The sequence below is a fragment of the Spermophilus citellus genome (genome assembly GCF_964194105.1).
Source record: "Spermophilus citellus genome assembly, chromosome: 17".
NCBI lineage: Eukaryota > Metazoa > Chordata > Mammalia > Rodentia > Sciuridae > Spermophilus > Spermophilus citellus.
The window spans coordinates 37394621-37682336 of NC_138199.1; the positions used below are offsets into that span (position 1 = coordinate 37394621).

At 41.1% G+C, this 287716-nt stretch overlaps 9 protein-coding genes and 1 long non-coding RNA gene across 22 annotated transcripts; 5 read left to right on the forward strand and 5 right to left on the reverse strand.

Annotated features, from left to right (window-relative positions):
• Nucleotides 1–1045: 1045 nt before the first annotated feature.
• LOC308636117 lies at nucleotides 1046–5094 on the forward strand. Its single transcript, XR_014019346.1, has 3 exons — nucleotides 1046–1452; nucleotides 3258–3387; nucleotides 4484–5094. It is a non-coding gene; the product is annotated as an uncharacterized lncRNA (long non-coding RNA).
• Nucleotides 5095–5566: 472 nt separating this feature from the next.
• PEX12 (peroxisomal biogenesis factor 12) lies at nucleotides 5567–9709 on the reverse strand. 2 transcript variants are annotated; one of them, XM_081270419.1, is made up of 4 exons: nucleotides 9563–9709; nucleotides 8992–9269; nucleotides 8145–8698; nucleotides 5567–6986 (listed from the first exon to the last, which is right to left on the reverse strand). In XM_081270419.1, the coding sequence occupies exons 2-4, from the start codon at nucleotides 9115–9117 to the stop codon at nucleotides 6587–6589; spliced, it is 1080 nt and encodes a 359-aa protein (XP_081126545.1). In that variant the 5' UTR covers nucleotides 9118–9269; nucleotides 9563–9709; the 3' UTR covers nucleotides 5567–6586. The 2 variants fall into 2 exon arrangements, with proteins under 2 accessions (XP_081126545.1, XP_081126544.1); XM_081270418.1 differs by having other exon boundaries at nucleotides 9435–9690.
• An 82-nt stretch (nucleotides 9710–9791) lies between these two features.
• Nucleotides 9792–130414, forward strand: AP2B1 (adaptor related protein complex 2 subunit beta 1). 5 transcript variants are annotated; one of them, XM_081270416.1, is made up of 22 exons: nucleotides 9792–9810; nucleotides 23305–23364; nucleotides 28624–28729; nucleotides 36572–36707; nucleotides 38462–38707; nucleotides 54255–54445; nucleotides 56423–56644; nucleotides 56948–57068; nucleotides 57211–57306; nucleotides 59919–60034; nucleotides 61943–62108; nucleotides 63818–63916; nucleotides 70451–70710; nucleotides 73927–74119; nucleotides 87405–87446; nucleotides 88272–88418; nucleotides 90278–90423; nucleotides 100212–100341; nucleotides 115286–115370; nucleotides 116531–116617; nucleotides 122702–122856; nucleotides 127574–130414. In XM_081270416.1, exons 2-22 carry the CDS (start codon nucleotides 23328–23330, stop codon nucleotides 127646–127648), a joined length of 2856 nt encoding a protein of 951 aa, XP_081126542.1. In that variant the 5' UTR covers nucleotides 9792–9810; nucleotides 23305–23327; the 3' UTR covers nucleotides 127649–130414. The 5 variants fall into 5 exon arrangements, with proteins under 5 accessions (XP_081126542.1, XP_081126540.1, XP_081126541.1 ...); XM_081270414.1 differs by lacking the exon at nucleotides 9792–9810 and adding an exon at nucleotides 9824–10028; XM_081270415.1 differs by lacking the exon at nucleotides 9792–9810 and adding an exon at nucleotides 13824–13868.
• A 5871-nt stretch (nucleotides 130415–136285) lies between these two features.
• On the forward strand, nucleotides 136286–146455 carry RASL10B (RAS like family 10 member B). 2 transcript variants are annotated; one of them, XM_081270859.1, is made up of 4 exons: nucleotides 136286–136490; nucleotides 139276–139634; nucleotides 145057–145181; nucleotides 145659–146455. In XM_081270859.1, exons 2-4 carry the CDS (start codon nucleotides 139419–139421, stop codon nucleotides 145927–145929), a joined length of 612 nt encoding a protein of 203 aa, XP_081126985.1. In that variant the 5' UTR covers nucleotides 136286–136490; nucleotides 139276–139418; the 3' UTR covers nucleotides 145930–146455. The 2 variants fall into 2 exon arrangements, with proteins under 2 accessions (XP_081126985.1, XP_081126986.1); XM_081270860.1 differs by having other exon boundaries at nucleotides 139281–139634.
• Nucleotides 146456–146759: 304 nt separating this feature from the next.
• GAS2L2 (growth arrest specific 2 like 2) lies at nucleotides 146760–157479 on the reverse strand. The gene is made up of 6 exons (XM_081270858.1): nucleotides 155923–157479; nucleotides 154134–154375; nucleotides 153184–153291; nucleotides 151987–152083; nucleotides 151208–151463; nucleotides 146760–150592 (listed from the first exon to the last, which is right to left on the reverse strand). Exons 1-6 carry the CDS (start codon nucleotides 156305–156307, stop codon nucleotides 149092–149094), a joined length of 2589 nt encoding a protein of 862 aa, XP_081126984.1. The 5' UTR covers nucleotides 156308–157479; the 3' UTR covers nucleotides 146760–149091.
• Nucleotides 157480–163596: 6117 nt separating this feature from the next.
• LOC308636326 (uncharacterized protein C17orf50) lies at nucleotides 163597–167402 on the forward strand (the record flags this gene model as incomplete). Its single annotated transcript, XM_081271744.1, has 3 exons — nucleotides 163597–163609; nucleotides 165669–166182; nucleotides 166280–167402. 3 exons carry the CDS (start codon nucleotides 163597–163599, stop codon nucleotides 166506–166508), a joined length of 756 nt encoding a protein of 251 aa, XP_081127870.1. The 3' UTR covers nucleotides 166509–167402.
• Nucleotides 167403–167604: 202 nt separating this feature from the next.
• Nucleotides 167605–190991, reverse strand: MMP28 (matrix metallopeptidase 28). 2 transcript variants are annotated; one of them, XM_081272075.1, is made up of 8 exons: nucleotides 190596–190991; nucleotides 179283–179362; nucleotides 178936–179123; nucleotides 173823–174047; nucleotides 171609–171854; nucleotides 170111–170260; nucleotides 169632–169799; nucleotides 167605–168755 (listed from the first exon to the last, which is right to left on the reverse strand). In XM_081272075.1, exons 1-8 carry the CDS (start codon nucleotides 190704–190706, stop codon nucleotides 168361–168363), a joined length of 1563 nt encoding a protein of 520 aa, XP_081128201.1. In that variant the 5' UTR covers nucleotides 190707–190991; the 3' UTR covers nucleotides 167605–168360. The 2 variants fall into 2 exon arrangements, with proteins under 2 accessions (XP_081128201.1, XP_081128202.1); XM_081272076.1 differs by lacking the exon at nucleotides 170111–170260 and having other exon boundaries at nucleotides 190596–190989.
• Nucleotides 190992–201690: 10699 nt separating this feature from the next.
• TAF15 (TATA-box binding protein associated factor 15) lies at nucleotides 201691–232584 on the forward strand (the record flags this gene model as incomplete). 6 transcript variants are annotated; one of them, XM_081271865.1, is made up of 17 exons in its annotated part: nucleotides 201691–201799; nucleotides 210015–210054; nucleotides 212019–212070; nucleotides 212159–212243; nucleotides 212327–212429; nucleotides 214544–214737; nucleotides 215852–215972; nucleotides 222686–222720; nucleotides 223341–223373; nucleotides 224577–224686; nucleotides 226454–226583; nucleotides 229457–229549; nucleotides 230209–230290; nucleotides 230410–230498; nucleotides 230621–230983; nucleotides 231086–231155; nucleotides 232413–232584. In XM_081271865.1, the coding sequence occupies exons 1-17, from the start codon at nucleotides 201793–201795 to the stop codon at nucleotides 232450–232452; spliced, it is 1647 nt and encodes a 548-aa protein (XP_081127991.1). In that variant the 5' UTR covers nucleotides 201691–201792. The 6 variants fall into 6 exon arrangements, with proteins under 6 accessions (XP_081127991.1, XP_081127992.1, XP_081127993.1 ...); XM_081271866.1 differs by having other exon boundaries at nucleotides 231107–231155; XM_081271867.1 differs by having other exon boundaries at nucleotides 230621–230935.
• A 7336-nt stretch (nucleotides 232585–239920) lies between these two features.
• HEATR9 (HEAT repeat containing 9) lies at nucleotides 239921–251868 on the reverse strand (the record flags this gene model as incomplete). The annotated part of the gene is made up of 15 exons (XM_081271745.1): nucleotides 239921–240271; nucleotides 240460–240546; nucleotides 240965–241016; nucleotides 241592–241665; nucleotides 242649–242768; nucleotides 242873–242965; nucleotides 243360–243542; nucleotides 246671–246801; nucleotides 247183–247240; nucleotides 248112–248168; nucleotides 248363–248419; nucleotides 248627–248753; nucleotides 249000–249181; nucleotides 250513–250562; nucleotides 251781–251868. The coding sequence occupies 15 exons, from the start codon at nucleotides 251866–251868 to the stop codon at nucleotides 239921–239923; spliced, it is 1710 nt and encodes a 569-aa protein (XP_081127871.1).
• A 3672-nt stretch (nucleotides 251869–255540) lies between these two features.
• CCL5 (C-C motif chemokine ligand 5) lies at nucleotides 255541–262512 on the reverse strand. Its single transcript, XM_081271818.1, has 3 exons — nucleotides 262373–262512; nucleotides 261045–261156; nucleotides 255541–256257 (listed from the first exon to the last, which is right to left on the reverse strand). Exons 1-3 carry the CDS (start codon nucleotides 262446–262448, stop codon nucleotides 256170–256172), a joined length of 276 nt encoding a protein of 91 aa, XP_081127944.1. The 5' UTR covers nucleotides 262449–262512; the 3' UTR covers nucleotides 255541–256169.
• Nucleotides 262513–287716: the final 25204 nt, after the last annotated feature.

Genomic DNA, 287716 nt, shown 5'->3' on the forward strand with positions numbered 1-287716 from the left:
GACAGGTGTTTCTAACTCATAGAATTTTCTAACTCATAGAATTTTATTGATTGACTGATTGATTGGGTACCGGGTAGAGATACATAGGTAGAGATACATACGGTGTTCAAATCCTAGTCCTGATTGAACTCAGGGGGATTTTGCCACTGAGCCGCATCCTCAGCCTTTTTTATTTTTGATACAGGATTCACTAAGTTGTTTAGGGCTTGGCTAAATTGATCAGGCTGGCTTTGAACTTGGAATCCTCCTGCCTCAGCCTCTTGGGTTGCTGGGATTACAGGTGTGGGCCACCACGCCCGGCTTAACTCATAGTATTTTGAGAAGCACCTATCAACTTTATCAAAATTTGTTAAACTCGCTTTCTCAGCTAATTCGGGGTTTAAATCTTTCTTTCTCCCAGAACCTCCTAATCCTCAAATATCAGCCATCCTTCAAGACCCAGAAGAAATGCCACCCCTCCCAGGCAGGTCTTTCCCGCTTGCCTTCCCACGACTCCTGCATTTAGCTGCACTTTTCTTTTGACATCTTTCTTTCTTTCTTTCTTTCTTTTTTTCCTTTGGAAGTGTCCAAAAGCCCGGCCACCCAACGAGTTCTCCCTGGACAGGGAAGGACACCCTCATCTGTTGGACCCACCGCAATCCCTAGTCTCAGGTGGGAACCTGAGAAGAGCACAATAATTACGGGGGTGTGGGATCAAAGTCTAAATCAGTAGTTTTTCCTGCAAGGCTAGGGCACACATACTCCACCACCTCGCATGAGGCTCTTCCCCGTTGTTAAACGTCAAGACACAGGCAAAATTATTCGGCCTAACAGTGGCCTCGAGATCCGAGGACAGGGAATTGTATCGGGGTAAAAATTGCAGGGAGTCTAGAGGCGACGCAGAGAGGGGACCGAATAGATGCCTCCACCACCTTGTCAGTCCTATCGCTGGTGTTTGCCTCGGTCTCCAATTGGCTGCTCTTCAGGCCAGCCCCGCCTTACGCTCACCCACGTGACGTATGAACGCCCCGGGATTGGTTGTCTCACCAGGGGCCGCGCTGGGCTGTGGAATGCGGACCCAGGAGCTAGGTAGAGGGAAGAGGACGCGGGAAGCAGCCATGGCTGAGGTCGGAGAGTCTGGGGCTTGGCTGCCATCGTTCTCCCAGGCGAGGACGTGCCTGCTGAGAGTCTGGATCGTAGGAGGTTTAGGCGTTCGGAAAGCGGGTTGTGGATACCTGCCTGGGCTTTTGATTTGAGCCCTGGCTTCGGCCTTACTCCTGTTTCCCCCCCAAGGACTGCTTCAGTCGTTCTTGGAGTTGGCGGGGTTTGGACCTTAACTTTATTTGAGAATCTACTGCGTGTAAGCACGGTTGTCCTGCAGAGGGATCTCTTCAGAGCGTGTGAGCTAGAGGGTGGGGGAATGAGGGCTTGGAGATGCTGAGGTGTGGTCCTTACCCACGTGACACATTGGAGGTAAGTCCGCTTTATTAATTATGCTAAGCTTTTATAATCCAGAAGTTTAGGCTTTGGTAGGGTCGGTCGCCCATTGACCGAATTAAACGCTCTTGTATTGAACTCCTTCTAAGTACCCTTTACGGAAACTAGTCCTTATTCTTTAGGAACTCCTAACAGGACTGGTGGGAGAGAGGGGAGAAAACGTGAGTGGATGAGGTGGCAGGTGATGCGTGCTGTGGTGGAAGAAAATGCTGTGAGAGTCAGAGAAAGGTTTGACTGGGGGAAATAGAAAAGGTGACATTTGAGTAATCCTAAAATCAAACTTAGGGATTCTCCCCATTGAATGGAATAATGGAAGGCACTCCAGTGTAGCAGAGTGTACCTACAGACCAGAGAAATTAGGAAGATTTACCTGTTGGTTATGGCTGGAGCAAAGCTTGAATTCCATGTTAGGAGTCTTTCTGGATCTTAAAACACAACGTAAGATAGGTTCCACAAGATGGTATTCACATGCTTCTGCAATTCAGAGGAAGGCCAGATACTTCCTTTTGGATGATGGCTTTATGCAAAGTGTCATTTTGGAGGGTCACAAACTGGAGAGGTGGGATTGCTGTATGGGAAGGATTTCTACTAAGGGAGATAAGAACTTCCTGTATGGAAGGCACAAGGTCAAATAGCGGATTTAAGAAGAGTATGGGTTGGGTAGACTGTAAAGTACATGTTAGGGTTATGGTATTAAAGATACATCTAAGTCTGTTTTGTTTTGGTTTGGGTGCTGGGGATTGAACTCAGGGCTTCATGCGTGGGTCAGTATTGAAACATGGAGAATGCTAAGCATAGCAGTTTGGGTTTTATTTCTTGGACCATGGGGAATAATTGAATGCTTGAGAGTAATGAAATAATCACACCCCCATATTTTAAGGTTAGTGAGGGTGTATGTTGGATGGGAGAAAAGCTGGAGGCAGTCTGGTCTAGTAGAAGGAACAAAAATCAGGCAGTCATGGGCTGGGGTTGTAGCTCATTGGTAGAGTGCTTGCCTCCCACAGGTGAAGCACTGGGTTTGATCCCAGCATCACATAAAAATCAATCAATCAATCAGTCAATCAATAAATAAATAAAGTTATTGTGTCCATCTACAACTAAAAATATATATGATTCAGAGCTCGGGATTCCTCATAGATTTCATGATTTTAGGCAGATTTATTTAAATTAAGCTCTCAGTTCCCCCTCCCCACCATTTCTGACATATTTGTTACACTTGTAAGGGATGAAGAGCTAGCCCATGTTTAACAGGAACCTGGTTAGTTTCTGTCTCCTTATAGGGCTTAGTTGTTGAAAGACAAACATAGATCAAAAGCTGTCAATTTTTAATTATGGAATATCAGTCTATTGACATTTTACAGACAGGAAGTAAGTATATGATCACTCCAGAATTGTAATTCACATATTGACAATATGATGTCAAATGTGTGGAGAAAGTGACTTTGTGATACTGGTATTTTTCTATGTAAGCAATAGTATACAACCAGAATATATCACTTGGAATAAACTAAGTGTAGTCAGCTTTCTCATTCAGAAATTCATTATTCACGTTGTAGATTACTCAGGATTTGCCTTGCTTTATCTTGCCAATGGCCTCCCACATTAGTGAAGGATAGGAACCTGGATGCTATTAGTAGAAAAATAAATCTGATAGTCAGGCCCAGTTTCTCTCTGATGTTAATTTGCTGTAGACTTTTGGCAAATCATAGCCTGAGTCTTGGATTCTTAAATTAGAAGATTCTTGTATAAAAATTTTGTGACTGTATTTTTGTTTGTTTTAGAGAGAGGGTCTTGGCTGACCTCTAATTCCTGACCTCAAGTGATTGGAATTCCTGCCTTAGCCTCTAAGGTAGCTGGGACCACAGGCATGTGTCACCATGTCCAAAAGCATTGTGATTTTTATCTTTCCTGGTAGAATTATAAATTGAATTTTATATTAAATGAACTGGACTTTATAATTTTCTTTTTGGTACTGGGGATTGAGCTCAGGGGTACTTGACCACTGAGCCACATCCCTATCTCTATTTTGTATTTTATTTAGAGACAGGGTCTCACTGAGTTGCTTAGTGCCTCGCAGTTGCTGAGGCTGGCTTTGAACTTGTGATCCTCCTGCCTCAGCCTTCTGAGCTACTGGGATTACAGGGGTGGGCCGCAGTGCCCGGCTTGGACTTTATAATTTAGTAAGAAAGTCTTTTCTAAAGCTTCTGCTTTAGAACTATAAATTCTATAATTTTTTATTTTTATTTTTATTTTTATTTTTTTTTGGTGCCGGGGATTGAACTCATGGGCATTTAACTGCTGAACCACATCCCCATCCTTTTTTTGTAATTTATTCAAAGATAGGGTCTCAATGAGTTGCTTAGGGCCTTGATAAATTGCTGAGACTGGTTTTGAACTCAGTGATCTTCTATCTCAGCCTCCCAAGCTGCTGGAATTATAGGCATGTGTCACCACACCCGGCTTATAAATTCTTAACAAACATCCCTGAGATTTTATCATGCATGGAGTCAGGGCTCTTTTAAACAAAACAAAAAAAGTGTTTCTGAATGGTAAATGCTTCTCTACTTTCCTCTGCTTCAAAATAAAAAAGTTCCTCCCCCCAAAAAAACTTGGTCAACTTTGCATTTTTGTACAGCAGAGTTACTGAAAGCATAGTAAAGATAAAATATTGGAATCCCATGATTGAAAAATATCTAAAAAGAAACTTGTTTTTCATAGGTAAACCTAAGTTTTCTTGGATGTGTAGAGGGCATTCAGCTGCATTTAGGTAATACAAGGTGAAATGTAGTGATGCAATGATGAGCGAAGTATAGACTGACCTGGTATTGCCAATGCTTTAATGTTGGCTTTGACCAGGGTATGATCCCTTAATCTTCTCTCTGAGCTGATTCTGGTTGTGGTTTTAGAACACACATGTTCTAGCTTGTTTGGATATTGGTGTTATTATGTATAAGTTTGTTTTTGATAAATGTTTGAATTATTGATACTTTCATATTTCTCTTCTTAGGTTGAGGTGGAAAATCTGGCTTTGAAATCTTCGTGAAGGACTGCATCATTTCAATCCTGAATCTGAATCAGTTCCCTTATTGACTGTATGAAAAATGTTTTCATTAACTGTGTTATTTGTTTGGTAAAACCTTTGAGGTTTTATAAATTAAAAAAAAATATGTACTCTTTTGTGGTATGTAATAATTTTAACATTTTAAAATTCATAGGATTGCTAGGTGCTGTGGTGTACGCCTGTAATCCCAGCAGCTTGGGAGGCAGGAGGATTGTGGGTTCAAAGCCAGCCTCAGAAAAGTGAGGCACTAAGCAACTCAGTGAGACCCTGTCTCTAAATAAAATGCGAAATAGGCAAGGGATGTGGCTCAGTGGTTGAGTGCCCGAGTTCAATCCCAGTACCACCAAAAAAGAAAAAATCCATAGGATTTTTCTTAGCTACTCCATTTAGAAATTTAGCAGTATCATTTTTATGCTATCAGAGAATATACTTTGAGTTGCTAAAATGAGGAAAGGATAGAAAAACACATATCTCAGCAAAGGCGCTTAAATTATTTTTATCCATCCTATTCTATTAATGATTTCTTTAAAAACCCATGTTTTTAAAAACCCTGCTAATCCAATGGCATAAATTTTCCCATATAGGCTTCAGTGTTTCTTTTTTTTTTTTTTTTTTAAAGAGAGAGATAGAAAGAGTGAGAGAGAGAGAGAGAGAGAGAGAGAGAATTTTAACATTTATTTTTTAGTTTTTGGCAGACACAACATCTCTGTTTGTATGTGGTGCTGAGGATCGAACCCGGGCCGCACGCATGCCAGGCAATCGCGCTACCGCTTGAGCCACATCCCCAGCCCAAGGCTTCAGTGTTTATAGCATTTCTGAAACAAGGTATTTCACACAAAGTTGATTCTTGATGTAGGAACAGAGAAATTTTGTTCTAATTATTGGATTACTAAAAAAAAATTTTAAATGCAAAATTTTAATAATTAATACCAAAATATTTAAGAAGCCAAACATAGTCTGAATGAAAATTTATTTTAAAAACATGTTGAGTAATCTTTTAAGTTTCCACATAATCATGACAGCATGGAATAGTTTTTTGCCAGAAACATTTATTCTTAAGATTTTTACGGAAGGGGAGGGGGGATAGTAGGGAATAGGAAAGGTAGTAGAATACAACAATTACTAATAGGGTATTATGTAAAATTGTGGATGTGTAACCGACGTGATTCTGCAATCTGCATTTGGGGTAAAATTGGGAGTTCATAACCCACTTCAATCTAATGTATGAAATATGATATGTCAAGAGCTTTGTAATGTTGTGAACAACCAATAAAAAAAAAAGATTTTTACTTGACTGTTTCATAGAAACTTTAGTAATAACCAGAATAATTCATACGAGTTGAACAAACTATTATCAGCAAGCAGAAGGAGCTTATTGAAAGGTGTTTTTATTACAGTTGGATAACTATGTTATATTATCTTTTCATGGCTTGCTAGCTTTGCTTTCACATTGAAATTTTCATACTCTATGTAAACTTTTTTTTTTTTCCTATTTTTCTTCGACCACTTTCCCAAGAAAGAGATTATGGCTCATAAAAGAATCTTCAAAGCTGATACACTATAGCAGATTAACAAATGGTTCACAGTATTTGGAGGGAGTTGTTTTGCTCTATAAAGAGCATTTGTGAACTGATAAAAAACTGCCTCACAGGGAGATAAATGCCTTTTCCAAAGAAGTCCTGCTTCCTCACCCCCCAACTATGAGGCCTAACCTGGGGTTTTCTTGAGTGCTTCTGTACCTCTTATTCTTTGAGAAGAAGAAAAGCTTCTGTATTAATTTTTGTCCATCTCTATATTGAGCCTCATATGCCCTATAATCTTGATTCTCCTAATTTTAACCAGCTTGGTCAACTGTAGAAGGGGTCTAAAGAGCAGGCTAAAAGGATAGGATCAAGTAGGTATGTTTTTTAAAGAAAACCATATGTTGTTTAAGTTAATATAGTTAATGAATTGGGGCAGAGAAGTATCAGTGCTATATACCATGCTGAAAAACAACCCTGTGGCCTTACAGTGCAACACTTAAGTTATGAGACAAGATGCTAATTCCTTTTAGTTCTCAGGAGAGTACAGTTTAATTAGATGTTGTACTTCTGTTGGATAACCTGTGATGGGACAAGCTTGGTGACTCCTCACATAATTAAACACACAGCGATAACAAAACACATAACCAGAGGTGGCAAGAACCGTATCATTCACCCGGGTTTTACGGCACAGAGGGCACACAGTCTTCATTTTGGGTAAGAGGGGAGAGTCAGGGTTGTAGTCTAGGTGTACAGGTGGTGGTGGGGTAGGCAGTGCAGTTAGTGATTTGATGGTTTCTTGATTTTCAGATGAGTACCACCAATCAAGGAACTGCAGGAAGAATACACCAACAGAAAGGCCAGTTGAGAGGGATAAGGCAACACCCCCCACAGCTTTCTTCAGAACTGACTTTATCTTCTCACTAACACTGTTAGGAAGAGAACAAGGAGGCAAAGAGAAAAATTGTTTACCTAGTTATAATCATAGAATGACCAAAATATAAATGCAGTTCTGCACTTTTCATCAAAATCTCTGATTTGGGAATTGACTTGTTGCTAGACGGGCATCCTTTCTTCTTAAGGATCTATTCTAAATGATTTCCTCTTTCTGACTCACAGTATGGACTGAACTTTTTTTAATAATAAAAAGTCAAAGTTTTGGGGTTGGGGCTATAGCTCAGCGCTTGCCTCGCACATCAAGGCACTGGGTTCAATCCTCAGTACCATATAAAAATAAGTTAGTATACAAAGATATTGCATCCATCTACAATTAAAATAATATTTAAAAAGAAAAAGTTAAAGTTTTATGTTTTAAGAAAGAAATTAGTAGAGAATTTGATTATGCAGATTTTAGTTGAAGATAGTACATCCAGAAAAAAATAATTTGGGCTGGGGTGGTAGTGCAGTGGTAGAGCACATGCCTAGCATGTGTGAGGCATTGAGTTCAATCCCCAGTACCACATAAAAATAAATAAGATGTATTGTGTCTACCTACAATAAAAAAATATTTTTTAAAAAAAGAAAAAAACAATTCTTTTACAAAAATATCTCAGCATCATTTTATTATATACATACACACAAAGGAACTTGTAGGAGAACACAAGCACTAGCTAGAAGTGATACAATACGATTTAGAATTGTATTGCTTTGTCTTGAATCTCAACTCTACCATCTTCTAGTTTTGCAGTCCTCACCAGGGAGTAAAGGTTTGGTTTCCTCAGCTGTTCAATGGAGCAACTGCATTTACTTGATTGGGTTGTGATCAGGCTTAAAAGTGGATGTACGGGGGCGGGGGGCATGCGTGGGGCATTGGGTTCAATCCTCAGCACCACATAAAGGTACAATGAGGATATCGTGTCCATCTAAAAAAAAGAGTGTACATAAAGCAAACACCTAGTCTGGGACCTAGCATTAAAATGTAATTAGTATGATAGTGCTACCAAGATGGCAGTCCTTGTTTTATGGACACAAGGAATAACTTCTATGATTTTATAAAACAAAAATAGACTGAGGGAGGTAAATTTCATAAAAGTGGAATAAGATTTTAGAATTTTTTAAAAGATGTTTTGGGAGTGTTTAGGCCTTACCTCCTGGCTGGTTGCTGCATCCTGCCAAATTCAGCTGGTCTGTGCTCCAGAGCTTGTATATCCTGAATTGTCAGTCGACCTAGCCGAACTCCAGCCAGCTTCAGCAGGGGTGAGTGGTGCTGAGCTTTTCCTAGGATGTATTGAAGTTGTTGTACAAGAAACCAACCTTCCCAGGCCATATTAACAAATGGATAGGCTGCCAGAAAGGCTCTGTAAAATCGTTTCCAGTGGGAAGAAGGAGGATGAATGGAATATTCATCCTCTTCTCTCAGGCTGGAGACCAGCTTCTCCAGCTTCACTTTCAGATAGGGAAGAAGAACCAGGAACATAACTGATTTCCAAAGCTGCTTCTTGGGGAGACCCACGCTGGCCAGTCTCTGCAACCTGGGAGAGTCCCCCATCACAACCCGCTTTAAGCCATAAAAGTTCTCAGAAAATGAGGCACTGGTTTTAGACAAATAGTGCTGCTGGAGCAGAAAATCTAGCAGAGTAAAGATTTCATCAAACCACCTCCAAAAGAAGCCACATTGGGCAGGATTGGATTCTGCAAGAACCTAAAGCAAAAGAAATCAAATGAAATTGTAGTACACAGCTACTATACCATGAATTTACATTTCCTCCTCCCCTTTAAATTCTATTTGGCTTAAACAAGTCAACTCCTTTTGGGGTCTAACAATGTCCCTCAAGTGCTAGGTACTGAGTACGGGACTCAATACTGATGGACTAAATATCCATTAGGCCATGAGAAATCAATTATAAACAAATTACTTATTTCAAACCCTAGGCTGTCAAACAATAGTTTGGTATTTTTACCCAATCGTTCCTGACACCTTTCAGAATACCTTACCTTGACCACATGCTGCAGAGCAGGTCTCACTGCTGTCATTAAACTGTCCTGGGCTACCACCTCAAAGATGGATGGCTGATCATCAGCCACAGAAGCAGTTGTAATGTGCGCTCCGTGCTCAGCCATAGTGTTCTGTGTATATTGGGTTTCACTTTTCCCACAAACTCCCTAGTAAGCATGAACTTTTAAAGAAAGTTTTTATCCGATGGGAGCTGCATGACATCCGGGACTTCAGATTTGTTTTACTGGGAGATTCAACTGAGAGGAAAAGATCTCTTCTGCAGGGGAAGAGTGGACAGATTTCAAAGTGAGGTTAAGAAGAAAGTTAACTTCCGCGCGCTGTGAAGTGATATGTGGGTAGGGGGCACCTGTCAAATGCTGCACTTTACAGGGAAGAGCGAGACTAGGGACGGGTATGGGCTAAGGAGCGCTGGCCTCTCGACCTGCAGTCCTGGAGCTGCGAATCAGCGCCCCTGTGAGGGCTGAAAACCCAGCCAGCTCTGAGGGATCACCGGTGCCACAGCGAGGGCCCGGGACGCAAGGACGGCTCCAGTTGTTGGCTACAAAGTACCCCTATCGGCGCTCGTCCTTGCTTGCTGACCCCAGGCGAGGCGCAAAGTGCCCACGACGCCACGTTAGAAAGAACGTCTCGGCTTTGCTTTATGACAGAAGCCGCACCCGGAAACAGAAGCCGCAAGGACCCCAGGGACGGGCGGCGGAAGAAAGGCGCTCTAGTCCTGAACGCAGCACTGAAACCGGAACAAGGGTACTCTATGACCTACACCGGGACTTCCGCTTCCGTCTCCTCTTATTTAGGAGGTAATAAGGAGCTTGGTTTTGCAGATGGATTTTCCGCTTTTTGTTTTTTGCTCCCTTAGAAGGCTCTGCCGCGGTGGGAAGCCACCCTTCCGACCCTCTCTGCGCAGGTCTTTCTGACATAGTGTGGCGCCGGGAGGTGGAGCTCCGGCCCCGGCTGCCGAGGCCTGTTTTCCCTGGAGCCAGCGAACCCGGAGGGTAGGGAGAAAGGGAATCTGGAGGTGACAGGACACTTTTCTTACACACGTGGCGGGGCTGGTGCTTAATTTATCTTCTGCCGCCTTCCGGAAAGGATTTGAAGCGACCTGGCAGAGAGAGAAGTTCTGGCTTTTTTGCATCCGATTACAAAGAAGGATTACTGGAATGAGAAAGGCCCTCTTGTTCGTCAGAACTTGAGACAATTACTTTTCATCCGAGCTTGACTGTCTCCTAGATGTTACATTTAGTTACATTTCTAGGCACTTTTTATATTAGATGAGAATGGTTTCCTGCCTTCGTACCGGGTAGGAAGTGTATGAATACAGTGCTAAAGCAGAGGGATTCTGATGAATTCTAGGATGAACTGGGGCGCTTTGACACAGGAGATGCTTGGAGCTTTTCATTTTGTAAAATGAAACTAATGTAAAATATGTAGGCTTTGCAAAGTACAAATTGTATACAACTTTGCCACCTTTGAGTCTGATTCGGTTTTATTGGACTTGGATTTAAGAGTTCAACTCCTCCCTTATTATCCCTTCCCTATCTCAGAACCAAAGAGCTAATAATGAGAAGGTATTATTCACTATGCTAGAGGTAGACAGTAGGTACGCACACTTAGAACCCTCAAAAAACAAAGTTTGGGTTTAGTTTTGTTTCAATCTTAAAAGTTACCTTTAATTATGGTTCTAAAATGTTTTTTACTCCACTAAAATAACTGAGAAAGTCTAGTTTATGTGAGTTTTTTTTTATATTTATTTTTTAATTCTCCGCGGACACAACATCTTTGTATGTGGTGCTGAGGATGGAACCTGGGTCCCACGCATGCCAGGGGAGCGCGCTACCACTTGAGCCACATCCCCAGCCCATGTGAGATTTTTTTTAAGGACTAGAAACAACGTTTCTACATTAAGCATCTCGTACATAATAGGTGCTTGACCATTCATAACATCAAAAATACAAAGTTCTTAACATCCAAAATACAAAGTTGAGGGCTGGAGATATAGTTCAATTTGTAGAGTGCTTGCCCTGTATACACAAAGCCCTGGGTTCAATTCCCCAGCACCACATACACACATAAGAAAGTTGAGAAATAATATTAACTAATAAATGAATGGGAAATTAACATTGTATCAACCAGAATTCTTTTGATTGGAAACAATAGAAACAGACCAATTTAAAAATAATTATTTGAAGTATATGAAGTACCTAACAAACCAGCCCACAAAGGACAGGAACTTCACAATCCTATTGGATTTTTTTTTTTTTTAATGTGGTGCTGAGGACCAAACCCAGGGTCTCACACATGGGAGACGAGTGGTCTACTGCTGATCCCCAGCCCCAGCCCCCTATTGGGTTTTTCTAGCAGGATTTAGCAAAGTCTCATCCAGGCAATATTATTGCAGTCAGCAATCTTCAGTTTCTGTATATTTGTCATTGTGCTCAAAATTCAAATACCAATTGTCTAATCTTGGCTCAGGTTCCCCTTCCACTTTCTATTTCATTCTTAGATGGGAAAGAAGACATCTTGATGAATAATCCCATGAGGATACTCCAAAAGTAAAGTGAAGTTATTACATGAGAAAGGAAAGGCTGTTTAAAAAAATCAGTTCTTAATAGTCAACAAATAAATACCTCATACAAAAGTCCCACCCTCAAATGTATAGTACAATGGAAGAGGTGATTATATGTATTGTACAGTACAGTAAGAAGTGACTGTACTTTATATTAAAAGGCATTAAAAGAAATCACATAGGTTAATAGAAGTACCAGCTGGAAGAGATAAGGCTGTTCAAACTAGCTTAAACAGAAGCCAAGTATATTGATCCATGCAAACAAATTGGGAAGATCAGTGTTTTAACTTCATGTTTAATCTCAGCTTCTCTCTGCCAGTTGCTTTTTAATATAGTGACATACCCTGGTACTGCTGCACTCACATGCCATAACAGATGTCCACTAAAGTTTTGTGGATTAGGTGGACCTTAAAAGATTAGTACATTTGGGGCAAGTCACAGTAGTGGTAAAGGGCTTTCCAGGTTAAGGGAGAAATGTAGAGTATATATAAGGAGAAAGTGGTTTCATTTGTTTAACCATAGGGCAACAACAATAATGGAGGCTATGTTGAAAAGTAGATTTAGGTGGATTATAGAAGGCCTAAATTGCTGATTTTAGAATTTATTCAAGAAACACTGAGAGTTTTTTTTTTTTTAAGGGGGTTACTGGAGAGTGAACCCAGAGGTGCTCTACTAACAAACTACATCCCCAGCCCTTTTTATTTTTATTTTTTTTTCTTTTCAAATATATTTTTTAATTTTTAGTTGTAGATGGACAATACCTTTATTTATCTTTATGTGGTGCTGAGTCTTGAACCCAGTACTTCATACATGCAAGGCAAGTGCTCTACCACTGAGCCACAATCCCAGCCCCCCTTTTATTTTTTATTTTGGAAAAGGGTCTCACAAGTTGCTTAGGGTTGCTGAGGCTATCCTCGAACTTGAGATCCTCCTGCTCAGCCTCCTGATTACTGGGATTACAGGCATATGCAACCACGCCTGGCAAAAAATGCTGAGTACTTGCTGTGTGTCAGGCATTATCCTAGGTAATGAGTGTCAAGCAGTAATAAAAATAGACATGATATTTGCCTTCATGGAATTTACAGTCTAGTAGGAAAAGAGAATAAATATGCAATTTACAAATTGAATAAGAGAGCTAGAATTAGGGTAGCAGTGAGTGTTGAGAGAGGAGAACCTTTTAGATTGGGTAATCAGAGAATGCTTTTCTGAAGCAACTAAACAGAGACTTAAATTATGAGAAGCTAGTCATGTGAGAGGTTGGGGAAAAGAATATTAGACATTAGGAGCAATATTTGTTAATGGCCTAAGGTGGGAAACTGCTTGGTGTGTTTGAGGGCTAATAGAGCTAGCAAAAGGTGAAATGAGTGACTGAAAGGCATAAAATAATGTTAGATAGACACTGAGCTAAACTGCCCAAGACTCACAGGCCGTAGGAAGGAACCTGAATTTTAGTCTTAAGTACAAAAGGAATGCATTAAAGGGTTTATACACCAGAGGCATGATCAGCTTTACATTTTTAAAAAAGAATTTAACCTTTATTTATTTGTTTTGTTTTTGTTTTTTTTAATGTGGTGCTGAGTATCGAACTCACTGCCTCACCCATGCTAGGCAAGCACTCTACCACTGAGCCACAATCCTAGCCAAGGTTTACATTTTTGAAAGATGATATGATGGTTGTGTAGGTGTATTTACTGCATACATCAAACTTTACTTGATGAGAGAGAAAAGAAAGAAAGTAACAGTTTAATGATTGGCTGCAAACAACAGTGCCCTCTTGTTGATTTAATATTTCTCACTCTCCTCTTTGAATGTGTGTTAGACTTTTTTCCCCCTAAACATTAAAAATCTTGTTGCTATACGGAGAATGGTCAGGAAAATTAGGAGGTTTTTGTAATCCCAGGAGGGCCAATGGTGGCTTGGACCAAAGAGGTAGAATAGAGTGGACTGGGTGGATTTGAGATATATTTCGAAGATAGAATTGATAACTTGGAGATGAATTGGATGTAGCAGTTGAGGAAGGGAGAGAGAAAAATCAGGAATGACCCTTAGGTTTCTGGCTTGAGCAATTCAGTGCAATTTACTGAAATATCACAATCACAGCAAGTCTTTACATAGTCCATATTATGTGCCAGGCTTAGTTATAAGAACTTTACATATAACAATTCATTTCATTGTTCAATATTATCATGATATTATGATCAGATATTTATATTTTCCTTAGTTTACAGATGAGAAAACCAAAGAACACAGAGATGGGAAAACTGGGGCAAGAAAAGGTTTTGAGCATGCAAGGTAATGAGGAGCCACTGGAAGTTTTGAAAGATATGAATCAGTTTTTTTTGTAACATCTTTATGATGTACCTGGAGCCAGATTTTTCTAATGTCCTTTATCCCTATATGATTTGCTTAATTTTAATGGGCCATAAATTTAGAATTACCTGTGAGTGGTTACTGACTTGTCAATGAAATTTGGGGAATAGGTCAAGGCTAGTGATAAAGATCTTAAAGTCATATATGCATGATGTTGCTAAACAGTTAAAGTAGAGAAAAGGTATTGAGTATAGAATTAAACTTTAAGAAAAAAAAAAACACAGGGCTGGGGTTGTGGTTCAGTGGTAGAGCCCTTGCCTAGCATGTGTGTGGCACTGGCTTTGATTCTCAGCACCACATAAAATAAAGATATTGTGTCCATCTATAGCTAAAAGTATTTAAAACAAAACAAAACAAAACAAAAAACAAACCCTGTCACCTCTCTTCCTCAAATGCCATCTTATATTTCTTTTCAGTCTTACTTGAAACTCCTTTTTCTATTTCCTCACCTCCAATTCTTCCTCAGACTTCTGCAGCATGGCTTTGGCCTTCATATTTCTACTTGATATCTTCAGCAGTGACACCAGACAACTCCTTATTGCTAAATTCTGCAAACACTTTTTAGCCCTTCCTTTTCCTCTCTAGCAACTGTTTTTGTTGATCACTTATTTATACATTTATTTATTCAACATATATTGCTTTTGGTGGGGGGATATGTATGTTAGGCTTCAGAGATATGAAGAGATTGAGTAGTCTCTAATCTCATGGAACTCTTAAAAACATCCCAAAGCATCATAGCTTCCTGCTTTTCTCTCTGTCTGGCAATTCCTTCCTTGTCTTTTTGCATTCCTGATTTTCCCTGTTTATACCCCAAACTCTCACTCTTCACATTTTTCGTGAGTAATGTCAAATACTCCCACAGATTAAATTATCATCTGTAGGCTGATGATTCACAAATATAGCTCAATTACAAATCATTCCTTATGTTCAGACACATATAATCAGCTGCTCTTTGGACATCACTCAAAGCCAACATATATAAAAATGACTCATTATCTCCTAACCTACCCCCAAACTTGTGCCATCTATTATATTTTTCTGTCTTGAGCAAATAGTACCACCATTCATTCCCTTAGTTCTAGTGTCAGACTCCCTGGATTCAAACCTTAATTTATCATTTAAATTTCCTATATCTATTAAATAGGAAAGGAAATAGTACCTACATCATTACAGGTTGTGAGGATTTAAATATATAATAAATATAAGGTACTTAGCAGAGTGACATACAATAAATGCCCAATTAATATTAACTTGATTATAATTAGCTTAAGCCACCCTCTATCCTGTAGCTGGATCACTTCAATAGCTGCTGCTTCTTTTTTTTAAAGAGAGAGAGAGAGAGAATTTTTAATATTTATTTTTAGTTATCAGCAGACACAACATTTTTGTTTGTATGTGGTGCTGAGGATCGAACCCAGGCCGCATGCATGCCAGGCGAGTATGTTACCGCTTGAGCCACATCCCCAGCCCTTCAATATCTTCTTAAGTGATCTCCCATAAGACTGTGAGCCCTTTTTGATAGGAATCATATTTTATTTATAGTTTGGATTCTAGTACAATTCTTGACACATAATAACCCTCAATAAATATTTGTTGGTTGAATAGTGAAGTAAGAGGAGACAGAAAAAAAGATGGCTAGAAGTACTTGGGAGGCCTCCTGGGGGTGGTTGTTCATGCCTATAATCTCAGTGATGATTTGGGAGACTGAGGCAAGAGGATTACAAGTTTAAGTCCACTTTCAGAAACTCATCGAGATCCTGTCTCAAAAAAATAGAAAGTACTGGGGATGTAGCTCAGTGGTAGAGCACTCCTGGGTTCAGTCCCCAGTAACACCCTCCCTCCTGCCACAAAAAAAGTACCTGACAGGTATAGACACAAAAGTTTGAAAAAGCGTAGGAGGATCTGAAAGGTTTTGGGATTCATGGTATATTGGTTTATTTTTAAAATAATTTTAAATTGCTGAGGCTGGCCTTGAACTTGCCATCCTCTTGCCTCAGCCTTCTGAGTTGCTGGGATTACAGGTGTGAGCAGCAAAAAATACAATTCAAAATTTTCAATCATAGAAATAAATACATGTTCACTGTAGAACAGTTGAAAAGTACAGGAAAATATTAGGAAGAAAATTAAAACTCGTTAGCAATTCACGACTTGTAACATTCTGAATGTTCTTTCCAGCCTTTATTTATATATGGGCTGACACACACACAAACATACACACATGTATTTTCTCTCTCTCTCTCTCTCTCTCTCTCTCTCTCTCTTATATATATATATATATATATACATATATATATACATACACACATTCTCTCGTTTTTTTTACACCTAGGTTTCCAATTTCCCCTATTTTAATAATAGGGAATACTTACACACGAATGTCATATTAAATTTTTACATCTTACTACTTCCCTGAGAAGAAAGTGTTTTAATACTTTTTGACTCTGCAAGTGGGTGGGCCAAAATGTGAGTTAAAAAAAAAATTCATCGCTTGCTCCTCAACCTCCCTTACATCATAAATAAACCTTAGGGACAACTGGTTTAATTTGCCCATATTAGCCTTGTTCTCCAGTTACATATTCTGGAATCGAGGTCTTAGTTTCTGAAACACTTGTGTAGGCACATCTGTTACACAGTAGGGCTTTATCTACTTTATAACATTTAAGATTCGACAAGAGTAAGGTTGGGGAGATGTTAATTTGGGGCAGAAACTCGAACTCAGATCTGATGCTTTCTCAACTTCTTTTTTTTCCCTTTAACCTCACTCTCCTTGTGTATTCGAGGGCTGTGCCACCATTTTCCATTCCTGAGCCTTGGAGAGGTTTGTCCGTGTTTTGTTTTTTTGAAGGAACAGGATATTTCGCTCGTTCTGAGTTTTCCCTGTGTTTAGGTTTTTTAGAAAATTCCTGTGCGAGGAAACATCCAGAGAATGTTGGTTGGTTTGACATATTCCTTGAACCCAGGCCTGGCCCGGACCAAGTGAAAAGTTCCCGTTTCCCAGGTGACACTGCCGCCTTTCTGGTTCTCCCGCGCACCCCGATGACGTTGCGCGGCGAGGTTCTTTTACGTCAAAGTGCCAGCCCACCATCTTTGTGCCTGGCAAATTGGGTTTTGCGCAGTGGCTTAGACCTAGAGCAAGAATCGTGACGGGCCGGAAACCATTACAACACCCGGGCTGTGCTCTCTGGCTGCCGCCGCCACCCCCGCCCTTGCCTCCGGTGAGTTCACGGCGGCTGGCTTTGGGGTGTGTCCCTAATTGATTGGGGTGGGAGAAAGGGGAACCCCGCTCTGGGTAGGAGTCGGTGGGAGGAAAGGAGCGCGACCGTTGAGGAAGCTGTCGGGTGTGACCGTTGTGAGGAAAGGGTTGGAGAAAGGGTCTCCACCGCGGTGGCTGTTGTGGATTGACGGAAGGCTCGGGTGTGGCAGCAGGTGGCTGGGGACTTTGGAGGGAAGGTTTGTTTCCAATTCGGGGTTTAGAGGAACAAGGCCAGGGGTGTGGCCGGTAGACGCTGGAGGCCAAAGGAAAACCATCCTTCTTCCATCCTGCTGGGCGTCGTTCTTTGAGGCTGGGACGTGTCCAGCAAGCGAAAGAGAAAAGGGATTTCCCTCAATGGTCCGTCCATTGAAACCTTGCCTGTCTCTGGTAACTTGAGGTTTAGAGACACCTCTCCCCACTTGATAAGGCATGACCATACCCCTAGGGTCTTGCTCACGTTGGGAAAGAGGGGTTTCAGATACTTGGGAGGAAGGGAAACTTCCAGATTGACCCGATATGAAAGAGGGAGAAGCCAGTGTGAATACATATTAACCCGGATTTTTCTTCTTCTTCTTTTTTTTTTTTTTCCCCTGGGTTTAGCAGGAACAGTTTGGTTTGAGAAGGGCTATGGGTAACACTACAAGTAAAGAAACTGGAATTTCTTGTTATTTCCATATTCTTGGAATTCCAAGAATTTGTACTAGTGGTTTTTGGGGCTAGGTTTTTGTTGAAATAACTTGGCTGCTTCTTTATGAAGTAGTGTGAAGGTAGCGAGGATGCTTCATTAAACTTTTGACTTAAATAGAAAGAAAATATGTATTTTAACTGCCATACAGTTATAACCATTGTTTAAAGGGAATGGCAAAGAAAATGCAATGAGCCCAGGGAAGTAGAATGACTCAAAAAGGTAGTCGGTTGGTCGTAATGAGAAACAATTTAAATTATTAATTGCCTTCCTTGTCGTTATATTGCTTAGCCTCAGGGTACAATTGCAAAGTAATAATAGAAAGCAGCAGATGAAGGAGATGCAGCTGTGCAAGAAAAGGTGTAACACATTCTGATGATGACTAAGCTTGGTGGTAAGGTGAGAACTGTTTGCAGGTATCTTAGCAGTCGCAACTCCCAAGGAAATAGATAATGTGTTCCGAAAACAGCCTCACTGAAAGTTTGGTGGTAAAATTGACCTAAAGCTAACATTTTGACTGTAAATTAAAGAGACTCAAGGAGTTCTACTATTTTCATCCTTTTCTTTGAAAGATCAGTATTTTAGAATATTAGGCACAGGTTTGAACCAAGCTGAACTAGGAGAATATTAGACAGGACACAGTCTCCTTCCTTTCTTCTTTCCCTTCAGGCTGAAGTTTTCCAGAGTTTATTGATATTTTATTAATAATTGGATGTAAAACTTTTGAGCTTCTTTCTGTGTAGTACTGTATTAATATTAGTCTATCAAATTGAAATAGAAATCACATGTGATTTTAGCTTTTTTAAATGTTTCATAATTTCTGATAAGCTAAATAATACCTGAAGATGCTGTTGTCTTTGTGTTATTGTGGAATATTTGATTAAAAATAAACTTAACACAGGGGCTGGGGTTGTAGCTCAGTGGTAGAGCGCTCACCTAGCATGTATAAGGCGCTGGGTTTGATCCTCAGTACCGCATAAAAAATAAATAAAACAAAGGTATTGTTTCCAGTTAAAAAATATTTTTTAAAAATGAACTTAACACCTCTCACCTTGTAATAAAAGGTTGCTGCAATGACCCTTCTACTTATAATTTGCTTAACTTTGGCTAGTTTTTCACTATGAACATTAAGCTGTAAAGCCTGACTTTATGAGCAAAGAAGGGCCATCTAATGGTCTTACAATTCTAATTTAGCTGCTATTTCCCAGAGAGCCATTTGACATTAAGATTTAAAAAAAAAAATTTCCTGACCTTATTCTACCCAAACTATTAATCTTATTTTGCTGTTGAGTTTCTGTTTTGGGGAACTGGAGGGAGGGAGGAATGGAAAAAGAGGAGGGACTTTTACAACCTATATTTGACAGAAACTAGGCTATGTTAAATCTAGATATATAATCCTGTACAGGGAGGCCTTCTGTGAAAAGCAGTGACATCACACTCTGGCCTAAGAAAAGTGAGAGTGATTATGTGCATTGACTATGGCAGCTTTGTTATTTAACAATGTCCCTGGGCCATACTGTACATGTTCTCAAACAGCCAGTGACTTGTCATGGTCTGATCTGGTAAAAAGGTAATATGAGTTCAAATTCCATCATGGCTTTGCTTTTCTGGGCTTCTACTGAGGAATAATTTTGTTTTCCCCAGAAGGACTTTGATTTTTTTTAGGCACTTCAACAAATACTTTGTTTTTCTTCAGCTCCATCTTTGGCTTCTAATGCAGAAATTAGTTTTCATCTTTTTGAATTTTGGCAGTGCCCATATCTGAAAAGTGATTGAGTGTATTTCCTTTAAAAATATGAATATGTAATTTTTTTGAGGTGAAATTCACATTATGTAAAATTAACCATTTTAAGATGAACAGTTCAGTGGTATTAAGAACATTCACAGTGTTGTGCAATCACCATCTCTTCTCACTTTTTTTGTTTGTTTGTTACTGGGGAATTGAATCCAGGGGTATCTCTGAGCTACACCCCCTGTCCTTTTTATTTATGTATGTATGTATGTATTTACTTTTGGTACTGGGGGTTGACCTAGAGGCACTTTACCACTGAGCCACATCCCTAACCCTTTTTATTTTTTGAAACAGGGTCTCACTAAGTTGCTTAGGGCCTTGCTAAGTTGCTGAGGCTGGTCTCAAACTCGCAATATCCAGCCTCAGCCTCCCTAGTCACTAACCGAGATTATAGGCATATACCACTGTGCTTGGCTCTCACATTTGTTTAGATTTTTGTTTTTCTTGGAGTTTCTTTTGGCTTGGGACAATGACTAACTTGGTACAGTGTTTCTCTGCCAATATGGATAGAGAATATTTTATTACAATTATTTACAATGGTTCCAGTTTAAAAAGAATGTGTTTATCTCTTCTTGTTGGCATTTTGTTGTTTTGCAGTGCTAGGGATTGAACCCAGGGTTTTGTGCCTGTTAAGTGCTCTACCACTAAGCTACTTCCCTTACTCCTACCTCTTCTCCTGAGAGCACAGATTCTTAGGTTAGAACTTATACTCTGGGCCTCTAAAGATATTTGACTCTCCTTTCTTCCCCAAAATTTTGTGGATATGTATATTTTCCCTAGTTAAGATAAGAACATGATATTCTCACAGTGAACATGACAGAAATATATTCCTCAACATTGAAATTTGTTAGTGGAGATAATGAGTATATGAGTTACTAATAAAGGAATGATTTAAGACTATCAATTTACTATTTAATAGAACGTGATGAAAATTATTTTTAAGAATGTAATATGTGACTGTGGGCAGTAGAACACACCTGTGATCCCAGTGATTTGGGAGGGTGAGGCAGGAAGATTTCAAGTTTGAGGCTAGCCTCAGCAACTTAGTGAGACCCTGTCTCGAAATAAAAAGAGGGGCTAGGGTTGTAACTCAACGGTAGAGTGCTCACCTAGCATGCTTGAGGCCCTGGATTGGATCCTCAGCACCACATAAAAATAAATAAACAAAATAAAGGTATTATGTCTAACCAAAAAAACAATAAATATTAAAAAAAATAAACTAAAAAGAGCTGGGAGTGTAGCTCAGCCCCTGGGTTCAATTCCCAGTACCAAAAAAAAAAAAAAAAAGAAAGAAAGAAAAAATTTAATGCATGGGTATATGTATGAAAACTTTAAAGGACAAAATGACAAAACGATATTATGCAAAACTTTTTCCAAGAATCTGGGTGAAAATTTTCAAACAAGTTTTTTTTAATCTTAAACAGGTTTTAAGTTTTGACGACCCTATTTAAAATGGCAGAATAGCTTCCTAAATAGATCATAATATATTTGAGAGAGAGAGAGCCCTCTTGTCAGACTCTGGTAATCATTTTTCTTTCTTTCTTTCTTTTTTTCGGTATTGGGATTGAATTCAGGGGCACTCTACTATTAAGCCAAATCCCTGGTCCTATTTTGTATTTTATTTAGAGACAAGGTATCACTGAGTTGCTTAGGGCCATGCAGATGCTGAGGCTGGTTTGAACTCCGAATCCTCCTGTCTTAGTCTCCCAAGCTGCTGGTATTATTAGACATGAGCCACCACCCCTGGCTCTGGTCATCAATTCTGTATATTGTTTTTTTCTGTTTATATATATAAATTCTAGATAACTTCAAACTTATTTCAAGTCTTTTTTACATGATGAATTTCTTTCTTTCTGTATCTACTTCAGATTTAGTTTGTTATGAATGGGTTAAGTGATTATAACATTCTTTGAAATTTTTTTAGAAAGGCATTATGTAAACATTATAAGGCAAGCCTTTGTTACAGATTAATTTTTAGTTATAATAAGTATTGGAACAGAAATTTATGCATTCTTCTGTGATGTTTGTGAATTCTAGCTCACTTCTTTTAACAAGGGAATTCAGTGAAGTTCCAGTACAACTTAAAGAACTATTATATTAGGGTCAAGACCATAAATCCTAAATGGCAAATGAGTGTATGTTTCACTAAATTGTATAAGAAGCACATTTTAGAAATCAGATTTGAATCAGACTCTTTTTAATATTTTGGGTTTATCTGGCTTTTTTTTCTTTAATTACATCGATTTGTTTGGCATTTTAGGTTTTTTTCTCCCAGACCCGTATTTATTATTGTTTGCCAAATGTATGAATGCCTGAGTTTGCCAAATATAGTATCTCTCAAGTTGTACTGACTTGATAGTAAAGAGAAAGTATCAGATGTCTTGTCCTGAAATTGATAATAAATATTATTAACGATGGTAGTAAAGAAGAAGATACTCATTTTTGAGTGCAGAAGGAATATTATTTAGAGAAAAATCGAATATATTTAAAGAAATCAAGTACATGGGACAAAGTCCTAGAGTTTCTCAAATCAAGAAGAATTGTCTCATTATTTTGGAAGAAACATGACCAGTGCATGCTGCTTTTGTTTTACTAGTAGAACTTTCTGTCAGTTGGATTAAACTTTTCTGGGTCTCAAGACAGAAGAATTAGGGTTGAGATTGAGATCCATGTTCTTTTCTTGAATTTAGTGTGACTGAACAAATATCTCAGTCTTTTGCCTTGTTTTTAACTATAAACTGCTATTATTTTTGTCTTTGGGAATACTGTTGGGATAAATGTAGATAATTGGAAATATGAAGGCCACAGATTTAAGAAGATATGTTAGTCTCTTTAAGATATGTTAGTCTCTCTAGGTGTTGTGAAAGAACAGTATCCTGTTTTAGACTTTTTTTTTTTTTTCTTAAAAGAGCTTCCTTTTATAGAAAAGTGTATGTAGTGTTGACTAGGTTGGCAAAATTGTTTTCTCTTTGATCTTACACTGCTTCAGAATTTATGCTTTGAAGTGACTCCATCTTGAAACAGGAAATAACCAAATTTTCCTGAATAAAAAGTTATAGGAAGATCTTTCAAAACAATTTTTTTAAATTTTATGTGTTTAATTAATTTAAGATATATTTAGGTTTCACTCTTGAAGGCTTTGAGAAGATCATTGTAAACAAAATTACAAAGTCAAGCAGGGTATGGTGGTGAACACTTATAATCCCAGTGACTCGGGAGGATGAAACAGGAGGATTGAAAATTCAAACCCAGCTTCAGAAATTTAGCGAGGCCCTAAGCCATTTAGCCAGACCCTGTCTCAAAAGAAAAAAAGGCTAGATGTGTGGCTCACTGGTTAAGTGCCCCAGTTCAATTCCTGGTACCAATAATAATAATAATAATTTACAAAGCCATAATAGATTCAGATTATTACCCCATTCCTTTGGGCCTTTAGACTTTGTCCCTAGTAGCTCCTTGAGCTAGGAGTTATATATGTATTTTTTCTCCATCTCTGCATTACCAATTTGGGTGGTAAGGAAGAAGACATTCTTAAATATTATTAAAATTAGCTGGATGTTCTTAAAATTAATCAGATGCCTTAATGGATATATGCAGCATGAATAAATAATTTTTTTTTCTCTTGCTACAGGTGCACATTAAAGATCCAAAATCATGACTGACTCCAAGTACTTTACAACAAATAAAAAGGGTAAGTAGGAAAACCTGGTTAAATTTTGGAGATTTTTCAAAGTTGTGTTTTTTTCCTTTGTGTGTATACTAGGGATTGAAGCCAGGGGTGCTCTACCACTGAGCTGTATCCCCATCCCTTTTACTTAGTTTTTTTTTTTTTTTTTTTTTTTTCAGTTGTCAGTGCCTTATTGTTATTTATATGCAGTGCTAAGAATTGAACACAATGCCTCACACATGCTAGGCAAGAGCTCTACCACCAAGCTATAACTCCAGCCCCATTTTTACTTATTTTGAGATGGGGCCTTGCTGAGTTGCCCAGGCTGTCTTCAACCTGGCAATCCTCCTGCCACAGGATTAAAGGCCAGCTTTTTATTTTTTTAGGGGGGTGGGTTGCTGCTAGGGATCTAACCCCAGGGCTTTGTGCATGCTAGGCAAGTGCTCTACTACTGAGTACCCTTTTGGCTTGAAATCACCTCTCAGCTCACCTCTTCCTATAGGTAATGAGAACCTACAAAGACCTTCAGGGATGGCTCCTCAACACCACTCCTCACACTCAAGCAGTTCAACATTACATTGTCTTTTTCTATTAAAGAAGTGAGTTAGAACTCAAAGGCAACATAAAATACAGTAGTATAAACCTCTTACTGTCTGCAGGTTTAGCTAAGTTTTCGGATTGCAAAATCCTACCTTCATTTATCACATTCATTTATTTAGTAAACATTTATTGAGTGTATACAAGTCACATTCACTTAATACCCAACTTGGTGGAGTTTCTTATTAGATACCCTAATTTCATTGAGTCAGATTAGGTGCAGAGGACACCTAGTACACAAATCTTGGTTTCTAAATACCATATTCCATTATGTGAACCAGACTCCTTGGAGAAATAACTAATTCCAAGGCTGGATTGAGGGAATGTACAAATTGAACATATGAACATCTTGTGCCAGAATATAAGGAAGTGCTCAAAAAATGATTGGTATGTCAGGGAGCACGATAGCCTAAAGGGATTGCTACTGGCAAAGTTTAGAGTAATTGAGCAATAAAGTCCTCACAGGCCAGGCATGGTGGTGTGCTCCTATAATCCCATGGAAGACTGAGGCAGGCGGATCACAAATTCAAAGCCAGCCTTAGCAATTTAGAGAGGTCCTAAGCAATTTAGCCAGACCCCATCTCAAAATAAAAAGGGCCAGGGATGAGACTCAGTATCATCATTACAGGCCAGCTTTTTATTTTTTAGGGGGGTGGGTTGCTGCTAGGGATCTAACCCCAGGTTGAACGCCTCTGTATCAAAAAAAAAAAAAAAAAAAAAAAACAAAAATAAAAAGTCATAGATCATAGCCCATTGAATAATAATAAATCACAATACACAGAGGCATAGATCGTAAATTAGGCGAGAGTTGTCAGTGAATGCTAAAACTTGCAGGTGAAAGTTTGATGAAGTACAGTTATTTCCATAGTTTCCAAGTATCTTTTCACAGATTACTAATTACAAAGGGAAAAATATTTACAGTGTCAAAATCTAGCAGTTACAACTTTAACCAAGTATTCATGTTAATATCAGCAATACTGGAACAAACTTATATCATTTACCTTTGGGTATGATATACTGAGAAGACCATTCCATCACTTTAACAATTAGCTTGTCCACAATTTATGACTTCAGGGCAATCATGAGGGAAGGGATTCTATATGTTGGGTGACCTGTTAAAAAAAGTTATGTGCTAGAGTTGTGGCTCAGCGGTAGAGCGCTTGCCTAGCACGTGCGGGGCCCTGAGTTCGATTCTCAGCACTACATTAAAAATAAATAAAATAAAGGTATTGTGTCCAACTACAATTTAATATTTAAAAAAAAAAAAGTTGTGGGCTGGGATTGTGGCTCAGCTGTAGAGTGCTTGCCTCGCACGGGTGGTACCCGGGTTCGATCCTCACCACATAAAAATAAAGGCATTGTGTTGTGTCCATCTACACCTAAAATAAATAAATAAATATTAAAAAACAAAGTTGTAATGCAAACAGACTTTTGAATTAAAGGAAACTAAAGAGACATGACAAATAAATGTAATGTGTAGTCCCAAACTGAAGATTGCTCCAGAGTTGGAAGTGGAGTGGGAATCAAGTTTGAGACCTTGAAATAAGGTCTGTAGATTAGATGATGATGTTAATATAACAGTGTTTTAATCATTGTATTAAGGTTATATAAAATAATTTCCTTTTCTTAGAAAACACTGGTAAGTGTATGAATATGTCACAATAAATCCCATTATTTATATTTGTTGCACCAATAAAAATGAATTAAAAAGAAAAAAGATTCACTGATGTATGTACTCAGGGCTAAAGAGGTATGATGTCTGCAGTTACTATTAAATAGTGTAGGGAAAAGGTATATATAAATGCACAGAAGGATTGGAGATGTGGCTCAGTGGTAGAGTATTTGCCTAGCATGTGTGAGGTCCTGGGTTTGATCTCTGGCACCAATGGGAGAAAAAAATGCAGAGAAAATTGTAAAGGAAATGTGGCAGAATACAGAGGAATCTTACAACTTTAAGACTGAAGTTTTTTAAAAAAATTAAAAAGTATAGTAGCCTGGAGTAAATAAGGAGCACCAGAACATTTTCCAGAATACTCAAGCAGTCTGTCATATTTCATCATTTGTGATATATATAGATGAAAAAATTCTGTTGTAATTCAGAAAGCCCCTTAGTGAGTTGTTTAATTATATCAGCTACTAATCAACCTTGTATGAATATGTCACAATAAATCCCATTATTTATATTTGTAATGCACAGATAAAAATGAATTAAAAAGAAAAACGATGATGATGTTAATATAACAGTGTTTTAAACTTTCAACCTTGTCTACATATTGTGGTTGCCCAGAGAACTTAAAACAATATTGATGCCTTTTCCCAACTCCAGAAAACCTGATTTCAGTGGTCTGGGTGAGGAGATTTTAAAAGCTCCCTGGATTATTTTAACGTGTGTAGCCAGGATTGAGAACCATTTCTACCTGTAGCAGTGCTTGGTAGGTTTGATCAGGAAGGAAGAGAAGATATGAATTTAATAAAGTTATGTTATATGAAATACCTTGCTCCCTATAGTACCCCTCTTTGGCTTTACCCAACTTCTTCCTCCCAATATGTATTATTTACACCTATAAAAGTCATAGCCCTTTATCATTTATTTCAACTTTTCCTGACTTTCTTATTATTTGGAGATGTATTTATTTTTTCTTCTGTTAACTTTTTGTGTGTTTGATGACCAACATATTTTCTATCATGACATGAAGAGATCTTCAAAAATCTTCATTTTACTATTCATACTTTCTCTTGAAGGGGTCTTGGTGACCATTTTTATTCAGGCATTTTTAAAAGCCTAAGATTTAGAAATTGAATCACTGCTAGATAAATACCACATTTTTTTTAAAAAAGGGCAGACTCTGTTCCATTTGCTTCCTACAACGCCCACCAGTACTGCCAGTGGAACATATTCTTTAAATTTATGCTATTGGAACTAGAATAATTTCAGTTACATCCTGTTTTGATTCTGCAATTCCTGCTGCTATTCACACTTTTTTCCTGAAACCCTGCTGTTTGTCTTTTACTATTCCCAGAAGTAAATGATGGAAACCCTAAGACTTAGCTGGATTTGGCAGCATAGGACTTGGTGAAGAGAAAAATGACTCTTTAGAAGGCCTAGCTTTTCTGCTCTGCTATTTTTTTTTAACTGTCAATAACAGTGATTTTGTATCAGTTTGCTTGCCTTTTGGGATGGATATTAATGAAACAAGCCTTTCTAGTGCTCATTTTATCAATTTCATCCTTCCCACTTAAGGGCTTCAGGGAGATCACTAGTGTACAGTCATACTGATGAATTAGGTCTGGTTAAAAAGAACACTGAAAATAGTCTTGAAGATGGAGAAAAATAAGACAAGTTGTATCAAGTTTAGGGATATAGATGGAAGGTAGAGATGGAATCAGCCTTTTTCTCATGGGCCACATGGTGAGTTTTTGATTGTTCCACCATCCCTTTAATTTTAAAACAGATGAGGATTATTACCTTCTTTCTTATTTTGTCCTTGGCATCCTGAAAAAAGGTGAACCAGGAGACTGGGCCTTAAAAGTGGTGATAGTTCCTGGCATTTCACAGTGTAGACTCCTTAACAGGAGTATAATGTATAACATTCATGATTATACGTTTAGGTGGGGCATATAGCTCAAGATCATACTTTTAGAAATGAGCCTAATTTATACCATTGCCACTTCAAAATTATGATTGTCAGATTGATTGAATAGGGTCGGACCTAAAAACCCATACTTTTAGGCTCATTTCTAAAAGTATGATCTTGAGCTATATGCCCCACCTAAACTTTAACTTATTAAGGTACTGATTTAGAGCAGTGGTTCTGAACCCTAGTTGTGTATTAGAATCACTTGGAGGAACCTTTAAAAAGAGAAAAGTAAAGCCAGTCACAGCGGCACATGCCTATAATCCCAAGGACTCAGAAGGCTGAAGCAGGAGGACTGTAAGTTCAAAGCCATCCTCAGCAACTTAGGCCCAGACCTTGTCTCAAAATAAAAAGTAAAAAGTGTTGGGGATGTGGCTCAGTGATTAAGTGCCCCTGAGTTCAATCCCTGGTACCCAAAAAGAAAGAAAAAGTAAGAGTTCTTCTTGATATTCTGATTCATTTGGTTCATATGGAGCCTAAGCATTGTTATTGTTAAATATTTCTGACAGTAAGTAGTAGGGTGTGGCCAAGGTTTAGCACATCTGGATTTGAGAGTCAGGAGACAGAGTGATAAGCCCAACTCTTATCACTAACCATTTTGTAACCTTCAACTTCTTTATCTGTAAATTTGGGAGCAGGTATATGAGATGATACATATTTCTTCTGGTTTGAAAACACTGATTTTTAAACCTGCTCCTTGCCTACGTTTATTTTCTTCTGAGGACCTTAAAATTCTGATGGGAGATGATACCTCAGTTATTGTTCTGTTCCCATCATAAGTACATATCATGATGTTTACTTTTTCCTACTCTTATGGTTCCCAAAGATCTGGATTTCACCTTAAGTTAGGTTATAACTGAAAAGGTCTTAGAAACATTTGTGGTGTCCTTATCAGTGGGTTAGTAAATATTCTAGAACTTTGAAGTTTACATACCTATAATTTTTTATTTTAATTGCTGCCATGTTATCCTGGTGTAACTGCATAATGTAATGTGTTCTACTCTGGTTATCTGGTCCTGGAACCTCACCCATTTGTTCTTATCTCTTGTAGGAGAAATCTTTGAATTAAAAGCTGAACTCAACAATGAAAAGAAAGAAAAGAGGAAGGAGGCTGTGAAGAAAGTGATTGCTGCTATGACTGTGGGGAAGGATGTTAGGTAAGAGAGTATTCACTAATGCTATTGATCCATACCCCATTTTATGGCCTTTGCTGCTTTTCTTTAAAATCATAGACCCACTGCATCCAATGGTGTGTTCCTGTAGTTCCAGCTATTGGGGAGGCTGAGGCTGGGGAATTGCCTGAGAATAAGAGTTTGAAGCCAGCATGGGGACCTTGCCTCTTCCAACTTAAGTATTTTGTTTGTTTTTTAGAAGAGTGAAATGACTTGATTTTTTTGCATATAGATGGCATAAAACATCCTGAGTACTGGCACAGTTACAAATCTGTCGACTGAGGAAATTTTAGATGATGATAATATCAAGTATACTGAGAAGCTGAAGTTCACATATTCTTTAATTTGCTCAAGCCAGTACCCTCAACTTAACAATTCCACATTTTTTAATTTAAGATGGAAATCTGTCTTAACAAATTTGATCAGATTTTTTGTTTGTTTCTGTAATTTAATGAGACCATTTGAAAATAAGTAAGGATTATCTTTAGGCCTTGTGGATTCCAAACGTCCTTTCATGAGATCAAAGCTATGTTTAAAATAATGCTTAGAAGTTACTTACCTTTTTCATCATTTTTATGTTTGCACTGATGGTATGAAACAGCTGTGGGTAAAACTGTTAGTGTTTTAGTATGAATCAAGGAGTGGTGCTGGCCATAGCAGTCATTATATTTGTTACTACAACATACTTGGGACCACCCTTCATGAAGCATTAAAATTCTATTAAAACTTTAACCTTTTAAATGAGAGTGTGTTAGAAATTCATTAACTAACTTTGGTTTTCTTGGCTTTGTGCATATTAAACCTGGTATTTCTGTTGATAAAATATTTTAGTTTCTTATGCTGCTTCAGTTTGATAGTCTTCTATAGTAAAGGTTTTAATAAAAAAAACTTGAATTTTGAATACAAATTTTTATAATTTATGGAATGAAATGGGAATTACTTATAAAGTACTTTTCCTGCATTGCGAAGTGTGATGGTTGAGAAAACACTATGTGTGATTGTTTGAATTGCAGAAACCATTTTTATGTGAAAGAATGATTGACAAGATATATTTAATCAGACTTTGGTATTTGGGATGCATTTTATCAAAAATGAACCTATCATTTCAAGGGGAAAAAATTGACAGTAGATAAATTTCAAGCTTTAAAGTAAAATTTGCAGTTTTGGAAAATTTGTGTCTCTCATAATTCAGTTCAGTAGATTTCTAATACCTAAACACTTCTCTAATGAGATTGTGAAATTGATAAATGTGATTATTTGCTGTGATATAATGAAATATGTTAACATTGAAGGATCTGAAAACTCAGTGAACCAATATTTTCTAAATGACCAATGCACATATCATAAAATTTTGCATGGGTAAAAGATCCATTCAAAATGTATGATAAGTGAATGGATTTTAATGCAACCAAGTACAAAAGGCTTATCCATATGGTTTCAGACTTCACATTGTAAATATCTTAAGAAAGTTCTATTTATAAGCTAAAAAAGTTTCACTTTTTTTCACTTTTCACTTTTTTTCAAACCCTCATTTTGTAGTTTTGATGTAGTGTCAAAAAAGAATATCCATTTGACCCAGCTATCCTGCTCCTCAGTCTATTACCAAAGGACTTAAAAACAGCATACTATAGTGACATAGACACACCAATGTTCATAGCAGCTCAGTTCACAATAGCTAAACTGTGGAAACCAACCTAGATGCCCCTCAACAGATGAATGGATAGAGAAACTGTGGTATGTATATACAATGGAATATTTTTCAGCAGTAAAAGAGAATAAATTATGGCATTTGCAGGTAAATGGATGGAGTTGAACAATATCATGCTAGGGTGAAGTAAACCAATCCCCCAAAACCAAAGGTCGAATGTTCTCTCTGATAAGTGAATGCTGATTCATAAGGGTGAGGCATGAGGAGAATGGAGGAACTTTGAGCAATGGGATGGGGGAGGGTAGGGGCATCGGGGAGGGTAGGGGCATGGGGGCAGGGAAGATGGTGGAATGAGATGAACATCATTATCCCTAGATACATGTATGACTGCACATATGGTACAACTCTACATCATGTACAACCAGAGAAATGAAAAGTTGTGCTCCATTTGTATACAACGAATCAAAATGCATTCTGTCATGTATAACTAATTAGAACAAATAATTTAAAAAAGAATATACAGTTAAATAAAAAAGCTATTAAATATTTCTCCCTTTTCCATGTTATATATGTTTGTGTATGAAGCTGAATTTTTCTTCTTATACTTCAGCCAAAAACAACATTCTGCAACAGAGTCATGTTTCACTATAGTATGCTGACTTTAATTCTTTAGGATAAATACCTAGAAGTGGTATAGCTGGGTCAAACAGTGCTTCCATTCCTAATCTTTTGAGAAACCTCCATACTGATTTCCATAATGATTATGCTCCTTTATAATCCTGCAACAATGTTAACAGTGTTCCTATTTTCTCCACATCCTTTCCATCACTTATTACTATTTGTATTCTTTTTTATCTTATTTTTTAATTTTTGGTATTAGGAATTGAACCCACAGGTACTTTACCACAGAGCTACATCCCCGGATATTTTTATTTTTTATTTTGAGACAATGTCTCACTAAGTTGCTGAGGTCTTGCTGAATTGCTGAGGCTGACCTTGAACTTGTGATCCTCCTGCCTCAGCCTTCCAAGTTGCTGAGATTATAGGTGTGAGCCACTGTGGCTTGCTATTTGTATGGGGGAGGGGCATTTCTAGGGTACATTTTTTTGGGGAGGTACCAGGGATTGAACCCAGGGAGGCTTAACCACTGAGCCACATGCCCAGCTCTTTTTTTTTTTTTTTTAACATCTTATTTAGAAACAGTCTCACTGGGTTGCCTCAGGCCTTGCTGAATTGCTGAGGCTGGCTTTGAATTTATGATCCTCCTGCCTCAGCCTCCCTAGTTTCTGGGATTGTAGGCATGTACCATTATCCCTGCTGGGTATTTATATTCTTAATGGCTGCCATTCCAAGTAAAATGAAATGAAATCTCATTCTAGTTTTGATTTGCATTTCCCTAATTGCTAAAGACATTGAACATAAGATGTATATATTAAAGGCAGTACAATTTCTACAAAAGAAGGATTCAAGCATAGGAATTTTGCCAAGAACTCTTCTTGGAAGAGATGCAGAATGAGTTGTTCCTGGAAAGAGCACAAACAGAATATAAAGAGATTAGCTATTTGTAGATTATCATAGTTCAGTCTCTCCTGCAAGTAATGTCAAGCTCAGCATCGTCCAGTAGACATACAATGTGAGCTGCATATGTAATTTTAAAAGAAATGGATGAAACTAACTTTAATAAATTTTATTTGATCTATTATATCTAGAATATTCTTTCAGCATATGATCAATATAAATATTTTGTGCCTGTGTGTGGTACTAAGAATTAACCTAGGAGCTTTCTATTATTCTCAGCCCTTTTAAATTATTTATTTATTTATTTATTTATTTTGGTAATGGGAATTGAATCCAAGGGTGTTTTATCAGTGAGTTACATTACCAGTATCTTATCCCCACCTTTTTTTGAGACAGGGTCTCAGTAAATTCCTGAGGCTGGCCTTGAACTTGGGATTCTCCTGCCTTATCCTTCTGAGTTGCTGGAATTACAGGCCTGCACAGTCATGCCAGTCAATATAAACAATTTTTTAAAAATTGTTTTTGTTGATGGACCTTTATTTTATTCATTTATTTATATATCGTACTGAAAATTGAATGCAGTGCCTCACACATGCAAGGCAAGCACTCTACCACTGAGCCACAACCCCAGCCCAACATAAACAATTTTAAAAGAGATAGTCTAATTACGTTTATCACACACAGTCTTCAAAATCCAGTGCTTTATATCATTTCTCAGTTTGGACTAGCCACATGTGACCAGTGCCTACCATATTGGAAAGTTTATGTTTCTAGCTTTATAAGTTAGTACTTAACAGTTTTTCCTCTAGAATTGAAACTGTGAAATCTTGGTCTTGGGGCTGGGGATGTGGCTCAAGCGGTAGCGCGCTCGCCTGGCATGCGTGCGGCCCGGGTTCGATCCTCAGCACCACATACAAACAAAGATGTTGTGTCCGCCAATAACTAAAAAAATAAATTAAAAAAAATCTTGGTCTTATGTGGGTTGTTAGAATTATTTAGGATCTTTAGTTTATAATGGGTTAATGCTCCATATTAATTACTGGTTTTAAAGTCATTCTGCATATGAGCTATTCTTCTAGGAAAGGGAAAGAAAACTCATTTTGGAGTATTTATTAAATATCAACATGTGCCTGAAACTATGAGAGATATTGTACAGATAAACAGTTTGCTGCCTTTCAAAACAGAAGTCAGTGCTTCACTGGAGATGTGATAGATTCTTTGAATTTGCAGTCTATCTTGCCTTTTGTAAATAATTCCTATTTCTGTACCCTGTATTTGTTTTTTTTTTAATTGGTCACAACATTACAAAGCTCTTGACATATCATATTTCATACATTAGATTGAAGTGGGTTATGAACCCCCAATTTTACCCCAAATGCAGATTGCAGAATCACGTCGGTTACACATCCACAATTTTACATAATGCCCTATTAGTAATTGTTGTATTCTGCTACCTTTCCTATCCCCTACTATCCCCCCTCCCCTCCCATCTTCTCTCTCTACCCCATCTACTGTAATTCATTTCTCTCCTTGTTTATTTTCCCATTCCCCTCACAACCTCTTATATGTAATTTTGTATAGCAATGAGGGTCTCCCTTCATTTCCATGCAATTTCCCTTTTCTCTCCCTTTCCCTCCCATCTCATGTCTCTGTTTAATATTAATCTTTTCTTCCTACTCTTCCTCCCTGCTCTGTTCATAGTTGCTCTCATTATATCAAAGAAGACATTTGGTATTTGTTTTTTAGGGATTGGCTAGCTTCACTAAGCATAATTTGCTCTAGTGCCATCCATTTCCCTGCAAATTCTATGATTTTGTCATTTTTTATTGCTGCATAGTACTCTATTGTGTATAGATGCCACATTTTTTTTTATCCATTCATCTATTGAAGGGCATCTGGGTTGGTTCCACAGTCTAGCTATTGTGAATTGTGCTGCTATGAACATCGATGTGGCAGTATCCCTGTAGCATGCTCTTTTAAGGTCTTCAGGGAATAGTCCGAGAAGGGCAATAGCTGGGTCAAATGGTGGTTCCATTCCCAGCTTTCCCAGGAATCTCCAAACTGCTTTCCAAATGTACCCTGTATTTGTGTGTGTACAGGAGCTATACCATGGAACTATTTTAGTCATTCTCTTAATTTTCTGTATAAATATACTGACAGGTTTTTTTCTTCTATACTATTGTAAGATATTTAGGAATATGTTATGTTTATAAAGTACCTTAATAAAACCTTAGAGGTAGGTTAATTTCTAACTTTCCATGGTTAACCTGAATTTTTTCTTTTTTTTTTTTTTTTTTGTTGTTGTTGTTGTTGTTTCTTTCACAGTACTGGGGATGGAACCCAGGGGCACTCTACCACTGAACTACATGCCCAGCTCTTTTATTTATTTACTTTGAAACAGAATCTCACTAAGTTGCTGAACCTAGCCTCAATCTTGTAATCTTGCTCCCTCAACCTTCCAATTCATTGGGATTAGAGGCATGTGCCACCCCTGTCAGTCTCTTTAATACATTTTTATAACGTAGTTATACTTTAAAATCCAACAAACTCATGGGCTGGGGATGTGGCTCAGTGGTAGAGCACTTTCCTTGCATGCGCAAGGCCCCGGGTTCAATTACCAACACTGCTAAATAAATAAATAAAATCCAACAAGCTTATTAATCCTCCAAGCTAATGGTGTTACTTTGTGAATAGAAACATAGTTTTCCTGTGGCTTAGAGGAGAATGTAAATTATTAAATTACTAGAACTTGGGAAAGGTATAAAATACTTTTATATTTGATTCACTCACAAAATTTTTGTTGTTGTTAATATCAGGGATTGAACCCAGAGGGGCTTAATCACATCTCCAGCCCTTTTTAAAAAAAATTTTTTAAAGATGTTGTTGAACCTTTATTTTATTCATTTATTTATATGTGATGCTGAGAATCGAACCCAGTGCATGATAGGCATGCGCTCTACCATTGAGCCATAGCCCTAGCCCCCACAGCCCTTTTTGTTTTTAATGTTGAGACAGCGTCTTGCGAAATTGCTTTGCAAGAGTTTCGCTAAATTGACACTCACATTTTCATTTGATTGAATGTGTAATGTTAAAAATAAGCTGGGTGCAGTGGCACACGCCTGTAATCTCAGTGCTCAGGAGGCTGAGGCATCAGCCAGCCTCAGCAATTAAGTGAGGCTCTGAACAGCCTTGTGAGATCCTGTCTCAAAAAAATAGGGGAAGTAGGGAGTTTGGAATATGGCTCAGTGGTTATTCAACCTGGGTTCAATCGCTAGTACCAAAAAAAGAAAAGGTAAATACATTTCACTAAAAGGAAATTAGGACATTAGAAAAATGACTGATGCTGAATCTGGTATTAGACATGTACAGATGAGCCTGGGTGAAGCATCGTGTCATATGAGAAGGCAAGGAACTGCTGAAAATATAGGGCCATTTCACAAGGACCCTGGAGTTAACTAAGTTCAAGGATGGAGGGCTGGGCATGGTGTGCATGCCTGTAATTCCAGGGACTTGGGAGGCTGAGACAGGAGGATTGCAAATTCAAAACCAGCCTTAGCAATTTAGCTTGCAAAGCCCTAAGAAGTTTAGTGAGATACTGTCTCAAAATAAAGAGGGCCAGGGCTCAGTAGTTGAGTGCCCTTTAAATCCCTAGTACCGCCCCCCACCAAAAAAAGTGATGGGGTAGCAGTTGGAAGAATATGAGCATTAAAAAGTATAACAACTGTAGTGCTTTGAAACTGCAGTAGATTGATATCAAGAATTACTGTTTTTTTTTTCTTTTTAGTATGAGAAAGGTTGATTTAAAAAAAAAAAAAGATTTGTAGAAAGATACACTAAAATATTGTAGATGAAATGATAGGATGTCTGGGATTTATTTTAAAATAATCCAGGGGGTGGGGATATAGCTCAGTGGTAGAGTGCTTGAGATCCTGGGTTCAAACTCCTGCCTCACAAAAAATTTTAAAAATTAAAAAAAAAAAATCCAGAGCAACCAGGTAAATGTGGGGATGAGAGTAGGGACAGTAGGTTGAAATCATAAATTAAACAAGATTGGGCATGTAGCAGTATTTGTGGGTGAGGGGTACATTGGGCTTGTATATTGCACTCTCTACTTGTTTGGAATTTTTCATAAAAACAAGTTGTTTTCAAAAACTACTTTGAGGACTGGGACTATAGTTCAGTAATAGAATGCTTGCATGAGGTTTCAACCCCAGCACCATCAAAAAAAGAAGAAAAAAAAAGCCATTTAGAGTCCTTGGGACCAGTACTCCAATTCCTTTAGTAATTAATTTCCATGATAATCATCCCTGTGGTAGCTGGATGTAGTGACCCATGCCTATAATCCCAGTGACTCTAATCCCAGTGACTTGGGAGGCTAAAACAAGGAGGATCACAAATTGGTGGCTAGCTTCAGCAATTTAGTGAAGTCATTAGCAACTTAGTGAGTTCCTGTCCCAGACTAAAATATAAAAAGGGGTATAGTAATGGTAAGGCGCCTCTAGGTTCTCCCCAGTACCAAAACCAAAAAACTTAACAAGCAAATAATTGTCACTATGGGGACACTGTCCTTGTATCAAATCATTGAATCAAGCCATTTCTTCATTTTCCAGCAGTTTAGCACCCAGGCCTATTTACTTTCTTTTTTCTCTTTCCCTTCTCAGCTCTCTCTTTCCAGATGTAGTGAACTGTATGCAGACTGATAACCTGGAACTGAAGAAACTTGTGTATCTCTACTTGATGAATTATGCCAAGAGTCAGCCAGACATGGCCATCATGGCTGTCAACAGCTTTGTGAAGGTAACTTTTCCCAAGGACTGCAGCAATCCCTTCTATTTCCAATAACCATTTTAGAAGTGACTCTTGGTATAGTTAGTGTCTGCATTGCAAATAAGCAATCTGTTTCAGAGTAAGGCTGCCAGGGAAGTATTGGCGATAAGTAGAACTGTTCATGTTTTAAGCATTCCATATGTCAGCATGTGTCATCAAGCGAAGTTCAAACCATATGTTGAGCCTTCTGTTAGCACTGCTTGGTACACGTATCCTTGCCAGATGGGTAGAATAAAGCCAGGTGAAACCTCACTGTTTTACCTTCCAAGGCTGACTAAGGTGGGCATATCGTTATTGTATTAGTTACCTGTGGCTTTATGTATTTTATTTTTGTAGAAATTAGCTTAACAGTCATCAGTATTAGAAACTGTAGGAAGTATTACTTTCGTTTCACTTCCTAGGTCTTAAAATATTTGATTAAGATTTTTTTACTATGGAAAATTTCAAATATTCATACTATAATTCCTAAATACTCATAATTTTAATAATTACACTTCCTATATGTGTGGTTTTGGGATCTCCACACCCCTTTCCTGCTAGATAAATTTTAAGCAAAGCCAATACATCGTATCATTTCATCCTTACATTTGTCAGAATAAGATATCTTTTTCAAAAATATAACCAGAGTACTATTGTCACATCTTTAAAAACTTTTAAAACCTCAAAAATTGCCTTAGTATAATTGAGTAGATAGATTTTTTTTCCTGTCATTAGATTTGATAAACATAATAATAAGATTGTTTCCATTAATTTTTTTTCTCTGACCGGAAATTAGTTTACATTAAAAAAAGAGGAAAAAAAAAAAACCTGGGTGTGGTAACACTTGCCTGTAATCCAGTGACTTGGGAGACAGAGGCAGTAGAATCCAGGAGGACTGTAAATTCAAGGTCAGCCTCAGTAATTTTGTGAGGCTCAAAGCAACTTAGTGAGACCTGTCTCAAAATATAAAAAACAAAAAGGGCTGGAGATGTAGCTCATTGGTTAAGTGCCTCTGATTAAATCCCTAATACCAAAAAAAAAAAAAAAAAGAAAGAAAGAAAGAAATGACAGCATCTCTAAAAATTAACTTTTAAAGTTTGAAAAAGTATCAATATGTTTCTTCCTTCTTGTAGACTTTTTGGGCTTTTTTTGTGTTTTTCTGTATAATACAAATCAGAGGGAAGATAACTTTCATTCTCCCCACCTGGTGGTTCATAGATGAAATATAATCACCGTTTTCATATATTTGCCACTATTATCTTTCCATGTTAAGTGCCTTTATAATCATTGTGTGTGTGTGTGTGTGTGTGTGTGTGTGTGTGTGTGTGTGTGTCTGTCTTTCTATTCAATCCATTGGGAAGATTTTGGTTTACATACTTTGAAAGTTAGAGCTGTGCATGGATTTATATGGCTAGCCTTGGATTAAATACTACTGGGCTTTTCCTTATTTTGAATATTAAACAGGTGATTTCCTTCTTGCTAAGTTGCTCAGGTTGGTCTCAAATTTTAATCCTCCTGCCTTAGCCATCCAACTAGGTGGGGTAATAGGCATATGTACCACTATGCCTGGCTTCCTTCTAAACTCTTGAATAGACAACTAAAACTTTTACTTAGAAAAGGAATAGGGAGATTGTTGTGTTGTAGGTGTAACCAGAAACTTAAATTACTAAAATATTCTCTTGTGGCTTGCATCAACTGGACTGCAACTGGACCTTATTTACTCAGAACTAATATTGTTTTTGTAGGACTGTGAAGATCCCAATCCTTTGATTCGGGCCTTGGCGGTTAGGACCATGGGTTGCATCCGGGTGGACAAGATTACAGAATATCTCTGTGAGCCCCTCCGCAAGTGCTTAAAGGATGAAGACCCCTATGTTCGGAAAACAGCAGCAGTCTGTGTGGCAAAACTCCATGATATCAATGCCCAGATGGTGGAAGATCAGGGATTTCTGGATTCTCTACGGGATCTCATAGCAGATTCAAATCCTATGGTAATAAACTGCTTTTATAAAGAGAACAATATTTAAAATGTGTCCCTTTTCAGCCAGGCATGGTGGTGCACCCCTTGTTAATCCCAGCAGTTTAGGAGGCTAAGGCAGGAGGATCGCAAGTTCAAAGTCAGCCTCAGCAAAAGCGAGGTGCTAAGCAACTCAGTGAGACCCTGGCTTTAAATAAAATATAAAATAGGGCTGGGGGATGTGGCTCAGTGGTCGAGTGCCCCTGAGTTCAATCCTTGACACCCTCCCCCCCAAAAGTGTCCCTTTTCAAAACATGTTTAACACAACCTGTCTTTGGGACATTGGATCATAGATACCTATGGAAACATGACTATTGTGTACCTCTCGCCCTCAGTGTTTTTGAGGTGTGACAATTGTTCAAAATATAAGCACTATAGAGTCTTAAAACAAAACTTTCTATTATACCTACCCCGTATTTCCTCAGAAATAAATTTTATAATCATTTTCTTCACGTGGTTTTACCTTAAAATTTTATACATACATACACATTTTTTTAGGAGAGAGAGAATTTTTTAATATTTATTTTTTTAGTTTTTGGCGGACACAACATCTTTATTTGTATGTGGTGCTGAGGATCGAACCTGGGCCGCACACATACCAGGCAAGCGCGCTACCACTTGAGCCTCATTCCCAGCCCACATACACATATTTTAAGGTTATTTTTCCCAAGAGCAGTAGTGCATACCTAACATCCCAGCAACTCGGGAGGCTTAGACAGGAAGATTGCATGTTCAAGGCCAGCCTCAGCAATTTAGCCAGACCCTGTGTCAAAATAAAAAGGACTGGGCTGATGTACCTCAATGGCAAAGTACCAAAAAAAAAAAAAAAAAAGAAAGAAAAAAAATTAGATAATAAAGATTCTTCATTTTGATTCAGTTTCTATTTCTATACTAAGAGAAAATACCAAAAACATGTATCTGAAGAAAATAATCTCTTGGTACCAGGGTTTGACCCAGGGGCACTTAACCACTTAGCCACATCCTCACTCTTTTTATTTTTTATTTTGAATACAGGGTCTCAGAGAGTTGTTTAGGGCTTCAATAAGTTGCTGAGGCTAGCTTTGAACTTGTGATCCTCCTGCCTCAGCCTCCAGAGCCACTGAGATTGTAAGCATGTACCACCATGTCTAGCTTTCTAAAGTTTTTGAGTTTGAACCGGATATAGTGATGATACACACTTGTATAGTGAAGGGGGTCAAGTGAACCATTGACACTTATTTGAATTGATTTGTCACTAAGTGTCATTACTGAGAAGAGGGAGGAATAGCCACTTTCTTTAAAGTGTTCCCCTTTTTGTCTACTATAGTATTTAATTGGAGACAAATAACTAAGTGTTAATCAGTAGATAACCTCTATTTTTTTGCTGAAGTTTTTCAATGGAGAGAAGAGTTAGAAGTTACCCGAAATAGATATTTTTCTTCCTTGCCAATTACGTACTCAGGTCTTCTTTGATGTCTCATTTGGTTCAACTTATTTTCTGGGTAACCTTGGCTTTCCGTTTATTATCTTTTCAGATTAGTAGTAAGGTCAAAGAATGAAGCAAGCTACATATTTTAAAGGTTATTCTGACTAATATCAGGAATCTTTAGTCACCTTTAGGCTTAGGGATGAGTGTGGAACCAAGACTTCTCTAAGGGCATAACAACCTGTGTAATATTTAATCATAATTTTTGTACAAACAACCCCCACTCCAAGCAGCACCATGTGACACCTTTTCTTTTTTTTAAGATAAGTTTATGAGGCAATAATATCTATTGTATGGAATGTTTAGCTGGTACCAACTTGAGTTTTTGTTACCACTTTTGATTCAATATTACTTTTTTAAATATTTTTTTTTTTAGTTGTCAATGTACCTTTATTTATTTTTTTATTTACTTGTATGCTGTGCTGAGAATCAAACCCAGTGCCTCGCACATGCCGGGCAAGTGCTCTTTCACTGAGCTCTATAACTCTAGCTCCAGATTCACTGTTATCTAGAGCAGCTGTCTTTGAAGTTCTCTGAGGACAAATAAGGAGATGAAGTGTTTGGGTTCCAAGCACCAACCAGATAAGCAGAATGTCATGTACCCTGTGGAAACTTATTAAATATTCATTGGTGCTAAAAATGGATAGAGAGCTAGAGGTATAACTCAGAGCGCTTGTTGTTTAGCATGTGGGAGGCCCTGGGTTTGATTCTCTCACTGGAGGAGGTGGGGAATAGAAGACTGGATTTAAATGAAAATTAATTCTCCTTCAGGCAATTACAGTTCCAGAGGGGGTGCAGAACCCTTGAAATTCTGGGTTAAGGACTAAGGGTTTAGCAGTAAAAGCATTTTTGTTTTTAACCTGTGTAATATTTATCCAGATCAACTAAGGGAATACAGTTTCTGGAATAAGCCTTCTTTATCTGATTTATTTTAAGATTTTTCAGTTTTTATTTTGTGTTTTGTTTTTGGCAGTGCTTAGGGCCTCACATAGTAGCCAAGCACTCTACCAAGGGAGCAACATCCACAGCTCTATTCTAAGCTTTTGTTATAGAAGAGAGGGATAGTTTCCTTTCATCCAAAACATTTAAACAACATATGTATGTCATTTATTTATGCTTTTTATTATGGGAATCTTCAAACATATTCAGAATAGAAAATATGAACGTAATAGATGAATGTGATAAATAGAGAGCTCATTACCAGATCCAATAACTATCAATACATGCCAATCTTGTTTTGCTTATTTTCTTTTCCATTCCTTAGGTGTATGTAATTTAAGCAGGTAACACATGAAAGGGTTTCTATTTGAATTTAATATATTATTCTATTGTATCAAAATTTTATAATACCTTTAATAATTCTCAACCTAGGCTGGAAATGATGTTGCACGCCTGTAATCCCAGTGGCTCAGGAGGCTGAGGCAGGAGGATGGAGAGTTCAAAGCCAGCCTCAGCAAAGGCAAGGCACTGAACAACTCAGGGAGACCCTTGTCTCTAAATTTAAAACAATACAAATAATAATAATAATAATTCTCAACCTAATTTTATAGTAACAAGATTTGTGGAGATTTTCAAAAATTTTTACTTTTAGGGAAAATTTAAGGTTACTTGGTAGATTTTATAAAAACTGTTTTAGGAATGTCTCTTTATCTTTTTTTTTAATTTATATTTTTTTATTTTTACTTTTTGAGGTGTTGGGGATCAAACACAGACCTCATTGAGCTATGCTAGGCAAGCATTTTATCACTGAGCTACATTCTTTTTTTTTTTTTTTTTAAAGGTGGGGGGGAGAGAGAGAGAATTTTTTTTTAATATTTATTTTTTAGTTTTTGGCAGACACAACATCTTTGTTTGTATGTGGTGCTGAGGATCGAACCCGGGCCGCACGCATGCCAGGGGAGCGCGCTACCGCTTGAGCCACATCCCCAGCCCGTGAGCTACATTTTTAGCCCATTCTTTTGGTCTCTGTCTCAAAATTTTCCAAGAGCTAGATGTCATCATTAGCTACCCAGTTATTGAATCTACTGCCCACTTAATAGAAAGTCTTTTTACATTCTTGTGAGATTTCTCAGTAGCAATAGCAGTTTTCTCTGATAGGAGAGCCAGGCACAGTGACAAATGGCTGTAATCCTACAGGCTCAGAATCCTCATGAGGCAGGAGGATCACGAGTTCAGAGCCAGCCTCAGCAAAAGCGAGGCACTAAGCAACTCAGTGATACCCTGTCTCTAAAATAAAATATAAAATAGGGCTGAGGATGTGGCTCAGTGGTCGAGTGCCCCGGAGTTCAATCCCTGATTACCCCCCCACCCCCCCCAAAAAAAAGGAGAGATTCACTTAAGTACTGGCTGTATTCTTAAATTTCATGCCAATAGTGCTTCACTTGCCTTACTCTTGTCCTGGCCTTGTTATGCATAGTCAAATCATTTGACTCCTTTTTTCTTGCTGTTTTAGTGAAGCACTGAAAAGGTTGGACTTAAAAGCCAGCACTTATACAACTGTACTTACTTTTGACTTTAAATCCATAATTTTTTTAAAAAAAATATTTTTTTAGTTGTAGATGGACACAATAATTTTATTTTTATGTGGTACTGAGAATCGAACCCATGTGAGGAAGCACTCTGCCACTAAGCCACAGTTCTAGCTCATAAACCCATACTTTTAACCTCAACTCTATGCCCTGCTTTTTAATCCTAAAAATGAAATCGCAATTATAAAATGTAACCGTATATGAAATATTACAGTCATCACACTGATGTTCTTTTTATCAGTAGGATCAAATGCTGCTAAGAATTAGATTGAGTAACTAAGTAACTAGATAGATTAACTTCCAAGGTGTAAAGGTAGAATATAAGGTTCAGTAGCTCAAAACACCTCATGAATTTTTAAGGTCTTATGTCATTAAGAAAATAAATACTTAAATGCCTTCTATTCCAGGCACAATAATACATTTATGTACAATATTTCAGTCAGTTCTCAGATTTGCCTTGTGAAATAGAAGTTATTCCATGTTACAGATCAAGAGATGTATATAGAGACTAAAGAACTATCCTAAAGGGCTGGGGATGTGGCTCAAGCGGTAGCTGCTTGCCTGGCATGCGTGCAGCCCGGGTTCTATCCTCAGCACCACATACAAACCAAGATGTTGTGTCCGCCGAAAACTAAAAAATAAATATTAAAAAAAAAAGAACTATCCTAAAGTCATGCAGCAAGTAGTAATGTAGCCAGGATTTTGACCTAGTATGTACACAACAAAATTTAAATATGTGTGTGTATATAAATCTGTTTCATTTTCTCGAAGTGGCTGCTATTTTTTTGTTGTTTTGCATAGCCCATTTCCAAGGTTGTGAACCAGCTACTATTTTGAATTTATATATGTCTTTAATTATCTGGATACTGTTTTATTATGAAATCATCTTAATCCTCTTATTCTTGTGATGGATATGAGTCCTTAGTTTACTGTTCTTGAGGAGTGGTTTTGTTCTTCTGCTGTTTCAGAGGCTGCTCCACATGGTGGCAGCAGCGGGCACCAGTAAATAGTAGACTCACTCTGGAAATGAACACTTCAAGGGCATTCTGCCTTAATTTTCTGAGGAAGCACTAGAGTATCTGCAGAATGACTTTGAAATCTCCTAATATGAGAGTAAAATGTTGACCAAGAGCTAACAGCTCAGATGTGTGCAGTCGTGCATGCTTTGAATCCCAACAACTCAGGAGGCCAAGGCAGAAGTGTCACAAGTTCAAGGCCATCCTGGGTAACTTAGCAAGACCCCGTCTTAAAAAGCACTGGGGATGTGTTTAGTGGTAGTGTGTTTGCCTAGCAAGGCCTGGTTTGATTCCCAGAATTGGGGGGAAAAAGAAAAAAAAAAAACTCTTGGGGTTATGTTGGCCTCCAGTCTTGTTCCAAGTAGTATTGTGCCTTGCTGAAATAATAGAACTTTATTATATTTTTACTTTGTCTTTTTGGGGGAGTATCACACACCTTGTTTTCTGCAGTTGTTTTGCCATTTATACTTTAGTTAAAGCTGAATTTCAGTGACATACAAGTTTATAGAAAAAGGTGGACTTTGAAGTAATAAATTCTCACTCTATTAAGCTAGGACTTTATGTTCACATTGCTTAATTTTCTTAAGTCTATTTTCTCTTCTGAAAAATGAAGTGTACTCTCTTGGAGAGTTGTTGTGAGTATTACTTGAGCTTTTGCATAAAAATTGCCTATTAATACACCTGTTTTATAAGGTCATAGCTGTTACTATAGTCATTTTAATAGACATTAGGCAAAGGCTAATGTCACTATGATATTAATTTAAAAGGTGCTGATTCCTTTGATAATCTATACAGATTGATACAGTGAAATCTGTTCTAAGGGAATTAGAGTTATTTTCAATTGTAAATTTTGTTCATTATTTTGAAAGCAAACCTTTATTCCAGATGAGGAAGCACTTTGAAGTTACAGGAAAGTAACCTCCATGATTTCTTCACAATTTCAAAAATTTTAGAAATATTATGTCACAAGTATATGTATATATACAAGAAAAAAATGCACTTTAGATGATAGTGAGTATCCTCTAGTTTTTATTCATACATTAGGATTTTTTTTTCTTCCTATGGTTTTTATTTTGCTCTCAAAATCATTTTGGGGGTATTTCTACTTAGCATATTCATGTTAAAATCTCCTCAAGGGAATACCTGGATAGCCCCACCATACATGCTTTGCTTTTTATTTTTGATCTTAGTTTTCCTGAGGCCCTTTGGCTTACTGCAGAGTTCCTTTGATCTTTGTCATCTAGGCCTTCTGTCAGTCTCAAGAGCGGGGAGTATCCCTTTTCTATTGCTTGATTTCTGCAGAAGTATAAACTGATGATGATAATGATGATTTTGCACTAGATATTTAACCCAGAGACACTTTACTACTGAGCCACATCCTACTCCTTTGTTTTTTATTTATTTCTAAGTTTCTGAGGCTGACCTTGAACTTGTGATTCTTCTTTCTCAGACTCCCAAGCCACTGGGATTAACAAGTGTGCGTCCCCTTGCCTGGCGTGTAGACTAATTAGTAAAAAAAGTTTTTTTTATTTGCTGAAGGTTCTTTTGTACAAGCAACATACTCAAAACAGTCTTAACTTAGGTCTGGTATAGTATTTTTTTTTTAATATATATTTGAGACAGGGTCTCCCTGAGTTGCTTAGGCCCTCATAAAGTAGCTAATGTCGGCTTTGAACTTGTGATCCTCCTGCCTCAGCCCCCTGAGCCACTGCCATCTTCTGTTAATTAAAACTTTTGCTGAAAAACCATTTTATGAAAACATTTTTCTTCTTAGAAGAAGGTATGTATTTCAACTGTGTGCTAGCCAACACATAGAATGCAGCATATGATTGTGATAATAGTTCTCAACCAGGGGTAATTTTGTTCCCCAGGGGACATTTGAAAATGTCTGGAAACATTTGGTTGTCATAACTGATGGGAGGAAAACTACTGGCATCTTGTGGGTAGAGTCCAGGGATGCTTTAAACAACCTACAGTGCAGAGGATAGTGTGTCCCCACACTCACCCCTACCAGGCCTAACTATCAATAGTGTCTAGATCATAAAACCTTAGAGATTAGATGCTTGAGCATCCCTTGATGTGAATATCCAGAATGCTTCAAAATCTGGAACTTTTTGAGCACTGACATGATGCCACAAGTGGAAAATTTACTTTATGTGATGAATTGCATTCAAGATGTCAGCACTCTGAAACTATAGTTTAAAGTAATCTTTAGGCTGTGTATAAGGTATATATGAAATAAAATGAATTGTGTGGGGCTAGGGTTGTGGCTCAGTTGTAGAGGGCTTACCTAGCAAGTGTGAGGCACTGGGTTCGATTCTCAGCACCACATATGAATAAATAAAATAAAGGTCAATTGATAACTAAAAAAAATATTTAAAAAAATGAATTGTGTTTTTAGACTTGGGTCCCATCCCTGCGATAGCTTATTACGTGTGTAATACTTTTCAAATTTCCAAAATTTGAAAAAATAAGAAATTTGAAACATTTCCAAACATTTATCTGGTTCCAAACATTCCAGACAAAGGATATTCAGCCTGTGTAGACCTCAGAGCCAGAGTGGCTGCTATTGCTCTGAGGTGAGTTCTGGGTTGGCTAACAGCTAAAAATGTGGCTTTCAGCAAGTTATTTAAAATGAGCTTCACTTTTCTCATCTGTAAAATTCTTATTTTACTGGATTATTTTGAAATGGAGGAATAATTTATTTAAAATTTAAATAATGCCTGACATGTATCAAATATTTAATAAACTGCAACTATTCTTGAACATATTTAACATACACCTTTGGTTATAATTTTTATTTAGGCTTTAGAAATCTTGTGCAGTGGTTTGTTGTTAGTTTAAGATGATAATACTGAAGAAGTTAAGTCTGTCTAGATTATTTTCTAAGCTCAAGGAAGATTTTTGTCAGAATATATTTGGTATTAATGGGGACTGTGTTAAATTGTCAAAGATAGGTTTAAACTGTGTAGAAAAAAGTAATTATGTCAATTTAGTGCCTTAATAATGGGATTTCTTCAATTCTTAAATATATTTTAATAAGTAATAGTAATACAATTAAAATATTATACATTGGTGAAATTAGAATGCAGCTTGTTACTCATACCAAATGTCCATAAAGAAGTTAGGGAACTTGTGGAATTTTAGGCGTGTATGAGTGTCATTATGTGGTAGGCACTTGAAAGTAATATAGGTGATTTGCTCAGTCTGTGTCTTGAGTTTCTCAAGTGACTAAAGTTATATTTGATACTAAAGGAGGAACTGCTGTTAATTTCTGCAGAATTGAAGTGTTGAGTAAGTGGACTCATTGGAGACTGCTTTGATGTCAGGCCCAGAGTCTTGAATTTCCCATTACTTGATCTGAGCACTTTTCTGTCTCTGCTTATGGAGAAAGTGAATACTTCCCCCCCCACCACCCTATTATATAATACACTTTGTGGAAATTGTTTTCTGTGTGTTCTCAACTTTTTTTTTTCTTCTCTTAAAATCATTGTTTTTACCATATCATATTATTGCCAATTTAGGGTTTTTTAAAAAATAATCTCATTGCAGGGGGATTAATTTAAATTTACAGAAAAGTTATAAAAACTGTTCAGAAAGTTTTTTTTTTTTTTTTTTTTTTTTCTAGTGGCTGTAGCAAAATATTTAAAATTCAGGCTCTGGAACCAGACTTGAGTTTGATTACTGGTTCTGCCATTTCTTAGCTGTATGGTTTCCCTAAGCTTTAGTATTCTCATCTGTAAAATGGAGATTAAATATAGTTCTTCTGTCATAGGATTGTTGTGAGCATTAAAGGACAGAGGACTTGGGACTAGGGATATAGCTCAGTGGTAGAGTGCTCACCTTGCATGTGGAAAGCACTGGGTTCGATCCTCAACACCATAAAAAAAATAAAGGTATTGTGTCCATCTACAACTAAATATATATATATATATATATATATATATATATATATATATATATATATTTTTTTTTTTTTTTTTTTTTTTTTTTTTTTTTTTTAAGAAAGGACATGGGGCCGGGGTTGTGGCTCAGTGGTAGAGTGCTTGCCTAGCATGCGTGAGGCACTAGGTTCCATCCCTGGCACCACATTACAAATAAACAAATAAAATAAAGTTATTGTGTCCATCTACAACTAAAAAGAATTTTAAAAAAAGTTTATTAAAAAAAGGACAGAGGACTTGCAGAGCTCTAATACTAAACCTACTATAGAGTAAGCTACAATAATGACAAACATATATTCTCTTTTGTGTAGTGATTGTGGTGCTGGATATTAGTGATTTTAAAGATTAAAATTTTAAAAGTTGAGGACAATTTTACAACAAATGAACTTTATATTATTACTTACCATATCATTGCAGAATTATTTTTACAAAGTAAAATATACCTTTGAAGCAGTACTCATCAGAAATTTCCTAAAAACTGAATTGCCGCGTCCGGCGAAATGGACCGAGTCCGGCGAGAGACGTCGGGGTTAACAGAATTCACAGGACACCAAGGTTCTTCATCCAGGGGAGACTGACTTTATTATCTCAGCTCATCCTTATATATTTCTTGCAGATAGAATGGAAAGTTACTGGTAGGCGGGAGCAAGGACGGAGGGGGACAAGTGGTTCTTGTCGACTCATACTAAGCCTTCAACCAGGAACCTTATCAGACCCAAGCAGGTCGGGACGTTCCCACATGACTGTTATAGGCTGAATATGAAAACAGAAACCACAAATCTTTCAAGGCCTTGGGAGCTGGCCTCTTTGGCGTGCACACAAGAAACCAGGGCCGGTACCAAGCCCCGGGGGCCAGGGGGAATCCGAGCCAGCAGTTCCCCCTCTCTTGTTTGTTGCACGTCAAAGGGAATCAAGTAGCCCCTGTCTTAGGTCGTTCACTACCCTTACAGTGCTTACCCATCTCTGGGGAGGCCCCATTCCCCTGTCTTAGGTTGCAGTGCAAGCGTGAAAGTTGCCCGTCTCTGGGTACTACAAGATCAGCTCGTTGTTACCAAGGCATTAAATGGTAGTGATCCAGCCAGTCATTATTAGGTCTTTAATTAGTTCCGGTTCGACAAGGCATAGAGTCAGAGGAGAGGAATAATAAAATTAAGGAAGAAAAAAGGGGGGCAAAAGGAGAAAGGCATGAAGCAGGGATCATTGTAGAAAAGTCATCTTCGAATTGGTCGGAGACAAACTTCAGCAAGATCATCCTTGGTTTGCAGGTGTTGATAATGGACCTGTATTGGCTTAGAAATCAGAATGTTAATTTGGTCTTTAATAAATTGTGTCATTCTCTTGACAAGGCAGGGGCCTACAGCAACTATAAGAAGGAGACAGAAAAGCGGTCCCATTACAGTGGATATCAAAGGGGTTAGCCATGGGGTATTTTTAAACCACTGTTCAAACCATCCTTGTTGTGCTTCAAACTCCTTTTGTCTTTTCACGGACTACCCCAGTGTGATCTGCATAAAAACAACACTGTTCCTTTAAAACTATACATAGTCCTCCTTCCCTTAGGAACAATAAATCTAGTCCCCTCCTATTTTGTAACACAACTTCTGAGAGGGAGGTGAGGGACTTTTCCAAGGCGGTAATTGACTTGGCCATGGCTGTTAAATCCTCATTCATAGCCATTTGTAGATTTAATAATTGACCTCCCTGGACATAGGCGGCTGTCCCGGTTCCTATTCCAGTTGCTATTCCGCCTATGCGGAATCTAGGTTGGTTCCACAATTTAGCTATTGTGAATTGATGTTTTGCTTCTATTATCTTTCTCCCTGTGCTGCTTTTCTCCCTTTCTCTCAGTTGAAGTTCACAGATCTAGGGACTTATGTAAATGCTGGAGACAAGAGTGATTAGTAAGTACTCAGATACTGGAATCAGACATGGACCTTGAGTTTAGGTTCAAGCAATATCTTTTTTTGGCTGCACTGACCTTAAGCAAGTCACTGAGCTTTTAAGCCTGTTTTTTTTTTATCCAGAGCAGGTGACTTTTAATAGCAACCACCTCCGAGTTTTTAATGAGGATTTAATGGCATGTAGTAAGTTCCAATAATTTTTTTAACTATTATAATCTTTTATCCCTTGGGAATATAACTTGATTAGGCATAATGTAAAGTAAGCCAAAATACAAATTGCTTACCTTAACAAAAAGTTAAGATGACTTCAGGGGTCCATAAAGAACTATCAAATAGAAGAGACATCTTCTGGGCATAATGGTGCATGGCTGTAATACCAGCTACTCGAGAGGCTGAGTCAGGAGGGTTGCAAGTTCAATAGCCCCTCCTGGGTAACTTATCGAGACCTTATCTCAAAAATTAAATATTAAAGGGGGAGGCTGTGGCTGTAAAACAAAACAAAACAAAAAAACAGTGGTAGAGCCCTCTGGTTCAATCCCTAAAAGTACAAACCAATCAACCAACAAAGAAGTCTGTTGATAAGGCAGAAAAAAGATTTGTCTAGGAGTGTGACTTTATGAGTATCTACATATGCTTTTGTGGACATATGTACATATAAAGTTTTTAATACCTATATCTATATTGCATTAGGTCTATGAAGGGAAAGGGTAGGGAATGTTTAGAACTTAACCATAATTAGGAGGCAAGATGAAAAAGAAGGTAGGTTTTTGGGGTTTGATTGTTTTTTTACTACAATGGGTATATTTCTTTGTAAAACCTGCAAGCCAACTTTTTATAAGTCAGTTCATGTATTGAGAAAGCTCATTTAAGAAACCCTATTTATAAATTTGTTTTTAAAGCAAATCTTTGTTTCCCAACTCCCTTTCTGTGTTAGAAACTAACTTTTCTAACATTATAGCAATGTTTCCTAAGAAATGCCAGTTTTCTAGGGAGGATACATTGCATATGATTATCTTAACAATTCAAAATCAGAGTGCTGTATCAAGTGAAAGGGCATAACTTTGTTTTAATATTTCAGGGAAATTAAGACAGTTACTATAAGGGTTGAATTTGTTGTTCTGTGAATTTTTTTAACTAAATCCCATGCTTATGATATTATATTATTGTCTGGAGAAGTAAATTTTAATTTCAATCTGTAATTTTAAAAGTTTATTTTTTAAAAAACAAACAATATGTGTTCAAAGTACAAAATTCCAAAGATACATAGTGTAAGCATCAACAAATGATGGTCCTTGCCACCTAGTTGCTCTCTTAAAGACAGTCCTTTTCTTTATCTCAGATTTAGTGTGACTGCTTATTTCAGGTTTCCATTAGAGTGGAGGAGGCAGTTCACTGACTAGGAGGACTTGAAGCACTTCCTCATGGCCTGTCTCAGGACATTTCTGGAAACATAACTGTCTGGATGTGAAGATTAGGAGATAAGAGTGAGAGCTAGAATGGAAAGAACCTCTAGGAATTTTAGAGGAGCAGAGGTTTGGCACAGGGCAGGAGGGCATCCCCCTCTAGCCTGTCACTGACACAGGCAGTGACTGACACTGATCACTGTTCTCTTCATCATCTTTGCTCAACAGCTTAATCTTTTGATCTGATCTTTCTATATCTTCAAGTAGGACTGACTTTTATCTCTCTTGTTTTAATATGACGATAAGTGAAGCCGCCTATTTATTTATTTATTTATTTATTGAGAGAGAATTTCAATATTTATTTTTCAGTTTTCAGCAGATACAACATCTTTGTTTGTATGTGGTGCTGAGGATTGAACCCGGGCCGCACGCATGCCAGGCAAGCGCATGCCAGGCAAGCGCAGTACCGCTTGAGCCACATCCTCAGTCCGAAGTCGCCTATTTAAACAACCAGAACTTATACTTCATTAGCTTCATTATATACTCAGTTTAATTTCCAGTTGCCGATGATAACAGAGGAATTTTAATTGCTCACTCTGTTTAGCATCCTTCTGTTCTATTCCTGTTCTTTTTAGAAATTCCAATTCTTGCCTTTTCTTCTTCTTTGTTTTCTATTATAGGGCCTTTTTATTTAGCTTAAAAGAAAAAAAAACAAAAGAATTTCACTAGCAGAAATGGTAATTGTAGTAGGAGGCTTATTTTAGACAACTGGAAATCAAGATTGGGCATGTATTGGCAGCAGTAGATCAGAATAGGCATTTGATCTTCCAATTTGACATTCTGATTTTTTATACTAAAATAAGATTAATCGACTTAATTAAGCATGAGAAATAAAATATCTTTTCCTGCTCATGAAATACACAGAGGGGATTGTTTCAGTCTTCTTATGCCTTTTAGTTTTCACATAATCTTTTGCTAAGTGGGTCTGAGATTTTTATCTTGGAATCTTTGTTCTAACCACCATATTACAGTTCGAGATTATTCTATTTATGCCATCATTATCTTTTACATAATAATGGATAGTATCATAAGTGTATTATTTGTTAAATTCTCTTCATTTAACTTTAAGGCAAAATCATATAGTAGAATAATCTTCAAGCTATGCATTTAGTGTAGATATTAAAACCAGTAGCTAAATTATAGCCACTATGTTTTTTGAAGCTAATGAAGTATAAGTTCTGGCTGTTTCTAAACTCCATTTCTCAAGGTTTTTTTAAAATTTTGTTTTCCCCCTTTGGTACAAGGGATTGAACTCAAGGTCACTCAACCACTGAGCAGCCACATCCCCAGCCCTTTTTTATATTTTATTTAGAGACCAGGGTGTCACTAATTTGCTGAGGCTGGCTTTGAACTCTCGATCCTCCTGCCTCAGCCTCCCAGGTTGCTGGGATTACAGGCGTGTTCCACTGTGCCTGGCTGGGTTGACATTTTTTGAGAATAATTTATATATATATATTTGCTGAAGTTGTCATGTCATTTAAAATTTTTTTTTTAGTTGTAGATGGACACAATACCTTTATTTGATTTATTTTTTAGTGCCTCACACATGCTAGGCAAGCACTCTACCACTGAGCCACAACCCCAGCCCTGTCATGTCATTATACTTGAGCAGATTTATATCCAGCTTCACCTTGTTAATCTTTAGTAACACTGGATTCTTACTACAAAACATTTTAAAATTCGCTTATTTATGGCTGTAGGATAATATTTTTGTGAGATTTTGAGTGTTTTTTTAATTTTTAATAACTAGATGTTCATTGATTATAGATTTTTTAGTTATTAGAAATAATCTAATTTTGATAGTGTTGACTTCATCTTGTAACTACATAATTCACAAATTTGAGTTCAGATGAAGGTGTATTTTCTTATCTAGGATAGCAATTTTTAATTTACTGTACTCTGAAACAAGGATATATTTGGAATACTGTTCATTGAGTCTACAGTTTCATTGGTTATAAGATACATGATTATTTTTTGTGTTAATAGAAAAGAAAAGTGTTTTCTTTCTTTTGTTTTTCTCTTATGTTACTAGAGATTGAACCCATGGCCTCACATATGCTAGGCAAGCTCTCTACCATTGAGCTAAATCCCCACCCTGAAAAGTTTTCTCTTAAACTGCCAGGCCATTGATTGTAAAATGCATACCAATTTCAGAGATCTTAATGTGAAAAACTATAACTTATACTTAATGAACTATGGAAGTATAACCATCTTAAATTTGTATAAGACTATCTAAAGCACTTCTACATATGTCATTTGATTTTTTTATTCTCAAACTTAATTAACCTATGAGATGGATTCAGTTTTCCCTAGTTTTCAGCCAAGGAGACCGAATCTTCAGAGTTATGTATTCTCTTAGCAGCTGGTCTCAAGTCCACCTTTTCCTACTACAAGACCTGTACTATGATCAACACTATCACCTCCCCATTATGCATACACACCTATAAAATAATTTGGTCTGAGCCAAGTGCGGTGGTGCATGTCTGTAATCCTAGTGACTTGGGAGGCTAAAGTAGGGAGATCATTAGTTTTCAAAGCCAGTGTTAGCAATTTAGCGACACCTTAAGTAACTTGGTGAGACCCTCTCAAAATAAAAATAAAAAGAGGGTTGAGGTTGTGGCTCAGCAGTAGAGCGCTCGCCTAATTCGTGGGAGCCTGGGTTCGATCCTTAGCACCACATAGAAATAAACAAATAAAACGGGTATTGTGTCCAACTACAACTAAAAAATAAATATATTTAGAAAAAAGGGGGAGCTAGGAATGTGACTTGGTGACAAAGCACCCTGAGTTCAATCTCCAATACCAAAAAAAAAAAAATTGACCTAGATTTTCCCATTATTTGATATATATATTTCTTATTTAGACTTCATTTTTATGGCTGTTAGTATGTCTTTATAATTTGAGTACTATTAGAATAGTTAATGTACATTTTTATAATAAAACATGTGGACTCTGCTAATAGATATAATTCTGGATTGCCTTGACCACTAGGAAGCTATATATATTATTACTGGTGTCTTATATATGTTTTAAAAATATATATTAAAAATATATTTAAAAATATGTATATTTGCCTGACTAGATAAAATGTCCAGGAATGGTTATGAGTTGAGATCTACAAAGTGATCCAGCAAAGGTTGAATAAGTGTTGGACATCATTGTGCTGTTCTGGGTGCATCAAGGTCATATCTGTTTGTTTCCCAGGTGGTGGCTAATGCTGTGGCAGCATTATCTGAAATCAGTGAGTCTCACCCAAACAGCAACTTACTTGATCTGAATCCTCAGAACATTAATAAGCTGCTGACAGCTCTAAATGAGTGCACAGAATGGGGCCAGATTTTCATCCTGGACTGCCTGTCTAATTACAACCCTAAAGACGATCGGGAAGCTCAGAGGTCAGTCTGTTTTTCTGGATAATAGCTGAGAGTCTTGCCAGATTCAGTAAGTTATAGTTTCTACTGTTAGAATCATAGTCTTTATGATTGAGGAAATTGAGGGACATGTGGGCTAGACATTGTTATCCCCAAAACATTTTCTCACTGAATTCAGGAACATTCTAGGTTGTGGAGTAAACCATGCCAAAAATAACACTTTCTAAGAAATGTATGCTTTTCATTTCTTATTTGAGCAGTACCTTTGCTAAACCTCCCTCATTGTCTCCCATGTCTTAGTTCCTAGCCATTTGGCAAATAAAAGGTTATTGAATGTCTGCAGTGATAACACTTTTCATTCTGATACATAGTAAGTGACTTCATACTATAGTTATTTAACTGAACTATACCTATAATTTAGTACTAGAAAAAGCATGTTAAAGTCAGCAAAATATATGCTGCCACCCATTACCTATAGAAATCATATCAGTCTGAATTTGGAGATTTTGGAAATCACATCTTGATCTTTTTAGCCCTTTACTTCCTTAGTGTTACAGATTTTCCTTTACTGTTAGAAATGACTACTGAATTCATCTACACATACATATTTTTTTATTTATCACCAATTTTTATTGAGCATTTTGTGTATGTAGGCAGTGTACTAGGCAGATACTTCTGAAGAAACATTGGTTCTTCATTAAAGTTGACATTTTAATTATGTTAAATAAGAACCTTCCTTGCTTGGCTGAAACTGATTTCCAAGCTATTAGAATGTAAACACTCTTCAGTTCACCAGGAAATTATTCCCTATGGACTTAACTAACACCTCCAATAGTTTTCTTCCATCATTGAAAGTACAAAATGTGGAAAGAACTTTACTTAGAATTTTATTTTTTGTTGGTTATTGACATTAACACTCATCCATGCATTCACTCAGTAAATATTCAGCCCATGCTGTATGATAGGTACTCTGTAGGCTCCAAGGATACAGCAGTGAACAGACAAAACTCAGGATCCTCATGGAGGATTTATTCTGAGGGATGGGTGTAGGAGTATGTAAATATGCATAATATGATACAATATGTAATATGTCAGATGGTGATAGGTGCTAGCAAGTAAAACAAAGAAAGGAAAAGATTAAGAAATGCTAGGCATTTGGAGGTAAGGGATTGTAGTTTTTTAAGAAGAGTAGTCAGAGAAGGCTTACTGAGAAGGTGATATCAGTAAGGTGAGGAATCAGCCAAGTAGGTATAGGAGAGAATAACATAGCCTGCATATCTTGTATTCTTAATATAGATAGTAAGCTAAGGAAAGTTATATTGTCCAGAACTATCAAAAATAGATTAGTTCCTGAGAACACTGCATAGATAATTAAATATCCAATATTTCATGAGGCATCTATGCATAGGTGGCAGGGACTAGGAGAAGGGGAAGAAGTTGGGAGAATATTACAATGATGTTCTGATATTTAAAAAAAAAAATTCAGAACTTATTATCCTGAGGCATGAGTTGGGTAGTTTTTCTTGCCAACTCACTTCTCTCCTCTATCTTACAGTGAAACCTTAAATCACAAGTGGGTTGTTGTCTCTTACTACGAAATAACTCTCAGAATGCTTAATTTGACTTCTTATAGGTTGAGTAGAAATGGGCTGTGAGGCAGGGAGCCCTAACATAATATGGGGAGACAAAAGAGGACTATAAAACCAGAAGGTAAATGGCATGAGCTCAAGTGTTTGGGGTATCACTAATTTCCTTCCAGTTTGAACATTCCCTGTTGCTGGTTTCCTGATGTCTTCTGATATCCCTGCTCTGCCTGTAGTTTTCTGGGAATGAAGCTTCTGCAGTGTTGGATCCCCATTTGACTAAGCATGGAGATTTGACTTTTCTAACTGATTCTTTAATTTCTTGATACCTGGGCCATGGAACTCTGAGCATTACCTCATAAAATGGATTGAGCAAAGAAATTACAACCTAAGATTAATTTTCCTTTTCTGCCCTCAGCATCTGTGAGCGGGTAACTCCCCGGCTGTCCCATGCCAACTCAGCCGTGGTGCTTTCAGCTGTGAAAGTCCTAATGAAGTTTCTAGAGTTGTTACCCAAGGATTCTGACTACTATAATATGCTGCTGAAGAAGTTAGCTCCTCCACTTGTCACTTTGCTATCTGGGGAGCCAGAAGTGCAATATGTTGCCCTGAGGAACATCAACCTAATTGTCCAAAAAAGGTTGGAAATAGTGAATTGGTGATTAAAGTGTTTGTAATTTTGAAATAAGTTTAATATCAATATTTGATAGGTCATTGTTAATCTTTTTTTAAATTTATGAAAATGAAAATGTTATATAGCAGAACAACAGGGTTTGATTTCTAGCATTGCAAAGAAAAAGTAGAGGAGTATAGAGGAAGTTTGTAAGTTTTTTTTTTCCTGGGTGGTGGAATGGGAAGAGGTACAGATTTAATACAGACTCAGAAGGATATATCAATAAATATGTGCCTTTACCTCCCCTTTTTGTGTTTATGTGTTCCACAGGCCTGAAATCTTAAAGCAGGAAATAAAAGTCTTCTTTGTAAAGTACAATGATCCCATCTATGTTAAACTAGAGAAACTGGACATTATGATTCGTCTGGCATCCCAAGCCAACATTGCTCAGGTCAGACTTTAAGTAGTCTCAAATGTATGATGACTTAGACCTTAAGGTCCGGTGACTTAGAGCTTAAGGTCTGGCCTTCAGAAGAAGTGAGGTTGCTATTTTAGAATCCTTATTTATTACCCACTTCCTCAATATTTGACAGGTTCTGGCAGAACTGAAAGAATATGCCACTGAGGTAGATGTGGACTTTGTTCGAAAAGCTGTGCGGGCCATTGGACGATGTGCCATCAAGGTGGAGGTATGTGTCCAGTGGGAATTGAAATCACAAATTTTGTGTTTCTGAGTGTTTTCATTCCTCTCTTTAAAACATATTTTTTAACAATTATTATTATTTTTTTAGTTGTACATGGACATAATACCTTTTATTTATTTTTATGTGATATACTGAGAATTGAACCCAGTGCCTCATGTGTGCTAGGCAAATGCTCTAACCCAGTCCCTCTTTGAAATATATTTTTAAAGTTTATCAAAATAAGAAAGAACATAGTTAGTAGATTAAAGGTTTGTTTCTTTTTCTTTTCAGTACTAGGGACTGAAATCAGGGGTGCTTTGCTGCTGAATACTCTGCAACTTGGCAAGATTCTTTCTCAAAATAAAAAATAAAAAGTGTTAGGGATGTAGCTCAGTTGTAAAGCCCCTGGGTTTAATCCCCAAATCCCCAGTACCCCAGAAAGAAATTAAAAAAAAAAAACTCAACATGAATTTTTCTTTATTCATTTTATTATTTTTATATTTTGATAGTAGGGATTGAACTCAGGCATGCTTAACCACTAAGCCACATCCTCAGCCCTTTTTATATTTAATTTAGAGATAGGGTCTCACTAAATTGTTTAGAGCCTTGCTAAGTTGTTGAGGCTAGCCTCCCAAGATGCTGGGATTACAAGTGTGTGCCACCACAGGAAATAACAGTCGTCTTTTTTTTTTTTTTGAGAAAGGGTCTCCCTGAGTTACCAACTTTGTGCTCGAACTTGCTGTATTCCTGCCTCAGCTTCCTGAATTGCTGGGATTACAGGTGTGCTGCCGTCTACCTAGCATTTTTATTACAGTTTTGCTTGGGGTAGTTTAAATTATTATAGGACTTTTAGAAGATTTTATTAAGGAAATATTCTGTTTCTCTTATCTCCTTGATGTCCCTCCCCGCTCAAGGGTGAGAGGTACTATTTTATTTTAATGCAGCAGATATCATTCAACTAGAATGAAGGCTCTTTTTTTTTGTTATTGAGGATTAAATCCCAGGGGCACTTTACCGAAGAGGTATATCCCTAGTCCATTTTATTTTGAACCGAGGTCTAAGTTGCCTAGGCTGGCAACTTGTAATCTTTCTGTCTCAGCTTCCCAGCCTGCTGGGATTATAGTTGTGTACTACCATATCTAGCAAGATGAGGTTCTTTTAAAAAATATTGTTATGCTGGGTGCCGTGGCACATGACTGTAATCCCAGCTACTTTGGAGGCTGGGGCAAGAGGATCATAAATTCGAAGTCAGCCTGAGCAAATTTAGGGAGATTCCATCTCAAAAATATAAAGGTCTGAGGATGTGACTAAATGGAAGAGCACTCCTGGGTTCAAGTCCCAGTATCTCAAATACAATATAAAAATATTGTCACAATAAAATTGACATTCCCCAAAACTAAAAATAATTCTTAATCTTATTGAATGACCAGCTCATGTTTAATTTCCCCTAATTAGCATCAGACTATCTTTTACATTTGGCTTGTTCAAATCAAAATCTAAGCAAGGTCCACACCTTACATTGGGTTAATATGTCTTTTAAGCCTTTTATTTACTTATTTTAGTGTCCCTTATGAGGAATTATTACTTATTGAAGGCTCACAGAATTTCCCAGAGGCTGAATTTGGTTTGTTATATATTAGTGATTTTTTCGATCTCATTTCTCTATCCCCTTAAAATATTTAAATCTAGAGGCTTGGTAAAATTCATGTTGAGTTTTTTTGTTTGTTTCTTTTTGGGATACTTGGGATTTGGGGATTGAACCCAGGGGCTTTACCACTGTGCTACATCCCCAATCCTTTATATTTTTTATTTTGAGAAGGGTCTTGCTAAGTTGCTTAGGACCTCACTGAGTTGCTGAGGATGGCCTCAAACCTGTGGTACTTCTGTTTTAGCCTCCTGATTTCCTGGGATTACAGGTGTGTGCCTAGACATGTTAAGGGTTTTTGACAAGAACACTTCTTAGGCGATGCTGTATACTTCTTTGGTGTCTCATTAGGAATCACATTGTGGGTGATCCATAAAACGTTTGTAACGTTTGATAGATTGGTCTTTAATTTTTAGGATATGTGTTGAAATTGTTTTCTTTCTTTCTTTCTTTCTTTTTTAATGGTGCTGGGGATTGAACCCAGGGCCTTGTGCATGCAAGGCAAGCATTCTACCATCTGAGTTATATCCCCAGCCCTGACACTGTTTTCTTTAAACCTATCATTTAGCCAGGCACAGTAGTGCATGCCGGTAATCCCAGCAGCTCAGGAGGCTGAGACAGGAGGATTGCGAGTTCAAACCTGGCCTCAGCAATTTAGCGAGACTCTAAGCAACTCAGTGAGACCCTGTCTCTAATAAAATATTAAAAGGGCTGGGGATATGGCTCAGTGGTTAAGCACCTCTGGGTTTAATCCCTGGTACCAATTTAAAAATAAATAAATAAATAAAATTTGGTGTGTATCTAGAACTTCTGATGTAGATAAACGTTTTATAATTCAGTTTCTGCAGTAGTTTGCTGAAATTAAGTGCCTGATCATTAATCAATGCATCTGTATGTTTCAAATCTTGTTATGTTTATATAGTAATATTAGATAGATCATCTGTCTTCTCATTTTTTATGTTCCTTTTTCTAGCAATCTGCTGAGCGCTGCGTAAGCACATTGCTTGATCTAATCCAGACCAAAGTAAACTATGTGGTTCAAGAGGCAATTGTTGTCATCAGGGACATCTTCCGCAAATATCCCAACAAGTATGTCCAAATTCTTCTAACCTTCTTCCTTAAATCATTTAGGAAATGTTTAAGGCACTGGGAAGTTGGCTAGCCCGAAAAACCTGGTGTACCCCAAAGTGGCCTGGGTGTGGAGTGTTGCCCCTCCCCCAGCAACACAGGAAAATTCTCTTTTTAATGTAACTTACCACACTAGGATACTTTATTAAAAATTGTAAATATAAAAAGTGGTTAGTACAGGGACTGAAACCTGAGTTTCACTCTGCTTTACTATGTTTTAGAAGAAATGATGCACTACCTTAACACACAGTGTCTTTGGCATAGATTAAAGTTAGCATATCAGAATCACTAAGTAGGAAAACTGTATGTTGTTTGGGCATGCCCTTAGTTTATGCCCGTTACCCAGCCACAATTATGATTGTGTACTTTTTCCTCAGAAATGTCTCAGTTTGAGTGATAAAAACTTATGGTCACCCTACCATAAAAGCGAGGAAGGTAACAGCTATACTCTTTCGCCTTACATGGTACCTGCTACTTCATGGGAAATTATAGAGCATATAATAGTAAATTACCAGTTTCAGACCTTTTCTGAAATGTCATAGCTGCTCTCATACAGATAAGCAAAATCTGTTTTCGCTTCACAAATTGCAGATTGAGGGGTCTTGGTTTATGGACAAAAATTCTCATTTGGGATTGATTCTAAAAGATAGCAACTAAAAAATATGAATGAAATAAGAGAAGCTCTTCTGAGCATCCTAAATCTCATTTTGCCTTACAACCATAGGCATACCTGTACATAAGCTTCTGCCTAGTGATATGCAGAATTAGTGGAAATAGTTTGACATGGGAATGGCTTATTAAGCTGTGTGTGTGTGTGTGTGTGTGTGTGTGTAATAATTTTCTTAGCTTTAGAAAATTTTGGAAAATACATCATAGATTTTTGCCATTCTCCCAGAAAAAAAGGAGGGTCAGATTTTTAAACTTTTTTGAGTAAGAGTGGGGGTTGTATATCTTAATGATTGATAGAGAAGTGTGTCTGATTTGTCTTAATAAGTGATTATAATAGTAGTTTACTTCTAAGAAAATAGTCAAGAGCATCGTTTGATCGGTAGAAGTAGGGCTGACAAGTGTATTATTCATTTGTCCAAATGTAATTTATTATATGGTGTTATCTTGATGTTTAAAATTATATTAGTGAAGGAGATGGATTCAGCATGATAAATATAGGTTCCTTAGACCTCTAAAATGAAATATAAGTATTTGAATTACTTGTTTCTTTGGAAAACCAAGTCATTAGTGTGTGTGTGTGTTTTGGAGAGAAAAACAAAATAAAGTGGGGTTTTTATTCCTTTCTACCATGAAGGCAATAATAGTATAGAGGAAAATTTTCTGATCTAGTAGTAAAAAAGATTGTTAGAAACACAAGATAGTACTATTGCCTTACACCACATGTTAATTTTTCTTTCTGAAAAGAATATCTGATAAAGTTTTTATTAAGGTCTAGTTATTAAAACAATAGGAGCCAGGCGCGGTGGCGCACGCCTGTAATCCCAGCGGCTCGGGAGGCTGAGACAGGAGGATCAAGAGTTCAAAGCCAGCCTCAGCAATGGTGAGGCGCTAAGCAACTCAGTGAGAACCTGTCTCTAAATAAATACAAAATAGGACTGGGGATGTGGCTCAGTGATCGTGTCCCCCTAAGTTCAATCCCCAGTATCCCCCCGACTCCCTGCAACAAAGAAAAGCATAATAGGAAATTTAAGGCATTTATGATCATTTGACTTAAAGTTCTTATGTTCTTTCAAATAAAAATTTTTATAATTCAGTGGTTTGGTTTAGGGTCCTTCTTCCATGGTTTTGCCTTTATCCTTCACTATTAAATGCAGTTCTGAGTTTTGTCCTTGGTAACCATAGTCCATTTTGTTGTATTAGGTATGAAAGTATCATTGCCACTCTCTGTGAAAACTTAGACTCACTGGATGAGCCAGATGCTCGAGCAGCTATGATATGGATTGTGGGAGAGTATGCTGAAAGAATTGACAATGCAGATGAGTTACTAGAGAGCTTTCTGGAGGGTTTTCATGATGAAAGTACCCAAGTAAGTCCTCAGCTGTCCTGTGTCCTAGATCTCTTTGGAAAGATCAGAGAAAGTAAAAGATAAGCAGTTTCTCTCTCTCACGCGCTCGCGCGCGCTCTCTCTCTCTCTCTCTCTTTCTCTCTCTCTCTCTCTCTCCCCCCCTTCTCTCCCTCCCTCTGTGTGTGTGTGTGTTTATATATATATATATTATATATGTATATGTATATATATATAGTATGCTCATTTTTATCCCCAAAGGGATGATCCTTTTCCAGTTTTACTGATTTCTAGTGTAATAAACTTACATAACTCAGACCCGTGGTTTTCAAACCAAGTGAGCAATAGAAACACCTGTGCTTTTTAAATACAGGTTGCTGGGCCTCACCCCCAGAGTCTGACTCAGTAGGTCTGAGATGTGCTTTACTGTTTGCATTTCGTACAGGATTCAGGTTGTTAGTGCTGCTGCTATTGCTAGTCCAGAACTGTACTTGACAGTAATCAGCTTTTTATTTTCTTTCACATAAGGGTGAGTACACATTCCTGTTAGTAGTGGCCTTGGTTCATTACAGCAGGGATTTTCATGTGGGACTGTGGTAAAGTTTGAAAAGATTCTCTTATGAATTAGTCTCCTTCCCATCTTCTGTCTCTCTTCCCTACAAAAAATTGAGGCTTAGGCCTAGAGAAGTAGACAGATTAGTAAGTTCTTTCTCCCTGGCATTTGTACTCATAGCAAATAGAAGTTCATGTGTGTAATCCATTATAGTAATGTTATTTATTTTATTATAGCTTTATCATTGAGTTACATTTCTTTATTTTGAGACAAGATTTTACTAAATTGCCTCTGGCCTTGCTAAGTTGCTGAGGCTGGCTTCGAACTTTAGATCCTCCTGCCCCAGCCTCCCCAGACACTGGGATTTAGGCATCCGGCCCATTATAGTAACAGGCTTAATACAGGGAACACATACAAGCCAGTAGTTTTGTGGTTCAACAGTCCACCTTTTTTTTTTTTTTTTTTTTTTTTTTTTTGTGGTGTCAGAGATTGAATCCAAGACCTCATGCATGTTAGGTAAGCACTCTACTACTGAGCTACCCTAGCCTAGCAGTCCACTTCTAATTGACTGAGATCTGATAGAATTGCACAGTCTTGACTCTTGCTCTGTCTGACAGGTAGTTTCATCATCCCTTCAAACTTTTAGCTTTGGGTAGAAAGAAATGAGGTAAGACTTGGTCAGGAACCAGTTTTATGCTGCTAGCCTGTTAGCATGTACTTTGAAAAATATAGGAGATAACCTGGCCCAGAAATAAGCTATTTTTTAATGCCAAAAATGCAATTTTAGGATAGGATCCTAGTGAGTTTTCAATTAAATACCCTTGTATTTCAGAAGAATAACTTTGATTGCCGTTATTGATACTGATTGAGTTTTAACTTTTTTCTCTTAACCAAAAATCAGACTCCATAAGTAATTCATAGTTGATGGGAGTTCATAACCCACTTGAATCAAAGTGTGAAATATGATATATCAAGAACTATGTAATGTTTTGAACAACTAACAATAAAAAAAAGAAGGGAAGGGCTACAAATATAGGCTTGAGGAAAAGTGCAAATGGAAGAATACATTGCCTTGTACTGAAAAAAAAAAAAGTAATTCATAGTTGGAGAAACATCACTTTAGAGATGATGCCAGGGAATAATATAGTGCCATTCACTTTATCTAATTTTGTTTGTTTAGGTGCAGCTCACTCTGCTTACTGCCATAGTGAAGCTTTTTCTCAAGAAGCCATCAGAAACACAGGAGTTAGTCCAACAGGTCTTGAGTTTGGCAACACAGGTAAGAAATCTGAAAAATGGGAGGGGTTGTTTTGTCTTATTTTAAAGTGTAGGAAATTATGAAACTCTTCCCAAGAAGGTTATTTTAGGGAAGTTTTCAAAAAGTATGGTATTTATTTACATTTTACTAAATTATTATTATTAAAACAGTTTCTCTTAATATGTTCCACGCTGGTTGGTATAGCTTTTAAATAAGTTGACTGGCTGTAGTTTTCATGATAATTTATGAAAATTGAACTTAGATTCTTAGGTTAATGGTGGATATATTTATGTGGAAACAATATCAAGTCGGATGGTACCCTCTCCTTTGTGACTTTGGTTTTCAAATAAAATACTGTGAAGATGGGCTGGGGATGTGGCTCAAGCAGTAGCACGCTTGCCTGGCATGTGCAGGGCGCTTTATAAAAATAAAGATGTAGTGTCCACCGAAAACTGAAAAATAAATATTTAAAAATTCTCTCTCTCTCTCTCTCTCTCTCTCTCTCTCAAAAAAAAAAAAAATTATGTGCAGACAAGGCATATACCTCAGTAAAGTCTCACATGGGTTGCCTTTCTCTTGGAAATAATTTTAAAGTGCTTCTGCAGCTTCCTTGCATTTTTAGATATTTTTGGCCCTCTTTGGAATTATATGACATTTTTGTTGAAGAAAAGAAGTTCAGATGGATTATAATTTCAGAAATGTGGCCACTGATCTTAAAGACCAGGTGACCATTTTGGATCAATGAAAATCAAAATAATTACTTTTTCTAGTGTAACTAGTATAATGATTTTCCGTCCATCATGATTTAGTGATTTTCTTAATTGAATTTGAGAACAGATTGGCTGTCAGAATTAAGATGTATGCACATGGAATCAATTCAGATTTTTAATTTACCATTTTTTCTCCTTCTCTTTACAAATGGTATATATTATTAAAACTTAAAGTCCTGTATACGGCTTTGCTTAGTTCTCAGCTGTCATTTTTCCTATTACTAATTTTATACATTTTAAAAATTTATTTGTAAAGAGCACTTTGAAATCTTATCTGGTTCAAACTGAACATTGTAGACTTCTGTGTCTAGATCCTTGATTAATAACTCTGAGGTTATTTGTATTTCTTAAGATGAATTCAAAACAATTTCTTTTTTTTCTATCTTTTTTTGTGCACTCTATTTTAAACCTTCAAGTCCTTATGTAGAATGACAGAATTGGAGCAATTCACATTCTGTCAGAACAATTTCCAAAAGGAATTTTGACCTTGCTCCCTCTATGCTCACCTGTAAATAATCAAGAAAGTGTCTTGGTTGTTGCCTCTGCTTTCATAAATTCTCAACTCACTCTCCTTCTTCATCGTCTGTTAAAGCCTATGTGTTTGTATTTAGCAGGCAGCCTGGAAGAGCTGTGTTTTGGTTTCTTGTCAAGTTCAAACTCAATGTCATTATGTATCGGTATTTATAAAAATTTAAGTGAGAAGGATTCAAGATCCTTCTGTTCTTACAGATAGTGTGAAATTCATCTGTGAACCAAGCCAGATTAATAGAAAGCTGGGTATCTGGACTTGTTATATTTTAACACTAACAGCATTGCTTTTATTGAATCACAGTGGCGCTATCAACCAGTAATGATTATCACGAGAAACTATCCTATTAGAGTTGTTGTTTATTTCATTATATTTTCTTCCTTATGATACCCCATCAAATTTCTAACAAGTTTTAGATTTTCTGGTGCATTGATATGTAATTGACTACTCCTCAAAATGCCTTACCTGAGTGATCAAGTCCCCCCCCCCCCCCGTCACATTGGTTATTCAGTACCCTAGAGAATATGGAAAGTATTCAAGTTATTGTAGTGTGCATTTTTCTGCCTCTAGTTTTAACTTGTAGTCTTTAGCCTTAGATTCATTTTTGTAAGGTTTGTTAAAATGCTTTCCTGGGACAGGGCAGGGTGTAAACAAACTATTCCTGATTTTAGTCTTTATAGGGATTAGTATAAAATGTTAGTAACAGCCACTTGTATAGTGCTTACAATGTTTCAGGCATTCTTTTAAAGCACTTTACATATTAACTTACTTAATACTAATAACAGCTAGTGCTGTTATTGTTCCTGTTTTGTAGATGTCAAAACTGAAACACTGAGAGACCTAAGCCCAGTTGGTATGTCTCGAGGGTCCATGTCCTTATCTACTATGCTATCCTGCCCCTCTAGTCTGAAGATTAAGAATTATTTGGAGAATACATAATTTCTGCCTGAAGTACTATTGCAAATAAGTCAGTATGTATAGGTGCATTTTATTAGTTTTAAGATATTTGTGTATGATCATTTTATGTTTGATTATACATAAAAGCACTTTCTCTAGGCTTGCCTTTTCTGTCCAGTTAATTAATGATATCTGAGGAATTGTTATAAGAGTAATTAAGTATATTTATGAAAGCCTTTCCCACTGAAAGTTTATTTTTCTCAAGTTTATAAAATAATAACCTAATATTTATAGCTGGTGAGTATTAACTTAAGCACAGTATAATCCACTGAATTGTGTTAATTTGAATTGGGTGGTAAGATTCTATTTCTGCCACTTTACTCTTTCAGGATATGATTGAGTAAATTCACTCTTTTCATATAATGTTCAAATTTTCTTTCCACATAGAGGTCTAAGTGAGGAAGTTTCAGGTTATTATTTATAAATACTTCCTCAAGAGCAAATTATTCCTAAAAAAATTAAAATATAATAAAATTAATTAATTAATTGCATCATTCTTTCCTATTCTTTAACCCTGGCATTTCAAATATTAGAGAAATTTTGATATGACCTATATATACTTTTTTCCTTTACATATGATAAACATTTCTGTTAGAATAATGCAACTTATGAATGTGATAGATTTTCTTGAGATAAAATTTGCCATTTTAATGCTTTATTAATTTTCTGTATCACAATGTTCTTTGTTTTTTTGTTTTTAACACTCATTCTGAGTACAAATTAAACCATATACAACTGAGAAAAATAATTTGAAACTGTGTAGTCAAAACCACCAGGGATCTTTTTGAGATTCCGTACAGCACCATGAAAGTTGGTCAAGAACAAGTACCTTACACAAGGCAGCAAACAGGAACCAAGAAGAAAGTGATTTATCATTTTCTAAGATAGATTGTTGTGATATGAAAGCACCTGTTTGCTATGTTTAGTATAAGAAATACTGGGAAAACACTAATCACAAAGACTCAAGAACCAAAGTTACATTTCCTGGCCTAAAGAGTCATGTGTTTGAATGAAACCTTGTTCATCTTCAGGATGAAATTGCATTTAGAAAATTTCAGCTAATTACTAAAGATGTTCAGGGTAAAAAGTGCCTGACTTTCATGGCATGGATCGTACTGTGACTTTAATATCTTTACATTTTCAAAAAATGGCATAAAAGAATTGAAGTTCATGTTGATGTGAAGACTACTGATAGTTATTTGCTTTGTTCTGTGTGCATTTTTTTCTTCATTTTTAAAAATTTTAATTCTAGGGGCTGGGGATATGGCTCAAGCGGTAGCGTGCTCGCCTGGCATGCGTGCGGCCCGGGTTCGATCCTCAGCACCACATACAAACAAAGATGTTGTGTCTGCCGAAAACTAAAAAAAAAAAATAGTAAAAAATTTAAAAAAAAAATGTTAAAAATTTTAATTCTATATGACAGCAGAATGCATTACGATTCATATTACACATATAGAGCATAATTTTTCATATCTCTGCTTGTACCCAAAGTAGAGTCACATCATTCGTGTCTTTATGCATGTACTTAGTGTAATGATATCCATCTCATTCCACCATGTTTTCTATCCCCATGCCCCCTCCCTTCCTCTCCCTCTCCTTTTCCCCTTTGCCCTATCTAGAGTTCATCTAATCCTCCCATGCCCCCTCCAACCACATTATAAATCAGCATCTTTAAATCAAAGAAAACATTTGATTTTGGGGATTGGCTAATTTCACTTAGCATTATATTCTCCAACTCCATCCATTTACCTGCAAATGACATGATTTTATTCTCTTTTAATGCTGAATAATATTCTATTGTGTATATATATATACCACATTTTCTTTATCCATTCATCTACTGAAGGGCATCTAGGTTGGCTCCACAGTTTAGCTATTGTGAATTGTGTTGCTATAAACATCGATGTGGCTATGTCCCCGTAGTATGCTGTTTTTATGTTCTTTGGGTATAGACCGAAGAGTGGGATAGCTGGGTCAAATAGTGATTCCAGGGCTGGGGATGTGGCTCAAGCTGTAGCAAGCTCGCCTGGCACGCGTGTGGCCCGGGTTCGATCCTAAGCACCACATACAAAGAAAGATGTTGTGTCCACCAAAAACTAAAAAATAAATATTAAAAATCTCTCTCTCTCACTCTCTCTCCTCTCTCACTCTCTCTTAAAAAAAAAAAAAATGGTGGTTCCATTCTCAGTTTTCCAAGGATTCTCCATACTGCTTTCCGTATTGGCTGCACCAGTTTGCAATCCCACCAGCAATATATGAGTGTGCCTTTTTCCCCACATCCTCTCCAACACTTATTGTGTTTGTATTCTTAATAACTGCCATTCTGGCTGGAGTGAGATGAAATCTTAGAGTAGTTTTGATTTGCATTTCTCTAATTACTAGAGATGTTGAACATTTTTTCATATATTTGTTGATCGAATGTATATTCTGAGAAGTGTCTGTTCAGTTCCTTGGCCCATTTATTGATTATTAAGTACTAATTACTAAGGGTGTTCAGGGTAAAAAGTGCCTTACTTTCATGGCATGGATCATACTGTGACAGATGTCTTTCATGTTCAAAACATGGCATAAAAGAATTGAAGTTCATGTTGATGTGAAGACTACTGATAGTTATTTGCTTTGTTCTGTGTGTGTTTTATTAAGAAAAAAAAACTGTAGCAATCAAATATGGAAGACAGACACTCTGCACCACTTTTCTACCAAATCAAGAAGGTGATGATGGAAGTCATGACCCAAGAGCTGTAGACAAGTTTAAAAAAAAAAAAAAAAGTAATGAATAAATTAATTCTAGACAACATTGGAAAAAAAAAACATTTAAAAAAGCCTGCCGATCTGTTTAGCCTCATCATGGTTTGAAAAAGTAAAAATGCTGTAGTCTGTTTGTGCTAGGAAAACTCAAGGAACTTCATGGAAAGACTGCTGGGGCTGAGAAGAGTGCTAAAGTCAAATGAGATGATGTATATGAGCCTACAACCCAAGAATCTTTTCAAATTCAGATTTTAATAGTAACCAAAAATCCTCTATGTGATGGAGGAGGGGGAAAACACCCATCAGAGTGGTTGTTCATATTGACAAGTGTCCTTAAGTAGCTAAATCATGAATCAATTTATCTGCTCACTTAGAACTCATGTGGAATCCCTCATATTGACCTTTTTTAAAGAAATTTATATGTGTGAGTTTTAAATGCAGAAATGAAACTGATTTATTGTTGTTTTTAATAATATGCCATTTGAACAATTTCATATTGCTGCTATATGGACATACCCTAAGAGGTAGATACCTGGATATTTATTGCTACTTTGTAGTGATCATAACAGTGCAAATAAAGTAAGAAGGCAGAGGAGAAAGGGACAACAATTTAAATGTCCATCAATAGGGAATTAGTCAAAATGATGCATAGATATATATACAGTAGGAAACTGCACTTCTATGTGTCAATACAGAGAGCAACTTACAGAACCTTATAAAATATGAAATGGTTATTATAAAATAAATGTGTGTGGGTGAGCTGTCTGGAAAAATATATAGCATTATTACTAATTAAGGCTATCTGGGGAATAGGAAATTGAGGGAGAAGTTTGGATAATTGGGGGAGGTTTCTTTTTTATATTATACAATTCTAAATTGTAGTATGGAGTTGGTAAATTTTTTAGCCATGAGCATAAATATAAAATTATTTTAAAACTGCTATAACAATGAAAAACCATTAAATTCAAGTGCCATCCCTTTTGAAAGCCCTTAGTACTACATGCTGTCTTTAATGTTGTTTTGATTATTTTGATAATAGTACCTTTCACACTATATTAATAGTTTTTCTGTGAGTTCCTTAAAGTCAGGTACTATGTGTGGTATTTCATTTCTATTACTTGCCAATGTCTGCAAAGGAGAAGTTTATACATATTTAAGTGAAGAAAGAATATTTGGGTGAAATATATGTAAGTTGTGTGTTATGAATAGTCCTGCTAGTATTTATAGTGGTTTTTAAGAAAATACCTAAAAGTTATTGTCTCAAGGCCATCTCAACCAGTTCAGTTTTACCAGATTAAACTTTGTTTTCTTCTTCCCAGTTTCCCTTCAGATTCGAACTTTAGGATTAACCCATTTCAAATTATATTTAAATTTCTTGAAACATTAGAAATTATAGGATTATGACTGTAAAAATTAATACTGAGTCTCAGTGGAACACCTCCTTAATAGCTAGTTTGCATAAATCACTACAGCCTGCCTTGATAATCCAGCAGTTTGGGTTTCTATATGAACAGTTCCATATAAACCTTTTTGTACTTGCCTTTTAATTAGGATTCTGATAATCCTGACCTTCGAGATCGGGGCTATATTTATTGGCGCCTTCTCTCAACTGATCCTGTGACAGCCAAAGAAGTAGTCTTGTCTGAGAAGCCACTGATCTCTGAGGAAACGGACCTTATTGAGCCAACTCTGCTGGATGAACTAATCTGCCACATTGGTTCTTTGGCCTCTGTGTACCATAAGCCTCCCAATGCTTTTGTGGAAGGGAGTCATGGGATCCATCGCAAGCACTTGCCAATTCATCATGGAAGGTAAGTAGGTGAACCAAATATGAGTGAGAAGTGTCTTATTTAGACAGACTGCTCTTCCTCTTGCTTTTATAGCCTAGATAAGAACTTGCTATGCATTTTTCAAACCTGCTACTATACTGCCCTAGGAAGTCCCTCTGTATTCCAATCTAGGTGTATAATAATATTTAGAAGATTATGGTGGAGAAGTCCTTCTAAATTGATGAAGTCTGAAAATTGCCTGAGTCTTCAGTAAGATGAGGCTAGAAATATTCCCAGAGTTGAAAACTTAGCAAAATGCCTCTTCATACATTAGCTATCTCTATCTCTTACTGTAGCTTTGGTTGAGGCTGATCGATAAAGTTGTAGATACTGCTTCTCTTATACTGTAAACCTACTATAAAATAGTATTTACAGAATTATCTTATATAAACAGCCCAAATTTTATATAGTTTTAATTGGACATAGTTTTTTTTTAGTTAGTTGTGCCCCTTTTTTGCCATATTAAGTTGATCATCAGGAAATTGTTATGAATAGGCTTTCAGGTAACATGGAGCTCGTGTTTTGTAGCTACCTTAAAATTTTAATTAAGGAGGGGAAATACTTTTTAGTCCTTATAATGAGATTTTATAAACTTCAGAATCTAATTTCTTTATCAATCATAATAAATCTTAAAACTAAGTAGAATTTGCTCCCAAAAGGACTGAGGATGTAGTTCAATGCTAGAGTGCTTGCCTATGTGTAAAGCTCCAGGTTCAATTCACACACCAAAAAAAGATAATTTTGCTCCCAGAGTAGTTAGAATAACTGGGTTTCCATTAATGAACATGTTATACCATTGTTTAATGTGTGTTGCTATTTAAGTAGTTCATGAGTCACCAAAAGCATAGAATTTATTTCTTTACAAATTAGTGTAAGTCAGCATTTTGACCTCTGTCTTACCAGACTGTTGGCACAGAAAAAAAGAAAAAGAAAGTGGCAACACTCAAGAAAGTGATAATTAAAAAAAAATATAACTTTAGTCTTTGCTGTTAGTTGAATTGAGTCTTTGGTTTTAAAGATCATAGTGCTATGTTTTTAACCCAAAGGAGATGTGTGGATTCATGAAGATTAGTCCTTAGAACAGATTAGGGTATTTCTTCTTGTAGGCAAGCATGTGCAATATTCTCTAAATATGACTGTGTATTTTTAGTATCTTTAGTATTCTATCCTAATATTTCTCCTGGCCTGTGCTTCAAGTTTTTATATAGATGTGGATTTTCTATTTTAACTTGCCTATGTAACTGTATTTATATGCCATTTAATCTAGCCTTCTCATAACTTTTGACCCATAAATAGGAGGAGGAAATGAAGCAAATCAACAAACAGAAACAACTCTTTCTGAACACAAGGAAAGAATTATTTTGTAAACTATCTAAAAGAAACACAAATTCATACATAATATCATTATCTGATTAATAATCATTCCTGCTTTTTGTTTTTAAAGGATATACAAATATAGGAAAAATACCTTTTCATATGAATGAGGATGATGCTTTGCTGCAAGTGACACATTACTTAGCTCTCTTCTGCAGTATAATGTTAATACGTATACACTTTGATATGAAATAAAGCTGCACTTAAAAGCTTTTCTACCTCTTATAAAGGGTTTAAAAATGCTTATTTCACTATCTTTTAAAGTAACTTGGGAGAAGGAGACATGTTCTCTTAATATGCTCACATATTATACCGGCTGCTCTATGGAGGTGAGGTGGTAAATAACTTGTCTAACTTAGAAAAATCCTCACTTTTTAAAAATATTGCTCTGGTGCAATTTAAGTTCACAATGGGAAACACTATTAATTTTCTTGTATTTTCCCTTTAATAAGAATGTATACTAATGATTTATCATGTTCTTTAATATTTATTATGAATCTACAGGATCATTTACTTCTGTCCTCTAACTCACTTTTTCTTGTCATATTACTCCTACTTCCATTACAGTGAAAAAAAATGTGCATAACTACCAATTCTACCATCTTCTTTGAATTACAAATAAATCATCTATTTTGTTACTTTCCTAAGTGGCATAGATCATAGATGACATAATTTCATGTGTAGAGAATAATCTATGAAGATTTCATATATTTCTTGCCAGGTGTATATGAAAGTACTTCCCCCTTTGCTTTCTTTTATTTGGCCCTTTCTCACTGTGGCTTCCTTGATACTTATTTCCTTCTAATTATCTTTCTTAGATCATTTTTCTCTTTAATCTTCAGTTTATTTCATTCTCTTCTGTGACCATTAATTTTGATTGTATCAAAAGGCTCAGTCTGAACACTCTTTTTTCCATGTCTATCTTGGTATTCCCTTAGGGAAATTACCTACCAACCATATCTACTACTGATACAAGACTGTACCACTTACATAATATTTTTATTTGATCCTTGCTCTAAAATAAAGCCCTGTGTTTGGATTATATTGTTATAATTTTATCCATGAGGAAACTTTGAAGTTGTCACCTGTCCAAAATTGTGTAACTTGCAATTGTAGAGTCAATACTTGATCTTAGTCTTCTGATTCTTGATCTCGTGCTCTTATTACCACACCTTACTCTGGTGATTTCACCTAAGATATATACATGAATTTTTCCCAGATTTTTTGTCTCTCACTGCCAGTCCCTTGTCATTAGCTGCCTGTTGGACTTCTCTACTCATTTTGCTTACTTGAAACAACTAAAGGAATTAAGAACTGAGGGTCTTGGGCCTATCCATTTAGCTTAGTAGTAGAGTACATGTTTAGCATGCACAAGGCCCTGATTTCAATTCCCAACACCAAACACAGGCAAAACAAAATTTAATTCCTTAGCATCTTATTATTTTTATCATCCTTCCAGATTCCCCAGTAATATCAGGAGCTTCGCTGGTCTTTTTCTTTAACTTAGTTTTTGTTGTTTATTCTCTGCACTTTGATTTTTCATTCTCCTTTGGCTTCTATGTTCAAGTGTGTCAAAACTTAACCTAGGCTTTTATATATTTTTTTAAAGAAAAAAAATTAATTCAATTTTTTAATTGAATTTTTATTTCTTTTTTCTGGTGCTGGGGGTGACAAACCTAGGACCTCTACCACTGAGCTACATCTGTAGCCCTCTAATTGAATTTTAAAATGTTTTATAGTTATAAATCTGATATTCCCTTGCTGCCTTGTTATGTCCTATATGAAACTGATTTTTCTCTTTTCTCTGTATATATGTAACTGCAGCACTGACGCAGGTGACAGTCCTGTTGGCACCACCACTGCGACTAACCTGGAACAGCCTCAGGTTATTCCTTCTCAAGGAGACCTTCTAGGGGATCTTTTAAATCTTGACCTTGGTCCCCCAGTCAATGTGCCACAGGTGTCCTCCATGCAGATGGGAGCAGTCGATCTCTTGGGAGGAGGACTTGATAGTCTGGTAAGTATCTCTCTTCTCCCATTCTTTGGTTATTTTTAGTTCTTATTATGCTAGAACTTTTTATTTTTACTCAGCTTTTTAGAACTAGACCTTTCCATAATGAGCAGTAATGTCCTTTGATAAAGGACAGGATTATTTGTCTTTAGGTTAATTACAATATTGTTCATCATTGGTACTAGGCATGTCTGCAAGTTTACAGGATTATTCCATTATCTTGCCCCTAAATAGAATCTTGTTATTCAGCAATCTTAATATCCTTTCTGGAGTATATTATTGTTCCTGCTTCTTAACTCTGGATTGACCCTGTATAAATACTTCTTTTGACCTGAATAGCATTAAAGTGGCCTCATAAAGATCATCTTGTTTTGAGGTTTTCAAGTCTCTCTACCTTTTAAATTTTTTATTGGCTTATGCCTTGTCCAATTCTGAAAAGTTTTGCGGCAGCCATGAGCCATTTTTATGTAAAAGGTACCTGTATTACAGTTGGGAAGAACTGCTTGATTGATTATTTATCCCCTTCTTCCCCACCTCTTCTTCCTTATTATACTTCCAATTTAATTAGCTTCCAGGATTCTAAAAGGCTCCAAAGTCTAGAGTATCTGTGAATATGTGCCATTAATAGAAACCAGAATTATTTTTTTGTTGCTGTACAAGATGAATGAGAAATATTAAGCGTGACCTTCACTCTATAGAGAGAAGACCAGGAAAATAACTGGTCTCATTACATGGCTCCCTGCAAGCAAGTTACTTAACTGTGAAAGAATTAGAGTGTTTCTTTTAGCTAAACACTTGAAATGAAATCTTTGTCAACCCATGGCTATAAAGATGCCCAATAAATTGATTTGCTTCCCCACATCCTGGAAGATAAATACCATACTTATGAAAAGTTTATGTTCTCAGAGATACATTAACAAAACACCTCATTCTCTGCTACATATCTTAGCATTATCTCTTATACTTTATGAGCAATATGGTATCTGGGGTTTATGCCAGCCAGTACAGGTGGCATTGTTTTTTGACTAGAAGAGTCTGAGGAAATAGGGTTATAGTCATATTTCTCTGGGTTGTGCATTTTACTAATGGAAAGTCACTACTTCCAGAATCTGTACACTGGCCAAGCAATAGACTTCAGCTTATATTGACACAAATGATCACTGTTATTTTATTTCCTTGTGAATATAGCATTTGCTTTTCATATTCTTTAATAAGTGGGCTTGACTGATTATATAAGCAGAATAGTTTCCTCTATATTCCACATTGCTGTTTAGCCTCCTTATAGAACCAGAAGATGAACAAATGAATATTTAAATATTCATGGAGACTCCCAAGAATCCCTTATAAAATTAAAAATAGCTCTTCCTATTGTTTTTTGTTTTTTTTTTTGACACATCAACCACAGGTTGAATATTGTATCCTGCTCAAGTTTATGTCTTAACAACTTTTGCTTACTACTTTCTCTGGTGGTTTATGGCATAGTGGACTCATTGACACTAAGAGTGACATTGAGGGATGGAGGATTCTACACTTTGTATTTCCTGATCCACTTTCAGGACAAAAAGAAAGAGACATTATTTCCATTTGACTTGGCATTAATTCTTCCCAAATCCCCAAACCAATGAGGTTTACTTCTATATATTACATGGATATTCAGTTATGTGTTAGAATTCTTATAAGTAGAAAAGCTATTAGAACTTGCTTGACTTGTACTAGCCAAAGTTCACATGGGCTGTTTTCCATTTTCTCTTTCTTTCTTTTCTTTTTAATCTGCCTTTTTTTTTTTTTTTTTTTTTTTTTTTTTGGTAAGGGATATTTTTGGTGTGGGGAAGTAGGATGATTTTTCAATTTGGATTTCTATGAATATTTTGTAGTCATTGCTACGTAATTAAATTTTAACTTTTCCTGACTTGAGGATTTAAAATGGTATCCTTGGTTTATAGCACTAGAAAGTTTTTACAGTACGGATTTTTTGAGCTTCTTTTGGTACATAATTTATCCCAGAAATCAAAATAAGAAAAAAAGTACTTATATTTTGCTTTCGATTATGTGTGATTGAATTCATATTCACTCAGAGAAATAGGATTCTTTTTATAAGAGTGTCACAAAGCAGGCCTGAAACTGACTGTGTGGAAGATAAGTTTCTAAGGCAGCAATGGACTATGCCATCTTTAAAACTGCTTTTATTGTTGTTGGGCAAATAATCTAATTTTAAAAGGAAAGTAATCTTCAAAGTTTCTTAATCTATACAGACAAGGACATTTCTTGAAAACATTCTTGACTTACAGCAGCACTTCTCAAAACTAGGGAGAAGGAGTGTATGTGTGTATACCTTCTGGATAATCTTGTACAGGAAAGATTACTGATTTAGTTGGTCTGAGGCAAGACCCAGGAACCTGCATTTCTTTGTTGTTGTTGTTGTTTGTGATGCTGGGGATTGTACCCTAGGGCCTTCTGAATGCAAGGCAAGCACTTCTCTACCAACCGAGCTATATTCCCAGCCCAGGGAATCTGTATTTCTAAGTTCCCAGGAGAAGCTGTTGGTCCCTGGACCACCTTGAGCATAGTAAGGAGAATACCTGTAACCACTATGAACCACTTGAGCTTGGTGTTTGAACCATAGCTACTGGAAATCTCAAGACATCTTTTTCTCTTGACTTCAGTAGTAAACTCATTCCTGGAAAGAGTGCTCCTTCCCTCCCCTAAACTAATTGAGGAAGGGCAAGAAACTTGTGACATTACTGAAGTCTTTCTTTACCCTCTAGGGAAAATAGTGTTGCTCTGTATCAGAATATGACTCAGACCCCCAGCTGGGTATTGTATAATCCCAGTAACCCCAGAGGCTGAGACCTGAGGATCACAAGTTCAAGCCGGCCTCAGCAGCTCAGCAAGGTCCAGAGCAACTCAGCAAATAAATAAATAAATAAATAAGGCTAGAAATGTAACTCAATGGTAAAGTCCCTGGCTCGGGAGGCTGAGGCAGGAGGATCACAAGTTCATAGCCATCCTTGGCAACTTGGAGAGGTCCTGAGCAACTTAGCAAGACCCTGTCTCAAAATAAAATACAAAAAAAAAAAAAAAAGGCTGGAGATGTGTCTTAGTGGTTAAATGCCCCAGATTCAAACCCTGGTACCTAAATAAATAAATAATAAAAAATATGGCCATTGTTAAAATTTTGTGGTGGTTTAGCAAAGGGCATTTAGGTTAGCTCAGTGATCACTTCAGAGAAATGTGTTATGTTACTCAGTCTTCCATTGTTGTAAACTCAAAATACATGAGGTAATCAACTTATAAGGAGGAATTTTTTTGGCTCACAATTTCAGAGGTTTCAGTCCACAATTGCTTGGCTCCATTGCTTTGGGCCTCTGGTAAAGGGGAACGTGTGGTGGCAGGAGAATGTAGTGGAGGAGGCTGCTTATCTCATAGCAGTTGGAAAATAGAAACAGAAAGGGAGCGAAGTCCCATTATCCCCTTATAGGACACATCCCCAATTATCTTGACTTACTTCCAGTAGGCTCCACCTTCTAAAGATTCAGTCACTTGCAACTGGTGACTGACTGAGCCTTTAACACATGAGCATTTAACATGTTTAAACCATAACAGCTATCATCCAGGCCTCTAGATAGTTGCTGCTGTTTCTTACAGAACCCCTCTCATAGAGATCAGAGGTATGCAGCTAAGGAAGTATTACCTGGTGGCTCCTAACTTCTTCATGGTTTCCAACTCTAGGTAATTAGTCCCGCATTAGTAATATTAAAAAAAAAAAAAAAGAAGAAGAAGAAGAAGAAATACTATTGCTGAGCATGGTGGCACATGCCTGTAATCCCAGCAGCTTGGGAGGCTGAGGCAGGAGGATGTGGGTTCAAAGCCAGCCTCAGCACCATGGTGAAGCCCTAAGTAACTCAGTGAGACCTTGTCTCCAAATAAAATACAAAATAAGGCTGGGGATGTGGTTCAGTGCTTAAGCACCCCTGGTTTCATTCTCCAGTACCCTACCCCACAAAAAAAAAAAAAAAAAAAAAAAAAAAAAACTATTATCTAGATACAGTGGTGCACACCTGGAATCCCAGCTTCTTGGGAGGCTGAGGCAAGAGGAACACAAGTTCAAGGCAGCCAGGGCAACTTAGTGTGAGACCTTTTCTCAAAAATAAAAAGGCTGGGAATGAGGCTGTGGTAGAAAACTTATCTACATGCACATGCTCTGGCTTCAATCCCCAACACTGCATACATCATAAATAAATCAATAAAATCAATACTTGGGCCCAAGAACAGTTTAACAAAACTACAAGGTGGGATCTAGACATTGCTATTTTAAAAAATTTATGCATCTTATTTTAATTTTGCAGCCAGGATTGAGAACATTAAGCTAAATAAAATCTCAGATGGAGTTGGATAGCTTATCTCTAAGCTAAGACAATGACTTCCACAAAAAAATAAAGTAATAGTAATTTTAAAAATAATGCTATTTTCTGATAAAACTTCTTGGCACATCCTACAAAAACAGACATCTCTGATTTTGTGTTAGGTGATCCTATCAGAAATTGGCAATTAAATTTGACTAATTTAGATAGTTACTTAATCCTAGGGTCCTTTTTATTTTTCCTTATTTCCATTATCGGAGACTGAAAACTGAGGACATTTTATATATTTTTTATTGTCTACCCATTTTCCTAAAACTCCATATTCATTAGAAGTCATTTTTAATCTTTTTATATCCCAATGATCCTCCCATGAGATCTTTTTTTTTCTTCTTTCATCATCATATTTGTGAAATTTTGAGATTTAGTGAATTGAGGCCCTTTTCTAGAACTGTCAGGAATCATTCATTAATTGACACAGCATACCTGCATTTTCAAGCCTTCTTCCACCAGTAATAATGTCTCATAACATGTAATTCTTAAAGGAGATTGGGGTGGGGATATTGCTGTGAATAAAGAAAACACACATATCATACCCTATCAGATGGCTGATTGTTGCATGCTTTTTAGGAGGCAGTTACCCTTGAAAATCATTGATTTAGGTGAGTATTAAACATGGAATGTCTTTTCAGCACAGGCCTTAAATCAAAATGAATTCCCTACCTGTTCTTTTTAATCTTCTTATTGGAACATCCAGATCCTTATTTTTTCTTTTCCTTGCCCTTTAGCACATTTTCTTTTACTTATAGTTCACAGGTAGTTTCCTCCTTAACTGTCACCTTGTTATGTAGTAATTTCAAGTAAAGTAATTTATGTGGTTGATCTGCTCTATACTTAGAGCATAATATGGTACATTATTTAAGTGAAGGCTTACAAAAGTTGTTCGGTCTTTTTTTGTTTCTTTGTTTTAGAAGCCATATATGTGTTGTGTTGTGTTTTTTTTGTTGTTGTTGTTCATTTATTTATTCATTATTATAAATGCCTCACATACTTATGAAACTGCTTATTCTGCATAGTCTGATTTTTCTCCCAATCTAGATCTTTCTGGTTTTGTGACCTAATGACCATGCGCATAACTCTTGCATATGTATTATGTGCTCAGGAGATCTAACATCAGTAAGGATTTTTTAATAATTGAATCCCAATTATTTTTGCCTTTATTGTCAGTTGCCAACAGAGGCCTTAAGTTTTTGTCTTTTGTTCATGCAAGGTGTTGTGCATTATTCTGTTTAGATAAATGGTGATGTATATATTTAAAAATGAAAAGAAAGCACTATCCAGAGTACCCTTTCTGTAGGTCGTTAAAGGATTTTATACTAGTGAACGGTACATTGTGTGCCCAATTCATGTGTAATGGCATGCAAGGGAACTTGGCCTTTTCTTAACTTCTGGTATATATGTTTTAAAACCTCACACAATGTTACTTACAGGCTTTTACCTTCCAGATATTTTTTTCATGAGTACTCTATTAATAGCATTGAGAGTTTTTAGCCAATGGGAAATTCATCATTCATACTGATTTTGCACTTTCACTTTTCTTCTTTTGGAGGAGTTTTGCAGTGACTAACAGGCGTAGTTTTTTAGAGTTTTGTTATGTGGAGACATCTTTATTAAGTTGTTGCCTGGTTTTGCCTAGTAAATTTTCCATTGTGTCTTTTATAAGCACTATCTTTTATTAACACATAAGTTTGGTCAATACTGGCTCCAGACCGTGTTATTAGTTAGCTTTCTGTCACTGTAACAAAAACCTAAGATAACAGACTTGAGAAAAAATTTTTGACTCACAGTTTCAGAGGTTTCTAATGCTCACTTTCCATGCTCAGTTGGCCCTTTTGCTTTTGGGTCTGTGTCAAGACAGCATATCCTGGCACAATTGCATGATGCACCAAACCACTCACCTTATGTCTGGAAAGTGAAAGAGAGCTAGATGAAAAGGCCAGAGTTCCACTATCCCATTAAAAGGCACATCTCTTATGACCTTTCTACTAGGTTCCATCTCTTAAATTTTCTGCTACCTCCCAATAGCACCATGAGCTGGGGACCAAGTCTTTAACACATAGACCTTTTGAAGACACTTAACCAAACTATAGAAGTCATTTTGGGGAATAATTGCTAATTATTGAGTGCCAGTTGTACTAGAACTTTTATAATTCTAACCCACAGAGTAATCTAACAGTATAATTGGTGTTTGTGCTCCAGTTTACAGAAAGCTGAAGGTCACATAGCAAGTAAATCAAAATTAGAAATTGAATCCAGGATTTCTTCAAAACTTCAAAGCTTAGGCCTGGCATGGTGGTGCATGCCTGCAGTTCCAGTGACTAGGGAAGTTGAGGCAGGAGGATCAGAAGTTCAGGGCCATTCCCAGCAACTTATTGAGATCTTGACTCAAAATAAAAAGGACTGTATCTGCAGGTTAGTGGTAGAGTGCTCCTGGTTCAAACCCAGCATTGTTCTTTTCACCTTGGAGAATAGAGGTCCAGTTTCACCTAACTTTCATCCTTATCAAATGGAGTACATGGTCTGTAGAGTGCACAGCAAAGTGCAAGCTGCATTTGAAACTTTAGGATAAACATAGCTGACTGATCATGTCTTGGAATGCCAGTCTTACTTGATGTTGAGTAATATAAACACAGACTAAACATTGATGTGTTAGGGCTTAGAATGTAAAATTGCACAGGGCTTGCTTTCCCTGGGTGCCTCTATGCTGTACCTTCCCATTTTCCCAGAGGTTTGAGAACTGTAGAACTGTATTTGTAAAAAGACTTTCTTTCTTGTTCATCTTATCCTCTTTAAGGACCACCATGAAATTTCATCTCCCCATCTGTTTGGCAGTGAACAATGAGTTGATAAAGCATTAGAATTTTCAGGGCAATTAAAAGATGTGTAGGTATTCTTTTGTTGAAATTTTGCTATCAGAACCACACAGATAATACATTTTCTCTCTAGAAAAAGCTTTGGCCTCGAGGGGTTCATTTTCCCCCCATTGGTTCTTTTCGTATGTGTTAGCAGTGTTGATAAAGATACTGTGTTGATGAAGATACTATGTTCTAGACAAGTTTATTAACCTTCTGTCCCTTTGGTGATCATCTTCACCAGTAAAATGATTCATTTCAAAATTCTTTCCCAAGAAATATTGCCAGTAGCTCTACTTACATAGTTTCTCAGAACACTAATTCATTCAATAAATATTTGAGTGCTTACTATTTGGGCTCTATTGTATGTCCTAGGGATTTAGCTGTGAACAGAAGACTCCTTGCAAGCTTATTTTGTGTGTGTGGGGGCAGATAAGTGATAAATACATATATAGATAGCAAAGTTGTAAATACTACGAAGGACAGGTAGGCAGGATGCAGAGATTTTCCTGTGGATTTTTATTATATTCAACATTAAGTTTTGTGGCCATTGTGAGAACTTTTTATCCCCTACCAGAAAGTAATCTGTTGTGTTGTCCTACTTTACTACTGACAGAAGCCTTTTTTCCTCCCTCAAAGAATATTTTGATGATTTTATATGATTTCAGTTCAGTTCTGCTATTCCATGTGAGGTCTACTTTTAGCCATCAGTTTGCTTAAATAGCTTTTGCATGGTTAGAGTCTTCTTCTTCTTCTTTTTTTTTTTTGTACCTGGAATTGAACTCAGGGGCCCTCAGCAACTGAGCCACATCCTAGCCCTATTTTGTATTTTATTTAGAGACTGGGTCTCTCTGAGTTGCTTAGTACCCTGTCATTGCTGAGGCTGGTTTTGAACTCATAATCCTCCTGCCTTAGCCTCCCAAAACACTGGGATTACAGGCATGTGCCACTCTGCCCAGCTGGTTATAAAGTCTCTTAACCCATTTCTTTAGTTATATTTTATGATGCTTTTCTGCATAGCTGTTGGGAGAGCCAGTTGCTGAGAACCATGCTTTCACCTATGAGATGCTGTGTGCCTTCTAATATCTAAACCCTAATAAGAAAAATAGATGTTTTTGACTCCACTGGGATTTTGAAAACAGTTTTATTGTTTGTGATGGGAATCACTATATCCTATTTCGACATCATTTTGTTGTTGACTCCTGAATATAAACAACTGGTAAGCCGTATTACCTGACGCATTCCTTGGATTCCCTTCAATTCAGTGAGTTTTGGGAAGCATGACATAAAAGAGGTAAGCACTGTAGACAGGAGCATAAAAATATCTGAGCTTAAGATATACACCTATCATTAAAAAAATAAAAAGTATACCCAGACAGGCTTCACAGTTTTAAAAGCAAGTAGATGTACCTTAATGGCCATCTCAGCTGATATTCTTTGATAAAAACATTTTTTCTTCGAGTCAGGCAGACTTTGGCACTAGCCAAATGTTAACTTCATTCTTAGTGATAACAGCTATTATGATTTAGACTGGGGACTGGGGGAACTATACCACTAGCAGAAAATTTGAACTTAGGCATTAGCTAAAGATCTTTAGGAGAATTCTCAGTTTTTAGCATTTGAAATATTCTTTTCCTAAAGTTGGCACCTCTCCCTCCTTCCTCTGTGCTGATTCATTTGGCCTGTAACATTATTTCCTTCATGGAGAAAATGGCAGCCTCAGTAAGGCAATCCTGGGAACAATGGGCTGTGGATAACTCCAGGAGACACTTTAAACAATATCTAGATACCTGAGACCAGGAGTGAAGCCATTTTCTACACTCTTTCTTTTTCACTCCTGACTTCTATTAGCTCACTGGATAACTGATATCACTCTGAATTTCACAAGTATTAATTTAATATGGGCTCCTGATAAGTATGGCCCAGAGAGTATTCCCTAATAGATGAACCTGACTCTGAATAATACCAGCAACTGAACTAGAAATGGTTATTGTCTAGTTCAGGCTGATATACAACCAATTTCCTGAGTTTTATTCAGCTTTATTAATTATTATTTTTTTCTTAATTTTCTGCTTCATCCTGCTTGTCACTATAGTAGATAGGTAAGGCCATTCACTGGGTAACTGGCTTCCATCCTTGCTGTCATATATTTATTACTCACTGTCCCTGCCCTAGTCATTGTGCTAGCACCTTGCCATATTTTTGGAGAGGAGGATAAGCTTCTCTTGGGACCTTTTTTAGTTAAGAGAAAAGATGCAGAATAAAGTCTGAATGAGGTATAGTTAGAAAACACATATTGAAGGTGTTCTTTGTCTGTACTCTCGGGATATGGCACGATTAGGTGAAATTTTACATTACTGGCTATGTGTCTCTGATACCCTTTGGACCTTGTCTGTGTCAAGTGAGAGTTTGGTTTTTTTTGTGTGGTTTTTTTTTTTTTTTTTTTTGGTGTGTGTTGTTGTTCTTTTTAGTTATACATGGCACTAGAATGTATTTTGACATATCATACATACATGGGGTTGTACATGATTCTTGTGTTGTATATGATGCGGAGTTACCCTGATGTATTCATATATGTGTTTATATTCCTATATTTTCACATAGGAAAGTTATGTCCAATTTGTCTTTCCCATTCCCATCCTCCCTCACTCTCCCCTATTTCCCCCTGTCCAATCTGGTGAACCTACACTACTCCCTCCCCTCTGCTATTGTGAATCCACATCCACATATCAGAACATTTGGCCTTTGGTTTTTTGGGATTGGCTTATTTCACTTAGCAAGATAGCTTCCAGTTCCATCCATTTACCAGCAAATGCCATAATTTCATTCTTATCTATGGCTGAGTAATATTCCATTCTGTATACGTACCACAAGAGTTCTTGATTCATCTAGCTAGTTGTCTCTGATATACTTATCATAAACAAAGGTGTCTCAGGGTTGTTTTTCAATTTCTTCTATTGTTTTGAATAAAATTGACCACAGGAGAGACTATATTTGTGTCTTTTCCATCTAAGACTGTTCACATGATATTCAAGGAATAAATTCTAAATAAAAAGGGCTATAAATGGGTCTTTATTTCTTTTGTTCTAAAATATCCAATGAAAGGTCTGGGGTTGTGGCTCAGTGGTAGAGTGCTTGCTTAGCACATGTGAGGCCCTGGGTTCGATCCTCAGCACCACATTAAAAAGTAAATAAAGATATTGTGTCCGACTACAACTAAAACATTGAAAAAAAATCCAATGGATACTTTTTCTCAATACCTTTTATTGTATTTAGCATATTTACTACTGTTTCCTTTCCATTTGTTTTGTTTTTGGATTTTTTCTCTTTACCACTGAGTGCCAACCAGGTCCATAAAAAATTCTCTCTAAGCTTAGGTTCTAAACCTGGCCAGAGGAGGAAGTGGTTGACGGGATAAAGAGTAAGCCTAATAGAAGGTCATAAAACCACCTCAAAGTATCAGTACAAACGAGATGTTTTGTAGAGCCCTTTCCATGGTTTTTGTGTTTAGCCTTTCCTCACCTTCCTTAGAAAGAAAGGGTTTTTCTTTCTTTTTGCCCAAATTCTGACCTCCTTTTTATTCAGAAGTAAGCTCTAAAGTAATTTCTGAACAGATGAACCATGTGTACCCCAATTAATAATTAATTCTCTATAATGTTTTTAACTTCAGCTATACATGAGAATCAACTAGGGGAGCTTTTCAGAATTGTGATACCCACACTACCCTTTGAATGATTAAAGCACTGTCTCTGGGAATAAGACTCAGGCAATAACATTTTTTAATTTTTAATTTTTTTTAAATGGGGTCTCATTATGTTGCCAAGGCTATTATCAAATTCCTAGGCTCAAGTGATCCTACTGCCAGCAGGAACTACAGGAGTGCACCTTTGCTCCTGGCTAATAGCATTTTTAAGGCATCAACACTCCGCTCCCAACAAAGACACACAAACAGATGATTGATTCCATTGTGTATGTAAGTTTGAAAATCATACTTATTTGTACATAATAGAAATAGTTATTAGTATTTGAAAGTTTGAATCATAGTCTAAGAAACCTCCAGATTTCTATAAAGGGGAAATTAAAACCTAAAGATGTCCACAAATTAGACTGCCTTTGCAGACATACTTTGTGCAACTTTAAAAAAAAAAAAAAATCTTTGCTCCAGTATTAGTCTGTTCATTTTTCCTAATCATGGTTCTATGCCTCCTTTTTCAGCCTTTGTTCATCCTGTTTGAGAAATACCCCTCCTCTGTTTTTGCATTTTGTAATCCCTCTCATGATAAACACACACTACCACTTCTTTGAATCTTTTCTTCATTATTCTTCAACCAGAATGAGGTTCTTCCCTTCAGAACTTCCCTCTTTTTACTTTAGTATTCTGTATGATTTCACATTCATGTTTTATTTCTCCTGCCAGTTTGAAAAGCCTAGTTCTGTTTATCTGTACAGCCCTCTTATTGCCTTGCTTTGCATCTTTGCATGCCTTGCATGCAGTAAATGTTATATAAGTCTGTTTGAATAAAAGGAATTTCATGATTTTCAGATGTCATGCTGCAGATGTGTGCTTTTCTAGAGCCAGGGGAAAAGCAGATGTGTAATGTCTTTTCTATTTGCTTTCACACTTTTCCAGTTATTCAAATTCTTGGCTGGGATGACCTCTTTATTTAACTATGTGATTTTCATCCCATGTCTCACCGTTTAGTAATCTTCAGGAACCAGCTTCTGGAAATGTTGACTCTGGTTTGGAGTGCTCTGTAGTTTGTTACAGAGCATGCTTGTTATTAAGTGACTTCTAAGTTTATTTTCTGAGCCTGGAAACAAAATTTTGTGATAGACCTCAAAGGTTTTGAGTGTAGATTGATTTTTAGGTTTTGGCAACACCATTTTATATACTATTATAAGTTTATAGACAAGGTAAATAAATCCTCTTTCCCAAATCCTGAAGATGCATTACAGTTTTGTTTTTTAACAATCACAGCACAATGATCTCTAAATTTCTACAACTGATGAAAGAAAATAAAAGAAAGTTTTTAGACTTGTAGTCTATTTTTAGAGTAGACAAAGCATTTGCTTACTATTGTAGGTACATAGTGAGAACTAGGGAAGAAGCAAATATGGAACTGTAGCAAAAAAAAAAGATTATGCTTTGAAAACAGTGCCATTAATTGTATATGTGTGTGCGCTAAATTTCTTGCATGCCAGCTATTTTCAGCTTCATTCTTCTTTAATATTTTTGTCATGTGAGCTTGTCTTCAGGGTGAATTCAAAATGGGCAAGACTATAACAATGTAGAAATTGTTTTCCTGTCAGCCAGCTAATTCAATTAGTCTAATTCCCTCATGCTTATCATTCTTTTAAAAGACCTACTCCAAATAAATCACAGCATTTCCCCCTTAGTTGTATTGACTTTGACAGGGCTTTGAAGCATTGCATGCCTATCCACTTCTCCCCAGGCAGGATGTCTTTCCATCCCAGCTGCTTCCTTTCTTACAAACGTTCGAAACATCACTTTTGTTCCCCCTGTAATTTTTGAAGCTTGAAATTGCAGCTCAATGCTGATTTGGGTCCCACCATCTCATTGAGGGAGCAGGTTTTGTAGATCAAAGCTTATTTTGGTCTTTCTTTACTTTTCCTTTTTCCCCCCTTTTAAAGAATTAAACATTTTAAACATTGCTGCTTGGAAATAGAACTTCTTGGAATATGCAAACTCTTTAAATCTTGTTTGGGTTTGTGCCTGTGTATCCTGGTGGAAAGACTGGATCTGAAACATCCCTGAGATGTCCCAGCTCCATTTTCTTTCCAAGTTTTCTCAAAACTGCCACACCCCACCACTACTACCACTTGGGTTTCCCTAGGTCATATTTCTTTACAATGTAGAATTTTCTTAGGCTTTGACAGACAAGTTGAATGGCATGTATTTCCAACAACTCGGTAGAGCAATTTTCAGAATCTATATGGGCATCTAGTACTTAGCTAAATGAACTCTACCTCTCTCTCCTCTCTCTCCTTTCTCTCTTTCAGCTTGGCAGTGACCTTGGCGGGGGCATTGGAGGAAGTCCGGCAGTAAGTGCCATCCGTTTTTTTCACCATGGGAAGCACTGCTCCCTGATTGATGCCTTTCCTTTGCACACATTATTAGACCAGCCACTGCTGCTGTCTAGCACTGCACACCAAAACCTTTATAGTAATATGAGGAGTAGATAGTAGTATAGGGTTATTTGGAATCTTTGGAGTCATGTGCCACATGTGATCTAGGGACATCTTCAGGGATTGCTCTGGTGCCTATAGAGATCTTTGTGTTTCTGACATTAAAGAGCTGAAGGAAATGGAACCTCCCATCTTGATGAAGAATGCTCTTATTCCCTGGTGTCATCTAGAAAGAACTTTAGAAAGTCACCTGGACTCAGTGAGACTCCTCATTAATGGGAGTGTGAATACCATCTCCCCCAGGAGAGCTTCCTATTAGATATTTATGCCTAAATGGGGACATAATATTTGGCTGAACCCAAGTGGAAATGAAACTGCTGTTTAAGTTGGATGCTTCTCCCTCTTTCTATAGAAATCAACTCCCCCTTTATTAGGGTATCTATAGGCCTTTTGCATAGAATCATGGAAGCTAAAATTGGAAACAGAATCTTGGATCACTATGTTCCTGTATCCTGCTGAATGCTCTTGCTTGAAAAGGCTTCTGAAGAGTGTGTGTATCTTATTAGTAATGAAAAAATAACTTTGATGACTAAAAAGACAATATACTAATCTGGCAGCTAAGAATATCATTAATTATGGTGTTTTCTTATTGATATATCAATACTGCTAAAACTAATAGCATTTTAAGGACTGTTAATCTGTTCTTCCTGATCTTCTCTCTCCCTTTTCTCTCCCCTGCAGGTGGGACAGTCCTTCATCCCGTCATCAGTGCCTGCCACCTTTGCTCCTTCACCTACTCCTGCAGTGGTCAGCAGTGGTCTAAATGACCTATTTGAACTTTCCACAGGGATAGGAATGGCACCTGGTGGATATGTGGCTCCTAAGGCTGTAAGTAAAGAGTTAGCATAGCAATATGTTTTTTCCCTCTTAATGGACAAACCCAAATCACTTCTAACATTTGTGTTACTTCTACTATTAACACATCCAAGATTTGGCTCTTGTACTGAGGAACTTGAAAGAGCAATATAAGACAACTTCAAAATTAACACTAGGAAGCATTGTTAGAATCCTTGTTAAACATTTTTATAATTAGATTTAAAATTGGAAATATTAAGTATTTGGATTTTGTTTTCATGTTTAGAAATGTTGTCTAGTTTGTCAACAATAAAGTGAATCTAGTGAAAATCTGATATATAGTACATAAGCAGGAAAAAGATACAGCAGAGAGAAGTACCATTTTTCATTCCTTGTTCCTTTTATTCTCCCTTCCTTATTGGTATTACATATGGATTCTAGAGTGCTCAGATTTGCTTTTCATGTATTTTAGTGAACCTCTTTAGAATTCTGATTGAGGTTTGTGTCTCAAACCTGGGACTCTTCCAGTCTCAACCTTGCATAATGTCATTCATGGTGAAATTTAAATACAAGGCAGGGAAACACCCTGTAAACAAAGCTTATTTAAGCTCTTTGGAAAAGTACTAAATCAGGCTTGACTTTATTATATCTTGATTTTCTGAAGACCAGCCTATCTGCTTGCTTCCTGATTTCTCTGCCTGCTCATCGAACTCTTAGGGGAGGATCCTTGCTATCAAGATGTAGACCAGTTGTCTATTCCAGGAGACATAATGCTGTGCATACAGCCATTGCAGAGAATAACCAAACTTATGACAAAACAGCCATAATGTTTTGGCACAACTTAGTATTGTAAGTGTATCTATAGGGTTATCTTGCAATTTGCTTGATCATTTAAACATTTCAAACAGATATTACTATCTTGCATACCAAAGAGGTAGTCTCTCATTTCTTTCTCATCAACAAAATATAAGAGTGCCAAGTTTCTTATATCCTTCTTCATTGGGTATTATTCGGTTTTTCGAATTTTGACCCTCTGATAAGTAGATATAAAAAAAACTTACAAGTGTTTATCTTTTTCTTCTTCCCCTACTTTCTTCTTTTTCTGTATATTATCATGATTATTCGCCACCCACAAACTCTGGTTTTTTTTCTTAGCTGATCGGAACAGCTCATGAATTTCTAATTTTTTTAAAAAATGTTTTTTGGGCTGCGGTTGTGGCTTAGTGGCAGAGCACTTGCGTAGCATGTGTGAGGCACTGGCTTCGATTCTCAGCACCGTATATAAATAAATAAAATAAAGGTCCATTGACAACCTAAAAAAATTTTTTAGGTATAAGCCAGTAATGTCACAGTGGGACCAAGGGGTGGGTAATGAATCAATTATATGTATGAGAAAAGGCATTCAGATTACTTAAGCAAATCTTGAGTATTTACTATTTATCAGAAACAATAGCAAGAGTTAAAATATAGGTAAGACATGGTCTTTTTCCCTAAGGAGATTACTGATAATGATGAACTTCTTAAAAAATTATACTGTCAGAATTTTTCTTTTACTTGTATTGTGTATTTTGGTAGTAATACTCAAAAACAGTAAAATTACCAAGTTAACCAGAGGATAGAGAAAGGGCCTGGGTCACACCAGTAGATGGTTGTTTTCTTTTTTTTTTTTTTTTTTTTTTTTTTTTGCGTGTTTGTTGTTAAATAATTGAGAATAATCACAAATTTCAGAAAATACTACTTTGTCCAGACCTTTCTTGACTTGATGTTTATGGCATAAAAATCACCATAATTGCCTGAGGAAATGAAATCTTGGCTTCATCTTTATTTGTTAAAAAAGGAAATAACATCAAGATAAATCATATCTTGTTGTCTTGGGCTTCATACTGTTTCAGGTCTGGCTACCAGCAGTAAAGGCTAAAGGTTTAGAGATTTCAGGAACATTTACTCACCGCCAAGGGCACATCTATATGGAAATGAACTTCACCAACAAAGCTCTGCAACATATGACAGACTTTGCAATCCAGTTTAACAAGAATAGGTAAGAAATAAGAGTCCCTGGCTTGATGTCAACGTAACAGAGTACTTTGTGTGTAATAAGAGAATGTTTCATTTAACCATGAGTAAAAAACTCACAGGTGGGCAGATCAATTTAGAGTGACCCTGGGATCAGGATCTTCCTTTTTCAGCTTCAACTCTGGAGGCCCTGGATAATTTGAGGCACAGGGATGGGGTAGGAGTGTACTCATCCATGTGTTTTTTTGTTGGGAGATTTGGTTTTGGTTTTTTTTGGTACTAGGGATTGAACTCGGGGGCAGTTAACCACTGAGCCACATCCCCAGACCTTTTTATCTTTTATTTAGAGACAGGGTCTCACTGAGTTGCTTAGGGCCTTGCTAAGTTGCTGAGGCTGGCTTTGAATTCATGATCCTCCTGCCTCAGCCTCCTGAGATGCTGGGATTATAGGCATGTGATTCAATACATTGTGTATTTAAATGTGTTTTAAACAATGAAATCCTTTAAACAGACTTATCCATATGGAATGAAAAAATCGGAACTTATTTATTGTTTTTTTTAAAGAAGTCTAATACTAGAATTTTTAAATAAAACAATTAAAACAAACTTAATTGGGAACTATTTGTTTGTTCAACAAATAATTGTTAAGCATATATATGCCAGACATTTCTAGATACTGGTGCTTTAGTTGTGAACCAAAGAAACCTGATGTCTAAAGTTTATGTTTTGGTAAGAAAAAACTAGTGTACACAGAGGTGTCAGAAATATGGAAGATGGTCTGCATGTTAAACACATAATTGTATATAGCTCTTAGCAATGAGTTCTTGGCCTTAATAATAAAAAGAACACAGCGAAGTAAAATGTTGGTCTTGTACTTCTCAAACATCACTTGTTTTATTAAATTTTGCAGTTCAGGAAACTGGCTGCTAGGCTTCAACAGTGGGTTCATTCATTTGTAAATACAAGATATACAACTCTGCTTGTAACAAAGTAGTAATTGGACCCTCAAAGCAGATTTAATAAATTTGTTAATGATAATTTGCATCAGTGATTGATTTATTTCTAATCATATAGAAATACTTGGTGTCTTGGATTTGAGAATTTGGCACATCAGAAATCATTTTAGGCTAGGATTGGTGTGGCACATGCCTGTAATCTCAGTGGCTTGGGAGGCTGAGGCAGAAGGACCTCAAGTTCAAAGCCAATCTCGGCAAAGGTGAAGCTCTAAACATTTCTCCCTGTCTCTAAATAAAATTCAAAGTAGGGCTGGGGATATGGCTCAGAGGTCCAGTGCCCCTGAGTTCAATCCCTGGTATCCCCCCACCCCTGCAAAAAAAAGAAGAAAAAGAAAGAAAGATTATTTTAGTACCTAGAAGCTTGTGTTTCCTTCTGTTAAGACCAGTTATTTTTCCAGTAATTTTTGAGTGGATGACCCTGCTAAAGGCTAGGGCTGTTAGGGAAATCTTTTCGTTTTTTTTTTTTTTTGTTTTTTTTTGTTTTTTTTATTGGTTGTTCAAAACATTACAAAGCTCTTGACATATCATATTTCATACATTAGATTCAAGTGGGTTATGAACTCCAAATTTTTACCCCAAATGCAGATTGCAGAATCACGTCAGTTACACATCCACAATTTTACATGATGCCCTATTAGTAACTGTTGTATTCTGCTACCTTTCCTATCCTCTATGATCCCCCCTCCCCTCCCCTCCCATCTTCTCTCTCTACCCCATCTACTGTAATTTATTACTCTCATTGTTTATTTTCCCATTCCCTTCAAAACCTCTTATATGTAATTTTGTATAGCAATGAGGGTCTCCCTTCATTTCCATGCAATTTCCCTTTTCTCCCTTTCCCTCCCATCTCATGTCTCTGTTTAATGTTAATCTTTTCTTCCTGCTCTTCCTCCCTGCTCTGTTCTTAGTTGCTCTCATTATATCAAAGAAGACATTTGGTATTTGTTTTTTAGGGATTGGCTAGCTTCACTAAGCATAATCTGCTCTAGTGCCATCCATTTCCCTGCAAATTCCATGATTTTGTCATTTTTTAGTGCTGCGTAATACTCCATGGTGTATAAATGCCACATTATTTTTATCCATTCATCTATTGAAGGGCATCTGGGTTGGTTCCACAGTCTAGCTATTGTGAATTGTGCTGCTATGAACATCGATGTGGCAGTATCCCTGTAGCATGCTCTTTTAAGGTCTTCAGGGAATAGTCCGAGAAGGGCAATAGCTGGGTCAAATGGTGGTTCCATTCCCAGCTTTCCCAGGAATCTCCATACTGCTTTCCAAATTGGCCGCACCAATTTGCAGTCCCACCAGCAATGTACAAGAGTACCCTTTTCCCCACATCCTCGCCAGCACTTGTTGATGTTTGACTTCATAATGGCTGCCAATCTTACTGGAGTGAGATGGTATCTTAGGGTGGTTTTGATTTGCATTTCTCTGACTGCCAGAGATGGAGAGCATTTTTTCATGTACTTGTTGATTGATTGTATGTCCCCCTCTGAGAAGTGTCTGTTCAGGTCCTTGGCCCATTTGTTTATTGGGTTATTTGTTATTGTCTAATTTTTTGAGTTCTTTGTATACTCTGGATATTAGGGCTCTATCTGAAGTGTGAGTAGTAAAAATTTGTTCCCATGATGTAGGCTCCCTATTTACCTCTCTTATTGTTTCTCTTGCTGAGAAAAAACTTTTTAGTTTAAGTAGGTCCCATTTGTTGATTCTTGTTATTAACTCTTGAGCTATGGGTGTCCTATTAAGGAATTTGGAGCCCAACCCCACAATATGTAGATCGGAGCCAACTTTTTCTTCTATCAGACACAGAGTCTCTGATTTGATATCAAGCTCCTTGATCCATTTTGAGTAAACTTTTGTACATGGCAAGAAGAGGGGATTCAGTTTCATTTTGTTGCATACGGATTTCCAGTTTTCCCAACACCATTTGTTGAAGATGCTATCCTTCCTCCATTGCATGCTTTTAGCCCCTTTATCAAATATAAGATAGTTGTAACTTTGTGGATTAGTCTCTGTGTCCTCTATTCTGTACCATTGGTCCACCTGCCTGTTTTGGTACCAGTACCATGCTGTTTTTGTTACTATTGCTCTGTAATATAGTTTGAAATCTGGCATCGCTATACCGCCTAATTCACACTTCCTGCTTAGCATTGTTTTTGCTATTCTGGGTCTTTTATATTTCCATATAAATTTCATGATTGCTTTATCTATTTCTACAAGAAATGCCGTTGGGATTTTGATTGGCATTGCATTAAACCTATAGAGAACTTTTGGTAATATCGCCATTTTGATGATGTTAGTTCTGCCTATCCATGAACAGGGTATATTTTTCCATCTTCTAAGATCTTCTTCTACATCTCTCTTTAGGGTTCTGTAGTTTTCATTGTATAAATCTTTCACCTCTTTTGTTAGGTTGATTCCCAAGTATTTTATTTTTTTTGAGGATATTGTGAATGGAGTGTTTTTCCTCATTTCCGTTTCAGAAGATTTGTCGCTGATATACAGAAATGCCTTTGATTTATGGGTGTTGATTTTATATCCTGCAACTTTGCTGAATTCATTTATTAGTTCTAGTAGTTTTTTTGTAGACTCTTTTGGGTCTTCTAGGTATAGAATCATGTCATCCGCAAATAGTGATAATTTAAGTTCTTCTTTTCCTATTTTTATGCCTTTAATTTCTTTTGTTTGTCTAATTGCTCTGGCCAGTGTTTCGAGAACTATATTGAATAGAAGTGGTGATAGAGGGCATCCCTGTCTTGTTCCAGATTTTAGAGGGAATGCCTTCAATTTTTCTCCATTCAGAATGATGCTAGCCTGAGGCTTAGCATAGATAACTTTTACAATGTCAAGGTTAAGTTCCTGTTATCCCTAGTTTTTCTAATGTTTTGAACTTAAAGGGATGCTGTACTTTGTCGAATGCTTTTTCTGCATCTATCGATGATCATATGGTTCTTATCTTTGAGTCTATTGATGTGGTGAATAACATTTATTGATTTCCGTATATTGAACCATCCTTGCATCCCAGGGATGAATCCACTTGATCATGGTGCACAATTTTTTTGATGTGCCTTTGTATCCGATTCGCCAGAATTTTATTGAGGATTTTTGCATCTGGGTTCATCAGAGATATTGGTCTGTAATTTTCTTTCTTTGAGGTGTCTTTGCCTGGTTTCGGAATCAGGGTGATGTTGGCCTCATAGAATGAATTTGGAATAGCTCCCTCTTTTTCTATTTTCTGAAATAACTTGAAAAGTATTGGTATTAATTCTTCTTTAAAGGTTTTGTAAAACTCCGCTGTATACCCTCCGGTCCTGGGCTTTTCTTGGTTGGTAGTCTTTTGATTGCTTCTTCTATTTCATCCATTGATATTGGTCTGTTCAAATTGTGTGTATCCTCCTGACTCAGTCTGGGAAAATCATATGACTTAAGAAATTTATCGATGTCTTCACTATCTTCTATTTTATTGGAATATAGGTTTTCAAAATAATTTCTAATTGTCTTCTGTATTTCTGTAGCATCTTTGTGATATTGCCTTTTTCATCCCGTATGTTAGTAATTTGAGTTCTCTCTCTTCTTCTCTTTGTTAACATGGCTAAGGGTCTGTCAATCTTATTTATTTTTTCGAAGAACCAACTTTTAGTTTTGATAATTTTTTCAATAGTTTCTTTTGTTTCAATTTCGTTGATTTCCGCTCTGATTTTAATTATTTCTTGCCTTCTGCTGCATTTGCTGTTGTTTTGCTCTTCCTTTTCTAGGGTTTTGAGATGAAGTGTGAGCTCATTTATTTGTTGGTTTTTCCTTTTTGTGAGGAATGACCTCCAGGCGATGAATTTCCCTCTTAAAACTGCTTTCATTGTGTCCCATAGATTCCGATATGTTGTGTCTGTATTTTCATTTATCTCTAAGAATTTTTTGATTTCCTCCTTTATGTCTTCTGTAACCCCTTGATCATTCAGTAACATATTGTTCATTTTCCATGTGATATAGGATTTTCCCTTCCTTCTTTTATCATTGATTTCCAGTTTCATTCCATTATGATCAGATAAAATGCATGGTATTATCTCCACCCCTTTATATTTACTGAGGGTTGCCCTATGGCATAATATATGGTCTATTTTTGAGAAGGATCCATGTGCTGCTGAGAAAAAAGTATATCCACTTGATGATGGTTGATATATTCTATATATGTCAGTTAAGTCTAGGTTATTGATTGTGATATTGAGTTCTATAGTTTCTTTATTCAACTTTTGTTTGGAGGATCTGTCCAATGGTGAGAGAGGTGTGTTGAAGTCACCCATAATTATTGTGTTGTGGTCTATTTGATTCTTGAACTTGAGGAGAATTTGTTTTATGAATGTCGCAGCACCATTATTTGGTGCATAAATATTGATAATTGTTATGTCTTGTTGGTGAATGGTTTCTTTTAACAGTATATAATGTCCTTCCTTATCCCTTTGGATTAACTTAGTCTTGAAGTTGATTTTATTCGATATGAGGATGGCCACCCCTGCTTGCTTACGAGGACCGTGTGCATGGTATATTTTTTCCCAACCTTTCACCTTCAGCCTGTGTATGTCTTTTCCAATCAGATGTGTCTCCTGGAGGCAGCATATTGTTGGATTTGTTTTTTTAATCCATGGTACCAACCTATGTCGCTTTATTGGAGAGTTTAAGCCATTAACGTTTAGAGTTACTATTGATGTATGGTTTGTACTTCCAGCCATGTTTGATTATTTTTTTTTTCTAATTTAGTTTGTTTCTCCATGATTAGCTTTCCCCTCGCCCTCTGTCTTTACCAAGGCACTTCCCACTGATGGTTTTGGTTATTGTTTTTCATTTCTTCCTCGTGTAGTGTTTTGCTCAAGACGCTTTGCAGTGCTGGTTTTCTGGCTGCAAATTCTTTTAGCTTTTGTTTATCATGAAAGATTTTTATTTCGTTGTCATACCTGAAGCTTAATTTTGCTGGATACAGAATTCTTGTTTGGCATCCATTGTCTTTCAGTGTTTGAAATACGTTGTTCCAGGATCTTCTCGCTTTCAGCGTCTGTGATGAAAAATCCGTTGTTAACCTTATTGGTTTACCCCTGAATGTAATCTGCCTCCTTTCTCTTGTAGCTTTTAATATTTTCTCTTTGTTTTGTATATCGGATATTTTCATAACAATGTGTATTGGCATTGGTCTACTGTGATTTTGTGTGCTCGGTGTCCTGTATGCATCTACAATTTGTATATTCGTTTTCTTTTTTATTTCTGCAAAATTTTCTGTAATTATTTCATTCAGCAGGTTACTCATTCCCTTGGTTTGAATCTCTGTGCCTTCCTCTATCCCGATGACTCTTAAATTTGGTTTTTTTATGTTATCCCATATCTCTTGGATGTTTTTCTCGTGATTTTTAACCAGCCTTTCTGAGTTGGCTAGACTCTTTTCAAGATGATATATTTTGTCTTCATTATCTGACATTCTGGCTTCTACTTGCTCCACTCTGTTAGTGATACTCTCATTTGAGTTTTTAATTTGGTTTATACTTTCTTTTATTTCTAGAATTATTGTTTGATTATTTTTTTATAATCTCTATCTCCTGATAAAGATGCTTAACTTCTTCTTTTATCTTTTTATGTAATTCATTTTCAATGTATTCTTTCACTGTTTGAATTTGCTGTCTCGTATCCTCTTTAAGGTTCCATTCCATCTGTCTAAGGTATTCCTTGAGTTCCTTATATGACCATTTTTCTGATGGCTCTACGTCCTCCTGAATATTTAGGCTGTCCTGCATTGTTTGTACTCCTTTTCTTCCTTGCTTTTTCATGCTGCTCATGTTGCTTCTTGTTCTGTTTGACTGCTGAGTTACTGTTTACTCCTATAAATTTATTTGATGCTTCGGAGAAAAGGTATTAGAAGGGAAGGGAAGAAGTCACTAAAGAGAATGAGAGTAAGCAGATAGAATTCAAGGAAGGGGGAATAAGAGAATTGAAAAGAAATGAAAAGACAAATAATAATAAAAAATGAATATTAAAATTAAAAAAATAAAATAAAATAATAAAAAATTTAAAAAAATTTAAAGAAATTAAAAAAATATTTACAAAACAACAACAAAAAAATGAAAATGAAAAAAAACCCAAATTAAAAAAAAAATTAATAAATGCAGTCTTAGAGTTTGATTAACTTCTCTTCCAGTAGGTGGAGCTGTGCCCACTGGGCCAAGCTTCTCCTCTCAATAGGTGGGAACCAATCACTGTGCAGCACCTCTTCCTCCCAGACTGGGCGGGTCTCCAATCCTGGGTGCCTAGGGCCTTCTCTTGTGTCTAGACACTTCCCCTCTTTTCCTCGAGCCAGGCCCCGCTCACCGGTGACGCTCACCACAATACTGGCTACACGCCAGGTCTGCTGCTCCTGGGAGCTCTGTTTTCATGAACGACTGGGCACACTCTCCCTGTTTGACATACCCTCAGACCCTAAGTTTGTAGAGCTTGGGGCTGAGAACCCCCAGCGAATTGGCTTGCCCTCCAGTAGCCACGCCCCCGGTAGCTGGTGTAAGGGACCTCAGTTGTCAGCACTGGTGGGAGTGGTAGCCGGGAGTTCCACTCCACGAGTCCTGCGCCACTCCTGATTCCCTTGGTCTGGCTATTGCGCTCATGGGAGAGCTGGGAGGGGGGAGGGGCCCTTAAGGTTTCCCCGCTGTGTGGAGAGGGATGGCTAGGGGATTACACACCTGCTGCCGCTGGTTTCAATGAATTTATCTCCTCCGCCGCGTTTTGGTTACGTCAGTTCTCTGCCATGGTGGTATCCCATGCAAATGGTGACAGTTCGTTCCCTTTGCCGGGTGACCAATGCAACGGGTGGGTCCTGTCTGTCTCTCCCAAGCCCCATTTCAATCCTGTGGCCACTGCCTATGAAGGCTTGGTTGGCATTACTTCCGTGGGATCAGAAGGGCCGACCAGTTGTTTCAGTGGGATCGTTAGTGCTGAGTCATAGCGGTTTGGCTGCGAGAAGCAGGTGAACGAAAGCTTGAATGCAGCCGATCCCGGCTCGGTGTGTGTTCTGAGAGGCCCGGACTGTTCGCCCCAGATCCACGTCAGCTCTGCATTGCTTAGTGATCCTGAGCAAACAGCATTTAGACAGTTTACGACTCCCTATGCCCACACAGCTGAAGGGGTCAGAGACTAGATCTCTCCGCGCCCGCCGCCATGTTGGATATCTGGATCTATCTTTTTTGCTTCATTCTTCTTGGAAATCCTTTGTAATAAAGGAAATGTGCATAACCTGCATTCCTCTCTACTTGTCTTTTGCCTTTTATTCTGTACTTAGAAGAACAATTGGAAGATTTGGAACCATGCCCCTGCCATGTGTTCTGTCCCAGTAATAATTTAGGCCCTGGGTTCGATTCCCAGGACTGCAAACAGTCCTTTTATATAATTTTTTTATTAGTTATAGATGACACAATATCTTTATTTTGTTTATGAGAATCAAACCCAGTGCCTCACACATGCTAGGCAAGCACTCTATCACTGAAACACAATCCCAGCCCAACAAATATTTCTCTACCCATTTTGACAATTGAAATAGATAGTTAATTATCTCTAATCATCCCTTTAGTTATTTTATAAATACCATAGCCCTGACTTCCTTTCTAAAGCTATTTAAAGCACAAATTCTTATTTATTTATTTATTTGTTCATTTATTTATTTGGTTTGGGGTACTGGAGATTGAACTTTATAGATACATCCTCTACCACTGAACTATATCGATAGCCCTAAAGCCACCTATTTTTATTCATTTGTTGACAGATACCTAGACTGGTTGCATAACTTGTTTGTTGTGAATTTTGCTGCCATAAATGTTTATTGATATTGATATATCACTCTAGAATGCTGATTTGAGCTCTCTTAAACACATACCAAGGAGTGAATAGCTGGGTCATAGGGTGGTTCCATTTCTAGTCCTCTGAGGAATCTCCATACTGCTTTCCAAAGTGGTTGTACTAGGTTTTTCCCACATCCTCACCAGGAATTGTTAACAGAATGGGAATTTTTTTTTAATATTTTTAAATTGTAGTTGGGCACAATACTTTTATTTTTTAAGTTATTTTTTTAAATACTCATTTTATTTATTTTATGTGCTGCTGAAGAACGAACCCAGTGCCTCGTGCGAATGCTAGGCAAGCGCTCTACCACTGAGCCAGAGCTCCAGCCCCTTATTTATTTTTATGTAGTGCTAAGGATTGAACCAGCGCCTTGCACATGCTAGGTGAGTGCTCTACCACTGAGCCACAGCCACAGCTCCCAGAATGGGGATTCTTAAATCTTTTTTCCAAAATTATCTAAGGAAAGATTTATTTAAAAAATATATTTTTATTAATTATTGATGGACTTTTATTTATTTGTTGATATGTGGTGCTGAGAAACCCAATGCCTTACACTTGCTAGGCAAGTACTCTATCAGTGAGTCACAACCGCAGCCCTCAGGAAAGATTTATAAAAAGAAATGCTTATCAAACCTCTCTAGTGGCATGATAAATGGAATAAACTTTGAGAATAAGAGCATTAGCAAAATAGTTCGGTACTTAGGAATGTTTTCATTTTCCTCAAATGCATTTAATGGAAATCAGAGGTATGACATCATCAATGTTATAGCAAGTTGGAATTGAGCAACTTGTTTCCTACTATTCCTTCCATTTAATTGTATTAAAAATGTTTTTTTTTTTTTTTTTCCCAAATGAAGTAGAAAGCCATTTGAACCGAAAGATCTGGCTAAATCTTGATTAATTTCTGTGATTTCTTCATCTTCTCTTCAAGCTTTGGTGTCATCCCAAGCACTCCTCTGGCCATCCATACACCACTGATGCCAAACCAGAGCATTGATGTCTCCTTGCCTCTCAATACCTTGGGCCCAGTCATGAAGATGGAACCTCTGAATAACCTACAGGTCAGTTTTACTTTACTTGGCTAGTATTAGATGATATCTTGCCAATTTTTCATTTTTATATAAAGAATTCCTTTGTAGTAGCCCATGTATCTTTGTTATAACAAAATACTTGAGGATGGGTATTTCATAAAGAAATATTCAACTAGCAGTTTGGGGGGTCCAAGAGCATGGTGCCAACACTTACTTGCCCCTTGGCTTCATCAAGTGGTAGATGGCATCCTGGCAGGAACATGTGTGAGAGGGAGAGGTGACGATGACCGGACAAGAAGCCAAAGAGCAAAGTGAGGCCAGTCTTGCTCTTTTTATAACAACTTGCTCTCACAAGACCTGAGCAGAGTCCCATAAGGACTTCCTTAATGTCTTCCAAAGGCTGGGTACCCAGTGACCTAACCTTCTCCCACTAGGCCATCCTCCCTTCTTCAACACCAGCATAACTAAAGACCAGCCATAAACTGTTAGAGGACAATCATAGCACCCTTTCTCTTCCTTGTATTAGTTGTGGAATAGAACTTGAAATAACTATGGAAAATAATTTTACTTTGTTTTTAAGAACAAAGGTTATACCTTGACAGAATTATTTATTTATTCTTTTACTCATTAAATGTTAGGAAACCTTTTTCTTAGCTTTTTTTTTGGGGGGGGCAGGTGTACCAGGGATTGAACCCAGGGGTACTCAACCACTGAGCCACATCCCCAGCCCTGATTTATATTTTATGTAGAGATAGGGTCATTGAATTGTTTAGCACCTTGCTGTTGCTGCTGATCAAGAACTGGTGAAATCTAGGGTGTCTGACAGAAACAAATGGAAAGCAGCCCTTTAGCAACAGTTCCAAATTTTAGCATGCTTTAGGCTCGGGGGGGGGGGGGGGCCGGGGGGGATTCAACTGAAAGTGAGCTCACGATTTAACCAAAGAAGGAAGGGAGGAAAGAAAAAGGTGTCCACTGTGAAGGACAAAGAAGAAATGATCCCCTAACTCCACTTAAAACTTGAGATGATAGAACAATTTAAATGAGACTGAATATCTTTGAAATGATGAAAGAAATACCAACTTTCCAATCAAGACAGGTAAGATCCCATTGTACTATCTTCTGGAAATACAATAGACAGCAACAGTAAGTTACTTACAGTTAAAACATTCTTCAGTAGTGTAAATTTCAGTGCACCAGGCCTGTTTGCCAGTTCACCAAATACCTTATTGCTGCTTCTTTCAGCAAAGGGAGTAATGATTTGAAGAGTAGACAGGTGAGGCACAATATAACTTGGCTCAGACCAGAAAAATAAAACAATATTTACTGTGCAGTAGGAATTGGCTGTTACATGATGAGAATAATGTGTTAACAGGCTTTTCCAGCTCAGATCCTGAAGCAAATAACCCAAATCTGCATCTGTTCTCTTTTCTTGAAATCTAACTTTCCACTGACCTACAGAACCTCAAGCCAATAATATTTGAGGATAGTCATCAGGCATGCAAGAATGCTGTCTTTCAGAAGTAGGAAAGCAAATTTGGGTCACAGAAACCAGGGCAAATTTTCTACTCTTAAAAAGAACATAAACAAACGAATAACTTTCCTACTTGCATTTCCATTTCACCAAATCCCAAATGGAAATCCTCCTAAAGTTGGATCTTAGTTCAAACCACCCCCTCAAAAGTATTGATATGGTATTAGGACTAGCAATTTACAAACATGATTTTATAAAAAACAGGTTGTGGTAGTGCATACCTATAATCCAGCTACTTGGGAGACTGAGGGAGGATGATTGAAAGTTTAAGGCCTGCCTGGGTGACTAGGTGAGGCCCTTAGTTTTTACTTTGTCTCAAAGTAAAATTTAAAAAGGAAATGAGGATATGGTCTGGAGCTGGAGCTGAAGCTCAGTGACAGAACTCTGGGTTCAATCCTTAGCACCATATACAAATAAAGGCATTCTTTCCATCTGCAACTACAAAAAAAATTTTTTTTAAAGGAATGAGGATGTATCTCAGTGGGAAAGCACTTGCCTACCATGCACAAGCCTCTGGGTCCAGTTTTCAGTACTGCAAAAAGAAAAAAGAAAGAAAGAAAAAAAGCATACCTAAAAGTTTTCCATCTGTAGTTAACTACAGATTCTTCACATTTTTCCCAGGGGTTCTCTTCTTTCAGGGATGTCATAATTTTAGTTCTGTCACTAATTAACATGTCCCAATGGAGAAGAAAAGCAAACAATTGGAAAAAAAAATTCCCTATGAGCAGTTCTATTTAACATCTTCTGGTAGAAGTTGAAACTAATGGCTAGCTTACAGTGGATGAGTTACTTTATATTTCAGCTTTCATTCTGCCCTTGTCCTGTCCCCATCTAAACAAAAAGAATCAAAATTCTACAAGGTTAGACCATGTAGATGCAGATAACACTAGGAAAAAATAAATCAAGCATTTAAACATATTTACATAATGTTTAGATTCAAGAGCTTATGTAGAAAAACTAATACTTTTTTAGTACTCCAGACCATGAAATTATTGCAGGCACTGGAGGATTGGGGAGAAAAGAAATTTTGAGTGAATTGTGCGTTTTTGTGATTTTTTTTTACTGATTTGGTATTAGTGTATAGGACAAAATAAACAGTTGACAAAACTATAATAAAATACTTGTAAGAATTTTATTAAATGTCCATCAGTAGAGTAGAGGGAAAGGGCCAGGGGAAGTAGGAGCAGAGGGAAAGTAATATACAGGGAGATTATATTGACCAAATTATATTATTATATTGTGGACATGTATGAATATGTAACAAATTCCACCATTATATGCAACTATAATGCACTAATAAAATAAATATGGGAAAATGTCCATTATACTAAACATTGGCTTATGGTCTGAACAACCAATTAAAAATTAAGATTAAAAAGATACCATTCCTTCTTAAAATGTAAGGCAGATTATGCTTTAGATACAGGAATTAAACAACTAGTAGAGATTCAAATTTATAAACTTTTTTTTTTTTTTTTTGGCTTCATTCATGTTAGTTATGAAAAGTCTTGTTCAGGGTACAGCCTAATATATGTGAGGCTTCAGTTCAGTCCCCAGCACACACCCCCCCACACACACACACGAATTTAATTTATAAATATTAACAGAGAACAGAGATTAAATTTAAACTTTCCCCTATTGGGAACGTCTCTTGAGTTTATATCATATAATTATATTTCTAAAAAAAAATAATGAATTTCCTCTGTTTAAATAAAACAAAAAACCTTAACAGATGTCCAAATGAATTTTCTCTAAACGATTTTAAATGACTTTGATTATTTCATCTGTTAGTTGCTTAGAAACATTTTCCCAATAAACTTCTTCAAACTTTACACACAAGTGACCGCTGCTTCAAGTCAGTGTCTGCAAGGAGATGTGGAATTATGGCATGTTTTGTGTTTATCCCGAGAGGAGGATGGTCATGGTCTTAGCATAGATGCTGTAGAGTTTACACAGCTGCTCTGCTTCCTTTTTCACTGGGATGTAGACTTTTCTGAGAACATTGATAGCATCATTCTTTGAAGTTAATACTTGCCAGAATCATAAAAGCACAGTTTGAAGAGTTGACTAGTTCTATAGTAAGAAAAACCTAGTCTTCAACCCTTTTTTTTCAACAGGGCCCCAATTTCCTCTTCCACAGAGGCAATCCTAATTTGCTTAGATGATTCTTTTGACCTTTACCTCTTTGTCTCTTAATTACATGTTTTTTTTATTAGGACTTCAGATTTTAGGACTACATCTCCCCCTTCACTGCTATTATCTACACGCATACTTCCCATATTCCCATTTTCCTGATATAGTAACTTGGGAAGCTGATGCAGAATGATCACAAGTTTAAGGCCAGCCTCAGCCACTTAGTAAGACCGTGTCTCAAAAAATAAAGGGCTGGAGATGTAGCTCAGTGGTAGTGTGCCCCTGGACTAAATCCCCAGTACCAAACAAAACAAAACAAAACAAAAATCATCTTTGAGTCTCCTGTCTGGAACATAAAAGCTTTGTGTCTGTGTTCTGGGAACTATGTCAGGAAAGAAGGCTGGAGACTCTTAGCATTCACTCTGCATAAATTTACTTAATCCTCAACCCCTCAGCCTTGTCTGGCATTCACTTCTGAGTGCTGTATACTTTGTCTTCTGTAAAAGAATTAATCCTCAGTTTTGAACAGGGACTCAGTGTCTGGCAGTATAGAATTGTGGTGGGGAATCAGGACTCCTGGTGGCATCCTAATCCTCCTCCTTTTTTTTTTTTTTTTTTTTTTTGTGGGAGGGTATTGGTGAGGGGTTGGTTGCTGGAGATCAAACCCAGGGCCAATCTTTTAATGCCTACCCCTTGTTCAATTTCAAAGGTGGTTCCAATCCTAAGCCTTTTAAAGTTCTAAGGTATTATTGATAGTCTACCTGTTTTCTAGTACTAAGATTTTTACTTCTTGTTTTTATGAATTTATGGCTTTAACAATTTTGTTTTCCTTTAATTATGGCAGAATTTCTTTCAGAAGAAAGGAAACTTAAATGGGGTTTTCAATGTACTGTTTTTTTTGTTTTGTTTTTCCTAAGAGCACTGATAGTACCTTCTTAATTCTTCTTTCCTTCTTTCTATACTATTTTATAAAGGAGACTTAGAAGTGAATCTGTGGATGAAGTGTAAAGTGTGTGTGTGTGTGTGTGTGTGTGTGTGTGTGTGTTCATATATATATATATAAAATATACATATTATATATATATATATAAACATGCTTTTAAATATATTTTTATTTCTGTGTTTCAATCTCACATAAACACAGTTGAGGAAGAGGCTAAATGTTAATTAGGGAAAAGAAATAGATATAACATCTCAGTTTTTTTCTCTGAAAGTCTTCTGAAATAAGGCTCTGTCATCAGTTCTGTTTATTTAACCTTTGAATGATTAGGGCAGAAAACTCTGAAGACACTAGCTACGAAGGATATAATCTTCCAGTCCTGTTTATACATATCTTTTAAGATCTTTGTCAGCCAAAGGAGTTTTTTGCTAATGTGTGGCCCTGGAGGAAAATTCTATCCCTTGTGATTCCTATGTTATAGTCCCAGTCTGTGAGATAGTTGCAGATGGTGTGCCTGTCCCTGATATTTCATGTCTTGCATATGTCCATTCACACTCAGAAAGCCCACAATTGTAGCTATTGTACCAGAGAAACTAGTAAATGCTTCCAAGCGAAAGACCTTTTCAGCAGCTTCTGTCAAATTAAGCAAACCAACTTGGCATTTGCTGACTTTTCCTGACTGTTGTACAATCCAAACAAATTCAGTGTTAAAGCTTCCTTTGGTCATCCAGAGTCCACAATCACAAACTCCAGTTGCTTTTATGGCACCATAGTGCTGCTTGTGTACACTTGAGTTCTTGAAGTGGTGACTATTCCAGGAACAATGGAGAGATTCCCAAGTCACACACATAGATCTAGTGCTGCACATAATCCTATAAACCTAAAATATTCCATAAACAATATGTAGATATTGAATTCTTAATTATGAAATACTAAAACATTTTGCTACCAAAGAAAGTAGAAAGTACTTGTGGGCTGGGGTTGTGGCTCAGTGGTAGAGTGCTTACCTAGCATGCATGAGGTACAGGGTTCGATCTCCAGCACCACGTAAAATAAAAACTAAATAAACAAAGGTATTAAAAAAAAATAAAACGAAAATACTTCTTGTGACTGCTGCTGCAAGTCTGATATATTTTTCATGTCACATCAGGATTATACACATCCTTTAATTTCATCTGAGAAATTTAGTATCTTATGTACTCTATATATTCCTCTATAGATTGCCCTTGTTGATACTTCTTATCTTTTTTTGTCAAAATAACCAAGATTTGGGCTGGAGGTATAGCTCAGTGGTAGAGCACTTGTGCAGCATGCATCAGACACTGAGTTTTATTCCCAGCACTGCCCTGCCCGCTGCAAAAGATAACCAAGATTGTATACTAAAGTAGTATCTTATTATTATATTATTGTCTTCCTGTTAACCACCATTCAACTACCAGTTTCTGGGCTCTACCCCACTTCTCCCTCTCCCCTCAGTACTGGGAGGACCTTATGTATGACAGACATATACTCTGCCACTAATCTATATCCCCAGCATCTAGGTTATCTTTTAGGAATAGGCCTAATAATAGCAACTGCTCTGCTTGAATGACTACACATAAGAAGTAGACAAAAATTCTAGCTGGGCTGGGGCATGTAGTCCAGTGGTAGAGCATTGCCTATTCTGTGCATTCAATCCCCATCCCTGCAAAAAAATAAGATATATTCTGCAAGCAGAGGTGGTCTGGTGGATGAGAAATCTGTCTTCAATGGCAGGAGACAGTTGTTCTGAAATCCAGAACTCAGTTTTCAAAACGCCCAAGCTAGTTTGTCATAAAAAGGAGCCCATGACCAGGTGCGGTACACACTGTAATCCCAACTATCCAAGGTGCTGAGGCAGGGGCCGATAAATAAAATATTAAAATTCTCTCTCTCTCTCTCTCTCTCTCCCCCCCTCTCTCTTCCTCTCTCCCTCTCTCTTTGAAAAAAAAAAATTTAAAAAAATAAAAAGTAAAAGGTAATAACGGCCTAACATTTTCCAACTACAGATTTTCTTTGCTTTCTCCAAGAAAGTTTACTTTGATAGAAATAGGTGTGATTATAAATTAAGAGGCAAGGAGTAAAAAGTTGAGACCCCCTAAAATGAAATTTACTTTGGGAATGAGTTGGCACCTAGCTGACTGTCCATAAACTAGAGATTGTATTGGGACTTGATGGGTGTGAATTTAGCTCTACCTTCTGTAGTTCAGAGGTGATGACTACCAGTGGGTTGCTTCTAAAGCTATATTTGAGAATCTAGTGCCAGCTGCTGGAAGAGTTACATAACTTGATTTCAGTAGTTCTAACCCTGCTGTGCTTTGGACTTCTCCCAGTGGACAGCCCTAGAGTTCATCATTCTAATTTACTCCAGCCCAAATCAGAATTTTGACAAATTTAGTCCATAAAGCATAAGTCTTAAATCATTGCTTATCCATGCCACTTGAAAATATTAATCTTCTCTTTGGTATTCTGTAACTTAATCTACATACATTCTAGTTCATAGTCTGCGTTACTTGAAAGTTTTTGAGACTGAAATTAAGTAAATCTCATGGCAGAGTAAGGACTACAGGAGACGTCATAGAATTTCAATTTCAATATCCTTTGGGTTTTATTCATCTCTGAAAATAAAGCCTGCTGGTTGGACACTATGGTGCATGCCTATATTCCCAGAGGCTGAGGCAGGAGGTTCAAAAGTTTGGGGCCAGTCTCAGCAACCTAGCAAGGACACCTGCAATCTTAGTGAGACTCTTTCTCAAAATAAAAAATGAAAAGGTCTGGGAATTAGCTCAGTATTAAAGCACCTCTGGATTCAATCCCAATTTTAAAAAAGAAAGAAAAAAAAGCTCTACTAAAAGAAATTGGAAATTTTTTTCCCTTTTTTTTTTTTTTGGTATCAGGGGTGCTTAACCATATCCCCAGCTCCCCCACCTTTTTTTTTTTTTTTTGTCGGAGAGAATGCTGGGGATTAGAACCCAGGGCCTTGTGCATGCAAAGCAAGCACTCTACCAACTGAGCTATATCCCTAGCCCCCAACTGCGTTGCTGAGGCTGGCTTTAAAATCAAGTTCTTCCTGCTTCAGCCTCCAGATTATAGGTGGCAAAGGGATTAGAGGGTTACATCAGGCCTGGCAAAGAGAATTGGACCTTAAGATCTCATTATGTTTTTGTTTTTTAAAGTCATTTTTGTTCATTGTGTCTTTAAAGCCCAATAATTATGTGCTGCCAGAGGATTAAGAGCTGTAGAGATCATCTGGAGGCTTATTCAAGGCTTTCCTTTCTGGTTCTGAAGGCTTTAAATATGGAAACTTGAAATGCTGATGTGCATGTGGTTGCCCCATAGGAACTGTCATCCGAGGGACACAGAACCACTGCTTCCATCAGAAGAGGAACCTGTCAGTTTTTCCCTATAGAGGGTTTCACTGTCCATATACTCTTAATAGCAAACAACACCCTAATATGTCCTGAGAACAGATCTGGCTTTTAGTTGAAATGAACAGCAGATTGATACTATTTGAGGGCTGCTCAGCTATCATGCAATCTACTTGATCTAATGGGTGAAGTAAGAAAAAACAGAATTCTTGTTTGAATTTTAGCATTGGAATTGAATCAAAGATGCTATTCAGGTTAAACTTAATTAGCATCAGAAGGAAAATAAATTGACATTTTCTTTGGAGGGTTTCATGACTATTTCTGCTATATTTTTAAACTGTACTTAGATATAGTCTCTCTACGTTGATTAGACTCCAGTAGCTAGTAGAAAGGGCCACTTCTGCTTGAATCTCAGCTGAAATATATCCCACAGTTGGACTCAGTGCCATTAAAAACCTGTCACTCAGAACCATTCCCCTAGAATCTGTTGACTAGGCTGTGTGGTGCTTAAAAAAACACATCTGAATCATCATTCCTCAGAGAACTGGGGATGGTTGGCGTCACTGCCTGGTCCTAACTTGGACCAGCCTGCAAATAATCTTTCCAGAAGCTAAATGGAGAGGAGAAATAAAAGAAAAAAATATTCTTCAGAGACTTGGAAAGGTCACAAGTGACGTCATGGAAGAGTAGATGATAGGATCTCAAGAAGAGCCATGTTTTGCTGGACTAGGTTTTTCTTGTGTTGGTGCCTCCTTTGTTTACCTGCAGTGAGAGGTGTGCTTAGAGGTCTTATTTGCCAAAGTTGAGACTGAGTTCGTCTCATACCTTGTTCTAATACTTTGAGTATATGAAACAAGGTTAGAATGTTAATTTAGCCTGCTCATCTCCAGCTGTGTCCCCGTGAAAAGGCTGCAGCTCCTGCAGCAGGCTTCCTCTACTATGGAAAGAAACTAATTGCTGGGTACAGGCTAAAGCTGACAGGCTGTTCTTTACTCAACAGCAACTGAAAGTAACTTTTAAAAAACATTATTATTATTAAGCATTTATAGCCACTTTTTTTTTTCGTCTCAAAATGCCTTCTAATCATTTCTATTTGCTCTTCCTATTAATGTCTCTGAGAAGCAAGTTAACATTGTTATGGTTACATGTTGCACGTGACATACTAGAGGAACAGAGGATTAGGTGATCATCTTTTTGGTATCTATGGTCTGCTTTGGGTACCCTCAAAGTGGAAGCTGAGGTGTGCATTTCTGTTCTTTGGCTCTTTGAACCTGTTTCTTCACTTCTTTTAATTTGGTTTGTGAGTATTGTGACTTTTATGCTTTTTAGCAGCTAACAGTAACAGATGTGTTTTACATGTTGTGCATACACACACAAAGACAAAACTAAAACAGGAAATATTACTTACTGCTCAAGAAAGGCACAATATTTTCTGTTCTGTATATTTCTTTATGCCAATTTCAATCCATTCAGTTTTAAGAACCATTGGTTGGTCATGCCCCACCATGGTAGGGACACTTGAAGCTAAAGAGTACACAAAGGCGCATTTTCATGGAGCATTAGTTTTACTCGGAGGTAAAGCGAGAAACACATTTTGAAACCATACATAGAGGGCTGGGGTTGTGGCTCAGTGGTAGAGCACTTGCCTAGCATGTGTGAGGCACTGGATTTGATCCTTAGCACCACATAAAAGTAAATAAATAAAATAAAGATATTGTGTCCATCTACCGCTAAAAAAAAATTGAAAAAAAAAAAAACAAACATGGATGCATGATAGAATTTACTTCATGGAACTTCAAAAAAACCTTTGTTTTTATGATGGGTTATTTTGTGCTAAGCATCTAAAATCCTGTCACACACACACACACACACACACTTCCTTCCAGTGTGTCCCTACTTTGCTCTTCTGTTAAGGGAAGGGAAGCACACTAAAAAAAAAAAAAAAAAAAAAAAAATGAAACCTTTTTGGAACCTTTAAACTATGTTCACATCTTGTCCAAAAAGCCAAAGGAGATAAAAAACTTGTATGATCATATTCAGTATTTACTCTCTGACAATCACTATTCTAGAAACCAAGAATCCTGTGGTAAACAAAAGTCCCTTCCTTTTTTAGAATTTGTGCTTGGTTGGAAGTGGTGTATGTTGCATCGAGACAACCGTAAACAAACAAAAAAGTATGTTGGAAGGTAGTGAGGACAATGGAGGGGGCCGAGAATTGAGGTATGAACTCCTAGGGTTGGAGGTTGAATGATGCAATTTTATAAGTACATTGATCATGGAAGACCATTAATGCAAAGACCTAAAGGAGGCAGGGAGAAAGCCATGTAGATTTCTGGGGGAAGAACGTTCCAGATAGAAAAAAGAGCAAATGCAAAAAGTAGGAGCATGCCTGGTGTGTGCAAGGAAGAGCAGCAGACTGCTGTGACTGAGTGGAGCTAATGAGGGAGGGTCGCAAACATGACATCAGAGGTAATGGCCAGATTATAGGCAGTTGTTTACTGTGATTTTATTTTGAGTGAGATGGGAAGTCACTAAAGATTTGAACCAAGGAGTATTTATGAGCTGACCTACATTTTAAGTTCACAATGAGTGCTGTGTGGAGAACAGCCTGGGGAAGCCAGGGTTTGTGAAGTAGGAGTTGCAGGGGATGGGTAGAGACAAATGCAGAGGTAGGGAGACATTGAAAAGCTTTGTAGTATTCTATTTACTGAGTTTGGAAAAGATAGCAGGAGGTTCTACTTGGGGTTGGAGAGGAGAAATCAAGAGTTTGGTTTTGGACATATTCCTTTTAGGATCTCTCTAAGTTATCAAAGTGAATATATTAAGTAGGCAGTTGGATGTATATGCAATCATTGATTTCCCATAAGCATACTAGGAATTATGTTAAAGCTCACAGAGTAGTTCTCCAGAGTGTCTGGATTATATCTTCCTATTCTGAACCCGTTGGGATAGTGAATTGTAGAATAAGAAAACAGCTCCATTAATTTCTTTTCCACTCTTTTCTCTCTGCCCCCTCCCTCCCCTTTCCTCATCCCTTCCTCTCTATCTCGCTCACTCTCTCCCCCTCCCCCTCTTCTCTTTAAGGCTGATTCAGTTCTATTAAAGAGTAGTTGACATCAGGATTGGAACTGAACTGGCTTCGTACTGTGTTTTTCGGTTGGTCTTTTTTGCCTAAACACCCAAATAATGATTGGCATATCCTTGGAGAATCTAGCATTCTTTGGTTTATGATCCATTACCAATGTTCTTCTTCCTTAATGTGCAGATATTATTGTAGCTCAGTGATTCAAAACCAAAAGAATCTCCACATTATCCCATCCGCTCTATCTCTGCCTCACTGAAAATCCATGTGTGTGCCTAATGAGCAGTGTTACTGGTGAGATTATGTTGTGCATACCAACAAGGCAGAGGAAGAGTTGAGAGACCAGAATTTCATTCCATTTGCTGACTGTCTTTCCCTTAATTTCATGCAGCAAATGTTTCTTGCACTAGGCAGCATGTTAGTGAAAATGAGAACCAGCTCCTGCACTCACAGAGTTCTTTGTAATATGAGCGAGCCTGATGAAAATAATTACTTTATGCCATAATAGAAGTATATGTGCTGGGTACTGTGGGGAAGCTTTAGAGCTTTCTGAGAAATTTCAAAACTGAACTGATTCTTAAGGTTAAATCGATATTCTTCAGACAGTTGAACCTTAAGGAGAATAATATATTAAAAACAGAACAACATGTAAAAGGGCACAGAGCTGTGAGTTTCAGTATTGGGGGAACAAGAAGTAATTTTGATATTGTTGAAGTGAAGGCATAGACTGGAGAAGCAGGCAGAGGTCAGATTCAGAAGTGTTCCTATATTCTTGGAATGAACAGCATCCTAGGCAAGGGTAAAAGTTTGAAAGCTGCAGAATACAGATTTGGAAAGTTAAAGTAAAAGAGTTGAAATGCTTCCACAATGAGAGACCTATGCAGGAGATCCTAAAAGATGATATTTTATCAAGACACAGTAGCAAAAAAAAAAAAAAAAAATCATTAAGCTAACAATTCTCCAGTAAGCTTTTAAAAAAAATTTTCTAGCTGGGCATGGTGGCACATGTCTGTGATCCCAATGGTTCAAGAGGCTGAGGAGAAGGACCAAGAGTTCAAAGCCAGCCTCAGCAAAAGTGAGGCACTAAGCAACTCAGTAAGATCCTGTCTCTAAACAAAATACAAAATAGGTCTGGGATGTGGCTCAATCATCAAGTACCCCTGAGTTCAATCCCGAGTACCCCAAAAAAAAAAATCTTTTCTAATCTTTTTCTAACATATGGTTGTACTAAGATTTCAGGTAAGTTTAATATGGTTATCCTTAATTATGAAAAATTCTCATTAAAACAGGAGATGGTGAAAAGCATAAATTTTTCTTTATCAAATACTTGTTATAGTACTGGGAGGCAGGCATGTTCTGTATGCTGTGCAAATATTAGCTAATTATTCTCATTACAACTCCATGAATTCTATACCATTGTGATCTCCCTTTTATAGACAGAAAACTATATTAGTACTACTTGCCCAGGGTGAGACAGCTAGCAGGTGTCAGAGTCAGAATTTGAAATCAGCTGTTTTTACTCCCAAGACTATGCTCTGAACATCTTTGTGTGCTGCCTCTCATAGGGTGTCCCCACTTCTTCAAGAATTACTCTAGAGCAGAAGTCCTGGAGTAGTCTTCAGAGTGTGTTGAAACTCCTGCAATTGCATGTCAAAGTGTTGCTTGTGCATTTTTCAGAGAGAGTGTTCCTGGCTTTCATCCATTTGTCAGAAGAGTCCCAAAGGGCCAGGCATAATAATCCCAGCTTCTCAGGAGGGTGAGACAGGAGGATTGCAAGTTAGAGGCCAACTTGGGCAATTCAGAAAAACCCATCTTAAAATATAAAAAGGTTTGGAGATGTAGTTCAGTAGTAAAACACCACTGGTTCAATCCCCGTTACCAGGGAGGAAAAAAAAATTAGTAAACATTGCAATGGATGGCACATTGTGAGATATTACTGCTTTATATTCAAAGATGATAGTAATGATAGTCACATTTCTCATGAGACCTAAATGTGATCCACATTAATTTCCCTAGTCTTCTCTTCTAGATGTCCTTTGCAGAGCCTAACACTATTTCAGGATCTTCTTGGTGCCCTTATTTGAAAGAAGAGTTCTCTTTCTAATTCTGCTGAGTACCAGATGAATTAGAAAATACCTTGGTGTCCCAGAAGCCCACAACTGGCATCAGTCTTTGAAAGCAGTGCTCTGGTGCATCTTAAAGTCTGAAGTCCCTCTTTCTTAACATTTTTTACTCTGCTTAAATCTACTAGGTTTGATCTTTTTGAGAATTCTATAAACTTAGCATTCTATGTGATGTAGTTTAGAAATTCCTAAGGTTGGTAAATGAAAGGTTAAAAGCAAAAATTACAAGGGAAGTAATTTGAGGGATTCTTGTGGGAGAGAGATGAGAAAGATTGTCAAGGAGTTATAACCAGACAGTTATGGAGGAGGAAGCAAAAGTACAGTTTAAGTCAGGAAGATGAATTGATAAAGAATGTAAAAGGACTGCAAGTACTTCAGAAGGAAGATATTTTGGATCTTATTGCAAAATTTTGAGTAAGAGACACATGGTTGAAGTGTAAGTATTTGTCCTAAAAGCGGGGAGGGACAATAGTGGTACCAGACAAGCACTTCTTTCCCTTTTTTTTAAAAAAAAAAAAAAAAGCAAAATGACAGATAAATAGACATGGCTACTGATCACAGGATTTGCCCAGAGAAATTCTTTCCTACAGTGCAAAGACCATTGGTAGGAAAGTCACTATGACAGAAACCAGTGGGAAGTGATACTTTGGAGCAGTTCTCCTCTCTCTCCTTACCGTATATGGGTCTTGTGCTGCAGTGGAATCTGCCTGTTTCTGAATGTGTACACCCATCAGTCTTGCCCCTAATAGATGTGCCTAACTGTAGCTTTTCTAAAAACAGCATGCTCTGAATTGAGCAGACCCTGGTAAAATCACAGCCCATAAGATTGTATTGTGAGTGGAAAGCTCATTTCTTTGCTTACGAAAAGGCTGAAAACTTCTTAAAATCATCAGGTTTACCAATGTTTGATCCAACAAGCATTTTCCAACAAAAGGACCTAGGAAACAAGAAATAACTTTAAAACACATAGATGAGGCAATATGGTGCTAGTTGCTGTAGAGAAAAAAAAAAGATCAAGGTTTAGAGTCAGACAAATATAAGTCTGAATTCTGATTTTTCTGTATAGTAGCTGTATGATCCTAGATGTGACTTGGTCTTTCTGAACCTGGGTATCCTCATCTGTAAAATGAGAGGTGAATGATACTTACTTTGTTAGGCTTCAAAAGGGATAGTTAGAAAAAGGATTAGATATTAATATCATTAGTAAGTAAACTTAGTAGGTGCTAACAGCTATTATTAACAATCATAAAAAAATTAAGTGAAGAAAAAAATTTTTAATGGTACTGGGGATTGAACCAGGGGCACTCTACCCTTGACCTACATCTCAGCACACCCCACCCTGCTTTTTTTTTTTTTTTTTTTTTTTTTTGAGGGAGGGTCTTACTAAGTTGCCCAGGCCTCTAACTTGGAATCCTCCTGTCTCAGCCTCCCAAGTCACTTATCGAAGGAATGTGCCACTGCACCCAGCAAAAGAAATAATTATGGAAACAACAACCAAAAAAATAGCTAAATAGATTATTATTCTAGGTATAGAAGTTGTGCCGTGAAGATGGCCCTTGTGGAGAAAAGTAAACTTGCAGGTGGTCAGAGTTCTATGACAGTAGTGTAATAAAGGATGTGTTTTGCAGTGTATAGGTTAGTGTGTCATGATTTGAGGACACCTTCACTGACCAAAAGAGGAATGAAGTAAGCAGATAGATTTCTAGACACACAAGTTTTTTTCCCCTCCTACCTGGCCCCCTCTGATGTCCTCATTTTCCCTTGTTGGTTTCCTGGCAGGTGGCTGTTAAAAACAATATTGATGTCTTCTACTTCAGCTGCCTCATCCCACTCAATGTGCTTTTTGTAGAAGATGGCAAAATGGGTAAGTACATCCTCCTGTCCTTCTGCTAAATATACCTTTGCCCTTCCTCTGAATGTCAAGAGAACATAGCCTGGGAAATACATGTTATTTTGTGGTTAAAAAAAAAAAGTGGGGTAAGGATATCCTAAAACCCTAATAATTGTTTCTTATTTATTTGCCTGAGTCACTTTGTTATTGTGTTTCCATTGGTCTCTAAATAACAGCACATAGTATCTGAATGTTCCAATCAGAGAAGTACACCAAGATTCAGTGTAAGAGGTTTGGGGGAAAGGTAGACGTGGACTTGATCTTAACTGTACCATTTATTAGCTGTGTGACCATGGACTAGCTGATTAGCTTTTTCTGTTTAATTTTCATGTTTGCAAAATGAAAATTGTTTCTATAATGACTTAATGAGGTAATATGTATAAATGTTACACTTTGTACTAAGTTCATACCTCTTCAAGATAATAAATCAGTAATTTGTAATAAATCATTAGTACTCCCTATGTGGCTGTTAACATTTCTGTCTTCCCTTGTTTAAGAAACCACTACCTGATAAAAACTAGCCTTTCAGCCAGGTGCAATGGCACACACTTAATCTCAGCAACTTGGGAGGATGAGGCAGGAGAATCACAAGTTTGAGGTCAGCCATGGCAATTTAGACCCTGTCTCAAAATAAAAAGGGCCGGGGGTGTAGCTCATTGGTAGAGAACTTATGCATGAGGTCCTGTGTTGGATCCCCTATACCACCATCCCCCCCCCCCAAAAAAAAGCAAACTAGCCTATATTATTAGCTATTAAGTTATATTGGTGCTTAATTGATTGGATCTTTACAGTGGCTCTTTGGGGATAGTTGGACAGACGTAATTATAAATGAAGAAATTCAGGCTTAGAAAGGTCACAGGACTTACCCAAAGTCACCCAAACAGGAAAACAAGGGAACCAAAACTGACTTCTAAATGAAAAACTCTTTCCCAGTGTATCTTCATGCTTTTGAATGAGGGGTTGATTGATCTGGAGTTTATAATACCAGTGCAATAGATAAAAATTGGCTCCAGTTCCAGCCTGCTGCTGGCTGTATTGCAAGAGCTAGTATTCCAAAGGGGAAATGTGCAAGGCACCAGAAATGAGAATACTGACAATACATCTACCCTTTTTCCCCCTGCTTCCCAATACAGAACGCCAGGTCTTCCTTGCAACATGGAAGGATATTCCCAATGAAAATGAACTTCAGTTTCAGATTAAGGAATGCCATTTAAATGCTGGTGAGTAATAGTTAAGTTTCATTTTCATCTTAGTAAGCCAATTAGATATTTTAAGGTTTTATTTTTGCTTTATATTCCTCTTTCTTTCCACATCTAACATGTTTCCAGTGGATAAGTGTTAGACACATTACTTTGCAAAGCTCTCTTTACAAACTTGGGATGTGTCGATATAAGGCACTAGATTACAAGCTAATAGATTTGGGAAACAGATTAGAAAGAATCCATCTACACAGTTCTTCAGTAGCTGAAGACAAGTGATTCATATTACTTAAACATCTGATTAACCGGGTTAATCAGATGACTTAAGTAATCATATTATTTAAACATTAAAGTGTCCTTTGAGGATATGCACTTTCCAAATAATTAAAAGGACCATTTCATCTTTTCTGCCAATACCTTTTGATATTGAAGGAAATGTAGCTATCTTTCTGAGAATCCTGTATTTAGAATCTCTTTAATTTATAATTAAAGAATGCATTGTGGTTGATTAAAGCCTGGATGGTAACCTTTTTCTTTACTGCCTTGTATCAGCTTTTATATGATGATTTTTATCCTCTTTCATTCACCATTAAAAATCCCCAGACTCATGGGAGTTCATAACCCACTTGAATCAATCTGTGAAATATGGTATGTTAAGAACTATGTAATGTTATGAACAACCAACAATAAAATAATTTAAAAAAAAAATCCCCAGACTCTTTGGTAGTTAATTTTATTACTATAATAGAACATAAAAAGAGGTAACCTAAGAGGAGACACAATAGCAGCTGTCATTCCCTAGGGTTTTGTTTCACTGAAGTGGAAGAAGCTCTTCACTGTTTAGAGTCCAGCATTTTGTGCCTGCCTCCTCCCTTCTTCTCCCCCTTAGACACCCCCTTCATCTGTCTCAGTATAAAGATTTTATGAATTCAAATGAAAATGAGCCTTGGTGCTTGGTCAGTATCTCCTTCTTTCCTCATTTCCCCATCATTTCCTCTTCCACACTTTAATATTTATCATAAGGTGCTTTCAGCACACTTCTATCTTCTCTTGAAGATGGAGCAGGATATTGGGGGAAAGAGGCAATGTGGCAATTCAGAAAGTTGTTCCAGCGGGGCTGGGGATGTAGCTCAGTTGGTAGAGTGCTTGCCTTGCCCAGCACTGCCAAAAGAAAAAAAAAAAGAAGAAAGTTGTTCCAACTTTTTGTTTTTAATTTTAGTTTTTTGGATCTCTGTGTTGTTTTCATCTTCTGTGTTCAGATAGATCTTTTCATATAGAGCTTTGAAATCTGAAAGTGATCAGCTTCTTCCTCTGATGCCTCTTTTGAATGTGATGTGGATATAGGCCTTCTTTGAGAGATTCAGGAGACAAGCCCTACTTGAGCCCTCAGATATAAAAGACAGACAGACTGACATTTTTTGAATGTATAAACTTCATGCAGAAGTTTGCTTTTGATAAGGATTACCTTATACCTCCTCAGCGCTTAGAGAGGTGTTGAGTGTTGACTCATGATTTCTATCAAAATAACTAGTTAGTTGATTCTCTTCATCTTGTGCCATGTCATAAGTAGGTGACTGTCATCTGTCCCTCTCACTGAGACTGACTGGTCAGTTACCATGAACCTCATCAGGTGAGCACAGGAGGTTGGACAACTTTACATGGAACAAGCTATTCTTCAAGAAAACCAAAATGGGTCTCTTCAGAGAAGCAGCCTCTACACTCACTTGGAAGAGATGGGACCTGGATTAACCATCACCCTTGTGGCAGTTGATCCAGTAGCAGCATTTCAGATAGCATGTTTCTGAGATCACTTGTTCCTCAATAAAAAAGGGTGTAGCCTCTGTGGTCAATTAAAGTTGAAAAATACAGCATGTGAAATGCCTCTCTTAGAAGTTGCCATTGTAGGGGCTGAGGTTGTGGCTCAGCAGTAGAGTGCTTGCCTAACATGTGCAAGATGCTGGGTTCGATCCTCAGCACCGCAAATAAAATAAAGGTATTGTGTCTAACTACAACTAAAATAATATTTAAAAACAAAAAAGTTGCCATCGCACATTCACACACTAAAAGCTCAGAGAAGGCTCTATTAAAGAAACTGTTTAACTCAGTGTTAGCTGAATTTATTTGATCATAGAATTTAAAATCATGAAGTTCTTTTTAATGACTCATGGAATATCATTGTTTCTTGAACATGATCTGGGAAATTCTGGTCTATGTAGCCAAGAAAAGCTACAGTAATTGGAAGTTAGGTTTGGTTTTAGAGGTCCAGTGTGAAAGAGATGTGCTTTTTATAAATAAAAAATGGAAGTTGGAGTGAATGAGAGCTTTAGTTTGCCCTGCCAAAATAATAGAAAAAAGAAAAAATATTATAACCCTGCTTCAAGGTGAGAGTTTTGAAGCTGTATTTCACTTGCCAAAGAGGAAATGCCTGGCCTTTTTCCAGGTAAGGCCATATCCTCTGATGTAGACCTCAAAGTAAATTCAGTTTGACCAGTTTTGTCATGGCCCCACTCCAATCCCTCTCTGCCTTTGGTGCTCCAAATACCATTGAATTGGTTTTCTAGTTACACTGCTCTGTTGCAGTGGAGCACATGAAACATACAGAAAACCAGCCAATTTGTTTTCTCTAGGAGCCCAAGGCCATCACTGGGCTCCTAAATCACTGCTAATCTTGTAAGACCACTTCCTGTAACTAATCCTTTCTAACTTTTCCTTTTACTCCACCCCAAGGGTCTGGAGTGTCCTGGCCTTTACATTTCTTTCCACTCTATTAAGAGGAGTGTTTGCAGGTTTAGTGCCTTCTGATTCAACACCCTGGGTCTAGCTAAGAGCTAAAAATAACATCTTTTCCAGCTGCTCTGCCCTAATCACAATAGCACCAACACTTAAAATAGCTTTTCTGTGCTAGCGTAGACATTTGACAGATGGAACGAGCACTTTGAGGGTTATAAGAAGTCACAAGCTTAAAGGACTTACCAGTCTAGCATTGAGCTTTTACTTTTGCTTTTTCCCATCCTTCTAAAGAAGAAAGAGACCCTCTTCCCAAGTCTTAATAATAACCAGACCTTAATAGAAAGGCGTATGCAATAAGGATACTTATGGTGCCATTAGTTATTGTAAATAACATTTTTAGATTAGAAAGGCACTAATGGACAGGACTCCTTGCTTCCTAGCACTAATCAATTCTACAGAAGTCGAGATCTTTCTGAATCTCTTTTGCATCTTAACCATTGGGCCTACTCTTGGAGTTAGTACATATATTTGGGAACACTACTATAAGTGCATAAGAAGTAGTTGCATCACTAGCCATATCAAAAAATGAATCTGTGTGGAAAACAATACTATAAATCATTTTTGTTTTGGGGGGAAGTAGAGTACCAGGGATTGAACTCAGGGACAATCGACCACTGAGCCACATCCCCAGCCCTATTTTATATTTTATTTAGAGACAGGGTCTCACTGAGTTGCTTAGCGTTTTGCTATTGCTGAGGCTGGCTTTGAACTCTCCATTCTCCTGACTCAGCCTCCTGAGCCTTTGGGATCACAGGCATGTGCCACTATGACTACAAATCTTTTTTTTTTTTTTTTAATTAAGTATTTAGCATATTCTTAAAAGCTCAGAGACTGCCCTTTGCTAGCTCCTGCACTGTGTGATAATGTATTTTATTGTAAATTTTAAAAATTAAAAGTCTATACACCTCAAAAAAAAAAAGCTCAGAGTCATGGTATATCTGTTTTCACTAGTTAGACATTGTAGTGAGATGAGATATTTCTTTAGACATGGGCATTAAGTGGTAATGAGTTATATTTCTGTGTTTGTCATGGCTCTCTCCATCCCTTGGAACATTTAAAAAATGGGAACTTTCCCAGTCAACTCTTAACTTTGTTTGCTCGAATTATAGAGTGTTTTTTCCAGCAGTCTTAGTGGTTTTGAACTCGATAATGAATGCCTTAGCTGTTGCCTGAATGCAAACTCCCCGATTCCCACTGTCTGCTTTGGGAACCTTCTTTATCTTTATTGCTGCCAGAAGAAGTGTGACTTAATTTAAGAAAAACGATTATAGGTGGCACACACCTATAATCCCAACTACTTGAGAGGCTGAGTTAGCCTTAATGATACCCTGTCTCAGAATAAAAATTTCAAAGGGGCTAGGGATGTAGCTCAGTGATAGAGAACTTGCCTACATGCAGAAGACCCTGGGTTCAGTCCCCAGCACTATGATGGAAAGAGAGAAGGGAGGAAGGAAAAAAAAAAGCTGATTCACACATACTTATGTTAGAAATCCTCCTTTCATTCAGTCCTCTGATAGAAGTAGCAATACAACAACCATTCATTCAGTATTAACGCAGCTAAGTTCCTGGCCTGTCATCTCTTGCATAGGTGGTAAGATCATAAGAAGTCTAGTAATCTGGGCATTGCTATACACATTGTCTAGAACAAACATGCCTATGCAGAACTTATAACAGAAATTCCTACTATGTGTATATTTTGTTGTTCTGGGAAATGGACAAACACCTTGAAAGGTTAGGAATAATAGTTTTTTCAACGTAACACATGCCTCTATGTGTTCAAGACAATCCTGTCAAAAGATATTAGCCAAACTCCAACTGGTGATGTTGCTTAGCAACCCAGTCTAAGCTGCAAGAACCCTTCACTGTGGGAATGAGGATGACATCCAGAACTGCCTGACCCCCCACAAGGTGATTGCAAAGCATACTGAAACTCTCTTCTCTACCAATATTATATATAAGTACTCTGAGATACACTTTTTGGCTCCTCAGCTATTTCATAAGTTATAACTGTTCTACTTGGTGTTATTAAAAACCTTGGAAATAAAAGAGGAAAAGTTAAGTAGTAAATAAATGTGTTGAAAATACTTAATGAATGGGGCTTTAGTTCATCCTTCCCCAAACTATTGCTGGTTTGATTGTAGTAAAAAGATATCAGGGTGAGTCGTACCTTCAAATTCGCCTATATTTGTGGAGATGGTTTTTAGTATCTATGGCATTATGTAAATATTGGCATTTTCAACACCCAAGTCAGAGGCATATTCATAGATATGGATGACAGTTACCTTATTGTGTCCCAGGTACTATGGTAAGCCACAGTGAAAAACTCCAGGATCCCTGTCCTGAGGAATTACCCTTCAGGAGGGTATAAGACTATTTATCTTGGCTACCTTTTCCTAGAAAGCACACAAGAATAGGACAGGATTTTATGTGGGAGAATTTGGATCCTGACAGAGGCATGAGTAATTTAAATTCTCATCAGAAATGAACATAATAAACAGTTAAAGAAGGTAGTGTTTATCATCTCTATTCTGGAAGTTTCTCTTTCTCTGATGTCACAGCATCTCACAAAGAAAGGGGATCTTTAATTCTGGAATAGCCAGAGTTGATAACTAAGAAGACTTGTATCCAGGCCTGGCCGCAGTCACCTTTGCATAGCTTCAGTCTTCTGCAGAGCCTTGTATTGAGATGGTTGTTTCATGGTTTACTTAGAGACATGGTGTTCTTTAAAGTTTTAAGAAATCATTTGCTTGTTTAAAAAAAAAAAAGTCTTAAATATCCCAGTTAATAAATTTGACTTGAAGGACTTCAGCAACTCTGCCCTTTTCTGATCCTGTTATTGAGATCCAAGTGGCTCACAGTAAAGTAATAGTGACTTGGGAAGGAAGTATTATAGATTTGATTATCAGTCTTTATATCCTCATTGATCTGAGACCAGCATTCTAGGAATTATTACATTTCCTGTCTCTGACCTTGTGCATTTCAGAGCATTTTCATTCGTATAGCCACTGTGTTTGATATTCTAAACCCTTAGGCTCACCTATTTTATAATTTCCACAGGTAACTCTTGAACCCATTGTTTAGGTGCACCCTATTCAGCTTTCCATTTGGGAATCTAATAGGAGGTACTTTAAGGGCCTGTTTCTCACCTTTTGCTGTGTGTGGGAAAAGGGCTTCCTGAAATATGTACCTGCACATTTGTTAGGAACTTGTACTTGTCAGGAACTTGAGCACATGTTGCTCATAAGGATGTCAGAAGAGAGCATAAATTTGTTTGAGATTTTAACTTAAGGTGTTGGGATTTGAATCTATTTCTAGACACTGTTTCCAGCAAGTTGCAAAACAACAATGTTTATACTATTGCCAAGAGGAATGTGGAAGGGCAGGACATGCTATACCAATCCCTGAAGCTCACTAATGGCATTTGGATTTTGGCTGAGCTACGCATCCAGCCAGGAAACCCCAATTATACGGTAAGACCCTTCTCAGAATGGATGAGATGGATTAGAGGAGGGAGGTAGGAACCCTTCCATTTTTGCTTGGCACAAGATCCAGAGGAGATGCTTCAGATCAGAGGTATCCCCCATAATCAGTCAATAAAGAACTCCCTGATTGTCTTGGAAGACCTCCTCATTGTGGTGCCTGCCCCACGTAAAAGGCATGGTGGCTCTGGCAATAGGGAGTGTGGCACAATCATTCTTGCGAGCAGCTCAGAAAACTTGGCAACTTGATCCAAATATAAGTTAATACTTAACTACCATAACTGTGCATGTGGTACTATAACAAGCCACTATGAAGATGGTTTCCTCGATGTTTTTAAGAGGATCTTTCCTGCTTTGGAAGTCTATGACCTAAGGATATCAGAGTCATATACACATGTGCCTTTGTATGTCTTGAAATGCATATTGTGAAAAGTAAGGCAAATTGGAACATACATTGACAAGCATGTAAGGGGATTCAGTTTGAAAAACCTCCTTCAATACTACACTGAGCTAAAGTAAAAATTCTGACAATATAAGGCAGAAGCTGTTTCTTTGTTAACCAGCAAAGATTGATACCATAAGCAATGGGCATTTGTTTATTGTTATAAAATGTGATCTTCCAACAAGATGCTGCTTGTCATATGCATTCTGAAAAAATAAAACAAACTCTTGAGTTTGTCGGGAGTGGGGGGTGTCTTATTCTTGTGTTATCCTTGAGTTTTCTAATAGGCAGTTTTGAAGGATGGGACAGGCAAGTGACAATATTGAATAAGTAACTTTCAATATTGAAAGTCAATAAATCCAGGAAGCCTTTTAACTGTTTGACTAAGAAACGTCATGACCCCATTTCTTAGTTTTGACAGCTAAGTCTGTTTTTATTAGCGTACATCAAGGGAATAGCCCTGCCAGCTCTGAAGACTCTTGTTGCTTTCCCCACCAGCTCCCTTCCTTGAAGTAAACAGGAATGGCTTGTATACATGTGAGTTGCTGATGCTGAGTCCCTTAAGTTAGGGACTCAAGCATCTGAGAGCAGGAAAACTTCAAGCTTCCCTTGTACAGTGTTACTCCTCCCTCCCACCTCTAATCCCTTGGGTTTGTTTTTGGGGTTTTTGTTTTGTTTTGGTTTGGTTTTGAAGAGTAGACCTCTCTAATCATTTACCTTGAATTCCCCAAGAGAAAAACTCTGTGCTGTTACTAGAAGGACAGGTTTTCACTATAAAATCAATGTCTTGTAAAATAATTTCTTTACTTCCTAGAAATTTGGCTCTAATTGTGTGTTGTGTGCATATATGTGTTTCTTTTTGCTTCCCATTCATGATTTTATTGTATACAATCTTTCATCTCATCTAGGTTAAAGGAGTATAATTATTCTTTGTAAGTAGATGAGTAGTGTTCAGAGGTCAGGTGTTTATTGATGCTTCCTATTCCATATTCTTTATTTTGAGAAGGACCTGGTAGTATCACTGTCCTAAACATAAGTTTGTTGAATTTTTAAAAATTTTTTATTTTTAAGTAATTAAAGACTCAAAATTTTTAAATGGAACACAGTTCCCAGTGTTCTCCACTGACAATGAAAGAACACCCATACTTCATTAGAAAATAGGCATTGGTACAATACGATTAATTATATCCCTTATTCAGATTTCATCAGTTTTTATATAAAATTTTAAAAGGCTGGACGTATAATTTAGACTCAATCCCCAAACCCCCCCATAACACATACTCACATACACATAAACTCAACCATGAGCTCCCCCTGCCATTTTGAGAAGATCTTTATTGAAATGGAATAAACTGTTCTAAACCAAGAGAGTGCCAGAAGAAAATATCCCAGAAGAAGTTGAAGGAAGAAAAAAACAAGGCCTAGGAATAAATTCAGCATAAAACAATACAAATGAAAGAAAGAGTACCTCAAGATCTTGTCCTAATGTTCTCTCTCTTTAGCCACACCCACCTTCCGTCCTTCCCTGTCTTTTAAAATATTTATTTGACTTCCTTTATTCTTTGTGTTACTCATCCATCTGGTAACCAGGTACCCTCTGCCCACAGGACCTTCTGAACCTTTCATCATATCACGTGACATAGATCTAATCTATTCCTGAATGAGGCTGTAGATTCATTATCACCCAGACCCATTCCTTTCCCTCCATCACCCTAAGCACCCATTATACTGTTGATCTGTTCTTAGCTTGGTATTAAGAAGGAACAAAATCTGATTAAGGGGCTGGGGTCATGGCTCAGTGGTAGAGTGCTCACCTAGCATGAGTGAGGTGCTGGGTTCGATCCTCGGCACCACATTAAAAATAAGTAAAGATATTGTGTCCATCTACAACTAAAAAAAAAAAAATGTGGTTAAGCCAGTACTAGTGCCTGAAGAACTAATGGTCCCTTAGTTTCCTAAGGGATTGATAAAGCATCTTCCTCTAATCCAGTCCTTACTGTATTTCATTAAAAAGGTGTGTTTATCCATATCAATATTTCTTTATGGTCAAATAACACTCAATTATACAGAGAAATAAAATGGATATAATATTAAAAAACAACAACAACAAAAAAACAGTTTTTAAGTATGTCAGTCTTACCTGGAAAGATAACTTGACCCAGGTGAAGAAGCATGTGTTCTTAAACAGGACAGGTAACCTCCTCCTTTGGTATGTCTAGGGGGCAACATTCCTGAGAGGTTGATATTAATGATGTGTCACATAAGCAGGTCAGAAGTTAGGTCCCAGGAAAGGCCTGTTTTCCTTAGGCTGGAATGGAGGCAGGGTTTGGGGTGAGGAGAACAGAATATATGAAATCCAGAGAAAATAGAAAAATTCTTCGTTTTCCTCTGAAGAACAGCTGTAATGCTCAGGGTCTATCTAGGCCTGGTCAATCCACTATTCATGGTGTTCAGCACTTTGGGATTTTGTTGAGAACAGCAGTATTTCCTTACTAGTCATGAACAACAAAAAAAGGAACCTCTAAGCAACAGAACCTAAAGTATTGTTACAAAGGTGTGAAAAAATATAGGACAGTATTTTGGGAAAAAGGAACTACCCCTCTTTAGTCTGAGTTAACTCCCTTAAGCTGTTCTTGTTCTTTTTAGCTTCCTCTCCTCCTCTTCCACCTCCTCCTCTGAACCCACATATTCTCCACTAGAAGTTTCCACAACATTGGCAGTGGAAAGGCTGAAGAGGAGGAGGTAGAAGAATTGCCTCTGTAGGGAATTTAAAAATTGGTGAAATGCCTAAAGCTATAACTTGAGTGGAAGGAGGCTATTTTCCATGTGTATTTGAATTCTTATGTTGGATGGTTGTTTTTGGTTTTTATATTTATCAGAGTTATCTTTCTGACTGATTAAACAGCAACCTTGGAGACTGAATGTTAAAGCTTTAAAATAAAATATTCTGATTTTTTTTCCTTTTTTTGATTGCTTTTATTTTTTATTTTTCTTTGTTTTTAGGATATTAGTTTTTCAGAAAATTTAGCATTGACCAGTATCTTTTTGATTCTTTTCCAAAGATATTTTCACTATTGATCTATATTTAATTGTTCAGAGTCTCTTTAATAAGAGAATAAAAAGGGAAAATAATCTAAAAAAATACAGACTTTTGTTGCTCTGTCATAACTTAAAAAGAGCAATGATGTCAATAGTCCAGGGGAAAATTTTTTTTCTTATTCTAAAATATATTTTGCTTATAAGTTATTGTCAATAATAATTTGCCTAATCTGATACAATTAAGGAGTTCAAACCTGGGTTTAAATTTTGTTCTTTTTGAACCACAAAGTGAAATCCTCAGTGTTTAACTTGGTATTCATTAAACTAAGAGAAGAGACAGTGGTGGAGGAGTAGAAGTGGTATCAGAAATATCTAAATTGCCTATCTAAAGAGGCAGAAAATGAAAGATGAAGCATTTGGCACGAATTGCTTTCCAGTTACACTAAGTCACTTGATAGTTCTTGTCTTCCCTTCTTACGGGTGTATACTCTCAGGCTAGGGGTGTAGCTCAATGGTAGAATATTTGCCTACCATGTGGGAAGCTCTGGGTTCAATCCCCGGGACCCAGAAAGAACAATAAAAAAGAATGTATGCTCTCCCCAGTGTAATTTAGAAAGGACTTGTATCTTAGACTTAACCAAACTTTTGCTTTTATTTGACTTGATTGTACAATTCCTCCTTGTCTGAGGAATTGAGGCAGACAGCTGAAATGACCATCAACAAAAGGGTTGGGTTTTTTTAATATTTATTTATTTGTTTTAGGTGGACACAGTATCTTTATTTTATTTTTATATGGTGCTGAGGATCGAACCCAGTGCCTCATGCATGCTAGGCGAGCACTCTACCACTGAGCCCACAGCCCCAGCCCCACCAAAAGGGTTTTTGCCTTTCCTTTTTTGTTGGTGTAGTAATCCCTGTAACTCTTGGTAAAGCATTAGAACGGCTGTTTCCCTTGCTGTCAGAGGCTTTGATGTTTTTAGCGTGGATTATTTCCTAACCTCATAGACCAACATAGGAGGGAGATAAAAAGACGGCACAGTTTGATATTGGTCAAAGTGAAATTCTAGGATCCACAGCACCTAGTAACATGATCTCTTTGTTTGGCTACTCCAGTGATAGAAGGTTCTCTCGAATTGTATCAGAAATTTTCTTGAACTGAATGCTTGGATACCTTTAGAGTAATGCCAACCTCCATACTAATAGTCCTTCTTCTTTTCTTCTTAACAGCTGTCCCTGAAGTGTAGAGCTCCTGAAGTCTCTCAATACATCTATCAGGTCTACGACAGCATTTTGAAAAACTAATAAACTGGTCCAGTACCCTCCAACTTCCCTGTGATTGGTGCAAGCCAAGAATTCTTAACTGGAAGAAATTGTATAGAATCCGAACTCAAACACACTGAGGCCACCCACCAAGGTAGTGACTAGTCTAACCTGTGCTAACATTAGAGCACAACTTGTTGGATAGTTTTAGCTTCCTGTAAACATTTGTAACCACTGCTTCAGTCACTTCCCACCTCTTGCCACCTGCTGCTGCTATCTGTCTTTACTTGTGGGCTTCTCCGTGCTGTGCCAACAGCTGGCTTTTTCTACACCCTCTTTTGAGTGTAGTTTGATATTTTGTAATCGAGAGCTCATTTCAAAAGCAGAAAAAGACAACAAACATTAAAGCAAGGAAAAGTGTCACTGAAACATAAACTGCACTTTATTGTTTTATATTTTTGTACATATGTGAAGTTGAGGTAGTCGTAGAAAGTGTTAAAACAAGTGGCCATCATTCACAGCAGTCCTAGAGGAAGAGAAGCAGTTACAGCCCACTCTTTTAGAGGGTCCCTCATCTGTGGCAACCTTGTCCCTGGTCTTTTGGATTTTTGCTCTCTTGGTTTTTGTCTTCCTTCCTCAGGCAAGCCTTTGTGCTCCCCGCTGCCGTCACCCACCATATTATCATGTCATTGATGGCCTTGCAGTTGGGAATGGTCAGTGATGTTTCAGGGTACAGGAAACATGGAGCCCATCAGCACCAAAGCTGAAAGAAATTAGACTACATTCCTTTCCACTGAACTAACCCATTAATAAGACTAATTAAGGAATTTGAGTAGAGGTAAGAGAACAAGAACCAAAATGGCTTCTCCCAGCCCTGTTCCCTGTATTCCTCAGGTCCAGTTGACATCTAAAATCAGTTTTCAAGTTGAAACAGACTTTAATGACTTTATCCAACTCTGTTTTCTTACAAAGGAGAAAGATAAAAAGCAAAAGGGGGGGGCTGGGTGGTGGCTCAGTGGTAGATAGAGTGTGTACCTAACCAGTACCTAATCAAACTGGGTTTGATTCTCAGTCCCTCATATAATTAAATAAAGGTTCATTGACAACTAAAAAATATTTTTAAAAAATCAAAAAGGGTATTATGGCCAAGGCCTGTCCAGCTGTCCAGTAGTGGAGCTGAGGTTGGATCCCCAAAATTTTCCATCAGTGTTGTGCTCACTGCGGGACTGTCTCACTACTGCTCATTTCCTCAATGCCTTCTCCTGCCTTTCTCTGCCTGCTCTGTGGCGCTTTACATGTTCAGTACTGATTAGCATCAGGTCACAGCAGAGTATCTTTTCAGTTGCTTGAAGGTACATCTGGATGACAGAATGAAGGTATAGCTGATGTTTCCCCTGTCCTCCTAGAGCCTTAATTCCCAAGGTCAGCAGGGTGGGTGTAGAGATGAAGTGAGCTTAGAGATGTTGCAGATTCTCTTTATCCCTTCAGCTCTCTGATCTGCTCTTTACTTGTATTATTCAGATTCCAAAACAAATTAAGATCATCCCAGAAGTTCAAGCAGTTCTTGTCATCTCTAAAGACTGGAGGAGGGCTGGGGAATGTAGCTCAGTGGTAGGGTGTTTGCAATCCCCAGCACCACAGGAACAAAAAAAAGGAGGGATCTTGGAGATGTGAACACAGTGGGGACAACTGGTCAAAGAATGCTTCATGCCCAAAACACCACACTGCTTAGCAGTGTTCACACTGTGTGACCTTTGGACACTTGTGGCTTAGTCTGGCACCTGGTATTCAGGAGCCAACACGTTCTGCTCAGAGTCTCCTAAGTCAGAGGCACCCCAGGGTCCACAGTCCTCATATTGGACTCATACCTAACCCATTGGACTTGGAGAATTGTGGAAAACGAGCAGAAACCAGTCCCATCATGTCCAAAATGATCTTGCTTCGTACCATTTGCAAAGCTTAGGAGGAAGTGGGTCCTCCAAAGCAGTTTCTTAAACCGTAAGGTTCTTCAAGAAAAGAATTAGTGGGTGGGAGAAAGGAAATATGTCCCTCACTCACTACATTTCAGGCACATGAGGAGTAGGAAATAGCACAGGATGTGTGTGGGAGGTGGGTAGGTTGGTGATATGAGGGGTAGAAAAACAAATTGATAAAGTTCCCTTGTTGGGACTCATTCATGGAGTCATGGGATACGAGTAGTGAAGAAGGTTCACACTACAAACACTGTTCTCATCTCAAAGCAAACCATGGTTCCAGAAGAAAAGTGTGTCAGGACAGACAGAACACAGTTTTATGCCAGGATATGTCACTCAACCCCTAAAACTGAGACTTCTCGGCCTCCCCACCAATAACAGGAACAGCTGCTATTCCTAGCCAATCTGACTGAGCCAATCCACAATGTGTTTGTTCCTCCTCCTGTCACACCCTGAGCAGTCAGGGAGGGACTCCACTTCACATAAAAAAGTCTCTTTCCTAGAGATACCACCTGTTGCCTCCACTACATCTTCCCTTCCAGCCTCTTTGTTTGGGCCAGATTGGAGGAACCTATTGGAGGTTGCCCAGCACCCCCTTCCTTTCCTCTGTAATGGCAGTTGGCATCATAACAAAGGGCAAGGGAAGCAAACACACACCCAGAACTCTTGCTGGTCAGAGATACCCTGAGTGTCTGTCCTCATCCAAGCCTGTTCCCTGTGCCTGTGTTGTAAAGCCTGGGATGGAGAGAGATGGGGGGAGGGGAAGTGTTGCCCTAAGAATGCTTTATCATTCTTTTGTTCTTATTGGGATCTGTTCTTGGGGAGGGTGGGGTTGGGCGAAGCTTGACTTTGTGTCTTCGTCAATAAACTCTCATTTACACAAAAGTTTGTGGTATGTACTTTGTTCCCAGAAGGAAACTCTAGGACAAAACACAGCTGGTCAGATAGAGACAGAACATTAGTAACCATTCTTTAAAAAATTTTTTTAAATTTTATTTTATTTGAGGAAGAATCACATACCTCAGCGGAGGCTCCTGTTGACCAAGCCCCAAACCACTGCCACCACAAGCATCTCCACAGGCAGGGAGTGTTCAGGAGAGCCCTTATGTCTTCCCTGGCAGGTGTTGCCAGGGGCACTAGGCTTTCTTCTGATGTGTGAGTAGGTAGCCCACCAACAGGGCCTAAGAGTAGGAGAAGCACAGCTGAGCTTCTCAGTTTCCCAGGACACTTCACTTAGCTCTCAATTTGCAAAAGCCTCTCAGTCTTGGAGTCGGAGCTGCATGTTCCCAAGCAAATAGAAGTACTGCTGCTTCTAGCAAGTTTCCCAAGGAGTTCAGGTCTAAGTACCTGCATTTGTGTTGTTGGGGATACAGCCCCGGTGCTGTCAAGATGAGGGTCTCAGATTGGGGAAGTAACTCAGTGGTAGAGCACTTGCCTGGCATGTTTAAGGCCCTGGGTTTAGTCCCCAGCACTTGGGGGGAGATACACATACAAACTTGCCCTCCCTGGGTTTTGTGGAGCTGACACGCACTGAAATCTCCCACAGCCTTCAGTTGGGGGAAAAGGTTGGAGTGAGGGGTTCTGGGCAAGTTCCTGCATTCCCCACTGCTAGTCCAGTTGGGAGACTTAAGTGATACTCATAGCCATGGCTACTTTTATTACTTGGATGTCCTGGCACTAGCCAGGAACTCCTAGTTGTTGGGCTGTGGTTAGGCCAAATTGTAATATGAATAATAAATACATGGGGAGGAGTGGGGTCAGGTTGGTCTTGAGGTTCAGGGTCAAAGATAGAAGGGGGCCTTACTGAAATTACCCCTTGGAGTCAGTTTAGAGTGATGTCCTTTAGGCAAAGAAATTCTCCAGGGAGAGACTCAGCCTTTGGGTACACATCATCTGGAAATGGGGAAAAAAAAAAGTTGAATGGTTCTGTTGAATGAGTCTAGGGCAGAAACTAGGGAAAAACTAAAGAAAAAAAAAAAAACCCTCCCAGTGTTTCTAATATACTGTCAGAGTTAAGAATCACTGCCAGAATTATCAAGAATACAAGTAACAATCTTGGCAAGGATGTCAGGGGAAAGGTATACTCATACATTGCTGGTGGGACTGCAAATTGGTGGCAACCACTCTAGAAAGCAATATGAAGATTCCTCAGAAAACTTGAAATGGAACCACCACTTAACCCAATTATCCCACTCCTCGGTCCATATACCCAGAGAACTTAAAATCAGCATTCTACTGGTCTTAGAAACAATATACCTGAGATCTCAGTATTTCCCAGTTACCATTCTAGGGGCAGAAGACAGTGTAAATTGTAGGTAAAATCTGGGGTCTCTGTGCCCAGAACATACTGGTTTTCAAATCAGATGTGACAAGAGCTGAGGAAAGGCAGAACCTATTAGAGAACTTTTGGGGGAATGAAAGAGGAACTGGAGTGGAGCAGGGAAGGCACAGACAAGGGTCAGAGGCCCTGGCTCTGCCACATCAATGTTTATAGCAGCTCAGTTTACATAATAGCTAAGCTATGGAACCAACCAAGGTGCTCTTCAACAGATGAATGAATAAAGAAGCTGGTATATATACAAAATGGAATATTACTCAGCCATAAAGAAGAATGAAATTATGGTGTTTGCCAGTAAATGAATGGAACTGAACACTATCATGCTAAGTGAAATAAGTCAAAACCAAAAAAAACAAGGGCTAAATGTTCTCTCTGATATGCGGCTGCTAACACAATAAGGGGTGGGGATGGATTAGACAAAGAGGAATGAAGGTAAGGGAGGGGGGATGGGCACAAGAAAAACAATAGAATGAATTGGACATAACTTTCCTATGTTCATTTATGAATACATGACCAGTGTAACTCCACATCATGGAAAAACAAAAGAATAGGAAGTTATACTCCATGTATGTATAATATGTCAAAATATATTCTACTATCATCTATAACTGAAAATAACAAAAATTGTAAAAAGGGCTGGGGTTTTTAGCCCAGTGATAGAGCACTTGCTTAGCACACATGAGGCACTGGGTTCGATCCTTGGCACCACATAAAAATAGATATTGTGTCCATCTACAACTAAAAAATATTTTTATAAAAAAATTTTTAAGTCACTGCTAGAGAGACAGACCTGTTCATCTACTTCCTCTTCTATGGTAAAGTTTGTGTTCTTGTGGCAGGGGAGAAATGGTAAAGTACTTCCACGCACATGGTACCTGCTTATTCCCTTGTCTGTCTCATCACCCCCATTTTTCAGGCGAGACATGGCAGAGCCAGGGCTTCTGACCCCTGTCTGTGCCTTCCCTGATCCGTTCCAGTTCCTCCTTCATTCCCCCAAAGGTTGTCTAATAGGTTCTGCCTTTCCTCAGCTCTTGTCACATCTGATTAGAAGACCAGTATGTTCTGGGCACAGAGACCCCAGAATTTACCTACAATTACACTGTCTTCTGCCCCTAGAATGGTAACTGGGGAATACGGAGATCTCAGGTATGTTGTTTCTGAGGCCAGAAAACCGCTGAGGACTCTCAGGTTTGGGCCTTCCTACTTCCACCTCTTGCATTAATGCTTTTTTTGATTTTGCTTGGACCCAGATTTCTTTTCCCTGCCACCCCCAGCTCCAGGAGGCAAGAGCCTGTTTATTTTAATACCTGGTATGGCACTTGGGAAAGATGACACCTCCCCCGTTGTTACCCATTTCTATCTCCTGAACACTAATCCTAGAATCCCAATCTGCCCCCAGACATGCTATTAGCAACAAGGATGTTTCTTGAAAAGTTTCTGGGTTGGCTCTAAACTTGCCCTTTCAGATTCTCATGTAGCATTTGTCCTGCCATTCTCCATGCAGCCAACAAGGGAAAGACTAATTCGGGGGATTGGTTAGACCCAGATTCTCAGGTGGAGAAGTGGTTTTCAAGGATTTAATTTCCTGCAGCATTGTTTTGGGACAAGACTGCCATCTATCTCTAGGATCATTCCTCCTTTGGGAAGAGCCCCAACACTTTGAGCTGTGAGAACTCCACTCACCCCCTTCTCCAACTGTGTGGGTGTTGAGAGGATGAGGTTCAAGTCTAGCCTCATGTTTTCCCTCCCTGATTTCATTCATGTTCCACTTATAGTCAGAGGCCCCAAGATCTAGCCAATCAGCTTCTGAATGCCCAGTGGTGTCCTTGGCTATAATGGAGCGGGGCCAGAGGTGGACAGATTCAGGTCTTTGTCCTTTCTGTCCCACTTTATGCTGGGGCCTCGTGTGGTGCAGGTGGATCCATGGAACCTGATCAGCTGGTTCATCTGGCTTGCTCAGCTCAATCAGAGCCACCTGAGAGTCAAGGCCAGACAGACTCAGGGGAGGAGCCTCTCAAATGTCTTCACTAAGGTAACCCTAATGACAGAAAGAGAAGGAACAGGCCTCTGGGAGTGTATGAGTTCTTGACCTAAAGTAACTCTCAGCAAACCAAAATGAATTCAATGCCTTAAATTCAGGCAAATTTGCCACTCTATGAAGATACTATTAGTTGTTTTTTTTTTTTTTAATAAAAAGTGACCTACCACTGAAAGCCAGTAAGCTCCATAATTAACCCTGGCTTTGTGTTTCTCCTAATATAAGCTGAGATGTTTCTGAGAAGGCTGACCCAGAGGTCAGAGTGCAAGCATTGCTCAGTTTCTTATTTATAGCCCCCCTTGAGCTGAAATGGAACTATGTTCTAGGTGAATAACGTGAAACCTGGGATCCTCAGGCAGGAGAAGGATTAACAATTTAAGATTTTCAGATACCACAGGAGACAGACAGTGTCCTAGACAATTTAATCAAATTAAAAGGCTCCCAGTGACCCCAACATGATCCTGGTGGGGGACAGTAACATCTGATTTCTCTCCATCTCTCTACCCCTGATAAAGTAGAATTCTGCTTTGGGAGGAGGCACTATCCTTCCCAGCCCTATTCTTGCTTTCAGCTACTGCCCCAGGCTTTTTCCTCCTACCCACATCCAAGACCTCTAAAAGCCAACCTAGAACAAATGGAAACACTTTTCAGGGTGTTGCCCCCCTTCCCTAGAATGGCTATGTATCTCTAAAAAGACAAGAAAAAGTAAGGCCACACACTGAGACTCGCTATTCTCTTGCCAGGCATTGTGTTAAGGATTGTACACACTGAAGTCATATCCTGTCAACAACTAATAACATCTTTATTTCATAAAAAGCAAAAGTTACTTGTCTCAGTCACACTGTAAGTGACAGACCCAGAAGTTAAATCCACCTTTGTCTGATTCTGAAGCCCAGCCTCATACTTTGTGCCTAGACAGAAGCTGGGAGCAATTGGAAAGGTGTCCAAAATACAGAACCCAAAAGGAGGAAGAAAACTGGGAGAGCTGGGGCCCATAGTTATGGAAAGTCATGGTGGAAAATGCAGGGCACCAAGGGTGAAAATACTTGGCAGATCTCTCAGACCATCTCTCTCCCTGCCCTAATGGCATAAAAAATGCAACCTGACCATGCTACCCTGCTCCAAAGTCCTCTGTGCTTTCCCCTTCAGCACAGGGCTATTATCTGAACTCATCCTGGCACTCGGGAACTTTGGGACCTCACCCTAACCAAATTCTCAGCCTCTTCTCTCACCATACTTCCTGGGCTTCTGTCTAGTTCTTGGACTGATTCCTCAAACCTCTATAATTGCTTCTGACTTCTCTTGTCTGCACGTCCTCTTCTATAACACCCCTTCTTCCCATTCTCCAAGTCCACTTCTTTTAAAGGTTGCTTCCTTGAAGGCTGCCTCCTCTGAAGCCTCCACTGACTCCACTAAGGAGTTGGATTACTGTCTCTGCCCTCCCCCAGCACCTTGTCTTAACACACTGCACACCTTCTAGTGGCTTGTCTGCTTTTGGCCTTCCCACTGGACTGTGAGCCCTATGCCAAACCCAGCAGCTACCCAGCCAGAGACTCTCATTTGTTTCCCACATTTTGCAGATAAGTAAGTTATTCTGCTGCCCTCATCCACAGCGATCTCATCTGCAAAACAGGGGAACAGAATCTACCTCAAAGAACGTTGTGGGGATTAAATTTGAGTATTCAGGCAAAGCTCCTAGCACATTTATTGTCTGGGACAATAAATGTTAGCTATTGGTGATGAAATGATGTTGATGATGATTGTTTTACAATAAAAACATGGGTCATTTTGCCCTCAACCCTGGCAAATGCTCCAGACTGAAGAGGAAAGGGACACAGCAGTTTTCATTCGGGAGTGGAGGTCACACATTGGCAGGCGATCAGCTTTGCTTTGCGCTAGCCTGGTCTGCCTCTAACTGCCGCAGGGAAGGAGGAGAGTGACCACCCTTTGCTCAGACCTCTTTGGGGCTGGAGGAGAAAAGCCTGGACGACTAGTCCCCAGTGCGGGGCACACACTGGGCTCCTGCAAGTAACTGATCGAGTGGACTGGTAAAGGTCAGAAGGACAGAACTGGGGAGGTGGGTGACCGGGAACTTGAGGTGGGGTTAGGAGAGGATGCGAGGATCTGAGAGCAGGAGTTGGAACGCAGCCAGACTTCAGAGTCTCTCCCGTCCCCTTTTCCCACTCCAGGTTCGAGCTAAATTCTCGTAGGGAGAGTCTCGAGGGAGGTGAAGGTCGAGGCTAGGGGTTAAGGAAGCGGTCGGGGCTGCCGAGGAATCCGTCGGGCTCAGGGACCCAGCGGAATGCCCCGCCCCCTCTCCCGCGGGCGCGAGCGGGCGGCGCGGCCGGCAGAGCAGGGCTGAGCGCGACCCTCGGCGCCGCCGCTGCCCCCGCGCCCGCCCGCCGGCCCGCGCCCTCTGCGCCGCGGGGGGCGGCCCTCCTCTCCCCCCGGGCGGGGAGCCGCGGCAGCGCCGGAGCCCGGGGGGAGCGCGGCCCCGCCGGCGGCCAGGGCAGGGGGCGGCGAGCACGGCCCCGGGTAAGCGGCGGAGGGAGCGGGCTGGGCCCGAGGTCGGACGGGGTCGGACGGGGTCGGGGCTGGGTCGGGGTCCTCCGGGGCGGCGGGCGACCGGCGCGGGGACGGAGGAGGGGGCCAGCGGGGAAGCGGCGCGGGGCGGCCACGTGAGAGCTGCAGCTGGGGGCCGGGGGGTGCCTGTGAGGTGCTGGAGGCGGAGAGCGAGCTGGGCGCCTGCGTCCCCCTAACTCCTACCTGGCAGGTCGTGGGGAGCCCAGCATCCTCCCGTGCCCTCCCCCCTCCCCCACGCGAACGTGGTGGGGACAAACAGCTGGCGGACCGGTGACCTGGCCCTCGGGATCCGCAAAAGCCCTGGCCCTCCTTGGTCGGGGGCAAGGACCCAGGTGTCCGGGCGGAGGGAAGGGGTCAAGAACCAGGCTTTGGCCCCAGTGTGTGGCCCATCTCCTGCCCGCCGCTGTCTGCAGACTCACTGCAGAGTGCAGGCCTTGGGAAGGGAGCTCAGGGGCCTGGGCCCTGCTTCCTAAGACGGACCCTTCCATCCCCACCCAACCAGGCATGTGGCATTAGTAAATTTTTAGACCCAGGACCCTTGGCTGGGAAGAAGGAAGGGACGCTGGTCACCTCTGAGTTGGGGACAGGGCCACACTTGGGCCTGATGAGTTCTAGGAGGCTGGCCCCTGCCAGCCTTGTACCCCCTTGTACCCTCTCCCTGCCTCCAGGGCTGTTCCCTGCCTTCGTTTCTGCTACTCCTTAGAAAGGGCTGCTTTGTGGACAGGGAATGTAGTATCCAGCAGAATCTTCAGATAAGGGACATCCTAGAATCCCCCAAGTTGCCACACCCAGAGACAAGCCAGACTCTGGCATCCCTTGCCCTTTTTTCCTCCCCTAGGACTGCCCCCTCCCCACCTGCTTGTTATGTAATTAACCCAGCTGAGTCTCTCTGCCAAGCTGGCAGTGTCCAGGGATGCTGGAGGGGCCTAGAGGATATATGGGGAAGAGGAATTGGTACTTCTGCAGTTGTGGGGGAACATAAGTGTACAGGCACCTGTTGGGGAAAGGACATGTATGGGATGCAAAGGACATCAGGGTCCTAGACTTAGCTGACAATTCAACTGGTTAAGAGTTCTTCACTTTTCTAAGTCTTTGGGTTTTTAATTTTGTTTTTCCTTCAATAAAATGAGAAGAATCTCACACAGACATATCACATGTATGTGAATCCATATGACAGTGGATAGTGACTACTCCCAGGATTGCTAGGAGGGCCCCATTGAGATTGTGGAAAACCTCAAATGAGTCAAAGGCCTCTGCATGTAACAGTAGTCAATGTTCCTTGGGCCCCTACTCTGTGTAAAGGCACTGGTCTTTACATGCATGACCTCACCACACCCTGTGAATTTCTTGCCCAAGGTGACACTTTATGGACAGCAGAGCAGGGACTCAAATCCCAGCACTTCTCACTCCAAATCCTGCCCTTAATTTACTATACTACATGTGCACACACCCCATAGATTGAGTCCTTTGATGCAGGACAGCTTGAGGACATCCTATGTCTACAAAGGAAGAGCATGTACATACCCTGAAAAGCATGGCCCCATCGGAATCTAGAAAACCCACCTGTCCTAGACCTAGTAGTAATGGGAGTTGTCATTCCCAAGAGAAGAAAAGTTCTTTCTTTCTCCTGGTTATGAGACTTACTGGGGTTGTCTCAGAAGTGGGAGTTATTAACCTCATTTTAAATATGGTGATTGGCCCACTAATCCCACAACATAGAAATATCAAAGCTGGAGTTTATACCCAAGCTCTAAAATTCATGGAAACTGAACAAGCAAGAAGCTAATGGATCCCTCTCAAAGTATAGTTGCTTTGCAGCCCTTTTCTGGGCACCAGCTTTGTATCAAGTCCTGTGAACCCCAAAGAATGCCAGAGAATCAGACCCAGCCCTTGGCCTATAGGCTGTCACCACTTAGAATCACTACACTTGAAAGTGAGAAGTGCTTCAATATTGTAGAATAAAGTAGTTGCCATTCCCAAATGTGTGACTTTGGGCACACTGGGCCTCCTCTCTGAAGTGGAGATAACAATCTCTCTCCCATAGGGAGATTACCCTGTGCTAACCGTGTGCTCAGTGGTGCTGCTGTCCCAGATCTAATGTGGTCATCTAGTGCATCCCTACCATTGTCAGCTAGACTTAGCTGACAATTCAACTGGTTAAGAGTTCTTCACTTCTCTAAGTCTTTGGGTTTTTAGTTTTGTTTTTGATTGGGGGTATTGGGAAATGTGGGAGTCAATTTTGGTCATCATGGTGACTGGAGACTGACTGCTAGCAGTTACTTCCATAGTTCCCCGGAAGTAACATGCTGCTGTGGGGGGCAGATCTGTACAAGAAAGAATTGTTTCCCCATAAAATGCCTGGAGGTCCTTCCCCCAAGACATCCTTGCCTAGAAATAAGACCGAGAGACTCAGGAGATGCTGTCCTGTCCCAGGCTCAGTGGGAAAGCTGGCTTTTGAACCCAAGCCCAGTGCTCTTTCCACTCTGCTATGCAGTCTACCATGGTTGGGAAGTTGGACCTGGTGAAAACTCAGGTTCAACGCAAGTCAGATGAAATATACTGGTGGAACAGCAGGAAAAAAAATGGAGAAGAAAGGATAGAGAGGTTTTGGATAGGTTCTGGGAAAGGGAAGGCATTCTAAGTGGCAGTGACAGCTTCCACAAAGTCCCAGAGGTGGAAAAGTATAGGATATATCCAGGGATAAGCCTGTGCACTAAGCCCACCTCTTGTCCCCCAGTCCAGGTGGAGGCCACAGAGGGCCCAGAGAGCAATCAGAGGCAGCAATGATTGGTCCTGACGGTGGCTGAGCCCCCAGCCCCTGGAATATGCAGCCCGGGAGAGCCCCAGGCAAGGACGCGGTGGCGGAGTGGGGCGGGAGGCATGGTCTCCACCTACCGGGTGGCCGTGCTTGGGGCGCGAGGTGTGGGCAAGAGTGCCATCGTGCGCCAGTTCTTGTACAACGAGTTCAGCGAGGTTTGCGTGCCCACCACCACCCGCCGCCTCTACCTGCCTGCTGTGGTCATGAACGGCCATGTGCACGACCTCCAGATCCTGGACTTCCCGCCCATCAGCGCCTTCCCTGTCAACACACTGCAGGTAAGCAGCCCTGAGGGCCATGGCTGGTGGGGTTGAGGAGGCTGGACTCCAAGCAGCTCAGGCTGTGCCCTGTTGCAAGGGCTCTGCCATTGGAATTTGAGAGCTCTGCACTGCACCTGCTTAGAGCTGCACCAGGAAGCCAGACATTTGTATGCTAGCTTATTCAACAAATATTTGATGACTGTTTAATGTGTGCCAGACCCTGCATTGGGCACGGGAAAATAATATGGAATTGGCTTTCAAAGAACTCAGAGTCTGTTGAGAGAAGACTAACACATGTATTATATGGTATGATAAATGCTATGATTGGAGAAGAGGAGTGAGCTAAGGCTGCCCTTGAGGAGGCATCTAATCCACTCAGGTGTGTAGGTATTACAGAAGGTGATATCAACTAAATAGACAGGTAAGGAGCAGTGAGGAAAAGGGCAGAGAACGCTGCTTGCCTGTTACTTCTCTGGGCCTCAGACTCTGACTTAAATCTTCATTGTCTGTAAAAGGGTCAATAGAACAGGCTGGGACCTGGAAAAAGAGTGTTCTAGAGACTCTGGAGACCCCAATCATTTCTTGCCCAAGGGCCTCTTCTAGGTGATCCCTCCTTCCTCAAATCTCAGGATCAGCCTGCTGGGCACCCTCTCTGCAGTGTTTGGATTTAAGTGCCCCCAGTGCCCCTGGAGATTAAGGAAATTAAGTGCACCTTCCCCTAGCTTGCTAAGGTCCCACCCTCCTTCCCTCTATCTGTGGCTTGGGAGAGAGTAGGGTAGACAGAGAAGCTGGGCTCCAAGATATGTTTGCTCATAAAGGAAGCCTCTGACCAGAGTGTACAGAGATTTGCAGTTAAAGATAGGCACTGTGGTGGAGCCACAGAAGGAGGAGCAGGTGGAGCCTTGGGCAGTTATGACTGAGCAGATACAGCAATCTCAGGGCTGGAGTTGTGGCTCAGCAGTAGAGCACTTGCCTAGCATGTGCAAGGCCCTGGGTTCAATTCTCAGCACCACAGAAAAATAAATAAAATAAAGGTATTGTATCCAACTACAACTTAAAAATAAATATGTAAAAAAAAGAATGAGTACCTTATTTAAAAAAAAAAAAGTATAGCAATCTCTCAGGCTGGGAGGCTAGTGCTGGTGGGGAGCTTAGCACTGTCTCAGCAACCCTGTGCAGGAGGACCTTGGCCCAACCTGCCAGAGATGCTTATCTCTCCTATCCTAGGTGCCTGGGGTCAGCATCAAAGACAAAAGTCTGATCCACACAGCTACCAGAAGCAGTGTGGCTGAGCTGTCCCAGGGAGCAGATCCTGGGGTCAGGTCCTCTTATTCTCTATAATAAAGGCTTTGATCGTAGCCTGAGTGGATGCTCATATCTTGCTCCCAGCCTGCCACTAAGCTTTGTTCCTTTATTCACATTATTTATTTTCAATGCAATTATAATTTTTGATTAATTTAAAACTATCCTTAATACTGTGGTCTAGAGAAATCTTGGTCCCATCTCTGCCCCCTTCACCCCATGGTTACACTCTGTAACCATTCTCATTGGTTTGTTTTTTGTTTTGGTACCGGGGATTCAACTCAGGGGTACTTGACCACTAAGCCACATCTCCAGCCCTTTTATGTATTATTTTATTTAGGGACAGGGTCTCACTGAGTTGCTTAGTGCCTTGCTTTTTCTTCTTTTAAATATTTTTATTAGTTGGTGATGGACATTTATTTTATTTATTTATTTACATGTGGTGCTGAGAATCGAACCCAGTGCCTCCTACGTATTAGGCAAGCACTCCACCACTAAGCAACAACCCCAGCCCTAGCACATCACTTTTGCTGAGACTGGCTTTGAACTTGCAGTCCTCCTGCTTCAGCCTCCCAAGCCCCTGGGATTATAGGCATGCACCACTGTGCTGGCTTGGTTTGGTTTTGTATGGCACTGGGGATCAAATCCATGGCCTGCCAGGGCCATACACTTGCTAAAGTGTTCTACCACTATATTATATCCCAGCCCCTCGTTGGTTATTCATTCATACTTCAGTGATTTTTCTTTTTTTTAGCTCAAATAAAAAATGTATTCTTATTCCACTTCCTTTTTTACATAAAAACAAAAATCATAGAGAGTGCTCTTCCCCCGCCTCCTTGTGCTGAGAATGAATCCAGGGCATTGCACATGCTAACCACTCTACCACTAAGCTACACCTCCAGCCCTATACTTCGTTTCTTTTGTTGTTGTTCTTGTTTTAATAAGAACCAGGGTGTTGCTAAATTGCCCAGGCTAGCCTTGAACTTGAAATCTTCCTGACTCAGTCTCCAGAGAGCAGGTTAGACTAAAGGTGTGTGACACCAAGTCTGGTCTGTTTTTTTAACTTAACATCATAACCTGGAGACATTCCCTGTCAATATCTAAAGGACTTCCTCATTCCTTTCTCATGACTATGCGGTACTCCATTGAAAAGATGTTCCTCTGGTCCCTTCTTGTTGGACAAGTGGGTGGTTTTTGATCTTGTGCTGTTTTGAGCAAAGCCACAATGAATAGCTTTGTGCATAAGTCATTTTATACATATACATGTACATTTTATATAGATAGATAGATAGATAGATAGATAGATGGGTTTGACTCCCAGAAATAGCATTGCTGGATCAAAGGACAAATATACCTAGAATTTAGAAGATATCTCCAGATTTCCCTCTATAAAATGCTGTATCTGAGAACCTGTTACTCTGAGAACCTGTTACTCTCAGAGTATATTGTCAAACTGTTATATTTTTGACAGTCTGAGAGATGAAATATTATATTCTCAGTGTAATCCTTATTTGCATCTCTGCTTATGAGTGAAGTTGAGTATTTTTCCATGTGTTTTAAAGGCCTTTTGTGTTTCTTTTTCTGAGAAATATTAATATCCTGTGCCCATTTTTCTATTGGATCATTTGGCCTTTTTCTTTATGGTTGACCTGGGACTCTAGTAGATTTTACTCCTGGAGCACAGGTAGGGGACTTTGGGCAGAGAAACACTAAGAAGGGACCCTAGAAGCCCCAGAGATCAGTATAAACTCAAGAATCCTGATGGCTATTATTTGACAATAAAAAAAAAATACATTCTTCCCCATTGTCAAATGAGATCCAGCCCAGAAGAGTGGTATTTCTTAGGTCTAAACTTAAATTGTTCCTTCCACTGACCCTTCTATCAGAGAAGGAAGCTGAGGTTTGAGGCATATGCATCCTACCAAAGAAATACCCACAAATGCATGGTTGAGCCCCAGGTGGCTGAGCCTCTCAGCTTCTATGTCCCTGGAACAAGACTCAGTTTCCATAGCTCCTTCTGTGTGTGTGTGTGTGTGTGTGTGTGTGTGTGTGCATGCATGCGTACACATATGCACACATGTGCACACGTGTGCACTCACACATGCATGCACCCTATGGATTAAACCCTGGGCCTTGACCATGCTAAGTATATGTTGTGTCACTGAGCTATATGCTCAGCCCCTCTTTCTCTGTCTTAATACAGCTCTAAAATGGTCTTTGTGGGGAACAAATTAGAACCCTGCACAGAGCAAACTGGAAGGAAAGCTGAGCTTTCTTGATTCCTCCCTTCAATCAAGGGATGAAGGAATAACTCAGCCAATCAGAAGCCTTCTGCTTGTCCCTTTTAGGGCCCCCAGAGAGAAGTGAGTGGGAGGCAGCTTGGAGGTCCCCTGGAGGAGGGAGCATGTTGGGGGAAAGGTGGGGCTGTCACCCTGGAAGGCTGGCAGCTGCTCCCTATCCCTGGAAGAGAGCTTGCAGAGAGTAGGAGCCTCTCCTCCCTCTCTCTTCCCACCAGTTTCCACTCCTTGTGTGGGATACAGAAAACCTCATACACATGCAGGTGTCTGGCTCCCAAGGGTCACTGTGTCTCACAGAATGCATTCTTCCCTGGTCTGAGAGGAAGCCAGTTCATGGTTTCCTACAGTTTTGGATTTTTTTCTCAGCATCCTCTCCCTGCACCAAAAATTAAAACCTCAGCACAAAGAATAGATGCCACATCATCTCCCTGGGGAGATCCACTGCAGCATCCTCCAAACCTTTCAGCTGGAACTGCTGTTTTGAAGTCAGACTTCCCTCTCCACCTCTGCCACCAAAATCTTTTTCCTCATAGTCCTTCCTCAAGATGGTGAGCCAGCTGTAGTTCTCCCTTGTTCCCAATCCTTGCCCTAACTTAATTCAGATTAGCATAGGGGACATGCCTCCACCAGCTTCTAGTCTTTTTTCCTTTCCTTTCTCCTTCTCCTCCTCCTTCATGCTGGGGACATACTTTACCATTGAACTACATCTCGGGCCCCTCCTAATCATTTGCATGGGACCTAAAAGGAGAAGAACCTGATTCCCGTTGCCTCTGAAGGCCTCTGCACCCCCCCAACTCCAGGGGTCCCCTTCTTTCAGTACACTGGCTTTGTGAAACTTCTCTTGCAGTTGCATCTGTTGGCAGGTTAATTAGCTAATTAATCTCATAAGGAATCTTCTCTTTAGCACATTCAGTCTTTCCAGGGGCCTATTCATCTTGAGCTGCAGCTCTCCCTGAGAAGTTGCCACAGACATTCAGGAAGGTCCATCTCTGGGGTCCTGCTCTAGGATGGAATCCCCACCCTACCTGCCTTATGTATCCAGTCTCAATTTTTTCCTCTGGTTTTCTACTTGTCAACCCTTAGGGGAGAAAGGAGTATACAGAAGGGACCCATCAGGTAGCAATCTCAGGGCAGTGTTAGAGGCATTGATCTCCGCTCAGGCAAGGTGGGCTTCAGGACCATGGAGAGCTCACTATGCTTTTTGGTGCCATTAAGGAGCATCAGCTAAAAGCCAACAGTGCTAGCTAGGCACTGAGCAGAGGAAGGAGTGTGTCAAGTGAGGCCCTCTGGCCAAGCCCTCTTGGGAGCTTACAACAAATGTGGGAAATTGAAAATGGAACACGTTTCCCCAGGAGATAATCAAAGGGTTGTTAGAATACAGGAGATGAGGGGAATAGTTCCTGCTTGCTGGAATGCTGGCAAATCAGAAAGGCTTCTTAGAGGAGGAGATACTTCAGTTGAGTATTGGGAGATAGGATTTCAGCAGGCCTAATAACGAGCTCAGGGCTGAGATCTTAGAGGCACTTAATAAATGTGCTTGTTGAACAAAGCACTGGATAGATGGATGAGGGGGCAAAATGTCACAAGGCAGATCTAACCTCCAGATGTGCACAAGACCGGACAGTGACCCTGGAGGTCAGTCAATGTGACCTGCTTTGTCCTGGCTTGGGGGCAGGGAAGCTGTAGCACTGAGCACCTCCATTCCCTCTGGGCCTGGCCTCCTTGGGGACAGATGGAAGGCTTCTGGTGCAGTGGCAGGTGAAAGCACTCTCAGTCTGCTGGGAGGAGGCTGGGGAGCTCTCATGGCTGCTCTAACTCCTGCACTGGCTTGGGTGTTACAGGAGTGGGCAGATGCTTGCTGCAGGGGACTCCGGAGTGTCCATGCCTACATCCTGGTCTACGACATCTGCTGCTTTGACAGCTTTGAATACGTCAAGACCATCCGCCAGCAGATCCTGGAGACACGGTAAGGGGCTATGATTCCATTTAATCCCACCCTATGAATGCTCCAGTGCCAACCTACCCCCGGGGAAAAGGAATAGTGGTGAAGTGTATGTGCCCTCTGGTTCTCACATACCCATTCAAATATGCACATACTCATATTTTTCTGTCCCTACTTCTGTTAACTCATTTTGGGATCCTAACTGTGGGGTGTTTAGGATAGTGGAGTGGTTAAGAGCATAGTCTCCAGGAACAGGACTTCCAGGATCACTCAGCTGCATGCCTATAGGCCAGTTAACATATAAGGCTCAGTTTCCTCATCTATAAAATGGAGATACAATAATATCTGGTAATTGGGGGGTTTTGTTTGTTGGATCAGTTGTGTTGATTACAGAATATAACTCAACCCAAGGACTTAAAGCTGTACCTGGAACAGAACATACTGTAGTGTAGAGTCCAGTGAAACTGAAGAGAGTTCTGAGATTCTTGCCTCATCCTTCAGGGTTATTGGTACCTCCGAGACACCCATCATCATCGTAGGCAACAAGCGGGACCTGCAGCGCGGTCGTGTGATCCCACGCTGGAACGTGTCGCACTTAGTGCGCAAGACCTGGAAGTGTGGCTACGTGGAATGCTCAGCCAAGTACAACTGGCACATTCTGCTGCTCTTCAGCGAGCTGCTCAAGAGCGTCGGCTGCGCCCGCTGCAAACACGTGCACGCTGCCCTGCGCTTCCAGGGCGCTCTGCGCCGGAACCGCTGCGCCATCATGTGATACACAGGCGCCCTGCACAGCCACAGGCTGCAGACCCGCTGGCCCCTGAGGAGGGCAGGGTGGTGCTGGGGCTGCTTCCGGGACTGGGGCTGGAGGCGGGAGCCAGCAGAATAGAACTCTGAAGGTCCTGGCCTGAGGCACCCCACAAACGAGCACCTCCACACGTGCTCTGAGAGGCAGAGGGCAAGGGGGAGCTTCCGCTAACTACTCAGTACTCCCCTTCTCCCACGGTTGTCTTCCTGGGGCAGCCACCTTCAGTGCTGTAGTTAGCGCGGGGCCTGGCCTGGCCTGAAAGTGCACCACAGCCATTTGAGATTGGGGGTGAGTGTGTGAAATGGAGGGTGGGGTGAGGAGGTGCTACCTTGGCCAGGCCCCCACTTATCTTTTCCAGAGTGTGTCTGTCTTTGCCCAGTGTCTTCCTTTTCCGTGTCTGTCTGTCCAAGCGTCTGTTAGTCCTCACCTGTCTTATCCACCCTCCAATCCCCCTCCCCGCCCCCCAGCTCCACTCACAGGGCTCTCATTTCATCCATCCCTTTTTCGAAGATCCTGGCATCTTTGTGATGCCAGGCCTTCTGACTGTCAGCACCACTGGCACAGGGCAGAGAGAGGCAGGTGGCCCAAGGATCCAGATCAAGGGGTCCAAGGGTTGAGGTCCCAGATCAGTCAGGGGGAGAAGGCTGAGCTCTCCCACTTTCAGGGAGACCTCCCTGCACAGCAGCCCCCAGAGACACAACAACCTACCTTCCAGCCTTAACTCGATGGTCCGTCCCTGCCGGGTGCCCCTCACCCTTTTCCTGATCCCAAAGCCAGATCACCTCCTGGATTAAAACTTTTTGTTTTTTGGGCAGAGCATGGAGAGGGAATCCCCCAAAGGATAGATTCCTTTCCATGACGCCAAGTTCCAGTCCTCTATTACCTCCTGCACTGGGTGGTCTGCCAGATTGGGGGATGTCAAGTTCTGGGGGGCTGTTGGTGGTGGGCAGGATGGTGCCCAGGAGGGGGTCAGGTTATGCCTGTGACCATTGTGTCTCCCTGTCCCATCTCAATCTGACTACCCCAGACTCTGCCTGCCTCAGCTCTCAGATTACCTTTATTAATCTGGGCAGGATCAGAGCCAGGAAAAGAATTATGGGAACCCCTGTGCTTGGGGGAGATACGCCTGCATCTCCACCCATAGGTGGACACCCTCAGGATCTGACACCCCTTTGTCCCAACAGCAGTTGGCCCTATGCCCTAACTCACTCCGCCCCCATTTTCTCCGGCTGCCTGGCCGGGTTTCTACCTCTCGTCACCGGAGCTGATCACTGTCAGTTTTGTACCGATTTAGAAAAAACAATAATAAGATTATAGGGATGGCTTGAGGGATTGCTGGGGGATTTGGAGGGAGGGAGAAGGGGTGCCATGTTCCCCACCCCCAGCCAAAGGAAGTTCTCCTTGAGGCTGAGCCCTCAGCCCTGGTCTGGTGGGAGGATATTAAGGTCCCTTGCTAAAAGAGGGGAACAAATAACAATCCAGCCTTAGGTAAGGCTGAAGCACATAGACCAGGAAATCAAGTAGCCCAGAGCAGTGATGGAGGAGAGTCTGGAGTAAGGGCTGTGGGTGGGGAATTTATTATGGACATTCAGTAAGGGAGGGAATCTGTGATTCTCTCCAGCTCCCCCCACCCACCGATTTCCACTCCCTCCACTCGCTGGAGGCAGCATAGCCCTAGAGCAACAGCCCTGACCTTGGGCAGTCCAGTATTCCTGGGTTCTAGTCTCACTGTGCTACTTGCTTTGGGCAAGTGACTTGCTCTCTCTGAGCCCCGCTCTAAAACAGAGGAGGTGGCTCCCCTTCCCCACGCTTTTAGGAGTGGCTGGGAGGGTAAGGAAGAGGGCCTGCCTCCTTCTGTCTCCTGTGCCCCCACCTCCTGGCCCAGCAGGAGGTGGGGTTAAGGATGACAGCATCTCATCTGCCCTATTACCCCCAACTCTGAGGTTCCTGAGGTGAGGGTGGGGACCCAGGCCTCTGGCTGCCCCCGTGGGAGCCATTGGAATGTACCCTCTGTCCAACCCCTCTCACCACCACCACTTCACTCCAGGTCTTGGATTTCAGGTCCCTCTGCACCCATTTTGAGTCTCTGTCCTCCCCCCATTCCCCCACCAGGGTTTCCCACCACAGGGTCTGGAAGTGTGTGTGATGCCCATTGAGCTGTTATTGGAAGTCAGATTAAAAATCAGGGAGTGTTTTCCCTTGTTTCTGTACCAAGGTGTCGACTGGCTTTTCCTCATGGAGGGAGGGAAGTGGAGGGTGCCTGCCTTCTGAGCTCTGTGTGAAAGAGGAGTAAGGGTAATGAGATAGCCCTCAGTCCCAAAGGCCAGGTCAACCAAGAGATCAAAGGATAAGAGTGGGAGATTTCTCCTTTTCACCCAACCCCAAACCCTTCAATTCACGGAAACCATCCAGGAGGGAAACGACTTTTCTGCTTTCCACTCTCTGGAAATTTTTCATAACAAGACTCAGCCCCAACTGCTTCTGCATCTGTTCCTTCCCATTCAGGGCTGAGATTCTGTGGTCTCTCAATCTTAACTTCTTGGACATAAATGTGTTAGGAACACTCTGCACCAACCGGTTGACCCTTCAGAGCTTTGGAGTCCTTGGCAAGGGTGGCCTGAAGAAGCCTTTGCATTGGGCTGCCCTTGTCCCTCTCTATGGTATTGACAGCCTGCCACCTCCAGGAAAGAGAAGACTGTTGAGCAAGATGGGCTGAACCTGAGTAGAGAAAGGCTCCCTCCACCTTGTCCCCACCTGTTGCATGGGATAATGCTTGAAGACACACCTTCCTGAACCTCCATAATGCTGAGGGACTCAAGAAGCTTGGGGCTCAAGGACAGATCCACATGTGTTGAATAACTTACAGTTGTGGAAACAGGTGGGTATGGCCAGAGGCCAGGAGTTAGGGAGCTTATTTGAGGGAGGACAATAAGATATAGGATCACCCCACTACCCCTGGCCTAATGCTGGAATAGAAATAGTATGTTTGCTCATCTGAACAGTTTGAGTCTATGTTTATCATCTGGTCTGCCCCTGGCCAAGGCCCTGTTTTGAGGTGAGGGAATTTCCCTTCTCTTCTCAAATACTTGGGCATTCTTTTGCTTCCTTTCTCCCCAATCCTTAGGCTCCTCAGACCCAAGATTCTTCCTCTGGTAGGAGTTGGACTCGATTCAGCTGCCTTACTTGAGGCTGGGGGCTGCTTTGCTTGGGGGTGACTGGCTCTTTCTTTTCCTTGCCCGTTGAAGCTCCATCCATCTGAGATGCCTCCCCTTCCTGGCTGCCCAGTGCAGCTCTCAAGAGCTTGCCCTTGGGGGGCGCCCTGGCCACACCCAGATGGAGGTAGGCCAGTGGCTTGGGGATTCGGGAAGGCCGTTTCTCAGGTCTGTGGTCTCTCCGGGGCCGGATTCTGGGCCTCAGCTTCAGCTTGTAGATGGACGGGATTCTCTGGGGCTTCCGGAGTGTTCTCTTGCCTTTGCCCAGGCATGTCTTGGCTTTGTCAGAACTGGGGGCCTCCAGGCTGGCAGACACAGTCGGGCCTGAGCAGTCCTGCCTTCTTGGAGGTGAGATTTCCCTCATCCTGGTGCCCATGGCACTTGGGTTTGCTCTTGCCCTTGGCTCACTCTCTCTGGCTCCCAGCTCCCCTTTTGGGTTTCCAGGGCCTGTGGTAACAGTTGGCTTAAGGGAGCTTTTAGGGGCTCCCTTCCAGGCTCCCAGATCCACTTTAAGAAGGAGTGGGGGTCCCTGAGCCAGTTCTTGGATGACTTTGTCATAAGGACCTCCAGGCTCAGGCCACTGCCCGCCCAGACTGGGGACATAGACTCCACTACGAGGGACAACTCCAGACCTTGTACCCTGGGGATGGGCACCCCCCACCTCTAGTAGCTTCATGTTGGCCACAATGTCCTCTTCAAGGCTACAGTAGATGTCTTTCTCTTTGATTCTGCCCAAGGCCAGTGGTGTGTACCTCCCTTCCCACTCCTGTGGGCTCAGGCCCTGGGGTGCTCCCGTCTCTGGAGGGACCTGGTTGTTTGTCTGCTGGTCTCTCTGCCTCGCTTCTACAGAGCAGTCCCCATGTCTGGACCTAGCCAGGTCCCCAGTGACAACCCTTAATGGACTGGGGCCTCTCTCTGGTTCTGCCATGGGACCTCCACTTGCAGTGCCTGGAAAGCTGCTTCCTGGGGTGGAAGGGTGGGCAGGGGACCGCTGGATGGGGATCCTGGTAAGTCCTTTGACAGGGGATGGAGAACGAACTGATGCCAGTTCCCTGAGTTGGGGGGAAGCACCCTCAGCCTCACTCTGAAGTGGCAGCCTGAGGCCTGAGGGCTGGGCTGCGCCAGAGGGACAAGACAGGAGAGAAGGTCTTCTTACTAATGTCCCTTTGGTAGTGGCCTCTTGGAGTCTCTTGGGGGTAGGGACCCTGGCATGGATTCCCTGGCTGGATTTCTCCTCATGAACCCAAGATGTGGGAGTCCTTCCCCTGGAGAGGACACTGGGGTATTTGTCCTCTCTCTTCCCTAATGGAGTGCATTGTGGGTCTCGACTCCTGTGGGTAGATGAGAATTGGGGGCTGCGTGGACTGCCTCCTGCTGGTAGCTGCCTTCGAGATGGGGTGAGTAGCCTCTCCTGGGACCTGAAAATGAGAATCACAGGCTGGAAGGGGAGACTTATCCAGGCAGGAGGGTCATTGAGTGCAGTCCCCCGGCTCTGGGAAAAATGGCCTCTCCCCCACTGGGACTCCATGCTGGCTAGACTTCATGCTGAGTGGGACAAACACACCTTCTCCCCCATGACTGTCCCAAAGTTCCCCTTATGTCAGTCCCTGATGAAGTCTATTCTCCTGGTTCCCTGAATATCAAATAGGAGGAAACCTGGTCCAGGCTTGTGGTGACTTCAGATCCTTTGAGTGATGACCCAGACCAGAGAGGTCTGATAACCAGAGGACACCTGTCTTGAGGGTAGGTTTTAGTCTCAGCTCTACCATGAAGTGGCAGAAGGACCTTGGCTTTGTTCCCTTTCTCGGCCTCAGCACCCTTGTTTATGAAATGGGTGGGCATAGGAAGTACCTAAATGATCCCAAAGTAATGGGAGCTATCTTGATTCCAAATATCTGAGGTTTTGTTTTGTTTTGTTTTTGGCATGGGGAAGGGGAAGGGGGTAGTGCTGTTCCCTTTATCTGAGGTAGGGCAGCCTCTGAGAATATGCACTCCAAAGAAGAAAGAGGCCCTTCCCCATCCCTCTCCTGTACCTTAGGAATGAAGCCATCTCTCTGAGGTCCCCTTCCCCCACTCCCTGTTCATTGCAGGGTCTGGGGGAGGGGGAAGTAGCATTCTTCAACCTTTGGCCTGAAGAGGTGTATGTCTTCCAGTCGACCGGAGGCGGCTTCGGGCTCTGTGATCGGCTGACGGTCATTGTGGGCTGGAGCCTCGAGGGTCTCTCCTGCACCCTCACTTCATGCTGCACCAGTGAACCTGGGGGCTTCAGGAAGCTGCCCTGTTTGTGGGCTACCAACCCAGTATCCCAGAGAAAGAGAGGAAGTAAGGGTTCAATGCTGATGGGACTCACTGTTCCCCTTGCCCAGCTGTGCTTTGCCCTCATCCCACTTTAAAGATAGTGGGGCCTACAGTGGCAGCACTAGTTTTTTTACAGGAAAAGTTTAGGGGACACAATCTGGTCAGAGGGCCCAGCTGAGGGCCTTGTTTCAAGCTGTATATTGTATTGCAGGTTTAAGTCTTTTACGTAGATTCTATGTTTATCTGGGGAAGCCTGAGATGTTGAAGGAGATCATGAAGGACTAAAGACCATGCTTGGTGCCACCACTGCGCCTAAGCTCTGCCTAGGTGCACGCTGACCAAATGCCGATTCTGAATGTGTTGCACCCCACCTTGTGGCTGTAGTGAGTACTGCACCACAACTGCCCCACCATAGGGGCACACCTCCCATCTCTGCCGCTGGCCTCCTAACCCAGCGCTGCTACACCTCTCCAACCCGCCAGCCCCACAGGGAGAAGACTCTTAGGTGACTCACAGAGGGATGTACACCGGCAGGGGTCATGTTTGTCCAGATAATGGCTAAGCGTGTCCCAGCCGCCCCCTACACGTACCATCACATGGTTCCGGAGGATCTGAGGGGGCAAGGGTGAGGTTAAGGGCAGGGTGGAGGGCATCCCCTCTTCCTGGACCCTCTCAAAGGCCTCTGAAACACACTCAGGGATATGCCCATTCTTGTGCTGATCACACACAGGCACTCCCTTGCACACGTGTGGCTGGGAGCGGGCATATTTTGCAGTCTGGTCACCTCCATATGTTGTCAAGGGTGGGGGCAAAACTGGCCAACAGAAAGTTCTCCCCCAACTAGACAAGGGACCACATGGGCATCAGGTAGTCAGGCCCCAGCGCACTCTTGCTTCCCTACAGAGGGGCTGGCTCCTGCCCTTGGTTGTGTCTGAAATGGGTCCCAACTGCCTCTGGCTTGCCTCTGTGATGTTTGTGACAGAACCTCTGAGAGTCCCGCCCCATTCCACACAGGGGCAAGTCACATACTCTCTCCAGGCTTCAGTTTCCTCAGTTGAAAAGTGGGGCCACCATCTGTTGCCCCTACCTATGTTACAAGGCTATTGCCCCAGGCTCTGGGTGAGGGCTCAGGTTTCTGGCTCTGCTCCCAGGTGTGGCCTGTGCTGAAGGAAAGGGTTTGGCCATGTCCCTGGGCACAGACCACTTCTGGTGAGGTGCACCCAGGTATCAGGAGGTTTATTGTCCAATGGGAGGCACATCTCAGCTTGTACTGCTCCTCACTTTGCAGAAATGTATAGAGCCAGCCATATGAGGGGAGACTCTGGGGTGCATGTGCCTGGGGCCATGCACTGAACACAGATTTAGGGTTCTCAGGCCCCTTGCTCTGACCACACCTAGGGGTGGAGTAGAATGGAATGTAAAGTGAGGGTACCTTCCTCATACCCCACTTGTTCTTGAGGGTACTCTCTAGACTGGGCTACAATGGAGGTAATGGCAGGTACTGCTTCCAATTTCCCTGATGGAAGGAGAGGATAGGCTTGCCAACTTTGCCAGGAATGTCCTGGAAATCTCCAAGTAAAAGGAAAGCTCCAAGGCTTGATGGCTTAGGGGGTATGGTGGCTTTCTGTCCTTGCCCTTAATCCTGGCCAATATCTGTGAAAAGAAACCCTATTCTGCTGAGAGTAGCTCCCCCACCCCAGAATATACTTACCCGTATGAAGATGAGGGTGTTGGAGTCCCCTACTTGGTACTTCCCCTCAGACAACTTGACCATGGAGAACTGCACTGGGCATGTACAGTGGCTCACCAGGCTCTGCACCTGCAATCAATGGACAGAAGGCTCAGTCCTCCCCTCTGCTGGGCACCCAAGTCCCCTCCCCTACTTCCAGAGCCACCCCTGAGTTTGCTGCTGAGGTCAGGGCTGGGGGCTGAGAAGCAAGTAGAGGGTAGAGAAGACCCAATGAGAAGACCGGGAGCAGCCATCTATGTCCAATGCCCTTGAGGGTCAGCTGATGGAGGTGGTGGTGTAATGGCTAAGTAAGTGGACTGCAGAATCTGGTAAACCTGTCAGAGTCCAGTTTCCACTGCATCATAGGCCTTTAGTTAAGTTTCCCTGAGCTCCCTTTCTTCCAATAGAAGAAATGGGGTTAATCACAACAAGCACACCCGATCCTATGAAGTGTCCCCTCTCTGCAGACTATTCCACATGCTGGCATGTGCTGGTCCATTAATACAGCAGTCATGGAAGGTAGGTGCTGTTGAGGTCCCTATGCTACAGGTGAGGGAACTGAGGCACAGAGATTAAATAATTTGCCCAAAGTCACATAGTGGTGAAGTGGTGGAACTTGGCCTTGAGCCAGAGTGTTGGAGAGGACGCTGCAACATCCCTGTTCTTCACACCCATCCCACCGGGGGCTGAATGAGAGCCAAGCAGGGCCGGGCTGGTTAAAAAAAAAAAAAAAAAAAAAAAAAAAAAGTGATACGAGACACTTATAGCTATTGCAGCAGCGTGTGGTTAAGGTTGAGGCTCAGAGTGGAACGTGACTTAAAGCCACACAATTGGGATTAGAGCGCAAGCAGTGGGTGGCCCAAAGAGGGCTGGCTGGGATGGGGGAGAGGGGGTGTGGCGAAGGACCTGAGGGCGCATGCTGGGCACCTCACCATCTGGTCCAGGTTGCGGAAGTGGCAGGGATGGCGCTTGGGGGGCACAGGCGGCGGGGGGTCGGGTGGGGGCAAGGCCAGCTCATGTCGCAGCTCCTCGTAGATCTCCTCCTCCAAGTGCACCAGAGTGGGTGCCGCCACGCCGAAGCGCCAGGCGCGACGGCCCAGTTCCAACAAGCACAGCACCACGTTCTTCACGTTCTTGCGCAGCACTAAGTCCTCAGTCTCGAACATCAGCACCTCTGGTGTGGGGCGGGGGAGAAGCGGCACAGACTGCGTGAGTCCCCCACTGACCTCCTAGTGGGAGCTCTGGGGTCTTCCCGAGACCCAAGTAGCAGATTTGGAAAGAGGGCTCAGGTCTCAGGATCTTGGGGTGATTGACAGCCAGAAGGAGGGGTCTGGGCAGCTTGGTCAGCTGCTGAGTGCAGACAGGGCAGCCAGCCTCACAGTGGAAGCTGGGGCTGGGAAGAGGTGGATGAACAACAGAGGAAGCCTGAGCCTGGCTGTGGGTTATAGAGAAGAGAAAGGGTTCCCTCAATCTTGCCCTTATCCGCACTCAGCTCCCAGGCTGAGTCCAGGAACAGGAAGCAGTTTGTCCTGCTTCCCACCAGGGTTTTTCACCTCCCCCATCCACTGTGCGCCTAGACTCAGCCCCCAGCCCAGGTCAAACCAGTCTGGGTCAAGCACAGGCTCTGCACATGCTGCCTTATAAGGCTGAGTCCTGACTCTCCCACCTACCAGCTGTGTGACTTGAGTCTCTGTTTTCTCTTCTACAAAGTGGAGATGTAGTCTATTTCATGGGGTTATTGTTAGGATTGGATAAGCTAATAGTTGTTGGCATTTACAGATAATATCTAACACAGGGTAAGTGCTCCATAAAACGCCTGTTTATTTTATTTATTTAGTGGTGCTGGGATTGGACCAGGACATCGTGCCTGACAGGCAAGCAATCCACTTCTGAGTTAGACCCTCAGCCCAAACACCGGTTTTATTAACCCTCCCATCCTGCTCCTCAATGCCTTGCCACCAGCCAGGAGCGTAACCTTGACCCTTTTCCTGCCTGACTCCTACCATCTTTGGCCTGGAGGATGGCACAACATTCAGGCACATCCTATTCCTGAGTCTAAGTACAATGAGATGACAGATCCTGACATGTCACTCCCCTGAATCCAGCAAGCCCCAGCATGCCTGCGTCCCTCCCTACCATTGTTTGTTGGGCTTCTTGCCTCCCCTTCACCCTCCCCCACCCCATGTCCCAGCCTCTCACAATCATCTAAATGCAGCACCTTTTCTGTGCCTTTGTCACTGCTGTCCATCTGCCTAGAATTCTCTTTTCCCCAAACTTCTCATATCTCCTTAAGATTTAACCCAAATCGCCTTCCTCTGTGTAACCTTGCTGGGCTCCCACTTCTACATCACCAGGTCACTGATTTCTTTCCTGGTTCCCTGGCACATTCACCTGGACTTGGAGCATCCATCACCTGGGCTATAATTTTTGTATCTATGTGTCTTGCTAGATCATGAATTCCTTGGGTAATGGGTCTCATCCCCCTCACTTCTTGATGCCCAGCAAGGTGCTCAATACAGAATAGGTGCTTCATGTATGTTTGTTGTATGAATCATCAATATTTACTTGGGGAGGATTTGCTAAGCAATGGGGAGACGGAGGATGAAGAGAGGTGAGTCAAACCTGTAAGGAACACCCAGGCTCCTCACCCCCAGATCTAGCCTAGCCCTCAGAGAGGGGATGAACATCCCACAAGATAAGGGTCTGAGATAGGGTGGTTACCTTGGATGCCCATCTCCTTGCGGCACCACTGGATGAAGTTGGAGACATTGTCCCTGGCCTGGAAGGTACGCGGCTGGGCGGCCCCATTGCAGGAAACCCCAGTCCGGGGCATGGGAATCCTTTGGGCTTGGACAGGTGCCTCAGCCAGGAAGGCCAGAGCAGCCTCAGTGACGTTGTTGGCATGCTGGCAGAGCACCAGGCCCGTCTCCAGAACTTGCAGGAAGTTGGCTGCGTCAATGTCTAGCCCGTAGAGATCCCGCAGCCACTCAGCCAGGTCTTCCTTCATGACCTCCAGGTACTGCTCATTGGACTTGAAGGGCCGGATGCTGCGCATAGGAAGCCCTGGGGTCCCAGGCCTCCTCCTGTATCCCCCCTGCTGAGACATGGCTGGCACTGCAGCTGGGAGGAGGTGGGCACCTCTGCTCTCCCGCTGCTGCCTCTATACTCCTGCTACCTGCTAGGTCTTGGCCCAGACCTCCTGGATTCGGGGTAGGGGAGGTCCCCTTCCACCTTCGGAGAGCCCAGGACTTCCGGCTCTGCTGCTTGCTGCTGGCTTTAGCCTCTGGGCCGGGCTCTCGCTCCCCCACATTCCTTAGTCCCTGCCAGAACTTTCCCTACTTGGTGGCCTTGCAGCAACTTCACCCTCAGGCTGCCCAGCCCACTCAGAGTTCAGTACCTCCTGGGACGGGGGAGGTGAGGACACTTCTCTCGCCCCCAGGGCTGGACGGGTCAGTCTGGCTGCCTCCCACCCGCCACTACCACTGGCCGGGGAACCTGGCATGGCCGTCAGCCTCCCTGCTCTGCTTTCCTCTCCTCTCCTTGGAGACAGCATTTGCTACAAACACTCCTCCTTAACCCTTCCGGCAGGCACAGGCTGCCAGGCACAGCCGGCCCTGGAGAGCTGGTAGAGCTCGGCAGAGAGGCTCCGGATGGCTTTTCTCACCAGACTGATCCCAGTGGGGGCTTCTGGGGCATGGGGGAGAGAAGCAGGGCTAGGGCTAGGGCCCCTCGAAGCGAGCACTGGAGGAAGAGTGTGAAAGAGATACAGCAATAGAGTTCAAAGACAGAGGAGTTTTATTGAAATCTCTGTGCAAGAGGCATGACTCCCTAGCCTCTCTGTGCTTTAGTTTCCCAACTGTAAAATGGGAGTGGTAATGTCTAGTTCTCTGGGGTGTTGTGAGGAATAAAGGAATAATGTATGTCAGACCATCAGAACTCGGGTACCGTTTTGGGTGGGACCCAGCTCTTCATGATTCTCCCAGCACCCCTGTCCGCACCGTGTTTCTCACCTTCTCTGGAGAACCTTGCTAGAACTTGCTCCATCCCTTCTTCTAGAACTTGCTATCAATCACAGTGCCTCACTCCCATGGCCACAGCTATGCATTCTTGAGCACCTACCTACCATGTGCCAGATACCATGGTAGGCCTGAGGATACAGCAAGAAACAAAAAAAGATCAGATGTCTGTCATCATGGAGGCTACTTGCATTATGGATGACAGATAAATAAATCTAGGGTAAATAAGATGGCAATAAACACCAGGGAGAAAAATAAGGCAGTAAAGGAGAGATGAAGGTATGGGGGGGGTTTATAAAAGGTGGTCAGGGAGGGTCTTACTGAGAGCATGACAGTTAAGCAGATACCTGAGAGAAGTGGAGAATTGAGACTCACAACTATCTGCTGGAACAATGCTTGGGTGGAGGGAACAGCCAGTGCAAAATCTCCGAGGTAGGAGCTTGGATAACATATTCTAAGAATAGCAAAGAGAAGAAGGATATGAGGCTGAGAAGAATTGGGGCCTCAGATCATGCAGGGCCTTTGGGTAACTCCAGAGATTTTGGCTTTTTCTCTGTGTGAAATGAAAAATACTCTGGAGAGTTTTGGGTAAAGGAAGGACTTTATATAGCAGGTTGCTGAGTGGAAAAGGACTGCAGGACCAGAGGTGGAGGCAGGCAAGAGTTCATCTACTGCCATCACACAAGGAAGAGCAATAGTGGCTTGGACCAGGTGGGCCAAGAACTCACATTTCTTGCAGTACTGGGGATAGAACCCAAGGCCTCATGCATACTAGAGACTCTACCACTGAGCCACACCTCCAGACCTTTTTATTGATTTTTCTTATTTCAAGACAGAGTCTAAATTGCCTAAGCTGGCCTTAAACTTGCAATCCTCCTGCCTCAGCCTCCCGAGTAGCTGGAGTAAAAGGCATGTACCACCATGCCCAGCCTGTATAACTCTTGAAGAATTCACAAGGTTGGTTCAAAACACCGTTTCTCAGCCTTGGCATTGTTAATACTTTAGGCTAGATAATTCTTTGTTGTGGGGGCTGTCCCATGCATTGTAGGACATATAGCAGTGTCCCTGGCCTCTAAGCATTAAATGCTAGTAGTATCCCCATTCCCCATAATGTGTGAAACAAAATGTCTGCAGATATTGTCAAATGTCCACTGGGGCAGGGAGGAATCCTTTCCTCACCTACCTGAGAGGTACTGATGTAGGAGGTGAGCATGAGACTCAAGTTAGTTCAAACAGAGCCCTTCCCTGGGCATTTCAAATTGGAGCTATAGGAGCAGGTTTTTTTTCCCAATCAGACTTTATGGATATAGATCTGAATCCATATTCCCAGGACACAGAGAAAGTCCTTCTGCAATAGGCAAGAATGAAGCTGTTACACAAAGAGCACACAGATGGAGGGAGAGAGAACCTGAGGATAATGAAGCCCTTCATCCTGCTGTTTTCAGGCCAACCATTATTTAGTGGCAGGCTAAGTTGCTATGATAAAAATCAACCTAGGCGGGGGATATAGCTCAGTTGGTAGAGTGCTTGCTTCGCATGTACAAGGCCCTGGGTTCAATCCCCAGCACCAAAAAACAACAACAATAAAAACCTCATACCACCCAAAACAGTGGCTCATACGGAATAAAAGATTATTCCTCCCCTTCAGAGGTAGGCAAGTGGTGCTTCCTGTGAGCTTGAACAGACACCCAGGTTCTTTCTATCTTGTCACTCTCTTTGGCTATTGTTGTTATCTAACCAATCAGTTCTGACTTCCCAGGACTTTGAATCCCCCCATGTCAAGGAGGAGAGAACAGAGAGCTTCCTTATAAGAACACAATGTGAGGTTAGGAATGGAGCTCAGTGGGAGAGCACTTCTTGCCTCGCACATATAAGGTCCTGGGTTTGATCCTCAATACAGCAATAAAAATAATAACAATAATGCAGAAGTTACACACTCCCTTCTGTTCTTACACTTTTGATCACAATTTAAGCATTGCGCCATACTGAGTTGCAAGGCAGGCTGAAACTGCAGCAGGTGATCACATGTCCTTTTACTAAAGGAAACAATGGAGACAAGGGATCACTTACACTCCTAGCCATAGGAGAGTCTCAAAGCAAAGCCTTTCTCTGACTTTAATTCAGTTTGTGTAAATGGCCACAGAGCAAATATTTTAAGCTTTTGAGAGTCACATACTCTCTGTGTCACATATTATTCTTTGTTTTTCTTTTTTTTCTTAAACCCTTTAAAAATAATATGAACCATTCTGAGCTCAAGAGTCAGTCACAAATAGGCTAGGTGTGGATTTCGACTCTAGCTTGCCAACACTTAGATTACATGAATCAATAAATTCCTTTTTTAGTCTTCTTCAATTAAAAATGGTCTTTACTTTTTGATCATAGAACAGGATTTTTTTTCTTGGTACTGGGGCTTGAACCCAGGGTCTTACATATGCCAGGCAAGGGCTCTACCCCTTAGCTACACCCCTAGACTCAGGAATTTAAATATATGTGTTAGATGGAAGAGAACTGTAATAAGCATCCAGTTAATTCTGAAGGGGAGTTGGGTGGAAATGCATGCCATTGGAAGATTTAATGACATACATAAAATTTGAGCTGGGATTTTTGTAAGGAATGAGAAAATCTGTGCTCCCTCTTTTACTAGGTCAGAGAACATCTTAAGTAGTCAGAAGACACAGATGGAGTGGTGACAGAGAAAGGGTACACCCACCCTTTTATCTTTAAGCTAGTTTGAGTTAGTCTGCTGTCAGTTACAGGCAAATGAATTTGGAAGAAAAAAATACAGTGAACAAGGTGGAGTTCTCCCCCTCCTGCCTGTAATCGATAAAGGGCGTGTGTTATGTGGCAGAGATTCTGAACCTGGAAGCATGTTTGGGGAGTTTCCCACCCAGAAGGATCCTGGAAGTTCAACAGGCCCCACCCCAGATGTGACTTTGGTTCAACCAATCAAACCCACCCACCTGGGCCAAGAGAGGGAGCCAGTGGCACCCAGAAGAGCAAAGAATCCATTCTGGGGGCAGCCATGGTGACATACACACCTGGTTCCCAGAACTGTAGGGGCAGCAGTCAAGGATTCAACCCTTTATGATCCATGTTCTTTGGCAGAATTTTAGGTATAGTTCTGGACTCCCAGATTGCCTTTGTCCTGCCCGTATGGAAAGCCCAGTTCTTCTGTCTTCTTGGTGATTCTATGGGTCTAGTCAATATCCTTTCAGAAATTTCCTTTTCTTCATTTAGCCAAGATTGTTTGCTGACAATGACAGACCCCTGACGGTATGCACATATCCTTCAGGGCTCATAAGGCTGAACTTGATCCCTGATCCCTGATCCCCTTGCTGATCCTCTACCCAGAGGCCCCAGGCCCTTCCCCCTTTCACCTTTTGCAGCTCTGTGCCATCCAGGATCAGCTGAAAGGTGGCTTCACTGTTGCTCCATCACAGGAACAAAGGCAAATGGCTGCACTGAAGTCAGCAGGCTTTCTCACCATCTGAACAGGAGTGTGTAGGTGTTGCCTTGGGCCAGTTCATGGAGAGACGGTGTGGGAGTGACTTTCAGTTTGCAGCTAGTAGCTACGAGCAGCTCAGAGTGCTAGGAAAACCTACGCTCACACAGGCCTGACAGGAACACCTGCAGGGTGGGGCACTCTGCTCTAGGGAACCATCTGAGTGAAACCACATCCTCAGTGATTGAGGTCAGCATTGCCAGGGAACCGAGACACAAGGCCTGAGGCATGATTCCCCCAACTCATAAGGCCCCCTTTGCATAGGGACAATGATCCTTCCAGACTGTCTTCCACTGAGTAGCAATATTGAGAACTTCCTCATAGTATGGTTACATTGACCATAAGATGATTGGTTTCTAAATGTTAGGTCACCTGCTTGCTTATGTATGATTGGAGGATGCGCCCTGGATCAGTTGTAACCTCTTCTGCATTAAATGAGCTTGCAGGAGGTCCACTGGAGGTCTGTCACCTGCCTGCTCTCACCAGCTCCGGATGTCTGTGTCTTGCCGTGACTGAGGATAGCCGAGGGACCCACAGCAACAATATGGTATCTAAGATCTGGTACAGCAGGCCTCCTGGAGGGTGAACATCCTCAGGAAAGAGAGGCTGGTAGTGGACCATCCAGTTCCTAGACTGTGGAGGCAACTACTGACCCCCAGATTTCAGTGTACCCTGGATCCAAGGAACTGCCTGGAATTGGGCAAAGAGGGACGAGACCAGTGGTTGGGGAGCAAAAAGGCAGGGAAAGAAGGAAGAAGGATAGTCTTCTGTCCCCACACTGTCCTATTTGCAGAAGATGTAGTGTCCATTTTCAGTGATTAGAGGGTTTTCTGTTTCCTAAGAGTTCTTAAAACAAGTCCTGGGTCCTGCCTGGCCTTTTTTTCCTTTGGGGACAAGGAAAGAAGGTTTTAAAGGTAGGACAATCCCATTTCTTTTTGCTACTGGTTGATTTAGGAATGGGTTTGTGTCTCAATTCTGGCTATTGAGATTCAATGAGAAGTCTGTGGGAGGGCTTCTGAAAACTCATGATCATTCATGGTCACATGAGGTCATGATGCTTGGAGTTGCAGCAAGTCGTTCTGCATCCAAAAGGAGATAAGGAAGGCAGAGGGGGAAAAATAGAATGTACAAGGCTGTTAATAACTTCATCCAGTCATTGAGCCAATCCTAGAGCCCTCTGCCTTCAGATTAATTCAGTGAATGAATAAATTTTATGAAGTTTGAGTCATTACTACTTGGGCATTCTAATATTTGACCAGCTTAAATACAGCTTTGATGACATATGCTCAAAGTTCAAGAGCTCCGGTTCCCTTTTGTTATACAAATGTAAGATGTTGTTACAGATAATTCCCACACGGTGGCGCTTACATGCTACCTTGCTGATACATTTTCTTTAATGCTCTCTATTGCTCAATTAAAATGAATACTGCATATCTGTTATACCTAGTTATTAGAAGTTAATAAGGTATTTATACTATTAATTTAAAAATTAAAGTTTAATATGAATAAATGTAGCTTTACTTTCCGTAACTAACTTCATCTTGTTCTCTAGACATGATTTTATGAACCGCAGAGAATAATGCTCCAACTTGCCAATAAGTATAGCTCATCCTCTTCCAATTTTATTTTGTTTAGTTTTTGGTTTTGTTTGGGGAATTGAACCCAGGGATACTCTCCCACTGAACTAAATCCCCAGCCCTTTATTTTTATTTATTTATGTATATATATTTTATTTTGAGACAGGGTCTTGCTAATTGCTTAGGGCCTCACAAAGTTACTCTACTGGCCTCAGACTTGCAATCCTCCTGCCTCAGTCTCCTGAGTTCCTGAGTATTTTTTGCTACTGCACCCAAGGTATTTTGTTATTTTTTTCCCCAAGTACTGGGGTTGAATCCAGGGTTGCTCTACCATGAGCTACATCCCCACTTATTTTTTACAGTGAAACAACCTTGCTACATTGCCTAAGCTCACTTCAAAGTTGTGATTCTCCTGTCTTGGCCTCCCAACTAACTGGGATTCCAGGCATGCCACACAGTGCCCAGCTCTCTTCTGACTTTAAACTGTGTCTTATGGATAGACAACTAGTGAATTATGAGTTTGCATTCATTATCAGTGGCCCTTTAGAGGGTCTCCCAATGGCTGTTCTTGCTGCTGCTGGAATTGCCTGCTGGCTCTACTATTTTCCTGATGACTGTTAGGGGACTGTTACTCTGTGGCATTCAATCTGCTTTTATTATCAATCTGTTTTTATTATAATTCGAGTTTTTACAAAAATCCCACAAAACTCAAAGTTCTTGCTCCTAAGAGAGGGAATGTACACCCTAAGAGAGGGAATGTACCCCCTAAGATAGCAAAGGACTGCTGGACAGATCAGGGTTGCGGGGGTGGGCAGAATGATATGGATACTGGGCCTGGGGGGACTCTTGTTGTGGTGTTTTGGTAGGATGCCCCCTAAAAATCACAGTATCGCCTCAGATGTACCTGCCAGGGGCATGAGATCCCGGGGAATGACTCAGGATTGTTCATGGTGTCCATGTTCAGAAGTAGCCTCCAGTTTGCTGAAGGTCAGATAGCATGTATATTTATATGATAGTGCTAGGATTTAAATCTGCTTATCAGGGACCAAAGACCCACTCCAGTCTCCTTTAACACCTTCCCCAGAGGAGAGGTGGGGGACCCCAGGACTTTGAGTGCCTCTGGAGGCTCTAGAAAAGGCAATTATTCCAGAGTGGAGCCCCAGCAGCAGATGAGGTTCTAACCCCACCTCCCCTGTGATCCAACAGACAGTGGAGACCAGATCAAGTTCTATGGGTTCTGGGCACTTGCTCACCATCCCAGTCCCTGATCTGGAGAAGCAGGCACACAGCCTTGGAAAGAATGGATAAGTATGGTGAGTGGGGCTGGTGGCAGGCAGGGGCCAGAGGATGGGGCATCATGACCCCAGCCTGAACCAACTCACCCATCACCATGGTAACCCCAGAATAGAAGTTGAGCCTTTTCTCAATTACCTATCTTCCCAGCTACAAGCCTTCTCCTTTCTCCTTTTTCTTGTTTGGTTGTTTTTTGGTACTGGGGATCGAACCCGGGGCGCTTAACCACTAAGCCATATCCCCAGCCCTTTTATTTTTTATTTCGAGACAGGATCTCACTAAGTTACTTAGGGATGGCCTCACTAAGTTGCCAAGGCTGTCTTTGAACTTGCAGTCCTCCTGCCTCAACCTCCTGAGTCTCTGGGATTACAGGTGTGCACCACCATGCCCAACTTCTTCTTCTGGGATATTCTTGACATCTCCTTTATTTCTAGCTTGCTTCTGTTTGGATCTCTGTCTTCTATGGCCTGGACCATTGTAATGACTCTTAAGTAGTTCTCCTCCATCTTGTCAGAGGGAACATCCTAAAACAGCTCTGAGCATGTCCCTCCATCAGATTGTTCAGTGGTGTCCACTGATGAAGGACAAGCTGGACTCCAAGTCCCATCCTTCTTTTTCAAACCCATTTTCTGCTCCCCTTTCTCCTGAAATGTCCCCAGCACTCCTTTCTGGCTGCATACCAGGCTTGGCCTTTCAAAACCAGAAGACTATTTAATCTGTTTTCCTAGGTAAAAGTGCAACGAACCCCTGGTTTTTCACTTTTAGCAATACCAAGAACAGGCAGAACCTTTGAAACAACTTCTCCTTAAAGATTTCAAACATTCTGGATCACATTCAGAAACCCCGCTATTACCCGTGCATCACCTACCTAAGAGGGTTGTGGAGATTAAGAGACCTGATGTAGGAAGAGAACAATGACTGTACACAGTTGGTGCCGAATACACAGGGATTAGAATGGCAATTATCATTTCCTTTTGCTTAAATAGGATGGAAAGGGATCTATACTTTTTTTTTCTTTTATAATAATAATTATATTTTGCAATAGTGAGGATCAAATCTGGGGCTTTACACATGCTGGGCAATTAGTTGCTCTAACCCCCAGTTCTTTTTATTTTTAAGTTTGAGACAGGGTTTGATAATTTACTGAGGCTGGCCTCCAATTTGCACTCTTTCTCCCTCAGAATACCCTGCCTGGCTAGGAGTTTTTCTTGACCTTCCAGGACAAACTCCCAGAATTGTGCCTTCCCTTTTCTTCTCATGATAAATCTAGCTCTCCAGACACAGGCGCTGGGTGAATGAATGTTTGCTGACAGGTGGACACCAGCTTCCACATTAGCTTGAAGTTATGGAGCTCATGCCCTGAACAAAAGTGTTGAGAGCCACAGCCGAATTGTGGCTCTCAACAAAAAAGTGCCAGCAAGAGTGGGCAGTAGTGTTTAAAATCTACTGGCAATTGGGTCATGCCTGAAGGAAGAGGCATCTCTTCTTAATTTGTCCACCCCCAGGGCAGCTCTTTCCTAATTGATTGGTTCATGGAAAGGATCTTTTTATCTGTTCTGTCTGCCTATACAGATAGCTTTACTAATCACAAAGAGTCCTGTCCACCCTACCACCAGTGATGCTGGGGCTCCCTAAGACAAGTCCCACTTTGAGGAGGGAAAACTCATATAGAAAACAAAATACAGGGCTGGGGATGTGGCTCAAGCGGTAGCGCGCTCGCCTGGCATGCGTGCGGCCCGGGTTCGATCCTCAGCACCACATACCAACAAAGATGTTGTGTCTGCCGAGAACTAGAAAATAAATATTAAAAAAAAATTAAAAAAAAATACAAACAACCACCTATTAAAAGACAACTCATGCAATTAATGTTTACTGATAGCCTACCCAGAGATCAGGCACCCCTAGAGCCAATTAGAAGAAAGTGGTGATCTGGGGATGCAGTTCAGTGGTAGAGTAACGTACTGGGTGCAATCTTCAGAACCGAGATTAGAAAAGGAAAGTAAAGAAAAAGAAAAGAAAGGTGGTGAGGCACTACTTCACCTCACTACACAGATGAGGAAACGGCTTGACAGAAATGAGGTCACTTATCCCGAATCCTTAGCTTGGCAGTGCCTGGGAGCAGCCCTGCTTGCCCCGGGAATGTTCCATACTCTGAAACCCTCTTAAGGAGTCCAGCTGGTCCGGAGCATCTCACACGCACCGTCCTTCAGAGCCCTGCACAGTCAAGTGTTCCCAGGTCCTCCACCAGGGACAAAGGTACAGCGCTGAGCTCCTCCTCGCTCGCAGGTGTGAAGACCCCCTTGTGGAAGAAGGAGCTGGAGGAGCCTTGCGCCAAGGAGGCGACTCAGGAGAAAGAGGAGGAGAGGTCTGAGGAGGACGACGAGGATGTGACCGCAGATAGCGCGGCAGAGGTCGCGGAGGAGACGCGCCAGGCGGAGGCGGAAAGCCGCGAGCGGCTCTCGGTGTCCTACTACCCGCTGCGCCAGGAGTCCAGCACCCAGCAGGTGGCGCTGCTGCGGCGCTCAGACAGCGGCTTCTGGGGCTGGTTCAGCCCCTTCACGCTGCTGGGCAGCCTGGCTGCTCCAGCCGAAAGGTGAGGATGCTCCTTGGCCCCGCACCAGGACCCAGGTGCTGAGCCCCAGGGAGGATGGAAGGCCCAGGGCACTGAGAGCTCGGGTTCCCGGCCGCAGGAAGCGAAGCCTTCCGGAGGAGCCGTGCGTGCTGGAGACGCGACGGTCTCCGCGCCTCGGGGGCTGTGCGCGCTGCGAGATCCTTTTTTGCAAGAAATGCAAGAGCCTGCACAGCCACCCGGCTTACGTGGCGCACTGTGTTCTGGAACACCCGGATCTGGGTAAGGCGGAGACGGCTGAAGGCTCTGAGCAACTCCGCTTTCAGCCTGTGTCCTCCAACCTTGCCTAATGTCAAACTCCCTGCAACCTTCTCTACCGCGAAGCTATTCCCCTCCAGCATGATCCACAGAACTACCCCTTCTTCGAGCTGTACCCAGAGCACCCCACTCCGGCAAGAGGTCCCACTGTAGGTAAGGGGTTTCCAACTGTCATTTAGCAGGGCTCTAGGTTATGCTGGGCTCTGCATGGGGGGACTCTGTATAACCTAGAACCCCATTACTCTCATAGTGCTCTCGAAGGGCTCGGGCCCTCAGGGAGCACCCAGCCTGATTCACGCACCTGATTCACGTTCCCGACACAGTTTCACAAGCATCTCTTTCAGGTTCTTCTAGCCTGGTGAGCAGAGGCATCTCCTAGAAAAAGTACCCTCTGGTTTTCCTCATCCCTCGGAAAAGTTGCCCCTTTCCCTCAAATCATTCAATAAAGCCTCTAATCAAAGTGACAGTGCCTTGAGAGGGGGGCGAGGTGGCTTTAAGTAGGAGTAAGGAAGATGAGACACTCTTTCCCCTCCCTGGGTTCAAGTCAAGGAGAGAAGGCTGGCAGGGAGCCACCTCTCTCACCTCCCCAGGGCAGGGTAGCACAAGGCCCTTGAATCCAAGGGCAGTCAAAGGCCAATCTCCCCACGGCACAGAGAAGAAAGACAGGCCCAGGGCCAGCAATGCCCCTCGGGAAGGAAGGGAGGAACCCTCCCAGACCATTCTCCTCTCCCCTGGAAGCTGTTTGCTGAGGTCAATGTGTGTGCAGATGAGGCACTAGCAGGTGTGGAGGGAAGGGAGGAGAACTAGATGCTAAAATAAATGCTGAGACTGGCTGAAGCAGAAGATGGAGGCTGGGGAGTTGGTTTCTTCTCCAGGAATCCCAGCTATTCTTGGCCAGACAGCAGGAGCTCTGGGAATTCTGTGTGTGTGGCCTGGAGAATGGGGCCATTGTGAGCACTAAACCTCCCCCAACCTGCAGAACCCTTTTGGAGGCTGCATCCTGAGCACCAGCCAGCAGTGCAGCAACCCCACCCCCCACTGTAAGCCCTCTGACTTCTCCCTGCTGCAAGGGTTCTCTATCTCAGGGGTGTTTGTGTGTGTGTGTGTGTGGGGGGATGAGTACATTTTGCTTTTTGAGGAGAGGCAGAAGCCCCCGTTCACATGTAGCTGGCTGGCCCAGGCTTGGATAGAAGAGCATTATACAAGTTTGATATACACAGTAGAGACTGCTATAGTCCATCTTTCTTACACATCTGCTGTCACTGGAAAGGATGGAAGAACTGGTTCAAGGAATGCTGCTTCCCACCTGCAGGCCCACCAGCTGGGGATGACACTGTTTATTCCTGCCCCAGACAAAAGCCTTGGAAACCCATAACAAATCTCCCTCTTGTTCTACATCCTGAACCCCCAATGGGCCCCTGAGGTTAGAGACCCTGTGCCTTCACCCCATCGGAGCTTACTGGGGTGAGATCTGAATAAATAAGACACACTACAAGAACTGAGCCAGGAGACCCTAAGAAGAAGGGGTCTAGATTTGCATCCCTCCTGGTCAGATTCCAGTGCTGTCTCCTCGCAGACAGAACAGAACCATTAGCAGAAGAATCAAAATCTCTGAGGCTTGGGAATGAAAGAGGTCCTCGGTGGGAAGAACTGTGGGATCTGGGACCCTTTTTTCCTTCCCCTTGGATTGATCGCACCCCCACCTCCATGTAGTGGGAATAGCAGTGTTCTCCAAGGAACAAAAGCACACAGACTTCCTGATGAAGATTTTGCGGCTCAGTCTTCTGCAGGGAGGTGGGGGCTTCCAGGTCAGGTTCTGCCCCTGCATATGGGATGTGAATGGACCCTCAAGGCACCGAGGGTTCATTAGGTGATGAGTTGCCTTCAGAACAGGGTGCCTCCCGAGTTGGCATGCCAACAGCCCATCCAGGGCAACTCAGTGGCCCAGCGGCCTGAAGCAGTCACTCGAAGTTTGGTTTGGTCCAGGCGCCAGTAGCGGTCATCTCTGAAGAAGATGATAGAGCCATCTTTCCTTGGCAAGGCACCGCTGACCTCCTCAGGGACACCCTTCCAGTCCTGCAGACTGCGGGGGTAGTAGGGTTCCATTTGCAGTCCACCTTGGGCCAGCACATAGTAGCGGGCACCCTTGAAGAGGATGATTCGGTGCAGAGGAGGGAAGAAGAGGGCTGCATCGGGATGGCGGGGCAGGCCCCCTGCCCGGCACAGCTGTGAGAAACCCCACACTGACTTGGAACCCTGAAACCTCCAGCATCGACTCCCTGTCGGGCATTGAGAAAGACAGGGTGAGCTGGAGCCCATTGGTCCCACCCATTGGTCTTCACTCCTTTGCTGTCTCCCTTCTTCCACTCAAGTTGAAGCCCAAGGTTGTTGGTTAATGGGGGCTACCAAAATGGATCATGCTACAAGTTAGTTATATACTGTAGGGGAGGGACTGCTATAGTTTAGGCTTCCAGCAGGTGTCAGCAGAGAGCCAACAGCCCAGAATGAACCTATCAATTTGCGCTTGCAGGGAGAGCAGGCTGGGGCCTGGAGAGGGAGCACAGTCCCTTCCCTGGGGGAGGAATGGAACACGGGGAAGTCTTGGAACTTTCTTCACGTCTACTAATTCTAAAAGGAAAGGATTTTTTTGTTGTTGTTGTTCATGGCCACATTCCTGACACTTCCAGTGGTTTGGCACATAGAAGGGCCTCCACATTGGTCTAATGAATGAAGGAAGGAATGAATACTATCTACTAAAGAATTATGACATATCTAGCAATATACTGCACACTCCTGGCCATTATTTTTATCCTCCTTCCCCCCCAAAATGTATTATTTTCCCTATTGAAGGAATGCAAGCTCTAACAATTAAGTGACAACCCCAACCTCTCACAGGATTCCTTAGAAGACACCATTCTTTCTGGAATGGCAGAGCTCAATAGCAGTCTTCTGCTTCCCTTTAGACTCTTCTCTGAAATGCTCCCCATGACAACTTTGCCACCTGCTGTTCTCCACTTCATCACTGAAAGGAATTTCCTGGTAGTATGTTCCTGGGGTCACTGGCTCATTGTGGGGTAGACTTTATCAGAGACTCATTGAATGAATCTCCTCCCCTCTCTAAGCCTCAATTTTCTCAGTTGCCTCAAGGTTGATACCTTTGAAGAAGTAGAAGTCTCCATCCTCCAATGACACTGCAGCAGCCTCAATGTTGGGAGGCAGCCCGGCCCACCTGTCCTGTAGTGGGCGGGGCTCTGAGACATTGCCATCAGGTGTCACCTCCCAGAAGTAGCTCCCTTTAAAGATGTACACTTGTTGGTCCCCATCTGCTTGGAAACAAGAGAACCTTGAGGAATGACCATTGACCTCTGCCATGTTTCAGGGAAGGTATTATGAAGAACCCAGCTTCCCAAATCAACAAGCAAAGGGTGTGATGTGCGCAAGGGACAGTTGGAGGAGATGTGGACAGGAGGAAGCAGTACTTGGCTTTCTGTGAGCTTGCTACTGTGCAGAATGCTTGTAGCTTGGGATTTATGGCTTCTGTAATCCATCCCTGCACCTTGTACCCCAGTTCTGGGGACCCTTGGAGATATGAAAAAGGAAAGAAGGAAGCCAGGCACGGGTGGGACCATCTTACCTGCAGTGATAGCATCGAAGGAAGAGTGGCAGTATCTAGGACCCTGGGTTTCAGGGTGCCTGCCTTGGGAGTTATGGGGATCCCAGGCCTCAAAGTCAGTGAACAACTTTCCTGGGAGCTGGATGGCCCTTGAGCCCCCTAGGGGCTTCCCTTTAGGAGTAAAGAGAGAAGAGGGAGAGAACAGACTGGTGGGGGTATGTTGAGTATTCAACCCTTCCCTTTGATTCCTTTCATGATTGTCTTACATGAGGGGCAAGGAGGAGGGTGGGAGTGGAGATAAGAGTTGCTCTGCTTGTTGGTGTTAGCCATAATAACACTAAACCCAGGAGTCTTGTCTCTTACCCAACAGCCTGAGATACAATTGGAGCAGAAAACAAAGCTAGGGTTTGGAACTAAGAAGGGCAGGGAATCATCTTCTCCAAATCTTGGGCAACACAGGTGGCATGATGGCATGGTTCAGGACCCCGGGGCTGTGATAATTTACAACAATGATAATAATTACCTCCTAGCCTTCACTTATCGGAGGAGTGAGGCAGAAATTTGGCATCAGCTCCTGAATCCTGGTCTTCAATTTCCTAGCTTTGCCACCTTGGGCTTTATTTATCCTCTCTGAACCCCATTATCCTTATCTGTGGTCCAAAAGACATTTAATTGGTGGCATGTTTTAAGTGTAAGTGCCTGGCCTGTGGTAAACACTAGTGAAATACCAGCCGTCATTGTTACATTTTGTAGATTTTCCAGGCTACAAAGCATGCTCAGACCCACAGTAGCACAACATCCAGGTAGGTTAAGCAGGACCTCTATTATTCTCCTTTTTTTTTTTTTAATTTTTACAAAAGGGAAAAAATGAGGGCTCTTAGAGGGGAAATGTTTTGCCTAAGAGCAACTGCTAATCAGGAATGGCAAGTGACTTGAACCCAGGCCTCCTGGCTGTGCCCCTGGCACTCTGAAGCAGATCCCAAGACAGTAGCACTGGCTGATTGATTTGGCCTGGTCTGCTCTAGGGGAGGGACCTTGTCTGAGCCCACTACCAGGTCGAGGCTGATACTGGGAGTACCTGGGCATCAGCAACGTGCCGAGGGGGCATTGAGCCAGTGGGATTGTGGGGAGGGATGAGGGCTTTGGGTTCTGGAATGGGAGAGAGGTAAACTTAATTGGATCTGAGTGATGGACAAGGATGTGATGGGAGAGGGGCTGCCAAAGCTGGGGTTTGGGCAGGAATTCAGAAATTGGAATGCAATGAAGGCAGCAGGGGAGAATCGCACCCAGGAATTGATTGGAGACTTATGGAGAGGTGGAAGCAGAAGACTGAGGTTTTTCGGGTTTGAGGGGAGCCTGGAGCTTCGGGATTGGGAGGTCAGGTGAGGGGAGACCAGATTCCTGCGCTTAGGGTGGAGGACCCTGTTTGAAGAGCCAGGGTCTAAGGACTGGGGGCTTGCGGGGGGGGGGGGGACAGAGACACAACAGGGTGGCCCAGAAGCAGGGCTGGGAGGCTCACCATACAGGGTCTGCACCGCCAGCACGTCGTCCCAGCTGAGCAGCGCGTCGCGGCCCAGCCTCTTGTAGTAGGGCGCCATGAGCGCGCGCGGCGCCGGCGAGTGGGTGAGGCCGAGCGTGTGGCCGATCTCGTGCGCCAACACCACGAAAAGGTTGCGCCCGCGGCGGCGGCTCAGAGACCAGCGCTCATCCAGGTCGAAGTGCGCTTCACCGCGTCGGGGCAGGAAGGCGTGCGCCAGGGCGCCCCCTGCAGGCGGCGCAGAGGGTCAGGGGGAGCAGCGGCCCGTGACTCTCTACCCCACCTATCCGCGCTAAACGCAAATGCCCCTGTGTGTTGTGGCTGTTTTCTGCTGCATAATTTCCCTCCTGGTTAAGTCTTAAGCAGCTGGAGTGTGGAGGGGTGAACAGATGACTAAACTATGGGGTGTGAACTTCTAAGAGGCCCCATGGTGTAGATTCAGTTTGGGGTTAAACTGCATAGGTTCCAATCCTAGTTTTACCACTGTGTGACCTTGGACAGGCAACTTTAACTTCCCCCTGTCTTAGCTCCCTGGTCTGAAAATGGAAATGGTGACAATAAGCTTCTTCCCCAAAGCGTAGTGAAAAATATGTGCAAGTTAGAACAGTCTCTAAAACATACATGCTATATAAGAATTATTTCAAAAAGAATCTAGGAGTAAGGATTGTGGTTACCCTGAGAAGGGAACATGCTAGGTCCTTCCATTCTGTTTCTTGATTGGGATACTGGGTGTATGAAAGTTCATTAATCTGTAAACTTATGATATGGAGCACTTGTATGTGTATGTATATTTTATAAGTTTAGGTATTCTTGCATTCTTGCCCTCCCAGGGTTCTTTAGGTAGCTTCTCTCTCTCTCTCTCTCTACTTGTCATAGGAGTGAGCAGAGGGAGTTGGGCTGGATCAGGGATTTTAGTGGAGCCCACACACAGCCTAGATCCAGGGCCCCACCCCTCACAGTTCACTTTCTGCAGAAGCAGTTTATGACACAGGGGTCAGAACATTGCTCTTTGATAATGTTGGCCTAGAAGCTTGTTGAAAGTCCTTTGGTTTTGCCTTCTTGGAGCTCAGGCCAGGTGGGATTGACAAGTATGGAAGGCTGGCAATAAAAGGAGGGCCTTGTGGGGGTGGAGAGTCAGCCAAGGTAGGAGCAATCTGAATATGCCTAGAGCCATTTCTTGTAGGCTACATGCCATGCAGCTCTCACTGGGAGATGGAGAGACAGGTCTCAGAAAGGAGAAAACCAAACTCAAAAAGACAAAGCATCTGTCCCAAGTCAGAGAGCTGCTTGGGGAGTCCAATGTCCTGATGCCCCAGCACAGAACCATCTTAGGTACTGGAACTCTGCCTGGGTATGAAAGTAAACATGTCATATAGATATCACGAATGACATGCATTACATGTAAGCATGTGTGCATGCTATATGTAGATTCTGGAAAAGCCTGGATTTCTTCCGGTATTAACTGGCCTCCCAGCAGCAGGACCTAGCAGTGCTCCTTGATACAGGTAGGCTTGATGGAGAGCAGAAAAGTGCAAGAGAGGTGACAGCCCAAATTCCCAGGCCTTACAGGGCTTAAGTCCCCACCCCAAAGGGATCTGATCATACTTCCTTTCCTCACTAGGAAAGAGGAGACTCACAAATAGCCCATAATCAGGTTCTGACAGCCAGTGTTGGCAGAATGGAAGGAGTACCTTTTACACTGCAGCCAGAAGCCATCAGGGTGGGGACAGAGGAAACCAGCTGTGGCTGCAGGATAGCACTTCTGTAGCTATCAGGGAATAGAATGTCACTTGCGTTATAGCAGCCACTGTGGCAGTGAGTTGGGGGACAGAGGGTAGGAGCCGGGTAAAGTGGTGACCTCTGGTTGTTTTTTAAGGGTCTGATCTAGAGAACAAGAGAGGCCCAGTCCTGATGGATGATGGGACCTCAGAAGATTCTCCTGGAATCAATAATACTCTTTAGAATTTGCAAAGCATTTTCCAAGCAGAACCTTATCTGGCTTCCCTACTGACATGTGAGGTGGACTAGGGCAGGGACCACTGCTTCCATTTTATAGATGTGGAATCTGAGGGCACTTTGGAGTGGGGTGTGGCTTGGCCGTGGCCAAGAGGAGAAGGGATGCTCCATTGTCACACACAGACTGCTTCTTGGTTGGGTTCCCGTCCTGCCATATGGAGAGAGGTTTTGTGTCAGCACCTGGGCCGTCAAAAGCGTTGCTCAGCCCATCGTTGTGGTCCCCTTGGAAGAAGGTGAGGCGGATGTCAGCAGGGCCGGTAGCCGGGGCCTCCCAGAACTCCAGGGCTGAGACGTTGCTCCACAACTGGAAGGCGGCACGCACAGCCCCCCGAACTACTGGCTCCGGCAAGCTCCCAGGCCAGTTCACCAGGCGGTAAGAGAGGTGCTGCTTGTACCATTTGTTGCCTGTCAGTCAGAAAGGACATGTCAGTCACACCTGCTGCTGGGTCTGAGCGAGGGTCTGTCCCCATGGACCCAGTATAATGGGGGGAGGGCAGGCCCTGCCCAGGGAGCCTCTGATCTGAAGTCCCTATCAGATCACTTATACCCCCCCCCCCCATTTGACTGGAAGACACTGCCTCTGCTGAGGGGACTGCTCAGACTGAGGAGACTTGCCCTGGAGAGTCCCCAGTCTAGTGGGGGAGGTCCCAGTATGATGGAGGATATGTAGCCTCGACCTAGGAAAAGCCGAGAAGTCTGTCTGAACCCCTGGTCTGTGGTCTTATTCTTTCCCACAGCCTGGACTGAGTCTGAAAAAGCTCTGTGTCTCTTGCTAGCAACAAATCTTCAGCCTCTGCCTCCAGTGTCAGGACAGAGAAGCCCAAAGGTCACAGCTGTGACTGCCCCATCCGCTCTCTTCACCCCTCACAGCCTCCTGCCACCTCCCATAGGCTCCACCCTGCTCTTTCAGGGCCCGGGGCCTGAAACTGGCCAACAACCATTAAGACCCATTTATCTGAGGTCCTTCCCTGACCCCTTGCCCTCCTCCTCACTTCCGCAGGGACTCTGGAGAGCTCTGAGGTGAAAACAAATAAGAATGAAGGGTGTGTTTTGTCACAGACCCAGGGAAAGTTTTCCATCTCTGCTTAGTTAAGAGTTTCTCTCCCTTTGCCCCAAACCTCAGTTCCTCCACAAGGGCTAAGACTCTGGCCTCTGCCCCAGGTCAGCTGGGTCTCTCTGCAGTTCACTGGGCACCCAGGAACAGGGTGACTAGAAGGACCAGCTCCTGAGTTTCTCATGGGCAGTTTCTGAACCCTGCAAACTCAGGTGCTAAGACTGCAACCCCATACAGAAGACTTGCAGGTTGAAGGCAGGCCCAGAGAGGGGCAACTGAGACTGGGGAGAAAGGGTCTGCTGAAAGTCACAGAATGAGTGAGCAGCTGAACTGGGCCCTGACCCCTAATCTAGTGCTCCTTCCAATTATACCACACGGAGAAGCAGGGCCATTTGCTAAGACTCCTGCCTTGTAAATCTGCCTGAACATCAGTCCTTTGGGTCAAAGCAGCAGCCCTGCATGGGCTGAAATTCTCCAGATGGAAGGAGAGAGGCTGGGCTCCCTTGCCCTCCCTACCCATGGGAGCGGGGGAGGGGCATGTCCCTTCTCCCACCCCTGAGCTGAGCTCCATTCAAGGCAATGCTGCCTCCCTGGACTTGTTTGGTCTGGCATCCATCCAATCTCTGCCTCCCAGCCAGTGAGCAACCCTCCGAGAAGGAAGAGGGAATGATTCTAAGGAAGGGACCGAGACAGGGAAAGGGGGGGGCGTTGGGGTCCAGAGGCACCACCAAGAGTTCATTATGTACCAGGAACACTCTGTTAGACTGTAAGTCTTCCCTGGACACAGACCATCCAGAGCTGGGCTCTTTCACATCCTGCTGGGGGTGACTGACTCCCAGACTCCCCCCATGAACTTTCAATCCTTTAGCAATATGTGAGGTGGCTTCTCCTGCTTTTGTTTTGTTTTTGTTTGTTTGTGTTGATGATTGAGCCCAGGGGCACTTTACCACTGAGCTATATCCCAGCCCTTTTTATTTTTTACTTTGAGACAGAGTCTTGCTAAATTGCTGTGTCTAGCCTCAAACTTATCATCCTCCTGCCTCAAACTCCTGAGTTGCTGGGATTATAGGCAGGTACCTGGCTTTTCCTGTCTGTTTGCAGTTAGAGAGAGGCCCCCTCTCTATGGGTAAGAAAGAGCAGGGGTAGGTAATTCTCTGACTTTAGGTAGCCAATGAAGATGACAGATCTCAGGATAAAACTCTGCAAAAATATGTATATGTTTGTGTTTGTTGGGGGACAGGGATTCCAAGAAAATGACTGCTTCCTTGGGAGTGGAGACAAGCTATGGATGGGTGGCTGGTGAGCCCTCCAGGAAGAAAGGAACTGGTCCAAGGCAGTGGACTGAACCCTCTGCCCTATCCTTTTCAAGGTCAATTCTCATGGAGAAGGCTGGTCACTTCAGGCCCCATCCTAAGTTCTTGGTTGGACAGAGCTGGTTTTCACAATGACCCCCAGGCTTTTGTAATAGTACCTGGCATTGTACCCCCCAAGACCTTGCATCAGAGTCCCATAGGGGGCCTGGCCTGGGGTTGTAGCTCAGTAGTACAGCACTTGCCTAGCATGTGTGAGGAACTGGGTTCAATCCTCAGCACCACATTAAAAAAAATAATAAATCAATTAAAGATATTGTGTCCATCTACAACTAAAAAAAAAAAAAAAAAAAAAAAAAAAAAAAAAAAAAAAGAAAGTCCCAAAGGGAAGAGGAAAGGGGTTGGGGGAGAGAGCTAGCCACTGTCTGAGAAGGAACTTGGAGTCCTAGAACATGCAATGGGAGCCTAATAATTCCACCTGTGAACCTACATAAATTGTGGAATTTCTCCATGCCTCATTTCCTCGTTCTACAAAGTGGGGTCTATAAGACTTAACACATGTAAGATACGAGGCTTAAATAGGAAAGCAATGTGGAGCTGACTGGCAGGTGGTAGGTGCTCAGTAAATACCTGTGCCTTTTCCTGCCTTTACCACCCCAGATATACCTCACAGACCTCCTGCCCCCACTAGCTCTGTAAAGGAATAGGGGGATTAAAAGTTAAACCTGCAGGCACAGAGAGGAGCAGGACTGGAGTTGTGGCTCAGTGGTAGAGTGCTTGCCTTGCATGTGTGAAGCCCTGGGTTTGATCCCCAGCACCATGTAAAAATAAATAAATTAAATAAAGGTATTGTGTCCATCTACAACTAAAAAAAATTTTTTTAAGTGCAGGATATGGGGGGTGAGGAGGGTTGGGATTGTGGCTCAGCGGCAGAGCGCTCGCGTAGCACATGCAAGGCCCTGGGTTCGATCCTCAGCACCACATAAAAATAAATAAATAAAATAAAGATATTGTGTCCAACTAAAAAAATAAATAATAAAAAAATGCAGGGTATCCAGTTAAGTTTGAATTTCAAAATATAAATAAAATTTAAATAAAATAATTTGTATTCACCTGAAATTCAGATTTAGCTGGACATTCTGTATTTTAACTGACCAAGTGCTACTATCTTCTGTCCAAAATAGATACTCCAAATTGATTAGTGACAAAGGCACTCCATTAGATCCTTCCTTGGGGCAGGAGAAGGAAAGTTACAGCCAGATGGAAGCATCCGCAAAGCTCAGACCCCCAGTGCAGCTGCTGAGACTGTTTCTGGGGCTACCCCACTTTCCACTGTGCTCTTACAACAAGCCCTCATTACGCTTGGTAATCAGGCACTGGCTCTTCTTTGGAGCCTTTCATCGAAGAGTAGGGAGAAGGAGGAACGGAACCCTGGTCACAAGACATGAACCCAGGGCTTCGGCTTCTGGGATGGGTTCTGTCTGTTCTATTGGTCTCCTGAGCTCAGGCCTCTCCTTTCCCACTTCACTCTTCCCCTCTGCTGCTCAGAAACACGGTGGGATGAAGAACATGTTGATTCAAGGACATTTTGACCCTCAGGGTCCAGACCTCATCGCTGACTCCTAGCTTTACCAAGAATGAGGCCATTCTGCACAGGGCGCCCCAAGTGGCCTGCCATGTGAATGCAGCAGAATGTGAAAACGGCTGGGAACAGCTGCCCTCCAACTGCCCACAATTTCCTTATGGATTAGTTGAACAATGAAAGCACACTCCATGCCTTCAATCCCATTCGTAGGAATATTATCGGTAAAAGTAGTTCACACGACTCTAAGTGGCAATGGCCCCAAATTGCTCACAGTAAAATTAACTCTACATGAAGACCTGATGGGAAAACCTCATCTTGTTCCCAATCATGAAAAAGCAAAAAATGACCAGAGAATAATTGACTTAGTAAAAGCCATCATGATAGTAAAAAGACACCTAGCTTGTTGTTTGTGAAAAACTGGCTTGGGATATAGCTCAGTGGTAGAGCTTGAGGTCCTGGGTTTGATCCCCAGTATTGCAAAAAAACAAACAAAAAGGAGGAGGAGGAGGAAGAGAATAAGAAAAGACAAAGCTACCAAAAGGGATGGGAGAGAAGAAGAAAGTATATTGTATAAACTGTGCTGTGAGAGCTGGGGATATAGCTCAGTTGGTTGAGTGTTTGCCTTGCATACACAAGGCCCTGGGTTCAATCCCCAACACCACAATAAATAAGCAAATAAATAAATGTGCTGTGAGAAAAGCTCAGAACAGCAGATCCTCAGAGACAAAGTAGATTAGTGGTTCCCACGGGGACTGGGGAAGGAGACAATGGGGAGTAACCACTAATGGGCACAGAGTTTCTATTTGGGGTAATGAAAATGTTATGAAATTAGGAATTCAATTGTGGTAGTGGTTGCACAATTCTGCAAATATATTAAAAATCACCGAATGGAACCCATTAAATGGGTAAATTGCATACTACGTGATTCCATCTCAATAAAGCTGTTAAGATGTGTTCTGTCTGAACACAACAAAGATGGATCACATCTTTGTTGAATAATTGTTATGAAAAAGAATTGATTCTGATGAATTTAATATAAATGAAAAGTGTTGGCCGTGGTTTAACTGCTCTGTATAGAAAATTGATCAAGGAATTCAGTGGACTTGATGGGGTTTGATCTGGGAAATACTTGTACAATGAAAATTCATCAGTGTAGGTATAATTCTGGTTTAAATGTCCTTATTCATAATTATGGTCCTTGTGTCAAAATGTCCTATCTGCCCACCCCTCCCTGCCCTAGAGAGGACAGGTTACTAACAAAGCCCAGTCCCAGGCTAGTTTTTCCATCCATGGGCTTCAGAACATTGGGTGGTCCCAGCCCAGCTGGATTTCAACAGTGCTCACCTTGCTTTGCAAAGCGTTTTTTGCGCCTCATTTTGGCCCGGCGTCCTGCAAACAGCCCACTCATCCTCTCTGTCCAGGTTGCATGACTGTCAGTATCTGTGACCCCACAGCGGGGACGTGTCATCTGCCGAAGGGTGGCATGGTCGAGCACGCCACTGATGGGAAGTTGGGAAACCCACTGGAACTCTCTGCCAGGAGAAATTGAGATAAAGGACTACAAGGGGAGTATGGGTGGTAGGGGTGAGGACTGACTTCCTGGGGTATGGATTGCCCACCCTCCAGGAGGAGGGAGAAGACAGGCACTCTGCACCCTGCATGCCCAAGTCCTTCCCATCCCTGCTTCCTACCTGATGGCATTGCTGAATTGGGTGGAAGTGGGAGCTCTGGAGACATGTTCATTGAGGTACCCATACTTCTCCAGGAATGCCTGCAGGAGAGAGGAACATCAGCATTTCCTAGCACTTTCCCTTCCCTTTATATCCGGAGGTCCCCAGCACATACAGCCTAGCCCAATGTTGCCTCTTGTCCCAAGAGCGTCTGTAAATTATAGCAAAAAGAATTCTGGGCTTAAAAGTCACAAGGCCCCAGACTCAATTTCAGGTTAACTTTGGCTTCCTCATCGTCTTATGGCATTGTTAGAAATCTAGTGGGCATGCTGGACCCTTATGGGCTCTGGAGTGAAGCTGGTCTGGTCTTGAATCCCAGCAAGCAAGTTACCAAGCCACAGGTTTCTCAATTGTAAAGCAAATTTAATAGTAGTATTTGCATTCTAGGGTTTTTGTGTGAGGACTAATCACAATAGTACTTATAGAGGACTTACCATGGTGTCTGTGTGCAGAATAGCTATTACATGTGGTATATAGATAGACACCATTAATATGCATCAAATTTGCTCTGAATCAGTCAGCTTGTTTAGAAAATGCTCAGCTATTGATCAGGATTTGATCAGATACTGTGTCATGTCTGGATTTGAGAATTCTCTCTCTCATTCTGGATTCTTGCTAAATAATTATCCTCCCTGACTAAATGCAAACATATTTAAGGCCCTGTGATCATCAATGTGCTTACCTTCAACTTTATGATGGATATAAAATCTTGACTTCCTAGAGGTGCATATTTGAATTAGAAACCTGCAATGTCTTCCTTCATTCATGAGTTTGTTAATTCATGCCATGTACTAGGGGCCCTGCTGGGTATAATTATATAGACAGACAATAAAAACACCTGTACCAAGTAAATAAAGGAGATAAATTGGTACTATAAAGAAAAACACCCTGAGTGATATAATTGAAAATAACTTAGAAACTTCAATCAGGTCACAAAGGGCCCCCTGAAGAGTGAATATTTGATCCAGTTTCCTAAGAATGAGACCCAGGTGGCCACCCATTGAGGTGGGAAAGGGCAGCACAGGCAGAGAGAACAGCAAATCTAAAAGCCCTAAGGTAGGATGACATCCATCTGTCAAAGGAACAGAAGAAAACTTGGTAAGTGTGAAGAAGCAGGGCGTGAGATGAAGTCAGAGAGGCGGGGCTGTTGGCCAGGATAAAGAGTGCGGTTTTATTTTAGTCCTGCTGAGGGATTAATTGTAGGGAATGCATAAAGAGAGAAATCTGGATGACTTCTGAATTTTTAACTTGGAAGGTGGTGCCATTTGCTGCCTGTGGATGCCTAAGGGAAGAAGAGATGTGGGACGATGAATGTGATAGTGTCAGAAAGGTGACCCTAGAGCTCAAAGAAGCTGCCGAGTCTTTCAACGTGTAGATGATATGAAGCCAACACCTGGATGAGAGCCTCAGAGGAACTTAGGACATCAGAGATCATTCCACAGTATGAGTCCCTTCCCCCCCCCCCCCCCCCCCCCCCCGCTGTCCTCACATACCTGGAAGCTGCTCTCCCAGAGACAAAGCTCTTGGAGGCCAAGGGAGAGAGTGTGAGACTCATTATCCTCGCCTACCCTTTGGGAGCTGAAATACCTCCCCTTCTCACTGATAAATCCCCATAGATGTCACCTTGGGTAAAAACATAGTCACCTCACCTGCTTAATTCTTATTCAGACACGCACGATCTCTTGTTACCTGTAAAGAGATCATTTTCTGTCTTGTTCTCTGACCCTCACCTTATTTCTTAACTCAAAATAATTCCAATCCTAGCTGTTGCCTCAAGGAAAGGACATAGCTGGGAATGAGACAAGACTCTAAGCCAGGATTGGCAAGACCCTAGGTATTTGCAGGTGCCCAGCCTCCTTTTTATGGATTTCAATTACATCTGTCTTCAGCCAGCCCTGCTGAAGGCTACTTTCCTGAGGAACCTCTTTCCCAGGCAATAGAACACTTGGCAAGTCAGTGTCATTGTTTTTCTGTTTTCAGCACTATTGCCTTCTTCTTTCCCTTTATAAACGTATACTATTTTCAGACTCACAATGTATCCAAGGAGTTCTAGTGGTTTGAGCGGGAGAATGACTTATTGCTCAAAATAATCTGGCAGCATAGAATAGCCCCGGAACTTGCGATTGAGACTCTCTTCCCTATCCTGACTCTGCTAGGTGGCTGGGAGTGAATGACTCAACTTCCCTGAACCTTTCTTCACCCACAAGGTGGAGAGCCTCACAATATTCACAGAAAGACTGAACAAAGCAATGCATGCTTAGCATAGCACCTGCTACCTAGTAAATGCTCAACAAATAGTCATCCAGTTGATTGACTCAGAGGGAAAATAAACAAGAGACTTTGAAACACCACCCGTCTGCAACGTGGAAACTGCTTGGAACAAGGAAGCGACACCTCTGGTCTCAGTCCAGGGGCTTCTGCCTGCCATTTGCCTCAATCCTTCAGGTGCCTGTTCTTTTCTTTGTCCCTTTCCTGTCCTCTTGTGAAGACAGAGGACTTTCTAAAGGAAGCCAGGGAATTAATGTCTCCTTAGAAGCAGTGTTACTGGGCGAGTTACTTGGGAGAGACGGGTCACAGGTCAACCTGGCTGGCACGCCCAGTCCTTATCAGGGAGTTGGCTCCCATTCTGGAACTCTGAAGCCTTGGACAGAGGGGGGAGGGAGGGAAATGGTCTGGCGGCTCCCATTTCCTGGCGGGCTGCCGTGCGGGGTACTCTGGCAGGCAAGGTGGGGTGGAGGCTTTTTCCAGGGGCCCCATCAGAGGGGGAATTCTGGGCTCTGGGACCCTGCCATTGCAAGGCAGAGCTGAACTCCCAATAAACAGAATCAGCATGTGCCCAGGACACCAGCCAAGCAGAGGCACCCAGAGAATCTGATATTTTATATTTCCATAAAAGCACTGAAGTATTATAATAGAGATTATCAGGATTTATGGACTCTTCAATTTAGTTTATACTGAGTGCACATATATTTAAAAATTTCTAAATAACATTACAGGAAGGGGCTCCTTATCACTGTCACCGCTGAGAGCTCTAAAGCTCTGTTGGGGGTGGGAGGCAGATCCATGGCCTTGCAGGAGGAGGGGGCAGGGTTAGGCTCCCTCTGCTCCTGGAGCTGTCCCCAAACCTCTTCTGTTACACGAAGGACCAACCAGGAGGCAGAGCTCCTGTGGGTGGGAATCATTTCTTCTCCTGGCTTTTGTTTTCTGGAGACTTGTCTGGTGTGTGTTTTAGGAACTGGAGACCCATCAGAGGTCATCCCCACCCCTCTTTATTGAGGTAGTTCCCAGACCACTTGTCCTTACCTGGAAGGACTTGATTATCTCCTGGGGAGCCCAAGGTTGGAGCTGAATGGAGAGGAAGCTGGAGAGCTGTGCCCCAGAGGTGACTTGCCTCGCCTTCAGCCCATGCCAACGCCCTTCCCGCTTGCTTAAGGATGGGGCCACTTTCCCGGGGAGTTGCCTCTGAGTGTCCCTGGGAGTGGCTCTGGTGTCTGGATAAAATGAAAATGGTTCCCTTGAAACCAGCCAGGCAGGTGGGACGGTGACTCTGAGAGGTCTAGTCCTGCATGCGCCCAGACTTGTCCCGGATGGGTGCGGACAGCCCAGTCCATTCAGTGCCTGAGGGAAGGGGAAAGTCTGGTTGGTTTTGAACAGGGAGACCAACTATGAACCCTAGGCCTTAGTCAAGAACTCTGAGTCACGGGGCTGCAGGGCCAGAGCACTGGACCCAGAGGCTTGAGTTTTATCTACTGCCAGCTGGAGTCCTGGGGCAAGTCCTGCACCTCAGGTTTGTCTTCTATGAAATGGGGGTGGGGGTGGGAGTACACGTGGACACTGTACCTTCATATATATACAATATATGTGTATATTCCTGCCCTCATATTATACATATTCCTGCTCTATTATTGTAGCCTTGCTTCTGAAACTGCCTAGCTGTGTGAACGATGACAGTTACTTAATGTCTTACAAGAGCATCATGAAAACTCAAGAAGATGCTTGGAAAAAACTTCATGACAGTTGTCCTATTAAAAATATTATTTATACCTCTGTGGCCACAAAACTTTATTGCTGGAAGGGACCTTCAATAGATGAGTCTATGACTCATTCCTAGACACTTCCTGTGCATTAAAGAGTTTCAGCAACAGAAATGAAACCAAGATTGTTTGTGTGTGTGTGTGTGTGTGCATGTGTATGTGTGTGTGTGTGTGTGTGTGTGTGTGTGTGGTACTGGGGATTGAATGCAGGGGTGTTCTACCACTGAGCTACATCTCCAACCCTTTTTATTTTATTTTGAGGTAGGGTCTTACTAAGTTACCCAGTTTGGCCTCCAATTTCAATCTTCCTGCCTTAGCCCTCCAAGTAGGATTTATAGGTATTCACCCTTGAGCTGGCCGAAACCAAGAATTTAAAAATTGCAAAATGGCAAACTCATGAAGAAACCACGTTGCTTCACCCACAATGCAGTCCATTTCAGATTGTATTTCCTGATGATTTTTTTTGGTTTGTTTCTCCGTAGTGACTCTGTAGGTTTTGCATATGCTTCGGGTACATGTGTAGTATTATTAGCCAAGTCAAGATGTAAGGGATGATAGCCACATTCTGCCCCAACATGTTCTGTACATGAAAACATTTTCTGGTAATCAGGAGCATAATAGACTTTTGACAACTACAAAGATTTTCAAGGGATTATGCCCTCTTTGAGCCTCACAATCACCTTGCAAGAACATAGCCAGGGCAGGTGTTGTTATTCCCATTATATAAAGATGAGAAAATTAAATCTTGGGAATTCTGTGCCTTGTTAGAATGTCCTAGTGAGTGACAGAACCAATACTTGAATTCAGATCCTCTGACATCCAGCCCAGAAGTTTTATTTTGTTTCAAGCAAGTGACTCCAAGGCTTGACAACAAAGGAGAGGGCCCAAGCTCTCCCTGCAGGGGGCGGGCTCTAAACCAAGAGGAAGGTAAAAAGCTGGGATGTTTCTATCTGCAGGTCTCCTGCCTTCTCCTAGGGAGGTCCAGGGGCAGAGCAGAGGGAAGACACTGCTCAGGCAGAAGACTCTGAGGTTTTCAAACAGAGGTTGGGCCCCATCTCCTGCCAACACCCCAAGCAGGTCCTACAAGTCTCAGGTGCTCAACAGGACTGAAGAGTGGTCCCCACAAAGGCCAGGGCTTCAGGCAGCTGCCTTCACTCCCCGCCCCTGGGAGCTGGGAAAGGTCCCCTGCAGTGGGATCTGTTCAGCTCCTCTGCTCTATTTTGGGAAAAGCCTTACCCTCCCCATTTTCCTCTCTTCCTCCCTCTCTCCCTTCCTCCCTTCCTTCTTCCTGGCTTCCCCGCCCCTCCCCCTTTCTTTTCTTTCTTTTGTTGGAGATCTTACCACCCGGGGAACATATACTTAGGCAAGCACTCTACCACTGAGCTAAGTCCCGCCCACAGCTCCCTTTCTTTTCTCCTACTTTTCCTGTTCCTAGTCTCATATTTACAAACTTCTGTCTGGGTGTAACCTAGATACCTCTTACAGTAGTCTGTTCGTTTTTTTTTCTTTTCTGTCCCTAAGGTCGTTGGAAAAACACTACTCGCCTCTATCTACATCCCATTTATATTCCTTATATTATGAAAAAGCCATACTATGCGGACTCTAGGACCTCACTAGGCTTGTATAGCTGAATTTGGGGCACCAAAAGTGCCCTCACCCATGTCAAGTTTAGGGAGGAGTTGTTCAACTGACTCTCACTGCCTGATTCCATGACCCACTCTTGTTAGACTTCTTCACTTTTAAACTGACTTAACAAATGCTTTTCTACCAACTTGTGGTCCTCTGAGACCCATTGGAATCTCTTCTTCACTTCTGTTCGCCCTGTACCCATGAGTCATTATGCTGAGCTCTTGGGAATGGCTTCCACGCCCAGGCTTCTAGGTTTCTGATTCATAAAAGTTAAATGAATGGCCTGGGGTATGAGAAACGGACATTGCATCTGGGGGTGAATACTCTACTGTAGCTTGAACATCTCCCTAGAGAAACAAATGATCCAGCCCATTGTAGTACTGGAACACTGGGAGCAGCTGAGTGGGAGGCAGGTCTTGGAACTACTGTCTGGTTGTTCTAAAGATGGTCCAAGTAAAGTAAATGGTAGACCAATCCTTTGGGGCAGCCTGTCACTAAACTGCAGGACAGGGCCTGGCTGGGAATGAGAGGGGGCCACAGCAATGACATCGTTCGTTAACTTTCAATCTTGCAACTCAGCAGTGGAGGCTCTTCCTACTTTCTAGTACTGTGAGCAGCTCTCGCTTTCCTTAAGTGGGCGACAATGAACTTGTTCATAACACAGCTTTGTAAGTGCTGAGCCTCCTCCCAGGCAAAGCCCTCTGCGGAAAATCCTCAACTTTATGAGTTGGTGTGCACACACACAGGGGACACATAGAGCCACACACCCACACAAGATGCAGGGACACACCCAGTGACATGGGAACATAGACACATTCAGACAGTTATGGCCACATAGTAGGTGATGTGTACACACACACACACAAGCACGCACACACATACTCGCGCGTGCACACACACAGAGGCAGAGGCAGAGGCAGATAAATATAGCAAAGCCAAACAACAGCGCTAGAGCTAAAGAGAATCTTAGAAGTCATTTAAGAAGTTCGCAAGGTGTGGTGGCACACACCTCTAATATCAGCAATTTGGGAGGCTGAGGCAGGAGGTTCCAAGTTCTGGCCAGAGTGGGCAACTTAGTGAGACCCTGGCTTAAATGAAAGATAAAAAGAATTGGGGATATAGCTTAGTGGTAAAGTGACCTTGGGCTTAATCTCTAGTACCAAAAAAACCAAAAAATACCCCCCAAATACCTTTATTTTACAGAGGAGGAGCTGCAGTGACGTCCAGAGAGGTAAAGGAACTAGACTATGATCACACAGCTTATTTTTTTAAATTATTTCTTCCTTTCTATGCCCTTTGGGTTCAATCTGCGCATGTATGATCTCTCTCTCTCTCTCTCTCTCTCTCTCTCTCTCTCTCTCTCTCTCTTAGCTTCTTTAAAGTAGAAGCTTAGATCATTGATCTCAAACCTTTCTGCTTTTCCACTAAAGGCATTTTAATCTCTACAGTCACTCTAATCACTGATTTAGCTATATCCCAAAATGTTGATGTGGAATATGTTCTATTGTTACTTCACTTCAAATATTTTCTAGTTTCCCTGTGGTTTCACTAATCAGTGGGCTACATCCCCAGACCCTTTTAATATCTTATTTAGAGACAGGGTCTCACCCAGTTGCTTAGGTCCTCACTAAGATGCTGAGGCTGGCTTTGAACTCGTGATCCTCCTGCCTCAACCTCCTGAGCCACTGGGATTACAGGCGTACGCAACTGAGCCCAGTTTATTCTGGCATTCTTTTTTTTGTGTGTGGTGCTGGGGTTTGAACCCAGGGCCTTGTGCATGTGAGGCAAGCACTCTACCAACTGAGCTATATCCCCAACCCTTATTCTGCCATTCTTTTTTTTTTTTTTTAAAGAGAGAGTGAGAGAGAGAGAGAGAATTTTTTTTAATATTTATTTTTTAGTTTTCGGTGGACACAACATCTTTGTTTGTATGTGGTGCTGAGGATAGAACCTGGGCTGCATGCAAACCAGGGGAGCACGCTACCGCTTGAACCACATCCCCAGCCCCTATTCTGCCATTCTTAAGTATTTTAATTTTCTATCAATATCAATTAGATCAAGGTATCTGACCATGTTGCTCAAGTATTCTCCATCTTTACCAATTTTTTAAATCTCCTATTCTACTCATGATTGGGAGAGAGTGTCAAAAATTTCCAATTATCCAGTCACAAAAATAGATCATGTTTTAGATAATTTATATGCAATATCTAGGATATGCAAATATACAGAGGCAAACATTAGTTTGCTGCAGATCTTGTCAAGGCTTGGTTTTAAGTACATCCTTAACCTAATTTAGTCCCCTTGGAGTTAATATTGTACCAATATTAGAATACTTCACACTTGTCACTCGGCACATCCTATCTCCTACTTCACACCTGACACTTTGGATTCACAAATGTATTGATCCACAACAATAGAGTTCCATTTTCCGCCCCCCCATCCCTGTGCTATTATCATAACTTTGGCCTGTGTTAAAACATCCAATTTACGATTCTGTTATTTTGTTTTGAACAATTGCCTTTTAAGGAAATTACGACATGGGCAACAGTACTTTATGTCTAGCCATTTCTGAGCTTTGTTTAAGTAGGGCTTACTCTAGATCATGGTCCTTACCCCTAAGGCATGGCACCACCAGAGTTTCAAGTGGACGCCTGGGGTGTTAAAGATTTTTCCATTTTTGGCTGACCAAAGTCCAAGATTTTCCCAAAGTGCTCCACTTCTAGGGCCTTTTTTCTGTTCTCAGTCACATAACTGTTGTTCTCTGGTAAGCCTCACACAGTCTCCAACAACATGCCACCACCGTCCTCAGGCGAGCACTTGGAGTGAGCCTCCACCCAGAGGTGTGGGAGTCCCTTCAGTGTTGTCCCCTCCTCCGGGAGGCACTGCTCCACAGATTCTAGCTACTGAACTCTGACCTATGTCACCTCAGCTCAACAAGGACTCTGTGCTCTACTTGGGGTCGAGCTGCCCCCCCACCCCCATTGCAGTCAGGGAATTGTCCCGGAAGTCAAGAGCTGTTGTGACCTGAGAGTTTCCCTTCCATGATGGCTGTATTTCCCTAAATGACCATAACGATCTTTCTTACGCTAGCGCTCTTCTCACCCTGTGACTTTCAACACTTTTCCTACCAGGTGTGAGGTCTCTGTTGAACCCGGGTAGGGCTTGGGACCCCTGTAGCCAATGAAGCGCCACAGAAGTGATGCTTTGCATGGTGGCACAAGCCTGTAATCTCAGTTTAGGTATTCTGGAGGCTGAGGCAGGAGGACACCAAGTTCTAGGCCAGCCTGGGCAATTCAGTGAGACCCTGTCTCAAAATAAAATTTAAAAAGGTCTGGGGATGTAGTTTAGGGATAGAGAGCCTAGTACCATCAAAGAAAAAGAAAGTGACACTATATGATTTCCCAGTCTACTCTATAAGAAGGATGCAATCTAAAGCTACCTACCCGCCCGGACCACCACCACCCTGAACACTCATTCTCAGGACCCAGTCACCATATTGTTAGGAAGCCCAAACTAGCCTACAGGGACAGACCGTGTGGATAGGTCCACATGGAGAAGACCTGAGCTCAGCTGACATCCAGCATCAGCTGCCAGATATGTGAGTGAACAGCCCTTAGATGATACCAGCACCAGATACCGCAGAGCAAAGACAAGCTGCCCCAACTTGCCCTATTTGTAATTTTGACCCACAGTGTCTGTGAACTTAATCAAGGATTGTTTTACTTCACTAAGTTTTTGGGGTAATTTGTAATGTAGCCATAGTAACTGTAACACCATCTCTTAGGAATTGTAGTCCTGTGCTGCCCATTTTCCAATGCTGAAAATAGTTGCCTTACATATTTTGTCCACTGTGATTGTTAGGGAGAGCTAGTCTCCAAGCCAGGACTTTAATCTGAAACTCTGTTTTCTAAAATAATGAGAAGGATAATTATAACATCCGCAATAACATTGACAGCAACTTCCTTTTAGAGATTGCTTTCTGTGTGCTAGGTACTATGCTGAACATTTAAATATATGAGCTAAATGAAACCACACAATGATCCTGTGAAATAGGCATTATAAACCCCTGGTTTGCATGCAGGTCTGGAAGTCCATGCAATTAAATACACACACACACATTCATATATATATATATATATATATATATATATACACATAAGTATGTATATGCATAGGCATACAGAGACACACATGCACCCATTACACTTTTTCAGAGTTTTTTATGTATGCTTTAAAAATATTTCTATGCTCACAGTTAAAAATTCCTTTCCTCCAGTTTATGCTAAATAGATTGAAAGGGACTCAATCTGCTAGATATTAAATTCCCCAAGCATACCCCAAAATGAAATCCTCCATCTGTGGTCACCACAGTCATGGGCAACAGAGACACTGTCTGTTCCTCTGCCAAGGTTTGCATGGGACCCAGTTTGGGGATGGGTGGGGTGGGACTCTTAACAAGACTTGGCTTGGTAGACAGAATCCTTCTCCTGGGGCCTCAAGGACTCTGCACTTGATGTTGTAAGAGTCTAAATTCAGAGAAGCAAAGTGATTTCTTGAATATGCAAAAGTGGAAGCACAGAACAAGAAACCAGCACTTGGAAGGGTAAGGGCTGAGGGAGTTAAAGGGACAATCTTCCTGAGGAGCAGTGACTAGAGCCGGCTGTTGGAGGGAGGAGTCATAGAGGGCCCTCCTCATTCTGCAGGTTTCCCCAATTCAGTTTGCCCCTCATAAACAAGGGGAGTATTGTGGATAGTGAGAACCTCTAAACTGGCAGTTTTAGGACAGAATGAAGTGTTTACGGGAGAAAGAGTCTCAGGACACAGGGAAAACTTATTTTCACTTCTTAAAAGAATAGAGACATGGGTCCTATTCTTGAGAAGAAGGACACAGAGATGCTTCTTTGGGGAAAGCAAGAAATGACACTGTTGTGTAATTACAATTACATTTTATCTAGAAAACAGACACCTAAATCTATCCCCAGCCCTACCTCACAAAAAATTTCCCTTGTGTGATCGACAGCGAGCAGCTAAGTCCACTGTAGGAAAGTGAAATGGGAAACCTTTGAGATTCACCTTGGCCTTCCTGTCCCCTCTCTCACGTTCAGTCCTGAAACATTGTTTAAAGCTCCCTATAAGCACTTCTCCAGAGTACCCTACTCTTAGCCATTTTACAGACGAAGAAACTGGTTCTGCGCTGTTTAAATGGCTTGCCCTAGCTAGGCAGGGCAGCCCAGTGCGGGAAGCCGGCTCCGCTCGGGAGTTTCAGCCAGCAGTAACCTCTCCATAGCACCCCATCTGGGCTTCCCCCCAGACCACCACCGTTATGTGAATGAATGTCACGTCTGCCCAGACTAGGCAGTGAGGGTGGGAATTCCCTCTCAGCTCTTGCCTCCCTGTCCCTTCGCTGTCCCCACTCCCATCCCCGCCCATCAGTGCGGATCCGCGCGTGCCTGTGTGATGCCAACCCCGGCATAGGGAAGAATTGTGCCCCGGCTCTTTGTGTGCACGTGTGCAGGGGGCGGAGGACAGCGAGAACGCAATGCAGATCGTCTGCTCAGATGGGACCGCGGGGTGGCCTGTCTGCAAACTTCACCCGGCACACACCGCTTACCTCTGCCTCTTTGCGTAGCTCCTGGCCTGCGCGGTCCGCGGGCTCGGCGTCCAGTCCACCCCACAGCAGCAGCGGCAGGGCGCGCAGTAGGAGGCCGACCCGAGCTACCATTTCGTCGGCGCTCCAGCTCCCCGCGGTGAGGAGAGCTGCTGAGCGCCCGGCACCGGCGGGCAGTCAGCTGTGCGCTGGTCCCCGCGTTGCGCCACCCCTGCGCCGCCCTCGCGGACAGGGGCGATCCCAGGGGCTTGCAGTCGCGCTGGGCAGTTCCTTGCTGCACTCGTCTGGGGCCGGCCGGAGGTCGTCCAACTCCAGTAGTGCCTGCCCACGGGTCCGCCGGCCGGAGGACCGCGGGAGGGAGGAAGGGAGGGAAGAGGGGCGGGAGCCCGGCACTCCCGCCCCACCCACCCTTCGCCGCTGGAACGCGCGGAGGTCCTGGAGCCTCTTCCGCTGGCTGCACTGCCTCGCCCTGTGCCTGCCACCGCCCAGCTCACCCCTTCTCTTCCTGCCACCTTCAATTGATCCAGATCTCTGCAGGGAGGGCCGGGGAAGAATGGTCTCCTGGCAGTTGTGACTACCTAAGACTTAGATGGAGAGGGGTTCTGGCCTACCTGAAGGTAGTTGATAATTTCGATCAGACGGGGAGTGAGTCCCTGGAGTGTAGGAGAAGGAAGCCTAGACTGAATCAGGACTGGGTTTGAATTTCAGATTTGATTTTTTTTTTTTTTTTGGTAGACGTGTGAATCCTGCACCAACCACCTGCTGGATGTGTGGTCTTAGGCCAGTCACTCACCCACTTTTCTTATCAATATATAAGGATAATAAGAATACAGATATCTCATGATTGTGGGGAGGAATTCATGATCTAATAAACCTTGTTAATAACCGCGCGCGGTGCCTGGCATCATGCAACACACTTAATAAATGCAATCGTGTGATCTTTGGCAAAGGATCTAACTACTTCAAGTGCCAGGTTACTTATCAATAAAATAAGAGCAGAAAATATTCAATTCCCAGAACTGCATGAAGAAGAAAAGAGAAAACGAGTATAAAGTTCCTTATATATCCCAGGCAGTCATTATAAGAATGGAATGAAAAAAGTTTCCACGAAAGCCTTCCTTAAATTCTTACAGAGCCAAAGTAAACTTTTCATTATCTACCTTCTCAATTGAGAGCAGATTCTCTTGTATCTTCAGTTCATTCATCTGTAAAATGCAAATAAAACAATGATATTAACCTCTGGGGGTCCTTGTGGGATCAGATGAGTTGGTGTATGTAAAAATAATCTGGAATCTATAAAGTGCCAAACCAAAGTAATGCGGAGTTCTAACCCTGAGGCTCCATAGGATCCTTTTGTGCTGTTTAGGAAAAGATGCCAGTTTGATGGAGAAATTGGAAAAACATTCTTTGAGTAGACATCTTAAAAACAGGCATTTCTTTGGTGACAGTAATTGAAAACAGTCTCCCAGCTTCTCTGGACAAACCAATGAGAAAAAGTGGCCCTTCCACGTTACATACAGTCCAGTGCCAGGGATCCCACAGGAGCAAAGAGTTGAGACTGGATTTCTTTGCCCCTTGCTAAGGAGCATCTATAAGGAGCATCCTTTATTGGGTGGGCATCTCTAGGATGGTGGAGGAGGCTTGGATCTTGCCCTCAGAGAGCTTCCAGTTTAGCTGGGTAGAATAGAATGAAAGTTCTCTGCTAAGGACATAACAGATTGTGACAAGGCAGCTATTTCAAACACAATCCTGCCATGGTCCTTGGGAGAGATTCTGAAGGGGAGTGGGGCAGAGTTGCCAGAGTTAGCACATAAAAATATAGGATCCCAAGTTAAACCTGAGTATCCCATTAATAACAAATAGTGGTTTAATACAAGTGGACAGCATTCAATATTTGGAATATATTTGTATTAAAAAATTTCTCATTAACCTGAAATTCAAGTTTAACTGTGCCTCCTCTATTTGATCTGACAACTCTAGGGTGTGTGTTTATAAGTCACAGGTATGACATGGGGGCCTTGACCAATGGATGGATTTTGACAGGCCAGAAAGTCCTACTTTGGGGCAGGGATCTTTGAGAAGCATCAGCTGGTAAGAGCACTGTGGGCCAAGCAAGAATTCAATCTAAGCTTGCCAATTATTTCTCTAGGCAGAATCTCTCTATCCTGTCTTGCTTAAACATCCCAGAGATTCTCCATTTTGGTTTACTGCAAAGAGAGAGAGGGAAAATATGGTTCTCTAAAGGGCTGAATATCTGGGAGGAGACAGGAACTGATCCTGCCTTTTTCTACACCTACCTGTTAGCTCCACTGCTGCATTTTGAGAGGTAATTTCCTCTGTTTCCCTTTTGTCTCCTTGGTTGGTTCATTTTATCACATTCTGACATTTTCCCACTTTCCCTGTGCTTGTGGTATCCTTGAGGTGCCATCCAACTTGAAGTCTGTACAAAAGTTAAGGCAGAACACTCCCCACCTCACACCCTACACTTGCCCTGGGCTTCAACCATACCTTTCATGTCTCCATTTCCCAGGAAGACACAGTGTTTCCCTGGTTAGAGTTTGGGTAGCAGGAGGCTTTGGTTTCCTTCCATTTTTGAAGATTACTTATTAATCCTCAAGCACCAAATTCTGTGATCTTCTTCAAAACCTAAGAACCCACAAACCCTCACAAATGACCTGTTGTGATCTGTTTTTACTTTCTAGGACACAACGTGAGCCAAATCACTTTGAACTTTGTGCAGGCTTGGGGGATTGGAAAGAGATCCAAGGAGGAAAGAAGATGAGAAAGGCAAGTCGGTTCATTGGAAAGAGACTCCCTTCACAGTGAGGGTATCTGGAGAGTAGTGGGAGGGAGACGGCTTTGAAGCAGAGATATTCAAATGTGCTCAAAAGTTGAACCCTGTCCAAAGCAATGCTGCAGTGACAAGCCCTTATATTGATCCAATATCATTATTTCTTCCTCTTGTGGGAGTGGGAATGAGGATAGGAACGGGAATGAGGAATCAGAACAAATAATAATGCTTAATACTTGTTACAAATTTGACATATGTGATAGACCCAACCTGATCTTTTATTAAAATTGGGAGCCATTTTGCCACAAAGCCATGAAAAGCTAATTTCGGCTTTACTATAAATTACTGCAAATTCTGAACCAGCTTGGTATGCCTGCCCGTGCCTTGAACTCACCCATGCCTGGCTCTCTGACCAGATAGCAGCCCTCTCTGAAACTTTAGTGACACCTCATAAATATTGGCCTTCCCTGGCCAGACAACAACCCTCTCTGAGGCTCTAATGGTCCTCATAAATTCTGATGTTGGGGCCAGCAAAAAAAAAAAAAAAAAAATGTAAACTACCATTAGTGTGATGCTTGTCAGAGTTCTGTTATCTGTAACCCCCCTTTTGTGTAACTTTCTGGGCTATAAAGCTGGGCTATAGGAAAGGTGGGGGGCTGTCTTGTTCCCACCATTTTGGGAGGGAAAGGCAGCCCGGCCGGTCAAAATAATAAGCTTGCTTTAATTTGATTTTAATTGGAGTCAGTGGTCTTTTCTTGCGTCCTGGTCTAACAATATGCTGTGTATGTGTTATGTATTTCACATAACTCATGTCATAGAATCTTTGTAACTTCCCTATGAGAAATCCACTATTATTATAAATAGCCTTACTTTAAAGATGAAGAAACTGAGGCATAGAGATTATATCCTTGGGGCTGGGGATATAGCTCAGTTGGTAGAGTCCTTGCTTTGTATACACAAGGCCCTGGGTTTGATCCCCAGCACCACAAAAATAAGTAAGTAAGTAAATAAAAAAAAAAAAAAAAAAATATATATATATATATATATATATATATATAGAGAGAGAGAGAGAGAGAGAGAGAGAGAGATTATATCCTTTATCTGAGTCCACAAAGTGAGTAATGGAGCCAGGATTCAAACCTGGATGGTATAATTCCAGATCTTGGACCCTTAAATATTATATTATCTTGCCCCAAGTCCAGTTTATCAAATGTGATTTTTGGGTCACTTGAAGTGAATCACCGAGAAACACTTATTAAAAATTCAGATTTCTGGGCTGGGGGCTCAGTGGTAGAGGTCTTGCTTAGCATGTGAGAGGCCCTGGGCTCAATCCCCATCATCCTCCTGTACCAAAATTCAGATTCCAGACCCACAGAATCACTAACTATTAACTAGCTGTGTCTAAGAGAGAGAGAGACCTCTGGGTTTTCCAATGGTCTAGTTCTCACCTCCCTTCCCATCCCATCTTGGCTGAGGGGTTTCTAAGCCCGCTGGGCTATACCTCTTCAAAGAGCCGTTTCCCCTCCCTTCCTCCTTCAGCACTGTGGTTTGGCTCGGATCCTCAGCGCCTCCCAGAGTGGACAGGACTTCTGAGGAACTCTTGCCATGGTCTAGGCATGTTGTCTGCCAAAAGGAGTGGTTGGCAGTTGCCACTCGGGGCCATTGCTCCTCCTCTGACAGAAGGTCACAGCTGGATCCCTTGAATCAGGCCGGATGTGTGAGCCAGGACAAGAAACCTCTAGGCCTCAGTTTCTCTCTTGATAATAAGAGGAACAATCAGCTTTGTCTCTGCCCTTTCCTCCTTCTCAGGAAGTGTGTAGAAAACAAAGTAGATTTTATTGGAAGGAATTCTGGGCTCTGGAGAAAGGCACTCATGGGAAGACCAACCTGAGGAAACCACAAGAATAGGAAGAATAGAGGAACAATGAGGACAAGAGATGAGCTAGACAGAGCCGAAGAGAGGCTTTCCCCAGAGTCCTGAGAATGTTAGAGGCAGGAGGACCTTGTGGGATCATTTGGGCCATTACTCGCTGAAGCCTTCACATTTGTGGCTGAATTGCAATTCCAGAAGCCCTGACTTTCTGGCAGCCACCTCTGCCTGTGGAAGACAGATGTCTTCTCTCCAGCAGATGTGGGTGTGAGCTTGTCAGTCTGGATCACATTCACAAGTGTACCTGCCTGCCTTCTCCTGAAAACACATACACACACACACACACACACACACACACACACGCACGCACACACACGCTCATGTGGGTCTGGGAAAAGCAAGAAATATGGAGCAGGACAGACCAGGTTTTAAATTTTGACTTTTTCGCAAGTTAACTAACCTCTCTTGAGTTACTGCCATTTTTAAATGGGACAAAGAGAATTTTTGTCTTTGTGTACTACCCTGCCATGCTATGGGGAGCAAGCTAGGCAATTAGTAACTTCAATCCTGTGAAGTGTTGGATAGTGGAGCACAGACACAAGGGTACACTGAGGTATTTGGTGCACAGGTTCATGCTGGAGCACGCTGGCATTCAGATGACACACCAGAGCCAGCCCTAGCACAGTCGCAGAAGCACCTTCTCCCTAGGCAATGCTCACTGGCTCGGAGCAGCCCATTTCCCTTAATGCTCATCACAGTTTAGCAAGGCGTCAGCCTCTTCTGGTTTGTTTTTTACTCACACCAGGGCCCAGGGGACTTGCAAGGAGCACAATAAAAGCCTGGCCAATCTGGCGCTGTGCCCACTTCCCTTCCACATAAAGGCTGTTGAACCACCAGGCATCTGGCCCGAAAGGCTGGGCCAGGACCTGCTCAGCATCTGGTGCTTTGCTTAAAAGACCTACCAACAGGAAAATGTCTGGTTCCCTTCCACCCCAAACAGGAAGCGCCTGCCACAGTCGGGAGAGCAGGGCAGTCCGCTCATTTACAAGGAGGCTCCAGCTGCAATGCTGGAACGTCAGGGAAATCATCCTGGAAGCCTGCTCTCGAGGAAGGCCACAGGAACACAGCTCCAGGGACACCTTCCTGGAGGGGTGAGGTGGTGACAATGGCTACACACTGCCTACAGCACTTAGCACAAAGTGACTGTCATTCTTTCAACAAACACTTGCTCAGGGAACACTTACTTTGCACCCCTTGGGAGACACAGGAAAGTCCTAGATAAGTCTCTCTCTCTCTCTCTCTCTCTCTCTCTATATATATATATATATATATATATATATATATATATATATATATATATATATGTTGTCAATGGACCTTTATTTTATTCATTTATATGCGGTGCTGAGAATTGAACCCAGTGCCTCACATATGCTAGGCAAGCGGTCTGCCATTGAGCCACAACCCCAGCCCTCTATAAGTCCTGAAGCTTGAGGAGTTTAAAAACAAGCCAGAGAGACACGGCATATTCTTTTTTATTGCTGTAGTTGTCATTTACTTATTCAGTTGTTAAATGCAAGGTTTTTTTTTCCCTCCTTTAAAAAAATGCTTATCTTGTCAGGTATTGTGCTACCCACTGGAGGAGATTCAGAGAGGAATTATGGTACCCAGCCAGAACAAGTTGGCAAAACAGGAAAGCCTTGAATTATGTGGTACAACCATGAGTTTCACAGGGTTTCACTGTAATCTGGGTTTTACTCTGGTCTGAGCGATGACCTTTCCCTGCTTCTACACTTGCTTATGACATTCTTTATATGTATGTATTCTTAATGGACCTTTATTTTCTTTATTTATATGTAGTGCTGAGAATTGAACCCAGTGCCTCACACATGCTATGCAAGTGCTCTACCACTGAGCCACAACCCCAGCCCCCAGTTTACTGCATTCTTAAAATAGAAGTCAGAGAAATCCTGGTAAAACAGGTCAGGCCTTTTTGTTCCCTCTGATGGCTTCTTTTCTCACTCACTGTAGGTAAATCCACTGTCCTCACAATGTTCTTACAAGGCCTGCAGGACAGTGGTGGAAGTGTTGGGAAGCTCAACAGGAGATGGAGGCAACTCAGAAATTATCTGTAGCAACAAGATTCTTCCAGTCATAGGCTGGAGGGACAAGAGGAGGAAGTGGTTCTGGAGCCCAGGAGCCAGGGAAACTGGCCTCTGGGCATCCCCTGAGGTCGAAGAGGAGGGGGAGGGGAAGAAAGAACCCTCTTCTCCTTTTCTTCCTCTTTCTTTCTTCTCCCATCTAATTTCTCACGAGGTCTCCCATTGGTTGAAAGTGACGTGTGTGTGTGTGTGTGTGTGTGTGTGTGTGTGTGTGTGTGTGTGTGTTTACTGGGGATGGAATCAGGCCTGGAGTATGCTAGACAAGCCTTCTACTACTGAACCACAGGCCCAGCTCTGCCTGAGGGAATTTCTGACACTGAAATTATACAACTTGTAAAGGGGCAGCTTCTTATGTGAGGATATGAGGAATGGATCAGGGCAAACAGATCCAGGAATAAGATCTTCCCAGAGGGGTCTGGGGTTGTGGCTCAGTGGTAGTGTGCTCACCTAGCCTGCATGAGTCATTGGGTTCGATCCTCAGCACCATAAAAATGTGAAATAAAGATATTGTGTCCACCTAAAACTAAAAAAAAAATATTTTGAAAAAAAAAAAAGATCTTCCCAGAAACATCTGCTAAAACTGATGTGTGAAATACACCTGCTCTCTTCCCTTAATATGTAGCCTAGGGTCAGGATGTCCAGAGAGCAGGATCTGGTGGTATGAAGAATAATTGGGTTAAGATTAAAGCCTTGCTGCAGATAATCATTCCCACGGGTATCATCTGTGAGGCAAAAGCCTGGAAGGCAGGATACACAAGTCAATCTGAGTCAGTGTAGAAAAAGACCCTAGGAAAGAAGCTCCTAAGCAGTGCAGACCTGGGGTGAGTTCTCTGTTTCAAGTTTGGGCCACCAGGGACACTATGAACAGATCACTGAGCTTGGCTCAAGGGCCTGGTAAGAAGAACTCTGTTTCTGTCTCTAATTTGTGAATTTTACCTTTCTGAGCTTTCGGGTTCTCATCTACAAAACATGAATAACAACAGTCTTTATTTCATAAGCCTGTACAGAAGATTAAAAGAGATAATGGATATACTAAACTAAATGTTACTCCTTCAATTAACTTCTTAAATGCGTTGTTTTAAGCTTAATGTCCACACTCCCCCATAAGGCACAAGAGGCTCTTCAGAATGTGGCTCTGCCTACATCTTTCACTCTGTTTATTACAACTCTCCATCCTTGCAACTCCACAGATCAGCCAGAGGGAACCACTTGTAATTCCCAAAGCTGTACTCACCCAGTATAGCAAATACAGGCCCTTTGCTGTTTAGCAAATATAGCATGCTGTTCCTGGTGTACCCCTGCTAAATAAATATTCAAAGCTCAGTGTGGCAGGTACCTCCTACAGGCTTCCTTCTTTGATATCCCCTCACTTTCACAGGGATGAGGTTCCCTTCACCTGTGTTTTTAGAACAACTTCTGCTTCCTCTAAGCCTAGTGTTACCGCTGTTGACGGGTGACGAATCCTTGCTTCCCCAATGTTGAAGTATAACACCAGAGAAGCACGCCGAGGCAAGGTCAGAGTGGAAATTAGAAGTTTATTAAAGGACAGCAGAAAAGACTTCTCCCGGAGGAAGAAGGGGACCCAAGAGGTGGAATCTGTGGAAGTGCGGTTGTTTCCCCTTTTTATAGTTCTTTCAGTGATGGAATGTAGGTGGGAAGGCCTTGGGCTTTTCCTGGACTTAATTAATATTCCAAGAGTTGTTCTGCTTTTCCGGAATTCATTCTTAACATGGCCTCCATTTTGGATCTTACTCGATATTAGACCCGATTTACCTAACTACACTGACTACCTAACTTTAAATCTGGCTTCACTAGCACATTCAACAGTTGATCAGAGCCACAGGTTTGTTATCATTGCTGTTAAGAAAGAGAAGTTCCTGGAAGAACTTTTATTTCCAAGGCTTTCCAAGAAGACCCCAGGAAATGGTAGTTGACTGAAGAATGAATGAATGGATGGATCAGGATACAAATTTAAGGAGCAACGATGAGCAACACGTTCTGCATTTCTTTCTTTAAAAACAATGATAAGGGGCTGGGGATGTGGCTCAAGCGGTAGCGCGCTCGCCTGGCATGCATGCGGCCCGGGTTCAATCCTCAGCACCACATACAAACAAAGATGTTGTGTCCGCCGAGAACTAAAAAATAAATATTAAAAAATCTCTCTCTCTCTCTCTCTCTCTCTCTCTCTCTCTCGCTTGCTCCCTCTTTAAAAAAAAATGATTAAAAAAATAGAATCAATATGATCTCCTTCCTCCCCCTACTACTCAACTCTCTCCTAATAGTGCATATTCTTATCTCTTCTGGGTTTCCTTCCTTAATATAGATGCCAAAAAATCCAGTGGCTTTTATTAATGAAAGAATTTTTATTCTTAGCCAGATATGGTGGCACACACCTGTAATCCCAGCCCCTGGGAAGGCTGAGACAGGAGGATCGTGAATTTGAGGCCAGCTTGGACAACATAGCAAGACCCTGTCTCAAGATAAATGCATAATAAAATAATTTTTAAAAAATATTTTTTATTCTTTTAGCCTTGTTTGTTTGGACCTGTCCAGAGGGTTCTGTGATCCTCTCTATCTAGAGATGAGGGCACAATTACTGCAGATATAATGAGGTGACTTCATTTTTTTTTCTGACCTGAAGGCATGAATTCTGAATTTTCTTCTCCTCCTCCATCCCAACCTGTTTCTCTTGATTCCTATGATAATGGATGACATCTCCATCTGACCACTTGTGTATGTAGGAAATTCAGAATTCACCCCAGACTCCTCTCTCTGCACTAGCCCCTCCCACTCAAATGGATTACCAACTCTTGCTGGGTCCACCCCTGAGTATATCTGACATACTCTACACTTACCTCTCTCTCTACAGCTACTATTTGAATCTAGGGCACTATGATCTTCCACTAGAATTATTGCATCTGTCATGGAATTGTTCTCTCTGCTCTTAGCCACCTCTCTTCTCTGTGCATCCTTCATTCTGCAGCTAGAAAATACAAATCTGATCTTACTCTTCTCCTTTAAAGTCCTCTGGTGGGTGATTCCCATTGCCTTGAAGATAAAGTTCAAACTTGAATTTACTTTAGAAGGAAGGCCTCAGCTATTTAGCCTCCTACTTTTCTGACATCATCTCCTACTACTCTTCCCTGGAGGCTATACTCTACACCTATGTTCCAATGCTTACTTGTTCTACAACTAGTCTGGACAGATCCTTTGCCCATTTCTTCACCCAGGTCAACTGAAGCTCAACAGCTAGGGTTTGTCTCAGATGTCATATCCTCTGGGAAAATGTCCTTAGTCTTGTCTGATTAAACCCACAGCAATGGTTAGTTACCCGACTTTAAACTTCACCTCGGCTATTTAGTAGCTGCAAGTCATTGGGCAAGTGAATTTCGTTTTATCTGCAACCTGAAGAAAATATTTCATCAGTCTGTTGTGAGAATTAAATATGATGATGTAAGGTGTACACAATGAAGAGTTGCTGTTATTACTGAAAATAGAGCTTTATCCGCTGCCCTCCCTAATTCTCGGGGTCAGGTGTGCTTTGTTTCTTTCTTTTTTGCAATACTGAGAATTGATCTCAGCAGCATTTTTACCGCTGAGCTATATATACACGGCCCTTTTTAAAATTTTTATTTTGAGACAAGGTCTTTCGAGGTTGCTGAGGTTGGCCTCCAATTTGTGATCTTCCTGCCTCAGCCCACCGAACAACTGGGATTCCAGGTGTGCCACTGCGTCTGGCGTGATTTCATTTTAATGCACACTTTTGTGCAGGTCGGGTACCAGAGGTCCTCACGACTTTAGGTCCCGGAGCTCCTCAGAATCTGAACGCCCCCAGGTGGTTGGTTCAAGCTCTCCGCTGCAAAAACCTAGCGAACTAGAATATACCATTTACAATTTTAGGAAGAGAAAGGACTTTCTAACTAAATAGTTTGTTTTGATAAGATAATCCCCATTTAGCTTCCTAAACTCAAATTCTATCAGATCCCATAGAGTGAGAAATAGGATTGTAAACAAGACAGAGCGAGTCAGTCCAGTTTCCTCCTCCGCCTGCCAAGGGTATTGGTACATTCCCCTCTCTGTTCCCTCTCAATAATGGTATGGCTTTTGGAGGGGAGAACAAAGAGGGACAGTGAAGTCCTCAGACTTCGGAGGGAGCCCTACTGCAGAAACACCCCTCTTGTCGTGGCGCGGTGGTATCGTCCACTGTCCGCTGATTGGCTGCCGGGGCCCCGCAATCGGCCTCAGCCCGCCGCGCCGCGCTCGGAACAGCTCCGGCCGCCGCGCCGCGCTCGGAACAGCTCCGGCCGCCGCGCCGCCTGGTTCTTGTATTCCTTGTTCTCGGCGGGCTCTGGGGGCTCCGCGCCGCGGCCGTTAGTCATGTCGGGTAGGTGACTGCTTCAGCGAACAGCGGCAGCGGCGAGAAGGGACCTGGAGGGGTTGGGCTGTCTTCCCGCCTACCGGAGGGCCCGGTGGGAAAGCCTCTGGCCTGAGGGAGGTTCGGGTGGGGGGGCGGACGCGGCGCCGCCATGTTGGACTGGAGGCACGCACGCTCCCAACGCTCCCAGGCTCCAAATCTCGGCGGGAGCGCTTCGGGGGCCGGTCTTTTCGCCTTGTCCTTGGAACCTGAGGAGACTTTCGACTTCCCGGGGAGGGTGTGTATGAGTCGGGGGCGGAGGCCGTCTACGCCACCGTAGGGGCTGGTGGGGGGATCCGAGATCCGAGCATCAGCCTGAGAACCGGTGCTTCTGGTTCTCCGCTCCGCCTCAGATCTTTCAGCGAGGCCTCGGGCCAGTCATCTCGCCACCTCATTCCTCAATTTCCCCATCCGCGAAGTGGAGCTGGGCCTTCCTGACTCACCCATTCATCAGGTGGGGGCCTTCACGCTCTGGGAGCCCTTTCAAAGTACATTGCCTTACACGAAGTCGTACCTAATGTCATTCCCTGTACAGTAACCACCCGCATTCAAGCTGGGGATGTTTGCATATAATTCAGTTTCCTTTTCACTTTCCTCTGTCGTTCTTCCCCCTCTAGTTGTTTGTTCTGAAAGAGCTTGAAGATGAGCCTTGTCTATTATTGATAAGCTCCTGTGCGTAACTAGAGAGCAAAGGAAGGGCAGTTTCTTCCACCAAGTAGTTAGGCTTGACAGTAGCTGTCTGTTTTGTGGAAGAGAAAAAGAGCCTTTAGTTACTTTCGGACCTCCAGTTGAGATCTTGCTAGACCAGAATAAAAAGTCTGAACCTGGAGGTCCTCTTGACTTAGCAGTTCGAGCAGATCACAGATGGCCCTCTGCTGTTGGACTACATCACAGGCCACAGAGACCCAGGTATCCACTTGATACATGACATCGTGAGAATTAGATATCACTTTGTGTGAAAACATTTCCTGAAGCCATATGGTTGGGGCAGCCTGTTATATTTTGATTATGAGCCAACCTGTTAGAATTTAGAGAACAGCTACCCCAACCTGGAATCCAGTCTTGTAGAAGAATGGAAAGATGTGCAAATTAGTAAGAAAGAGTGGACAGGAGACTGATGTACTTTCCTTAGATCAATGTTGATCTTTTTTTTTTTTTTTTTTTAAAGAGAGAGTGAGAGAGGAGAGAGAGAATTTTTAATATTTATTTTTTTTTTAGTTCTCGGCAGACACAACATCTTTGTTTGTATGTGGTGCTGAGGATCGAACCCGGGCCGCATGCATGCGAGGCGAGCGCGCTACCGCTTGAGCCACATCCCCAGCCCCTCAATGTTGATCTTAAGGAGCCAGAATATTGATTTTTTAAAAATAGAATCTACCCACCTGCTGGAAGAGGCAATAGTTTCATTAAATTTACCCCTTGCCTTCAATTCGTTTAATTATTCCAAGAGGAATGATTTTTTATTCCAGAGTAGACATTTGTGCATCTTTTACCAGATAAATAATTTGTCATGTAGTCTGGTAAAGCTCGAGTGAAGTGCATACAAGTATTTCCTCAGGAGTTGTGTAGCTTATCAATGTTTGAAAATATTAAAATTTTGCTCTTATGGATAAGTTGATCAAGTTTAAATGAATAGTGTTCATTAACATTTTTGTCTGTTTTTATTTTTAATGTTATTATTGATGTAAAAATGGTTTATTTTTATGAGACTGGATAGTTTTAATGGAAAATTAAAATTCAGGGGTTTGCATTGTAAAACTCTGGCTTTTCTATGTATCATATTCGTGTAGGAGCTGATTAATGCCGGTCTTCAGATTACCAAAACCCCATGTGTTTGTCACTTAGTAATTTTTTAAATGCTGAGATTGGCCTTTTAATTGTTCAAAGCATTACTTAATATGCGTTCTTTTCTAATTTAACATTCAGTTAAAGCTAGAATCTTTAAGCTTTATTTAGCCTTGTTATACTATTTCTACATTTTGTAGTATGTATAAAATACTTTTGTCTCTGTATAAAATAGTGCTTTTGACTTGTTCTTTGATGGGTGTTCAAATGAATAAACTTAATATTAAACTCCCGTAAGCAACTAATAACATTAATTTTATGTCCATAAACATTCCAGACTACACTTGTAAATTTAATCTATAAAATTGACTCAGTCACTCCAGATACCTGACAGGATAGACTTATAACCTAGTGAAAAATTTTTTTTTTTTTACTTTTTATTTTTTATGGTTGAATCCAGAGGTACTTAACCACTGAGCCATATTCTCAGCCCTTTTACATATATTTTATTTAGAGACAGGGGTCTTACTGAGTTGTTAAGTGCCTCACTAAGTTGCTGAGGCTGGTTTTGAACTTGAAATCATTCTGCCTCAGCCTCCTGAGTTGCTGGGATTATAGGCGTGGGCCACTAAGCCTGGCATAAACCTAGTAAAATATAAGCAGTTTAGTAATAAATGAAAATTGGAAACATTTTTAAGTCATAATATGACATTCAAACCCAAAGGTGAGTTTTGAGCTAAATCACAAGTATAATATCAATTATGCATTTAAAAAAAATGAGTCAGGGTTCCTCTTATTCTGGCAGTATGGTGAATATCTTGAAAATCTACAACTCCCACCCAAAAAAGGCAAAAAGTTAGGAAAAGAAGGGGCAAACCCTGTTGCCAAAAATGAAGCTACCACCTTGATAAACATAGAACTAACTTGGTAGTTATCCTGGAGAGGAGGATGTGGATGTCATTGAAATCTCATTGGGTTTTATTGTCTAAGTAACTATGGAAGGACAGGAGATGAAATCTTGAGAATGTTTCATCAGGTAGTGAGAACGGAAACCCTTAAATAAATCCTATGCTTACAGATTATATATTTCAAGGACAATATCTCCAGTAAAGAATGAACTAGAAAATAACCTGCTAGCATAAGAGATAAAAAGGAAGCTTGCACATTGAGTAAAATGCGTTGCTTGACAATTTGTAACGTAAGGCCTGCTCTTCACACAATTTGAGTATTCATTTAGGTTTCAGGAAACCTTAAGACAAATTAACTTAAAAATTACGTCTTTGCTGATAAAATCAGTGGTGTTTCTGGTAAAAAACAAATGAATAAAACTTTTCTGAAGGAAATTTCACAGCTTAGATCACAAGGAATCCAAAAAAAGTGTCAAAAAAAATCAGTTCACAGTTTAAAAAAAAATTGTAGAACATGAGGGAAAAATTTTCCAAAATGAGAATTATATGACAGAACTCATGATAATGTGAAACTATTATATGTTTAAGGTTATTAAAAACCTAAAAGAGTAAAAGGCTACATAAATTTGAAAAAGAGCCACTTATTTCTGGAGTTGAAAAAAGTGGATAAGTTTAATATAAGTCCTAGGCAAAGAAATAATTACAAATATGATTAATGTGATCTGTCTTCCAAATAGTAAATGTGGGTGGTAGATCTAATCTTCCAGAATTCAGCTTGGATAAAAAGGTGAAAATGGAAGATAAGAAACATGGGAAAAAGGTTGGGAAGTTCTGTTATATCTAATAATGAGATTGATAATAAAAAAGTGGAAGAATCAGTAGTTTAAAAGGTGAGACTTTTCCAAAGTAGATGAACATTTTGAATTGAGCACTAGTCTTAAATATGAGACAAAAATATGTTGATGTCTATATAAGTTAATGTGAGAGTGTAAATTATGAATTGAAAATAACAAACCTACCAGAGAAAATAGGGAACGGTTGTAAGATTGATAGTAGTTTTCTTAAAATTTTAAGGGAATAGAAAATAATGAACTAATCTTCAGTGTTCAGAAGGAAAATAGCCTTTGACCTTGAATTTTCTACTTAATTAAACTATGTTATATGTGGTCATGAATGTCTGTAATCCTAGTAACCCAGGAAACTGAGGCAGGAGGATTGCAAGTTCAAGGCCAGCCTCAGCACTTTAGTGAGGCCCTAAGCAACTTAGCTGGACCCTGTCTCAAAAAATGAGAAGGGCTGAGATGTATATAGCTTAGTGATAATATGTCCTTGCGTTCAATCCCCAGCACAACACCCCCCCCCAAAAAAAAAAACAAAAACTTTTTCATACAGATATGTACCTCAGATTACAAATACCACCTTGAGGGGGCTGGGGATGTGGCTCAAGCGGTAGCGCGCTCGCCTGGCATGTGTGCGGCCCGGGTTCGATCCTCAGCACCACATACGAACAAGGATGTTGTGTCTGCCAAATAATAAAAAATAAATATTAAAAAACAAAAACAAACAAATACCACTTTGAGTCCTCTATTGAAAGAACTAATAATGTGAAATCCAGGGTTGGGGATGTGGTTCAGTGGTAGAGCATAGAGCACTTGGTTGTGTGAGACCCTGTGTTTGATCCCCAGCACTGCAAAACAACAACAAAAATATATATAAAATCTAGAAGGTCAGAATGGAGTGTAAAAATCAATGTTGAAGAAAAAAGCACGGTAAATAAGAAATACTGACATACATAACATTGAACATTAAGATGATTAAAAATGAAATGAAAGCAAAACAATAGGTAGAAGTTGTGATTGGCATTAGGGTATAAAGGTCTGTATTTCAATGGAGGTTGAAGATAATTTTGAACTTTTTCAGGAAAATGTTATTTAAATGAGTATACTCATGAAAAAATGGTAATATAACACGAATATAACTTCTAAAGCAGTAGGAAAAAGGAGTAAAGAAAATAGGAAAGGAGTTAAAAGGAAAAGAAAAACTATATTATGTAAAAGCTCTAAGTTAAAAGGGTAGGAATAAATAAAAATCTAATAGAAAAATATAAAACACCAGTTAATAGACAAAGGTTCACATGAGAAAAAATGGCTTAGTGATATGCTGTTCAGAAATGATACACAACAAAAACAAAACAAATGTTGAAAGTAAGATGGAAAAAGACCAGGCAAACACTACCCTAAAGGTGTCTTCCTGTGATGTTGAAAGAAAATTCATGGAAGATATGTATGTAGTATCACATGCCTAACAATAGACCCTCAAAAGGAAAAAAAAAATGACATGTCTATGGTATGAGAAATTGACAAGTTTATAGTCAGGAAGATTTAAAACTTGAAGGTAAGGCAAGCAATAAGAATACGACCAAACATTAATAAAATCTAAGTGGTACAACTACTAAACAATTTTTTTCTTTCTTGCCATATAAATTGACCCATTTATTATAGGCTGGAGATTGTCTTAAATGGTAGATTCTGATTTATTTCAGTCTTCTGATAGAATTAACTGTGAGGGAAGAAGTAGAGGTATAGGCCCAGGCATTACAATGCCAGATCCCCATATCCTGTCCCTTTATTTTTCTTTTGCCACATAAGAAACGTGTATTTGGTGTGCTGGCTGACAGTTTTCATTTTTCGGAGGGAGAAACCATCATGGTTCCCATATTAATGACCATTCTGACCTTCTTGGTGACTAACCATGTTGCTGTGACAGGACTGAGCCCAAAGAGACATCAAACATGATTTTGTAGATACAGAATTCACCCCAAATTTAGAAACTTTATAATTCTTTTTAAGCACATAAGGGACATGTGTGGGTGCAGGGGGAGAACCCAGTAAGTTCTATTATACCAAAAATGATAAAGTACCGTTTTTGGGTTTAATAAAATATTAAGGAAAAAGAAAAGAGAAAACCCTATACACTGGAAATTTTAAAAGCATATCTAAATAATTCATGAGCCCTTATACAAAAGATGTCAGTATTTCAGAGGGTTGAAGGGACTGGGTAAAGGTTAAGGACCTTAATACTTACTAGATTTGAGGTAGGGTCACATGGTGATACAGGTGCTATGTACTTCTGTAGTTTTTCCTGAACCAAAAGGAAATACATTGGGATCTTGTACTCCTTTCTGTCTCTGGGAGAATCCGTATCTATGTCTTGGGTTACAGTTTAATCTGAAGCTTCATGCCTCTCCAAGTGTCTTTTAAGTTTTGCTCAGTTTTTCCCTCCATAATCCTTTTCACCATCCAATTTATATGAAGCTAATTTCCTTTGCCATTGGATAGATGCTTCTAATCTCTTCATGGTTCAGTAGATTTTATATCTTTTTTCCTGTTTTTCTTTGGTCATTATTAACTTTTAGTCAGTAGTTATTATGGGCATAGCAGTAATATACAGTGGGGTTTTTTTTTTTTTTAGTTTTAAGTAGTTTTATGCCCTTCATATTCATAAAATAGTTTGTGTTAAGATTATATTTACTATTAAAATTAAGGATCTTAAAAAAATCTTAAGTCAGATTGGAGATCTTTATTGCAGACAAGTGTCAAATTTGTTGTCACACATAGGTACAGCCAGTGTCTATGTTTTCATATAGTAGCTTTATATATATAAATTGGATGAATTTAATTTTGGATGAGTTTCATAACTATTGAACAGCATTTTTTGTTTAAGATTGAGTAAAGTTGGGCTTAATGGTCAGCAGTTTGAGACAGTAATTTTGCAGTTACAAGAGTCTCATAAAAATTTGATCCTATTCATTATAAATAAACAAACCCATACGTTTGACTTGATTAGAAGCTAAAAGGTTTTTTTGTTTGTTTTTTTTTGTACTGGATATTGAACTTAGGGGCATTTAGCTACTGAGCCACATCCCTAGCCCTTTTTATTTTTTATTTGCGACAGGGCCTTGCTAAGTTACTTAGGGCCTTTCTTAGTTGCTGAGGCTGGCTTTGAACTTGTAATCCTTCTGCCTCAGCCTCCCAAGTCACTGGGATTATAGGCATGTGCCAGTGGGCCTCAGCTCTTCAATAATTTTTGATGTGTTAGACACTTTGAAATATTAAAAAAAGCAGCTGGGCACGGTAGGCACATGCCTGTAATTCCAGCAGCTCAGGAGGCTGAGACAGGAGGATCGCATATTCAAAAGCCAGCCTCACAAAAAAGTGAGATGCTAAACACTCAGTGAGACCCTGACTCTAAATAAAAATATACAATAGGGCTGGGGATGTGGTTCAGTGGTCGGGTACTCCGAGTTCAATCCCTGGTACCCCCCCCAAAAAAAAAGAAAAAAAAAAAAAAAGAAAAAAAACTTACAGTTCAACTTTTTCTCTCTTTTTTTGGCATGTTAATTCATGCTGTCCTTGGTAATTTTTATTGCTATAATTGAGGCTAAAATAGGTATTGTTTAGTATACTAGTTGGCTGAGTCCTTGAAAGCATGGTAAAATTGGAGTTAAATTAACTGAGCAATTTTTAGCGAATATTTGGAAACTCTTATTGGTGCTGACAATCACAGCAGTCCAATATAGAGAATGGTGTATATGTTGGGGTGGTAAGGATATGTTAGTAAATGTAACCCTGGCATACCTTTCCCCCTTTGGGGGGGGAATATGATTAGTTTTAGCAGGTGTCTTTTCATATATAAATATAAAATATGGCTTGAGCTTTGGGTGTTTGTTTTGTTTTGTTACTGAGGATTGTACCCAGGGATACTTTGCCACCTAATACATCCCAGGTCCCCTTATTTTATTATTATTATTTTTAACCTTGGATAGACTCAAATTTTGTTTTTAGGAATTGCTGGTTGAAACACACTACATAGACCCCATGACCTCTGGTGAGTTGAAACCTGCAATTTGAAAACTGCTCTATACCGCAAAGTCCCAGCACTGGGATTAGGGTTCTTTTGTCAGTGCGTTTCCTGGACTTTGGCCCAGGCCTGCCCCACAGCAGACACTTAGAAATGTTTGAGTGTTCAGTTCCATTGTGGTAACCCTCATCCCCTGCTCCATGGTGACTTGGGCAGGGTGATCCTGGCCCTTTTAAAGGATCTTGCTAAATTGCCTAGGTTGGCCTTGATTTGGGATCTTCCTGGTTTAGCCTCCTGAGTTGTTGGGATTATAGGCATTGGGATTATAGATATGCCCCACCAGCCTGGCTTTTTTAAAGAATGCTTTTTAATTGTTTGTTTCACGTTTGTTCATTTGGTTCTTGTGACCTTCAGCACACATTTGTAGAGCAGTTGTTTTCAAAGGTGTAGTTATGTTAAAAAACAAACACTGTTTGTATAAATTTCTTCTTGTACGGTATTTAATTTGTAGTTTTTGTTTCTGCAGTAAATTTTGACATTTTCTTACCGCGTTTCATCCATATGGGCTAACGTCAGTCTAAGGGTTGAAAACAATTTCAAGTGAGATTTAAAATTGTTTTTATGTATTTTAGATTCTGGAAGTTACGGTCAATCTGGGGGTGAACAGCAAAGGTAAAGTATACATACACTTTAATATCATGAAAGGCTACAACTGAGAAAAATAAGATGAATTTTGTCAAGCTTTTCTTTTGAGACTTGGTATTTGGATGTCTGAAGAGAATTAAATATTAGCTTATTATGGGAAAGAGAGTTGCCCTATGTAAATATCTGGGAAACATTCCATTTTTAAATGGCTGTTTATAACAATAAATATAGATTTCTCCTGGAGATTAAAACAAATCTCCTGGCTATTGTAAAGATTGTTTTCTTTAGAAAATTTCTTAGAAGAAATAATTATGAAGGGGATTTAAGCAGTTGAACTATTAATAGGTTCTTAGAAAAAGCTTTCCATTTTTTGACAGTGTATAGTGTGCTAATGTCTTTATAAAGCAGATTTTCTTGAAGCACTATAATAGAAATGTTTAACATTTTTAGAGTCCTTCCAAGTCCACAATAAAAAGAAAGTTTTTGTGAATGTGTATATTCTACTTTTGTTTACCAGAGTGTAACCTTCAGCTTATACTATAAACAGTTTTCAGCCCAATGTGAGATATTCAGAATAGCATGTCAGATATCTTCTGTCATCAGATTTTAAGCTTCCTAAAAGCAAAACTGATTCTAATTTTTTATTTTCATAAGATAGTATTTATTTCTTAGTAGGCAACTGACAAGTATTTATTCAGTGAAATGTATTTTTTAAAGTTAAAGGAATTCTCTTAGCATGTAATAGCTCTAAAATAATAGTATTTTTAAAAAACATTTTTTAAATGTTTTATTTTTCTTTGGATATTAGTCATGATATATACAGAAAATTTGTTTCTTACTTGCTAGAGTTCACATTCTACAAAATTAAAGAAAATTCAACTCTGGGAAGGTACATTCACTCATTCAGTCAGTCAACAAATATTGAACTACTTGTCAGATTCTGCTGTGATACTGGGGATACAGTATAATTTCATTTTGTGATAGTACTCTGGAAGATGCCTCTAATTACTGAGGCATTTAAACTGGACTTTTAGTACTGCAAAGGCCCTTTCTAGGAAGCTAAAGTTTTTTTTTTTTTTCCTTAATCATTTTTTAGTTGTAGATGGACATTGTACCTTTATTTTGTTTATTTTTATGTGGTGCTGAGGATCAAACCCAGTGACTCACTCCTGCTGGACAAGCACTCAACCACTGAGCTACAACCCATTCCTAAAGATGTTTTATATAAGGCAGATGATAGGAAGAAATCTGTCAGAATGTAACTAAATTGATTAAAGTGTTAAAAAGTTCTAATATTTCCTGCTTTAGATATTTATTATGGATATATTACCATGCTGTTTTTGGAAATAACAATGCTGTTTTAGGAAATAACACATTCTTAAGTGTTATTTATGTATTTATTCATTTAATTTTTAGTTGTAGACGGACACAATATCTTTATTTATGTGGTGCTGAGGATCAAACCCAGTGCCTCACATGTGCTAGGCAAGCACAACCCCAGCCCTCTTAAGTGTTATTTTTAAGACCATTGTGTAGCTATAAATTTCTGTATATGATTTAAATATTGGAAAAATTTGGACCTCTGCTTAAACTGAGATTAAATAAAAACTTGCCTATAGAATGAGACTTGTCAGTAACCTATCTTTTTATTTTTATTTCATTATTTATCCCAAAGCATAATTCTCTTGGAATTTTCTATAGCTCTGATGAAGTTTTGTTTTTTGTATTTGGGTTTTTTTTTTTTTTTTGGTGGGAAATTATCAAAGCAAACCTTTTGGTATTTGACATTGAAGAGGTCTGGGAATGACTTAAGTTATGTCTTGAGTCATTGGTCATCACTTTTCACTTTAGAATCTGAGACAGGCAATTGACAATTCTCAGAAAAGAAGCTTGTATTTGAGTAGAGTTGAAAATAAGGCAGGGCTTTTCATTTAAATTTTTAAATTTCTTTAAGCAAATTTCTTTTTAAGTATTACATTTTTCTTTTACAGTTACTCTTCCTATGGAAATCAAGGCAACCAAGGCTATGGACAAGCACCACAAGTAGGTTGAAAAGTAAATTGTCTTCTTTATGTTTGTTTTTTTGTCTTAAGTAGGCAATGAAACTTGAGTAAATTTACCTAAATTTCAGAGCTATTCTGGCTATGGACAAACGACTGATTCTTCATTTGGACAGAACTATGGTGGTTACTCCAGTTATGGACAGAACCAATCAGGTTGGACTGGCTTGTTAAATTTGCTCTTTTAGAGATTCATAAATCGGAACCTTTACTAAGTAGTATGCCTGTATAATCTTTAGGTTATTCACAGTCCTACGGTGGTTATGAGAATCAAAAGCCCAGCTCATATGGCCAGCAATCATATAATAACCAAGGACAACAAAACACGGAATCATCAGGAGGGTAAGAAAACAGTAATGAGATTGTTTTGGGCAGTGGAAATAAACAGCTTTCATTACCAAAATCCTAGCTTTAAATTTCTCAGTGCTTTTTTATTTCTACTTTATTTAATTATTTGTTAGTATCTTTCTGAATCAAATCCAGGACTTCTCACATGCTGGGCAAGTTCTCTACCGCTACCGCCTCAATTTTATTTTTGAGCCATTTGAATGTCCAGCTTTTCAGGGACAAAAATATTAATTAGAAAAAGTGCTAAAACTTTATAACTGTATCAGATAATCTAGAATTTGTTTTGTTAACATACATAGGTGAAATTAGCCAATGAATTGTAGGTTTTATAAAGTTTTCAAAATTTTAGCTTTGAAGGGCTTGTGCTTATTTTTATTAATAGCAACTTTTATTGATTGTTAAATTTTCTGTAATGGTTTTTCTTTTTTTTTTTTTTTTTCAAAGAGAAAGAGATAGAGGAGAGAGAAAGAGAGAAATTTTTTTTTTAAAGAGAGAGTGAGAGAGGGGAGAGAGTGAGAGAGAGAGAAAGAGAGAGAGAGAGAGAGAATTTTTAATATTTATTTTTTAGTTCTCGGCGGACACAACATCTTTGTTGGTATGTGGTGTTGAGGATTGAACCCGGGCCGCACGCATGCCAGGCGAGCGTGCTACCGCTTGAGCCACATCCCCAGCCCTGTAATGGTTTTTCATTCCCTAATGTAATTGATCCTCAGATACCACTCTGGGATGGTGTTAGTAGTTATTCTCATTTTGTGGAGGCACAGAAAAGTTTTAAGATGATTCAGCTTGTTAAGTTACACAACTAAAAAATGAGGCAGAAACTGAGGTCTCCAGCCAGGTTTTTTTTTGTATTTTTTTTTTTTTTTTGTCTTCAGTGAAGGAAGTTATTCTAAGTGAAATTCAGTTAAAGCTTTAGGGAAAGAATTGTGTGTCAAATTGTCAGTCTTACAGATATGAGATATGAGAGTGCTTTCAAAAGTAAAAAAGTGCAAATTTAGGGAATAAGTATTAAGGAGAATCTTTTATGAATGGCAAATGTTTAAAAGTATGACATAAATGCAGATTGAAGAGAAATGTTAGGTTTGGTTTGACAGCCATTTTAAAGTAAAGGGCTAGGAGTTGGATCACAGTTTAGTTGTGCTTTGGGTAGGGAGTTGAGGAATATAACGGCCTTTATTAGATTATTCTGATCTTCTGATGCAGAATAACATGTGACTGTATGAGACCTTTTTTGTTCTTTTTTTTTTTTTTCCTTTCTACTGAAGTTCAAATCCAATTAAGTGTTGGCTTTTAACATTCCCATGGTGAGAGCAGGTAATTAATAGTCATATTGCTCAGACTGTCCTTAGGATTTTTCCTTTTTGATGTAGGGTCCCATTGTGTTGACCCTTAAACTCCTAGGCTCAAGCAATCCTGATTCAGCTTCTCGAATAGCTAGGACTACAGGTACTTTCTACTGCACTCAGCTTGAGTTTTCCTTTTGAAATGCCAAAAATATGAAATTGGTAGTTTTTTTTCTTTTAAAATTTATTTATTTTTATGTAGTGCTGAGGATCGAACCCAGTGCCTCATACATGCAGGGCAAGTGCTCTACGCTAAGCCACAACCCCAGCCCCAGTGGTAGTCTTTTCAGACAAAATTATGACATCACAAAGCAAGTTCCTCTAACTCATCAGACTTAAAATATGAATGTTGTTTTACTGTTTTATTAAGATGATATTGTCTTTCAGTGTCATTATTATAAAAGAACTCATCACCTGTGACATGTTTGTTAAAAGAGTCAGACATATTACCATACTTTGTAGCATCCTTTTTTAAATTTAAAGAGAAATAAAAACCATAGTTATTTTATTTTACTACAGTTTTCAAAGGTACATGTGGTTTTTCCTGTAATGTGGCAACTGTTTTTTGTTTGTTTTGTTTTTGGTGGTACCTCTTCAGTGATAGTGAAATTGTCTTTTTTGAAGGGCATTCTGTTTGTGATAAGGTGCCTTTGTAGTTAAGAGTCAAATAATATCCATGAGAAAATTGTAGTAGATATATAGTCAACTTGCAGCAGTAAGTATAATTCTTCTATAAAATTTCTCAAATCATTGATTTCTGTTTAGCCAAGGTGGAAGAGCGCCTTCGTATGACCAGTCAGACTATGGTCAACAAGATTCATATGACCAGCAGTCAGGCTATGATCAACAGCAAGGCTCATATAATGAGCAGTCAAATTATGATCAGCAACATGATTCCTATAATCAAAACCAGCAGTCATATCATTCCCAAAGGGAAAACTATAGCCACCACACACAAGGTAAGATATATTGACCTTCTTTTCTTTTTCCCTAAGAATTATTTGTATATTTGAGTTTAGATTAAAGGATCTGTGCAGAATTTTACTTGATTCTAAAAACTTGGATTAGATTTCTCTTCCTTAAAACTAGTTGGAGACTCCCCAGTGGTCTCATGTGACTTTTTTTTTTTTTTTAAAGAGAGAGAGAGAATTTTAATATTTATTTTTTAGTTTTTGGCGGACACAACATCTTTGTTTGTGGTGCTGAGGATCGAACCCGGGCTGCACGCATGCCAGGAGAGCGCGCTACCGCTTGAGCCACATCCCCAGCCCTCATGTGACTTTTTGATGGCTGATTATATAAGTTTTCTTTCTTATCTCAGTGAACTCTGATCATTGACAGTGTTGCTGCTGACAGTTCTTTTGGCGAAGGCGTTATACTTGATTTGGAGAAATTATTCTATATTAACCTTCTCTAACCTCATGTAAGAAGGACTAGTCATTATTTGCTCTTGTTCCATAGCTTTCTGTATATACCACTGATATTTAGGATTCTTTCCACATCATGAAAATGAATGACTAAAGGGCAAATGTCCATCTTAATTAATTTCTGTACCTTATGTGCCTAGTCATAGCTTTATCCATAGTAAATACTCAATGAACATTTGATGATTTTCCCTCCACTGTTGAGAATTGAACTCAGGGTCTTGTACATGGTAAGCAGGTGCTGTACCTCCCAACCCTGTTGAATAATTGAGAGTCTTGTTTATGCTTGATGTACATTTAAATATTTTTGAGGTAAAAAGTAGTAATTTCCAAGATTAGGAGTGTGCTATTTATCTAAGTTATTAGAATTCTGTACCTAAGGTGGTATTTTAACTCAAGCCATTCCACATTAACATTTTGCTGTCTGATTTTCTAGCAGAATGGAATTTGAACCAGATACAATTCCCAAACACGTTTAATTTCAGATGGTTATATGATGATTTGCATTTCAGTTCTGTGTACATGTGTCTTTTCCAAAGAACATTAATAATGTGTGTTTTGAAAAACTGTTTAAGATTGTTACATGAAAATTTTATCAAGAATGACAGTAGTTATTAATTTTACATGTGTTATATTTTCTCTCTTGTAGATGACCGTCGTGATGTGAGTAGGTATGGAGAAGATAATAGAGGATATGGCGGGTCACAGGGAGGAGGTAGAGGGCGTGGGGGATATGACAAGGATGGAAGAGGTCCTATGACAGGATCAAGGTAAGTATTTAGATACAGATGCCTATATTTCATTCTCTCTCTCTTTTTTGGTGTTTGTTGGTTTAACTCTGGTATCTAATTTAGTTTAAAGATTTCAAGGGATTATGTTATAGAGAAGAGGGTAGAAATTAATTTGTTTTTGGTCTTAAGATCTCTCATAAATTACTTTAGAATAGGCTATGTTGGCAACTTTTTTATCTGGTGTATGTTTAAAACACCAGTAGAGAAAGTCATTTATTGAGGTTGTGGTTAAACCACTGGCCTAGTTTTTTTCTGCCAGATCTAGAATATAGACTTCTTTAAAAGATGACTCTGGGAATTGAAGTATTTAATATCTAAAAAATAAAAGGTAAGTTAATTCTAGTTTAGATGTCAGAGAGACTATTCCTTAATCTTGAATTCCCTTGAACAGGGAAAATACAAGGCAGTGTAGAAAGGTGGGATTGGCAAGTAGGAAAGAGATTTAATGTAATTATGTTGTCCCCTTCTTAAATAAATATTGAAATAATTAGTGAAATATCACATACCATTGTGTTTTTTATTTATACTAAGCTGTGGAAAAGGAATGACTTCTTAATTTTGCTTTTCTTTTCCCCATTACTAGTATCGTCAGGTTCTGGAGTTTACTTATATGTTAAGAAAGCTGGTTTCAAAATTACTTTTAAATATATCTGTAAGGTTAGCACTTCAACCCTAAAAACAAATGAAAAAGTAGTTCACCTCTGTTCTCAGGTGAGACTTAAAATAGGGTTGCAATTTTGTTTATAAAATATACAGGCTTAAAGATCATTTATGTTCATTGGAAATTGAAATTGTCAGTGCCCATTACTTAGTAGTGTATTAGTACTGACTCTCTTGCTCTATAGGGGCTTTCAGTTCCCTGAGGTAACCTGAGAAACAAAACCAGTATATTTGGACTGCTATTTCTTCAAGTGAGCCAGGAATTTGTTTCATTGACTTGTATTTCTCTATTTTTAGAGTACAGTGCTTTGATATTATAGAAAAAAACAAGTTCTAAACACATTTGAAAAATTTTGTGAGAGTTCACATTAAGTCTTTTGATTGGTAGTCAGTTTACAAGGTAAAACAAATACATTGTATACCTCTTCATTAGCAAAGAGCAGTCTGTCATCAGCATAAATGAACAATGTTAAGTGACATAGTGTTAACTTTCTACCCGATAGCCTCTGTCCTACCTAAAACAGAATCCTAAAACAAGACAGTCGTCAGATAGATTTGATTTTCCAGAGTGATGTATTTTGGGTAATTGACTACCTTGGAGTGCTGTACATTTCACAGTACATCATAGGTTAATTTTCTTCATAAAGAAGTTATAATTGTGGGCTGGGCCTGTGGCTCGGCATTAGCACACTTGCCTGGCATGTGTGAGGCAATGGGTTTGGGTCTTGGCACCGCATATAAATAAATAAAGATCTATCAACAACTTAAAAAAAATTAGAAAAAAAAAGAAGTTATAATTGTAACCTAATAGATTATCTGTTAAACTATGGCAGTGTGACTATGATGGTGGAATTCCACTCTTTAGAAGGAAGAGGGTAAGGAAAAGGTAGAAGTGTTTAATATCTAAACATATTTATAAATATGTTTTCATCTGTGAGCAAATACTCATAAACACAGTATTGAAAGGACCTTTAATGAGTCTCCTGATAGGAATGAAGGAGTACCTGAACCAACCTAGGGGTCACATTTTTAAACAATATGACCTCCTTGGCAATACATTTCAGTATAATTTGTGACCCAGATACTAGTTCATGGACCAAGTATTTTATTTTCAAACCTTTTATTTACCCATAGAAACCCCTTCATACAAAATCTTCTGCAGAATTCCATTATATATATTCGGTCAAAATGATGCTGATCTGGTTTGGGGGTAAAGATTGGGAGAGGAAGGGGTCTGTAGTCTTGCCCCCCAACCCCAATAAATGAAATGTTCAAAAAAGCCTTATTTAGAAATCGTTATGGATGATGATTAAACTCTTTTGGGTTGGCAGATTATGTGAAAGGCTAGATAGTAAATGTTTTAGAATTTGTACACCACATGGTTTTTATTGCAGCTCCTGAGCTCTGCACTTGGAGCATCAAAGCAGCCATTAATAATGTATAAGTGCATCAACAGGGTTGTGTTCCAATAAGACTTCATTTAGAATACTAAAATTAGAAATTCATATCTTGTTTAAGATGTGCTTTTTAGCTTATTTATTGGGGGAAAGCATTTTGAATTCAAGACTTTCTTATTCTTGGGTTTGCATTTAAATACAAAAAATACCCAGACATTTTTCATTAGTCTTCATCAACACTCCCATTTGTGTTTCATCTTTCTTAATAGTGTATTGAAAATTACTATCGTTTTAAGACTAACTGGCATTGGTTGTATTTATATTTAAAGAAGTAGGGGAGTAGTGTATGGGTGAGGGTTGAATATGTGGTAAAAGATGGGATACTTTTAGACTTAAATTCTATGATTACTTGGCTGGAGAAAGAACTCAGACTGAAAGTCATCAGCTTTCCAAACATGGAAGAAAGATGTGAGAAGATTTAAGGGATTCTAGAAAACCTAAACTTTATCTTTGAAAAAGCAAAAATAGTTGAATTTTTTATTGTCATCTATAATTAAGCATTGACATCTTAGTGGGCTAAAATCTAAGGCTGTAAATTCTCCCTATGTTTTTAAAATTTTAACATTATGATTATTCCTTTGCAAATTGCAAGAAGTTCTTAAATAATTGTTTTTCATTATTAGTATGTCATAAAGTTAAGTAACTATTTCAGGTTTTCATAAGTCAAGCCCCAAATTTTCCAAATTTTAAGTATCTTCTACTTCTTACAAGAATGATATTTGGCTCCTTCTAAAATGTGTATATGTTGTAGTGACAGTCTAGAATAGTGCTGGCCAATACACATACCATGTGGGCCACAAATATAAGCTATATATATAGTTTAAATTTTTCTAACAGCCATATTAAAAAAGAAAACAACAGAAGCCTAGAGGTATAACTCTGTTAGAATGCTTGCCTAGCATGTATTAGATTCTGGGTTCAATCCCCAGCACTTCAAAAAAAAAAAAAAAAAAAAAAAAGTAATTAAAAAGAAAGAAAGAAAAATCCATTGGAAGTAGGTTAAATTCTTTTAATAATAGATTTTACTTACTCCAGTACACTTGAAATATTTCATGTAATAAGTGTAAAAATTCTTAATGAGATTGTATATATTCTTTTTTTCATCCTAGAACTTCAAATTCCATTTTATATTTTGTATGCTTAGAAAACATCTCAATTTAGAATAGCTACATATCAGGTGTTCAACAGTTGCAGGATAATATTCTGGATATTGGATTGGATAATGTTTTGGACTGTGCAGTTATAGAATGATAGCTTCTTGACTTGCTAAATGTTGATGAATACTGAATCTGGAAAGCCCTTTTTTCCATGCATAAATTGCATTGTAGGAAATAAAACATAAATACAGCTACTTTTGAGAGTGATATTTAAATTTAGTGACTCATTTATGTTTGGAATTAATGTTGGTCATTTCCTTACAATGTAAAAAATGGTATTCTGGATTTACTAGTATGTAAACTAAAGCACAACGTAGATTTTTTAATTTAAAAAAATTTTTAGCTAAGCCTTTTCTGTCTCTGTTTTGAATTTTCTAGGAATAAAGATTTCCTGCATTGTCTATTGTCCTTTTACTTTTGGGCAGTTTTAGTCTTGAATAGATAAATGTAAGGGTTTTTTTTTGTTGTTGTTTTGTTTTTTGTTTTTTTAATTGAAGGTTTGGATTAGATATTGTCAAAGAACCTTTTCTTTCTTGACAAGCACATGAAATTGAATCTGATGGCCTTTTCTTACTATGTAGTGCTATGACAGTGAAAGAACTCTGAGTCTACCTAGGGTAAGGTGCTAATTTTGGTTTTGAAATTGGGAGAACCTTTTCCAGATGAGTCAAAGATATTGCAACTAGTTTTCTTATTCAGGGGGTACTCAGGCAATAGAATCAAGTTTGCTTATGTCTCTGTTAAATATCTTTACTACTTCACCTTAAAATGTACTTCAAGAATTCTTTATGTGTACACATTTTCTGCTTTTTTTGGATTGAAACTAAATTTGTTGTGGCAACATCTTGACTCATTGCTGAAGTATTTTCATGTCTTTGCTGTGAGGCCTTAGTAGTATGTGGAAAAAGGACTTGTAATTTGACTATAGGTTTGAAAGAAAGATTCTTAACCACAGACATACCTTGTTTTCTTTTTCCCCCAGAGGCATAGACATATTTAGGAAAGAGAGATCCCTGTAGAGTAAAGCAAGGACTATGCATTCAAGGGGAAATTCGGACTATTTCCAGAGGAAGAGACAGCCTTTTCTGTTAGTATTTAATAGTGACTACCACTTGAGGTTTTTTTACTTTACTTAATATAATAAATTTCCTTATGAGGGAATATATATTATGTAATAGAACTAATTAATATAGAATTTATTAAGTTACTTGGGGATCTTATTAAAATGCAGATTCTGGCTGGCACAATGGGCATATATATGCCTATAATTCTAGAGATGTAGGAGGCTGAGGCAGGAGGATGCCAAATTCAAGGCTAGCCTTGGCAACTTAAGTTGGTCTCTTAGTTTGAAGATTTGTTCTTTTTCCATGTGCTATGATATTACCATTTTCATAGTCTTTGTTTTGAAATCTTAGGCTGTTATATTTTCAAAGGAAATGCTCTGTAAGGACTACAAAATAGTATCATATGGAGGAATAGGGAATTAGAAACTTACTCAGATGTGGTTAATTTTGTTTTCCTTTCTTAACTGCTCAGGCGTGTCCTTTTTTAAGATTGTTCAAATTTATATTGTTGGTCAGAGTGGAAATGATAGGAACTAGGGTATTTAAATATGAAATTGCATATTTCTCTTTCATTGTGGCTGTTTAAAGTTGCTACTGTTTAAATGTCAGCAGAGTAATTAAGAGGTCCCTTTTCTAGCACTTGGTTGTAAACATGATTTCTAGTTTTTAATTTTGAAAATCTCCATTATCCTGAGGACTTGAACCTCCTGACAGAAAGAAGAATGTGGGCTTAATATTTAACATAAATCTCAAAAACTCTTTTGGTTTCCTTCATTTGTTCTTTCTTTTTTTTTATGTTTTCATTTCTTAAAGATATATATGGCATTTAGGAATGTAGAGAAGGAGCTGGGCATGGTGGTGAACACCTGTAATCCCAGTGACTCGGAGCCTGAGGCAGGAGGATTGCAAGTTTGAGACCAGCCTCAGCAATTTATCGATAGCTTGTCTCAAAAATAAAACTTAAAAATGGGCTGGGGATGTTTCAATGGTTAAGTGTCCTGGATTCAATTCTTGTTAAAAAGAAAAGAAAAAAGTGTAGAAAAGGCTTGGGTACCATACTGAACAGGGGTTTTCAGAGACTCAGTACAGAACAGTGTATATGAATGGCTTGAGTTTAATATTATGTACATAGCCTTGAAATAGCCTTATTCTCTTGGTTAAAAAGCCTTCCTGGGAATCAAAAATCAAAAGCAACTTAAAATGCATAGTTTTTTTTTTTTTTTTTTTTTTTGCAAGGGGAAATCTTTGTTATAAAGGGAGAAATTGTTCTTATTTAGAATGGTTTTTCTCTGGATGGTTCAGAAAAGCCACCTAGAGGTAAGGGTAATCATTGAAGCAGAGGCTTTTTAAGCAGTGAGACATTAGTATATTGGTTTAGCTTCTTGAGCTGTAGTAGAATAAGATTATTACTAGTAGTAAATCAGATCACCATTTGAATGCTTTGTGTATTGTTTCTGTATCAGCACAGGAATCTCAAGGATTATGTCATTTAGTCAAGAGAAGCAAGCTTTTAAGAGTTTCTTGATTAGAGAAGAGTGTTTTAGATCTCTTACATAAAGCTACATGCACAAGGACCACTGATTTATCTGGCAGTGGAAATTTGCCAAATAAAGTTGTCCTATGGGCAGCTGTAATTTTTGGCTATGATGCATTCTGTCCGAAGTGTTTAGTTATGGATTTGGTACAGAACATTTGTCAGCATGAACCTCAATAGCTGGGACGTGAAGAGATACAGTATCTTATAGTGGATATGGATTAGGAGGGTAATTTAAAGTTATGCTTTTTTAAGTTTTTATTTTACCAGATTTCTGAATGATTTAAAATTTTAAGACTATTTTCATTCAGTTTTACTTTTGTGTATATTTGTATATCACTTTTTTTTATTCATCTCATAAAACCCACAATTTGATATCACAGCAGAATCTAGTACTCAAGTTTTTACCTCTCTTCTACCAGAATCTTAACCTTGCTTCGTGTTCATTTTTTTAAAAATTATTATTTACTTATTCTTCCTCATTTAGAAAATAGACCTTTGGAAAGTATACCCACTCCTTCCAGCTTTAAGCTATGGTTTGAATAGTGACCTTTTGGCTTGGGGTTGGGAAGATTTAAAAATATGGGTATATAAGATATGTTGTATAACTTGAAAAGTCAGCTTGTGGAAATACATCCTTGGGAAAAAACACTTAGATGGAAGAAACATTTTGAAGTCTGTAATGGAATTTACTGGAAAGTTAGCAGTGCTACTGTTTTCCTAGGCTCTCTACTTGTGACAGTTAAGTGTAGATTGAGCCCAGGGCTCAGCACATTAGAGACTTAAGGAAGAAATCATTTCTTCAATTTTTCCTCTGCAGTGGTGGTGACCGCGGTGGCTTCAAAAATTTTGGTGGTAAGTGCTGAGTATCCCAAAATGTTTCAGTGGAAATGCTATATAAATCTAAAAGCCACCAATGTCCCGCAGACGCAGTCTAAGCCCTTTCTTACTCTGTTGAGGCTGGTGTGTGTTGTGTGCTTTTTAAAAAAAATTATATATGTATACACATATATATATATATATATATATATCATAGTAAATATTAAAAAGTCAAAGCTGATTTCAGTAAGTCCAATGGGTTTCTATGCAGTGTATTTGCATGAGAGAGTCTGTGGTGACCAATGAATGAGAACTTCACTGGATTTTGACATTTTTTTTTGTTTGTTTGTTAAATAAAGGTAGCTGACATGGTGTTCTTAAATTATTAGGGTTTTTCAATCAGCCTTCATAATCAAAGCTTAACAAGTGAAACTAGCATAATGCCAAAGTGGCAGGTGTTTAAGGAAATGTTGACATTCATCTTGATTTAAACTTTTAATAGAACTAATTTATGTAGTTACTTTGTAAATCTGTGATGGTTGACTTTGAAGGATTTTGAAAGTATTGACTTTTCATGACTTGGTTATTATTAATGGTTTGTTTTTTATTATTTCAAATGAGTTGCCTTAAATAGCTTTTCTTTTCTTTTCCCTTAGGTCACAGGGATTATGGACCGAGACCAGATGCTGGTAAGGTTTATGGTAGTTTGTGATTTTGCAGTTAAGAAAATGTTAGTTTTCCACTTTTTGAAGGGAAAAGTGTATATTTGGAGGGATTAGTACAGAAAGAAGATTTAATTTGATAGTGTTGCTAGAACTGGGAAGCTTTATTTTTAAAGGTTAGAAAGAAAAATTTAGGGGATTGATGGGAAAGTTTGCTGGGAAATTGCTATGTTTATACTTTCCTATGCTCTATTTTTTTTCTTTGAGGAAATATTTGAATTTTTATTGCTATAAGCATTAATTATTTAATTGTTGCAAATTAGAGTTCATAAAGGATTGGTATTGTTGGGAAATTAAAGATAGAAAAGCTGTTTTAAAAAATCCTACGTTGGATTTCTTACTGGGCCTAAGAAACCTGAGGTCATACATGAGAGAATTGTCATATTATAAGGATAGGTCACTAATTTTAAATGGCTTTTTATTTTTAAATGCATTTCAAGACAACAGATTTTACTCATGGAACCTTTTGAAAGTTATGATTTAGAGGTTAAAAATCTACTTAATCCAAAAATTTTTAATATATATTGAAATCAGAACTTTTGTTTTTATTAAGATGCCAAAGTATTCTATATGGATGGCAATTTCTGAATTATCCCTTGATGGACTGAATTTTTGTACATCTTTCTTACTTTGTTGTACTAATCCAAAAGTGTGCATGTAAGGTAAGGTGTGTGTACAAGGTGCCTCTACCCTCTGATGTATACAAGGCTTATTGCAGTGAAGGGGAAACCAGCAATTCTGCTTGTCTTGGAAGTCCAAAATATCAGATTTGGGGGAATTTTGTATTAGTGAGCCTTAAAAGAATTGATTTGTCATAAAGAATTAAAGTATTTCAGAGAAAGGAATGTTAATTTCAAAATAACTCTTTATCTCTTCATGAGCTTTAGTCCTATATCTGAATCTAAGGAGTGAGATTTTTTAGGATCTCCCTTAATTGGTCTATAAGTATCTCATAGAGTGTTGTCATGATGGACTTTACTTGAAGTTTGGTTATAAGAATTGATCTACCATATAATTGTTGCATGTTTATGTAAGATTCTTACATTGTTCCTTTCATTTTGGTCATAGAAACAGTTGAACATCAAACAATAAATTATTGTTCTTGATTACTGAACAGGATGTAATAACACCAAGGAATATGTAAAATTAACGATAATCTTTTCCCCCTAGATTCAGAGTCTGATAATTCAGATAACAACACAATCTTTGTGCAAGGACTTGGGGAGGGTGTATCTACTGATCAAGTGGGAGAGTTCTTTAAGCAAATAGGTATCATCAAGGTGAGTAAAAAGTATGGCTTATGTAGAAAATGTCATACTTACTATTATATCTTGGTTAATATATATAAATTATATAGTAAGCCTGTATACTTCAGTAAGGTTTATCTCTTAAAATCTTCTATTGGACATGCTCACTCATGTCTATAGGCCTTTGATAAAGTTATGAAGATTTTATTCCTTGCTTGTGTCTATCTTTATATAGCCTATCTGTGCTCTGGCTGTTGGGCTTTTTTGGGGTAGAGGGTACTAGGGATTGAACTCAGAGGCACTTGGCCACTGAGCCACATCCCCAGCCCTATTTTGTATTTTATTTAGTGACAAGGTCTCACTAAGTTGCTCACCACCTTGCTTTTTTTTTTTTTAAAGAGAGAGAGAATTTTTTAATATTTATTTTTTAGTTTTCGGCGGACACAACATCTTTGTTTGTATGTGGTGCTGAGGATCGAACCTGGCCGCACTGCTTGAGCCACATCCCCAGCCCCACCACCTTGCTTTTGCTGAGGCTGGCTTTGAATTTTCGATCCTCTTGCCTCTGCCTCCTGAACCACTGGGCTTACAGGCATGCGTCACCGCACCAGGCACTTGTGCTTTAGCTTTAATCCTAGAACTCTAAAAATAGTTTCTCCCTAACTTCTTCTCAGTGAGAAGCACAGGGGATTGTGAAGACATTTTTTTTTTTTTTTTTTGGTAGATGTAGGTGAACAGAATGCCTTTATTTATTTTTATGTGGTGCTAAGGATTGAACCCAGTGCCTCACACATGGGAGGCAAGTACTCTGCCACTGAGCTACAGCCCCAGTCCAGTGAAAACATTTTTATAGATTCTGAAATGCCAGTATATGTAAACTCAAGTTATTAACAACTCTTTGGTATTTAATGTCTGTACTGCATATTATCCCAATATATAATATGTTACTTTGTAATTATTTATTGTTTATTTAATTAAGTGTCTTGTCTATTCTTTCATGCAAGTTTTGTCTCTTTAACGAGAAAGCCTTTAGAGCAGTGTTAAATAAATATTAGCACTTGCTTGAAATTAGTTTGCATTTGTTTGAAATCAAATTGTAGTTGTCCTTGCTTGTTTTGGTGTCTGGAATAACTCCTTTTGTCCTTGGGGAGTTACAATATTTTAAGAAATTATTTACACATGAAATATTTAAGAGGTTCACACAGTTTTGACAAAGTAAAACTTCTTGTCTTCTACTCCCATTCCAGCCAAATCCCATTATATTCCTTGGTGGTAGCCTATTGATTTGTTTGGTAAACATTCTTCCTGACTTGTAAATATTTTACAAGGTGTATTGTTTGCAATGAAGCATTATCTACATTTAATTTTTGTGGGTTTAAATAAATTATACATATATAAACAGTATACTGTAACTGTGTGTGTGTATGTGAGAGAGAGAGAGAGAGAGAGAGAGAGAGAGAGAATGTATGGTATTGGGGGTTGAGCCCAGGGTCTCAGAAAGCAAGTGCTTTACTACTAAGGATCGAACCCGGGCCGCACACATGCCAGGCGAGCGTGCTACCGCTTGAGCCACATCCCCAGCCCATCCCCAGCCTTTATAACATTATTATTACTTGGTTTTCACTTAATGTAACTTGGATAGTTTTCTTGTCCAAATGTAACTTCATTTTTATATTAGATGTATAGTACTTTGTAGTATGGATGTATGGGGATTCATTTTAAAAATTAAATCTTTAAATATCTAAATAGTACTTGGTCAATTATTCTTGAAATGCTGACACCAGCTTATTTTTCCCTCAGACAAACAAGAAGACTGGAAAGCCAATGATAAATCTTTACACAGACAAAGACACAGGAAAACCAAAAGGGGAGGCAACAGTGTCATTTGATGATCCTCCTTCAGCTAAGGCAGCTATTGACTGGTTTGATGGTATGCCTCATTCATATAGTTATGCGTATGTTTTTTAGTCTGAAAGTCAAAATATGTACTGGGAGAAAGTGGTTATATTCCTTCTTTTTAGAGATATTAAGCATTTAGGCCAGCCATGTTAGTTGGTACATGCCTGTGATCCCAGACACTGGGAAGGTTGAGACAGGAGGATCTTGAGTTCAAGGCCAGCCTGGGCACCTTAGTGAGACTGCCTCAAAGTAAATAGGGCTGCCCGATATGGTGGTGCACTCACATAAACCCAGTAACTTAGGAGGCCGAGATAAGGAAGATGGGAAGTCCAAGGCCAGCTTTTGCAACTTAGTGAGACCCTGTCTCAAAATAAAAAGTGAAAATAAATGGGATGTACCTCAGTGGTAAAGTAACTCTGGGTTCAATCCCCAATACTGGAAGAAGCCAGAGTGTGTATATAACTTTAGGATTGAGATGAGCTTTATCTCTCTCTGTAGTTTTTATTTCTACTATCATGCCTTACACATGAAGCCTAATCCTAACCCTTAGTATAAGTATAGAGAGTTGGCCTGGTTGATGCTATAGTCTTTTAAAATTCAGGTCAATTCTCTTCAAATATGAAATTAATGCATACTTTGAAGAAATAGTAAGACTTTTCCCCCACTGAAGAGAAGAAAAGCAGAGAAAATGAGTAAAATATCCATAATCTCCATACAGAGATAGTACTGATAATATGAATTTTCTTTCCAGTCTTTTAACATAAAAAAGAAGTTTATCATGATATTCCACATGATTTTGTTTCATACTTTTTCTGTACCCTGCCGCAGTCTGGCTGAGCACAATTCAGGAGCCACTTGTCAAAAGAAACGAACTTTATTTTTAGAACACACGCACCACACCACACAGCTCCTCAGGAAAAACCCTCAGAGCCCAACTGCCACCACCGGCTTCCCACAAGCCTCTCAACCTCCCCCACTCCTCCTGCTCTTGAGGCCCATTGGCTGGGTCGTGTGGGCGGAGCCAAAAAAAAGTCCCCCAATGAGCAGCTCCGTGGTCTGAAAGGGTGGGGAAACAGCCCAATGAGCATCACCGCAGAGGAGCCAATCATCAGCTGGCAGCTGGAAGTTTGCTGGGGCCCCTTGGCTGTGGCTCTCAACAGTACCCTATCTTAATAAAAACTAACATTTGGGCTGGGGATGTGGCTCAAGTGGTGGCTCGCTTGGCTGGCATGTGTGCGGCCCTGGTTCGGTCCTCCGCACCACATACAAATGAGGGTGTTGTGTCCGCTGAAAACTAAAAAATAAATATTAAAAAAAAATTCTCTCTATTAAAAAAAAAAAAAAAACATTTACTGCATATTTATAAGATGGGCACTTTTTTTTTTGTCCTGAGGATTGAATCCCAGGCCTTGCTCATGATAGGCAACTGCTCTACTACTTACGTAGACTCCCAGAGCTAGACACAATTCTAAGAGCTTTATGCATTAACTATTAATCCTTATAGTAACCTAATGAGACATACACCCTACTCCCATTTCACAGATGATGAAATTAAGGCACAGAGAACCTGAGTAATTTCTAAGGTCACAGAGTTAGTGACAACATCAGGATTCAAACTTAAACACGTTGACTTCACTGTCTCCAGAGTACTTAACCATACTAGATTGACAGGTACTTGAGGTCCTTTCTACTTATGAGATTTTTGTACTTGTATCCTCCAGAACCCAGTTGTATTTCTTTATTTCTTCCTGTCTGTCTGTCTATTTTATTTTTTTAAACCAAGTCTTTGAGCCCAAGGGCACTTAACCACTGAGCCCCATCCCTAGCCCTTTTTTGTATTTTATTTAGAGACAGGATCTTGCTGAGTTGCTTTGGGCCTTGCTAAATTGCTGAGGCTGGCTTTGAATTCATGATCCTCCTGCCTCACCCTCCCAAGCCGCTGGGATTACAGGTGTGCACCACTGTGCCCAGCTAAACCAAGTCATCTTATGGCATTTAGAAGACTTGATATATGATTTGCTGCTTATGTCAAAGTACTTGTCATAACACCTGACTTCATGAGAAGTTGCCAGTTATAAAAACTACAGCTTTGGTCAGGAAACCACAGCCTCTAGATTTATGACCATTTTATGAATCATTGAGTACTTTTCTGCTTCTCTTGTTTAATGTAAAGTAAAAAGATAATTCTTATCCCTAAGACACCAGGGCATCAGAATATGTGTGTGTGTGTGTGTGTGTGTGTGTGTGTGTGTATATGCATGTATATAAGTAATTGCACGTATACATGTGCAAATGATGGAAGACAATTTCAAACTGTACTAAGTGCATTTGGTGAAAAATTAGTTTCTTGACTTTGGCAGCTTCCTCTCCCATGATCTGATTCCTACCTCCCTGCCAAAAAAAGGTAAACACAGTGGGCAGTGCATATATGTGAATATGTGAGTTCATGTGCACGTGTATTCACTCCCTTCATGAAACAAATTGTGGCATAGTTCACATACTGTTCTATGGTTGGTTCTTCATGTAAAAATAATGAGAAGTGACTGTCTCACATCAGCTCTGTTCATTAGATTTTGTCATGCCTTAGCAGTTACTTTGACTTTTTGGAACTCTACCATGTTTAAAATTTCTGTGAGGGCATGTCAGTTATTCCTCTGAAACTAAAAATTTCTAAAATAGTTTTATTTTTTATTTACTTATTTTTGAAATTGTTTTTAGTTGTAGATGGACATAATACTTTTATTTATTTAATTTTCATGTGGTGCTGAGGATTGAACCCAGTGCCTCACACGTGCTAGGCAAGCACTCTACCACTGAGCCACAAACCTAGCCTCTACTTTTACGTTTTTGTTCGGAGGTGGAGATGTGGATTAGTGTTTCTTCAAAACCATTCTTTTTTCATAGGAAAGGAATTCCATGGCAACATCATTAAAGTGTCTTTTGCCACCAGAAGACCTGAATTTATGAGAGGAGGTGGAAGTGGAGGTGGGCGGCGAGGTAAGATATTTGATGCTCATAGGTCTGGATAGTATATACAGGGTTTGAATTTGAGTCCATGTTCTGTCCCTGCTTGCATGAACTTGCTGCTATTCCTTTCTCTCCCTAGGTCTTTTTCCTTTTATCTTAAAATAAGGTTGGATACTGAATAGGGTATTAGGTAAATAAAGTATCATAATAGCTAAGAAAGTAGTGGAGAAGGTTGTAGAAATTCCTGTGGAAAGTTGCATAGAAGTTTGTTTTTCACCTGGAAATCAGAAACAATTGTTTAAATGACATCTACATAGGTAATTTATCTGAGTTTTTATGCTCCCTGACATGGCTTCTTTATTTGGTCCATTTCCTTTAATTTGGCATTTTCTCACTTAAGTGTTTATCACTGAGATTCTCTAACCAAGTACAATATCATAGGAAGTGGACATTGAGTTTTTTTGGTGTGTGTGTGCATTATTTATACTATGATTTGTGCCTGGGGTCTGTTATATTTTCTGCATTTCTAATTAAGGCCTCAAATCAGAGATTTATAAAATCAAAAGGTTGATTTTTGAGGGTAACTGCTCAGGAAATAATGGACACTTATTTATTTTTTCTGGTGCTTTTCCTCTGTGTTGTTAATGTCTGCTACTGACTTTCCTCCTGTATCTACCTATTTTCCCCAGGCCGAGGCGGATATAGAGGCCGTGGAGGCTTTCAGGGAAGAGGTGGTGACCCCAAAAATGGAGATTGGGTTTGTCCTAATCCGTAAGTATTTAATTTACTTTGGTGGGATTAGTGATTGAGTTTGGGGTTGGAGGATGCAAGAAACAGTTCTGAATCTATTGGAAACTATCTAGGAGCATTTTATTTTCTTCATTTCTCAGCTCATGTGGAAATATGAACTTTGCTCGAAGGAATTCTTGTAATCAGTGCAATGAGCCCAGACCAGAGGATTCTCGTCCCTCAGGAGGAGGTATGTTTGTCCTTTGCATCAGCCCTTTAATAGCTCCTACCTGGTGCTTGTCTTCTGGCTAGCATTTAGGGAAGCTCTGCATTATTCTTCTGCCCTCATTGGTTCACATTTTTGCCTTACAGATTTCCGGGGGAGAGGCTACGGTGGAGAGAGAGGCTACAGAGGTCGTGGGGGCAGAGGTGGAGACCGAGGCGGCTATGGTGGAGACAGAAGTGGGGGTGGCTATGGTGGAGACAGAAGTGGTGGCAGTGGATATGGTGGAGATAGAAGTGGGGGTGGCTATGGTGGAGACAGAAGTGGGGGTGGTTATGGTGGGGACAGAGGAGGTGGCTATGGTGGAGACCGAGGAGGTAGCTATGGTGGAGACCGAGGAGGAGGCTACGGTGGAGACCGAGGAGGCTACGGGGGAGACCGAGGTGGCTACGGAGGAGACCGAGGTGGCTACGGAGGAGACCGAAGTCGGGGGGGCTATGGAGGAGAACGTGGTGGTGGAGGCTATGGTGGAGACCGAAGTGGAGGCTACGGAGGAGACAGGAGTGGTGGGGGCTATGGAGGAGACCGAGGAGGGGGCTATGGAGGAGACCGAGGTGGCTATGGAGGAGACCGAGGTGGCTATGGAGGAGACCGAGGTGGCTATGGAGGCAAAATGGGAGGAAGGTGAGTTTTAGAATGTACTTGTGAAATTTTTACTTCATTGCTCCTAGATTTTAGGATTTGAGCCCATTTTGTCGCATTTTTTTCATTTATCTAACTTGGAAATTTTTACATTGGTAGCTCTCTCAGGATGGAGAAGATCCATTTAGTTCCTGCTTCAGCAATTTCTAAAATTGGTTTTCAAAATTCTTACTCATAAACTTTTATATTTGTGTGTGCACATAAATGTATGTTATTTTTTTCTCATTGCTAAAGATAATTGAGATTGAGAGATAACTTAAACTGTTTATCAATCAAGGGTTCTTAGTCTAAGTGAGGGGAAAGCACATCTTTCATAGGTTTGTTCTTTTCTAGTCATGTGGAGTACCCCACAATTATTTCTTCACAGATTCTGGTACCTGTTCCAGATGAAAACCACTGATAGTGGGGGAGTGTTGTGCATATGAATGGTGTGGAGTCAGAAAAAAATCAAAGAGCCAATGATTTAAAATAATGTCAGTTATTGTACTAAGGATTTATATGCCAAAGACAGTATAGGGTAGTGAGAGTAAGAATAGCATTTGGAGAAGAGCATGGTGTTGGGAGACAGATCCTCTTGAGTTCTGTTTCCAGCACTTACTATCTGTGTGACCTTAGGCAAGTTATTGGACCTTTTGTAGCATCAGTAGTTTCATCTCTACAGTGAGCTAATAATGCTCCTTTGTGTAGTTGTATTAGATTATAACAGCTGCTGGTCCATTAGAAAGTACCTACAAATGTTGGCTCTTAGTAATTACTAATAGCCTAATTATCACCTGTTAAATACTGTGAAGTGTCTTATTACTTCAGTTATAGTCCTTTTGTTAATTTCCTGAGATAGATGTACCACCCATTTTACAGTCAGAGACATATAGTAACTTTTCCAAAGTCACGTAATAAAATTCTTTTCCAGAATTTACACATGAACCTATTTGCTTATTCCACTATGCCACTTCTGTTTGGAGACTGGAACCAGCACAGTCTTTGATTTGAAACATTAAAATGGTTTGGAGTCTTTATTCTTGGTGGAAAACAGTTAAAGAGAGTGATAACAGAGCTTTTAGGAACTTTCTGACTCAAAGCTGATAAATTAGACATTCATTAAGTATCTTCTAGTAGTATAGAAATAGGTATGTTGTCATCACTACAGAAATTGTCTAGGCAATGCCAATCACTAATAGTATGCTGAAGAAGTATCTTGGTAGAAAATTAGAATTTAGTGTCTCTATTTTTCATTCCTAGAAACGACTACAGAAATGATCAGCGCAACCGACCGTACTGAGGACTGTTTTGAATGTTTCTTTGTCTCTGACATGATTCATAATGAAATTGCCAGAGTTTTGCCTGCTGCTTTCCTCGTGGCCTCTTGGGTAGTGAAATTAAGTGACATTTGGATTTTTATTTGGGTGGGAGGGCTGGGGCAGTTTTTTTTTTAGAAATGTCCATTGAAAATTCCATTTTTAGTTTTCCATTCTTCTTCCCAACCCTTGAAGCTAAGTGCATTGTAAAATATTGCCAAAATGGAAAGTGTTTTGTAATACTTCAATAAAGGCTGCTTGTTTTTGTGGACTTTTGTACATAAATGCATTGTTCTGTTACACTAAGGACTAATTGACAGCACTCACTGTAACCCTAAAGAATTAGGAAATGAATTTTACTCCAGTAAATTAAAATTTTTACTTTCAATAATATTTATTGATCTCTTACTCTATTTAGAATAGTAGATCCCAAGAATAATTTCAAGTCAGAATCACCAGAGGAATTTGTTAAAATCACAGATTCCAACTTTATGAGGTGTGAGGAATTAGTACTGGGAATATTTATTTAGATCAACTTTTGATTTTGATATGGTTCTGTTACACCATTTTACAATGAGAACCATTTACTTTGGATAATGTTCTAAATGCTAGGAATCTGGAATTCTGAAGGGTAAGCAGTAAGAGTAATAAGAGTTCAGCAAGCTAAATAGACATTGTATGTGTATTTTATTTGTTGTTTATTAGAGAACTATTTATCCTACTTTAAATACGGATAAGGCACTGGATCACATGCTGGATACATTGCTGCTCAAGTAAATAGCATAGTTTAATAAACGATCCAGTGTGTTCAAGGCTCATTGAAAGTATGCTCAATCCACTAATGGAGCAGGAAAGGCTTTTTTTTTTTTAAAGTTGTAGTCAGAATACCTTTATTTTATTTGTTTTTTCTTGGTGCTGAGGATTGAACCCAGTGCCTCACATGCAAGGCAAACACTCTTACCAACTGAGCTACAACCCCAGCCCAGGAAAGGCACTTTGAGTAAAAGTGGAGATCAGGGCTGGGGATGTGGCTCAAGCCGTAGCTCACCTGGCATGCGCGGGGCGCTGGGTTCAATCCTCAGCACCACATAAAGATATTGTGTCCACCGAAAACATAAAAAAAATTTTTTTTCAAAAAATTCTCTCAAAAAAAAAAAAAAAGTGGAGAGCAGTAGAGCAGTATAGTGTGACTGGAAGGAAGAGTTTAAAGGTGGACATGGAAAAGGACTGGAGAGGTAAACAAGCTCTATGATAAGGTTCTTGCATTACATTTTTCACCTGGCTCCAAACTGGGAGTTATTAGAAGATTAAAGATGGAAGTGGCTGACCTGATTTGAGAGGGAGGTATCAGCTGAAATGATTATTGATGTTGCCTTATGAAAAGGGTGACTGGAGACAGAACAGTTGAGAGATCATATTGGCCTGAGTTCAGATAGTGATGAAGGAGAAGGAGATAATAGATTTTAGAAGTCAAGAGGGAAACTTGATGAAATGTAGCTGGTTATCAGTAAGATTGGGGAAAGGAGTGAAGCTTCTGGCCTGGATAGATGTGCTTTTTTTCATTGAAGTAGGAAACAGTTTTCAGGGCAAGATGGGAATTAACTCAATTTTAGGTATGTTAAGTTTGGGACAATTGTGAAGCTTCTAAGTACAGACACTCAGTAGGGACCTTGATGTCTAAATCTGCAACTCAGAAAATGGCTTTGAAGGCCATGCTCCCCTGATTTTCCACCTTACTGACCTGTTTGCTTTGGTAGCTCCTCATTTTGACCTTTGTGTATTAGAAGTTTCTTAAGGTTTATTCTAAGTACCTTTCTCTATTCTACTTATACTCACTTTTACCCTAGGCAAGTTTATCCAGGCTGTGGTTTTATAAACTATCTAATGACAAATTTATGTCTCTAGTCCTGACCTTAAATCTCCCCTCTCCTAGTTGCTTTCTTGACCTTTCTACTTGGATATAAAATCGGTACTTAAAACTTAACATGTACCGAATAGAACTTTCATCATCTCCTCGCATACATATCAGCTTTTTAAAATATTTTTTAGTTGTAGATGTACACAATATCTTTATTTATTTATTTTATGTGGTGCTGAGGCTTGAACCCAGTGCCTCAACACATGTGAGGCAAGTGCTCAACCACTGAGCTACAGCCCCAGCCCAAAAATTAGTTTCTTTTCAATGTTCCTAACCTTAGTAAAGGTCTTCACCATCTACCCATGTTAGATCCAAACTTAGAATTTATCTTTAATTTCTCTTCATCCTGTACATGCAGGTTCTTTTTATTCTGTCTCCAAAATGTACCCTGAAGCCATTTTTATATTCTTGATTACAATCTTGGTACAAGCTACAGTCATCTATTCTGAGCAGTTGTATAGACTGTTATTCATAGATCTCTATACATAATCTTGCCCTTCTAAAATCTAGATATTTACATAGCAGCCAAATGATATTATAAAAATGTAAATCAGACTGTATGTCTTGATTCTTTAAATCCTTTCAATGACTTTACATTGCACATAGACTATAAATTCCTTACCCTGATTTATAAGGCCTTATATGATCTGACCTCTCTTTTCCCCCCACAAACCTCATTCATAATATTTATTCATACTTACCTTACTATGGTCATAATTACCTTGTTTACCATAACTACCTGGGGCCATAATCTTTTTTTTAATAAAAAAATTTACATGCCTCAACACATTAAAGTATTTTTAAAATTTACATGTAGCTTGTGTAAGACCTAAAAATGCACAATTTCTAGAAGAATAGGAAAAAATGTATAGTCTTGGATTGGACCAAGATTGCTTAAAGAGCATACAAAAGGGAGAGATCCATGCAAAAATTGGTAACCGTTGCTTCAAAATACAACATTAAGAAAATGAAAAACTAACATCCTTGTTTTTAGTCATTGAGGAATGTGGCCATAATTCTTAATAGTATCAAATATGCTTTTGCTTCAGTGTCTTTGAACATGTTTTTGGTCTGGAATTCTCCCTCCGTAAATATTCCCATAGCTCTATTTTTTTTCACTACAGTGTTGGGTTAAATTCTACACTCCCATATCTTCCCTGGCCATTACCTTGCCTCATACGGGTCATTCTCACATCACCTCTTGTAGTGTCTTTATAATACTTAGTACTATGTGAAATGATCTTTTGGTCTTTGATTTCTTTCTCCCTCATTAACTGTTTACTTTTCTATTCCAGTGCTTAAACAGTGTCAGTCACAGAGCAGGTTTTTAATAAAATTTAAATGAATGAACCTATTACAGATTCATCAGTGTGTAAATGGGAATCAATGAGAATGGATATGATTAAAATAAACTGTCTAGAGCAGTAGCTGTATATGAGAATTAGGAAAATTTTTTGAAAATACAAGGATGTCTTGGTTTTACTCCAAAAAAATTGAGACCTGAGCATTTAAAAAACTAGGTGATTGTAGTTATGGGAGACAGTGTGTAGAAAGAGGAACTTTGCCTTGAACCCTAAGATATACACTTTAAAAAAGGAGAAGAGAATTTGGAAACAGACTGGGGATAACTAGCAAGGTATGGTCAATAGAACCCAAGGAAAGAGTGAGAACCTAAAGGTGTCAAGTGCTCAAGCCAGGCCAAGTCATGTGAAGGATAGAAAGCCTTAATTACATTTAGCAGTATGAAAGTTGCAAATTATTTTAGAGATTCTCATCGTTGGTACTATTGACATTTTTGGTTAGGTAGATCCTTCTTGTGGAGGCTGCCATATGTATCATAGGAGGTTTAGCAGCATCCTTGACCTCTACCTACTAGATGTCAGTGGCAGCCCCTGCCTCCTAAGTTGTGATAACCAATTTGTCTTCAGACATTGCCAGATGTCCCCTGGCGGGGGTGGGGGTGGTTGCAAAATCACCCTTTATTGAAAACCACTGCCTTAGTAAAAGCAATTTGGGGAGAGAATTGAATTCTGAATCCAAACTAAAATGAGATGAATAATAGAAATTAGAGAAATGGAGACAGGTAATGTGGACAACTAAGAGTGGTTAGAGGTGGGGTGATATGAGAGGAGTCAGCAGCTAGATAGGAATAGGGGCTGGTGAAAAATTATTCTTAAGATGGGTGAGAATGGAAGGAAGTGAAGATAATCGGCGTTCAAACTCTTTGAAGGAGTAGCATCTACAACCATGGCAGAGCGTTTACCTTAGAAGAGAATGTATTTTCCATTGTAATTAGAGGTGGGGATAGGTTCAGATGCTGATAATAATAACAAATGACTAACATTTATTAGGAATTTACTCTGTGCCTCTCACTGCTCTAAGTAGTTTATGTCTTATTAATTTATTTAATTCAACAATGTTATGAGGCCAGAAGGTGTAGGATACATTTCACAGAAGAAGTAGATACTATAAATGATTTGGATTGTTATTAGAAAGGGACTTTCCAGAGGGTGCAGTGAGGAACAGAGGCACTAAAAAGTGAAGCAACTTGCCCAAGATCAAATATCCAGTAAATAACAGCTAATTTCTAATCCATGCATCTGGCTTTACAACCTGTCCTTTTTACTCTATACATAAGGATGTTTATAGCTGAGGCGGCAGGAATTTGAGGAAATTCCATCTGATGTCCGTTCCCCCGCCCCCTTCTGATGACAAAGTACAATGGTCTGCTAAAAGTCTGAGGGAAGTGATATGGAAAGTTTGAAGAGACTATAAGAGATGTGAGGATAGAAAGAAGGCTTGAAATAACCAGTGGGAAATGGGGAAATGTTATAGCTAGGAACCCATGAAATTGCTAGGTAACTTAAAGCAGGAGGGAAGTATGTGGCAGTACCATTCTGTACGGATATGTAATTTTTTCTCCAGCTTTGAAAAGCAGTGTACGTGTTTTACTGGTCAGAGTTGCTGGGGTCAGAATGGTTGATGAGTGGGGTTCAGGCAGAGTAGGAGGAAAAAAAGTAAGTGAAAGTAGTAAGATTGTCAAGACCTTAATGTTATATGATATTCCAAGAATTTATAGTAGGTATAGTAAGAGTAGGTATAATAAGAACTGGACAGATTGAAGGTTTGGATCAAGAAGAGTAGGGTGTTTAAAATTTGGGAGATTAAGCAATTTCTGAGGATGACAAGGTAGGTGTGGCTATGGAAGTGGCTGAAGTGAATGAAAAGGAAAAGTCCTTGTCATTGAGATCAAGGGCTGAGGGGCTTGTTCAGAGGAATGGCATTAGGGAGATGCCAAGATCGAGGTCAGGCAATGAAAGAGGAAATGGGTAAGTGGACCAGAGGATGGTATAGTTGGTTGGAGGGTAGGCCCCTCAGAGAAGCACTGATTGATTTTCAGATTAAGGTAAAGGATAGTGGTGACATTGAAAGAATGTAAAAAAATGAACATCATCTGAGATTTCAGGAAGAAGCCTGGTCAAGAGAACAAGATATCAAGTACAGCAAAGAGATGAGAATATTTGAGAAAGAGGGATATGGAGGTGTAGATGCCTCCAGGTGGCCATCAGAGGGAGCATTTGAGACAGGATAGAGAAGAAGGCTGGAGTGGGCTTAACATTTTGTATGGTGTGTAAGGATTAGTCCCAGTAGATCTTAATGGTTGAGATGATTGGGTATCTTTGGACTCCTAAAGAAGGGGACATTGCTTGAATTAAGTTTGCTTCTAAGGTTTTTTTTTTTTCTTTTTTTAGGTGAGTACTGGGGATTGAACTCAGGGGCACTTACTACTGAGCCACATCCCCATTCCTATTTTGTATTTTATTTAGAGACAGGGTCTCAATGAGTTGCTTAGCCCCTCGCCGTTGCTGAGGTTGACTTTGAACTCGTGATCCTCCTGTCTCAGCCTCCTGAGCCACTGAGATTACAAGCGTGTGCCACTGTTCCCGGCTCCAAGTGTTTTTGATCTAGGTAACTTTGGTACTGGGAAGGCTCTGGTACATTTGTGATGAACCAAATAGCCAATGTTTTGTGAAGTGGTTTATGTTCACTCTTGTCTAAAGTCTTATGGTGAGGATTGGTAAAATTAGGATTTTGGTGCCTCTGGCCAGAGACTGGTATCTGGCTGAGTGGTAAGACATCCTAAAGATACCCACAAATGCAGAGGAAAGATTAGAGGCATCTAAGGAGGATTTTGTAGACATTGAGACCCTATAACATGGTTAATAAGGCCATGGATTCACCTACAGCCTGTTGAGGCTGAGACAAGTTTATTAAACTACAGGGTAGGCAAGACAGGAAGACTTCTCTATCTTTGGACTTTGTGCTGCTCTATTAGAGGGGTCCCCAGGCAGTGCTGCTTATACTCCAGAATAGCAAAACCACACTTTGAGTTTTTACTTAAAACCCCAAGGCAAGACACGAATCTAGTAGTGGTGGGGCAGATTGGGAGATAAAGCTGGACAACATAATATACTAAATTCAGAATAACTGTTTGATCTTCTCTAGAGCCTGGGTTGTTGTAAAGTGGAAGAGAGCACCCATTTGACCTCTGCTTGGCGAGAAGAACTTGATTTCCTATGAGATCATTTCATTACGATTGGGAAGTAACAGGAATGACAGGAGACAGACTCATGTGACACCACTGAAGAAAGAAAAGGAAGTTCATATTTGAGTGTTTACCATGTAATGCCAGGCACTGTTAGTCTTTATATTAATCTTCATAGGTGTTCTCTAAGGTAATAGGCATGATTTTCTTCAATTTATAGGTGGCAAAACCATATCAGAAATGTTAAATAACTCTTCCAAAGTCAAAGATCTATTAAGTCATGGGCCTTAGGATTAAATTTCAGATTTGTCTAACTTCAAAGTCTGGACTTTCCCTTCTTGAAAGGGGTGGTGGCTTGTTGGGACTGATGTGGTTGGTCCTTTTGGCAAAGGAAAACTGAAACTAGTAGAAATAAGGGGAAAACTAAATCTGTTTTACAGAGTAAATAGGGTCTCGAAGGGAATGACTCTGAGGTCAATAAAAACTAGCAATGTACTTAGCAAGTAGGTGCTGCAAAAAGATTGGTTGACGCTGATTAAAGCTTAAGTATGTCCTAGACACCTTAGTGAGCTAGGGTCGGGGGAGTTAGAAAGAAGAAATGGTCCAAGAACTAAGCCTCCTAGCATTTTCTCCTACATTTCCCTCAGCATCCCTCTTTAGGCAGACACTCAATTCTCTAGCTTTATCATCAAACAGACAAGGACTTGGTTTAGGGAGGCAGGCTGGCCCAGAGAAGTTGTGGGTCTGTCCTTCCCTCTTTCCTTGATGAAAGGACATGTGATTGGCTACATGGAAAGAACCCCTTACCAAGAGTGAGAAGATGTATGTTCTATGCAACCTCTGATGAAGAAACAGCAATGGTGATTCAGAGAGATGTGGTAGGTATAGAGATATTCCTTTATTCAGGAAAGATGTATGGATTGTTTTCTTCAGGGAAGCACGGGAGTCATCCTCAGGGAGAGAATGGGGTTAGGCCCAAAGAACTGATCTATTTGGAGGATTGAGCAAGGATTCTCAACTGTTTCCTAATCCCTGGCTCCCAGGGGCCTGTGATCTTTGGCGTTTCTTTTTGTGGTTTAGGGAAACAGGGTGGAAAAGCGTGCAATTTTTTCTTCTGATCTGTCTTGGAGATGGACTTTGCAATAAGCAAAGGGTTCAACTTAGCAAGTCGAAAATCTTGAATATTTAACTCTTCTGGCTTCTCAGGTTCCTTCCAGAATCTTGTAGGCTTTGCCTTCTCATTGGTCTTAGGTGCCTCATAGACATAGAAAACCTTGTTGTTCAGCATGTTTTGGATCCAGGGATCAGTTGAGGCACAAACAATTAATGTTTCTTGTAGCTGCATTGAAACAAAAACTGACAGGGCTAGCTGAATTTGGACTCAGGTTGGAAGGGGAGGGATTACCCAAGAGAGGGGAAACTAGCCACAGGCCACTATGGCCTCAAGGACAGTGTCTGAGAACTTACCCCCTTTGTGAGATTTGGAGGAAGGGGAGAAAAGATTAGAAAGTAGCAGGGATATCTTACGCTTTTCTTCATAGCCTGGTTCTCTTCCGTGTCTAACATGTCCAAGAGCAAGTAGAACACTTGTGAACCACGGATCCCCAGGACGCCCTGGCAGAGGCAAGTGAGACTGCCTAAATAGCCAGCCCTGGGAAGGTGCCCATTCCTCTTTCCTATTCTAGTCCCTCTGGGATGACCCTGTGTCCTAGAGAGAGGAGGAGATGATGTTTCCCAGCTGAGATAACCCCTTCTTTGCCTTTTGAGCCACTGCATAAGGTTCTAATTCCCATTATTTACGAGGAAGAGTTGAGACAATTTCTACAATATCCAGTAACACTCATCTCTTGTCCCTTATCCTATCCATCTCCAAACCTAAAGAAAAAGTTCTCATGAGAGAGGGTTAGGATTCTAAAATTAACCTCCCCAAACTTGAGAGCCATTTCTTTCCCTTCATGACTGCTCAATCACCCATGCCCCCTGCCCTCCACATATCTCAGGAATTGGGTCAGAGAAGCAGAGCCCACTTTACCAGAGAAATGACTGCTTCTTGGCGTGCAGCAGGATTTGGATCCATCAGTTGCCTGTGCAGAAGGGAGTAAAAATGTCCAATTAAGAGGGAGAATGGGAGGTAGTTTGGCTGCTTCTCAGGCCCAGAGTGAGTTGGGTCTAATGCTGATGTGTGATGCTAATTTAATTTCCCTCTCATTTCTCAGGTCAGGAAAGGCACTGGAAGAGGGAAAGTAGGTACGATAGTTTGCCACAAGGCACTTCCTATGATCAGGACTCACATCTATCCAGGAATACTTTTTTTTAATATTTATTTTTCAGTTTTTGGTGGACACAACATCTTTATTTTATTTTTATGTGGTGCTGAGGATCAAACCCAGCGCCCCGTGCATGCCAGGCGAGCGCGTTACCGCTTGAGCCACATCCCCAGCCCCAGGAATACTTTTTAAAAGTTGCTTTCAAGTTACATTAATTTGAGCTTTACTGCAATCCTGAGTAGTATTATTGGCCTCTTTTCACAGATGAACAAAACTTCCAGGGTCAAAGTATGATTTAACCAGCAGCATAGGCAAGGTTCTCAGCCAAACCCTCAATTCCCTTTCCACAGCATAGGATTTGTCTCTGGCAGCTCCCAGCCCAGGCCACTCACTCCTCCATCAAGTTCAGCATCATAGGCTTCATCTTGAGGTCTTCTATAGCTTCAGCCACAGCCTGCCTCACAGCCTGCAGAGGGATCAAAGTGGAACAGCAAAAAGAGGGAATGCAGGGTTGTGCATTAAAGTACTGCACAAATCTTTATTGAACACTTCCATTTTGCTATGTACTGTCCCTGCCTTGAGTGCAGAGTCTGGTGAAGGAAGCAGACAAGCAAATAGGCAGTTGCAGTACTGCATAGGTGCACACGGAGGATGTGTGATTCAGTGTTGGGTACAAGGAAAATCTCCCCTGGAGGAGGAGGTGATGCCTCAGCTGAAACTTGAAGGGTAAGTGGGACTTAGCCAGAGCGGGGTGTTTGTGCAAAAGTCTGGAGGCCAGAAAAGTGCAGAGAGGACAGAGAGCTGAAAATAGTTCAGACCAGTGAGGTGACCAAACTGAGATTCTTCAGAGTAATTACACTGGGACATTACGTGGAAATCAGGACATGGTTGTTCATATGTCTCTGAGGGACATCCGGGTGAGAAATGAAGCTAGACAGGTAGGCAGGGCTCCAGTTGTGGAACAAAGTAAGTCAGCGTGAGGGCACCAAGAAAAAGTTTTATGCAAAGCTGTGACAATGGGATCTACATTTTAGAAAAATGTTTACAGGAGTGCTGGCTCTGTAGCAAGCGATAGTATTGATAAAAAGTAAAAGAACATAGAAAATGGCAAGGCTGAATTTGGTGATTTGGGAAAGCTTCCCGTAGGAGGTGTCATTTGGAAAGGTCTTGAAAGAGCAACAGCATTTTAATAGGTGGAAGAAAACGGAGTTTATAGTATGAGGCAAGATTTTTTTTTTTTAAACCTTGCTTCTCTATGTAAGGGAGGGATGATTCAGGGCACTTTGAGCTGCGGATTGTCTTAGTGAAAGACAAGGTGGTTTGAAAACATGGTGGTGTTAGGGGAACAGAGTGGGTTAAGATGAGTGGGGCTGGTGTGGAAGCTAAGGTCTGCAGAGAAGGGAGAGGAGACAGGTTTGGGCAACCTGGGCTTGGGAGCTGTAATCTCACATGGAAGGGTTCATTATGTGTCTTCCTCTTGAGCAGGTCAAATGTGATTTCCTCTAGTCCATGTGCCTGGATCTTTTCCAACCCAATGATTCTGAGCATCTGGATAGCTTCAAAGCGGTCCTGGGGGCAGGGGTGGGGAGGTATGGAAGATAGGTCCCACTTCTCATCATCCCACCCTGTCCAAATGCTGAGGAAAGAAGAGTAGAGGGTAGCCCAGAGCTCACCTCAAGGATAACAGCAGAACATAGCTGATCCAGAATGGCCGTGATGACTGCCGCTGAGTGTACATGCATCACCTTGACCAGTATCCTAAGTGCCTGTGAGGTGGGGCAGGGTATCCAAGTGTATACCTACAAGTATCTGAATGGCCAGATGGATTTGGGGGCTCAGCCTAGAGCTGGTGGGGAACAGGTCTGTTCCTTCTGTCTCTTTACCTCTTGAGTGAAAACACAAGTTCGTGTTTACACTTAGTGCACATACATAAATGAGCTCTCATACATATCAAATATACAAAGATGTGCACATTTATACGTCCACATAATCCTATACTTAAGCAAAAAATATCTTCATAAACACACAGAGGCCCCTTCTGTGCTTCCAGCCAAAGCATATTTTCTTGGGATGAGTATGACAGGACCCAATGCCACCCAAGTAAGTAGTGGTCTCTCTTTCCCCAGTGCTCCTCAGAGTCCAGCCTCCTTCCTTTCACACCTTCATCTGTTGGGTCTTGGGCCTTTGGCCCAGGCACTCCAGCAAAAACTCTTGGGCCATTTGGCTGCAAGGCCTCAGGAAACCTAAGCACAAGGCTGCCTCCAGGGCTGCTTCATGTGATGAATTCTTTATCACTGTCTGCAGCACATCCACTAGAGTTTCTTCATCTCCGATTTGAATCCTCTGAAAAGGAGATAGTAGTTGAAATGGACAGTTGGAGATGCTATGTCTTCAGTCAGGCTTCATGCTTTATAAAAGGGCTTATTCAAACCATTCTCCTTTCTCTCTAAAATGAATTTCATGCCACTACATTATTTCATCCACTTTACCTTATTTTTGCTGCCACCTAATTGCTTTTAGGTCATATCTCCTGATTTCTTCCTGACTTTATCTTGTAGAAGGAATGACTGTTACTTCTTTAATACTTCAGCTATCTTAATTCCTGGTATTTAAAAAAATACATACATGTAATTGATCTAATGGCTCTCCTCCAATACCTCCTCCCTCTTCCTCAGCCAATCATACCACAGAGAAACTTAATTATCACCTGTCCCAGCAACTTCTCCATCATCTCCATTTCATGGATACCACTCTCTGAGCATCACCTCCTGTTTTTCCAGTTCACTTCCCAATGCCAACCATGGTTTGGTTCCACAAAGGACTAATGATCCCCTGAGCCTGCCACCTTTTAACTGCTCCTCCTCTTCCCTCTACCCAGCTTGAATTCCATGGTTCTGCTACAGTCATTACCCTGACTCACCCTCAACTTCTTTACCCACTCTTGTTTCATTATACTCCCTTGACAGAACCTTGATGCTAGTCACATCCAGCTTCTCACTTACTCTGTGTCTGCACTTTCTGGAGAAAAATAGTCATGATTCATCTTGCTACATGTGTGAGCACAAACCTTAGGTAGATCTATTTTTCAAAAATCAATAATTATAGTTTTTCTTAAGGCAATTCTCTTTTCCTTTATTTTAATTCACACTTTTTCCTCTGGAGCCTCTAACATTTTTCCTCTATTTCACTCTCAGCTGATGGCTCTGCTTCCTACTTCACTAAGAAAATAAAAGCATCTAGAAAGGGAGTTCCAAATATACCTACCACCACCTCCATCTCACTTCCTCTTTCTTTCTGCTCTTTGCTATGAACTATACCAGATCTCATCCCCTCTCACCCACTCAAAGACACAGCTGCAACAACTCTTCTCACTCTCTTCAAAATCATTTCCTAATTAATGGATCATTATCCTCAGCATTGAGACTTATCACATTTCTTTCTGCCCAACCTCTCTTAAATCCACTGTAATCAGTCATTTACCACTATTGCACCATGAAAATGATTCAGTTAAGACAATCAGTGATGCCCACATTGTTATATTCACATATCAATCCTCAGTGCTTACATTTCCTGATAAGGTTCTTCCTTGACATATGTTCTTTCACTTGATTTTCAGAATTCCACCCTTTGGGTTTGTCATCCAACTTCATTGGGTATTTCTCAATAGTTACTGATTCCTTCTACTTTTCTCTGACCTCGTAACATTGGAATGCTCCAAACTGGAGTTTTGGTCTTAAAAATCTCATGTAGTTTAGTGATGTTGAGTGCCATCTGTATGCTTACAAATCCCAACTTCCTTCTCTAGTTCAGACTTCTCTCCCAAACTCCAAATTATACTTATCCAATCATTTACTTACCATCTTCCTTGGAGCTACCAAAAGTCATCTCAAACTGGACTTTGGCTGTTACCTCCAGACCTGTTGTCTGGGAATTCCCTTAACCTTAATTGATGGCAATTTTGTCCCTTTAGTTACTAGGCCCAAAATCTTGGCTTTACCCTGATTTCCTCACTGGAGCTCATGTCCAGTCCAAAAGAGTTTTACTTACATCTTGAACTTCATCATTTCTTAATAACTCCACTGTGACTACCATGGTCCAAGCCACCATTATATCTTACCAGGATTGTTTCAGTTTCAGTCAGAGTAAACCTTTTAAAACGTAAATTAGATCTTGTTACAGCTCTGCTCAAAAACCTCCCAAGTACTTAAAGTAGCCCAAAAAGCCACAGACAGTCTAGCCTCCTGTTTTAACTTCTCTGACCTGAACTTCTCTTCCTATTGCCCTCTGAATTCCTATTTCAATTATGCCCCACTAGCCTTGCTGATCCCAGACCTCAGCAAATACACTCCTGTCCTCACCTACTGGCCCTCTTATGTTCAGCATGCCTTCCCTCAGATACCTGTAAGGCTAACCCCCTTACCTTCTTCACGTCTTTGTTCAAATGGACATTCTAAAGGAGACCTTCCAAAGGAGACCTTCCTTATTATGTTTAAATTTCATCCCATCTCCATCTCTGTTTGACATTCCTGGTGACCCTCCCCCTGTTATATAATTTTTTTCCATTGCACTTGTCACCTGACATACTATGTAATTTTCTAATTTTTTTGGTTATCTTATGTCTCCCTCCACTAGAGTGTAAGATCCACAAGAGCAGGGATCCTATTTGGTTTGCTGATGTATCTTAAGGGCTTATGTTAGTGCCTGGCATATGGAAACTATGTAATATATATTTGCTCAATAAATGGATGAATGAAGGATTTTCTTTCATATTAAGCAGTGGTAGAGTCAAAGGAAGAGGACTCTAAAAGGAGGTGGCGAGGGGACAAAAACAAACTGAGAGAAGTGTCAAGAGAACTCAGTTGGGTTCTTGTCCCCTATGGACAGAGGTTTTGCTCTAATAGGTTTTTTTTAGAGATAACAATAATGGTTACCATTTAGAGTTTGCTTTTTTTTTTTGAGAGCATTATAATTAGTACATAACTATATAACTAAATAACTACATAGTAGTTCCATAGTCCTTTTAATTTTTTTTTTTTTATTTTGAGACAGGGTCTTGTTAAATTGCTAAGGCTGGCCTTGAACTTGGGATCCTCCTGCCTCAGGCTCCAGAGTCGCTGGGATTACAAGTGGGCACCACCACAACTGGCTTGGTGGTTAACCATTTAAAGAACACAGGCATTATAATTAGGCATGATATGTTATGTCACGTAATTTTTCCAACAATGCCACAAGATAATAACTATCTCCATTTTAAAGATGAACAAACTGTGGCTCTGAAAGCTGGCTTTTCAGAGGTTGTCTGATTGGCAAGTGGACAAGCCATATGCTTCTGTTCAGCTCTAGAGGGGACTCCACAAGCACAATGCTTTATTAATCTGAAGGGTAGGTCACCTTCCTGTCCCAAACCCCAGCCAAACGGGTCATTTACCTTGACCTGCTCTGCACCAGTTACAGACTCTCCTCCCAATCACCTTGTCTTTAGGGACGGCAGCCCAGGAGTTCAGAGCTGCTCGTAGGCCCATCAGCGTCTCCATCCTTCGACCCTCATTTTTCCCCTTCAACTCTTTGATGAAAGCCTGGATCACATGCTTATTCAAGCAACCTGGACGGGGAGGGTTCTCAAGTCAGGGCAGAACTGCCAGGACCGCTCCTCTTTCAAGGACCCATTGAACTCCTCTGTATTCTCTAGACAGATGTTCCCGGTACTGGGTTTCAAGGTGCTGCCCATTTTCCCAGGACACCTGAGCAGCTGTCTGAGCATGAACACAGTTCCAGAAGCTCTCCTTTTCCTCTTCAATCCATTCTCCCTTTTCCCTCCACCTTCCTCTCTCTGCTCAACAGCACCTAGGATAGTTTCCAGACCCTGCCAAATGCTAGGTTGGAGAGGGTGCACATTCCACTCCCTTCTGCCCTTACCCAAAGAGAAAGTAGCTGCACTTTTGCACCTCCCCCAGCCCCCTGCCCAGGGAGAGATCAGACTCACCTAGGATGGCCAGGGTTCGATAGGCCTCATACTTCACTTTCTTTTTACCAGAGTGGGCCTGATTTAAGAAACAGGTGGTAGAAATAGCATCAAGTGATGGAATGTCAGACTTTAGGGATCATGTCAGTTTAACTTCTCAATTTTACCAAAGAAGAAACAGACCTAGAGAGTGACCTGTGTGTGCTGAAATAGGGTTCAAACAGAATGGTGCAATGCAAGGAACCCTGAACCCATGAGTTAGACTTTTATTCAGATCTCTATCTGGTATCTAGCAGCCACTTGGCTTTCATTAAAAACCCTTGGATTCTCAGAGCTTTTACTTTCTTTTTTTTTTTTTTTTTTTAAAGAGAGAGTGAGGGGGGAGAGAGAGAGAGAGAGAGAGAGAGAGAGAGAGAGAGAGAGAGAGAAAGAGAATTTTTAACATTTATTTTTTAGTTCTCGGCGGACACAACATCTTTGTTGGTATGTGGTGCTGAGGATCGAACCCGGGCCGCACGCATGCCAGGCGAGCCCGCTACCACTTGAGCCACATCCCCAGCCCAGCTTTTACTTTCTTATTAGAAAGTTAGATACTAAAAACTATTCCTAATGTTGTAGAATTTAAATGAGATTATGGATTAGAACACTTGCTCCTAGGTGTAAATTGATACAGGCCTGGAGTATTGTTTCAGTTAAGGTAGAGAATGAGCTCAGCCCCAGTTCTTGGCTTTTCAGTGTACCATCTTTTCTGTTAGAGCAAGGAGGTTAGATTTCCCCTTTCTTCAAGCTGCTCTTTAAGGAACTAAGGGCATGGTAACTCTTTCCCCACTGGATGTGACCTATCAGTCTGGCACCCTGGGGAGTCTTGTCTTGTGTCTGTGTGCATACCCTCTGCACATTTCAGACCCTGTTTCCTTCTTTTTTGAACTCCATGCAGCCCCAAGACTCACCACCTGCCATAGTGCCTCCATGACAAACTTGTCTCTGCTGCCCAGGCACCCCAGAGCCTGCAGAAAGAGGTTGGAGGAAAGGGAAGAGAGCTTAGCCACCACCTCCCAGAGTTCCTGTCTTTTGGACACAGCTGGAATTTACACTTGGAACACTATCTCCAAACCCACCATTCACCTCCAGCTGCTTTTGGCTTTCCAGCTCAGCCAAGTTCTACCCGAAACAACCCTCCTCCACCCTTGCCACTCCTCACATGTGCTGCATAGAACTGCTCATCCTCTCTCGGAGATTTCAGCATTTCTGTAAGTTCCTGCCCATCCAAGCCAGGCAGTGGAAAGGAAGAAAGAGAAAGATAAAGAACTTCTAATGAAAGGAGTTCAACCAATCTCCCCTCGAATCCCCCTCCACCCTCTGCACAAGCAGGCAAGGACTGAGCACTAAAGGATTGTGTGAGCCCAAAGTAGAGGCACCCACCTGGAGGGAGTCTCCCCATTCTCCTTCCCACAAGGGTCCTAACCTTTAATCTCTGCCACTTCTGGGGGTCAGTGATAGGTTCGAAGGGTCTGGATCCCACCTGGTATCTTGTAGCCAACTTACTCATGGTGGGATAACAGTTTGGGATGTGGGTGCCCTCTTTGAGATACCTGTATGAGAAATTGCACAAGTATCCTTGGTTTCCCTTGCTCTTTCCTCAAGTCACAACTCCAGCTCTACCACAGGGACTCAGTCCAGCTCAGAGTTCAGACCAGAGAAAGACAGTGATATCTACCCCAGGTCCTCTCTGGGACCTGTAGGCAGATTTGCTGCCTCCTGACCCCCAGGCCTTCCCTGTTTTTGCCCTTCTTCTCTTTCTTAGATGTGAAAAGTACAAAAAAAAAAAAAACCCACACCTAGCGTTGTCTCTCATTTTCCGTAACATCTTCTCATTCTCCCGCTCCTTTTGCCGGTCATACACGGTGAGCCAGTGTGTGTACATTTCAAACTTCTTGGAGTAGCAGGAAGGAATTAAGTTCAGCTTGCCCTTGTGCTGCCTCCAGCACTCCGGTTTTAGGGGAAACTCTTCCTTTGGTGACTGAAAGGTGTCAGTGGCAGAGTAGTCAGAGGGGCCCCCCCAGACTTTTACTTGAGTTCTGGGGTCTGGGAAGGGGAGAGTAGAGGAGAAGAGGATGGGGTGAGAGAGACACCCTCTAGTCTCCCACCTGGGCTGGAGTTACAGCTATCTCCTAACCCGCTTCATGACTTGGGCAAGTTATTTCACCTTGCCAAGGTCTCAGACCTCTCATCTATAAAATGGAGCTAATAATCCTTGTTCTTCTGTTCCCCTCTTGAGGTTGTCTTGAAGAACAAAGAAGGACCAGTTTGCAAAGCAACCTATAAGTTGATCTGAATACAGTTTGGTTATTTGGGGATCTTAAAGCATTTTGAAAGGGTTATTTGGTCAGGGACATGAAAGGGCAAGAGTTGGGGAAAAGATAGACTACTGATCATTCAGATATTTATTGAATATCTGCTATCTGCTAGGGATGCGGTCATCTTTCCTGCCTTCATGAACATAATAGGTTAGTTAGGAAAGCAGACTTTCTTCAGATAATCTAGCTCTTAACTTTGGGTGTGTGTGTGTGTGTGTGTGTGTGTGTGTGTGTGTGTACAGTACGTGTTCCTGCAGTACTGGGATGGAGCCCAGGGCCTCATGCATGCCACACAGGTGCTCTTACCACTGAGCACACTCCCAGCTCTTAACAGTAACTCTAGCTCCATTGTAGTGGGGTTTTGGGGTGGGGCAAGGACTTTCTCCAAGGGTTTGTCTGGGATCCATCCTTGTCTCTTCTCAAGCCCTCCTATATTTACAACAGATCTCTCTGTGCAACAGGGAAAGGAAACTTCAGTCAGAGGTTTTTAACTGATTGTCATGATTTCAGAAAATGGAGCACTGACTTATGGTGAGCAGGGTTTCCAGATTTAGCAAAGAATAAGCAAAACAAACAAAAGCAACAACAAAAACCCAAATGTCAAGCTCAGGTTCAACCTGGATTTTAGGTAATCAATGAAATATTTGGAAATTTTGAACATATTTATACTTAAAAACCATTCATTGTTTATCTGAAATTTAAACTTAACTGGGCATTTTGTATAAAAAAAATCCCCATGTTAACCAATAAAAAAGACTCCCATTAGTAAGCACTCCCTGCATAGCATGGGCCTTATAGATTTTGTGACTTAGCAACTCTACAACAGGTGTGCAGGGGGGCTGATCTGTGACAGAGGAAGCTCCTGAGGCTCAAAGAAGAAAGTGACTCATCTAAGAGTGTCAGGCTTCTGTGAACTGATTTTCATGGAAAGGAGTAGTTTGCTGTCCCTGTGCTTTGACACATCTCCTGGAGTAGCAAAAATTAGAGGTCTTACCTGGTAGTAGGACAAGGGCAGCAGAGCATGAGTCATGGCTTCTTTGAGTTCTGGCAAGAGGATAAGAGTGCATGGTAATAAGACAGCAGGTGCAAAGTGGACTCAAGAATCATTAATTCAGGCATTTGTTCATTAAGTACTTAGTGAATGCTAGCATCAGGTATTTTGCCAGATACCAGGAAGGTAAGTAAGTAAGGCATAATTACTGCCCTTAAGGGGGCTCACAGTCTTACTCTCATAGTACTGTGCTACTCAACATGTGGTCTGTGGAATGGCAGCAGTGCCAAAGCCTGGGAGCTTCTCATAATTGCTCAATCTCAGGTTCCACCTTAGACCTGCTGAGTCAGAATTTTCATTTTGACAAGATTCTAGGTGATTCCTATATAACTGAAATTTAAGAAACTAGCAGGGTATTCTTAATCTTGGCTGCATAGTAGAGTTATTTGGGGGGACTTTGAGCATAGCTAGACCCTACATAAGACTAACTGAATCAGATACTGTGGGAAAAGGGCCTAGGCATTTTAGGATGCTCCCCAGATGATTCAAATATTCAGTTAAGGGTAAAAACTATTGGCTCCTTCCGTTTTTCAAACAAATGTGTCGAGAATCACTTGGAGAGCTTTTTTTCAAACACAGATTTCTGGGACGTTTAGTATAATTTCTGGGACTCTTTGTCTCTGATTCACTGGATTTGGGGTGGGCTCTGATAATTGGCATTTCTAGTAAGATGATGCTGCTGTTGCTCCTGGGACCACATTTTGAGAATGAAGGAAACAGAAATGTTTCTTAGTCATTAACAGAGAGAAACAAGTATGGAGACAGATATAGGTGATAAACTCACAGGCATCTCACCTAACCTGGCTGGGAGGATCTGGGAAGGTCTCCAGAGGAGATTTATACACAATCAGTCTTCATACAAGTAAGAGTTAGCCATATAGAGCAGGGGAAATAGTGTTGGAACACACAGGGAACACCTTATGTGAAGACTTGGAGGTGTGAGAGTTGGGGTGGAGAGCAGGGTGCAGATGTGGGAGCAGAAGCTGGGGAGACACACAGGTGTCCCAAATTAAGAGGATCCTGTAAATCCTGCTGCAGAGCTAGAGACTTACCTTGAGGGCTGTGGGGGAGCCATCAATATGTCCAGGGGCCTGCCTTGACCTTTCTAGTGGATTTGCTGAACTTAGTGCCCTGCCTGGAACTGGGAGCCAGATAACCTTGCCTTTTCAGGCTCCTGTCCCTGACTCTATTCCTGTTCATTCCAGCCTCACCTTTGGTATAGTATGTATCCTTCAGCCATGGGTACCTGAGCATTGACCTGGTGATTTCAGAGCTATCAGCTGATTTTACATAGGCCATCTTCTTCTCCTGGTGGGGTTAGGGGCAACCTTGGGGGGCAGTCGGAAATTCAGGGCTGTGGGGGAATGGTGGCACAACTGGAGAAGACCTATCCTCTGGAACAAGAAGGATCATTGAGGTGTCCAGATTTTGGAGGTAGAAGTTTCCAAGTGTTAGCAACCAGATCGCCTTGGTAAATAGAACCCTCAAGTTCCATTCTTGAGCCCCACTCCTGGCATCTATTGGCCTGTGGACTGAACTGGTTACTTGATCTACCTGAGCTTAACTTTCCTCATCTGAAAAGTGGAAAAGTTATGCTTGTCTGGTTAACTACCAGGTCTGTGGCGAGGCATAAATTAAAAAAGAAAATCAAAGTATTTGATGAACTGTTGGACTCAAGTAAGTCCACATTAGGGGCAGGGGTTGTTCTCAGGATATGCCATTAGGAAGATGTGGTGATGGACAACCCCTTTTATATACACACTCCCCTTCTTGGTTGCAAGAGATAGTACAAGCAGGGCGTTGTGGTGCATACCTATAATCCCACTGACTGAGGAGACTGAGGAAGGAGATCTAAATTCAAGGCCAGCCTCAGCAACTAAGCGAGGCTCTAAGCAATTTAATGAGACCCTGTCTCAAAAAATAAAAAGTCTGGGCATGTAACTTAGTGGTAAAGTGCCCCTGAGTTCAATCCCCAGTACAAAAAAAAAAAAAAAGTGCTGGGGATGTAGTTCAGTGATAAAGTGGATTCATTCCCCAGTTTTCTGGTGATATTAAGTCTGATTAACAAACAAACAAGCAAAAAGAATATCAAAGATCTGTTTTTCCTGCCTCCCACTTTTGCATATGCTTTTCCCACTACCTATCACTCCTTTCCCTTCCTTTTCTACCTGTTAAACTTGACTCAAGTCTTTCGAATTCCATATAAACATTCCCTCATTTTAGCCAGGCATGATAACCTATGTCTATAATCCCAGGTACTTGGAAGGCTGAGGCAGGAGGATTCAAGGCCAAATTCAAGGGGAGCCTTGGCAACTTAAACCTGAGCGTAGGAACTGAGGCATTTAAAAATTAAAATTAGGAGCTGGGATTATGACTCAGCGGTAGAGCGCTTGTCTAGCACGTGCAAGGCCTGGGGTTTGATCCTCAGCACCACATAAAAATAAATAAACAAAATAAAGGTATTGTACTTCTAAAAAATAAATATTAAAAAAATAAATAAAAATTAAAAGGGCTGGGGACATATCTGAGTGATAGCATGCCTGTGGGTTCAATCCTCAGTACTAAAAAAAAAAGTTATCTCATCTCTGAAGTCTCCTCCCCTGGCTCCTGGTCCCGCCCACTCAGTGATGTAATTCTTCCACCTAAGTGTCACCACAGCCTTTTGTACAGTTGCTTCTGTTTCTGTGTTTATCATGTTTAATCTGTTCACAGTTCTCACTGGACTGCCAGCTGCCTAAAGGTGAGGATGGTGACTTGTGACTATGCACCTCTTTATTCTGGTCTCCCCACCCCACCCTCAGTGCCTACCACAGTGCCTGGCACACAGCAGGCAGCCCATTGTAGCAAGAGTACATGGGTTACCAAGCCATCAGACTTAATATCACCAGAAAACTGGCATGAAGTACTTTGATATAATATATTAAGAAAGACAGCATCACCCATAGTATTCCTACCAAAAATGTTTTAACCTCAATCTAATTATGAGGAAATAATCAGGCAAGCCCAAATTAAGAAACATTCTACAAACATCTAATCTGGGACCGGGGGTGTGGCTCAATAGTAGAGTGCTTGCCTAGTATGCACAAGGCATTGAGTTCAATCCTTAGTACTGGGAAAAAAATCTGATGAGAACTAAAAACTATCAGTATCTTAAAAATGAAAATAATAGGGGGCTGGGATGGTGGCTCAGTGATAGAGCACTTGCCTAGCATGTGTGAGGCACTGGGTTCATTTCTCGGCACCACATAAACATAAATAAAATAAAGGTCCACTGACAACTAAAACATATTTTTTAAAAATGAAAAAACTATGCTTAAAGACACCAAAAAGACATGAAAGCTAAATCCACCGTGTACTTCATTGTACCCTGAGTTTTTTTCCATTAGTGAAATTTTCTTTTCAAAAATTTGTTCTTTTTAGTTAGCATGACAGGAGAGTACATTTTGACACATTTTTACATACATGGAGATTATCTATTTCTAATTAGGATCCCAGTCTTGTGGTTGTACATGATGCAGCAATTCACTGTATTCATATGTGTACATGGGAAAGTCATATCAGATTCGTTCCGCTGTCTTTCCTATTCCTGTCCCTCTCCCTTCCCTTCATTCTCCTTTGTCTAATCCACTGAACTTCTATTCTTCTCGCTCCTTGTGGTGTGTTAGTGTTGGATCCTTAATCTTAAAAAATAGCTATAAACAGGGGCTGAGGTTGTGGCTCAGAGGTAGAGCACTCGCCTCGCATGTATGAGGCCCTGGGATTGATCCTTAGCACCATATAAAAATAAATAAATAAAATAAAGGTATTGTGTCCAACTATGACTAGAAAATAAATATTTTTAAAAAATAGCTATAAAGGACATTATTTGAGACAATAAGGGGAATCTGATGATGGATCCTATATTAGGAAATAGTATTGATGAGTCACTGATGAGTTTCCTGAGTGTGTTGCTCGTTTGGTGGTTATGTGAAATGTTCTTACTCTTAGGGTAAATACACTGAAACTTTTAGGGATGAAGTGACATCATCTCTGCAACTTTCAAATTGTCCTGAGGGAGAGAGGGCAGGGTAAGAAAATATAGTGAAATGTTAATATTTGAATCCAGATGAAAAACATATGAATGAATTCTTGCAAATTTCTGTAAGTTTGAAAATTTGCAATTTGAAGGTGAAAAACAAAAAAACAATATGGGCTTTGGCATTAGACCTTACTTTTTTTTTTTTGGCTGTGGGGTTTTGTGGGCAAATCATTTCCTTCTCTTGCCATGGGTTTTCTTCACTGTAAACAGGGCTAATAATAATACCTACCCCATAAAAAGAATAATGAATATGTGAGGCTGAGCCCATGGTTGGCACATAGTGAGTGCTCAATTAATGTTACCTATATCTGTTGTCATTACATATTCATATGAAGGGACACATAGTTGGGAAGGTTGGAATAGTTCACTTTAGAGGTACTGGTGGAGTTGTAAAAACCACAAAATGCCCCCCATTCTCCTTATTTGAAAGACTGGAGACCTTCAGGATTGTCACTATCCTGTTCTAAGGGCAAGGGTCGTAAAGAAACCCACTGGGGATTAGGTAGAGGATAGGCTAAGGTGGAAGGGCCAACCAAAGTTTGAGGAAACAGGGAGGTACTGTGACAGGGAGACGGATAAATTCTTGGGGCTTGGGGCTGGGAAATAGTGACTGTTGTCCTTCCTACCCAGTGGACAAGTCACTTGTTAGTTACTTTACCTGCTCTGCCTGCCAGTGCCCACTTCTGAGAGAGAGAGATAGAGAGCGAGAGAGCAAGAGAGCACTTTTGCTCCCAGCCCTGCTCACTGGGTGGGGCCATGGCCCCCAAGGCTAGTGTGGGCATCAGGTAAGTTCAAGCCTGGACCCCTGTTGCTTAATGTATATGGGGAAGAGGGTTCCCACATAGGAAATCAATCCAGGAGCCAGTTTTGTAATTATACTAAAAAATTTTAATGAAAAGCTGATTTTTTTTGTCAGATCAAGTGGTGTGATCCCAGTTACTCGGGAGACTGAGGTAGGAGGATCACAAGTTTGAGGCCAGTCTGGGTAACTTAGTGAGATCCTGTCTCTAAAATTAAAAGGGCTGGGGGTCTAGCTCAGTGGTAGAGTGCTTGCCTAGCATGTTCCATTTTCAGCACGGGGGGGGGGGAGCTGGGGTGAGGGGTGGGGAGAAAAGAAAAGAAAAAAAAATAGAAAAAAATAGCTGATTTCTTATGTTTGATAGTTTCAGCCCTCCTGAGGGCCTGAGATGGCAACTTTGGCCATGGGAGATTTCTTCAGGATCCCGGTCTTCCTTCTTTCCTTGAGAAACATGCTGACTTCCTTCTCTAGTCACAGAACCATAGCAAAGCCAAGGGGCCTGACATTCAGAGCCTAGAGACTTCTTGTTGCTAAGGCAGGGCCTTAGTAAGGCTTCCAGGCTTAGGTCGGGAGCCTTTTCTAATTGCTGCTATGTGGTAGAACCTTCCCTCCAACAGGTGAATGGGAGTGGGGGACTGGGGAGAAGCTCCTCAAGGTGGTTAGGGTGAGAGCAGGTAGCAACAGGCGAGTTTACACCAGCTGAAGTTCAAGGTGCCGCTTATCCTAGCTCATCTCCAAAGAGTTGATGTACTCCCGAACCCATTTCTTCTCTGGGTCGGCACACACCTGGCGGTTCCTTCGGGTGACAAAGCTGTGGGAGAGGAGAAGAGAGTGAGACCTTCTTAGCACTGGGACAGCCAGTTTAGGGGATGAGGTGGATTGAGACATAAAGGGAAATGGTGCTGGGACTAGGGTAGGGCCTTTTTGGAGCGCCATGAGGTGCTATTTCTTTTAAGGAGACATTTCTTCCTCTGTTGGGTCTAAGGGCTCCAAGCCAGAAGCAAAGTCCTGTGCATTGTAGCCCCCACCCAGGTACATGCAGCTTGTAATGCTAAGGGGACAGGGAGACTCCGGAGCCCAGGGTTGAACTGGCTAACTACTTGCTTTTTCTCTGCACTTCCCATCCCCAAGCCCTGTGCTAGGTTCACCATGCAGAGAGAAAAAAGATGTCCTCCAGGATATGCTTAAGAAAAGTGCCTAAAGGAACACATGATTTGACTATAGACAACATAGTGTCTGGCACAGAGTAGACACTCAACAAATGAAACCAGGAATATATCTATGCACAGGTGGGTGAATGAAAGAAGGACATGAACTTGAGTTTTTGTTGCACTACTTAGTAGTTGGATCACTATGGACAAATCACTTAGGGTCTCTGGGCCTATTTGCTGACCTCTAAAATGTGGACAGAAATAATTCCTGCTTTGCACAATTGTCATGGATCTCAAATGAGATAATGAGTTTTGAAAAATACTATACAAAAATAGCATACATGTATAGGTAATGTTATTAGAGTGCTGTGAGACCTCTGCTATAGGGTGGATTGGAACAATGTGAGACCAAGGTCCTGGTCCTGGACCATGGCCCAGAGAGGTTGAGGGACCTGAGATTGGCAGTACCAAAGCACTTCTACCAAATTACCAAGCAGAATATAAATATTGTGAAGGTTGGAGGCCTTATCTCTGCAGGTGTTGATGGTATAAATTGGAAATATAAAAGTTGCTAGTCATACGGGCCAGTCCAGCTGCCACCTTGCCTGTCTTGGGGGAGGGGCTGGTTTTCTGTGGGGTAGACTGTAGGTTAGGTAACAGCTGCCCATTAACACATATTTTGGGGGCAGCCTTGTCTACTTGGCTATTTTAAATTTTGGCTTCTCCTTTAGGATGTGTTCCTACACATTACTATTATTTTGGGGGGATTTGAACATGGTCTTATCTTACTTAAATTAGTATTTAAGATTAAATAAGTTAAAGGTTCTCATAGGAAGAAAATTAACTATTGTGCAGCTGTCTGGAAATTTATTTTAAAGATCTTGTTGAATCTCACAGTATGCCATTTTATTATATGGCCTACCAAAGGAATTAATTATGTGTCAGAAACAATAAAGGTAAATTGTAAATCAGCCTGTTTTTGCAATAACTATCATATTTTCAAAATACTGATGTAGAGGCTGGGGCTGTAGCTCAGTGCAGAGTGCTTGCCTAGCATGTATGAGGCACGGGGTTCAATCCTTAGCACTACATAAAAAAAAATAAAGTCACACTGTCCATCTACAACTATTAAAATTAAAAAAATTCTGATGTGTTCCCTAGAATAAAATATTATTCTCAAATATGTTCTGATATGCTATGTGCCTACCTTGTTTAAATATCTTATTCATTTTTAAGTTTGATTTCATTCTTTCTATAGGCATCTGTCCATATGTCTTTCAAAGTCAATAACCTTGTGTAATTCTGATTCCATGTCTAACAGCATTGAAACTTTTTAAAAAAAAATTTGTGGTAAAACATATAACATCATCTTAATCCCCCCACCCAAAGATTGAACCCTGGGCCTCATACATCTCATACATGATAGGCAAATGCTCTACCACTGAGCAACACTCCCAACCCTGCCTTAACCATTTTTAAGTATATTATGCATGTTTGTGAGCCCAAATATTTTCAGATAAAGTGAAGGCTTAGGTGTGTTTTGAGAATGAGAATTTCCTGGTTGCTCTTTGGGCTCTCTCGTGGATAATATTTGCTCTTAGAGCAACTTTTCTGCTGTTCCGAGGCTCACCCAAGACCACTTGACCATCTGTGTCTTACTCTGGTGAGCAGAGTGGATGAGAAAAATAGGGGAAGAGGTGTTCTAGGCTCTTCTGCCTCTCACTGTTTATTTTCTTATTGGAAAAGTGTGGAAGCTTCAGATATAGACCCTGTCCTTATTCAGCGCTCTCTTCTTGGCACCCTTGGCATGTGGCCAGGAAGTTAAAAGGTCAGGGAACCAACCAACACCTGAGATGAGCCTTGCCTAGTCTCCACTTCCTCCTCTTTGCAGCACGCCATACCAAGAACAGACCATCTTTGCCAACTCTTCCCGCCCTCCCCCCATTTTCAGGACCTTCCACTTGTCTGACTTCTCTCCTTCCACCTGCCCTTCAGAGCAGGCGTTCTCAATTGCTGTCCTTTTCTCTGTGTTCTTTCCCAAGTCTTGGGCCCTGGGGCCTGGCACACAGTGGGTGCTTAACAGATGTTTATTGAATGAACAAGGAGATAAATAAATTGCATTCATTTCCTAAGTTTCACCTATTATTTTATAGATGCCAGGGAGTAGTCTAAGCATTTTATTATTCTCATGGTGACCTAAGGAGGGAAGCACTTCTCTCTCTATTTTTTAAAAATATGGTGTCATATTTTTTAATATCTTTAATACCTATATTTTCTTTGTTTGTTTATTCATTTTTCTGTGGTGCTGGGGATTGAACCCAGTGCCTCACAGGTGCTAGGTAAGCGCTCTACCACTGAACCACAACCCAGCTCCAGGGAAGTGCTTCCATCATCCCATTTTGGTGAAGGAATTGAGGTTCAGAAGGTTTAGTGAGAGATCTAAGCTTAAAGGGAAATGGTGCTGGGACTAGGATAGGGCCTTTTTGGAGCGCCATGGCATGCATGGTTCTGACATGGCAGACCTGCTTTAGTGCTCACCAAGGCAGTGCCACCCTGCCTTGTTTTTATTGGAAGGCCCCTTCCGCCTCCAAGAGAATGTCCTCAGCTACCAGCCCTTTGTTTACACTCCCCTCCCCTCCATCTCTTAGCTGTTTCCACAGGGTTGTCTTGGCTCCTTCCTCTTTAGACAGCTTGTCCTTGAGACTTAAGGGGGTTCCACTCTTCTCTAGCTACGTAGGCTGAGGTCTCAGCTACACCGTCAGCCTCTCCCTTCCCTTTGGCCCTGACCTCAAGTCCATGGCCCTGGCTAATTCCACCTCCTCTCTCCCATCTCTCCTCTCCTTCTGCTTCCAGCACTACACACATGGGTAGCTACAGTAGCCTTTAACTAGACCCCAGTTTCCTAGGCTGAGTTTCCAGCTCATTTTACATTTGATAGCTCTTTTTTTGTTGTTGTTGTTGATTTTCTTGACATTCAAGGCCCTCTGGGCTTCCCTACATGGAGTCCCTACAGAAACCAAAGTCGAACCCTGCAGGCATCCTCTCTGTCTGATAAACTCCATCCCACAGGCTTTCCCCTGCCATCCCAATCATGCCCCAAACAGTGCCTTTTGCCACAACCTCCTCTAAATCCTCTCTCCTCACCCCTGAAACCAGACACACTCCCTGTCTTCCTGTGTGATGTTCTTTGCCGGGTACTCTAGTCATTGCTGTGTCTGTCTCATCTCTTATTAGATTGTGAGTCCATAGGGCAGGGATGGTGGTTTTATTAATCTCTGCCCATAAGAGATATTTAGGGAATAGTTTTTTTTTTTCCTTTTGAAAAATATTTGTTTTCAGAAATAAAATCAGTGATGCAAAATATTACCAGTATATTTTGATTCACCAGGACCATTCACCAACTCCATTTTTGAATACCTATAAATTTACCATGTTATGAACATTTTTTGAATTAAGAACTTTGAATTTTCATTGGAAATTTGATGATAGCCCTATTTTTATCCCCCTCCCCCTAAGTACTGGGGATTGAACTCAGGGCCTTGCATATGCAAGGCAAGCACTGAACTACGTCTCCAGGCTTTTATATATATGCGTGTTTTTTTGAAAATTTTGAGAGAGGGTGGCCTTGAACTTGCGATTCTACCGCCTCAGCTTCCCAAGTCACTGGGTTTAGAGGTCTGTGACACTAGATCAAGCCCCATTTTCAGTCTCTTTCATTTTCTATTTCTTAAGTAACTAAGGAGATTCCAGAGACAGGCTCCAGACTCACTGTGCAATCTTGGAGAACTCAACAAATCTCTCAGCTTCACTATCTGAGAGCAGAATTGTGCTTACCTGTCAGGGCCATTATGTGAAATTTAGAAGTGATGCACATAAGGCACTGACACACAGTAGGCACTTCCCATGCAGTAGGGACTATTCTATTTCCCCAAATATATTAGCTTGCATATTTAAAGGTGAATCCCTCTCTCTTTTTAAAAATTTCTTCTTAAATAAATAGTTTGTTGTTGTTATTTTGTTTTGTTTTGCCCCTGACCTTAGACCTCCTCCTCTAGTTCCTTTGAGGTTTAGGTTGGTTTGGTTAGGTGTGAAATATGGGGGACTCTAGGGTTCTTCAGTGAAAAGGGATGATGGAGTCCATCTTCTCTATGCAGGGGCATTTCAAATTCTTTTCAAGTAAAAGTTGCACCAGCAAGTGGAGTCCTAGGAACCTAGCCCATGAGGTGGGCAGGATCCTCCAAAGATACCTCGTCTAGTTCTTTTACATTGTGGCTGGAAACCCGGCGGCTAGAGATGAAAGTACTGTGGCTACTTGGGTAGCTGGAGGATGAGTGGGAGTGGGTGGGGCACCCTCTTAGAGGGTGCCTGGTGTGTGGGGTCACTGACTCTGGGAGCCAAGTCAACCCTTCCTCACCCCCCTGGAGGAATCAGTGGAATTGAGACTCACACGACTGCTAGGTTGGAGCACTTGCTACTGGTGTAGAAATATTCCTTGATGTGGTTGCGGGGCACTGGGCGGGAGATGAAGGCAAAGCAGCAGGGTGTGGTGTCCGAGGCATCTGTGAGAAAGGATGAAGAAAGGAGACTCCCATTATTCATTGCCAATGGACACTGGGCACTGTGCTGGGCATTTTACATGACTGATCTTGAAAAGACTATTATCCACCGTGGAAGAACTGAGGCTCAGAGAGGTAAAGGCACTTGGTCATGGAACACAGTAGCCGAATGGGAATTCCAACAGAAGACTGAAAGTATCTCTTCCCCATCAATTGATCCTTGAGCTGAGCTTATATCCTTTCTTCTATATCATAACCCACTGCCCCTGGCTCTCAGGTCATGCTGGGCCTCCTTATCCCCTGTCATGGGTTCTCTGCCCTCATTCTCGCCCTTCCAGAATCCCTGATGAATTCAAAACTTGCATAGGGTAAGTTTGGGGAGGGCTGGTTCCAAAGCTGAGGCTTCTTGGCTCAGCCAGGATCCCAAGTGGGGCCTGATGCATATTGCATCCTGGGAGCCCTTGGCTGGGCTTTGACTAGAGAACCTCTTGTTAGTCAATTAATTCAAGATGCTGTTGGGAAGCACAGTTGTCTCTTCCCAGAAGAGCAGTAGTATTTATCCCAGCCGGATGGGGCTGGGTTTGAATACTTCCTAGGTGGATGTGCCCTTAGGCAAGTTATTTAATTTGCCTGGGCCTTTGTTTCCCCATCTGTAAATCTAGAACAGCTACTCAGAGAGTATTTGTATTCAATAAGAAGACAGGTCAAGCAAACAGCATAATCCCTAACCCATATTAGGCCTTTAGTTAGCTTTAATTATTCTTTTATAACCCCCCCCCCCCGCTTTTTTTTTTCCATCTGTGAAATGAGAGACCATGACTATCTCAGGAGGGGTTTGTTGAGAATTTGAAGTTTCTCAGAAATCCTGCTGGTGACAGGATGAGTCATTCATTTTTCAAGGTCAGTCCAGCTACCCCTGCCTACCGATATCCTCAGCATCAGTTCACACTCAGTGAGCACTTGCAAAACTCAAGGGCTATAGACCTTGGAGACTCAGAAAAGTTGACTGGGGGGCCCTGCCATGAAGTGGCATAGAGATCTATCTGGGGTAACAGGGCATCCGGCTAAAACAAAATTTAAGAATGTAAACAATGGGATTCAGACAGTATACATGCTGTAGTTGAAAAGAGGGCAAGGGCTGGGATAGTAGGATGGGGTGGGCCTTCCTGGCAGTGGGTGGACCTACTCTGTGGGTTGTGGTGTCAGGCCCCAGACTTACATGGGGAGGCAGAGGCAGGAATGCAGAAGGCGGCAGCAGTGAGGATGACAGCAAGGGCAGCTGCGGAGACCTTCATGGTCCCTGTGGGCAGAGGCTGTGGGTGACGCACGTGCTGCTGTCTCAGGATCCTCTGCAGGGATCCTCTGTAGCTCAGGCCTTTTATAGGGACTCAGGGCCAGTAGAGGGAGCACCCCACCTCCAAGGGGGAGTTTCCAAAATAGTGGCCAAGCCCTGGCTGATATCATAAATGAAGTTGCATAAAACGGAAAAGAAAACTGAAATAGCCTCCGGAGATTTGAGTCTCTGTTTCCACACCTCACTCGCTGCCGTCCAGAGTGAGCTCACCCCCCTTTTGCCCAAGTGCTGCCATGGAAACTCTTCCTCTGCTGGCATCCTCAGCTTCACCTTCAGGGCGGGGTCTTTCCTAGAGAGTAGGAAGCTGCCTCTTGGTGGTAAAGGGCTGGGGCAGTTAGGACAGGAGCAGAGCCTCTGGGTCTTTTGGGTTTCTTTCACAGTTCCTGCGTGTGCTTAATTTTTACCTCCCTTCTCTCGTACATGGGAGGATGCCATTTACAAGGTGTTCTACTGGGGAGTGTCCTTTAGACATATAGTCCCCAAGGATGGTGAGAGAACCCACTCTGTAAAATGGATCTGAGCTGCTCAGTGTGAGTTGCAATGTTTCCTCCGCGGGAGCTTTCTTGCTTTCATCACGACCAGAGGGTCAGCCCCCCAACCCCTTTGCCTACTGGTGATTGTTCGAGATAGTTTAGCCTGGGCAGGGCTGAAATTGGCTCCTGAATAAGAGAAAAGTTTTTATTGACAGTAACAAAAACAAATTTTAAAAAATGTAACCCTGTACTGAGAATATTTCTTGTTAGCAACTGTCACATGTAATTAGTGGCAGGGATTGACCAAGTCACCCAGAATGGGAAGACCTTGTCCATTTCTTCCTCACAATGGCAGGGTGGTCATCGGAAGGGGAAACTAAGGCTCAAAGAGGTTATTCACACCCACAGGGGCCCACAACCAATAAGTGGGATCTGAGACCAGATTTTTCGTATGTCTATGCCTCAGCTCTTCCCAGTGGCTCACATCAGGAAAGCAGCTAACAGTCATTGAGGCCCTTGTGATGCCAGGTACACTCTGCCACTGAGCTACTTCCTGCCCCAAGAAGTCTTCCTTTGAACAGATGGATCAGTTGAGCTTAGAGAGGTTAAGTGACTAGGTGAGGGCCATAGCCTGTTAGTGGCAGAACTCAATGTTGTACCCATGACCACTTTCTACCACACTATGTTGTTTCTAAAGAAATCCCTAAACTCTTGCCAAAGCAATTTTCCCCTAGGAACTCTGTATCTGTTTCCTTTTTGATCTCAGTTTCCCTCTTTAAGAAAGAAAGGAAAGTATTTCCTAGACACCAGATGTGCTGAGTTGGGACACTAGCTGAGGAAGCCACACAGAGATGGAACAACATGTTTCTCATCTGTGCATCCTAATGAACCTTCCTGCTGTGTGTGTGTGTGTGTGTGTGTGTGTGTGTGTGTGTGTGTGTGTGTGTGTGTGTGTGTGTGTGTGTGTGTGTGTCTATATGTCTGTCCGTCTGTGGGCAAGTGGGGATGAGATAGTAGGATAGTGGCTTAGTAGGAATAGGCAAAGGGAATCTCAGAAGTATTTTTCTTCCCTTTGGGTGGTTTCAGTGGATTGTGAGGAGCAGAGAAGGGCAAGAATACACACACACACACACACACACACATTTTTATTTTCTACTCATTTCCATTTGAAATCAGGTTTGGTCTTGACCTACCAAGTTATCTTTAGGTTATTCTCTGACTCTAATGAACTGATTCCATGAGCAATCAGAGAGCCCGTGTAAACAATATGGAACTTGGTACAGGATAGGGGTTCAGTGAGTGGTGGCCACTCTCAAGATGATTCATCTAGCACTTTATGTTCTTGAAAATTAGGAACTCTTTCCTGTCTGACCTACTGCACTTATAGTTGAGAGGATAAGGGACACAGTGACCATGGATGTGTTTAGGGAGCTGTAAAGTGAGTCACAAACAGCATGGAGCTGTTTCTGTTCTCTGTCCCTTCAGGGTACATGGTCTATACTGCTCAACCATTCCTCATTCACTTTACACATTGCGAATGAGAATTGCTGTGATCCAGGCACTGTTCTAGGCACTGCAGACACCCTGGTGAGCAAGGTAGTCAAAGACCTGCTTTCTGGGGCTGCTCTATGTGGGAGTAGGCTGGGGACAGACCACAAACAAGTAAATATGTACTTCTTAACTGTGAATCATCTTTCACTGGTCTTTACTCCAGGAACACAGCATCTTTTCTGTGTGTCTTTTGGAGTAAAGCCCTCCCCCATTTTTCAACAAATATCATGGATATGGTAGGTGCTAAATCAATAACTTCAAATAGCATCTTGATTAAGTGCAGGGGGTCTCTAGAGTTCAAAATCCAGCTCTAAGCTGGGCACAGTGGCCCATGCCTATACTTCCTGTCTCAAGGGACTGAGATAGAAGGATCACAAGTTGGAGGCCAGTGTGACATCTTAGTGTGACCCTGTCTCAAAAAATAAAAAGCGCCAGGAATGTAGCAAAGTTGTAGGGCAACCCTGAGTTCAATCCTCACCTCCCCCCCAAAATCCAGCTCTAATACTTATTTTCTATGTATTTTTAATAACAAATTTAAGGAGGACAACATGAAATTTTAATATATATATAGACATAGGGACATGATTACTGGAGTCAAACAAGTTAACATATTCATCTTATATAATTACCACTTCCTGTGTGTGGTGTGTGCACCTGAAGTCTCTTAGTAAATTACTAGTGTTCTATATGGTATCATGATCTATAGTCTTTGTGATATAGTTTAGGTCTCTAGACTTATTCATCCTATATTACTGTACCTTTCTCTGCTTTGTCAAAACCCCTGCCTCCCTGCCCCTGGTGACTACGGTTCTACTCTTCGTGTTCATCTAATTGACTTTCATGAAGATTCCACAGATATGCGAGGTCATGCAGTATTTTTCTTTCTGAGGCTGGTAACAATGACTTTGAATAAGTTTGTTTGCCAAAGATTCCTCATTAGTAAAATGACCCAAACTGTTTTGGGTAATGGAGACTTTTGAGAATCTGATGGAGGCTGTGAACACTTCAATATTTAGAGACCTACACTTGTTATTTTGCCTACAGCAGATTTGTAGACCTGGCAGGCTCCTTGATGAGCCTGGCTAGTTCACAGGGCCAGTTCTCATCAGATCTTTTCCATGAGTCTCACTAAAGCCAGACACATCCCTCCAGCTGACTCCACCCCTCTTGTCCTGGCCTAGTCTTTGTTTTTCCTCTGTCATTTGCTCTTGCTCTAAGCGAATCTGGTTGCCAGCCAAGTTTCACAAGCTGAACTAACCTGAGCTGACCAAACACAGGCAGGGAAAGTGAAACCTTATTCCACTTGGATTCCAAGGCTTTAGCCAGGTATGGAGTTCCCCCAGGATGGTGTAGGTGGCAGGTCTGGCTCTTCTGGCTGCTCTTAACAAAATGCCTAAAGCAGGGAATGTCCACCCATCCTTTAGGAATCTGAGCCCCCGAGAATAGCCAGATGCAAAACCATTTCTCCCCACAGGCTTTAATTTTCTCCACGTGCAAATTAGAGAACTGTTCTCCTGTTGTTGATCCCTTCTTCTCTGCCCTCCCCTCCCGGGACAGCAAGCCCTGCCTCACTCCTCTTTGTTTCCGCAGGGCCCTGCTCGGAGCAGGTGTTCTGCTGGTGCTGGCCGCAGGATCTGCAGGAGGCAGCTCAGGGGACTTGCCAGGTGGACGCAGGTCCCAGCTCCATCCAGGACTCTTTCTACTGCCTCCTACCCTTGCCTTTTGGTCCAGCTCTGGATGGTTCTTTCTGGGTTGTTTTATTCTGCCTCTTTCCTTCATTTTTTCCCCTTCCTTTCCCTCCTTCTCACTAAATGTGTGTTGACTATGTCAGGGGTTCTGACTTTAACAACTGCTCTCCTAGTTCCAACCACATTCAGACGGAGGGTTGCAGCTTGGCCTCCCCCCATTCTTCTCACCTTCCCCACACAGGACAGTGGCTGTGCACACCCACTTGGTCTCTGTAGCTGCAGACCACATGTGGTGTGTTAGTTGCTGGGAACGGTGCTCGTCTGCCTGGGGTTACTGGAGGAGCCCACCACAAATTACCTTAGGGTGGGGTGGCCCGGGGAACAAGGCCCTGGGGAAAGCACTAGCTCTTTCAAAGTTGCTGAATGGCTGATGACTTCCGGTCCTACTCTTCTTAAGACACCCGAGTCCATTTTTGCTGTTTTCCTCTGTACGTGTGTTGGAGACTTCCTTCCCCCTTCTTCATGCACACTGCTTCATGAAATGTCCTCTCCTTTACTCTTTGGGAACTCTTATTGCCAGAGCACTGCCCCCACCCCACCCCACCCCCGCCATTTCTGCTGTCCCTAGCCCCCAGCAGAAAGCCTGGCGAAGCAGGAGAGACTTGAGGTGGAAATCAGGATGGCCTACTACTTCCAGGAGTTTATCTTACAAATGTATTCACACATGTAAAACTTGATCTCAACACGGTGTTCCTGGTTTGTCGTAATGAAGATCAAAGGCAGCCTAATTGTCCATCAGGAAGGGACTGATGACATAATTCTGACCCATGTAACGGAATGTCAGAATTTACTAAATTAATTACTAAAATAAATAAGGCAATTCCTTTGTATTGTCCTTAAAGAAAAAAGGGGGCAGTAAAACATCATGTCCCTGAATGCCCCTTTCTGTTTCCCCAAACCTTGTAACACTAGAGAACAGTGAGAGCAGGCCTGGCAGGGAAGTCCAGACACCAGTAAGCTTGAAAGACAGTGGCTGTGTCTTATGGGCACTGGGAACGAGGGTGAGTGAGAGTTACCTGTAGAAACTACTTTCTTGCATGTTCAGCAGGACAGTTGCTCCTTGGGATGCTGGTCAGAGAAGCAAGCTCAGCAAGCTCATGCTGATGCTGTCACAGCTTCTGCAGCCTAAGGTATAAAACCCCTCTGTCCGTGGTGACTGGGGCAGAACCGAAGGCACCGTGAAAAGAATATGTGTCACTTATCCAGCCGGCTACCACTGGACCAAACGCCATGGAGGGAGAGGAAGTGCTGCTTGGTGAGGCACCGTGAGTGACAGAGAGGTGCTCTCTGTCAGCCACAGAACTCAAGGCTCTTGATGGCTTTTCCCAATAAATAGTATTATGAGCACCCTACCTCCAGGCCTGTCTGCCACCGATTCCACTGCCCTGGCACAGCTGGGCTGTGCACGTGACATCTCTAAATGCAGACATGGAATGATCTCTCAGATACAGAAAGCAAAAAAAGCAAGGGAAGAGAATGGTCGACACAGTATGCGTCAATACTACTCTTGTAAAATGCATAGGTCTCTATTTTCATGGTGGTGTCAGAAGCTGGTAATGGCTGCCTTCCTGCCAGAAAAGATAAAGGAGAGAGTCCTGGGGATGGGGTAAGAGGGAGACCTCCTTTTCCTTATATAATCAGTTGGTAAAATGAATGTTTGATCCATTTTAATGAGTCATGTCCTGGTGTTGGAGAAAGAATCCCCAGGGAGCTTCATGCAAGTCCTGGAGCTTCGTTTGCCCCTTGGATGGGTGAGAGACTCGGATTCTTGGCAGAGATCCTCCAATGTTTTGTGACTGCTTCAGCCCCTCACCCCACCTTTTACCGCACTGGGGGAAACTGGCTTTCAGAACCCCATTTTGACACCCCAAACACAATCTTCCCCTAAAAGAAGTGTTGGGGGAGGGAGGGCAGATCATTATCTCCTCTGACAGAGGGTGTTGTGTGGGGAGAGAGCACAGTCTTCAGAGTTGCACAATCTTCCGTTCATGTTCCAGCGTCGGCCATTTAAGCTGGGCAGGCTCAAGAGACTGCCCTGCTCTTGCTGGACTGTTCCCTTATCTGGGAACAGTGCCTGGCACATAGTAGGTGCTCAGCGTGTTGGAGGGAGAATTCTGAGCAGAGGTCCTCTGAGATGGCCTGACTCTCAAAGTGGCTTCTCCTTATTCCAGCCCCTTCACCTAAAATCCTTTGTCTTATCAGATAATGCCTCATACAGGTATTTATCTTTTTAGAGGAGAGGAAGTTTATTTGGAGCTCACAGTTTCAGCGGCCCTAGTCCATAGATGGCTGACTCCATAATTCTGGGCCTGAGGGGAGGCAGAACATCAAGGTTGGAAGAATATGGCAGAGGAAAGCAGCTCAGGACATAGCAACCAGGAAGCAGAGAGAAACAGGTGTTTATTTATATATTGAATCCTCACAATGAATAGTAAGTAGGTAGTATTATCATCCCTATGTCGCCACCAAGGAAACCAAGGCTCAGCAAAGTCGAATAGCAGAGCTGCTGCATGCAATGGAAAGCCCAGTGGGAACTCGGTGAGTTTCCTGTGCAATTCCAGCTACCCCGTCCTCTTGCTCCAGCGAGGATAGTGTTGCAGCGACTGCAATTGGGACAGACATGGATACTTCTTAGAAAGTGACAGGGAGAACCCCGGTTAGAAAAGAGGAAGCAGAGGGACTTTTCTGACTCTGGAGTTCCACTTCAGGGTTCCTGGGGCGAGACCTGGAGGACAGCTCCCTGCCATTGTGAGATGTAAGCAGACGAGACTGCGGAAACCCAGGGTTTGTCATCCAGCTGGGGATTTCTGGAGCTTGGCTGGAGAGGACAGGGCTGCCCTAGAGGTTGGCAGGAACTGTCCTGCGGTAGGACAAGAAAGGAGGCGGGTGGGCACCCAGACAGTACTGCAACCAGTTCCTCTCCCAGCGCTGGGGGGAGGAAGGCATCGGCCCATTGTGTCAGCCTCAGGGTGATGGAAGGCGTCTGTGACCAGATCAGGGCCACAGGGAAGCCACAGCGACACCCGCCTCCCTCATAGTTCTCCGTCCAGGAACACAGATGACACACACAAAAAGATTAATGACAAGTATGCATAAAAACAAACATACCAAGGTTCAAATGAAAAAAGATTTAAGTCCTTATAAGAGACTCAAGTGATACTGAAGTACTCAGAGCTATAAAAGGAAGCTAAGCCTATAAATGCAGCTTGACTATAAATAAAATTTCACTCCTTAATTTGATGTAGACTTTTCCTGCTGGCCTAATGGGAAGCTTTAACCTCAGCCTTTCTGGATCGTGTTCAGGTACTTGGGGGCCCACGTGATTATTCGTCCCCACAGGTTTTTGCAGATCCATGCTCCCTGGAGTTAGCATAGCTGTGGGCTTTCTGGAAGTTTGAGGTCACACTGGAGGAAGGTTGTGGAAACCTTGGCCCAGCTGCCATCTCTGTCTTCCTCTCTGGGGTCCCCTTGCCTCTGCATATGCTGGGACACGGGTATAGCACCTGCTTCCCTTCAGTCCAAACCTGGAGGCTCTTTGTGGCTTGGTAGACAGCTTCCCTCCTTGATGATTCTGGTGAAGACATTGAATGTACATCCTCTTATTCTTCCTGCAGGACGCTCAGGATTCGAGAACACACAAGCCACAGACACAGTTCTGCTGTCGGTCCTTCCTCATCTCTCCCCTGAGAGGGGCAGAGAGAGAAATGCTGGTCTGTATTCTCAGATGACAGAAGGGGAAAGTGGATAAAAATAGGAAAATATCTCACAAATTTCCTACCAGAAAATGAAACATGAGAGCCCGTCTGCCCATAGCACCCCCTTTCCCATGGCCACTTTTAGGAACAGTGTGTCCTGCTTTTACACACATGCAGATTTGGTAACCTGGGCTAGCCCCTAAGAGAGCAATGCTCCTCTACTCCCAGAGGCACTTCCCCACCCCCTCCCCAGGCTCATTTCATCTCTAAAAAGCTGCCATGTTAGGGAGCAGTGGAGGAGAGTGGGGCCACGGGAGCTGGCTACATCAACCTTCTCCACACATCATCACCTCCCTTCTTTCCTACAAGTGCACAGTTCCCCAGGGAGCAGTGCTAGTCACCATGGCTGCTTTGCTACTCTCTTAGTCCTCCATCTCCTCTGCATTAAAAAAAAAATGTTGAGGTATAACTTGCATAGTCTGGGGTATATAAAACCTGCAGCTTAATGGATTTTATCTGTTCTTTTTTAAAAAAAATATTTATTTTTTAGTTTTTTAGGTGGACACAATACTTTTTATTTTGTTTTTATGTGGTGCTGAGAATCGAACCCAGTGCCTCATGCATGCTAGGTGAGTGAGTTACCACTTGAGCCACATCCCCAGCCCCTTATCTGTTCTTATGTAACCACCAGACCACCCCAGGATTCCAGGTAAAGAACATATTTGGATCCCCAGAAGCTTCCTCCCATTCCTTTGTAGTAAATATTCATGCCCCAGAGGTAACTAGTGTTTGACATCTGACTGTTTAGATTGTCCTTGAATGTCATATTAATGGACAATGTAGAGTATGTTCTTATGGGTCTGATTCTTTTGCTCTAAATTGTGCCTATGAAACTGTGAAACTTCTTCCTCTTGTGTTCATCCATAGTCTGTTCTTTTCTTTGCTGTGTAGAATTCCACCGCATGGACGCACCACAATTACCAACATGAGCTTCTCTGATTTCAGGTCTCCTGCACCCTGTGTTATCTGAAGGGAGAACTTCATGACATCCTGCTTTTTAGCCCTGGGCTCCAGCTATCCAATCCTCTGTCCTTGCCTCTGGAGGTAAAGGAGCAGGATTTCTATTTTCTCCTTTTTTCTAAGTCATATTTTCCTCTGTCCTGAGGCAGCGTTGGCTTTATCTTTTCCCCAGGGGTCACTTGATAAGGGACAGGGAGAGAACTCATTTACTGAGGAGGAATTCAATGTGATCTCTGCTGCATGTGGGAAGAGTGGAGATTTGTTGGACTGGTGTGTGTGTGTGTGTGTGTGTGTGTGTGTGTGAGAGAGAGAGAGAGAGAGAGAGAGAGAGAGAGAGAGAGAGAGAGAGAGAGAGAGGCGCGCGCACAGAGGAGAAAATACTCCTACCCACACACACCTGGGCATCAGTAGAAGAGCTCATTAATTTTTGATTGAAAGTGGCAGAAATCTGATTCAAATAAGCCTCATCAAGCCAGGCATGGTGGTGCATGCCTGTAATCCCAGTGGCTCAGGTGGTTGAGGCAGAAAGATTGCAAGTTCTAGATCAGCCGATGCAACTTAGCAAGACCCTGAGTCAAAATAAAGAAGACTGGGGATGTGTCTCAGTGGTAAAGGTCCCCTGGTTCAATCGTTAACCCTGAAAACAAAACAAAACAAAACCAACAATCACAAAAACCACCTCATCAAAAAGGAAATGACTCATGTAACTGGAAAATGGGTGAGCAGTTCAAGCTTCAGGTCCAGCTTAATCCAGAATTTAAATAATGTCTTCGGGGACTTCTTTAAAAATTTCTAATAATATATATTAATTGTACATGTCAATGGGGGCTCTGTGTGATGCCAGTATGTGCACACAGGGTGCTCTGATCAGTTCAGTCTCCCTTTATCCGCCTTCTCCAACCACTTCCCAACCTGCAGAAATCACTATTCTACATTCAAGTCTGCTTTCTTTTTTCAGTTTCCACACATGAAAGATCATGCAGCCCTTGTTTTTCTGTGCCTGCCTTAGGATGTCCCCAAGTTCTATCCATTTTGCTGCAAATGACAGGATTTCACTCTTTTTTTTTTTTATGACTAATGTTCCATGTGTCTTCAGGGGTTTCTTACGTTCCACTTTTCATTTCTGTTCCTTCTGTATGTTGATCAATTTTCTTTCCCAAAGAGGGACTTCCTCATGCAGAGGTGGAGGAAACGGACAAGGCCACATGTTAAGTCTCCTCGTTCTACTCCATCCAACCCTAGGAAGGAGTGAGCTGCTTTCTCCCATGTTCCTTAGCAGTCTTGGGGAGGGACTCCCTCTGGCCTTGCATGGGTCCTGTGTCCATCTCATAGGCCAATCTCTATGATCAAATTTGGGAGGAGTCTAGGAGCACAGCCTCCCAATGGGACCACATGATGGGCAGAAACCAAACAGACCACATTCACCATGAGGGGTGGATGTGGGGCAGGGCACACTTCCCTCTACTATCCTGACGCTTTTTCTCTTGTAACTCTACCAGCAAGGGGGTAGAAGACATATCAGATTTCCCTGAAAGCACAGGGGAGATGTTGGGTAGTTTGCATAGCAGCAATACAAGCAACTCAGAATGAAATATTAGACACCCCTGGACTTAGATGTCTGCTGGTCTCTCTCTCACCTGAAATTTCGTTCTGTTGATCAGTCTCTTGTGTTGACTGATCTTTTCTCTTGTTCCCCAGCTATCTCCCTTCCTGTCTTTGCCTTCCTAACTCTCAGCTTCTTGTCTACTTTGCTTGCATAATGGTCCCCTTCCCCCCTTTTCTTCCCCTCTCCTAACTCATATCCTAAGATTTCTATCTTCTGTTCAGCTCTTTATTTCACCCTTCAAGGTGTTTTCCTAAACAAAAACAATCCACTCATTAAGAGCAACTCTGGTGCCAGCAGTTGAGATTATTGGAGTCTTTGTCTTCTTCTATCACCTTCAGATGATGTCAGTTTCAAAAACCAGAAACTGGATCCCCTGAAACTCTGTGGGCACACTTCTTATAATTTCACGAAACTCATGACATGAAGAGCCTGGCTGCGTGTTAATTTATCACTGTATGCCAAACCACAGCAGCTCCAGATAGAAAACAAACTGACTCGCTTTCGAAACTGGTTGTGACCAAACTGAAAGATCTGCTCATCAGATTAACTGATGATGTGCTTGCTATTGATGCAACTGCAGTCCACGGCGTACTCCTGTCGATGATGGGTTTTTAGTATTTTTCTCAACATCTGAATGATTTACAAATGTAATTTTATAAGGAAAGATTTCGTTGTTATGCTTTCATTATAGACACAGCCCCTGGGGGGATGCAAAGCGAGGGACATGAGAGCCACCCTCGCCCTGGCCTCCCACAGCTGGACTTGCTGATTTCCACCTGCAGGCTTGGTTGCTCCTTGTTGGGCAGATCAAGGCTGACCTGGGAATACCCAGGGGATTGGAGACTTTTTAAAAGATGGGCTTTCAAGGCGATGACCCAGCACTGGTCCTGACATCCTGCTTGTTAGCCCTGGACTCCAGCTATCCAATCCTCTGTCCTGGTCCTGATCTCCAAATCATACAGCTCCTCTCCAGGTACCTTGTACCCCAGTTAGCACAGGAAAGGTGCTCAGTAAATAGCAAGTATTATTATTTCCCCATGTTCTTCTTTTTCTCATCACATATTCCAGATAAAGAACATGGCTTCTACTTTGACTGTTTGGATTCTTGTTACCTTTCTTTTTTGTCTGTTCAGGGAGGACTGAAGTCCTGTCTTGTCCTGAATTCCAAACCTGGGGCCTTCTTGGATATCCCCAAACCTATCTACCAAATATATTCAACAGTTTGTAGGACAAGGCTTCTGATCTCACCTCAAGAGACCAGAAGTTACATGATCCAGTGCCTCTGTGCTTCCCAAAACTTCCCTAAAGACCAAGAACTGGTCTTGCTCTTGACCCTGCCTTCCAGGAGCCTGGACTCCGGGCCATGAGAATTCTTTGACTTACTTTACCTGAAAGTAAGTCCTAAGACCCTGACACCAGAAGAGTCCTGCCTTGTGCTTGAAGCCCAGTAAGTGTCTGAATAAGCAGGATTGTTAAGTAGCCCCCACTGCAGTTTACTGCCTTTAGAACATACACGCTTGTCTTTCAGTCCTATTCATGATTATCCATAAAAATACAGTTTTCCCTGGGTTCTTGGGTTTTAATTTCTGATAAAACTTTTAGTATTTGGCGGACACAACATCTTCGTTTGTATGTGGTGCCGAGGATCGAACCCAGGCTGCACGCATGCCAGGCGAGCGCGCTACTGCGTGAGCCACATCCCCAGCCCTCTGATAAAACTTTTATTAAATAAATTCTCATTGGCAGCCACTATGAATTCAAACAACAACAAGTGCTGGCGAGGATGTGGAGAAAAGGGTACACTTGTACATTGCTGGTGGGACTGCAAATTGGTGCGGCCAATTTGGAAAGCAGTTTGGAGATTCCTGGGAAAGCTGGGAATGGAACCACCATTTGACCCGGCTATTGCCCTTCTCGGACTATTCCCTGAAGACCTTAAAAGAGCATGCTACAGGGACACTGCCACATCGATGTTCATAGCAGCACAATTCACAATAGCTAGACTGTGGAACCAACCCAGATGCCCTTCAATAGATGAATGGATAAAAAAAATGTGGCATCTATACACAATGGAGTACTATGCAGCAATAAAAAATGACAAAATCATAGAATTTTCAGGGAAATGGATGGCATTAGAGCAGATTATGCTTAGTGAAGCTAGCCAAACCCTAAAAAACAGATACCAAATGTCTTCTTTGATATAATGAGAGCAAGTATGAACAGAGCAGGGAGGAAGAGTAGGAAGAAAAGAGTAACATTAAACGGAGACTTGAGATGGGAGGGAAAGGGAGAGAAAAGGGAAATTGCATGGAAATGAAGGGAGACACTCATTGCTAAACAAAATTACATATAAGAGGTTGTGAGGGGAATGGGAAAATAAACAAAGAGAGAAATGAATTACAGTAGATGGGGTAGAGAGAGAAGATGGGAGGGGAGGGGAGGGGGGATAGTAGGGGATAGGAAAGGTAGCAGAATACAACAATTACTATTAGTGCATTATGTAAAATTGTGGATGTGTAACTGACGTGATTCTGCAATCTGCATTTGGGGTAAAATTGGGAGTTCATAACCCACTTCAATCTAATGTATGAAATATAATATGTCAAGAGCTTTGTAATGTTGTGAACAACCAATAAAAAAATGTAAAAAAAAAATGAAATAATATAAAAAAAATAAATAAATTCTCATAAATCTTTTATTAAATAAATTTGCATGCTTTTCTCTTATTAATCTCTATTTTGTCATAGGGGTCTCAGCTATGCAGTGGTGAGAAAGATACTACTTTTTGCCCCCTACAATTTGTATCCAGATTTTTTTGATTCCAAAGTTCCCCTTCACCAACTCCTGTCTCATAACCAATAAAACTCAGACCCCTCTGTCTGGCATTTTAACATCTTGACAAACTGTCTCCAGATGACCTCTACAATCCAAACTCTGGCCAAATCAACCTGGGACTTCACCCTGAAACTGTGGCGTAGAGAGAAAAGCATGAGAGAATTGGGTACTGTAGAGAAGAAAAAGTAATACATCTCCCTTACCCTTTGCAAGGTTCATGGCTGATGCCCTAATAACAACAGATGACCAACAAGAATAAAACAGAACACACTTGTTTATTCAGAGTGTTATAAGACACGGAACCTTCAGAAACAAAACCCTGATTGTGGGAAGCCGTTCTCGCACGTGATTAAGCTACCTCCCTGGCGGGGTGTGAGGTGCTCAGATCAGCTGTGTCAGAGCTTTTCCCCACTCTTCCCAGGTGTGAGGGCTTGTCCGTGTGGGGGTGTGACTGACCATTGACCTGAAAACCAATCACTGACCCTGACCTTGGAATGCTGTCCCCCTCGACCTTCATTGCATGGAATTTTCCCCTGAATTTTTTGTTCCCCAATAAAAGCTCACTCTCTGGCGTGCCCTCTCTCTCTCCTGCTGGTCTCTTGTATAAACCTCGCTACCACATCAGGTGGCTAGAGGCAGGAGCCGGGAGAAGCCGTCTCTGAGCTGGGCAAGGAAAAAGGTAAACTGAGTGTTAATGTGTCTTTAATTTGATCTCATTAGTTAACTTCTATGTTTCGAACCTCTAGTATGAAGCTAGCGTGCAGGTCTGATGATCTAGGGAAAACTGTATTTTTATGCTCAGGGTTGATGAAGAATGGACAGTCTCAGAAACAGACTGATTAGACAAAAAAGGGGTGTGACCAGATGGCGATGCACTGGGAGGGGCTTAGCAGGGTCTGTTTGTTCAGATTCTTCTTGGCTTCTCAGTATGGGACAAGACCCTCATGGAATGAATGACCTGCTTTTGGGGACATGAGTCAGAGATTTCTGTTATGACCATACTTCAAGGAAGAAAGAAGGTCAGAGAAAGAGAAGGGCAGAGAGAACTTTCTGCTCTTGTGATATTTCCTTCAGCTTAAGGTTCTCAGTGTGCCAAGTGCTGTAGTTAAGTGTAGCGCTTCCTGTTCCCCACCAGCCTTTTCCCTCTCACCAAGTATGTGAGCCTGGGCAAGTCACCCCATCTCTTGAGCCTTGATTTCCTCACTCACCCTACCCGCTTTTCTGGGATCCCTTAGGTAGGGTGTTCCAGGACAGGACATGAGGCAGTTTAACATAGGAAACTTTCTTTAGGATTACTGTGAGCATCAAGGGAGATAACATATGTTCTTTATATTGTAGGGGAGGAAAAGATCTTTTTTTTTTTTTTTTTTCGGCACCAGGAATTGAACTCAGGGGTGGGGCACTCAACCACTGAGCCACATCCCCAGCCTTATTTTACATTTTATTTAGAGACAGGGTATCACTGAGTTGCTTAGTGCCTCGCTTTTGCTGAGGCTGGCTTTGAACTTGTGATCCTCCTGCCTCAGCCTCTCCAGCCACTGGGATTATAGGTGTGCACTACTGGCTAAGATAATTTTTTTTTCCTGAGTTATTATTTGGGAAAGGTCTTTGTAAGAAAAGACAGATTAATATGAGAAAACAAATTTAATAACATGTATACCTCATGCGTATGTGGGAGATTTCCAGAGAAGAATAAATCTCTAACAAGTGGCTTCACATCTTCTTCTGGAACAAAGAACAATGCTTGTGGGGAAGACCCAGTTACTACAGCCAGGAGAAGCACCATAAATCAAGTCAATGCCTCCTCCATTGATTGAGTTTCTAGTGGTTTAGAGTCATTCTCTTCCCAGTGTAGAGGATTCTACATATAGCTTTTTACTTTATAGATATAAATTTCTCTTTCAAAAGGGTACCTTCCTTATTTTAATATATAAACAAATAGGAAGGGTACCTTTTTTGTGTGTGTGTGTGTGTATATATATATATATATATATATTGATTTATTTGATCTCTCAACCAGTATGGGCTGTCACACAAATAGAGGAAAATGAAACTAAGAATGTAATAGATTTTTCCAGGGTCTCCTTTGGCTAAAAGGGATTGTTGTTCTAATTCTTCACTCCTTTCAACAATTGGCTAATCTTTTACTATAGGATTTTGTGGTGTTGTTTTTTACCTCCTGACTCAGGGAAATTTGACTCATGAAATTTGATCTGGTCAGTGATATTTTAGCAGGTGAGACCAATAGAGGCTTGGAAAGCATGTGCACAGTTGAGATTGTCTCTCTCTTGCTCTGCTATTATACATAAGACCATTATATATCAATTTTCTTCCCCAGAGTGGGATCTCTGTTTCCCCTGGACACAGCTCCTGGAAGTTGGGAACAATATTTGCTTTTCCTTTTTGTTTGAGAGTCTTAATTCCAATGCACCCAGTTCTCTTAACTCTTTATCCCTAAAGGTTTGAAGGCGCCTCTACAGAATGATGTCTTCAGGACAATCTCAACTGTTTACAGTCCTTTTCAGTTCTTCTTGGTCCTCGGGAATGGTTTTAGCTGAATTAAATACTCTTAACTGTGAGCCCATATAAAAGAAGACCATTTGCTGCTTTTCTACTTGGTGCATGGACTAGCAGAAACTAGCTGGAATAGACATTTGCCCATAATTATTATTATTATTATTTTTTTTAGAGAGAGAGAGAGAGAGAGAGAGAGAGAGAGAGAGAGAGAGAGAGAATTTTTTAATATTTATTTTTTAGTTCTCAGCGGACACAACATCTTTGTATGTGGTGCTGAGGATCGAACCCGGGCCGCATGCATGCCAGGCGAGCGTGCTACCGCTTGAGCCACATCCCCAGCCCAATTATTATTATTTTTAAAAATATTTTTTAGTTGTCTATCGTGCCTCGCCAGGGTAATTTCTGCTGCCCAGGATAAGCCACCTGAGAAAATACAGTCTGAAATAATTAGTGAAGAAATAAAAGACAGAGTCAGAATTATAGTTTAAAGGGAGCACCTGATGGAGTCTTCTAGTCCTGGTAGGAGCTAGAGCCGAATAATTAGAAAATGGCTCTGTGGATTTTATTTAAGGAGGTATGGCAAAAGCAGAATAAGACTTCAGGAATGGAATCTTGCTTCATGATGTCTTGCAGTCAACAGGTTGATTGGCATCTTGGCAGGCTACACCTGAGAGACTGTGTGGCTACAGCAGGTCACCCCATCTCTGGTATTATGTGGGACCTGACAGACCGAATAGAAATTCACATCTATCTGGGCAGTCTTAACCAGTGGGATTGCCACTGGAAGTTCCAGAATACTGAAATCTGCCCAGATAGATTTTCCTATTCATTGGGCTTCTAGGCCAATTTGGTCCACACATAGTCTCCGGATGGCTCTCGATGGTTGTCAATGGACCTTTATTTTACTTGTTTATATGCAGTGCTGAGAATAAATCCAGTACCTCACATATGCTAGGCAAGCACGCTACCACTGAGCCACAATCCCAACCCCATTTGCCCATTCTTGTACATCTGATTGCAATGAAGAAGGCCCATCAGGCATATTTTATCTCACCTATGGTAACTCACTTTCCTTTAGCACTTTTTTAAAAAATACCTTTGTTTATTTATTTATTTATTTTTAAGTGGTGCTGAGGATCGAACCCAAGGACTCATACGTACTAGGTGAGCACTCTACCACTGAGCTACAACCCCAGCCCCTCCTTTAGCACTTTAAAGGTGCTGTCCCATCGTGCTCTGGCCTTCATGGCTTCTGACAAGGAGTCTTCGTCATTCAAATAGTTATTTTCCTTGTAACACCTCATTTTTTCTCTCCAGCTTTCAAGATTTTATTTTTTGTTTCTAGCAGTTTGACTTTGATACACCTAAGCATGAATTTTTTTGAATCTATTTTCTATGGGGTTTTCTGGCCTTGACTTTGTAAATTTGTGCCTTTTACCAAAGTTGGGAAGTTTTCTGTCATTATTTCTTCATGTTTTCCCATTTTTTCCTCTCACTTTCCTTTTTGACTCCAAGTATCCATGGGTTGGAACTTCTGAAAGAGTTCCATAAGTCCCTGAAGCTCTGTTCATTCTTTTCTGATCTTTTTTTTCTTGGTTGCATAATTTCTATTAACATATTTTCAACTTTATTGACTCATCTCCATTCTGCAATTAATCTCATCTAGTTAATTTTTAAATTTTTAGGTATATTTTAAGAAGTTTGAGCTCTTAAATTCTATTTCTCTGTTGATAGTTCCTGTCTTGGCATTTATTATGAACATATTTTGCTTTACTTCACTAAACACACTTATAATAGCTGTTTTAATGTCCTTGTCTGAGCTGGGTGGGCTTTAGTGTATGGTGGCATGTATCTGTAATACCAGCGACATAGGAAACTGAGGCAGGATGATTGCAAATTTGAGACCAACATCAGTAAATTAGTAAGACTCTGTCTCAAGAAAAATTTAAAAAGGATTGGTGGGGGCGGGTGGATGTAGCACAGTGGTAAAGTATCCCTGGGTTCAATCCCCAGTCCAATATATAAGATAAAATAAAATGAAAGTTTTGTCTGATGATGCTATTATCTGGTTCATCTTAGAGTTGACACACACTGATTGTTCATTTCCTGAGACTGGATCACACTGATCAAAATTATTGGAATAATTTTGGATTGTACCTTGGACTTGTGAATATTAAGTATGTAGAGACTCCAGATTCTGTCATATTAAAGATTTTTTTTCTGTTTTTATTTCAGCAGGCTATTAACTTAGAGACAAATTGCAAACTTTCATGCTTACAGTGGATGGCAACTCAGAGTTTAGTTCAGTTCTTTTAAGTTTTGGCTGTAAGCTGTTTCAGTTTTACTAGTCTGTAGGGTTCAGGAGTCAACTAGAAACCTGACTCATTGGTCTGAAGATACCACAGTCTTCCCACTGGAGTGTTAGTCAATCCTGGGGTATCCCTCACAACAACTGAATTTCCCTCCAACCCAAAGCTACAAAAAAGTAGGAAGTCACTCCATGCCTGTCCTTCTAAAATCTGCCTGCTTTTGTAAGTCTTTCAAATTCTCAGTTGTATCTTTAAAATTTTTTCCAGTGTTTGTAGCTTTTACTTGCAGAATGACCAGTCTGTTAGGTAGAAGCAGAATTTGGGGATTTGGGATGACAAGTATAATAAGAACTTTAATAAGATTCTTATTAAAAATTGCTTTTCTTGGACTGGTGTTGTAACTCAGTGATAGATTGCTTGACTAGCATGTGTGAGGCACTGGGTTCTATCTTCAGCACCACATAAAAGTGAATAAATAAATTCAAAAGTTACAAAAAATGCAATCTGTTAAAAAAATTGCTTTTCTTAATGGTGGCTCATGCCTGTAATCCCAGCTACTTGGGAGGCTGGGGCAGAGGATTTCAAGTTTGAGGACAGCCTGGGCAACTTGTCAAGATTCTATCTCAAAAAATTAAAAGAGGGCTTGGATGTTGCTCAGTAGTAGAGTCCCCCGCTCCCCCACACAGAGAGTTTCTTATCAAACAGTACAAAATTATATTTTGCCTTCCTGCATTCCTTACCATCGCCCTTACTCTGTTTCATTCATCTTTATAGAACCTGTTTTTGTTGTGTGTTTGTGTATGGTCTCTTTTCTCTTCAACTAAGGTAAGCTCTATGAGTAGGATCTTTATCTATTCTTGTAGTCTTAGTGTGGACTGAATACTTCAGCTCTCTGCAAGGGGAGAAAGCAAGGAGAGGTGGAATGATGTGGGCACCAGCAGGAAGCATCTCAGTAGCTGAATTTACAGGTAAGTGGTCTTTACATTAAACACCATAGTTTCCTAGCTCTTTAAAGAACAGAGACTAGTTATGTGGCTCTAAACCACTGGGTGGCGCTGCCTACCAAATTTTCTAAAATCAAGTCAGCCTAGAATTGCTTTTCAGCAACTCTAAATCTAAATCCTTACCATTTAAATCTAAATCTAAATCTAAATCTAAATCTAAATCCTTACCATTCTCCAGAATGCAGCTTAAAATACTAAATGCCATCTCTGTTCTGACCCCTGATTGGCAGCCAAAAAGGCTCTATGAAAATGACTTCTATTCCTCCTGCCCAGGTCTTTGTGTGAATTTCAAGAATAGATGTTTGGGGAAGTCACATATGCAAAAGGCCCTAGATATGAAGTTCTAGTTGGAAGTGGCTTCTGCCCAGCAGCCTTTTCCAGCTGGATCCAATTGGCTTAAGCCATGCATTGGATGTAATAGATGGACTTCTCTCCTTTGCATCTAGGATGGTGCCGGTTATATCTTGTTCTTAGGAGAATTGGGAAACTGGTCACTTAAATCATCTGTGTTCTGTGGTCCAGATGAGAAACCCCATGTGTACAGTCCAGAGAGAAGGACTCCTGTTTTGGTCAGAAGGCAAGGGAGGAGAGGACGGGAGGTTCTGGTGTGGGCTCACGGTGGAAATAAGCGTGTTCCCAAATGATGTCTTGGTTCTGTTGCTCACCATGTGATTCCGTTTCCAGCTTCTCCTTTGCTGTTGTAATGGACAACGTGGAATTGAGAACTGTCGTCCTATCTTGTCTTTCTTTTACTAGAGAGAACTGGGCTCAAGTAGCCTTTGTAGGGGAAGGGAGCAGCTCTGCTGTGAGCTGGGCCTGGTAGTAGGCACTTAGCCTATCCTGATGTGTGTAAATCTACCAATTACCTACAATCATGAGGATCTCAGTCTCTGTTTCATAGCAAGGAAAACGAATGCTCAAAGCTGTTGGATACTTTGCATAGCAACATGCTCCTCATTCTCACATCTTTAAAAATTCTCCCTTGAGTCCACACCTGCCTCCGGTTCCCTCCACAAAATCTTCTTAGAGTTGCTCCCAGTGCTGCTCCGACTTCCACAAACCCCATTCCCTCTCCCACCCATTTTCGTTGGGCTTTAGGTCTGCCCCTGAAACTTCTGATCAAAGTCACGGATGGCCTCCATGGATCAAATCAAACGGCCACCTCTCTATTCTCCCTTATCCCCTGTAGCACCCACCGCGTTTGGTGATTCCCTGTTTCTTGCACCATTTCTTCTTTGGGCTCCAGGCTTACCACACTCTGCTGCCTTCCTTGCTATCTCACTGGCCACTTGTCCATTCCAGTTTTGACTGTTCCTGCTCTGATCTACCACTAGATGTCTGGATGCTCCTGGGGAAGCCTCTTACCCATTACCCACTCCCTCTTGCTGACTCCAGATGGTCCCATGGCTTTATATCTCCAGCCTGAACTTTTCCTGGCACTGCAGACTCAGACAGCCAACATCCCACTCCGCGTGGCCACATGGAGCGTTAACATGAGCAGACAGAACTCCTGATACCTCCTGTCCCCACGAGACTTCCTCTTTCTGTAAATTGCACCAACAGCCATCTGGTTGCTCCAGCACAAGCCTTTCTCAATATGTTCCCAGTGGATCCCTCAAACATTTCCCAGATCTACTCACTTTCTTCTGCCTCCATCCCTCCCCCCCTGGTCCAAGCCACCATCACTGTGGTGTGGACTGCTGCAGTGGCCTCCTCACTGGGCTCCTTGCCCTCAGCGATCCATCTCTGTATGGCAGCCAATGCTTCTTTAAACATGTAAATCAAAGGATTTCACTTGACTGCTGAAACAATCCCAGTGGCTTTTCACCTTTCATGAAATAAATTGCTCCCTCCTTGTTTTGAGTGGCCTAATTTTGCCTTCTTTTTAAAAGTTTTAGTTGTATGGACACAGCACCTTTGTTTATTTGTTTGTTTATTTATTTATTGGGGTACCGGGGATTGAACTCTGGGGCACTGAACCACTGAGACACATCTCTAGCCCTATTTTGTAATTTATTTAGAGACAGGGTCTCACTGCGTTGCTTAGTGCCTTGCTTTTGCTGAGGCTGGCTTTGAACTTGTGATCCTCCTGCCTCAGCCTCCTGAGCTGCTAGAATTAGAGCTGTGCACCACTGTGTTGTAGCTATATATTTATTTTTATGTGGTGCCGAGTATTGAACCCCGTGTCTCACATGTGCTAGCTGCAAGTGCTCTGCTACTGAGCTACAGTCCTGGCCCCTTTGCCTTCTTTTATACCCAGCCTGCTCTCCTCCTCCTCCAGGCTCCAGCTGCCCCATCCAGGTGCCAAGCGAGTTCCTGCCTCAGGGCCTTTGAACAGGTTGTGCCTTCTACCTGAAAGTTCTTTCTTCCTGTATGCTCTCATGGCTGATTCATTTAAGGCATTCAGCTCTCAGGTTAGATGTCATCTCCCCACTGAGTTCTTTGTCACCACCCAATCTAATGCAGCCATTCTGGATTTTGAGAGCAGTTTGATTTTTTTTTTTCATTTTTCCAATTCTAGAATCCAAAGTTTTCTTATGATTTCTGTGCATCCCCAAGGACTTACTTCATAGTTCTCAATCTCTAATCCCTTGTTCTGGGGATACTGGTCATGTGTCACATGTACGTTACACTGGATTTGGATTTATCTCCCTCTTCAATTTCCCCAAAACCACTCCAAATGATTGATGGAACTTTTGAGAGCTCCGGGGAGGAGGGTGCCCCTGCTGTTCATTGCAGTCTCCAGCCTCCTCCTTGATTCCTTGCTTTCTTTCCCCTGGGGCTCTCAGGGGCAAAACTCCCTCTTTTTGGCTCACTCAGAGCAACTTCATCTCTTCCTCTGAAGTATCTGCCTCAGTCTGTAACCATGTTCTGGGGGCGTTTCCCACTTCTACGGGGGTTACCAGTGCATTTTCTTGACTAAAGTTCTTTTATCCATGGGTAAGATTCTTTAATTTTCTTCCAGTAGTAGGGACTGAACCCAGGGCCTTGCACATTGCTAGACAAGCTCTCTACCTCTGAGCTATATCCCCAGCCCTTGTTTTAGCTTTTTGGAGAACAACAGTGTTTTATCTTTTTTTGTAATACTTGTTCAAGACCCTGTGCTGGGGGCTGGGGATGATTGCAGTAACCTTTTAAGATATCAGTTCTATTTTGCAGAAGAGAAAACTTGGCTCAGAGAGATAAGAGCCCTGCTAATACATACTGGGCTCTGGAGAGACTCAAAGAAACTTTCTGCATTTTTGCCCATTGCTTCTTTAAAGTTTTCTTGGCAGGAGTTAAAGGACATTTGCCCGGGGGCCAAGCCCTCCAGGTAGTTCAGGTTGGGAGAGAAGCCTCAGGTCTGGAGCTACTGCTTCCTCAGTCAGGTGACCCCAGTCTTTCCTACGCTCTAGGAGTCTCAGGCTTATGTGGATTTGAGTTTTGTTTTGTTTTGTTTTCTTTTCTTTTTTTAAAAATATGGCCCCCAAGTTCTAGTGCCAGATATGCCAGAGACTCATACTGTGACATTGGGCACTTCCGTGTCCTTCTCTAGCGTCTAGTTCCTTTATCTTCACAATGAGGAGAATCTCTTCCCTGACCCATACCCTATGGTCCTAAGGGAACGTCAGATACAGGGAAAAAAGGGCCCCTCTGTGAAGCACTTATTGTGTGCTAAGTACTCCTCACATCACCTGCCAATCCTCTCCACATAGATAGGTAGCTACTACCATCCATCTGTTCCACAGAGTGAGGAGATGGAGGCTTAGAGGGAGTCAGTGGTGACCCAAGGTAAGTGGCAGAATTGAGATTTGAATCTGGATTTTTCTATCCAAGTTTGGTTCCAAAGACTTTTAACCATCACATCAGCTGTGTCCCCCAAGTGCCAGCTCAGGCTCCTGGTAACTCTCAATGGCTGCTCACACATGAACATGCACACACGTGCTCTCCTGGGGGAAAGTGTGTGCTCACTTGGCCCATGTCAGAGGGCGAATAGCATTTCTAAATTAGCCTCAGGACATCTGGTCGGTCATCTGATCCAATTCCTCATGGTGTGGAGAGGAACATGCTCTTGTGTTACCCAGAGTTGCTTTTTCACTTTCTTCTCTTTCTGTCCCAGCTGGTTCCCCCATTTCTGTTTGGGCCTCATTCACCTGGAATTACCCCTTCTCTCATACTAGACTGAAAAAAATCCACTAATAAAGCTCTTACTTTCTACTCCCTCCCAACTGGCCACCTCTGTTCCACAGGACTGGCAGCTCCTTCCATAAGCTGGTTGACATAGGTGTATATGGGTGAGGTCTTCACTTTAGGATGGCAAGAGCTGGAAATCCCTGTGTGCCAGAATGAGGAGGTGTGTGTGTGTTAAAGTCAGGTACCCATCTTCCTTCCTTGAAAAGAATAGGAATACCCCCCCCCCCCTTGTTTTGGTATCAAGGATTGAACCCAGGGGCACTCAACCACGGAGCCACATCCCCAGCCCTATTTTGTATTTTATTTAAAGACATGGTCTCACTGAGTTGCTTAGTGCCTCACAGTTGCTGAGGCTGGCTTTGAACTCACGATCCTCCTGTCTCAGCCCCCCAAACCGCTGGGATTACAGGCATGCACATCTGTGCCCGCCTTAGAATAGCCCTTTAAAAAAACACTTAAATGTGCCCATGAATCACCCTTCTGGTTCTGAACCACTAGCCATTTTTTGTCAAGATATATGTTATGTGCTGGGTGGGGATTTGCTTTTGTATATATAAATACTCAGATTTTTATACTGACAGCTCAACCTTGAACTTCTCTAATGAACAGGATAAAAAAAAAGATAATGACATTTAATTTCCAACCTGACAGAATCAGGGCCCTGTGCTTCCTGTTTTCAGCCCATTCCTGTCCTTTAAGACTTTGAATCCTAGTTCCCTGCCTTTGACCCTGGTGCTGGCTAAGGACTTTGAAACTTCCTCTTGCCTTGGGTGTGCCCTCTGTTGTCGTCCGGCCTCCTGTGTCAATTAGGCCCTTGTCACTCCCCCCACCCCCAACTCATGTCTACTCGGCCTCCTGTGTCAATTAGGCCCTTGTCACTCCCCCCACCCCCAACTCATGTCTACTCGGGCCTCTGCAAGCAAAGTTACAGGCCTGACTACGTTGTGTGGGTTAGTGATTCCTTGAACCTCAGACTGTGAGCTCTTGAAGGGGGGCATTGATCATATTTAGCTGTAGCACTTGAGCTCTGTTAGCAAGGAGTGCAGACAGAATTCCTGGAACACTGAGCAGGAGCTCACAGTCCAGGGAAGGACAAAAATAGGTAGCACTCACCTCCTGTGGAGAACAAATGGTAGCCAGCATGTGGGGTAGATTCCTCACCTGCCTCTGAGCTCCTTCTTAAGATAGTGGTGATTGATGGGTCATTGTACACACTCAGGTTGTTTTTGATGCAAGGAACAGAAACCAAGATCTGCTAACTCTGGCTGGCAGAAAGAAAAGGGGGGATACCACAGGTCCACTGATGGGTGATAAAACAAATAAAATATAGGGTATATGAACCATAGGAATATTGCTCAGCCTTAAAAAGAATGAGGTTCTGACATATTACAGCATGGATGAGCTTAGAAGACAGTACGTTCAGGGAAGTAAGTCAGTCACTAAAGGACGAACACTGTATGATCCCACTTAAATGAACAACCTAGAGTAGTCAACTTAATAGTGACAGAAAAATAGAACAATGGTGAGGGAGGGGAGAATGGGGAGTTGATAGGCAATCGGCACAGAACTTCAGTCTGGGATAATGAGAAGGTTCTGGAGGTGGAAGCGGTAATGACTAAACAACAACGTGAGTATACTCTATGCTTAAAATGATTAAAGTGATACATTTTATATTAATGTATTTTTTAATGCACACATGAACACACATCCCAGAACTGATCTAAACCAGTGAAGGTTACTCCAGGGGTGCTAAGGGCCACTGTGGCCCTTCAACATTTTTTTTTTTTTCATAAAGTTTGAAAAGTTTTATTCTTTAATATTTTCTTTTTTTTTTTAATAATATTTTATTGTTGGTTGTTCAAAACATTACATAGTTCTTAATATACCATATTTCACAGATTGATTCAAGTGGGTTATGAACTCCCATTTTTACCCCGTATACAGATTGCTGGTGAGGGTGCTGGGGTACCTCATGGAACTGAAAGACTAGCCAAACCTCTCATCTTGGAGAAGGGCAGGAAGCAGAGCAGCGTCAGGAACTTCAGGGTAGAAGTTCATAGGTCTCTTCCTTTGGGACACTGCCAGAATTTCACCTCTGCTGCCAGACGCAAGTAGTCTGTTTCTCAGGTTCAAATTTCCAGTCTCTCTGAGAAAGAGTCAGGTGCCATGGGGCAGAGGCAGGCTCATGTATTACCAACATGGCCACTGGGGGCAGTAAAGAGTCAGTTCACCAGAATCCAATTCATGAGCCAGTTTTCACCAGTTTGTTTCTAGTAGT

Bases quoted from the DNA above. Each gene is read 5' to 3' on its own strand.
- GAS2L2 (XM_081270858.1), bottom strand. From the start codon at position 156,307: ATGTCTCAGCAGGGGGGATACAGGAGGAGGCCTGGGACCCCAGGGCTT. The intron at 153,292-154,133 runs GTGAGGTGCCCA...CATTGATTGCAG, and splicing joins TCCGCAACCTGGACCAGATG to GTGCAGAGCCTGGTGAGCCA. The intron at 151,464-151,986 runs GTGAGTCACCTA...CTGGGTTGGTAG, and splicing joins CTGCCGGTGTACATCCCTCT to CCCACAAACAGGGCAGCTTC.
- PEX12 (XM_081270419.1), bottom strand. From the start codon at position 9,117: ATGGCTGAGCACGGAGCGCACATTACAACTGCTTCTGTGGCTGATGAT. The intron at 8,699-8,991 runs GTAAGGTATTCT...CTTTTGCTTTAG, and splicing joins CTCTGCAGCATGTGGTCAAG to GTTCTTGCAGAATCCAATCC. The intron at 6,987-8,144 runs GTAAGGCCTAAA...TCTTCCTAACAG, and splicing joins ATGCAGCAACCAGCCAGGAG to TGTTAGTGAGAAGATAAAGT.
- RASL10B (XM_081270859.1), top strand. From the start codon at position 139,419: ATGGTCTCCACCTACCGGGTGGCCGTGCTTGGGGCGCGAGGTGTGGGC. The intron at 139,635-145,056 runs GTAAGCAGCCCT...TGGGTGTTACAG, and splicing joins TCCCTGTCAACACACTGCAG to GAGTGGGCAGATGCTTGCTG. The intron at 145,182-145,658 runs GTAAGGGGCTAT...CTCATCCTTCAG, and splicing joins CAGCAGATCCTGGAGACACG to GGTTATTGGTACCTCCGAGA.
- MMP28 (XM_081272075.1), bottom strand. From the start codon at position 190,706: ATGGTAGCTCGGGTCGGCCTCCTACTGCGCGCCCTGCCGCTGCTGCTG. The intron at 174,048-178,935 runs GTGAGCACTGTT...TCTGACTGACAG, and splicing joins AAAACGCTTTGCAAAGCAAG to GCAACAAATGGTACAAGCAG. The intron at 170,261-171,608 runs GTGAGCCTCCCA...TTACTCCTAAAG, and splicing joins GGCGGTGCAGACCCTGTATG to GGAAGCCCCTAGGGGGCTCA.
- CCL5 (XM_081271818.1), bottom strand. From the start codon at position 262,448: ATGAAGGTCTCCGCAGCTGCCCTTGCTGTCATCCTCACTGCTGCCGCC. The intron at 261,157-262,372 runs GTAAGTCTGGGG...CCTTTCTCACAG, and splicing joins TCCTGCCTCTGCCTCCCCAT to ATGCCTCGGACACCACACCC. The intron at 256,258-261,044 runs GTGAGTCTCAAT...CCTCTCCCACAG, and splicing joins TGCTCCAACCTAGCAGTCGT to CTTTGTCACCCGAAGGAACC.
- AP2B1 (XM_081270416.1), top strand. From the start codon at position 23,328: ATGACTGACTCCAAGTACTTTACAACAAATAAAAAGG. The intron at 60,035-61,942 runs GTATGTCCAAAT...TTGTTGTATTAG, and splicing joins TTCCGCAAATATCCCAACAA to GTATGAAAGTATCATTGCCA. The intron at 62,109-63,817 runs GTAAGTCCTCAG...TTGTTTGTTTAG, and splicing joins TTCATGATGAAAGTACCCAA to GTGCAGCTCACTCTGCTTAC.